The sequence below is a fragment of the Mobula birostris genome, chromosome 5 (genome assembly GCF_030028105.1).
Source record: "Mobula birostris isolate sMobBir1 chromosome 5, sMobBir1.hap1, whole genome shotgun sequence".
Lineage (NCBI taxonomy): Eukaryota > Metazoa > Chordata > Chondrichthyes > Myliobatiformes > Myliobatidae > Mobula > Mobula birostris.
In genome coordinates, this window is record NC_092374.1 from 109189841 (window position 1) to 109478198 (window position 288358).

At 44.0% G+C, this 288358-nt stretch overlaps 1 protein-coding gene across 2 annotated transcripts; it reads left to right on the top strand.

The window, feature by feature from the left end:
* Positions 1 to 53189: 53189 nt before the first annotated feature.
* gypc (glycophorin C (Gerbich blood group)) lies at positions 53190 to 215635 on the top strand. 2 transcript variants are annotated; one of them, XM_072258556.1, is made up of 5 exons: positions 53190 to 53359; positions 81033 to 81148; positions 161367 to 161432; positions 203481 to 203654; positions 210551 to 215635. In XM_072258556.1, exons 2-5 carry the CDS (start codon positions 81130 to 81132, stop codon positions 210568 to 210570), a joined length of 279 nt encoding a protein of 92 aa, XP_072114657.1. In that variant the 5' UTR covers positions 53190 to 53359; positions 81033 to 81129; the 3' UTR covers positions 210571 to 215635. The 2 variants fall into 2 exon arrangements, with proteins under 2 accessions (XP_072114657.1, XP_072114656.1); XM_072258555.1 differs by lacking the exon at positions 210551 to 215635 and having other exon boundaries at positions 53191 to 53359; positions 203481 to 208547.
* Positions 215636 to 288358: the final 72723 nt, after the last annotated feature.

Genomic DNA, 288358 nt, shown 5'->3' on the forward strand with positions numbered 1-288358 from the left:
CTGTGCACATCTGTACTCACATCATTCATGCAGCCGAATGCATCCAATCAAGCTGCATCACTGCATGGTATGGAAAATGCACTGCAGTGGACAAGAAGGGTCTACGATGGATAGTCAAAACTGCCCAGTGCATCACCAGACCAGCCTTACCCACCATCAAGGACATATATACATAAACATGGTGGAAAATGGCCAGCAACATCATAAAGGATCCCATGTACCCTGCTCGTGGACTAGTGGCCCACTCCCATCAGGGAGGACGCTACGAAGCATCCACGTCTGGACCATCATTCTCACAAGCAGTTATTAAACAGTAAGGCTGATCAATACCTCCACCCACTAACCCACCCCTCCACATCCCCCAACCACCAGAATTTTATCATTTCCTGTCAGAGTCACCTTACGTACAAACACCCCTGTTCCTGGCATCTCTTTATGGACATATAATCTATCTGTGTACATATCATCTGTATATATATTTATTGTTTTTTTTATTATTATTGTGTTCTGTTGTGCTGCATTTGGATCCAGAATAACAATTATTTTGTTCTCCGTTACACTTGTGTACTGGAAATGACATTAAGTAACCCTGCACCATGAATCTTGAAACTTGATTCCTGACTGCGGTTTGGCTGTGACTTACATGGACCAGACAGCAACAACCTCCCCCAATTACACAGCTGGAGCACAAGTTCCAAGGGGGTCAAAAATGGCAATGCACCTTCGCACTCTCTCAACGTATCTGGTATGGTAAAGTAGAACCAATAAATTATTGGATACACTATGTCATATTCAGAGTCCCCATAACTGTACCAGAATCAGAATCAGGTTAATTATCACTGATTTATATAACATGAACTTAGTGAGTAACACCCTGGAAAAGGTTTCACTGCTAACATAATGGGCTCTCTGTGAAACCAGTGTTTGGCTTACGGCTAGGGATAACGGGTGCTTTGGAATGTGAGCCGTCCAATGAAGGGAGTGTGTTTTCGTGCTGTGTGCCTGACACCGGGGTGATCTGGGTCTTTTGTTTGGCGGGAGATGAAGGGAGAACACGCCGGATAGGAGAGGTTGTAGGAGTGGACCTGGAGTGGGGCCAGGACTTGACAAAGCCCTGGGAAATCAATGGAGGATTGGCAAAGGGGAAACCATGAGCTCCAATTTGTGCACGTTAGACTGTTTCATTAAAATGGGCCCTTTTCTTTTTTTTTTGCTTTTTCTTTACTAACCCTTTTGTCAAATTAAGAATTATAAAGCTAAATCGTTTAATCATATGTGGTGTACTGTCTGTTATTTTGTGGTACTGATTTGTAACAGGGTAACAAATTACACAAACGGGGTTTCGGGTGAGCTTACACCTCAATCTCACCCATTTGGCAGGGCCAAAGATTGTCTTCCCTAGACTTACGCAGCCCACAGAACCTGTGAGTTACATGTATTTTGTGGTAGCAGTACAATACAGAAATATAAATTTAATATAAATTACAAAAATAAGTAAATAGTACAAAAAAAGAAATGTTATGGTAATGTTCAGAAATCTGATGGTAGAGGGGAAAAATCTACTTTTGAGTGCAGGTATTCAAAGTTCAAAGTCAATATATTATCAAACTATGTATATGTCATCATATACTACCCAGAGATTCGTTTTCTTGTGGGCATATTCACAGTAGATACAAAGAAACACAAGAGAATCAAGGAAAATCTATACACAAAGATGGATAGCCAGTGTTCAAAAAACAACATATTGTGCAAATACAAAAAGAAAAACAAATAATAATAAATGATATTCAGAATGTGAGTTGTTGAGTCGTGAATTGAGGGTCCTGTACTTCCTCCCCGATGGTAGTATTAAGAAGAGTGTGTGTTCTAGATGATGAAAGTTCTTATTGATAAATGCTGGCGTCTTGAAGCACCATCTCTCGAAGAAGTCCTTGATATCACTGTTCATTCAGTAGCCATTTCCATAGTCACTGCTCTTTAGTATACAGTGGACAAAGTTACTGCAAGTTGATCAATGACAGAATAAGGAATTTGCTTCTTCATGCATTTATTTACTTTGGCTGAGAGAAAGAGGGGACTCTTTGTTCATGAATGGAGGGGCACTGGGTTCCCATGATTTCAGTTAATAATCCTGTGCACTTATTGAATCTGACTTCACAGGATAAATGAGGGGCCCTTGTTCATGTTATTGGCTGATTTCCAAAGCCAACTAACCCACACTCCAGAGCTGGTGGGTACACCAATGACCCCAACACAATCCCTGCTGCTGTGTTGCTGTAAATCACATTTATTGGCTGAACTCAGTGCATAATTTCTTACTGTTCTCACAAAAATATCCTGCATCAGTTTAACTGAGAATGCAGTTTGTACTTCTGAGCTTTGGGTTATAGATTTTCAACTCTACATTTAATGGCCACTTTATTCGGTACCACTTGTACCTAATAAAGTAGCCACTGAGTTTATGTTTGTGATCTTCTGTTGCTATGACCCATCCATTTCAAGATTCAACAGGTTGTGCATTGAGAAATGCTCTTCTGCACACCAGTGTTGTAACACATGCCTATTTGAATTACAGTCGCCTTCCTGTCATCTAGAACCAGTCTGGCCACTATCCTCTGAACTCTGTCATTAACAAGGCAATTTCACTCACATAACTGCAGCTCACTGGATGTTTTTTGTTTGTTGCACCACCCTCAGTAAACTCTAGAGACGCCTGTGTATGGAAATCCCAGGAGATCAGCAGTTTCTGAGATACTCAACTATCCCATCTGGCACCAACAATCAGTCCACAGTCAAAGCCACTTAGATTACATTTCTTCCACATTGTGATGTTTGGTCTTAACCAAAACTGAACCTCTTGACCATGTCTGCATGCCTTTATGAATTGAGTTGCTGCCACACGATTGGCTGATTATATATTTGCATTAACAAGCAGGTATACAGGTGTACCTAATAAAGTGGCCACTGAATGTAGATTTTCAACTCTAGATTGTTCATTTGTTTGCTTTCGTGTGACGTCCCCTTCCTTTCCAGTCTTGATGAAGGGTCTTGGCCCGAAATGATGACTGTTTTTCCTCTCCATAAATGCCGCCGGACTGGCTGAGCTCCTCCAGCATTTGAGTACATTGCTTTGTGTGAGATGTAACTTGGTGTTGTCCAATGGCCAAACGTACTGAAAAATGGTGCAGCCACTGTAAGGTCTCAGTGGGATGACAGGGAGGGCCTGGATTGGGTAAAGAAGCCCCTCAAGTATTGCAGCAACATACTACCCCAGGGGTCCACATGAGTAAAAACAGTCATATTGGTTTGAAGACATGCAAGAGAGCACAACTTAACACATTCAATATTAATGTATGAATGAAAAGGCATTGCACAGTTTATTCTTGTATAAAGAATAAATTTTATCCGAAAAATTCCAGTGACTGAATGTGGACTGTTTCTTATGTTCTCACGGCCAGAATTCAGTCTTGCAGCCATAATAAACTTATGCTCATTTATAATACGACTGCTATGTCCTAACCCATAATTCTGCCATGGATGGTCGCAAGCCCAGCTGAGAAAAGAGGAGGTTTGGGCATAGGGCTAGCAACCCCATCCCGTAAAATCCCAGAGCTATGAAAGCAAGAACAGAAACTCAAAAGACCTCTTCCCTGAGAGAGGAAGGATCTCTGCCACCAAGAAGATGGGTTACACCCAGACACAACTTGGAAGGGTGGCACAGGACAGATGACCCTGACGAGTTATTGTCAGCAGCCTATGCTCCAGAAGGGTTGATGGGTTTAAGTAAGTAATGTCCAAGCTTGTGCCAAGTCTCATCCACTCACTCAATGTTCATCAATGCTCTGTAGAAAGCACTCTGTCCAGATACGTTGATGGCTTGGTATGACAAGTACTCTGCATGTGATCACAAGAAACTGCAGAATTGTAGACACAGCTCAACACATCATGGGAACCAGCCTCTCTCCCATGGAATCTGTTTATTCTTGTCACTGCTTAAGTAAAGCAGCAAGCATAATCAAAGACCCCACCCAACCCTGACATTCTCTCTTTCCCCCACCCCCATACAAAAGCCTGAAAGCACATCCACCAGGCTCTAGACAGCTGTTATCATACACTTCAACAGATCTCTTGGGCGATAAAATGGTCTCTTGGTTGTACAAACAATCTCAAAATGAACTTGATTTTATCATTTAATTGCACTGTACCTTTTTAGTAGCTTCTACACTTCACTCTGCATTGTTTTGTTTTTACCTTGTTCTCCCACAAGGCACTGTATCATGATTTGATCTGTACAAAGAGTGTGCAAGACAAGTTTTTCACTGTATCGTGGTACATTTAAGCATAATAAATCAATACCAATATCGATATTTCTCTGCTCATTTACCTTCAGAGGCTCTCAGACAAGCAGTAACTTGGTCTTCATGTTCTTTCAACATCCTCTCTCCTCACTGGAAGAGCTGCCCCCTCACAAAGTCATGGCTCTGGCTTCAATCCTGAACTCAGACACCGTAGTATGGAAGTTCAAATCAAGTTGAGCTAATGTTCTGACTAGAGTTTTGTGGAGCTGCAGCATTACCTTGCAGATCTCCAACTCAATCCCTTGAGTACTGAAGGCCAACACACTATATACCTTCTTAGCCAGCATATCACCTAGTATGGCAATTTTGAGGGCTCTATGGATGTGGACCCCAAGATCTATCTATTACTCCATACTGATAAGAGTCCTGACATTAATGTTCAAGTTTGAAATTCCAAAAGTGTAATACTTCTCACATTTCCAGATTGAACTCTATCTGCCACTTTTCAACCTAACTTTGCATCCTATCAATGCCTCATAACCTTCGATATCCTTCTACCTTATCCACAACACCACCAGCCTTTGTAGAATCTGCAGACTTATGAACCTATACTTCCACTTACTCATGGAATTCATTTATAAAAATCACAAAGAGTTGTGGTCTGAGAACAGATCCCTGCGGAACACCACTGACCACCGATCTCCAGGCAGAATACACCCCATCTCCTAGAGTGCTGGAGGAACTCAGAAAGTCAGGCAGCATCTTAGGGTGGAAATACACAATCAATGTTCCAAGGTGTCTCGGCTCAAAGCATTATCTGTTTATTCCCCTCCATAGATGCTTCCTGATTTGCCAAGCTCCTCCAGCTCAAGATTTCCAGCATCTGCAGAATCTCTTGTGCAGCTGGGAGGGAAATGGGCAGCCAATGGCTTTGGTCAAGATCCTTCATCTGGACTGAAGTACAGAGGGAATATAGCCAGTATAAAGAGGTGAAGGGAAGAAGTGAAGTAAGAGCTGGCAAGCCTTTGTGTCCAGGCAAGGAGAGGAGATAGGCAGATGGAGATGAGAAGAGTGGTAAAAGCTGGGAGATGATAGGAGGCCATAAAAGGCTGAAGGTAATTGTATCAGTTAGGAGAGGAAGATGGAGTATGGAATCAAGTGAGGGAGGTGGGATGGAGGAGGGAGGACAGTCAGGAACTGTGGAAGAGAGGAACCAGTGGGAGGAGTGTGTAGGTGATAGGTTGATTTTTATCCCTCTTGGAGCTCAAAGTTCAAAGTAAAATGTTTGAAAGGTTTCAAAGCGATCTCCACATTCTTCCAAAGTCCAGCAGTTAGAGGCCCAGAACCATACTCCTCATACAATAACACCTTCATTCCCAGGATCATTACTGTAAACTGAACCCACTCCAATGCTAGCGCATGCTTTCTTAAAAAAGAGGCCCAAAACTGCTCACAATATTCCATTTTAGGTATTACCAATGCCTTATGAAGCATCACAATTGTATGCAATTTTTAAAGATAGGACACAATTAGAAAAAAAATCTGTTAGTGCAGCGTGATCAAAGTGGTTATAGTGTTGCTGAATTGCAGACTTTAGGGCTGTTCCACTTGGTTCAAGATCTTTCAAACAACAGTTAGCAGCTGGGTTTATGGGTCTGCGAGCTTCAAGGATCTGCTAACATGTACCCCAAGATTTTGTTAGCATTTTCCTTTGTGCTAACACTTATCATGGATTCGCTCAGCTTGTTTGTGCTTCCCAAGCACATTTGTAAGAAAAAAATAACCTCACAATTCTGTCTGAGTTCCTTTTGCCACAAAATGGATCATACTTTGTGAAGTGCTTAGAGACACAGCCTAAAGATGCAATAAGACATTAAATTAATACAGCTCTCTATTGTGTTTTTGACAACCCGAGTGAACTCAAGCACTAATCTTTAACTAGCAGTGTTACTCTTGCTGGTTACTGTGAGAAAGGAGTAAAGCTTGTAAAATGAGTGTGAACTAAAGATAGCATCATTACACAGATAAGCAAGGACAGCTGGTTGGCCAAATAAAATGAGGCATGTACAGACTGATAATGAACAAATGTAGAAGAGAAAATGGACATAGCTCAAAGATGGAAAGGAATCATGATCACGAGTGATTACAGGGCTGCAAACTAAAGACAAAGTCAAAGTAGAAGTAAATAATATCCTGAGATTCATTGTCTCACAGGTATTCATAATGAAACAAAGAAACATAACAAAATCAACGAAAGCTGCAAAGACTGACAAACAATCAATGTGTCAAAGAAGACAAACTGTGCAAATTCAAAAAAAATGATGAGAGATAGAAAAAGATAGAGAGTGATAGAGAGATAGATAATGCTGAGAACATGAATTGTAGAGTCCTCAAAAGTTAATCCATAAGTGTGGAATCAGTTCAATGTTGAGGTAAATGAAGTTATCCATACAGGTTCAAGAGCTTGATGATTGAAGGGTAATAACTGTCCCTGAACCTGATGGTGTGGAACCTGAGGCTCCTGTGCTTCCTTCCTGATGACTGCAGTGAGAGGAGAGCTTGGTCTTGATAGTGGAGAATTCCGCTCATAAACTGCATGAATGAACAAAATTATGAACCTGAGGATAAGGTTGCTTTATTGGAGGGAAATGAGAGATTGTTGTGTTCTATGTTTGACTGAGACATTGCTTACTCCCAGCATGCCAAATATGGTGATCAGATCCGAAGGCTTCTTGATTCACAGGATGGACCAAACTGCTGATTCAGAAAAGGCAAAAGGTGGAGCTATGTGTTTCGTGATAAACTCTCAATGGTGCTCTGGTGTGGCAGTTTTGTCGAGCTCAAGTTCCCCAGACCTTGAACACATAATGATTAGATGCCATCCGTTCTATTTACCTAGGGAGTTCTCATCTATGATCCTCACCATAATTTACATGCCACCAGTGGCCGACCATAATCAAGCACTTGAGACACTGCATGATGTCATCTCCATACAAGAAACAATCCACCCCATACATTTCAAATCATAGTCAGCAACTTTAGTCAGGTTTGTTTAAAGAAATCCCTACCCAATTACCATCACCATATAGCCTGTAGCACCAGAGGTTGCAACACATTAGACCACTGTTATACAAAGATAAGAAATGCCTACCGTTCATGCACAGACAGCACAGTAATCTGATCACTTGGTGGTCCTTCTCCTACCTGCATACGGGCAGAGACTAAAGAGCAATTCTCCAGAATGAGGACAGCAGAAGTAGTTGCAGAGGCAAAGGAATAGCTATCATAAGTCCCTACCATTGAGCACATCTACATGGACAGAAAAGAAGCATCCATCATCAGGAGCCCCACCACCAAAGCCATGCTCTCTTCTTGCTGCTGCCATCAGGAAGAAAGTATAAGAGCCTCTGGACTCACATCACCAAGTTCAGGAACAGTTATTATAACCTCAACCATCAAGCTGTTGAATCAATGAGGATAATGAACTCAACTTCACTTGCCCAATCACTGAAATGTTCCCACAACTTATGGACTCACTTTCAAGGAGTCTTCATCTCATGTTCTTGTTATTTATTTGTTACTTATTTATTATTATTATTTCTTTCTTTTTATACTTACAGTTTGTTGTCATTTGCACATTGGGTTGAATGCTGAATTTAGGATGATCTTTCATGGATACTATTATGGTAATTATTATGTTATAGACTTATTGACTTTGCCCACAGGAAAATAAATCTCAGTATTGTCTATGGTGACGTATATGACAACAACAGCAAAATAAGCCCCTTTCTCTCCATTCCAACAACCCACCCAGTCACAGACTCAGATAATTCTGTCTTTGACCTATGGGCCTGTACCACAAGATTCACTAAGCTCTGGATTTCAGCCTTTTTCTTTTCCCTCTGAACTTTGCCAAACTCTGGGTTTTATGTGTGGTGATCTTCCCATTGAATTGGAATCATAGAAGTACAGGAAATACAGTGATTATGTCAGAGATTGTTATCACAAAACATCCTTTGGGAATTATGTGGATAGGAATACAAACTAGAACCAGTCTTTAAAAATAACCTGTCATATGTACACTTAGTTGCCACTTCATTAGGAATACCTGCTCGTTAATGCAGAAATCTAATCAGCCAATCATGTGTCAGCAGCTCAATGCATAAAAGCATGCAGACATGGTCAAGAAGTTCAGTTGTTGTTCAGACCGGATACCAGAATGGGGAAGAAATGTGATCTAATTTACTCTGACCGTGGAATGTTTGTTGGTGCCAGATGGGGTGGTTTGAATGTATCAGAAAATGCTGACCTCTTGGGCTTTTCATGGACAATAGTCTCTGAAGTTTCCTGAGAATAGCGTGAGAAGTGATCAGCATTTCCGTAGGTGAAAGTGCTTGTTAATGAGAGAGGTCAGTGGAGAATGTCCAGACTGGTTTAAGCTGACAAGAAGATGACAGTAACTCAAATAACAATGTGTTACAACAACGATGTGCAGGAAAGCATCTCCAAATGCACAAAATTTTGAACCTTGAAGTGGATGAATTACAGCAATAGAAGACCTTGAAATTAGGTAACTCCTGTACTTAATGAAGTGACCACTGAGCATACATATAAAGGCACTGCAAGCACTAACCAGTTTTGAAGTTAAAAGGACAGTTTTGTAAACAGACAGCACAGTGTACAGACACAGTCTGGTGACCAACATGAAGCTGGCTGCTCAAGCCATATTGCTTGCAAACTGGCTTTTGACTGTGTGATGTTCTCACTTGCATCAAGCAAACCAGAGACAACTGGAACACGAGAAATTCTGCAGATGCTGGAAATTCAAGCAACACACATCAAAGTTGCTAGTGAACGCAGCAGGCCAGGCAGCATCTCTAGGAAGGGGTACAGTGGACGTTTCGGGCCAAGGCCCTTCGTCAGGACTAAATGAAGGAAAAGTTAGTAAGAGATTTGGAAGTGGGAGGGGGAGGGGGAGATCCAAAATGATAGGAGAAGGCAGGAGGGGGAGGGATGGAGCCAAGAGCCCGACAGGTGATTGGCAAAAGGGATATGAGAGGATCGTGGGACAGGAGGCCCAGGGAGAAGGAAAAGGGGGGGGGGAGACCCCAGAGGATGGGCAAGGGGTATAGTGAGAGGGACAGAGGGAGAAAAGGGAGAGAGAGAGAAAATGTGAGTACCTGGGATCCTCAGAAGGTCCAAATTGAGAGGCTTGAACCCCTCCCACTTTCAAATCTCTTACTAGCTCTTCCTTCAGTTAGTCCTGACAAAGGGTCTCGGCCCGAAACGTCGACTGTACCTCTTCCTAGAGATGCTGCCCGGCCTGCTGCGCTCACCAGCAACTTTTATGTGTGTTGCTTGAATTTCCAGCATCTGCAGAATTCCTCAAGTTTGTGTTTTTATATTCACTACTGCGAAGCCTCTTCCAGTGATGCCTACACTGAAGAAGTTTCAATCTTCTCTTCGACGGGAGTTCAGTGAAACCATCTCTCACTGCTCCCCATCTGCAATTTCTTTGGCTCTTCAACTTTTCGACCACATTTTGACTCAGACTCGCTATCATAGCCATATATCCTTTCTTGGAACGTGCCCCTGTCGTCAACTTACTCCAGTTGGCTTTAGGATTTGTTTTCGAGCCTCTCAATTTGGACCTTCTGAGGATTCCAGGGTCTCACATTTTTTTTCTCTCTCTCCTTTTTCTCCCTCTGTCCTTCTGACTATACCCCTTGCCCATTCTCTGGGTCCCCTCCTCCCCCTTTTCCTTCTCCCTGGGCCTCCTGTCCCATGATCCTCTCATATCCCTTTTGCCAACCAACTGTCCAGCACTTGGCTCCATCCCTCCCCCTCCTGTCTTCTCTTATCATTTTGGATCTCCCCCTCCCCCTCCCACTTTCAAATCTCTTACTAACTCTTCCTTCAGTTAGTCCCTGATGAAGGGCCTCGGCCCGAAACGTCAACTGAACCTCTCCCTAGAGATGCTGCCTCACCTGCTGCGTTCACCAGCAACTTTGATGTGTGCTGCAGAGACAACTGGGGTGCGTTAATTGGTCTACATCAAACCAGGCATCAGACATCAACAGTGCCGTTACTTTGTATATTGTAATAGAGACCAAGGAAAGCTCCAGACCAGACTTATTTTGTCACGTACCACATCAAACATGATCATGGCCATATTTGTTTTTGAATCAGTAATTGGGAGATTTGTATGCATAGAGAGTCTGCCCTACAACATCACCTGTGATCTCTGTCCTCCATCAAAAATACTTAGATCATCCACATGAGCTATTTTGTCCAAGCAAAGGTGTTTTTATAGTGCACTTTTATAATGTTGTTTATATTGTAATACATGCTGATATTTATGGATTGATGCTTATTTTATTCTGTTTTATACTTTAAACTCTGCTTATTTTTATATAATTCTTTACTCTTATAATTGCTGAAAATTGTTTTTTGTTGCATGTCACACCAACACACCAGAGTAAATTCCTAGTACATGTAAACAGATATGGTAAATAAAGTTAATCCTTGAGCAGAGTGTCTTGACAGTTACATTATACTCCGTTGTAAATATTTAATTCAATGGACTCATTTGTCAAAATCAAAGTATTGCAGTAAACAATGCCATTGTAGTGACTGAAATTGTATTCAATCACCTGCTGTTAAAAGTACATAAACTCTGTATTTTTGTGTATGGAGGAACTATTCAGTGTTCTAAAGAGAATGATTGCATGTCAGTCCTCACTGTAAAATGGTCAACAAACAGAATCAGATGGTCTATTTGTTTGCACTATCAATAAAATATACTTCATAGTATATTTTAATTCATATCAAGACCTGTTCGTCCATCACACCTGCAGTGAATGGCATAAATTGGGTCATATTAAGCAGAGTCTCAGGTTTGCTTTTTCTTTAAAATCCTCCATGACTCAGCCAGTTTAGCCAATTTTAGCAAGGACAATTTTAAAAGCTTCTATGAGACATTTGGTCCATCTAATGAGGAATGAATCCTGTTGAGAGTTCAGAGCTTGCCGACATTGTTTTGCCGAGTATGACTTGGCGTATTAAAATGGGGTAACAATAGCCAGGTGCACAACCACCATCACCAGTACGTTGTTATTGAGCTACGGGTGGCACGGGAATGTTTACTGCAGTTACTTTACAGCACGAGTGATCACTGAAAGGAGTTTGTAAGTTCTCCCCAAGAGCAGGTGGCTTTTCTCTGGGTGCTCTGGTTTCCTCCCACATTCCAAAGATGTGCATTTTTTGAAAGTTAGAATTTAAAATAGAATTTATTTAGAGATTCAGTGTGGAATAGGACCTTCCAGCCCTTCGAGCCACACTGCCCTACAACTCCCGACAACGAAGATCAATTAACCTGCCTGGAACGTCTTTGGAACGTGTGAGAAAACTGAAGAACTGGAGAAAATGCAGGCATTCCACAGAGAGGAAGTACACAGACTCCTTACAGAGGATGCTGGGAATGAACTCCAAACTCTGACTCTCCCAGCTGTAACAACATTGCGCTGACCACTATGCTACTGTGTAGCAAGTTGTGGGCATACTATGTTGGCGGTGGAAGCGTGGTAACACTTGAAAGCTGCTCCCAGCACGATCCTCTCCGATTTGATTTGACACAATCGACTAATTTTTCCATATATTTCAATATACATTGATTATATACGGACCTTTTACAGACACATGCTGGAATTGAACCCTGATTTTACAGACACATGCTGGAATTGAACCCTGATTTTACAGACACATGCTGGAATTGAACCCTGATTTTACAGCTAGCTGCTGTAAAGCATTGCAGTAACCGCTGTGATACCATGCCAAGATCTTTCATTTTGAGGATAAATTCTAACAGAGATTATAATTCTATGAAGTATTTTTAAACTATTAGAATAATTCCTACAAACTAGAAAAACAAGTTGGCCTGCTCAGAAAAATTGCTCTGTGCAGAGAACCTACCAGGCTGTCAACCTAAAACATTGGTTGCTCATTTCCCTCCATAGATCCTGCTAGACCTGTTGAGTTCCTCCAGCATCTTGTATGTGTTTCTCATTTCCACCATCTGCAGAAGCTCTTGTGACTTAGTTAACATGGACAGTTCAAGTGAATGGACCAGCTCTTTACTTCACCCTTCCTCATCTCCTGGTTTCACCTGTCGACTGCCACCTTGTACTTCTTCCTGCACTGTCCCCACCTTCTTAGTCAGACTCCTTCCCTCTTCCTGATCAGTGCCGACGAGGGGTCCCAGCTCAAATCGTCGACTGTTTACTCTTTTGCAAAGATGCTGCCTGGCCTGTTGAGTTCCTCCAACATTTTGTGTGTGTTACTTAACTGATACTCATTCCACTTGACCTGATCAATACTGTTATGAAACATCTGTTGATGACAGTAAGCATTGTTAGGAGTTACAGAGATAAAGACATAGAATCCTTTTTCAACCAAAGAAATGTCTATGCCCAGAGCTATCTTTCTGTGATGGACAGCTTGTTCATCTCATTGCTTTTTTTTAATTTGTAAGAATTCCTCTTACATTTTAAAAATCCAGTTTAGAATTACAATATCTGTTCAAATTTATTCCTCAAAGCAAAATGTGCTTCATTTAAAATAAACAGACTGTTTAATCTGCTTTGTCAGCTGGAGGTATCTTGCCTTGGCTGGGAGGGAGCACCTGTCACTCATAGTGATTATGAACAGCTAAATCCAAAGTAGTGAGGTAAGTTATAGGTTGATGCAGTAAAATCTCCGTAAAGTGAGGGTGCTAGTAGACATAACACATTCGTGCAGTGGTTAGCACAATTGCTTTACAGTGCCAGCCATCAGCAATCAGGAGTCAATTTATGCTGCTGTCTGAGAGGATTCTGTACATTCTCCCTGTTACCCATGGGTTTCCTCCTGTTTCTTCCCATATTCCAAAGACATACAATTAGAGTCAGAGAGTTGTGGGTATGTGATGTTGATGCTGGAGGCATGAGAACAATTTTGAGCTGCACCCAGCACAATCCTCGCTAATCTGATTTGCCGCAAATGATGCCTTTCATTGTGTGTTTTAATGTGTCAATATACATGTGACAAATAACACGAATCTAATCTTATCTTACTTTAGACACTCACAACCCATAAAACTTAAGGTCTAAATTTAAATTTGGGACCTTAGGATGGTTGTACTCAATTTCTTCACATATTATACAGAGGCTTGGAATACATTTCCTAATTCATGATAGGGAATTTAAATTTAACTGATTTAGTTGGAATATAGAATGCAATGCTATTTGCAGTAATAGACAAATATCAGAAATTTCATCATACTTATTTAGGAGTCTGAGAAGATTTGGTATGTCACCAAAGACCCCTGCAAATTTCTACAGATGTACCATGGAGAGCATTCTGACTGGTCGCATCACCGTCTGGTATGGAGGGGCCACTGCTCAGGATCAGAAAAAGCTGCAGAGGCTTGTAAACTCAGCCAGCTCCATCACGGGCACTAGCCTCCCACCATCAAGAACATATTCAAAAGATGGTGAAGCTTCAATATGGTGGCATCCATCATTAAGTGCCCACACCACTCAGATATACCTTCTTCTCATTGCTACCATCAGAGAGCAGGTACAGGAGCCTGAAGACACACACACTCAATGTTTGAGGAGCAGATTCTTCCCCTCCACCATCAGACATCTACACTAACTTACTACTTTAGCTTTTCGCATTACTTATTTAATTATATATCCTGTATATAATAATTATGTATAATTAATATTTTGTGGCGACCCACTTTCCAGCGCACTCGAACCGGCTCACAAAACGGCACGCGCCAGCAGAGAGGCCGCCCCCAAAAAGGGCACCAGGCCATCTTCACCAGCAGGGGGAAAACCCGCGCACAGGAAGGGTCTGCGAATATGCATTCCCCACAGCAGTCCCACCCGGGGAGGACGGGAACGGGAAGGCTTTAAAGGAGGCTGCGAAGTTTGAATAAACCTCTTTTTTCGCAACTACAACTCACCGACTACGTGTCGTTATTCTAGCGCTGTGTGTAGCACACTGTTACATTTGGTGACCCTGACAGCCCAAAAGATATTTGGACCAGAGATGACCAACGCCGCATCTGTTCATGCAGTTTTGTTAAAACTGCCAAGCTTCTGGACGCTGCGACCTCACCTATGGTTCAAACAAGCAGAAACTCAATTCCACATTCAGCAGATAACCTCCGATTCCACTCATTACTACTACGTGGTGAGCTCCCTTGACCAGGAGACAGTTGCACAAGTTGAGGAGTTTATACAGTCGCCCCCGGAGGACAGCAAATACACAGCATTCAAAGCCCTGCTCATAAGGACTTTTGGACTCTCATTGAGTGAGCGAGCTGCCCGCTTAGTGCGCCTGGATGGTTTGGGAGACAGGCCGCCGTCAGCATTAATGAACAAAATGCTGGCCCTGGCTGAAGGACACAAACCCTGCCTCATGTTTGAGCAAGCGTTCTGAGAGCAACTGCCCGAGGATGTATGCCTGCTGCTGTCTGAAGCAGATTTCAGCGATCCCCGGAAGGTGGCGGCCCGGGCAGACGTGCTGTGGAATGCCAGGGAGGAGAGAGGTGGTTTTCACAGTGGACCGACTCAAACTGGCCCATGTAGACTTGGTGCAGCCAGTCCAGGCTCAGGCACTGCGGCATAGAGGCAGACCTCCCAAGCAGAGGCCGGTCTAGACTGTGGACATTGGGGGGTGTATTGCCGGTTCTGGGGGGGGGTTATGTGGTGACCTACTTTCCAGCGCACTCGAACCAGCTCACAAAACGGTGTGCGTCGGCAGAGAGGCCAGCCCCAAAAAGGGCGCCAGGCCATCTTCACCAGTGGGGGGAAAAACCTGCGCGTGGGAAGGGTCTGCGAATGTGCATTCCCCACAGCAGTCCCGCCTGGGGAGGGTGGGAACGGGAAGGCTTTAAAGGAGGCCGCGAAGTTTGAATAAACCTCTGTTTTCGCAACTATAACTCACTGACTACATGTCGTTATTCTAGCGCTGTGTGTAGCACACCGCTACAATATATTATATTTTTTTTATTGTAATCTATAGTGTTTTTATGTATTGCAGTGTACTGCTGCTGTCACAAAACAACTTTCACGACATATGCCAAGTGACATTAAACCTGATTCTGACCCTCTTTCATTAACCTCGTGTGAAGAAATCCAGCTTTCTTTACCTCCAACACAAGAGATTATATAGAAGCTGGAAATCCAGAGCAACAAATTCAAAATGCTGGAAGAACACAGCAGGTCAGGCAGCATCCATGGAAATGAACAAACAATCAACGTTTTGGGCCAAGACACTTCATTGGGATTTACCCAGTTTTTTACTCATTGAAATAGAGTCAGGGCACACTAGACCACAGACACAGGCCCTTCAGCCCCTGTAGTGCATGCCAAACTATAAATCTGCCTAGTGCCATCGACCTGCACCCGGAACATATCCCTCCATACCCCTCCCATCCATGTACTTATCCAAATTTCTCTTAAATTTTCAAATAGAGGAGTGTACATGGTTTGAGATCAACACCCATACAGTCACCCTCTGAAATGAACCAGAAAGCTTTTCCATTCAAGGACAAGTGAGGCTGGGTAAAAAAAGAAATAGGCTTTGCACATGACATCCATGATCTTTTTCATAATAAAAATGCTGTTGTCACAAACCCCTTTCACCCTATTCTAATTTCACAATGATCTACACTGCAAAATTAAAGTGGTTAAATGCAAATTTAATGGTGACCAAGCGTAGCTAAAGAAGCCATTATGCATTAATAGCTTAATGTTGTTCACCCTGAGGCCAAAATGTAGCTGGAAGATGTTTTAAACCAAAAAGTAAAGGAAATAATAATCCCTCCCTGCAGCAATTGTCCTTTATAAATGATTTACCATTTCATTCAATAATAGAGTCTCCCTGAGCTTTGCTACACTTTAGGTTTTTAATGTGCGTTTATTTCATCTGTATTATTTAAGGTCAGCATTGCATGCAGCACTAGGCAAACATCACTGCTTATCTATTTCTTTGCTTTCCGGATTTTACATTTAGTCTTGTAAGTCACAAAATCAGCCTTCTGCTGAAGACACTGCTCGTAACTATGCCTGGCCTGCTGAGTTTCTCCAGCATTTTATGTGTGTTGACTTCGTTAGTTAAATTCCTCATTCCATAGGTGAAAGGTCAAGGGTTCTCACTGCAGTGAACTGTGCAGAAAATCATAGTTTGAAGCTGCTTTGGGAGAGCTGAGAGTGCTTGCCACGGCTGGTAGGTGTAATGTTAAATCAAGAGCCCGTATATATCTTGGGTAGAGGTGCAGGGAAGTTCCATTCATTCATTCAAACATTTATTTATCCAGCTATCTACTGTATCTGTCTATTTATTTAGAGGTACAGCACAGATTAGGCCCTTCAAACCATTGCTATCAAGCAACTGTTGACAACCTCTTGATTTAACAATAACCTAATCAAGGGACAATTTACAATGTCCAATTAGCCCACCAGCTGGTGTGTCTTTGGACTGTGGGAGGAAACCAGAGCACCTGGAGAAAACCTGTGAACTCCACAGGGAGCACATACAGAGATTCCTTACATAGAAGGCTGGGATTGATCTCTGAGCTACGAATTCCAACACCCTGAGCTGCAGCAGCATTGTGCCAACTGCTGCACTACCATGGTGGCTTTTAAAGTCCTCATAGTATCACAGAATACTTTAACATAGAAATGGGCCCTTTGGCCCAACTAGTTCATGCCAAATTGATCGTCTCTCTAGTTCCAAGTACCTACATGCTGACCACAGCCCTCCAATCCCTTCAGTTCCATGTACCCGTCTGAATTTTTATTTGTTCTACTCTGAATGCCTGTAAGAAAATGAATCTAAAGTTAGTATTGGTGACATATACTTAACTTGATAATAAATTTAATTTGAATTTTGAAGTTTGAAATGAAATCACCAGTGATCCTCGCCACCCAGGCCATGCTCTTTTCTCACTGCTGCCATCAGGTAGACGGTAGAAGAACCTCAGAAATCGAACCACCAGGTTCAAGAACAGTTACTATCCCTCAACCATCAGGCTTTTGAACAAAAGAGGATAATTACACTCATTCTATTTATGGTGTTCCCACAACAGATGATCTCACTTCAAGGAGTCTTTATCTTGTTATTTAATGCTCTCATTAATTATTGCTATTTATTTATATTTACATTTGCACAGTTTATTGTTCATTTATCCTGTTTGCAGTTACTATTCTATAGATTTGCCAAGGCTGCCCGCAGGAAAAAGAACCTCAGGGTTGTATGTGGTGACATGTATGTACTCTAACAATAAATTTTACTTTGAACTTTAAACTTTGAAATTACGTCTATGATTTCTGCTGGCAGCTTATTTCCCCTTCAGATTCACCTTAAATATTTCACATTTCATTCTAAACCTATAACCTCTACTTCTAGTCTGAGAGGGGATAGCCTGAATGCATTCACCCTTTCTATATCCCTCAGAAATTTGTACACTTCTGTACGAGAGAGGTGGGTGCCTGTAATACACTGCCTGGGATGGTGGCAGAGGCAGAAACATTAGGGCCTTTTAAGAGCCATTTAATTAAAATAAAGGCAACCGTTAGTCTTGTGAGACCATGGATCTGCGCCTGGAAAGTCTTCATTCTCCAGGGCATAGGCCTGGGTAAAGTTGTATGGAAGACCAGCAGTTGCCCATGCTGCAAATCTCCCCTCTCCACGACACCAATGTTGTCCAAGGGAAGGGCATTAGGACCCATACAGCTTGGCACCAGTGTCATCGCAGAGAAATGTGTGATTAAGTGCCTTGCTCAAGAGCACAACACGATCTCTCGGCTGGGGCTCGAACTCACGACCTTCAGGTCGCTAGTCCAATGCCTTAACCACTTGGCCACGTGCCCACCATTTAGATAGGCACGTAAACTTTTGGAAGATGGTAGGATATAGACATTGTGCAGGCAGAAATGATTAGTTTGCCATTTGATTGCTAATTTAACTGGTTCGGCACAACACTTTTGGCCAAAGGGTCCGTTCCTGTACTGTTTTATGCTCTAAGACCTATCACTCAATCAATATCGCTACTATGAATTCGCTTATCATTCAGCATTCTTGGTTACAAATTAACTGTTTTAATTCCTATGTTAAATTTATTAAAGTCAAAGTTGAGTTTATTATCATATGAACAAGTACATGACTGAACAGGTGCAAGGGAAATTTTACTTATAACAACAACACAGGGATATAACATCAGAGACACCACATTCACAAAATGGAAGTCTATTACTGTTCCAAGTAATCAGACTATTGCTGTAAAGAGGTAGCAATTAGGGTTGTGCAAGTTGGTTCAAGAACCAACTGACTGAAGGAAATGATATGTTCTTGAACCTGGTGGTGTGGGACTTCAGGCTTTTGAACTTCCTGGCCCAGATGTTGGGGATCTTTGAGGCAGTGCTTCGTGTATACATTTTCAATGGTGAGGGAAGAGGTGGTGTATTGAGCTGAGTCTATGACTCTCTGCAGCTTCTTACATTTCTGCGTATTCTAATTGTGATACCAGACTCAAGTTCAAAGTTCAAATTAAGCTTATTATCAAAGTATATATGCGTGTGTGTGTCTCCATTTACAACTGTGAGATTAATTTTCTTGTGATCATTCACAGTAAGTACAAGAAACTCAATAGAATCAATGAAGACTGCACCCAACAGGATGGACAAGCAACCTATATGCAAAAGACAACAAACTGTGCTTATAGAAACAAAACCAAAAATAAATTAATAAATATCGAGAACATGAGATGAAGAGTACTTGACAGTGAGTCCAGAAGTTGTGGGAACAGTTCAGTGATGGGGTAAGTGAAGCTGAGTGAAGTTATCCCCTGATGGTTGAGGGGCAATAATTGTTCCTGAGCCTGGTGGTGTGGATCCGGAGGCTCCAGTACCTTCGTCCTGATGGCAGCAGCCAGAACAGAGCACAACCTGAATGGTGACGGTCGCTGATGTTGGATGCTGCTTTTCTGCTGCAGTGCTCCATCTCAATAGTATGGATAGCTTTACCTGTGATGGATTGGGCTGTATCCAATACGTTTTGTAGGCATGATGTCACCCAGTCAGAATATTTTCAAGAGAACACCTGTAGAGGTTTGTTAGGATGTATGATGATTTGCTGAACATCCATTAACCTTGTAAGAAAGTAAAGACACTGGTGCATCTTCCTTGTGATTGCATCTGTGTGCTGGTCTCAGGACAGGTATTTAAAACTGCTCTCTCTCTCCACTGTCAATCCACCAATGTAAACTAGTCCATGTTCATCCTCCTTCCCCTTCACAGTGTCAAAAATCAGCTCTTTAGTTCTACTGATATTCTTAACATTAACTGAGTGCACTTTCAATATTCCGTTCTGTTATGAGGGACTGAATATGGTCAAGTGGTAGAGCCACTCCCTTGCTGGGCTCAATACATACGTTCAGCCTTGACCTTGGGATCTTCTGTGTACAATCCCCACTGTAACTGCTTAGGTTTCCTTTAGGTCCTCTAGTTTCCTTCCAAGGACATGTGGGTTAATATGCCAATTGGTGGCTTTAAGTAAACTCAAAAGTTGTGAGCGACAGAACCTGGAGGGAGTTGTTGATGATGATGATGATGATGATGAGAGAATTAAAAAAGGGATTAGAACATACAAAAATGATGTATTTATCAAATTAACCATTCAGCCCATTGAGTCAAAGGTGGATAGGTCCCTAGGGTCTGATGAGATATACTCCAGTTATTGAGGGAGGCATGCGAAGAGATCGCTGGGGCCTTGACCAACATCTTTCTGCTTTCTCTAGCCGCAGGTGAGGTCCTGGAGGACTGGTGAGTAGTTAATGTTGTTCCATTGTTCAACAAGAGAACCCGGGATAATGCTGGAAACTACGGACTAGTGAGTATCACATCAGTGGTAGTGAAGTTATTGAGAGAATTGTTAGGGATAGGATTTATGAGCTTTTGGAAAACTATGGGCTACTTAGGGAGAACTCACATGGCTTAGTGTGGGGCAAATCAAGTCTTACTAACTTAATTGAATTTTTTGATGAGGTAATGAGAGTGAATGAGGAAATAGAGTTTTCATGTTGTTTACATGGTTTTTAGCAAAGCAGTTGACAAGGTCTCCCATGTGAGGCCCACTCACAATATTAAGATGCATGAGATCGATGGTGAGTTGGCTGTTGGATTCAGAACTGGCTTGCCCACAAGAAGACAGAGGGTAGTGGTTGAATGAACTGACTTTAGCTGGAGCTCTGTGACTACTGGTTGCTTCAGGGATCTGTACTGGGACCCCTGCTCCCTGTGATGTATTTAAATAACCTGGATGAAAATGCGGATGGGTGGGTTAGCAAGTTTGTAGATGATACGAAGATTGGTGATGTTGTGGATAGGGTAGATGATTGGCAAGGAATACAGAGAGATATAGATCATTTGCAAATATAGGTGGAGAAATGGCAAATGGAGTTTAACAGAGCCAAATGTGAAATACTGCACCTTGATAGGTCAGACATAAAGAAACAATACAGTAATAAGGACAAGAAAGTTCTTGTCCTTATTAGTGTACAGTGTTGATGAGCAGGGGGATCTTGGGGTCCAAGTTCATAGCACCCTGAAAGTTCATAGCAACCTATACAGGTTGAAAGGGTGGTTAAGGAGGCATATGGCATATGTGACTTTATCAGTCAAGGCACTGATTCAAAAGTCAGGAAGTTACGTTGCAGTTTTATAAAACTCCAGTCAGGCTGCACTTGGAGTATTGCATACAGTTCTTGTTGCCCTGTTACAGGATGGATATTGAGGCTTTGGAGAGGGCACAGAAGAGGTTTGCCAGCATGCTGCCTGGAATTGAGGGAATGTGCCATAACCAGGGGTTGGACAACTTTGGTTGCTTGGTCCGGAGTGGCAGAGGCCAAGGGAAGATCTGACAGAGGTTTATAAAATTATGACAGGCATAGATGGTGTAGACGGACAGTACCTTTCTCCCAGGGTTGAAAGACCTTAAACCAGAGGGCATGCATTTAAGGTGGAAGGGATGAGAGAGGGTTAGTTCGAAGAAGATGTGAAGGGCAAATGCTTTACATAGAAAGCGGTGGGTGACTGGAACACACTGCCTGGGGTGGTGGTAGAGGCAGATACATCAGGGACTTAAGAGATATTTACATAAGCACATGAACAGGAGGATAATGGGAGGATATGGGCATTGCTTAGGCATAGGGGATTAGTTTAGTTGGCAATTTGATTACTAATTTATTTGATTTGGTACAACATTGTTGGCCAAAGGGCCTGTTCCTGTGCTGTACTGCTCTATATTCTACGTTCTATGTTCTAAAACTGCTCATAATACCTTATAAAGCCTCAGCATTACATCCTTGTTTTTATATTTGTCCTATCAAAATAAATGCTAACATTACACTCAACACACGCAAAAAGCTGGAGGAACTTAGCAGGCCTGGCAGCATCTATGGAAAAAAGTACAGTCGATGTTTTGGGCCACTGGAGGAAAAAACTGAGGAGTAGATTTAAAAGCTGGAGGGAGGGGAAAGAGAAACATCAGGCGATAGGTGAAACCTGGAGGGGGAGAGATGAAGTAAAGAGCTGGGAAGTTGATTGGTGAAAGAGACAGAAGACCATGGAAGAAAGAAAATGAGGGGAGGAGCACCAGAGGGAGGTGATGGATGGGCGAGGAGATAAGGTGAGAGAGGGAAAAGGGGATGGGGAATGGTGGACGAAGGGGAGTGGGGGACATTACTGGAAGGTTGAGAAATCAATGTTCATGCCATCAGGTTGGGGCTATCCAAACAGAATATAAGGTGCTTTTCCTCCAACCTAAGTGTGGCCTCATCATGATAGTGGAGGAGGCCACGGATAGACATATCGGAATGGGAATGGGAAGTGGAAGTAAAATGATTAACCACTGGAGATTCTGTGGAGTGTAGATGCTTCGCGAAGCAGTCTCCCAATCTACATTAGGTCTCACCATATACAGGAGGCCACGCCAGGAGCACCAAACACAGTAAATGACCCCAAAAGACTCACAGGTAAAGTGTCGCGTCACCTGGAAAAATTGTTTAGGGTGTTGAATGGTAGTGAGGGAGGAGGTGTAGGGAAAGATACTTGCAAGGATAAGAGCCAGGAGGGAGATCAGTGGGGAGGGATAAATGGACAAGGGAGTCCGGTAGGGAGCCATCCCTACGGAAAGCAGAGAGTGGAGGGAAGGGAAAAATATGCTTAGAGGTGAGATCCTGTTGGAGGTGGCAGAGGTTTCGGGGAATTATCTGCTGGACATGGAGGCTGGTGGGGTGGTAGGTGAGGACAAGAGCAGATGTGTGAAGTGGAAGAGATGCGGTTGAGGGCAGCTTTGGTGGTGGGGGTAGGGAAGCCCCTTTCTTTGAAAAAGGAGGACATCTCCTGGTTCTAGAATGAAAAGCCTCATCCTGAGGCCAGGTGCGGTGTAGACGGAGGAACTGAGAGAAGGGGTGGCGTTTTTACAAGTGATAGGGTGGGACATGTTGTAGTCCAGGTAGCTGTGGGTTTGTAATAGACATCGGTGGATAAGCTGTCTCCAGAAATAGAGAAAGTGCGATCAAGAAAAGGAAGGGAGGTGACAGAAATGGACCAGGTGAATTTAAGGGCAGGGTGGAACATTGTATCTGTCCCTTTACTACCAACACAACCTACGAGTTAACTTTTCGGGAATCCTACACGGGGACTCACAACTCTCTTTTCACCTCCAAGTTCTGAATTCACCCTCCATTTTGAAAATAGTCTATGCCCTTATTTCTTCCACCAAAATGCATAACCATACATTTCCCTCCATTGTATTCCATCTGCCAGATCTTTGCTCATTCTCCTAATCTGTCGAAGTCCTCTGCAGCCCCCCTGATTCCTCAACACCAACAGCCCCCATTCCTATCTTTTGTATCATCCACGAGCATGGCCACTAAGTGCTAAATGCTATCATCTAGATTATTAACATATAGTGCGGAGAGTAGTAGACCCAATACTGATCCATGTGGACATCACTAGTCATCAACAGTCAGTTATATAATATTAATGTAAGTGGCTGCTCACGATCATTCCGGACTCAGTGGGCCAAAGAATCTGTTCCTGCGTTGTATCTCTCTGTGACTTTGTGCCACAAAATGCAAGCCCTTCTGTTATCTTACTCGCATCCATCTCTGCTACCACAGCAATAGATTGGAAATTGATAAATTCTTTATTAGTAAGACCGTCAAAGGTTACAAGGAGAAGGCAGAAAAATATTGTTGACAGGTATAATAAATCAACATTGATCAAATGCAGAACAAACCCAATGGACCAGATCACCTAATTCCGTTCCTATGTCTTATGCCTTTATGGTCAATTGATCTGAGATTTCCATAATGAACGAGTTCAGTTCACTCATCACTGGATCAGGAACCAGGCACTGAGCACTCAACTTGCTTCACAAGAGCAAGGTGACAAAGGGATGAAGGGATGGGTGCTTGAGCCTGGCAAAGTATCTGTCTCTCATTCTCTCAGTAAGGTATTGGGAGAAAGCAAGTAATTTGAATGAACAAGTATAATTTATCTGTAAAATAAACTTAAATTGCTAAAAAAAAAGTGTTTGCCTCCCACCAAACAGGCAAGCAGCATCTCCAATAAGACCAAAATATATAGGAGCAGAATTTGGCAATTTGGCCCAATAAGTCTGTTCCACCATTCAATCATAGTTGATCTATGTATTTTCCCTCTCAACACCATTTTCCAGCCTTCACCTCATAACCTTCAACATTCTTATTAATCAAGAACTTATCAAACTTGGCTGTAAATATTCCCAAGCAGAGACTTTGGAGTTTTCTACCTTAAAGGTTGTGGCAAGATATTGTTATATATAGGCAACAGCTAGTCACATGATAATTCTTAAAATTGTAGCAACCAGTATTATAAATGTCACAGATGTTACAGACTCATTGAATAAACAGCTCAAGGCTGAATTGCATAGAAGGGTAGGGCATTGTGATAAATTAGCTGGTTAATTTTAGAATTGCTGTTCTAGTACAGAGTATGGTCCTTTAACCCTATAGTTCCATATCTGCACTTGGTAAAGCAATATGGAATGGAAAGATGCCCCTTTAGAACAGAGGTGTGGAGGAATTTTTTTTTAGCCATATGGTGGCGAAACTATGGAATCGATTGTCAGGGATGGCTGTGGTGGCCATGTCATTCAGTATATTTAAAGTAGAGGTTGAAATATTTTAATATATATTTAAATTTAATAGGTTCTTGATTAGTTAAGGTATCAATGGTTACATGGAGAAGATAATAGAACAGGGTTGAGAGGGAAAATAAATCAGCCATGATCGATTGGCAGAGCAGAATCAATAGACCTAATGGCCTAATTCTGCTCCGATGTCTTATGGTCTCTTTCCCAATTGTTCTCTAAATTATTTTCCATTATGTCCATTTCAAAAATCATGACTGATTCTGCTCCAAGCAGATGGGAGTTTTGGATGTTCACCACTTCATTGTTATTCATTCATTATATTTGTAGCATGTAAGATTGGTGTTGCAAACAGGATTACATATTTTATTTGTTTCATGGATTCCACACTTCACCACAAAATGTAGTGCATCATGTGTTGCCCTTGTCCACTCATCCTTCCTTACTGATCTTCCTTCTGACACTTTTCCCCTCATCACAATTCAGGGTCCCAAACAGTCCTTCCAATTGAGGTGACACTTCAGCTGCGAGTTGCTCAGAGTCATCTACTGTATCCTGTTCTCCCAGCGCAGCCTCCTGTACATGGGTAAGACCTGGCGTAGATTGGGGACTACTTCATCGAGCATAATGATGAGGCCAGACTCAGATTGGAAGAGCAACACCTCACATCTGTCAGGGTAGCCTCCAACCTGATGGTATGAACATCAATTTCTCTCACCTCCGGTAATTTCTCCCCCTCTCTTCTACACTCTTTTTCCTTTCCCAATTCTGATTACCTCCTCACTTGCCCATCACATCCCTCTGATTTCCCTCCTCTTACCTTTCTTCTATGCTTCACTGTCCTCTGCAATTAGATTCCTTCTTTTTCAGTTCTTAGCCTCTTCCACCTATCGCTTCCCAGCTTCTTACTTTATCTCTCTCATCCATCCACCCACCTTCCTGCCTCACGTGGTCTCACCTGTTATCTGCCAGCTTTTACTCCCTCCGCTCCCTCAACCTTCTTATTCTTGCTTTCCAGTCTGAAGAAGGGTCTCGGCCCAGAACATGGACTGTTTATTCCACTCCATAGATGCCGCCTGACCTGCTGAGTTCCTCCATTATTCTATGGCTGTTGCTCAAGACTTCTAGCGTCTAAAGAATCTTCTGTGTTTGAGTGTTGCTCTGTGGCACTGTTCCTGTTTTTTGTCGAGAAAACCATCAGTCCCTTGGCCCTGCTCAACCAGTGGGAGAATCTAATCTTAGGGAAGATAATTGCAGTTTGAAAGTGAAATAAGCAGGAAAAAAAACCTTATTCCAAGTTCTTCAGTGGCAGAGGCAGAACTCCCTCCACAAGAACATATCACTTTTCTCAAGAAGCAGCCAGACATCTTCAGAGCGAAAAGGAACAGAAATGTATCTAGAAAGGGCAGGTGGTCACTGTAATGTTATAGTCTGCTTTCTGCATTCCCTTTCACTCCAATAATGTACTTACGTACAGTATCTACTGGGATGGCATGGGCACAAGATACAAAAGCCTGAAAGCACATACGACCTGTCTCAAGGACAGCCTCTACCCTACTGTAATAAGAATATTAAATGGCTCTCTGGTACCATCGATGGTTTCTTAACCTCACAATCTACCTCATTGTAATCTTACACTTAACTTCCTCTGGAGCTGTTATATTTTATGCTGTATTCTGTTCTGTTTTACCTTGTCCCACCTCAGTGATCTGTGTGTTGAATGATCTGCATGAACGGTATACAAGACAAGAACTTATTGTACCTCAGCACATGTCACAATAATAAACCAATTCCAACTCCAAATGAAAGCTTGTCACTTTATCTTGATACACGTGACAATAATAAACCAATTCTAATTCCAGACTTATGAGGGGTGATTTATAAGTTCGTGGCCTAAGGAAGAAGGAGTCAATTTTAGAAAACCTACAACATTTATTTTTCAACATAGTCTTCTCCTACATGTACACACTGAGTCCAGCGGTCGTGGAGCATACGGATCTTGGACCTCCAGAAAGTGACCATGGCAGCGGTGATTGATAAGTTAGTGGCCTCTGGTAGAAGGAGATGAGTTATACAGCTCTTGTTACATGCAGATGCAGTTCAACTCTTTGCGTGATTATGCAGAAAGTTTGAAGTTAATAACACATCTCCTTCTACCTTAGGCAACAATCTTATCAATCACCCCTGATAAGTCATTATCTTCAAACTTTCTGCATAATCACTCAAAGAGTTGACCTGCATGTAACGAGAGCTGTATAACTCATCTCTTTCTACCTTAGGCCACAAACTTATCAATCACCCCTGCCGTGGACACTTTCTGGAGGTCTAGGATCCATATGCTCCACGACCGCTGGACTAAGGTTATAAATGTAGGAGGGAACTATGTTGAAAAATAAATGTGCTAGGTTTTCTAAAATTGACTCCTTCTACCTTAGGCTACGAACTTATCAATCACCCCCCGTATGACGGATATGAAGATCCTTGCTATCTATTTATTGGGGCACATTATCTTGCTTCTGTGCTGCAAATTCTGAGAACTTCTTAATACAAAGAGAACTTTGTTATTATTGTTGGAATGTTGTATACTCAAGTACCAGTCAAAACTCTGAGTGTGATGACCTATGCAGATCTAAATGATTGCTATATTTTTGGAAGTGATATCACTCAGATATTAAATTGTGATCACGTCTTCTGTCTCAAATGAACATAATGGACTTAGCCCTAACCGTAACTCTAATGTATGACAATATTTTGAAGAAGGGCAGTGGAGTTCCTTATTTCTCAACTATCCTACAAAAGTTGTGGATATGACCCAGTCCATCACAGGGAAAGCCCTCCCCACCATTGAGCGTATCTACATGGAGAAAAGCAGCATCCATTATCAAGCACCCTGGCTCTTCTCGCTGCTGCCGTCAGCAAAGAGGTATGGAAGCTTCCGGACCCACACCACCAGGTCCTGGAACAGTTATTACTCTTCAACCATCAGGCTCTTAAACCAGAGGGGATAATTTCACACAACTTCACTCACTCGATCACTGAACTACTCCCACAAGCTTTGGACTCACTTTCAAGGTCTCTTCATCTCATGTTCTCAATATTTATTGTTTTCTTATTTATTTATTTATTTATTTATTTTAAAATTATTATTTATTTTTTTCTCTTTCCTTTTGTTTTTGCAGTTTTTTGTCTTTTGACAACTGGTTGTTTCTCCATTCTGTTGGGTGCATTGATTCTATTGTTTGTTTCTTGTATTTACTATTAATGCCCACAAGAAAATGAATCTCAGGGTTGTATATAGTGACATATATGAACTTTGATAATAAACTTACTTTGAACTTTGAACTATCCATTAACAACATTAGTAAACACATTGGATGCAAACTGAGTTCCGTGCTTAGAGTGGACATGGAGAGGATGTTTCCTACAGTGGTGGAGTCTAGGACCAGAGGACACAGCCTCAGACTACAAAGACATCCCATAAGAACATAGATGAGGAGAGTATCTTTAGCCAGATGTGATGAATCTGTAGAATTCATTGCCTCTGAAAGGTGTGAAGCCAAGTCACTGGGTATCTTTAAAGTGGAATGGTGGAGTAAACTTAATGGCTGAATGACCTAATTCTACTCCGAAATGTTATGGTTTTATGGTCTTCCTGGTTCCTTAGGGTTATTTCAACCGGTGAGATGGTCGGGATAAGCTCCCACTGCCTATCAAATCCTCCCAAGGATGTGTCTCTAACAACGCCTCTGAAACTCAAGTCCAGCTCCTGGCCTTCACATGTGGCTGAGCTACTAAACTCAGCAGAACTATTTCTACTGACAAGAAAAGGGGAAAAGGCAGGTTATTGGCTTCTTAAAACCAGTAGCTTTGAGCACACAGGGCTCAGCAGTTGTGATTGGCAGCTCATCCAGGAGAAGGAAAACTGATTTCAAACCTCTGCTGCCTTGTGGCTATACCCACTCAGGGGGGAGGCTTCAGGAGTAAACCCCAGGGAAAAATCTGGAGCCCAACTCCCTAAAGCACTCCTACTTGAGTTCAACACTGACTGGAAACTTCTGTATTGCTGCTGGTGTCAAACTGTATCGGTGTCTGTCGCTCCTTTGAATTCATCAGCTGTGTGGAGAGGGGGAGCCTGCTGCATCAGCAACAACTTGCTCTCCACATTTTACTGCTCTGGTTTGCTTATCAGGTAGAGAGCTACAATGTGATACCCATGGTCGACGCCTCATATAATATTCTTAAAGTAGTGATTACTCTTCAAATAGTATTTTATTTGTCTGATAACTTGAAACTTTCTAAAAGGAAAGTCATTCTTCAAAAATACATCTTTATTGTCTTTAACTGTCCTTATCTTTCTTTCACATTTTCTGAGCATTTTATTCACAGCATGCGAAAGAAAGCTGTATATTTACCTTACTAGGTAATCTTACTGAACTGTTAGCTGCCTAACCTAGGCCCTCCCTTAGATTATGTGCATTTGTTCTGTAGAATTCAATATGACCAATCCAGATATAAATCAATTAAGTGCAGATCAATTTTCAAAGGATAAGATTAATGCTTTTGGCACCATCTCTGGCCACAAAAACCATCTGCCCTATTAATATAATTGTAAAACAAAGTCTCAAATGTGCTGTAGAGCTCCATGGATGGCTGGGAACAATTTTCTCTTGATCTTTCTAATTATGGCTCATCTAATGTGATTAGAAGTAGCAAAAAGGTCAGAGATGTTGGAATTTGTCACAGAGACCCCTACTATGTTTGGTTTCTGTTGTACTTAATTCACAGCTTGAGATCTGCAAACTATTGGTGTCACTAGTGCAAAAAAGAATCCACAAGATAACTTAATTTGTGTGATTTGTAGCCACTTTACTATTTTCATGCATTGGAAGTCTTCTAAAAAATACGTCAGTCTTTTTCTGAGACAGTCATTGTGTTCACTTTCACGGATAATTAAATCCCATGTTCATAAAATCACAAGATCAGCACATATCAAAAGGCTCATTCATTCCCATTCTCTCCAAATACTAACCCTTCACACTCCCCTTTATGGCACAGGTTTGCCAGCTGCATTTGGACCTACCGTTGTAGGTTTCACCAGCTGACCACAGATTGCTATCCACCCGTTCAAGTGACAGCTTCCCCAGTTTTCCAATATATTTAAATTAAGTGAATGAAAAGATTAAAAGAAAAATTACCGAAAGTATAACTAACATGGTCAATTCCTATTTAATTCCTTTCTCTATCAAGTAGATTAAATTTTCATCTCTAAGACTCCAGGTCTCTCCTGAAGTAACCCTATTACTAGGTCTTTCTGAAGTTGATATCAAGGACTGGTCCCAATAAAACTTTGTGTAAATCTATACCAGTTATTCATACATCTGGAATTAACATGCTGCAATTGAACTTTTATCCATAATCATGTATAGGTAATGCATAAATATTGATGGCTCTGCATTCTCATAACATTCCCTTAGAGCATAAGAGGAGACCCTTTGGTCTATCTAGTCCATGTTGGCTCTCGAAGAAATCTCAGCTTCTTCCTTTTGTTTATATACTCTAACTTGGAGGAAGTAGATTTACCTCCTGGTAAATCTCTTTTCCTAAGCCTCCACATCATTCCTGAAATGGGCGACCAAAGATGCACACAGTACTCCAAGTGCAGCTTAATCAAATCTTTATATCATTGCGAAGTGACTTCTTTATGTTTATACTCAAAACTCTAAACAGTGAAGGCAAGTATGCCGTGCAACTTTTTCAGAGTTTAGAGATAGAGACATAACATTGTAACAGGACTTTCCTGTCCGACAAGCCACACCATCCAATAACACCCACATGAACGGTTAACCTGTATGCCATTGAATATTGGAAAGAAACAGGATCACCTGGAGGAAATCCACGTGACCATGGAGATACTGGCACTGTAATAGTGGAACGTTATCACCCACAAACTCCTTTTCCATTGTCTATTTGCATGACCTTTTCCAAAATACATTCCTAATTGAAAACATACATTCAGTGGCCACTTTATTAGGTACACCTGTGCATCGGCTTGTTAATGCAAATATCTAATCAACCAATTATGTGGTTGATAAAAACATGCAGACCTGGTCAAGATATTCAGTTTATCTGTTTGGATTCTACTGCTGCCTTAGAGTCTATAAAAGGGAGTAAATCAAAAGCTTGTCCTGACATAGTTATTGAGATTCTCTTAGTGTTGTTTAGAGTAGGGAAGATGGGTTGTGCAGTTAGATTTTCATGGATACTTGGGCATGCTGGGGTGGAGGGAAAAGAAATTGTGGATGGCATTGCAAAGTCTTCCTTATAGAGCAGGCAAATAGAAATTAGAGTTCCCCTAGGCAGAGGAGAATTGAGAAGTACGATTAAAAAAGCTATAGCGAAGAAGGGGTAGGAGGATTGGAAAAATGAATTAAGAGACCGGCATTATTTTTCTAGTCACCTACTAGTTAAAAAGGTTTCAGACTGTTACCTTTTAAGTTGTAGAGATATGGTGAAATTTACAAGACTGGGGTTGGGACATTGTGGGCTAAACTATTATTTAAAGATAATAGGAAAACATCCTACTGGACTATGTGACTGTGGTAGTCCAGAGACAGTCCAGCATGTTTTGCTGAGCTGTAATCGATACAAAATTGACAGAAACATGCTGTTCAAGAGGCTATCTGACTTAAATTTATTTTGCTTTTCCATTCAATCTTTGTTTGGCCATCAAGAGAATCAATATCTGATTGAAGAGTCTATCATTCAGTTCATATGTGAGACTAGGTTGTTTTCGAGAATTTGAGTTCCTTGAAGTTCTATAATTAATTATACATCCCGTGGAGGGCTGTAATACACCTAGATGTGCCTAAACAGCCGGAAAAAGAAGATATTCAGTTGTTGTTCAGACCAAACATCAGAATGGGGAAAAAAATATTTGCTTCAGTATTCACTATGGAAAAGAAACTTGGCTGGTATAGGGATGACTTACAGTGGTCTGAAAAGCTTGACTATATAGACATTAAAAAATAGGATGTGCTGCAGCTTTTGGAAAGCATCAAGTTGGATAAGTCACCGGGACAAGATGAGATATACCCAGGCTACAGTGGGAAGTGAGGGAGGAGATTGCTGAGCCTCTGGCAATGATCTTTGCATCATCAATGGGGATGGGAGAGGTTCTGAATGATTGGAGGGTTGCTGATGTTGTTCCCTTATTCAAGAGGGAGTAGAGATAGCCTAAGAAATTATAGACCAGTGTGTCTTACTTCAGTGGTTGGTAAGTTGATGGAAAAGATCCTGAGAGGCAGAATTTATGAACATTTGGAGAGGCATAATATGATTAGGAACAGTCAGCATAGCTTTGCCAAAGGTGGTCGTGCCTTATGAGCTTAATTGAATTTTTTGAGGACGTGACTAAACACAGTGATGAAGGTAGAGCAATAGATGTCGTGCACAAGGATTTCAGCAAGGCATTTGATAACATACCTCATGCAAGGCTTATTGAGAAAGTAAGGAGGCATGGGATCCAAGGGGACATTGCTTTGTGGATCCAGAACTGGCTTGCCCACAGAAGATAATGGTTGTAGACGGGTCATATTCTGCATGGTGGTCTGTGGCCAGTGGTGTGCTTCAGGATCTGTTCTAGGACCCTTACTCCGTGATTTTATAAATGACGTAGATGAGGAAGTGGAGGGATGGGTTAGTAAATTTGCTGATGACACAAAGGTGGGGGGGGGGTAGTGGTTGTGGATAGTGTGGAGGGCTGTCAGAGGTTACAGTGGGACATTGATAGGATGCAAAACTGGGCTGAGAAGTGGCAGATAGGATTCAACCCAGTTATGTGTGAGCTCGTTCATTTTGGTAGGTCAAATATGATGGCAGAATGTCGTCTTAATGGTAAGACTCTTGGCAGTGTGGAGGATCAAAGAGTTCTTGGGGTACAGAGTCCATAGGACACTCAAAACTGCTGCACAGGTTGACACTGTGGTTAAGAAGGCATACGGTGCATTGGCCTTCATCAACCGTGGAACTGAGTTCAAGAGCTGAGAGGTAATGTTACAGCTATATAGGACCCTGGTCAGACCCCACTTGGAGTACTGTGCTCAGTTCTGGTTAGCTCACTATAGGAAGGATGTGGAAACTATAGAAAGGGTGCAGAGGAGATTTACAAGGATGTCGCCTGGATTGGGGAGCATGCCTTATGAGAACAGGTTGAATGAACTCGGCCCTTTTCTCCTTGGAGCACCAGAGGATGAGATGTGACCTGACAGGTGTACAAGATGATGAGAGGCATTGATTATGTGGATAGTCAAAGGCTTTTTCCCAGGGCTAAAGTGGCTAACATGAGAGGGCACAGTTTTAAGGTGCTTGGAAGTAGGGACAGGAGAGATGTCAGAGGTAAGTTTTTTTTATGCAGAGAGTGGTGAGTGCATGGAAAGTGCTGCTGGCGGCAGTGGTGGTGGAGGCGGAGACAATAGGGTCTTTTAAGAGACTCCTGGATAGGTACATGGAGCTTGGAAAAATAGAGGGCTATGGGTAACCCCAGGTAATTTCTAAAGTAAGTACATGTTCAGCACAGCTTTGTGGGCCGAAGGCTGCTGCAGATTTTCTACGTTTCTAAATGTGATCTAATTGACTGACTGGAATAGCTTTTGGTGCGAGACAGGCTGGTTTGAGTATCTCAGAAATTGCTGATTTCCTGGGATTTTCACACACAACAATCTCTAGAGTTTACAGAGAATGGTGTGAAAAACAAAAATCATACAGTGATCGACAGTTGTGTGGGTGAAAATGCCTTAATGAGAGAGGTCAGAGGAGAATGGTCAGATTGGTTCAAGCTGACAGGAAGGTGACAGTAACTCAAATAACTATATGTTGCGACAGTGGTGTGCAGAAGAGCATCTCTGAAGGCACATGTCGAACCTTGAAGTGGATGGTCTCTTGCTACAGAAGATGAAGAACATGTACTCGGGTCATCTTATGTACCCAATAATACATAAAGCACTTAGAACACATAGAACTTTACAGCACAGCACAGTACAGATTCTTCGGCCCATAATGTTGTGCTGACCTTTTAACCTACGCTAACATCAATTTAACCTTTCCCTCCTACATAGCCTTCTATTTTTCTATCATCCATGTACCTATCTAGAAGTTTCTTAAATGCTTTTAACATATTTGCCTCTACCATCACTCTTAGCAGGGCATTCCGTGCACTCACTGATCCCTGTGCAAAAAAAATTTGACTCTGATATTTCCTGCAATCTCAACAAAACTATGCCCTCGTGTAAGTCATTTCCACTCAAAGAAATCTCTTACTAGCCACTTGATCTATGGCTTGTACACATTGTCTTACAATGGGAAAAGAGGCCATTACAAAAGAAATCAAACCTATTCAGGCTCTTAAGGTAACCACATTAATCTTATTCCCCCCACAGCTTTTTCACTGCAACCTCTTCTGTCTCACATGCCGATTAACTCCAATCAAACTCTACTTCACGGCGATGTAAGTGAAAATACAGGTATGTAGTTGTCAATTAATCTGCCATCCAGCATGTCTTAGGGATGTGGGAAGAAACTAGAATCTGAAGGACTGACTTGTATTCACAAGAAGAACATCCAGTCTCCATCAGAGTCCAGCACAAAACCCTGGTTACTGGAGGTATGAGACAGCAGTATTACTTTCTGTGATGGTGTGCTGTCTGGGAATACTTATGCCCAGAGTTATTTCCCATCATAACATCTAAAAAGAATGGGAACATGAGAAGGTCTTGAGGCTTTTCCACAATTCAATGAGATCATGACACTTTTGATGTTGATATCAAGCTCTGTTTAATGATGTCATAACCCCCATTTCCTGAAGTTTGAAAGTTGGCCTTCATTGTACCTCTCAGCATTCAGTAATTTCTTGTGTGGGGTATTGCAGAGTTTCAACCCTCTGCGAGAAGAATTTCCTCATTACCTTATGGTGAGGTGTCTGAGTCCCGAACTTCATTCTGCAACTCCCCCACAACTATCAGGAAAATACTTTCAAATAATTGATTCTGTCAAGTCTCTCTTGTATACATTTAAAGGTCATCTTTAATTCTCCTAAAGTCCAGAAAGTACGGGCATTTGAGTAAAGGAAGCTCATGCTAACAGAATTAAGAATTTACTGATAAAAAATTTAAGATAGAGAAGAAAATGTCTTGTGCATCTTGCCCTGGAGGAACATTGTTTCATTTTGAATTGAATTGACTTTATTTCTTGCATCCTTCACATACATGAGGAGTAAAAATCTTTATGTTACATCTCCATCTAAATGTGCAATCATAGTAAATAGAACAGTCAATATAACATAGCTCTTGACGTGAGTTGGCAACAGCACATGATGAACGTCGAGCTCTATAACGACCTACTGATGCTCACCACTAAAATCGAGGCGAGAAGACTGCAACCAGCAGGGCACTGTCTATGCCACCCCGAGCTACCTGCCAGCCTGGTCATCATATGGGAGCCCAAGCACGGGAGGATGAACCCTGGGCGCCCTCCCAAGACTATAGGCAACACGCTCCTAGAAAACAGCGGCACGGCTAATGTAGATGAACTGAACACACTGATGAGGGAGAGGGAGAAGTGGAGAGTCTGTCATCATGCCCTACACCTGCCCCCTAGGCCTGAGTCGACGTAGTAGTAATGTAACATAGAAATACACTTAAATCAGCGTGAGTTAATCACTCTGATGGCCTGGTGGAGGAAGCTGTCTCAGAGCCTGTTGGTCCTGGCTTTTATGCTGCTGTACTGTTTCCCAGAAGGGAGCAGCTGGAATAGATTGTGGTTGGGGTGACTTTGATCCTTCAGCCCCTTCTTACAACACCTGTTTTTGTAAATATCCTGAATCATGGGAAGATCACAGATGCGTTGGGCTGTCCACACCACTCTCTGCCGAGTCTTGCAATTAAGGGAGGTACAGTTCCCATACCAGGCAGTGATGCAGCCAATCGGGATGCTCTCAACTGTGCCCCTGTAGGAAGTTCGTAGGATTTGGGAGCCCACACCAAATTTCCTCAACCATCTGAGACGAAAGAGGAGCTGTTGTGCTTTTTTCACCACACAGCATTTGGTGGTATACATCTATATAGTTGAATGACAATAAACCTGAACTTGAAAATTCACTCTCATCCAGATTCTGTGAGAAAAAGAAATAAATGCCTTAATGTAAAAGTTATGTGTTTTTTTTTCAGTTCATGTTTCTTGATGCATGAACAGGTGACCCAGATTCCTGTAAAGGAAAATTGAAATATCAGCTTTTTTGAGGAACTTAACCCCTCTCCGCCGAAACGCAGGTGCAATCTGCATTAATGAGGCGAGGACATACACCAGAAAGGTTGAAGTCACCTCTATATGACTCATTTACATAAATGTTCCTCTAAAGCAACCCCATCATTTCTTGAATCTATCTGGCTAAGTTAATGTTGATTTTAATGTTATATGCAGAAATACATGTATGCACAGAAGCAATGGAAACTTCTTTTAGCATGGTGATACAAGCCTGAAAGCATGTATCACCATGCTAAAAGACAGCCTCTTTCCCTCTGTTGGAAGACAGTTAAGTATGATAACATAGACTCTTCAACTCCACAATCTACCTCGCTGTGACCTTGCACCTAACTGAATACTTGCACTGCACTTTCTCTTTACTGTAACTCTGTTATTTTACTTTGTACTACTTCAATACATTGTTGTAATGAATTGATCTGTATGGATGGTATGCAAGGCAAACTTTTCAACTACCGCAGTACATGTGACAATCAAAAAATAATTTACCAATTTCTATAGCATCTTTTATGTAACATTCACAAATAAAACATAAATTAAACAAATCATACAAAATTTATACAAGTGAGAACATAATTAAAACAAAAAAAAACAAGTCTGTTGTAATGCAAAGTGGTTAAACAGATGCAGTCACTAGGATTACGCCGATTGGTTGAAGAACCGAATAGTTGAAGGAAAGTATCCATTCTTGAAGCTGGTCCTGTAGGACTTCAGGCTTTTGTACTTTCCACCCAATGATAACTGCAAAAGGTGACATAGCCAGGATGGTGGAATCTTTGATGATGGATGTTGCCTTCTTAAGGCAGTATCTCCTGTAGATACTTCCAATGGGGGTGAGGAATGTTACAGTGATGTGTTGGACTAAAGCAATTACTTTCAGCAGCTTCATATGTTCTGTGCCTTTGAGTTATGCAGCAGACCATATAAGGCAGGAGGAGCCCATTCAGTTCATTAAGTCTATGTGGCTTCTTTGAATAAAAAAAAACTAAACACTCAAAAAAAAAATTCCACCCTGCCCTTACATTCATTTGACCCATTTCTGACACTTCTTTCCCCTTTCTCAATTTCTCTGTCTCCATCTCTGGCTAAAAACTATCTAATGACATCTTTTATAAACCCACCAATTCCCATGGTTATCTTGACAATACCTATTCCCACCATTTCCTATTACAATATTATTCCCTTTTCTCAGTTCCTTCACCTCTGCCAGATCTATTGCCAGGATAAGGCTTTCCTTTCCAGTAAATCAGTCTCTCATTGCTACAGTCAGAAGTTTCCACCTGCTTCAAAAGGGCAACAATTATTTCAGCGCCAAAGAAGAGCAGTGTGAGCTGCCTTAAAGACTATTGTCCAGTAGCACTCACATCTATGGTGACAAGATGCTTTGAGAGGATAGTTATGGCTAGGATTAACTCTTGTCTCTACAAGGACCTGGACCCATTGTAACTTTCCTCTTGCCACAAGTCATCTACAGCATATGCAATCTCATTGGCTCTTCACACAGCCTTGGATCAGTTGAACAATACAAATATTTATGTCAGAATGCAACGTATTGTCCATAGCTCAGTATTTAACACAAACATTCCTACATTTATGATCGAAAAGCTCCAGAACCTGGACCTCTGTACCTCCCTCTGCAACTGGATCATCAATTTCCTAACCAGAAGACCACAGTCTATGCGGATCAGAAATAACATCTCCACCTCGCTGATCATCAACACTGGTGCACCACAGGGATGTGTGCTTAGCCCACTGCTCTACTCTTTTTACACCCATGACTGTGTGGCTAAGTATGGCTCAATTGCCATCTAAATATTTGCTGATGATACAATCATTGTTGGCAGAATGTCAGATGGTGCTGAGAGGGTGTACAGGAGAGAGATAAATCAGCTAGTTGAGTGGTGTCGCAGCAACAACCTTGCACTCAACGTCAGTAAGTCCAAAGAACTGATCGTGGACTTCAGGAAGGGTAAGACAAGGGAACATATGCCATTCCTTATAGTAGGATCAGGAGTGGAGGGAGTGAGCAACTTTAAGTTCCTGTTTGTCAATATCTCTGAGGATCTAACCTGGAACCAACATATTGATGCAGTTACGAAGAAGGCACAATGGCGGATATATTTCATTTGGAGTTTGAAGAGTTTTGGTATGTCACCAAAGGCACTCACAAGTTTCTGCAGTTGTACCATAGAGAGAATTCTAACAGGCTGCATCACTGTTGGGTATGGGGGGAGAGGGGAGCAGTGAGGGCTACACTGCAGGATGAGTTGCAACTTAGCTCCACCATGAGCACTGTCCTCCATGGTATCCAGGACATCTTCACGGAGTGATGACTCAAAAAGGTGGCTTCCATTGTTACGGTTCCACATCTCCCAGGTCATGCATTGTTCCCATTGCTACCATCAGGTAGGAGATACAGAAGCCTGAAGGCACACACTCAGCAATTCAGGAACAGTTTCTTCCCCTCTGCCATCCGATTTCTGAATGGACACTGAATCCATGAACACTACCTCTCCTTTTTTATTTCTATGTTTGCACTACTTGTTTAATCTAACTATTTTATATATATATATAGTTACTGCAATTCACAGTTTTTTCTCTTATTATATATTGCATTGCACTACTGCTGCAAAGACAACAAATTTCGCAACATATGCGGGTAATATTAAATCCCATTCTGATTCTGATGCCCCCCTCCTTCAAAGAACCACATTTCCCTTCCTCCACCATTGATACTATCCTCACCTGCATCTCAACAAACATCTGCACTTACCCCTTCTTCACACCACCTTAACAGTAGTTCCTCTGGTCTTCACCCACTACTCCAAGAGCCTCTGCATGCAACACGTCATGCTCTGCAACTTTCACCATCCTCAATGGGACTTTACCACTAAACATGTTCACTTAACCCCCGCACTCTGCTTTCCACAGGAATTGCCTCGTCCACGATTCTCTTTTCATTTGTCCCTCCCCACTAATCTCCCTCCAGGCACATATCTCTGCAAGCGACAGAAATGCTACAGCTGCCCATTCACCTCCTCCCTCACCTCCATTCATGGCCATAAACAGCCTTTCCTTGTGAGGCAACACTTCACCTGTGAATATTGGGGTCATCTATTGTATCCAAGTGTTCTGATGTAGCTTCCTCAGCATTGGTGAGACCTGACATAAATTGGCGTCCACATTGTCGAGCAGCTCCACTCCATCTGCCAAAAGCAGAATTTCCCAATGGCCAACCATTTTAATTCCTATCCCCATTCCCATTCCGACATGTCGGTCCATAGCCTTCTCTTCTGCCCTGATGAGGCCACTCTGGGAGGAGCAAAGCTGCATATTCTGTCCATGTAGCCTCCAACTTGATGGCATGAACAACAATTTCTCCTTTCAGTAAATCTTTGTTCTTCCTTTTTTTCTTTTCTCCACCTTCTTCTCTCTTCTTCTTACCTCTCTTACCTCTTCTTTTCACCTGCCTATCACTGTTCCCTGGTGCCCCTCCTTCTTCCCTTTCTCCCATGGTCCACTCTCCACTCCAATCAGATTCCTTCTTCTCCAACTGCCTGACTTCATCTATCACCTTCTAGTTTACCCTCCTTCTCTTCCCCCCACCTTTTTATTCTGGCATCTTCCCCCTTCCTTTCCAGTCCTGATAAAGATCTTGGCTAGAAAAGTCAACCATTTATTTATTTTCATAGATGTTGCCTAATCTGCTGCACGCCTCCAGCATTTTGTGCGTGTTTTGCCAAGTGGCCAGTGCTGAGCACAGCACTCACCCGGTTGACCATGCCTGCCATATGACCCTCCAAGTCCCTCCCCTCCATCTACCTATCAGATACTTCTTAAATGTTGCATTTATCCTTTGAGAGGAGTTCTGTATCTTCCTTGCAAAGTGCATTTGGAACTTTTTCTGTGTTCTCCTTATATATGCCTTCTGTACAATTTCTTTGGGTGCAAGCACATCAATCCTGAGACACAGGCAAGGTCATTTGATTCCAAACAATTGATTTATTGATATTGTAGAATGTTTCTCTTGTGGTTTCCACTCACTCACCTCTCCCTTTACCCTCTCCCTGCCCCCGTCCCTCTTTCAGTCCATGATAGAGACGCATATCAGAATCAGGTTTATCATCACTCAATATGTCATGATTTTTTTTTGGGTGGGCAGCAGTACAGTACAATACATAAAAATTACTACAGTACTGTGCAGAAGTCTTAGGCACCCTAGCTATACATATGTGCCAAGGACTTTTACTTTACTTTATTGTCGCCAAACAATTGATACTAGAACGTACAATCATCACAGCGATATCTGATTCTGCGCTTCACGCTCCCTGGATTACAAATTGATAGGAAATATTAAAAATTTAGATTATAAATCATAAATAGAAAATAGAAAAGGGAAAGGAAGGTAGTGCAAAAAAAACAAGAGGCAGGTCCAGATATTTGGAGGGTACGGCCCAGATCCGGGTCAGGATCCATTCAGCAGTCTTATCAGAGTTGGAAAGAAGCTGTTCCCAAATCTGGCTGTATGAGTCTTCTCCCCGAGGGAAGAGGGATGAAAAGTCAGGTCATTTGTGATATTGATCCTGAGGAACTTAAAGCTTTTGATCTGTTCCACTTGCACACCACCGATGTAAATTGGGTCGTGCGGTCTGCTACTCCTTCTGAAGTCAACAACCAATTCCTTCATCTTGTTGACGTTGAGGGATAGGTTATTGTCTTCGCACCATGCCACCAGGTTCTTAATTTCCTCTCTGTACTCAAACTCATCATTACCTGAGATACGGCCTACAGTTGTTGTGTCATCAGCAAACTTATACTTCATACTTTATTGTCACCAAACAATTGATACTAGAACGTACAATCGTCACAGTGATATTTGATTCTGCGCTTCCCACTCCCTGAATTACAAATCGATAGTAAATATTAAAAATTTAAATTATAAATCACAAATAGAAAATAGAAAAATGGGAAGTAAGGTAGTGCAAAAAAAACCAAGAGGCAGGTCCGGATATTTGGAGGGTACGGCCCAGATCCGGGTCAGGATCTGTTCAGCAGTCTTATCACAGTTGGAAAGAAGCTGTTCCCAAATCTGGCTGTCCGAGTCTTCAAGCTCCTGAGCCTTCTCCTGGAGGGAAGAGGGACGAAAAGTGTGTTGGCTGGGTGGGTCGTGTCCTTGATTACCCTGGCAGCACTGCTCCGACAGCGTGCGGTGTAAAGTGAGTCCAAGGATGGAAGACTGGTTTGTGTGACGTGCTGCGCCATGTTCACGATCTTCTGCAGCTTCTTCCGGTCTTGGACAGGACAACTTCCATACCAGGTTGTGATGCACCCTAGAAGAATGCTTTCTACAGTGCATCTATAAAAATTATATTGAGTTATATATAATATATATAAAATATAATATAAAAATTATATATTGAGTTCAATGGAAACTTGGCTACACAATCATGTATAGTACTGTGGAAATTAATTTATCAGATTGGACTTCCTCCAATTTGAGACAGAAAGCCTGCTTTGTAAGTAAATGTATTATGTTTTCATCCAACTTTGTCATGCAGTGTACATTAGGGAAGGAAGAACTAACACACGTTAAGAGAAGGTTTCTAATGATGAACAAGCAGAGCAGTTAAATAATTGGATATCCCCGGGCCATGTTTGATTTCCTCCCATTAATGAGGACTGATGCGCTGTTGGTCATGCTAACAATCAGAGAGTTCAGATGTCACTAAGTATCTGATGTCTCACATCTGTTTTACTTTCAGGAAACTTTTTAATGAAACAGTCAAAAGATTTTTTTGAAAATGGTGAGTTTCCAGTCATGAGGGGCTTTGCAAGAAAGAATAACGTATAAATACTTGGGTCTTCACTATTTAAAAATATCCACAGGGGTCTTAGTTCTTTTGACTCGCACAGGAATTGTAATAGAGTTGAGTTGAGTAAGATGCAAAGCATGGCTATTATTGGAGTCTTCTACAAACTCTAAAGGGTTTTATTGGATCTCCATGGAAAAGATATTTAGACAAGTGGTTGGAATCTAGAACCAGAAGTAATTGCTATAATTTAGTCACAAATATATCCAGTAGAGAATACAGAAAATCTTCCTTCCCTAGTAAATGAGTGGAATGGTGAACTGATGAAGGGTCCCCGTCCGAAACGTCGACTGTACCTCTTCCTATAGATGCTGCCTGGCCTGCTGCATTCACCAGCATTTTCTGTGTGTGTTGCTAGAATGGTGAACTTGCTGTTGTGGATCATTCTGGTGTTGTGATATTATAAGTACTATAATGATGGATTAACTAAAGTGAGAACCAGTCTTTGGGAAATAAAACCTGTGCACATTGGTTTAAGGGTCGGCAAAACATTGTGGGCTGAAGGGCCTGTACTGTGCTGTACTCTTCTATGTTCTATGTTCTAATTTAACGGGACATTCTGATACTGTCTTATTGAAAATACTTAGGGAAAGACAATATATGCCTGTTCCTGCCATTAGCACATTGTTAAGATGTATCCCTGCCACTTGACAGCTCAGGACAGTTTTATTACATATTCATGGACCGATCTTTCAACACTGTAACAAAAGGTATACTGTTTCAGCAGTTTGTGCTCACAGAGGCTAATTTAAACAGACACCAAAGGGGTTCTGCTATTTGGGATGTAGTGCCATTGTAAATATGTAATTCTGTAAATCTACCTGACTATATCCCAAATATTAATGTCAGGTGATTATAACAACCGCAACTGGAGTTAGACATTGTTATCTTTGCTTTGACGAAGTATAAAGTGTCATGTTATCATATAAAACAGTGGGATTATCTTGGATTCTCCTCTCCCCCGAAGGTTCACGCTGTGAATATAAACCCACTCCACGATCCCTCCCTTCCTGCACAGCTCATAACTATCCAGTTTTCTTACATCCATGTGTCTTTTTAAGAGACTTTAAAATTTTCTATTGCATTAACCTCTACCACCCAGGCAGTCATTTCCAGGCATCCACCACTTTCTGTGTAAAAACAAAATTACCTCTGACATCTCCCTTAAACTTCCCTTGACTTACTTTTCAAATTTTTAATTAATTATTATTTTTTAACTTTGGAGATACAGCATGGAAATAGGCTCTTCGGACTTAATAAGTTCACACTGTCCAATTACACCTACGTAACCAATTAACCTACTGAACGGAGCACCCAGAAGAAACCGACATGGTCACGGAGAAATTATAAATTTATTACAGACAGTGGTGGGAATTGAACCCCTGTTGCTGGCACTGTCAAACAACGCACAAACTGCTTCCCTACCATGCTGCTTTCTTAAATGTGTGTCCTCTGATGCTGGGGAAAAGGTGCTGGCTGTCCACTCTCGCTATGCTACTCATTATCTTATACACCTCTGTCAAGTCACCTTTCATCCTGTTTTGCCCCAAAGAGCTCGTTCAATTTTTCCTCATTAGACATGTTCTCTAATCCAGACAGTATTCTGGTAAATTTCCTCTGCACCCTCTCTAAAGCTTCCACATTCTTCTTGTTTTTATGAGATCTTTCCTAAATTGAGCTGAGGAGATTAGTGAGATGAAGTGGGGCCATGTTTGCATGGAAACGTAGAAAAAGAGAAAACCTACAGCACAATACAGGCTCTTTGGCTCACAATGCTGTACCCAACATGTCCTCACTTTAGAAATTACCTAGGGTTATCCACAGCCCTCTATTTTTCTAAGCTCCGTGTACCTATCCAGAAGTCTCTTAAAAGACCTTGAACAATGGCATGGGCCAGTTGACCAAATGGCTCATTTCTAAGCATATTAATTAAAAATCTCCATCAGCACTATTGATCTACAAGTTTGGACTTAACAGAAGGGAGTCTGTAGATGCTGGAAATCATGAGCAACACAATCAAAAGGCTAGAGGAACTCAGGATATCAGGCAGTATAAAAGGAGGAAAACAAATAATTAACATTTTAGGCCGTGACCCTTCATCTGGACAACAGATCTGGATTGAAGTGGCTTCAGAAGATAACTAATTATCAAAGTCCAAAGGTTCAAAATACAATTTATTATCAAAGTATTTATACATTATACAACCTTGAGATTTGTCTCCTAACAGGCACCACGAAACAAAGAAATCCAAAATCAAACCCCATTTATATGAAGAAAGATTGTCTAACACCAATGAGCAGAGAGTGAAAAACACATCATGTCCATCAGAAAATAAAAGAATAAAATAACCCATAAAAAAAGACTGTTGAACACCCAAAGTGCAATGAAAAAAAGACATCATGCAAACAGTAATTGCAAGCAAATACGTTTGTAGTATTTCTGAACTGAAGTCAGCAAGAAAGTCCCATAGTTCTGCGAGAGCTGAATAAACATCATGGAGCACCAATCTTAATCACCTGTACCTTGCCTTGTGACCCACATCCTGACCTTTCTGACACCTTGACCTTTTTAATCTGGCCCAGCTCCATCTAAACATTGGGTTCTGCTGCTTTGAGCAACAACCTGAACTGTCCTGTACCTCACCTCGGGCCTTGACATCCTGATATTTTCAATCTGGCCTGGTTCTTAACTCTCCGTCTGAATAACAGGTTCTGCCATTTGGATACGCTGGACTTCACCGCTTCGATTCGGCTTGGAAACCTCATCTGCACATCATACTGAGTCGTGTCTGGGGCCTGGACCCCACATCTTTGACTCGGCATGTGCCCAGTCTTTCATGCTCTTCCATGCTCTCGGTGACAGGCCTGCCACCTTGCCTTGCCTGAGTTCTGCCATATCAAATTGCCTTCAAATCCAAAGGGAAGCTATAGACTATTACTGGCGATAATCATTTGCCAGAAGAAGTGTGGTTAACAAAGTATTTAGTTGCTATCCATGTTTCATTAGCCACAGGCTGGAAGTCACTGACATTCACCAGTGCTATCTTAACCAAAATTATGTACAATTATATATTTATAACCACAAAGGGGAAAATGTGTTTTTTCTGTAATGCCATGAACATTTCTCACAATGCTACGATAAAATTATAGACCTAAATGTTTGAGAGTTCCCTTCATTGGAGTATCAGGACGTCATTGACCATTTCATTTGCCGATATTCAGATCGAGACTTCAGTTCAGAGCTCAGATACAAGTGACCAAATCATGCACAGTTTCAGCATCTTTGAAAATTAAGTCCAGATGGTCAGCACCCAGACGTTTCACCAAGAGTGTAAAGGCATCCAGGGCCGAGCTTGGCTGGTGGGTGAATGCAGCGAAACTGGCAATACCTTCATGGTGTAGAGGCTGATTAGGAATGCAACTCAGGGGTGACAGAGTTGGATTTTGGGGAGTGAAAGAGAAATGACAAAGGAAATCAGTAGGTGATTGACCTCCTCCCCAGTTAGGCCTTGCTACAGCGGAACCACTTGTCTCTGCGTTGGATCCTGGGAAATTCTCTCAGGTTGCTCCGAAACATAGAAACATAGAAAAGAGGTGCAGGATAGGCCATTTGGCCCTTTGAGCCTGCACCGCCATTCAGTACGATCATGGCTGATCATCCAACTCAGAACCCTGTACCAGCCTTCCCTCCGTACCCCCTGATCTCTTTAGCCACAAGGGCCATATCTAACTCCCTCTTAAATATAGCCAATGAACTGGCCTCAACTGTTTCCTGTGGCAGAGAATTCCACAGATTCACCACTCTCTGTGTGAAGAAGTTTTTCCTCATCTTGGTCCTAAAAGGCTTCCTCTTTATCTTTAAACTGTGACCCTTCGTTCTGGACTTCCCCAACACCAGGAACAATCTTCCTGCATCTAGCCTGTCCAATCCCTTTAGGATTTTATACGTTTCAATAAGATCCCCCCTCAATCTTCTAAATTCCAGTGAGTATAAGCTTAGTCAATACAGTCTTCCATCATATGAAAGTCCTGCCGTCCCAGGAATCAATCTGGTGAACCTTCTTTGTACTCCTGCTATGGCAAGAATGTCCTTCCTCAGATTAGGGGACCAAAACTGCACACAATACTCCAGGTGTGGTCTCACCAAGGCCTTGTACAACTGCAGTAGTACCTCCCTGCACCTGTACTCGAATCCTCTTGGTATGAATGCCAGCATACCATTCGCCCTTTTCACCGCCTGCTGTACCTGCATGCCCACTTTCAATGACTGGTGTACAATGACACCCAGGTCTCGTTGCACCTCCCCTTTTCCTAATCAGCCACCATTCAGATAATAATCTGTTTTCCTATTTTTGCCACCGAGGTGGATAAGCTCACATTTATCCACATTAAATTGCATCTGCCATGAATTTGCCCACTCACCTAACCTATCCAAGTCACCCTGCATCCTCTTAGCATCCTCCTCACAGCTAACACTGCCGCCCAGCTTCGTGTCATCTGCAAACTTGGAGATGCTGCATTTAATTCCATCATCTAAGTCATTAATATATATTGTAAACAACTGGGGTCCCTGCACTGAGTCTTGCGGTACCCCACTAGTCACTGCCTGCCATTCTGAAAAGGTCCCGTTTATTCCCACTCTTTGCTTCCTGTCTGCCATCCAATTCTCTATCTACATCAATACCATACCCCCAATATCGTGTGCTTTAAGTTTTCACACTAATCTCCTGTGTGGGACCTTGCCAAAAGCCTTTTGAAAATCCAAATATATCACATCCACTGGTTCTCCCCTATCCACTCTACTAGTTACATCCTCAAAACATTCTATGAGATTCTTCAGACATGATTTTCCTTTCACAAATCCATGCTGACTTTGTCCAATGATTTCACCGCTTTCCAAATGTGCTGTTATCACAGCTTTGATAACTGACTCGAGCATTTTCCCCACCACCGATGTTAGGCTAACCGGTCTATAATTCCCCGATTTCTCTCTCCCTCCTTTTTTAAATAGTGGTGTTACATTAGCCACCCTCCAATCCTCAGGAACTAGTCCAGAATCTAAGGAGTTTCGAAAAATTATCACTAATGCATCCACTATTTCTTGGGCTACTTCCTTAAGCACTCTGGGACGCAAACCAGTGAAAGGAAAGGCAGACCTCTGACACTGGGAAAGGAGCAGTGAGGACAAAATCACATTGACCCATGCTTAAATGGTGCCCACCAACACACATAAAATGATGCAGGAACTCAGCAGGACAAGTAGTATCTATGGAGAGCAATAACAGTCAACATTTTGACCCAAGACCCTTCATCCAAACTGTTTTTTCTCCTCCATAGATGTTGCCTGACCTGCTGGGTTCCTCCAGCATTTTGTGTGTGTTACTCTGGATTTCCAGAATCTACTGAATCTCTTGTTGTTATGAATGATGCAGAAATCATGCTTAGGCACATGAGTGATGTCTAGGAGTGCCTGGTTAAATTTTCAAAGAGATTGGACCTGATGTGAAAATGGCCATTATTGACTTCCAGTCCAGAAAATATTGATATTCAATTAATTGAATTTTTTTTCTTCTATGCAATCATTTATTAAGTCAGTAAGTCAATTTTATTCAAAGGAATTTAGCCTTGTTCCTTCTCAGCAACAAATACACAACCTCACAAAGAAACAATGAGAACAAAGATAAAGGCATAAAGCATCCTCAAACCTAATTTTACAAAATGATATGCATAGATGAGCCTGTAAATCCTGACACTGGCCACACTAAACATCGATCTATATACCATAGGAGCTTGTAGACAATAATTCACCTTTAATCTAGAAAACATCCTGAGGAACTTTGGACAAACATAATCAAATGAAAAATAAAAAAAAACCTTCAGATGATACCTGAAAATCTGGCCAAAATCTTACTTCTTTCAGAAAATTGAACGTCGGAGAGAGCAAAAGAGAGGGTGGCATAGAGAAAGGGGAAGTGGCAGGGGGAAGGGGGGAAGGAGGGAAGTGAGAGGATGTAGGAAAAGGAGAGGGAGATTAAATTGCAAAATGGATTTTAAAGAAAAAGTAAGTTCCATTTGTTTTATTTTTTATTTGATCATTTTATTCAGGTTGAAGTAACAGTCATTCTGGTGAAGGAGAGGTAGGAAATTCCAGGCTTCAGACCCCAGAATGATGAAGGAAGGATGAGATCTTTTCTGCCTATGATGCTGTGTATCTTACACTCAGAGAGGAGCCAGGTGTGGGACAGGGACTGTCTAAACAGCTGGTATTCTCAGTGAAAGACTGCACTCTGGAACTATTGAAGAGATGAGTGAGCAGCCAATGAAAAGAGGCTGGTGGATCTTTGTATTTCGCCAGTTAGTGGAGCTTCCTGCCCACCACACTGGCCTATTAGTTTGTTATTGACAAAAATAATCCTGACAGTTGACAAGCACAGTTGAATAAAAACTCCATCTTTTGTTTTGGGGACTCAGAGTGATGGGAACCAGGACGATAGAGCTGAGGATGAGCCAGCAGGTTTACAAGTAGGTGATGGGTGTAACATGAATGTAAGGAAGGACAAGCCAATGACTGGGTACAAATGTAGACAAAGCAAAGAGTTAAATTGTACTGCAGAGCCAAAACCCAAAAGGACAAAGAATACAAGACTGAAGGTGCTGCATTTAAATGCACCTAGCATGTGGAATAAGGTGGACAAACTCATGGTGTAGTTAGAGATTGGTCGGCATCACCGAGTCGTGGCTGAAAGAAGGCCATTGTTGGCAGTTTAACATTACAGGATATACTTTGTATTGAAAGGACAGGCAGGAAGGCATAGGCAGTGGTGTGGCTCTGTTGGTAAGAGATGAAATTACATCTTTAGAGAGAGGTGGCATATGGTCGGAGAATGCTGAACCTTTGTGGATGGGGTTAAGAAATTGCGAGGGTAAAAAAAAATTATGAGAATCATATATAGGCCAAGGTGTGGGGTTGAGATTGCAAAGGGAGCTGGAAAAGGCATGTAATAGTGTTCATAACACAATTGTAATGGGGGACTTAAATATGCAAGGGAATTGGGGAAATCAGGTTGGTGTCACACTGCAAGAGAGGGAATTTGTTGAATGCCTATGAGATGGCTTTTTGGAGCAGCTTGTGCTTGAGCCTACTTGATTGGGTGTTGTGTAATAGCCCTGAACATAGTAGGGAGCTTAATGTATAGGAATCCTTAGGAGACAGTGATCATAGTATGATTGAATTCATACTGCAGTTTGAGAGAGAGAAGCGTAAGTCACATGTATCAGTATCACAATGGAATAAAGGGAATTACAGAGTCATGAGAGAGGTGCTTGCCCAAGAGGATTGGAAGAGGATACTGGCGGGAATAACTGCAGAGCAGAGATGACTGTTGTTTCTGAGAATAGTTCACAGCGACCCCTTTGCTTGCATCTTCGGAAACAGCTCTATTTAAATCTTTGATATCTTTTTTTTTCCTCTTCAGGGTTCTTTTGAAGACCCTGACCTGGAATTACACTCTTTGCGAGAATGGTACCCACTTTCAGGGCCTCATGACCAGCCGCTTTTTGATAACCCAATGACGTGGGCTGGAAGACTAGTGTGCCTTCAGGGTGCCAGACTTTCGTGGCTCTGGATTTGGGCTCATTCAAGGCCAGTGCCTCTATCTGAGGTGTCGTGGGAGAACACAGAACATTAGGAGCAGAGGGTTAGCTGCCATGGGCTGTGTGTCCAGAGACCTGTGTCCTGGGGCCGACTCTCTGGGGGCAGAGCTCGGAACAAGTGATACAACAGACTTTTAACATCATAAATCTGCGAGTTGTTTGCCATGTCTCCCCTCTCGCTGTGAAATGGGGACATCCCTTTTTCCCTTATTACTGGGGGAGAGAGAGAAAGAGCCTATGGTATGTCGAATTATCAGGTGAATGAGAAGTCTTTAAGGTACTGCAAGTCTGTGTCTTTAATGATGCTTTGCTGCACACTCGAGTACTCAGTAGAGGGTGCCGATGTTTTTCTGCCAGTGGTAGGGTCATTGCCTTGCTGCTGCTTGTGTGTGGGAGGGGGAGCTGGGGGAGGAGGCTTTGGGGTTCTAGTGTTTAACTGTCATCCATTCTTTGGGGCACTCCTCTGTTTTCGTGGATGTTTGTTAAGAAAAAGAATTTCAGGATGTATATTGTATACGTTTCTCTGACATTAAATGTACCTATCGAACCTGGTGAACAAGGCACGGGTTAGTTAAGTCCCACAGAGAAAGAAGTTCTCAAATGGGAAGGGTAGGCAACTGTGGCTGACAAGGAAAGCTAAGAACTGCATAAAAGCCAAGGAAAGGCTATATAAGGTATCAAAAGTGAATAGGAAGTTGGATGATTTGGGAAGCTTTTAAAATCCAATAAAAGGCAACTTAAAAAAAGCTATAAGAAGGGAAAAGATGAAATATGAGGGCAGACTAGCCAATAATATAAAGCAAGACACCAAAAGTTTAGTCAGTTCTATAAAGAGTAGAAGGGAGGTGAGAGTTGATTTTGGAACACTGGAAAGTGTTGCTGGTGCGGTAATGATGGGGTGTAAAGAATTGGCAGATGAACTTAATGGATACTTCGTATCTGTCTTCATTGTGGAAGACACAAGCAGTGTGCCAGAGGTCCATGAGTGTCAGGGAGCAGGAGTGAGTGCCATTGCTATTACAAAGGAAAAAGTGCTCAGCAAACTCAAAGGTCTTAGGGTGGATACGTCACTTGGACCAGATAGACTACATCCCAGAGTCCTGAGAGAGGTTGTTGAAGAGATAACGGATGCACCTTTCAAGAATCACTTGACTCTGGCATGGTCCCGGAGGACTGGAAGATTGCAAATGTCACTCCACTTTTTAAGAAGGGAGGAAGGCAAAAGAAAGGAAATCATAGGCCAGTTAACCTAACCTCTGTGGTTGGGAAAGTGTTGAAGTCTATTATTAATGATGAGGTTTCAAGGCACTTGGAAACTAATGATAAATTAAGTCAAAGTCGGCATGGTTTCTGTAAAGGAAAATTTTGCCTGACAAATCTGTTAGAGTTTTTTGAGGAAGTAACAATCAGGGTGGACAAAGGAGAGGCAGTGGATGTCATTTACTTGGATTTTCAGAAGCAATTTTATAAGGTGCCACACATTGAGGTCGCTTAACAAGATAAAATCCTGTGATGTTACAGGATAGATACTGGCATGGATGGAGTAATGGCTGACAGGCAGGAGGCAGTGAGTGGGACTAAAAGGGGCCTTTTCTGGTTGGCTGCTGGAGACTAGCGGTGTTCCTCAGCACTCAGTAGTGGGACCACTACCTTTCACATTTCACAGGTTGAGTCTGTGGTAAAGAAGGCAAATGCAATATCGGCATTTATTTCAAGGGGAATAAAATATAGAAGCAAGGTGATAATACTGAGGCTTTATTAGACACTAATCAGGTCGCACTTGGGGTATTGTCAACAGTTTTGATCCCCATATCTCAGAAAGGATGTGTTATCAATGGAGAGATTCCAGAGGAGGTTCACGACAATGATTCCGGGAATGAAGCGGTTAATATACTAGGAGGGTACGGCAGTTTGGGCCTGCACTCACTGGAATTTAGATCTCGTTGAAATCAACCGAAACCTACCAAGGGGTGGATGTGGAGAGGATGTTTCCTATGGTGGGGGTATCCAGAACTAGAGGGCACAGCCTCAAAATTGAGGAGCAACCCTTTAGAGCAGCTGTAAGGAGGATTTTTTTTGCCAGAGAGTGGTAAATCTGTGGAATTGTCTGCCACAGACTACGGTGTAGGCTAAGTCTATGGGTATATTTAAAGCGGAAGTTGATAGTTTCTTGATTGGTTGGGGCACCAAAGGATATGGGGAGAAGACAGGTGTATGGGCTTGAGTGGGATCTGGGACCAGCCATGATGGAATGGCGGAACATACTCAATGGACTGAATGGCCTAATTCTGCTCCTATGTCTTATGGAATTATAGAGTCATAGAGCACAGAAACAGACTCCTCGGCATAACCTTCACTAAGATTTCCATCGAAGCTAATTACATTTGCCTACATTTGGCCTATACCCTTCTGAATCCTTTTTATCTCCATACATATCTAAGTGCATTTTAATATTCTTAACATACCTGTCTCAACCACCTCCTCTGACAGCTCTTTCCACACATGTACCACTCTCTGGTTTAAAAAAAACTTCAGGTTCATATTAAATCTCGTCGATCTCACTTTAAATCAATATTCTCTCATTCTTGATTCCTCAACCCTGGGAAAAAGGCTGTGCTCATTTACACTATCCATAAACACCTTGATATTATACATATCTATAAGGTCATCCCTCATTCTCTTACTGTCCACCAAAAAGATGTACCAACCTGCTCAACCTCTCTCCATAATTCAGTCCCTCCAGTCATGGCAAAATCATCACCTCAGCACTGAAGCGTTTCCATAACCCATGCACTCACTTTCAAGGACTCTACAACTCATGTTCTCAGTATTATTTACTTACTTTTTTTTCATAATTTGCACGATTTGTCTTCTTTTGCACATTAGTTGTTTGCCAGGTTTTGTTTATGTATAGTTTTTGATAAATTCTATTGTATTTATTTATTTTCTTGTAAAACCTGCAGGAAAAATTATTCTTAAGGGAGTATGTGGTGACATATATAGTTCAATAATAAATTTACTTTGAACTTTGAACATGACTGAACAAAAATAATGAAAGCCTATCAATAATCTTTACACAAAACTTATGTTACTTTAGTCTGGGTTCAAAACCAGTTGTTATATTTTGATGAAGGGTCTCAGATCGAAATGTCGACTATTTCTTAATTTCCATAGATGCTGCCTGACCTGCTGATTTCTTCCAGCATTTTGTGTGTGTTGTATTTTGAAACTGTGTTTTATTTTGGATTAAAATAATAGGAGTAAAGGCACAATTCCAGATGAAATTTACATGGGGTAAGGGGTGTGAAGTTCAAGGGGGATATTAGAGGAAGGTTTTTTACTCAGAGAGTGGTTGATGTGTGGAATGCACTGCCTGAGTCAGTGGTGGAGGCAGATACATTAGTGAAGTTTAAGAGACTACTAGGCAGGTATATGGAGGAATTTAAGGTGGGGGCTTATATGGGAGGCAGGGTTTGAGGGTGGGCCGAAGGGCCCGTACTGTGCTGTACTATTTCTATGTTCTATGATATTAACTGTAACTCTACAATGGAGCAGTACAGTGGATGAACGGAATTTTTTTTGTGAGCCAAAGGGATGGGAGGTAGTTGTATTTAAGAGCATAAATCTATGTAAGGCTGGATCGCATTGAAACTACAGGAATCTCTCATCAAACTGGCTTCTTGTTACAGAGATCAGAAAGCAGCTGCTTCAAATTTGCGTGGGAGGGGTTTGTGTCAATAACTGGTCCCAGTATTCAAAACTCACAGCAAATAGTGCAACAGGAACTCTCAAGTGCCAGAGTTCAGGCCCTCCCAGTTTTAGACCTCAGAGAAGCCTGCAGTCAGGTTCAAAGGCAGTTCTCTCCGTGCCTCACCCTCAGCTGACAGCACGAGAAGTCGGCAGCCGAAGGCAGGGAGATTTACTCTCTTTTCTTGCCACAGCGGAAGAATTAAAGCTTCTGGCCGGTTAAGAGGAGGTGAGTTTCTGTGTGGGATCTTTTGCTTCGGAACAAGTTTGTTTCATTTACTTCTTAAGACTCTTCCTGACTTTATGAAGTACTTTCCGTCTCAATAAATTTCTAGCAGTTGTGAGTAATATTTTTAGTCTAATGTGTGCATGCTGAAAAATGATATCAGCATTACCTGTTTAATTAATAACAGAGGAAAGAGAGTGTAATTTAAGTAAATTTCCCAAGGGTAATGGGTGTACTATACACAGCTGAGCTGCGTGGCTGTAGAGCGCTTTACTTTAAATTCGCAACAGTGTTGTTATCAAGGTATTTAATGTTCACTGGAACCTTCGGGGGTTTTCCCAGTCATAATGTATTTAATTCCTTGAACTCACGGCAGTTTATGATTCCTTTAGAGATTTCTTCCTCTAGCGTGCTAGTTGCAAGCACTTCAGTTCAGTGCATGACCCCATGTGTTGCCAGCCGGCTGTTAATTGAGAAGTTTCTCACTCCAACAGTACATTCTGTTTTCCGACTGCACTGTCCTTCCTGTCTGGCCAGTGCTATGATGAGCAGTTGTTTAAAAGCACAGCTGTGCAGGGAAACAAAACCATCTGTGCTTCAACCCCTAAAATAACACTCACTTGAGGAGGCCCTTCTTCCCATTGCATCTGAGCCAGTTCTTCTGTGGAGCAGTCCTGTTCATCACGTTTCAATCAGTACTTTCACCATACCACTGTGTTCTGGGCTGGGAAATTCTGTACCTTCCATAGCTAGATGCAAAAGGTTAACTTTGCTCCCTGTGCATGCCCTGTGGCAGTGCGTAGCAAACATCTAGGCCCTGACAGCTTTAGATGAAGTAAAGTTGGAGAAAACAGAAATTTATCTTGCGTTGAAGCTGAGAAACAGCTTTAGATTATAAGACCATAAGACATAGGAGCAGAATTAGGCCATTTGGCCCAACAAGTCTGCTCCACCATTTGATCTTTGCTGATTTATTATTCCCCAACCCCATTCTCCTGTCTCCTCCCTATAACCTTTGACACCCTTAGTAATCAAGAAACTATCAACTTCCACTTTAAGTATACTCAATGACTTGGCCTCCACAGCTGTTCATGGGAATGAATTCCACACCACCCTCTATCTAAAGAAATTCCTCCTCATCTCTGTTCTAAACGGACTTCCTTTTATTCTGAGGCTGTCCGCTTGTCCAAGACTCCCCCACTATACGAAATGTGCTTTCCACGTCCACTCTATGTGGGCCTTTCAATATTTGATAGGTTTCGATGAATCAGAATCAGGTTTATTATCACCGGCACACAACATGAAATTTGTTAACTTAGCAGCAGTTCAATGCAATACATAATCTAACAGAGGGGAAAAAAGAAGTAATAATAATAAATATCAATAAAAAAGTAAATCAATTGCACATATTGAATAGACTAAAATGTGCAAAACAAAAATACTGTATATTTTTAAAAACAAAGGTGAGGTAGTGTCCAAGGATTCAATGTCCATTTAGGAATTGGATGGCAAAGGGGAAGAAGCTGTTCCTGAATCGCTGAGTGTGTGCTTTCAGGCTTCTGTATCGCCTACCTGATGGTAACAGTGAGAAAAGGGCATGCCCTGGGTGTTGGAGGTCCTTAATAATGGGCGTTGCCTTTCTGAGACACCGCTCCCTGAAGATGTCCTGGGTACATTGTAGGCTAGTGCCCAAGATGGAGCTGACTAGATTTACAACCCTCTGCAGCTTCTTTCAGTCCTGTGCAGTAGCCTCTCCATACCAGACAGTGATGCAGCCTGTCAGAATGCTCTCCACGGTACAACTATAGAAGTTTTTGAGTGTATTTGTTGACAAGCCAAATCTCTTCAAACTTCAAATAAAGTATAGCCGCTGTCTTGCTTTCTTTATAACTACATCAATATGTTGAGACCACGTTAAATCTCAGAGATCTTGACATCCAGGAACTTGAAACTGCTCACTTTCTCCATTTCTGATCCCTCTATGAGGGTTGGTATGTGTTCCTTCGTCTTGCCCTTCTGGAAGTCCACAATCAGCTCTTTCGTCTTACTGACATTGAGTGCCAGGTTGTTGCTGCGGCACCACTCCACTAGTTGGCATATCTCACTCCTCTACAACCTCTCATCACCACTGAGATTCTACCAACAATGGTTGTGTCTTCAGCAAATTAATAGATGTAGTGTGCAAATAGCCCTTAACCCATTCAATATCAAGCACCCATCATACTAAACCCTCACGCATTTAGTTTTATTCCTGCACATTCTCTTCAGCTTCATCCAAATTCTTTCCTTTCACCTGTTCACTAGTGATAATTTACAGTGGACCATTACCTGAACAACACAGACAATAAGAAATCTGCAGGTGCTGGAAATTCAAGCAACGCACACAAAAAATGCTGGTGAACGCAGCAGGCCAGGCAGTATCTATAGGAAGAGGTACAGTTGATGTTTTGGGCCGGGACCCTTTGTCAGAACTAACTGAAAGAAGAGATGGTAAGAGGCCTTCCCACTTTCAAATCTCTTACTATATCTTCTTTCAGTTTGTCCTGACAAAGTGTCCCGGCCCTAAACGTCGACTGTACCTCTTCCTATAGATGCTGCCTGGCCTGCTGCATTCACCAGCATTTATTGTATCTTACCCGAACAACACACATGTTTTATATTACTTTTATATTTGTGTGCTGTAGCACTTTTTATTTGCAGTTATTTTGTAAATAACACTTCTTTGCATTTCTGGTCAGATGCTAACTGCATTTCATTGGCTTTGTATCTGTACTCGGCACAATGACAATAAAGTTGAATCTAATCTAATGTTTGAGAGGAAATCAGAGCATCTGGGAAAAATCAAATGATTACTGAGAACTTTTCACAAACAGATTGAGGTCAAAATTGATCCAGGCTTGCTGGAGCTGTAAGCCAACTCTGCTAATCGCACTACCTTCCTGTCTCTGACATTGAGATATTTAGTTCACTACTGCTACTGCTACGTTGACTCAGGCCTAGGGGGCCGGCGTCAGGCAGTTTAGTTCAGGATCGGGTTTGCTATCACTGAAATTTGTTGATTCATAAGGGTATCAAAGGTTACAGGGAGAGGGCAGAGGAGTGTGGTTGAGAGGGATAACAAATCAGCCATGACACCTTGACAGAGCAGACTTGATGAGCCGAAGGGCCTAATTCTGCTCCTGTGTTTTGTGGTCTTTTGGTTTTGCAGCAGCAGTATAGAGCAAGATAAATACAGTTACCATAAATTAAAACAAAAATAATAATGCAAAGGAGAAATAGTGAGATAATGTTCACAGACCATTCGGAAATCTGATTGTAGATGTCTAAAATGGTGAATGTGTGTTTTCATTCTCCTGCACCTCCTCCCTATAGGTAATAATGAGAAGAGGACATGTCCCAGATAATGAGGGTCCTGAGTGATGGATGCCTACTTTTTGAGGCAGCACATTCTGAAGATGTCTTTGGTGGGGAATGTTGTGCCTGTGATTGAGCTTGCTGAGTCAGCAATACTCTGCAGCCTCTTTCAATCCTCAGCCGTAGAGCCTCCATACCAGGCTGTGATACTTTGTACCGTACATATGTAGAATGTTAATTGAGTCCTTGGTGACGCACGGAATCTCTTCAAACTCTGGATGAAATGTAGCCACTGGCGTATCACGCCAGGTGTAGGATAGACCTTCTCTTGAAGCTGCTCACCCTTTCCACTGCTAACCCCTCAAAGAATGCAAAGTTTGCCTTCCTTTACACATTGGTTGTTTGTCATTTGTCACTGTAGTTTTTCATTGATTATATTGAATTTCTATATTCTACTGTGAATTCCTACAAGGAAATTAATCTCAAGGTAGTATATGGTGACATATCAGTTTGTACTTTGATAATAAATTTACTTTGAACTTAGAAAATGATTTATGAGAATGTTCTTGGGTGACAAGAGTCTTGGTTATAGGGAGAGGTTGGACTGCCTAGGACATTATGCCTTGGGACTGAGGTGTGTTTTATAGAGGTGTTTTAAAAAAAAATCATCAAAGGCTCAGCAAGGGTGAATGCAGACTCTCTTTCCCAGTGAAAGGGAATCAAGCTATTGGGCATGGGTTAAGGGGAGGTGCGGAAGATTTAAATAGGTCCTGAGCAGCAACTACACAGGAAGGTGTGGATATGGAATGAGCTGCCAGAGAAAGTGGTTGAGACAGATACAGTAACAATATTTAATAGACACTTGGGCAGATACATGGATAGGAAAGATATATACATGGAAATGGACCAAACACAGGCACATGGGCCTAGTTTAGATGGGTGTCTTGGTTGGCATGGGCAAGGTGGGTCAAAGAGCCTCTTTCTTTGCTGTATTACTCTATGACTGAATTAAATATAAATGATAAATTAAACATCTATATTATTGATAAATATAAATGTATTACTGATAAATAGATTACTAATAACCCCATAAGCATCAAAATAGACACCATCTATAAACCCCTAAAAGCCAAAGAAACATGAGTCAATTGAATTCAAAGGTCAATGGAGGGAGTAGCCAATCAGGACCGAGGCATACAAATGTAGGCTTGAACACCAACAACTGCACACTGATGTCATCACTGGTGATGAATCGTCTGCAAGCTAATTGCCAAGCTTGGCGATCACTACAACATCCAAACCCTCAACCCTAATTACCGATATTCACCACCATCCTCAACCCTGACTGTGGCTACATTATTCTGTGAACAAGTTTACTTTCTGGAGTCTACGCCGCTATAGTCTCTTGTTGCTCCTGCAATAATTCACCTCAAAACATTCCTCTGTTTACTTTTGAATGAAACTGCCCTGAAATGATTGCAGCACCTCAGCTGAGGCTGAACTTTTGTATAAACTGTATATACACTCAGTGGCTGCTTTATTAAGTATACACGTACTCAAGCTCTTTAATACAAATATCTAATCATGTGGCAGGAACTCAATGCATAAAAGCATGCAGACATGATCAAGAGGTTGTCATTGTTCAGACCAAACATCAGAATGGGGATGAAATGTATTCTAAGTGACTTTGACCTTGGATAATTGTTGGCGCCAGACAGGGTGGTTTGAGTATCTCAGAAACTGCTGATATCCTGGGATTTTCATGCACTCCAGAGTTTACAGAATATGGTCAAACACAAAACATCCTGTGAGTGGCAGTTCTGTAGGTGAAACACCTTGTTAATGAGAGAGGTCGGAGGAGAATGGCTGGACTGGTTAAAGCTGCCAGGAACTCCAGTAACCACACGTTACAAAAGTGGTGTGCAGAAGAGCATCTCTGAATGCACAACATGGTGAACCTTGAAGTGGATGGAGTGCATCAGCAGAAGACCAGAACGGGTTTCATTCCTGTACCTAATAAAGTGGCCACTAAACATGTAAGGACTTGAATACACTGTCTTGTATATATTCCAAATAAGCAGTACCACACTTTTTCCACAATCCATTCTACCCAGACAGCTTTGAGCACATTTGTCTCAATATGGGAGATAATTAGACAAAGAAATCCTGTTTATTGTAGAAAGTTGCTTGTGAATTTTTCTTGTATGGTGTAGGGATGTTATTGCTTTATGCCATGGTAGTTTATATTTGGTGTTCAGGAACTTGGATGTAAGTATAGATAAATCTTTGAGAGTGGCATTGTGTATTGACAGATGTTAGCAAAGTGTGTGGAAGCACAGCTTCATAAATTGAGGCACTGAGTACAACAGGGGGAAACATATTGCCAAATCTTCGATTTTGAAAGGAAAACTTGGTTAAGGCACATTTGGATTATTGCATAACTTGTTATTATTGGTTTATTATTGTCAATATACTACGATGCAGTGAAAAGCCTGTCTTGCATACTGCTCACACAGATCAAAATCATTAATTGGTGCATTGAACTAGAATAAGTTAAACTATAACAATGTAGAATCCATGGTGAGTAGTAAAGCACTGAAGCATGCGGTAGAACAAAGGGGTCTCGGAATACTGATCCGTAATTCCTTGAAAGTGGTGTCACAGGTAGGTGTGGTCATAAAGAGCACTTTTGGCACATGGGTCTTTATAAAGTATTGAGTTCAGGACTTGGGATGCTATATTGAAGTTGTATAAAATATTCCTGAGGTCTAATTTGGTATATTGTGTGCATTTCTGATCACCTACTTGCAGGAAAGATACAAGATTGAAAGAACAGAGGAAATTTACAAGGATATTGCCAGGAATTGAGGACCAGTGTTATAGGGGGAGGTTGAATAGGTTAGGACTTTATTTCCTGGTGGTTAAGTCAAATGAGGGGATATTTGATAGTTGTATAAAACAGAGGATATAGATGAGGTAAATTCATTCAGGTTTTTCCACTGAGGTTGGGTGAGACTAGAACTTGAGAATGTAGGTTAAGGGTGAAAGGTAAAATGTAAGAGGAACATGAGGGGGAAGTTCTTCACTCAGATGGAGGTAAGAGTATGGAACGAGCTGCCAGTGGAAGTGGCAGATGCAGGTTCGATTTCAACATTTAAGAGACATTTGGATAGGTAGATGGATGAGAGGGGTATGGGAGTCTTTGGTCCAGGTACAGATCGATGGCACTGGGCTGGACAATAGTTTGGCATGGACTAGATGGGCCAAAGGTCCTGGCCCTGTGCTGCAGTGGTCAATGACTTTAATAGTGTGTTAAAGCTGCTGAAAAGTCCCGTCCAGGTAAACAACCATGTGCAAAATTATAATGGGGTAGATTCTGAGGCCAAGAGTCCACCTTATCATACCAGAGTCTGATAACTGAGATAGAAGCTGTCCTTTGAGCTTGGTGGTACATGCTTTCAGGCTTTTGTATCTTCTGCCCAATGTGAGTGGGGGGGGGGGAGGAGAGAATGTCTGGGGTGGGTGTGGTGTTTGATTATGCTGGCTGCTTTACTGGGGCAACAAAATATTCACAGTCCATTAAGGGGAGGATGCTTCTTGTGATGTGCTGAACTGTGTCCTTAACTCTGCATCTTTGTGTAATCAGCTGCCATGCCAAGCTGTTATGCACGCAGACAGAATATTTTCTATAGTTAATAATGTTCTGGTCATTGCATTTTTGGAAGGATGTGAATATCTTCAGAAGGGTGCAGAATAGATTTACCACAATAGTTCCAAGGACAATGAGGGGAGGATCTCAGTGAAACCCATTGAATATTGAAAGGCCAAATAGAGTGGATGTGGAGAGCATATTTCCTATAGTGGGGAGATGAGGACCACAGGGCACACCCTCAGAATATAAAGACATCCCTTTAGAACAGAGATGAGGAGGAACGTCTTTAGATAGAGGGTAGTTAATCTGTGGACTTCATTGTCTTGGCCTCCACAGCTGTCCATGGTAATGTCTATATTTTAAGAAAGGAGGAAGGCAGCAGAAAGGAAAATATAGACCAGTTAGCCTGACCTTAGTGGTTGGGAAGATGTTGGAATCAGTTGTTGAGGATGAGGTTATGGAGTGCTTGGTGACACAGGGCAAGATGGTCAGCATGATTTCCTCCAGGGAAAGTCTTGCCAGATGAACCTGTTGGAATTCTTAGAAGAGATTACAAGTAGGATAGATAAAGGGGATGCAGTGGATGTTGTATATTTGAACTTTCAGAAGGCCTTTGACAAGGTGCCATGCGTGAGGCTGCTTACCAAGTTAAGAGCCTATGGTATTACAGGAAAGTTACTGGCATGGTTAGAGCATTGGCTGATTGGTAGGAGGAGAATGTTGGAATTAAAAGATCCTTTTCTGGTTGGCCACCAGTGACTAGTGGTCCGCAGCAGTCGGTGTTGGGACTGCTTCCTTTTAAGTTGTATATCAATGACTTAGAAGATGAAATGGATGGTTTTGTCAAGTTGGCAGATGATATTAACATGGGTGGAGGGGCAATAAGTGTTGAGGAAACAGGCAGATTGCAGAAGGACTTGGACAGATTAGGAGAATGAGTAAGGGAGTAGCAAATGAAATACAATGTTGGAAAATGCATGGTCATGCACATTGGTAGTAGAAATAAATATGTAGACTATTTTCTAAAGGGAGAGAAAATGCTAAAATCTGGGATGCAAAGGGACTTGGAAGTCCTTGTGCAGAACACCCTAAAAATTAACTTGCAGGTTGAGTTGGTAGTATGGAAGGCAAATGCCATGTTAGCATTCACTTCAAGTGGTCTGGAATACAAGAGCAGGAATGTGATGCTGAGGTTTATAAGGCACTGGTGAGGCCTCACCTTGAGTATTGTGAACAGTTTTGGGCTCCATCTAAGGAAAGATGTGCTGGCATTGGACAGTGTTCAGAGGAGGTTCACAAGGATGATTCTGGGAATGAAAGGGTTATCGTATGAGGAATGTTTGATAGCTCTGGATCTGTACTCATTGGAATTTATAAGGAAGGGGAATCTCATTGAAACCTTTCAAATGTTGAAAGGCCTGTACAGAGTAGATGTGGAAAGGATGTTTCCCATGGTGGGGGAGTCTAGGGCAAAAGGGCACAACCTGAGGATAGAGTGACATCCTATAAAACGGATGTGGGGAAATTTCTTTAGTCAGAGGGTGGTGAATTTGTTGCCACAGGCAGCTGTGGAAGCCAGGTTGTTGGGTGTATCTAAGGCAGGGCTTGATAGGTTCTTGATTGGACACAGCATCAAAGGTTACAGGGTGAAGGCCGGTGAGTAGAGCCGGGGAGGGGAGAAAATGGATCAGCCATGATTGTATGACAGAGCAGACTCGATGGGCTAAATGGCCTAATTCTGCTCCTATGTTTTATGGCCTTGTGGTTACAGGAATATGGCAAGATAATGGGGTTAGGTGGGCTAATGAATCACCCATGACCCTGGGAATGGCAGAGCAGACTTGAGGGGCCGAATTACCTAATTCTGCTCCCATGTCTTATGGTCTTACAAAAATGTAAGGACGACCTATCACTAACTATATTTGCTTTCAACTATCACCTCCCAGCTTCGTATTTCACATCCCCTTCACCCCACCCACCCATCTTTCCCCTCACCTTGTCTCACCTGTGATCTGCAGCTTGCACTCCTTCATCTCCCTCACCAGCTCATTTCAGCTTCTACCCCTTTCCTGCCCTGCCCTGCCCTGATGAGGGGTCGCTGCCTGAAACTTCAACTGTTTATTCCGCTCTATAAATGCTGCTTGGCTTGTTGAGTTCCTCAGCATTTTGTGTTGGACAGGATGGTCTAGGGACACTGGAAGCTTGTTAAGATGGAGGTTTGTGAGTAACTGTTGAGTTCTGAGAAAGACAGGAATGCACCAGCTTCCTTTCAGCTCCCTCCTTAGGTGAAGTTGAAGAATAGGCCATAGATCTGAATACATTTTTAGACATGTTTACACAGTAATTAATCCATGGCATCTACCAAAGGAGCTATTGATTGAAGCAGTCACCAAGGCAGCTTTGAATATCAATGATTCAAGAAAAAGGGTATTCAGTAAATTTAAATCAAATATGGGATCAAATTTAACTACTTCAGGAGACTTCATTTAAAAAATGTCGATCTCAAATCTTGACCTCCCTTTGAGATTTGAAACTGGCATTTTATTCAAAAAAACCTCAAATTAATTCTGAAAGAATTTGATCCTTGTTGTTCCACTTTGTATTTATTGTTTCAATTGGCAGTTCCTAGTTCAATGGCTGCATCTTCTTCTTAAGCTCATCAATCCTACAGGGGCATAGGTTGCTGAGAGCATCTCGCCAGGACTCTCTGTCCTAGGCCAATAGGTTGATTGGCTTTGTGGCTTCTGCTTTCAAAACACAATTTAATAAGTCTTCCAGTTGACGATCCTTCCTCTCCCAGGAATTGGGTCTTTGGAGCTTCTGTAACCCTGGGTTTTTATGGGATGGAGTATCTAGCCCCATGCCCAACTCTCATTTCACAGCCAGGCTTGGACCCATCCACGGCGGAGTTTTAATGTTTGCATGAACAAGTAATACTTGGTCTGTAGTTAAAGAGATATATAGTTGCTTGCTTTGCACACACAGCTCTCTGATCCCACACGGAGTATTCTGTACCAATTTGTCTTCCAAAAGGAGCATCACCCCAATGGGCCACATGAGTGGCTATGGCACTATGCATTTTTTTAAAGAAAAGCATTAACATTGCTTAATGCTTTAACCAAATGACATTAATAAAGTAAAAGACTTTGCTCCCTGTTTATTCCTTTGCTATGAATAAAGTTTATTTTTGGGGGAGAAAAGATTTTCAGTGCATTAAGTATACTGTTTTGGATACTGTTGGTTGGGATGACCTACCAGGGACAACTTGTAGTGGTCGTGTCTCTGGCTCCTCAGCTCAGAAAGGAAGGAGGGAAAAGAAGAGAGCAGTAGTAATAAGGGATTCGATAGTTAGGGGGACAGATAAGAGGTTCTGTGGGAGAGATCGAGAATCCAGGATGGTCTGTTGCCTCCCTGGTGCCAGGGTCCACGATATCTCAGATTGAGTTCCTGGTATTCTCAGGAGGGAGGGTGAGCAGCCAGATGTCGTGGTCAATGAAGGGACCAATGACATAGATAGGAAGAAGGAGGAGGTCCTGCAAAGAGAGTTTAGGGAGTTAGGTGCAAAGTTGAAGGACAGGACCTCCAGGGTTGCAATCTCAGGATTGCTACTCGTGCCACGTGCTTGTGAGGCTAAAAATAGGAAGGTAATGCAGCTAAATATGTGGCTACAGAGATGGTGCAGGACGGAGGGCTTCATGTTTCTGGACAATTGGGCTTTGTTCCAGGGAAGGTGGGACCTGTTCCGACAGGACGGTTTGCACTTGAACTGGAGGGGGACTAACATCCTTGCAGGTAGGTTTGCTAGTGCTTCCCCGGGGGGTTTAAACTAGATTTTCAGAGGGAGAGGAACTAGAGTGTTAGAGCAGATAGTGAGGTGGAGGAGGATAAAGGTCATGCAGGGACTGCATGTATAGACAGAAATCAAAGGCTTGTATGTGATAGAAATGTTCTCAGGTGCATCTATTTCAATGGAAGGAGTATTGTAGGTAAGGCAGATGAGTTTGGGGCGTGAATTGACACATGGGATTACGATATTATTTCTATTAGTGAGACTTGGCTGCAGGAGGGGTAGGACTGGCAGCTTAATGTTCCGGGGTTCTGTTGTTTCACACATGATAGGGGGGAGGGATGAAAGCGGGAGGAGTGGCATTACTAGTCAGGGAAAATATCACAGCTGTGTGTAGACAGGACAGCCTAGAGGGCTTATCTACAGAGGCTATATGGGTGGAGCTGAGGAATGGAAAGGGTGTGACCACACTAATAGGGTTGTATTATAAACCGCCCAATAGGCAGAGAGAATTGGAGGAGCAAATCTGTATATATATATATATCTATATATATATATATATATATATAGATATATATATAGTAGGGGATTTTAACTTTCCACATATTGACTGGGACTCCCACACTGTGAAAGGGTTAGATGGCTTGGAGTTTGTCAAATGTGTTCAGGAAAGTTTTCTAAATCAATATATAGAGGTACCTACGAGAGAGGATGCAATACTTGACCTCCTATTAGGGAACCAGACAGGTCAGGTGACAGAAGTATGTGTAGGCGAACATTTTGGGTCCAGTGACCATAATGTCATTAGTTTCAAGTTAATTATGGATAAGGATAGGTCTGGTCCTCGAGTTGAGATTCTAAATTGGAGAAGGACCAATTTTGTGAAAGTGATAAAGGATCTAGGAAGAGTGGATTGGGATAAGTTGTTTTCTGGCAAGGATGTGTTCAGTAAGTGGAAGGCCTTCAAAGGTGAAATTTTGAGAGTGCAGAGTTTGCATGTTCCTGCCAGGATGAAAGGCAAAGTTAACAAACATAGGGAACCTTGGTTTTCAAGGGATATTGGCAATCTGGTTAAGAAAAAGAAAGGTGTATAGCAGGTGTAGGCAACAAAGAACAAATGAGGTACTTGAAGAGTATAGAAAATGCAAGAAAATACTAAAGAAGGAAATCAGGAAGGCAAAAAGAAGACATGAGGTTGGTTTGGCAGATAATCTGAAGGTAAACCCAAAGGGTTTCTACAAGTATATTAAAAGGAAAGTAAGGGACAAAGTTGGTCCCCTAGAAGATCAGAGTGGTCATTTATGTGTGGAGCCTCAGGAGATGGGGGAGATCTTAAACAGTTTTTTGCATTAGTATTTACTCAGGAAACTGGCATAGTGTATATGGAAGGAAGGGAAACAAGCAGTAGTATCATGGAACATATAGAGATTAAAGAGGAGGAGGTGCTTACTGCCTTACAGCGAATAAAGGTAGAGAAATCCCCTGGGCCTGACATGATATTTCCTCGGATCTTAAGAGAGACTAGTGCAGAAATTGCAGGGGCCCTGGCAGAAATATTTAAAATGTCCTTGGGCACGGGTGCGGTGCCGGAGGATTGGAGGGTAGCTCATGTTGTTCCGTTGTTTAAAAAAGGCTCCAAAAGTCAACCAGGTAATTACAGGCCTCTGAGCCTGACATCAGTAGTAGGTAAATTATTAGAAGGTAGTCTGAGAGATTGGATATACAAGTAATTGGACAGCCAAGGACTGATTAAGGATAATCAGCATGGCTTTGTGTGTGGTAGACCATGTTTAACGAATCTTGTAGAGTTTCTCAAGGAGGTTACCAAGAAAGTAGAAGAAGGAAAGGCTGTGGATGTTGTCTACATGGACTTTAGTAAGGCCTTTGACAAGGTCCCACATGGGAGGTTAGCTCAGAAGGTTCAGACACTAGGTATCCATGGAGAGGTTGTAAACTGGATTCGAAATTGGCTGTGTGGGAGAAGATAGTGGTAGTGGATGATTGCTTATCAGACTGGAGGCCTGTGACTAGTGGTGTGCCTCAGGGATCTGTTCTGGGACCATTGTTTGTTGTCTATATCAATGATCTGGATGATAATGTGGTAAATTGGATCAGCAAGTTTGCTGATGACACTGATTGGAGATGTTGTGGACAGAGAGGAAGGCTTTCAAAGCTTACAGAGGGATCCGGACCAACTGGGAAAAATGGGCCAGAAAATGGCAGATGAAATTTAATGCAGACAAGTGAGAGGTGTTGCATTTTGGAAGGACAAATCAAGGTAGGACATACACAGTAAATGGTAGGGCACTGAGGAGCATGGAGGAACAAAGGGATCTGGGAGTTCAGATACATAATTCCCTGAAAGTGGCATCACAGGTAGACAGGGTTGTAAAGAAGGCTTTTGGCATTCTGGCGTTCAAAAATTAAAGTATTGAGTATAAGAGTTGGGATGTTATCGTGAGGTTGTATAAGATATTGCTGAGGCCAAATTTGGGGTATTGTGTGCAGTTCTGGTTACCTAACTATAGGAAGGATATCAGTAAGATTGAAAGAGTGCAGAGAAGATTTACTAGGATGTTGCCGGGTCTTCAGGAGTTGAGTTACAGGGAAAGATTGAACAGGTTAGGACTTTATTCCTTGGAGCGTAGAAGAATGAGGGTGGATTTGATAGAGGTTTACAAAATTAAGGGGTATAGACAGAGTAAGTGCAAGTAGGCTCTTTCCACAGATTAGGAGAGGTAAATATGAGAGGATATGGCTTTGGGGTGAAAGGGGAAAGGTTTAGGGGAACATTAGGGAGCTGCCATCTGATGTGCTAAATGCGGGCTCACTCTTAAGTTTTAAGAATAAATTAGATACGTGGACGGGAGAGGTCTAGAGGGTTATGGACTGGGTGCAGGTCAATGGGACTAGCTGAATAAAGTTTTGGCACAGACTAGAAGGGCCGAATGGCCTGTTTTCTGTGATGTAGTGATCTATGGTTCCATCACCTGCAATCAAATGCTTGGAGTACTTTGACAAAATATAGGCTGTTATTTTTCACATAAGAAGATCGTTCTGCCTCTTTTTTTTTTTCACTCTTTGTTCCTGAATGCTGGGACTCTACGTAATCCAGTCATGTAGCAACCATGCTGTTGTACCTGAAAGACGTGCTCGTTCTGAATTCTTATATTCTGAAGCTGTGGCTCAGCTTTAGCCTATCGCCAAAGGACTTTTATTTCAGTACTTTGTTTGCTTTGGGTCAGAGACTGTGGAAATCCATGTTTTAATGCTGATCCATCTTCGGGATTCCAATTCAATGTATTTTGACAATAAATTCACTGCTGGTCTGCAAACATTACAAGGTGCTGAGATGATTAACATTGTTTGACAGTGAAATGTATTGTGGGTTCTCATTTGTAATTGAGGTTTACACAATCTCACTATTACTGATAGGTGACCAATAGGTAATAATACTGATTGATTTCTTGCATTCAAGAACAAACATAATGCCTTTACAGTGGTGCAGGGAAGTTGGTGAACCCTGTAGAATTTTCTCCATTTCTGCATAAATATGACCTAAATTGTAATCAGATCTTCATGTAAGTCCTAAAACTAGATAAAAGGAATCCAATTAAATGAATAACACAGGAAAAACATTGTTTTATTCATTGGAAAAAAATGATCCAATATTACATGTACTTGTTAGAAAAAGTATGTTAACCTCTAGGGTAATGCCTTTTACAAAAGCTATTTGGAGTCAGGTGTTCCAGTCAATGAGATTAGATTGGAGGTGTGGGTTGTAGAGGTGCCCTGCCCTATGAAAAAGACACACAAAGTCAGGTTACTGACAGACCCTGTTCTTCTGAAGAAATATCTGTTTATGTGCACCATGCCTTGGTCAAAACAAATTTCAGAGGACCTTAGAAGAAGAAGTATAGAGATGCATGAAGCTGAAAAAAGCTAAAAAAAGCATTTTTAAAGACCTCAGTGTTCATCAGTCCACAGTAAGAGAAATTATCTACAAATGGAGGAAATGCATACTATTGCTCCTCTCCCTTAGAATGGGCATCCTGCAAAGATCACACCAACAGCACAATGCGCAATGCAGAAGGAGGTGAAAAAGAATCCAAGGGTAATGGCAAAAGATCTGCAGAAATTTCTAGAACTTGCTAAAGTCTCTTTTCATGTGTCCATTATAAGAAAAACCGTGAACAAGAATGGTGTACATGGAAGGACACCACAGAGAAAACCACAGCTCTCCCAAAAAAAACATTGCTGCATGTCTCAAGTTTGCCTGGATGTTCAACAATGCTTCACGGACAATGTTCTGTGGACAGATGAGATAAAAGTTGAAATTTCTGGCAGAAATGCACACCGCTGTGCACGGAGGGAGAAAAAGAGCACTAGACGCCAACACCAAAACCTCATTCCAACTGTGAAGCATTGTGGAAGGAGCATCATGGTTTGGGGCTGCTTTGCTGTCTTGGGGCCTGGACAGCTTGCAACTGTTGAGGGAACAGTGAATTCAAAATTGTATTAAGACATTTTACAGGAGAATATCAGAATAGCAGTTCATCATCTGAAGCTTAATAGTAGTTAGATAATGCAACAAGACAATGATCCGAAAGACAAGAGAAAATCAACAACAGGATGGTTTAAAAAGAAGGAAACTTGTATTTTTGGAATGGGCAAGTCAAAGTCCTGAACCTAATCCTATAGAAATATTGTGGAAGGACCTGAAACAAGCAGTTCAGGCAAGGACATCTCAGAGTTGAAGCAGTTTTGTAAGGAGGAACAGCCTAAAATTCCTCCAAGCCAATGTCCAGGAGTGATCAACAGTCACCGGTAACGTTTGGTTGAAGTTATTGCTGAACAAGGTGTGGGGGGGGGGGGGTCACACCAGTCACTGAAAACAAAGGTTCATGTTCACATGCTTTTTCCAACAATTGCATGTAAAATTGGATCATTATCCTCAATAAATAAAGTATAATGTTTTTGTTATTTATTGGGTTCTCTTTATCTAGTTTTAGGACTTCTGTGAAGACTTAATCACATTTTGGGTTCTATTTATGCATAAAGAGAAGTCTTCAGGGTTCACTTACTGTAGGACCACTATGTGACACAATCTCTTAATTAAGCGAGTGATATCATAACATTCTCAAGGTAGTTCTTCTCTTTGCAGCTGACAAACATGTACCTCCACTACCAAAATAAACTCGAGTACACAGGTAACTCACTTAACACTCAGGATGTATTGAGAATCAGGTTTAATAACACAGGCATATGTTGTGAAATGTTGTTTCACAGCAGCAGTACAGTGCAACACTTTTAAATTACTGTAAGAAATATAGAGAGACAGAACAGTTCAGCATAAGAACAAGCCTGTCGGGCTACAATGTTGTGCCAAATCAAATAAATCAAATCAAATGGCTGAGTAAACTAATCTCTTACACCTACACAATGCCCATCTCTTAATGTATTTATCTAAATGCCTCTTAAAATGACCTAATGAACCAGCCTCAGTCAGCAGCCCAGGCAGAGCTTTCCAGCCAATTGCCTCTCTGCGTGTAATAAATCTTAAAAAAACAAAAACAAACTTGCCCCTTCCATCTCATTTTGAAATTACCCCTCTCGTCTTAAATGCATACCCCGTGGTACAGGTATTAGAAATTATGCGTGTGTATATATAAATAAAATAAGTCGTGCCAAAATATAGTGAGGTGTGGGACAAGGGTGAAGAATGTTAATTAAATTAGTTCTTATGTGGAGAATGTAACTGAAGACTGGTTATCCTAGCTGTGAGTCACAAACTCAAACATGGAAAAAATGTGTAGATGCTGGAAATCCAAAGCAACACACACACACAAAATGCTGGAGGATCTCAGCAGGTCAGGCAGCATCTACGGTAAAGCGTACAGTCAACGTTTCGTACCAAGACCCTTCTTCAGGACTGGTCCTTAATAAAGCATCTATTAAGGATGAGCATTGAATGTCACTTGTTGAATTGTAAGCATATGGACAGACCTAGTACAATGTAAAATAACAAAAGAGAACTGGCAAGCAAGGCAGACCCCCAGCACAAATAGAAACTGAAGTGTGAGATGACAAACACGAGATTCTACGGATGCTGGAAACCCAGAGTAACACATATAAGATGTTGGAGGAACTCTGCAGGTCAGGCAGCATCAATGGAGAAAAATGAAGAATAAACATTTCGGACCAAGATCCTTCATCCTGAGTCCACCTATACTGTAATGATGCGGTCACTCTCAGTTTGGAGAAGCAATGACTCATTCTGTCTGGGTAGCCTCCAACCTATTGCCATGAATATCAATTTCTCTGACTACATGTAATTTCTTCTCACTCCCTTTTTTTATTCCCCACTCTGGCTCCCTTCTTGCCCTTTCGCTTCACACTTGCCTTTCGTTTCCATCTGATGCCCCTCCTCCATCCCTTTCTCCCATGATCTTCTCTCCAATCAGATTCCTCCTTCAGCACTCTGACTTTTCCACCTATCACTTTCCAGCTTCTTACTACTTCCTCCCACCCACTTACTTTTCCCTTTACCTGGTTTGACCTATCACCTTCAGCTTGTACTTCTCCCCTTTCCCCCACCTTCTTTATTTGGCTTCTGTCCCTTCCTTTCCGATCCTGATGAAGGGTCTTGACCCAAAGTGTTGATGGTTTTTTTCACCCTGGATAGAAGCTGCCTTGGACCTGTTGAGTTCCTCCATCAACACACATAAGTTGCTGGTGAACGCAGCAGGCCAGGCAGCATCTCTAGGAAGAGGTACAGTCGACGTTTCGGGCCGAGACCCTCCGTCAGACCTGAATGGGGAAAATAAATCAGCCATGATGGAATGGCAAAGTAGATTCTTTGCCAACTGGGCTAATTCTGCTCATATGGCTTATTGTCTAATATAATATTTCACATTTCAAAAACTTTGATTAAGAAAATTCTTTCTGAATTGTTTTTGGATTTATTAGGGACAATATTAATAACAATTGCGGTTTTGTCAGAAATGAAATAGCTGTTCTGATGTGAGAGTTTGGGTAGCTTCCAACTTGATTTCTCGAACTTCGGGTAAAGCCCTTCCCTTCAATATTCCCCATCCCCTTTCCCTCTCACCTTATCTGCTTGCCTGCCTATCACCTCCCTCAGGTGCTCTTCCCCGCCTTCTACCAAGGCCTCTGTCCTTTCCTATTGGATCCCCCCTTCTCCTGCCCTGTATCTCTTTCACCAATCACTCCCAGCTTGTTGCTTTGCTTCACTCCACTCCCTCCCCTCACCCCACCTTTTAAATTTACTCCTCATCTTTTGTTCCTCCAGCCCTTCTGAAGGGCCTTTGCCTGAAACATCAGTGGTACTCTTTTCCATAGATGCTGTCTGGCTTGCTGAGTTCCTCCAGCATTTTATGTGTTGCTATAAAAGTTGGACTGCACTTCCTCTCACCATAGAGATTGCCTTACCTGTTGATCATCTCAATTTTCTGTTTTTCTATCAGATTTCCAGCATCTGTAGTATTTTCCTTTAAATTTTTTTATGCCCCTGTCTTGGTCTTTTATGTCTATCTTTCATGAGTTTAAAGACTCCACTGGATTGACCCTCAGTTTCAATTTCTTCTATTTGGGAGAAGAACACAGGCTGAGGGCCATATGAGCACCCTTGCAACCATCAGGTCCTGAACTTTTATGGACAGCTTCTCACCAGAACTTGGAACTGATTCCAAACCTGCAGACTCACTTTCAAAGAGTCTACAACTTGTATTCTCAGTATATTTAAAAATATTATCACATTGTTTCAGTATTTGTTTATGTCTAGTTTTTCATAAATTCAATTGTCTTTTTTCTATAAGTGCCTGCAAAAATCTCAGGGTAGTGTATATTAACTGGTAATAAACATTACTTGACTTTGAAACGTTGAGATCATTAAAGAATTAGTCCATGTCCATGATAGCTAGTTATTTTCATCATTCTTATTTCTTTCAGATTGCTAGTAACTGTGTTCTGTATCTCAATTCCAGCAGTCTTTTCATGCCTTCTGTCATTATTCATATATTATTTATCTCCTGTCCAAAACAAACAAAATCATTTGCAATGAACAAGCACCCATCACTCTGTGGGCATTGTCTCTGCCTGCTCTATGGGCACTACACCATTTACATTCTCTGCCTAATCACAGACATTCCCTTTGTCTGCATATTACCAGAAGACATTGTGCCATTTGGTGCATCAAGTCTGCTCTGCCATTGCATCTTTGCTGATCCCTCGCAACCCCATTCTCTTGCCTTCTCCCACAGCCTTTGACACCTTTACTAATCAACAAATTTCACAACATTCCTCTTGCTTTTCTCTGCCATCTAAAACATCTACATCTACAAGCTATTTGTAACTTTGCCTCATTCCAATGAAAGGTTACTAGTTTGGCACATTAACCCTGTTTCCCACTCCTCAGATGCTGTGTGATCAGAAAATTTCCAGAATATTCTATTGGCCTCGCATCTGCATTTCTAAGCCTCAGCTCCTTAAGAGTTAATAGAATCCAAATTGCATCATATTTAGTGCAACAGCTTCACAGAAATTGAAAGGACAGACAAAACTGAGTGGGTATCTTATCCTTGTAACCCCTTATTGCTGGAAATATGCCAGACTCTATCCACTTGAACTCACCTTGTATACTTTCCCTGTTTCAAATTGGTATCTAACTTTCTCTTTTAAAACTTATTTTCCTCTCAGTAATTCCCTTTGGCAAAAGGTTCTCTGCTCCTACCTCTCTGTGGGGTGACAGGAATTTCTCCAAAGCTTTTGATGACAACTTAAAATTAATGATCTCCCATCTGTTGTTCTCCCCAACTAAAGGAAATAATTATTCATAGTTGACATGAGAACATAAGAAATAGTAAAGAGTAATCCATAGGCCTCTTGAGCTGCTCCTCCATTTAGTAAGACATCATTAAGTCCCCTTTTATAATTTTAATCACCTCTATTATATCTACTCTTGACTGCTTCGATTTTTCCATTCAATCGTTTTAAACATGAAAGATCCACAACTAAATCAACTTTACATGCTGGGTAATTCTTTCAGTCTTGACAAAAGATGCATTATCCATGAATAAATTCTCATTTAAAACTTCCATGTCAAACTCTATCAAAGAGATGTGCAGATCTTTAACTGCAAGGAAATATTTGTAACAATGTCAAAGGTGTTTCAGTATTTTAGGGTTTATTGCTGATTGAGCATCTTTTCTTCAACTTGGTTCATACAGGAATTTGTGGTCTACAATGCCATTTAGTCCTTGTTAAAAATGGCCAGTGGTGGACAGTAGACTGATCCCATTGCCTGGTTTGTGGTACATGGTACTGCAGGTTATGGACCTTTAAGTACTCACTGAGTTATTTTAGTGAAGGGTTTCTGCCTCCACTGCCTTTTTAGGCAGAGTTCCAGACTCAATTTTTGAAAAACTTTTCTTTCTCCAACTGGCAGGATAGGAAAGCCAATATCTGTCCTTTTTGAGGGCAAATCTTGAGCCCTAAGCCCCACTTGCAGCTCACATTGGTTTTGCACTTGAAATGTACTTGTTTGATTCCTAGTTGGTTCAAAGTAAATTTATTATCAGAGTACATATATGTCACTATATACCATCCTGAAATTCATTTTTTTTGCAGGCATACTTAACAAATCCATTATAGATCAATAACCATAATAGAATTAATGAAAGACCATACCAACTTCGGCATTCTACCAGGGTGCAAAAGACAAACTGTGCAAATAGAAAAAGAAAAGTAACAAATAAACAATAAATGTCAAACACGAGATAAAAAGTTCTTGAAAGTGAGTCCATTGATTGTGAGAACTTTTCAATGGTGGTGCAAGTGAAGTTGAGTGAAACTGTTCCCTTTGTTTCAAGAGTCTGATGATTGAGGAGTAATTACTGTTCCTGAACCTGGTGGTGTAAGTACCGAGGCTCCTGTACCACCTTTCCAATGACAGGTGCAAGTACAGTTGCATGCAAAAGTTTGGGCACCCCTGGTCAAAATTTCTGTTACTTGTGAATAGTTAAGTGAGTAAAAGATGAACTGATATCCAAAAGTCATAAATTTAAAGATGACATATTCTTTTCAACATTTTAAGCAAGATTAGTGTATTATTTTTGTTTTGTATAATTTTAGAGTGGGGTGGGGAGGAAAGGAGCACCATCCAAATGTTTGGGCACCCCAAGAGATTTGAGTTCTCAGATAACTTTTACTAAGGTCTCAGACCTTAATTAGCTTGTTAGGGCTATGGCTTGTTCACAATCATTGTTAGGAAAGGCCAGATGATGCAAATTTCAAAGCTTTATAAATGCCCTGACTCCTCAAACCGTGTCCCAACAATCAGCAGCCATCGGCTGCCTAGCCTCTGAAAATCAAAATAAATGATGCCCACAAAGCAGGAGAAGGCTATAAGAAGATAGTAAAGCGTTTTCAGGTAGCCGTTTCCTCAGTTCGTAATGTAATTAAGAAATGGCAGTTAACAGAAACGGTGGAGGCCAAGTTGAGGTCTGGAAGACCAAGAAAACTTTCCGAGAGAACTGCTCGTAGGATTGCTAGAAAGGCAAATCAAAACCCCGTTTCACTGCAAAAGACCTTCAGGAAGATTTAGCAGACTCTGGAGTGGTGGTGCACTGTTCTACTGTGCAGTGACACCTGCACAAATATGACCCTCATGGAAGAGTCATCAGAAGAAAACCTTTCCTGCGTCCTCACCCCAAAATTCCACATCAGAAATTTGCAAAGGAACATCTAAACAAGCCTGATGCATTTTGGAGACAAGTCCTGTGGACCGATGAAGTTAAAATAGAACTTTTTGGCTGCAATGATAAAGTTTGGAGAAAAAAGCGTGCAGAATTTCATGAAAAGAACACCTTTCCAACTATTAAGCATGGGGGTGGATTGATCATGCTTTGGGCTTGTGTTGCAGCCAGTGGCATGGGGAACATTTCACTGGTAGAGGGAAGAATGAATTCAATTAAATACCAGCAAATTCTGAAAGAAAACATCATATCGTCTGTTTAAAAAAAAAACAAACAAAAACTGAAGAAGAAAAGATGGCTTCTACAACAGGATAATGATCCTAAACACCTCAAAATCCACAATGGACTACCTCAAAAGGCGCGAGCTGAAGGTTTTGCCCTCCCAGTCCCCTGACCTAAACATCATCGAAAATCTGTTGATAGATCTCTAAAGAACAGTGCATGCAAGACGGCCCAATAATCTCACAGAACTAAAAGCCTTTTGCAAGGAAGAATGGGCAAAAATCCCCCAAAGAAGAATTGAAAGCCTCTTAGCTGGCTACAGAAAGCATTTACAAGCTGTGATACTTGCCAAAGCGGGTATTACTAAGTACTGCCATACAGGGCGCCCAAATTTTTGCTTTGGGCCCTTTTCCTTTTTTGTTATTTTGAAACTGTAAAAGATGGAAATTAAAAAGTAATCTTGCTTAAAATATTAAAGAAACGTGTCATCTTTAACTTTATGCCTTTTGGAAATCAGGTCATCTTTTACTCAGCTATTCATAGTAACAGAGATGCCCAAACTTTTGCATACCACTGTATGACCTGGGTGGTGGGGGTCTTTGTTGATGGATGCTGCTTTCATGTGACAATGCTTTGTGTAGATATGCTCAAATCAAGGGAGAGCTTTACCTGTGACAGACTGCACAGTATCCACTAACATTGTAGGGTTTTCCATTAAAAGGAAATAAGTAAACAGGTCAACAAGTAAAGTCCTGCACTCTCAGCAATGCCAATTAATTTTGGATGAGTGTGTCTGAGTACCTTAAACTATGTGTGTCGTAGCTGATAATAAAATGACTGGGTCCTGAACACTCTTACAATTCAAACATATTTTTGTTTTCCTTGTGCACAAGGAGAACAGCATGGTACGTGTCATCCACACTGTTCTGAATCCAGGACAGAAAACTGCTATTTTTATACAGAATTGGTTTATCAGTTCTAGGTATTGAACCATTGGTAAATTGTGTATGCCTGAATTCCTTACTTCTCAGATGAATCACCATTCACAAGAGAGATATTAAATGTCAGTAGAAACTACAAGCTCACACCTTGAGATTAGTAAAGCAATTGTACCTTAATTGTTGGGTGGGTTTCACATCCTTCCGTTACTCCTACCTCTGTTATCTCCAGCATCAACTACTGTGTAAAGGGAAGCTATGTTCTTCTAAGTTGATTACACACTGCTGCATTCATTCTCCTCTATCTGTCAGCAAAAAGTAAGATTGTCTCTGGCAGTCTCAAATCAAAAGTCTCCCTTGTCTGGGTTTGACTACACACCGCCACAGTCATCTTTGCCTAGATGTTGCCTTTAACCCTTGCCTTATCATAACTTCTACAAATGGACCACTGTCTATTACATTGGCTTTGAAGAACAATTGCTTTTTGGTTCCTATTGCTAATGTGAGCTGAGTTTCTTGTCCGGTGAGGTGCTTTTCTTACTCCTTTCTCCTCGGCATGGCATTGATACATGGCTGATATTAGAATGAACCACATGACAAAAACTGCCCTTCATGTGTGTGGGGGTGTTTGTGGGAAATTGGAGGTAGGAATGGAAGGAATCTTGTCTTGTGCTCTGTGCATGAGTCCCAATTTGAGACATGAATTGGGGAATCTCTCATCATTCAGTCACAGTGCTTGGGTGTTGGTCAGATTATGAGTGAGTTAGTTTGATGCATTTAGATTAACATTTAGAACATAGAATAGTACAGCACAGAATGGGCCCTTTGGCCCACCATGTTGTGGCAACCTTTTAACCTACTCCACAATTTAACTCTTTCCTCTTTACTTGGCCAACAACCCCCACTGTTTTCCCTTTGAGTGTGCCTACGCCAGAATCCTTAAACGTCCCAATTCCTCACTACTTCTCTCTATTTTTAATGCATTTCTATGGTAACCTATGTATTTCTATATATTATACATTTCTATTGTAACCTACACTGCTGATGAGAGCACAGACCCGGTGGGCAGGTCATGTCATCCGCATGCCGGACGAGCGCATACCCAAGCAGCTCCTTTTTGGGGAACCCTCTGCTGGAAGATGCTCACATGGAGGGCAGAAGAGACATTATAAAGACACACTAAAGGCCTCCCTGAAGTCATTTGACATAGACACGACCTCTTGGGAAATGCTGGCACAAAACCGCCCTACCTGGCGCAGCCTCATCCACAAGGGCTGTCAAGCTTACGAAGCAAGGCACGTTGCTGAAGCACAACATAAGTGCGAGCTGCGCAATTCCAGAGCCATCAGTGCAACAACTGCAGTGCCTACACACGTCTGCCCAACATGTGCCAGGACATTCTATGCCTGAATTGACACCGCATCCAGTCTCAAAGTGACTAATGATGTCGAGGTCTTCAGACAAACCACAAAAATATATTTTTATAAATTGTATATTACATTATATTGCTGCCTTAAAATAACAGATTTCGTGACATGTCAGTAATAAACACGAGATTCCGCAGATTCTGGAAATCCAGGGAAACACACAAAATACTGGAGGAACTGAGTAGATCAGGCAGTGCCTATGGAAATGAATAAACAGTTGACGTTTTGTCACCTGCCCCAGCAGAATGAGTGTGTGTGACCTCTGCTGCTCTGGGCAAAAGACATCGGCTGTTCACTCTATCTTTTACAGTCTTGCAATCATCTCTATCAAAGTCAACGCTCATCCTCCTCCACTCTAAAGAAAGCCCTAGCTTACTCAACCTATTCTTAGAAGACCCATTCTCTAATCTAGGCAGCATACTGATAAATCTCACCTGCTCCCTCAGCTTTCATATCCTTCTATTTCAGGTGACCAGGATTGAACACAATATCCCAAGTGTGGTCTAACTTGAGTTTTACAGAGCTGCAATATTGCCTCATGGTGAGGTAATGTTGAGGGAGCACAGTCCAACTTCCCTCAGAATGCATTGAAGGCAATTAACTAATTGCCATGGGGCAGGTTTGAAGGGCTGAGTGGCCTTTTTGTTGCGTTCTTATTTATTATTGTTTGATATTTTTCTGTTAAGTAAAATCACTAATTAGCATGGTCAGTTCCCTTCCAAACAAAGACAAGCTTTATTAAGACCAAATTTCAAAGTATGTATACATCATACAACCTTGAGATTCGTCTCCATACAGACAGCCACAAAACAAAGAAACCTGAAAGAGCTCGTACCTTTTAAAAAAGAAAGGCCATCAAACACAGGATGTGCAAAGAGAAAATCCCCGCCATTCTCTGACCCTATGTCACCTCTTTCTAAAGATGTAATTCCATCTCTTACCAACAGAGCCGCACCACTGCCTTTGCCTTCCTGCCTGTCCTTTCGATACAAAGTATGTCTGTTGATGTAAAGCTCCCAACTATAGCCACCTTTCAGCCATGACTCAGTGATGCTCACAGCTTCATACCAACCAATCTCTAATTGCACCACATGTTCATTCATCCTCCTTATTCAGAATGCTACGCGCATTTGAATACAGCACCTCACCCTTGTGAATTTCGCCTCTGTTTTACAATTTAACTCTTTGCTCTTCCTTCCTTAAATTCGTGTTGCACCCATCAACTACTTCTAAACCTGCAGACTCATCCTCTGCTCTATCATACTAGTTCCCATCCCCCTTCCATTTTAGTTTAAACTACTCCCAACAGCTCTAGTGAACCTGCCTGCAAGGATATTGCTATCACATCACCCAAATCACCATTGATTTGTCATAAATTGACAATTTTTCTTCTCATCTCGTTAATATCCCCATTCTGACATGTATATCCATGGCCGCCTCTATGTAAAGATGAAGCCACACTCAGGTTGGAGGAACAACACCTTATATTCCATTTCCGTAGCCTCCAACCTGATGGCATGAACATTGACTTCTCTAACTTCCACTAATGCCCCACCTCCCCCTCGTACCCCATCTGTTATTTATTTATATAAATATTCTTTTTCTCTCTCTCCTTTTTCTCCCTCTGTCCCTCTGACTATACCCCCTGACCATCCTCTAGGCTCCCCCCTCCACCTTCTCCCTGGGCCTCCTGTCCCATGATCCTCTCATATCCCCTTTGCCAATCAACTGTCCAGCTCTTGGCTCCATCCCTCCCCCTCCTGTCTTCCCCTAACATTTCGGATCTCCCCCTCCCCCTCTCACTTTCAAATCTCTTACTATTTCTTCTTTCAGTTAGTCCTGATGAAGGGTCTCGGCCCGAATCGTCGACTGTACCTCTTCCTAGAGATGCTGCCTGGCCTGTTGCATTCACCAGCAACTTTTATGTGTGTTGCTTGAGCATCCACATCAGTCTTTTTAGTAATTTAACATTATTTTCTTACAATTATGTTAGAAAATAACCCATTTAATTGCTTCTCTCTTATCACTCAAAATCTATCTCTGAATACACCAGTTTGGGTCATACTCCAATATACATTCAATTGGTTGAAATACTTAGTAATAGTGGTCGGTGGGGTAGGTCGGAGTAAGAGTTCGGCACGGACTAGGAAGGCTGAGATGGCCTGTTTCCGTGCTGTAATTGTTATACGGTTAAAATAATAAATTATGCAAACAATAAAAGTAAGCAAATGGCAGTGAGTCTATAGACAGGAACCCCATTGCAGCTGCAGCAGGCCACAGCCTCACTCAGTTAAGCACAGAGCCAAGTAAACATTTTGGAGCAGCGAGCAGAACTGGCCCAACCCTCCCCTCTTGTCCCACCACCCTTCCTTTTCAATCCATCTGGCCCTGCAATTAAACCGTCCAAACATCAGGTCATTTGAGAGACTTTGAACTTTTTACTGTGCTCATGGACTGTTCTTTATCAAGTTATGGTATTGTTGCACTGTTGTAACTATATGTTATAACTATGTGGTTCTGTTAGTTTTTTTCAGTCTTGGTTTGTCCTGTGTTTTGTGATATCACACCGGAGGAAATATTGTGTCATTTCTTAATGCATGCATTACTAAATGACAATAAAAGAGGATTGCGTGTCTTCATAATCTAATCTAATCTAATCCTTGTACTAGGTCCCTGACCCTGTCACACCGATACTCCCTGGGCCTGGGCCCCACCACCACCTTTCAGCTCGTACCCGACCATACCAAATCGGCCTGACTCTTCGATCAATCGTATCTCATTATGGTTTAGTGGACGGGCCTCAAATCTGCCACTCCACCACTCCTAGTTTGCTCCAGTCCACTCACAACGCCTTTGCCTCAAATATGCCTCAACCTTGCCTCATCTTCGCCTCACAGCCGCCAACTTCAACTCTCACTTCGGCCTCACTTTTTCCTGCCTCTCCATTGTTTGCAGTGATCGTTTACCATAAATATTTTTAAAAGGAAGTGTTATTAACAAGGTATTTATTTGTATTCATTGTTTTGGTTGCTGCCAGTAAGTAGTTACTGGACTTCACCAGTGCTGCCTTAAATGAGAAACCAGATACTCAGTTTGGTGAGGCTAGTTGAGGAATAGCACATAGAACAGTACAGCCCAGTCCAGGCCCTTCAGCCCTGTTGTACTAACCCTTTAGACTACTCTAAGATCAATCTAAGAATGTATGATGTACCAAAAGATTTCCCTTGCTTTTATGCAAATTATGCTATCATTAGCACAATCCTGAATGGTCAGGTGAGACTTCTTGTCACACAGACAATTTGTTTTGGACAGTGTAGCCCTTTAGTAGTAGTGAACTGGAGGGTTAGAATTCAGCACTAAGAAAGACTGCCTGAAATATGTGTTTTAGTCTCTAGAATGGGCATTGATGTAATTCAAGTACATAGAGAGAAATTGTCAATTTTTCTCCCTCCCCCCCCCCCCCAACTCACTTGTTCAATCCAAATTAATGACATGAAACTTTCTTCCATTTTGTATTTCAGACTTTGAGGCGTTCATCCATCTACTTTTTATTTGGTCAGCTGACTGAAAGCCATAGCTGCGTTCATTTGCTCCATGGTGACCTGCTAGAGTTGGACAATGTCAACCCCTTTCCCAGGTATTGCTGCTTCAAAATAGTTTGGGACCTGGTTTAATCATGGAGTTATTGAGACACCTCGTCCAGGGCCAACTGCACTGAGCTAGTCCCATACCATGGGCCAACACACTTGGCCCATGACCCTCTAAACTACTCCTATGCATTTACATATCTAAATGGCTTTTAAATGTTGCTAATGTGCTAGCCTCAACCATTGTATCTGGTAGTTCTTTCTAAATGGGTGACATCTTTGGCATGAAGAAGCTGTGCCTGATATCCTGTTTAAAACTTTGATCTTAAACCTCTGGTTTATAGCACCCTGCCCTGGGGGGAAGGGTGAGTGATGAACAACACAAACACAGTGCTGGAGGAACTCAGCAAGTCAGGTAACATCTATGGAGGAATTAATACTACTTTATTCATTTCTCTTTCTGGTTACCCACACCCTTCTCACCAGAGCATCAACTCCCTCTAGTTCCCCTCCTCCTTCCTTTTATTCTATTGTCCTCTCCTATTAGATTCTATCTTCTACAGCCCTTTGCCTCCTGCACGAATCATCTCCCAGCTTCATTCCCCCTCCCCAACCATGTTCATACCTCCTCACCCCTCTTGCCTATCACCTACCAGCTTGTATTCCTTCCTCTCCCTCCACCATTGTATTCTGGCCTCTGCCCCTTTCCATTCCAATCATGATGAAAAGTCTTAGCTGAAATGACAACTATTTATTCACCTCCATAGATGCTGCCCAAGTTCTCCAGCATTTCATATGTGTTGCTCAAGATTTCCAGCATCGACAGAATCTCTTGTGATTAGGATGTGTCATGAGAGCTTTAAGACATTAAGGTGAGATGGAAGACATTTAAAGGAGATCTGAAGGTTACGTTTTTCTACTGAGAGGGTAGTGGTTGCCCGAAATTTGCTGTCAGAGCTGGTCATGGTGAAGGCAGATGCAATAACAACATTTAAAAGGCATTTGGATGAATACTTAGACAAGAAAGGAGTGGAGGGATGCAAGCCTAATAAGGGAAAATGGGATTAGCATAAATAGCTGTTATGGTCAACACAATAATGTGAGCTGAAAGGATGTTTTTTTTCTCTTAAGCGATTCTATGATTCCATCATTGAATTTGTTCGATTTTATTTTCGTTTTGGCTGGTGTGGTTCAAATCTGTTTGTGACCTTTTCCCTCCAAGCTATCCAACATCTGTACTTCCCAAATTCTGGTCTCTTGGCCATCCTGAAGCCTTTGGCCAGGCTTCCTCCTACCAGGGCCTTAAGTTTGTCCCCTTCATCTCCCTTTCATCCTGTTCTACGGTGTACCTTTTAAGTACCATATATCCAAGCCAGTCTTTCGTCATCTGTATGCTTGAGGTGTCTGATAATAAGGGAAACATTGATTTATGGCATGGTTAGAAAGAAATTGAAGAAATCTTTACATTGTTCTGACCCAGAGTGTGGTGCGTTTCAGGATGCTGACATCTGAAGTAGAATTCTTGTATGAGCATGTTAACTACAGGTAAAACACTAGGAAATTGAATGCATTGGAATTGATAGGATAAACTGGCTGTAATTTTCTGATTCTATATGGCCTGGTGTCTATTTCTATTGGATAGGAGTTCTGTGTACCTGGAATGCCCAAGCATAATGATGGCTTGATACAGAGACATAGAGCACTGCAATGCAAAAATCAATCATCTGGCCCATCTAGTCCATGTTGCCTTGTCCCATCTACTTGCACCCATATAATTATCCAAACTCCCCTTAACTGTTACAATTGATCTAGTATCTGTAACTTCTGATGGCAACCCTTTTCACACTTGCACTGTCCTCTGTGTGAAGATCTCCCTCAGATTCCCCTTAAATATTTTGCCTTTCACCCTTAACCTTACACCTCCAGTTCTAGTTTCAACCGACTTGAGGGGAAAAAAATTTGTAAGCTTTCATCCTATCTATAGCCCTTAGCATTTTGTATATCTCTGTATGATTTCCCCTCATTTTCTTGTGCTCCAGGAAATAAAGTCTTAAACTGTTCAACATTTTCTCATAACTCGTGTCCTCGAGTCCTGGCCACATCCTTGTAAACTACTTTACGCTCTTTCAATCTGGTACCTTTCCTGTTGGTGGCTGATGAGAACCAAACGTATTCCAAACTTGGCCTTGTCAAAGTCTTATACAACTTCAGCATAATATCCCAACTCTTTATGAAGGCCAATATGCCAAAAGCTTTCTTTATGACCCTATCCACCTACAATGCAATTTTCAAGGAATTATCGATCTGTATTCCTAGGTCCCTTTTCGTCCTACTGCACATCGCAGTGCTCTACCAAGTTTTTAATTGTAATTATAATATATGTAGAACTGTTTCTTAGCAATCAAACTTTGTTCCTGCAAAAAAACAAGGTTGCAAAGTATCAGCAGGTCAGGTAGTATCTATAGGGAAAGAACTGGAGTTTTTACTTCAGATGAAAGTGAAAGATCCTCCATTGTTCAAGTTTTGTCAGCATGCAGCATGGTCCTTGTTCATTTTCTTTCAAACAAAGTCACTGAGACTGAGCCATATAATTGTTGGAGCCTTTGATGACTAAAAATGGGAACAGCGCAATGGCGCTTTAATTTAAAATCTCAATCTGCTGGGAATGCTCATCATAGAAGCTCTTGTAATGTGCCACGAAGCATGCCTTCAGCATTAATTAGTCATCTGCCTCTTGTCTTCTCACTGTATTGAATTCAGATGGGATAGGAGTGCAGCTGTATATTTCGTGGTATATTGTGAGCAGTAGTTTGTGTGTCATTAAGATTAATATACACATAATGTGTATATTGAGAAGGTCATGTGCACTACAGCAGCAGACTTGATGCTGGTACTTTTCTACTTTTGACCTGAAATTCTTTCCAGCAATTAATTGTTAAACTTTTTTTTTTGAATTTTGTATCATGTGTATTCTGTCAAAAACACTAGGACCCATCCAACCATGTTTAAACAGTGCTGAACATTATTATCTGTGATTTGAAGGTAATGCAGAGAAAATATTGTCTAGCTATTTAGTTTCAGAAGAAATGTCAAAACTTGTTGACTCATGCACACAAATATTTGAGCAATCATGCCAGACTGTAGAGTAGAAGGCACATGAAAAATTGGTGATTTCTCAAGTCTACCTTGGCTTATCTTTGTTTATTATTTAATACTTTGCCCTTTTTCACAAGACTCCAAAAACCTTCACCAATGACCAAATATATTGCATTAATATTTCAAACAGAAGGTGTTGCAGTTAATGAGGAAGCAAATGTGTTAAAATATTTGTAAAAAGTGTTAACAAATCTATTTTAACTGCTAAAGTATTTGCATATTGCAAAGCATAATTTCTATACCATAACACTGGAATGGTGAGGGAGGGGAGGTGTAGAGGAAGTACTATGTCAACAACACTCTTACTGTCTATAGTAGTGCAAACCAACGTACCATGTGCTACAGGATTAACCTCAGTTCAAATTAGACTAAGCAAGAAAGTCACATTAAAATAAATGTATTATTAAAGTACGTAATGTCACCACATACTACCTTGAGATTCACTTGCAGGCATTTACAGGGAAATAAAGAAATACGATGGAATTTATGAAAAAATTATCAATAAAAATTAAACAGCCAATGTGCAAAAAAGACAAATTTTACAAATAAAAAAATACATAAATAATGCTGAGAAAACAAGCTGTAGAATTACTGAAAGTGGGTCTGTAGTTTGAGCAATTAGTTTAGAGATGATGTGAGTGAAGTTATTCATACTGGTTCCTGAACCTAGTGATGTGGGGGTCTAAGGCTTCTATATCTCCTGCCTGATGGTAGCAGCAAATAGACAGCATGGCCTGGACAGTGGAGACCTGCATGATGCTTTCTTGTAATAGTACTCCTTGTAGATGTGTTCAGTGTTGGAGAGGGCTTTGCCTGTGATGGGCTAGGTCCACAACTTCTCCATCCCTGAATATTACCGTGATGCAACCAGTTTGTGTACTCTCCACCCAAATACTGGGATTATGCCAGTAAAAATCTCATTGAAAGCAGATGTTGGGAAGTTCTGAAGCATGTACTTTAGGAAAATATTTTTCAGTCTGCTAGTGACAGAGAAATCAGTGGAATTATTCAAAGTTTCTTTTTGAAAGGAAAATATAAATAGTTTTCCTGGGATATATTAAAGGGCCCTCTTGAGAAGGATGAAAAACTTTCGTTTCATTATTTTAGGTTTGCTAATAGGTTAGAACATTTAACTATGTTCTGAAATGTTCTGATGTCCATTTAGATTTATTAACATGGTCAAAATAAAGGTCAAGATCAGCATTTTGAGTACAAAGTCAATTTATCAGTCTCATTCCCTCTCCCAATGGATGTAATTGTGTTTTGCAAACAACCACATAAATAGTGATTCTAATCTTGCTCTCTATTTCTGCCAAAGGCTGCTCCAAGTATCTGAAACGACAGTTCATGACTTTGCTGGGAAGTCTGATTGAACAGCAGCCCACAATTCCAAATGCAGTATATTCCTCTTTCTTCCTCCCCATGCTTCCTTTTTAACAAGATTCTTCCCATTTCTCTCTCCTTTGAGCATCATTCCCTACTACGTAACTCTTTTCTGTAGAAAAACTATTCATTTATGCTTGGAGCCTTGCCATCCAGGAAGGTATGTTGATTATCACACTGAATTTCAATCTGACTAAAACTCAGCTTGCAGGTGATACAAGTGCCTCATCCTCTCTTCATGGCCTAATTTATACCCCTCACTAGGTTTGATATGGTCTCACACTTTCTACTGTCAGCACATTTTGGCCATGAAGTATCTTTATTTGAAGAACTTGCATTGTCCATCCCTCTGCTTCCTTTCCAAAATTGTCTATTTGATTCCTCCACTCAATGCCTGCCTTCCGTCCTATCATAAACATGGATCTCACATCCATTCTTCAACATCTGCATCTGAAGTCTTTAGCCCTTGATCTTCTCATTCAAGACCTTGTCTCTAACCCCTAACAACAAATAAACTCTCCCACAAATACTTGGGCAGCACAGCAATATAACGGTTCACAGAACCCTGTTCTACGTCAGCTGCAAGGAGTTGTACATTCTCTCCATGACCACATGGGTTTTCTCTGGGTGCTCGGGTTTCCTCCATATTCCAAAGTTATATGTGAAGGTTAGTGAGTTGTAGGCATGCTATATTAGTTCTGGAAGCATGGCAAAACTAGTAGGCAGCTCAGCAAAATCCTCATTGATTTGATTCAAATGACACTATATGCTTTGAGATACGTATGACAAATAAATCTAATCTTTCATCTTTTTTGTTGTTACTTGGCTTCAGTGGCTGCAAAGCTACTTGCACTCCCAAGAACTTTACACTTCTTTTCCCTTTTCTCCTCATTTCTGCAACAGGTTCATGTTTCTCTCATGAGATCCCTTATTTTCTCTTTATTTCCTTGACCCACCAACACCTTGCTTGCTCTTCCATCTTGAGGTCATCCGCCACTAAATATTCCATAGTCCATTAAAATCTTGAGCTGAGCTTCTGAACACAGATCTACATGCTGGTTTTATAGTCCCTCTTATAACCCCCAAGTACTTCTATGGTGAATGAAATACTTTAGAAGTGGGATTATTGTTGTAATGAAGGAAATTTGATAGTTTGCTTTGATAATATCTTGGTTATTATCATGTAGATGGGAGTCACAAATTTTTATTGTTGTAGATTGTTCAAAGTAAATTTATTTATGTTGTCATACAATACCTTGAGATTCATTTTCTTGCAGGTAATTACAGGAAAAAGACAATAGTATCTATGAAAAAACACAAAGATGAAAACAACCAATGTGAAAAGGGAGAAAAACTGTGCAAATAGAAAGATAATGCTGAGAATACTCAATGTAAAAGAGTCCTTGAAGATGGGTCTGTAGGTCATTGAATGAGTTCAGAGTTGGGTGTAGTCGTCCATGCTAGTTCAGGAGCCTGATAGTTGTAGGGTAATAACTGTTCCTGAACCTGCTGGTGTAGGACCCAAGGCCTGCCTGATGGTGGTAGTGATAAGAGAGCGTGGTTTGCATGGTGGGAGGCCTTTAATTAAAGCTGCTTTCTTGTGGCAGCACTCATGGTAAGTGTCCTCAATGGTGGCGGGGGCGGGGGGGGGGGGGCTCTGCCTGTGATGGACTGGGCTGCATCCACCACTTTCTATAGTTGCTTCTTGGAGGATTAAGATTACTCAGAGAGGTTAGGATATCCAAGTCGCTCTTTAAAATAGTGCCCTAGAATCTCACCACCCACTGGCCAAACAAAGGCAGGGAATTTGTTTAACATTTGAAAATTTGTTTCTTACACTTACTTTGTGATCATGGTGTAGATTAGATATCAGTCCCTAGAGAAAGTGTTGATAAAATGCTGCTCTGTGCCTAATTATTTAAGAGTTCATTTGATATCACTAGATGTATGCAACATGTTGACACCTCAGCACATAATAACTAGACTGTGTGATTAATGCTTCCTTGATGGTACATGGCTTTAGGTGACTTTCCCAGATGCATTACACCTTTGTATGTTAATTGCTGTGCCCAAGACCACAAAATATCGCGGGCCGTTGTGAACACAGTCCTGTCTATTACAAAAACCAGCAACAGCTCCATGGAGTCCGCCATCACTTTCTGCTGCCTCAGGAAAGCAGCCGATGTGATTAAAGATCCCACCCATCCTGGTCATTCTCTCTGCTCCTACTTCCATCAGGCAGAAGATGCAACAGCTTGAGATAACCTGCCAGCAAACTCAAGGATAGTTTCTACACTTTTGTTATTGGACTCTTGGGCAGACTGTTGATAAATATTAACTCCTGATTCATGTTATGGCCCCTACATATTCTTTGTTTACCAGTGCTGGACTTTCTTCGTTACAGTAACAGTGTCCTGCATTCTGTATTACTGTCCTTTTGCACCACCTTCATGCACTTATGGAATGATCAGTCTGCAGGGCAAGGAGCAAAGTCTTTTCACTGTAATTAAGCAGTAATAAGCCAATTGCAAATTAGGTGCTGTTTTATATAACACTTAATAGGGTCAGAGTGGGAAGCACACGTCCACAGATGGTTGCTGATATGGTAGGCAACTTGGTACTTAATCAGAATCAGGTTTGATATTACTGAATTATAAGACCATAAGACATAGGAGCAGAACTGGACCACTTGGCCTATGGTCAATCACGGCTGATCCTCTCTCCCCCCCCCCCCCCCCCCCCCCCACCGATCCCCAGCCCCATTTCACGGCCTTCTCCCTGTAACCTTTGATGCTGTGTCCAAACATAAACCTATCAACCGCTGCCTTAAGCACATCCAATGACCTGGCCTCCACAGCTGCCTGTGGTAACAGATTCCACAAATTCACTACCCACTGGCTAAAGAAATTTCTCCGCACTGTGTCATGAAATTTGTTCTTTTCTGCCAGCAGTACATTGCAATACATAATAAAAAACTGTAAATTACAATAAGGTGACTGACAGGAAATAGTGAAGTAGTGGAGTTAGTGGGTGGAGGTGCAGATCAGTCTTGCTGCTTGGGGAAAAGAAACTGTATTTGCATCCAGTGGTCCTGGCGTGGATGCTACATAACCTCCTCCCTGCTGGGTGTGGGACAAATAGTCCAGGAGCAGGGTGGGTGGGGTGTTCATTATGAAGTGAGCATTAGTTCACTTCACAAATGGGCCTCTTTGGCTGCTTGGGATACACAAACCAAGTGTAGGAATAGCTTTGTTTTTAGCATTGAGGAAGTGTCTAGAAAAGTGTAGTAATAATAATTATGGTTCAGTTCCATGTGGAAGTAATCCACTATTGTTAAGGAGACTTAAACAGAGTTTAACAGGGGGGTATGTCGAGATGTTACTGGCCCTTTTCCAACATCTTTTTGTATATATATCCTTATTAGCAGGTAAGTTGGCACCCATGAGATATAGGAGCAGAATTAGGCCATTTGGCCTGTCAGTCTGCACTGCCATTTTATCATGGCTGATCCATTTTTCCTCTCGGCCCTAATCTCCTGCCTTCTCCCCATATCCCTTCATGCCCTGGCCAATCAAGAATCTATCAACCTCTACCTTAAATACACATAAAGACTTGGCCTCCACAGATACAGGTGGCAACGAGTTCCACAGATTCACCACTCTGGCAAAAGAGTGTTGGTGATGCTTTCAGCTCATGAAAGAATACTACTTGAAAGGAGAACATAGACCACTACTGCACACTATAGGCCCTTCAGTGTGCTGTTCTTTTAACCTACTCTAAGATCAATAGCCCTTTTTTTTCTATAATATTTTTTTCTATCTAAATGTCTATTAAAAGCTCCTAATGTGCCTGCTTCTAGCACCATCCTTAGCAGGTACTCGCTACTCTGTATTTTTTTTAAAAAAACAGCTTGCCTCTGATATCTCGCTGTATTTTCCTCAAGTCACCTTAAAATTATGCCCCCTGGTTTTAGCCATTTCATCTCGGGGGGCGGGGGGGAGTCTCTGGCTATCCACTCGATTTATGCCTCTTGTTATCTTGTACATCAAGTCACCTCTTAACTTTCTCTCCAGAAGTCTTAGTTTAAAGTAATTGAAAGATTGACACTGGAGCTTCAATATTATTGGAAGTTGGCTGTGAGTTTTACAAAGTAGCAAGCATATCCTTTGTTAAAAGGCCCATCATAAAATCCATTTTGCTTTCCAAATCTGACTGTGATTGGAGTGAAGTTTGAATGCATAGATGCAGCAGTATCTGTTCAGAAATGAATTCTTTGTTAAGTAGCATAAATTCCATTTTGAGTCTGAGGCATGTTTAAAATCCACACTTTTTAAGGATGTATAGAGAAATCATGAAACATTTTACATTCATAGAGCATAGAAAATTACATCACAGTAATCTTCAGCCCATGATGTGCCACCGTCTTAGCCTTCTCTAAGATCAATCTAACCCTTCCCTCCCACATAGCCCTCCATTTTTCTTTCAACCACTTGCCTATCTAAGTTTGTTAAATTCCTGTGAAAATATCTGGGCAGCATGCAGCACACTGCGGTTAGAGTTAGGCCTTCGCAGCGCCTGCGACCTGGTTTCAATGTACGTTCTCCCTGGGACCGTGTGGGTTTCCTGAGTGCTCCAGTTTCCCCTCACTTTCCAAAGATGTGTGGTTAGTAGAGTCATTGGTCACATGGGTGTACTTGGGCAGTGTGGACTCATTGAGCTGGAAGGGTCTGTTACCATTCTGAATCTCTAGATAAAAATAATTTAACAATCTGCCTTTATCATTACCCCTGGTGTATGATGAACTCAGCATTCTCTGCGTTTATAAAAGAACACATTTCGTTCCTTCCATTATTTCCAGTGGAACAGCTGTTCCTTCAGTACAGAATCTGTCAGTCTTTGTGCGTTCAAACTTCAGTCCCCTAACAGCCCTGTGTAAAAATAAATGGACTCTCCAGACCCTGTTCAGTATTTATTTACCAGTGTCCGTCAGGGTCCTGTGATCACAAGAAAACATTTCAGGCACATATTTGCACCATTTGTTGGCGAGGCCACTGCAACCAACCACACCACCATCTTACATGAACTTGAGCTTTGTACAATTTGAAAGTCATGGAGAGGGAAGGGAGACTATAGAAAGATGGAGCACCATTATTATTTCCTCTCTATGCACATAGGCTGTCTTCCTATGTTACTGAATGGTGATATTAAAACATAAATATAAGAGAATCTGCAGATGTTGGAAATCCAGAGTAACACAAAATGCTGGAGATACTCAGGTCAGGACACATCAATGGAAAAGAATAAACAGTTGACATTTTGGACTGGAAAGGAAGGGGGATGATAGGATTGAACCGTTAGAAGGAGGGCAAGCTAGAAGATGCTAGGTGAAGCCAGGTGGATGGAAAAGGTAAAGAGTTGGAGAAGGAGGAACGTGATGGTAGAGGAGAGTGAACCATGGGCCTGATTGCATGAATATCAGTTTCTCCATCTGCTATTTTTTTCCTCCCTCTTCCCCCTTCTATTCGTTCACTGGACTCTTGCCTCTTCTTACCTGCCAAGCACCTCCCTCAGCTCTCCTTCTTTCTCCTAAGCTCTTCTCTCTTCCCCTATTAGATTCCTCCCTCAGCAGCACTTTACCTTTCCCACTCACCTGGCTTCAACTATCACCTTCTAGCCTGTCCTCCTTCCCTTCCCCCTACCTTATTCTGGCATCTTCCCCAGTCCTTTCCAGTGTTGAAGAAGGGTCTCGGCCTGAAACATGACTACTTATTCATTTCCATAGATACTCCCTAATCTGTTGAGTTCCCCCAGTGCTCTGTGTGTGTCATACATGGCAGTTTGAGTCAACAATGTTAATAAAGGACTTATTCTAAATCTAACTGTGCTTACTTTGATTTCATTCTCCTTTACACTTGGGTATTGAAGAACGTCAATAAACAATCTCGAATCTTTAATACAAAGTGGATGATGTTGTCAGTTGCATTTAGAGCCATTTATGTAACTTGGGATTTCTCCAAGTTGGTTGATTAACTGTTAACTGAAATGCAAGCAGCTGAAAGAAGGTGGTAGTTTAACATCGAAGCATATACTTTGTATCAAAAAGACAGGAAGGAAGGTATAAGCAATGACTCTATACGTAAGAGATGGAATTCTATCTTTCGAAAGAGGTGACATAGAAAACCTACAGCACAATACAGGCCCTTTGGCCCCCAAAGTTGTGCCAAACATCTCCCAATCTTAGAACTACCTAGGCTTTCCCCATAGCCCTCTATTCTTCTAAGCTCCATGTAGCCATCCAGGAGTCTCTTAAAAGACCCTATCATTTCTGCCTCCACCACCACCACCCATTCCACGCACTCACCACTCTGTGTGTGTGGGGGGTGGGGGGACACTCACCCCTGACATCTCCTCTGTACCTACTTCCAAGCACCTTAAAACTATGCCCTTTCATGCTAGCCATTTCAGCCCTGGGAAAAAGCCTCTGACTATCCACACGATCAATGCCTCTCATTATCTTGAACACCTCTATCAGGTCACCTCTCATCCTCCGTCACTCCAAGGAGAAAAGGCCGAGTTCACTCAACCTATTCTCATAAGGCATGCTCCCCAATCCAGGCAGCATCCTTGTAGATCTCCTCTGCACCCCTTCTATGGTTTCCACATCCTTCCTGTAGTGAGGCGACCAGAACTGAGCACAGTACTCCAGGTGGGGTCTGACCAGGGTCCTATATAGCTGCAACATTACCTTTTGGCTCTTAAACTCAATCCCACGGTTGATGAAGGCCAATGCACCTTCTTAACCACAGTCAACCTATGTAGCAGCTTTGAATGTCCTATGGACTCAGACCCCAAGATCCCTCTTATCCTCCACACTGCCAAGACTCTTACCATTAAGTGACATACAGTTAGAGAATGTTGAATCTTTGTGGGTGGAGTTAAGAAACCGCAAGAGTGGAAAAAAAAACATTATGGGAATTGTATAGGTCTCCAAATAGTAGCCAAGGTGTGGGGTTGAGATTGCAAGGGGAGCTGGAAAGGGCATGTAATAAGGGCAATGTCACAATTGTAATGGTGGTCTGCAGTATGTAAGGGGGTTGGGGAAAATCAGGTTGGCGTCAAATCATGAGGAAATTTGTTGAATGCCTGTGAGATGGCTTCTTAGAGCAACTTGTGCTCGAGCCTACTTGGGGGAAACGCTATCGTAGTTTGGGTGTTGTGTAATAACCTAGATCTTATTGGGGAGCTTAACGTAAAGGAACCATTAGGAGGCAGTATTCATATGATTGAATTCATACTGCAATTTGAGAGGGAGAAGCATAAGTCAATGTATCAGTATCACAATGGAATAAAGGGAATTACACAGGCATTTGAGAGGAGCTTGCCTGGGCGGATTGGAGGGGGATACTGGCGGGGGAAATGGCGGAACAGAGGTGGCTGAAGTTTCTGGAAATGGTTCACAAGGCGCAGGATAGATATGGCCCACAGAAGAAGTAGTTCTTGAATGACAGGGCTAGGCAACCATGGCTAACAAGGGAGGTTAAGAACAGTATAAAAGCAAAGGAAGGGCATATAAGGTAGCAAAAGTGAGTTGGAAGTTTGAAGTAAGAAGATTTTAAAATCCAACAAAAAGCAACTTAAAAAAATCCATAAGAAGAGTAAAGATGAAATGAGTGCAAACTACCCAACAATATAAAGCAGAATACTAAAAGTTTTTTCAGTTATATAAAGAATAAAAGGGAGTTGAGAGTTTATATTGCACCACTGGAAAGTGTTGCTGGTGAGATACTAATGGGGACAAAGAAATGGCAGATGAACTTAATTACTTTGCTTCAGTCTTTACTGTGGAAGAGGGCTGAGTGTCAGGGTGCAGGAGTGAGTGCCATTGTTTTTACAAAGGAAAAAGTGCTAAGGAAACTCAAAGGTGGATAAGTCACCTGGACCAGATGGACTACATCCAGAGTCCTGAGAGAGGTTGCTGAAGAGATAATGGATGCATTAGTCATGATCTTTCAAGAATCACTTGATTCTGGCATGTTCCCAGAGGACTGATAGATTGCAAATGTCACTCCACTCCTTTAAGAAGGGAGGAAGGCAAAAGGAAGGAAATTATTGGCCAGTTAGCCTGAACTCAGTGGTTGGGAAAGTGCTGGAGTCTATTGTTAAGCTTGAGGTTTCAGGTTTCTTGGAAGACTAATGATCAAATATCACTGTGATGATTGTACGCTCCAGTATCAATTGTTTGGCGACAATAAAGTAAAGTCCAATTCGGCATGGTTTCTGTAAAAGGGAATCTTGCCTGACAAATATGTTAAAATTCTTTGAGAAAGTAACAAATGGGGTGGGCAAAGAAGTGACAGTGGATGTCATTTACTTGAATTTTATCTTGTTAGGCGGCTTCATGTGAGGCTCCTTTTCGAATGTCTTCTGAAAATCTATAATGTTACAGGAAAGATATTGGCATGGATAGAGGAATGGCTGACAGGCAAGAGGCATCGAGTGAGAATAAAGGGGGCCTTTTCTGGTTGGCAGCCAGTGACTAGTGGTGTACCTCAGGGACCAGTATTGGGACTGCTGCTTTTCACATCCTTTGTCAACAATTTAGATTGTGGAACTGATGGCTTTGTGGCAATGTTTGTGGATGATACAAAGATAGGTGGGGCGTAGGTAGTGCTGAGGAAGCAATGGCATTGCAGTAGCTGAATTGGAAGCGTGGACGAAAATGTGGTAGATGGAATACAGGGTTGGGAAATGTATGATGCATTTTGGTAAAAGGAACAACAGTGCAGACTATTATCTAAGTGGGGAGAAGGTTCAAACATCAGAGGTGCAAAGGGACTTAGGAGTGCTCATGCAAAACTCTCAGGAGGTTACTTCACAACTTGAGTCTGTGGTAAAGAAGGAAAATGCAATGTTGGCATTTATTTCAAGGGAATAGAATATAAAAACAAGGAGATAATGCTGAAGCTTTATAAGAGATTAGTCAGGCCACACTTGGAGAATTGTCAACAGTTTTAGGCCCCTTATCTCAGGAGTGGTGTATTGTCATTGGAGAAAGTCTACAGGAAGTTCACCCCTCCCTCTTCCCCCCCACCCCTCCCCCCAGTTTCACCTATCACCTTGTTTCTTCCTCCCCTCCCCCCACCTTTCAAATCTACTCCTTAGTTTTTTTTTCTCCAGTCCTGCTGAAGGATTTCGACCCAAAATGTCGACTGGACTTTCTTCTCTCGTCTTTCCCCGCTCCCCCCCATAGATGCTGCCTGACCTGCTGAGTTCCTCCAGCATTCTGTAAGCCCTATTTACATGGTTGCATTCAAGGTAACTAGCTCTGTGCACATGGTCCGTCTGCTGTTCTGTCAATGGCCTTGAACAGGTATTTGATATCTATGAAACAAGCTAAGTTTATGCGTTGTATATAGGACAATAATCATACCTGCAAAGCCACACAGGTACTGTAACCTGGTGCAAAAACCAAACTATATGGAAACTCAACAAGTTGGCCAGCATCTCGGGTTGTTTGGGGCATTTATTTTGTGTTTGCACAGTTTGTTGTCCTTCTGTTGTTGTATTTCTTTGTTCTACAGTTAATGCCTGAAAGAAAATGAATTTCGGGGTAGTATATGGTGCCATGTATATAGTTTGAATTTCGGGGTAGTATATGGTGCCATATATATAGTTTGATAATACATTTCAGAATCTGGTTTAAAAATGCGGGCGTATGTCAGTACAATGCAATACACAATATAGAAAAATTAAGTAATTTCAGTATGTATGTTAAATTAAGAATAGTAGTGGAAAAGCAAATTTTATGAAAGTGAGGTGTTCATGGGTTCAATGTCTATTTAGAAATCTGATGTTAGAGGGGAAGAAGCAGTTTCTGAATCACCTGACTGTGCCTTTAGGCTTCTGTACCTCCTTCCTGATGGTAACAATGAGAAGAGTGCATGTCCTGGGTGATGGCCATCCTTAATAATAGACACCGCTTTTCTGAGGCACCACTCGTTGAAGATGTCTTGGATACTATGAAGGCTAGTACCCATGATGGAGCTAATTTTACTTTCTGCAGCTTCCTTTGATCCTGTGCAGTAGCCCATGGTACACGCGGTGATGCAGCCTGTCAGAATGCTCTCTATGGTACATCTGTAGAAGTTTTTGAGTGTTTTAAGTGACAAATCAAATCTCCTCAAACTCCTAATGAAATATAGCTGCTGTCTTGTCTTCTTTATAGCTGCACCAGTATGTTGAGACTAAGTTAGATCCTCACAGACATTGAGATCCAGCAACTTGAAATTACTCATTCTCTCCACTTCTGATCTCTCTGAGGATTGGTTTGTGTTCCTTCATATTGTCCTTCATGAAGTTCACAATCAGCTCTTTCATCATATTGACATTGAGTGCAAGGTTTTTGCTGTGACACCACTCAACTAGCTGGTATATCTCACTCCAGTACACTCTCTCTTCAGCTGAGGTTCTACCAATAATGGTTGCATCATCAGCAAATTTATAGATGGCACAGTCATAGGTATAGAGAGAGAGCAGAGCAGTGGGCTAAGCACACATCCCTGAGTTAACTGTGAACTTTGAGATCCTCCTAGTTGCATGCAAGAATGCTAAATTGATTTAATTGTGGATGGGGTTGGAAAGTCATAACACATTTACTTGGCTTGACAAAATCCACCTTGCCATTCAGAATTAACACTTTGGGTTAGTGAGATTTTGAGATGGTGAAAGTATGATCATTTCTGATGGGTCAATAATCTGGCACATTAAATCCATTTCAACCTTCACAGATAGATTTGACCAGCTGAATATATTCAGCTGCTTGTTTTTTTTTTTCCCACTGCAGGCATAGAAGATTATTTATTTCATTTAGAGATATGGGGTGGAACAGGTCCTTCCGGTCCACTGAGTCACGGTCAGCAACAGTGCCCCCCCCACCCCAATTTAACCCCAAACCTAATCACAGGACAATTTTACAATGACCAACTAACCTACCAACCACTATGAATTGGGCCATGGGAGGAAACCCACCCCCACACACCCACAAATAGGAAGAACATGCAAGCTTTCTTAGAGAGGACGCTGGAAATGAACTCCGAGCTCTGTTCCCCTATGTTGCAATCGTGTTGTGCTAACCGCTATGCCACTGTTGTTTTTGCTGTTCCATCTTGACTACTTTCAATGTACTTTTAATACCAGTTGTAAGCTTGGCATGTTTTTCTTTAAAAAAAGGAAAATCCCTTAAAGTTTAAAGAATCAAGAAACATCTTATTGCAAAGTTCCTGACAGCAAAACTCAAACCACAATGATGCAGATCTGTGGGAATAAGGGAATAACTGGCATCTCCGCAGTTCAAAGTTGGTTATTGACTGCCGGGTATGGGAAAATTTGAATGTAGGTAGAACTATTTTTGGTTTAAATGGAAATCATTTCTTTTGACAGGGAAGTCTGTAGATGGTAGTGGTGCAACAGAATTGGGGGCAGCTGAGGATCTCTTTTAAAGTGGGAAGCTGAATGATCTGGAAGGCACCGACAGAAGTATGGAAACAAGCTCACCATTTTCAAAAGATTGCAGCAGAGTGGGATTGATGCAGCTTCTCTGTTAAAAGGGCCAGCATAGGAAGAATGGCTCAATTGGCCCCTTTGCTTTTTCAAAATTCTTTGAAGTAATCTAGCATCGCAGGTAAAAGTAAAGCCAATGTACACACAATGGGTACTTTATTGGCTACATCTGCTTTTTAATGCAAATATCTAATCAGGCAATCATGTGGTGACAACTCTATGCATAAAAGCATGCAGACACTGGCAAGAGGTTCAGTTGTTGTTCAGACCAAATATCAGAAAGGGGAAGAAATGTGATCTAAGTGACTTTCACTGTGGATTGATTGTTGATGCCAGACAGGATGGTGTGAGTATTTCAGAAACTGCTGATCTCCTGGGATTTTCATGGAACAGCCTCTAGCATTTGCAGAGAATGGTGTGAGAAACAAACAAAAAAAAACAGTCAGCAGCAGCTCTGTGGGTGAAAATGCCTTGTTAATGAAAGATATCAAAGGAGAATAATTCAAGCTGACAGGAAGGCGACAGTAACTCAAATAACCATGCATAACAATGGTGTGCAGAAGAGCCTCTCTGAGTGCATAACATGTCAAACCTTGGAAGTGGATGGTTACAGCAGCAGAAGATCATGAACATGCACTCAGTGATGACTTTATTAGGTACAGGAGGTACACAATAAAGTGACCACTGAGTGTGTGGTTCTGGAGATAAAAATTCCATCAAGTTTATTTAAAAACTATGTTCTGACAGCACCTTCCTAACCTGAGCTGTCAACCACAAAGGAAGGCAAGATAGACAAACAAAAAAAAATTGGTTCTTCTCCGAACAGACTCTGACATGGGACTATATCCCACTCTTTTTACTGTTGTTATTTCTAAATCTTATTGATTCCAATTTTGCAAAACTCACAACAGGACTACAGCTGTTTCAAGTTCGACTCTAATAGTCATTCAACCATACATGAATACAGCCAAATGAAACAATATTCCTCTGGGATCAAGGTGCAAAACACAGTACCACAGTCATACACAGTACGAGGCACATATTGCACAAAGAAGATGGCAAAAAATGTATAGTCACAGAAAAACATGATATAGCCCAAGTCTCACATCCATGAATGTTGTAGCCAAGAATAAGCCGGCAGCAGTTTGCAGACAAATGCAATTCAGCTAGTCTTTGTTTTGTTTTGTAACTCTCGAAACTAATCAAAAGAAAAGCACAGGATCTGGGACTACTCATGGAGTTAGTTTCTTTTCTTTAGTGAGGTGCTCACATGTGACATGGTGGTGTAATTATGTACACCATTCGTGTACTTCATGCATACAAACCACAATGAATTATGTAAACAGCAAAGAATGTTCAATCAAACAGTATATTTACAATATTGCTCAAACATTACTGAATTAAATACGCTACAGTGTTCCACTGATCGAACAATGGAGGCCAGTGGCGACTCTTGCATAGACGGCGCAGCACAACCCTCCGGGCAGCAACTCTGATACCGCTTTCCTGAGTGGCTGTAAAAAGGTGACTCCTCAGTTTGAAGCCTTATCCACACTACAACTGAGGCCACACAGTTCCTCTACCATCAGTCCCATCGTTTAAACCAGCAATTCGGACTTGTAGCATTCCACATTACTAATGTCCAACCAAAATCTAGTGCAAGTCTGGATGGGCAAACTTTGATAGCCTTGCCTTCAATACTCAGTCCAAATGCAAGAAAAGAATATCAGCAATTTTACTCCATTCCTGCACCTTCCATCAGAGCACAACTAAAAATAAACTGTAACAATGTTGGAACTTGACATGAATAAGTAGAAAACAAAAGATAATTAAGTCCTTTGATTTTTACTTGCAAATTGAGTTGCTTTGTTTTATCAATATTAAGCATTTCTAACCGCAAGCAGGAAAACAAATTTCTCCTACTTTAAATTAATATCTGTAGACTCTTATTTGCGATATTCTTTATTAGTATGCTTTAAACTAATAATCAGAGATTAATGCTGTAAAATCTGTTCCAATAGCAACAGAATTTTATACTTTATAAACCCAGTGGCCACTTTATTAGGTACATGTTTGTTAATGCAAATATCTCGTCAGCCAATCATGTGGCAGTAACACAATGCATAAAAACATGTAGACATGGTCAAGAGGTTCAGTTGTTGTTCAAATCAACCATCAGAATGGGGAAGAAATGTGATTTTGACTGTAGAATGATTATTGGTGCCAAACTGGGTGGTTTGGGGATCTCAGAAACTGCTAATCTTCTGGGACTTTAGCATATAACTGTCTCTAGGATTTACAGGAAAAGGTGCAAAAAAAATGGGGGAGAAAAACACATTCAGTCAGTAGCAGCTCTGTGGGGGAAAATGCCTTATTAATGAGAGAGATCAGAGAAAGGCCAGACTGTTCAACTAACAGTAAGGTGACAGTAACTCGAATAACCACGTCACAACAATGGTGTGCAGAAGAACATCCAGGAATGCACAACACATTGAACCCCCAAGTAGATCTGCGACACCAGCAGAAGACCATGAACATACACGCAGTGACCACTTCATTAAGTACAGAAGGTACCCAATAAAGTACCCTCTGAGTTATATTCACTGAATATGAATGCCACCAACGTGCTGAAAATCTGTTTCTTTTGGTGATGGTGAGCCACCACAGTAGTCAGCACGATCTTTTACAACACCAGCTGTAAGATTAGGGTTTGATTGCTACCACTGTCTAAAAGGAGATTTTACATTCTCCTGTGATATAGTGGGTTTCCTCCAGGTGCTTCACTTTCCTTTCACATTCCAAAGATGTACATTTAAGGTTTCTGAGTTGTGGATGTGCTATGTTGCCACTGGAAGGATAATAACACTTGTGGCCTACTCAGCTTAAACCTCTGATTTGACAAAATTGACACACTCCACTGCATGTTTCGATGCACATGTGACAAATAAAGCTAATCTTTCCATCTATTTTTCTTCCTTTATACTCCTCACTTATGATACAACCAAGTAGTTTCATTGGTCATTTTTTTAATGGGAGTTGTTGGTTAAGAGTTAATCACTGTTCCATAGATCTGGTGCCATATTTAGGTCAGACTGGGTAATGATGATAGATTGTGTTCCAGATGAGGTACTGTTTATGATCTTCTCCTGGTATTTGGCACTCATACTGAGGGCTAGATGCAAAGATAAGTTTCATTTGTGCTGTCTGTGTCATAAAGCCAAAATTCCTTCAGTGTTAATCTTCTATTAAGTTCAAGTTGTTTGGCTGTGAACTAGAATGATGAAGTATCTTCAAGGCAGGAGACAAATCCCGATTTCTCTCAGGAGGGTAGAATAGTGTACTATGAGCATCACCTGAAGTGGCAGCCATTTTTGATGCTATGACTCAGGACATAATCAGTGAAGAAGGAAAGTAGTGTTGGGAACGTTCTCCAGAACTAATTCTTCTAGTTTAGTTGTAGAAATTTCACACTGGGGTAAACTGCCAACATCTGTCCTGCAAGCTGTGGGATAAATCCAAGATACCTAATTTCCAACAGACTATTATTAATCAGTGGCACAAGCAGAAGAGATTCTTCAGATGCTGGATATCCAGAGTAACCCACAAACAATGCTGGAGGAACTCAGCAGGTCCGGCAGCATCTATGGGGAAGAATAAAGTAGATTGTTGATTGTTTTTCCCTCTTCATACATGCTGCCAGACCTGTTGAGTTCCTCCAGCATTTTGTGCCTTTTAATCAGAGACACTTCCTATCATTTGTCTTTGATAACTTAATGAAGTAGCACTTGCATACGAACACGTTGTTCACTGAAGCTCAGTGTGGACTCAGTGTAGGATGGGGATGTTAAGGTGAATACACAACAATCCTTACTGAGGAGGAAAGTTCAAGCAGCTTCTAGTTGTCAGCACCTCGAGGTTGTATCCTGGACCCAGCACATGTAGTAGTTTCACTTAATAGACCATAAGACATAGGAGCAGAATTAGGCCATTTAGCCCATCAAGTCTGCTCCACCATTCAATCATGGCTGATCCTTTTCCCCTCCTCAGCCCCACTCCCCGGTCTTCTGCCCGTAACCTTTGATACCATGGCCAATCAAGGACCTATCAATTTCCACTTTAAGTACACTCAACAACCTAACCTCTACAGCTGCCTATGGAAACAAATTCACCACTTGGCTAAAGAAATTTCACTGCATAACTGTTTTAAATCGATGTTCTCTATCCTGAGGCTGTGCATTTTTGTCCTAGATTTACACATCATAGGAAACATCATTTCCACATCTAGTATGCCTAAGCCTTTCAACACTCGAAAGGTTTCAATGAGATCCCACCTCATCCTTCTGAATTCTAGTGAGTACAGGCTCAGAACCATCAAATATTTGTCACATGATAACCCTTTCATTCCCAGAATCATCCCTGTGAACCTCCTCTGAACCCTCTCCAATGCCAGCACATCTTTTCTTGGATAAGGAGCCCAAAACAGTTCACAATACTCAAAGTAAGATGTTGGCAGTGCCTTATAACACCTCAGCATCACATCCCTGCTATTATATTCTAGACCTCTTGAATTTAATACTAATACTGCATTTGCCTTCCTCACCACCGACTCCACCTCCAAGTTAACTTTTAGGTGGTTTGCACAAGGACCGTCAAGCCCCTTTGCATCTCAGATTTTTGGATTTTCGCCGTTTAGAAAATAGTCTGCACATTTATTTCTTTTATCAAAGTGCATGACCATGCATTTTCCAGCATTGTATTTGATTTGTCACTTTCTTGCCCAATCTGGCTAAAGAAATCTCTCCTCATCTCGGTTTTAAATGGATGCCCCTATATCCTGAGGCTGTGCACTCTTGTCCTAGATTCCCCCACCGTGTCCTTCTGCAGTCCTCCTGTTAGCTCACTACCTTCCTCTCCACCAGTCTTTGTATCATCTGCAAACTTGGCAGAAAGCCTTCTATTCCATCATCTAAATGATTGATATATAGCATAAAAATAAGTGGTCTCAACACCGACTGCTGAGGAACCCCACTAGTCACTGGCAGTCAATGAGAAAAGGATCCTTTTGTTCCCACTCGCTGCCTCCTACCAATTAGCCTCTGCTCCAACCATGCCAATAACTTTCCTGTAATACCATGGGCTCTTAACATGGTAAGCAGCCTCGTGTGGCACCTTGTCAAAGGCCTTCTGAATATACAAATATGAAACATCCACTGCATCCCCTTTATCTATCTGACTTGTAATATCCTCAAAGAATTCCAAAAAGTTTGTTTGTCAAGATTTTCCCTTAAGGAAATCATGCTGACTTTGTCCTAACTTGTCCTGTGTCACCAAGTACTCCATAACCTTATCCTGAACAATTGACTCCAACATCTTCCCACCCACCAAGGTCAAGCTAACTGGTCTATAATTTCTTAAAGAATGGAGTAACATTTGCAATTTTCCAGTCCTCTGGCACCATGCCAGAGTCCAATGTTTCTTGAAAGATCATTGCTAATACTTCTACAATTTTTGCCACTACCTCTTTCAGAACCCTAGGCTGCAGTTCATCTGGTCTGGGTGACTTATGTACCTTCAGGTCTTTCAGCTTTTTGAGCACCTTCTTCCTGGTAATAGTTACTACATTCACTTCACTTCTCTTTCACCCTTCAACACCTGGCACACTGCTGGTGTCTTTCACAGTGAAGAATGATGCAAAATACTCATTTAGTTCATCTACCTTCTCCTTGTCCCTATTATTTCTCCAGCCTCATTTTCTAGTGGTCCCATATCCACTCTCACCTCTCTTTTATTCTTTTACATACTTGAAATAGCGTTTTCTATCCACCTTGAGATTGTTTACTAGCTTGCTTTCATATTTCATCTTTTCCCTCCTAATATTTCTTTTAGTTACTTTCTGTAGTTTTTAAAAGCTTCCCAATCCTGTCTTCACACTAATTTTTGCTTTGTTGTATACCCTCTCTTTTGTTTTTACATTAGCTTTGCCTTCCCTTGTCAGCCACATTGTTCTATTTGGCCATTTGTGTATTTCTTGGTTTTTGGACTACATCTATCCTGCACCTTCCTCATTATTCCCAGAAACTCAAGACAATGCTGCTCTGCTGTCCTCCCCGCCAGCAGCTCCTTTCAATTTACTTTAGCCAGCTCATCTCTCATACCACTGTAATTTCCTTTACTCCACTGAAATACTGTTATGTCAGACTTTACTTTCTCCCTATCAAATTTTAAGTTGAAATCAATCATATGGTGATCAGTGATTCCTAAGGGTTCCTTTACCTTAAGCTCCCTAATCTCCTCAGGTTCATTACATAACAACCTATCCAGTATACTTGATCCCCTAGTAGGCTCAAAGAAAAATTGCTCTTAAAAAGCCATTACGCAGGCATTCATTAAAATCACTCTCTTGAGATTCATTATGAAGGAGATATGCCAGCATTTGTTTGTTTTTGTTTTAGAAGTTTAAGGAAGCTTAGCAGGTCTTTGAAGACTGAAAAATTTCTACAGATATACAGTAGAAAGCATTCTGACTGGTTGCATCATAGCTTGGCATGAAAACTCCAATGCACAGGAAGGCAAGAGTTGTATAGAGAGTAGTGGGTTTTTTTTAATTTTATTGCGTTTATTTGTCATGTTTCAATGTACTATTCTGCTACTTAATGTCATGGCATCTATACACTGTGTATGTTTGCTTGTTACAAAAAAAAATGCTTTCAACTTGAGAGGTGCACCTGTACTATTAAGCTTGAGATCTGATCACAGCCTTGGTGCAAACCTGGAGAAAAGTGCAGGTTTTGAAAAGCCTCATGGTGGTTCCTAAATCCAAGCAGGAGCCAAGGTGGCCCTTTCTGTACTGCCATATCCACTGTGTGGTGGAAATTAAACAGATCTCAGTAAATTGTTGCTACCTCTGTCACTGGATGCTTTATTTATTGCAGCCTGGAATTGTTTGGCGAATTGTCAACATTATGGGTGTAACTCTCAGTGGAATTCTGAATTTCTTAAACAGGAAACTGCTATTTCCTACCCTTGATTGTAAAGGTGAGGAAATGAGAGTATCAGAACACAAAGTATTTTCTTTCATTCTGCACTGTTTTGAATATCCTACTTACAGAAAATGTTCTTTACAGTACAATAGTAAGAAGAAACATGGGAGATTAATGTACCAAAGTCTGCATTTTCTGTCTCCAGGACAGGGTCATAGAGCTAACATCATCTGTGATTATGAACTGCTCTGGTATGGAAACACCATACCCAGGAACAGACAAATTTATAGAAAGTGTTGGATACAGCCCAGTCCTACACAGGAAAAACCTTCTAACCATTGAGCACATCTACAAGGATGGCTGGCAAAAGAAAGCAGCATCGACCATCAAGGACCCCAACCACCCTGGCTATACTGTCCTCTCGCTGCTGTCTTTAAGGAGGTCCGGGAGTCTTGGGTCCCACACCACCAGATTCAGGAAGTTATTATCCTACAACATCAGGCTTGTACACTAGCCCCAAGGAGAGCCATGGTAGCATAACGCTAATACAGCTCAGGACAAGTTGGAGTTCAGTTCTCTAATGTCTGTGAGGAGCTTGTCCATTCTCCCCATGAAATATGTGAGTTTCCTCCCACAGTCCAAAGATGTACCAGTTAGTAGGTTATTTGTTCAATTTAAATTGACCTGTGATTACTCAAGGGTTAAATAGGTGGGCAGTGTGGCCTCATTAGGCTGAAGGGGGCTGTTCTGTGTTGTATTTCTAAGTAAATAAAAAAAACACTGAACTGATTCCACAAGCTGTGGAGTCACTCTCCAGGACTCTACAACTCTCGTTCTCAGTATTATTTATTTATTTTATTTGCACTTTGCATGTTTGTCAGCCTTTGTAGTTTTTCACTGATTCTATTGTGTTGCTCTGTTTTACTGTGTATGCCTTCAAGAAATTGAATCTCGAGGTAGTATATGCTGACATCCATACAGTATATGTACTTTGATAATAAATTTACTTCTAAATTTGCTTTGAACTTTGTAGAAGTTATTTGTGGATTTAGAAGTACTTTCTGTAGACCGGATGGTGGATTTTGACATGGATGCATTGTTTGAAATGGTTATGATGGGGCCCTATTAACTTGAGGTGTGATGCCAGTGACACTAGCGGTGGAAGATGTTAATTTAAGGGTGCCCGAATGGAAAGTTGAGCAGTATAGGAGAAAGTCGCATGTAAACACTAATAACCACCATTTGTAAAATAAAGTGCAATGGATGGATGTGCACAGAGTCTGAGAATGAAAACAAAGGGGGAATCATTTAAAATAGGAAAGGAGATGGGATGGACGACCAAAGATTGCAGACGGGGAGTTTTAAGCGGAAAAGCATTTACATTACTGAATGTTCTGGATACGTAATTATATTTGTTACTAGAGGTTGTATTGCAATTTTTTTTGCATTCAGTGTGCTAAAAGCTATGAAGATAATGCTAATGTAGCAAATAGAGGTGTTAGTGTGGCTTTTAATGAAGCTTTTTTGACATTATTATGAAAATGTGTAAATATGTGAATAAATTTATAACTATAATACCACTGCAATTTCATGGTAATACTTCTGTATATGAATAGCTAATTGGTCATGTGAATGTGTATGTAGATTTAAAAATGTAATTTTATTTTATTTGATACAGTGTGGAGTAGGCCTCTTCCAGCTCTTCAAACCACACTGCCCGGCAACCCCCAATTTAACTCTAGCCCAATCATAGGACAATTTACAATGACTAATAACCTACTAACAGGTGCATTTTTTTTCTGGACAGTGGGAGTAAACCGGAGCACTCAGATGGGTGCCACTATAGTGTAGCGGTTAGCACAATGCTATTACGGCTCAACGTTCCAGAGTTTGGAGTTCAATTCCAGTGCCATTCTGTAAGGAGACTCTGAATGTCCTTCGAGTGCTCCAGTTTCATTCCACAGTCCCAAGACGTACTGGGTAGATTAATTGGTCGATGGAAATTGTCCTGTGATTAGGTTAGGTTTAATCAGGGTTGTGGGGTTGCTGGGGAGATGTGGCTGTAAGGACCAGGAGGTCCTACTCTATACTATATTACTAAATAAACTCCTTACAGATGACGTCAGAATTGAACCCTGAACTCCAATGCCCTGACCCGTAATACCGTTGCACTAACTGCTACACTACTGTGCAATAGTTGATGGTTTACATGCTTTGTTTCTTAAAGAGATGACCTTGACATTTTGTTGTAATAGGCACTATTAAGAGTATAGCTGCTTCAAAGTGTATTCTTTTGTCTAGTCTGTGTGATAAGACAAATATAGGTCCCCTACAGACAGAAACAGGTGAATTGATTATGGGGAACAAGGACATGGCAGACCAATTGGATAACTACTTTGGTTCTGTCTTCACTAAGGAGGACATAAATAATCTTCCAGAAATAGTAGGGGACAGAGGGTCTAGTGAGATGGAGGAACTGAGGGAAATACATGTTAGTAGGGAAGTGGTGTTAGGTAAATTGAAGGGATTAAAGGCAGATAAATCCCCAAGGCCAGATGGTCTGCATCCCAGAGTGCTTAAGGTAGTAGCCCAAGAAGTAGTGGATGCATTAGTGATAATTTTTCAAAACTCTTTAGATTCTGGACTAGTTCCTGAGGATTGGAGGGTGGCTAATGTAACCCCGCTTTTTAAAAAAGGAGGGAGAGAGAAACTGGGGAATTATAGACCAGTTAGCCTAACATGGATGATGGGGAAGATGCTAGAGTTAGTTATCATAGATGTGATAACAGCACATTTGGAAAGCGATGAAATCATCGGACAAAGTCAGCATGGATTTGTGAAAGGAAAATCATGTCTGACGAATCTCAGAATTTTTTGAAGATGTAACTAGTAGAGTGGATAGGGGAGAACCAGTGGATGTGGTATATCTGGATTTTCAAAAGGCTTTTGACAAGGTCCCACACAGGAGATTAGTGTGCAAACTTAAAGCACACGGTATTGGGGGTAAGGTATTGATGTGGATAGAGAATTGGTTGGCAGACAGGAAGCAAAGAGTGGGAATAAACGGGACTTTTTGAGAATGGCGGGCAGTGACTAGTGGGGTATCGCAAGGCTCAGTGCTGGGACCCCAGTTGTTTACAATATATATTAATGACTTAGATGAGGAATTAAATGCAGCATCTCCAAGTTTGCAGATGACACGAAGCTGGGTGGCAGTGTTAGCTGTGAGGAGGATGCTAAGATGCAGAGTGACTTGGATAGGTTAGGTGAGTGGGCAAATTCATGGCAGATGCAATTTAATGTGGATAAATGTGAGGTTATCCACTTTGGTGGCAAAAACAGGAAAACAGATTATTATCTGAATGGGGGCTGATTGGGAAAAGGGGAAGTGCAACGTGACCTGGGTGTCATTATACACCAGTCATTGAAAGTGGGCATGCAGGTACAGCAGGTGGTGAAAAAGGCGAATGGTATGCTGGCATTCATAACAAGAGGATTCGAGTACAGGAGCAGGGAGGTACTACTGCAGTTGTACAAGGCCTTGGTGAGACCACACCTGGATTATTGTGTGCAGTTTTGGTCCCCTAATCTGAGGAAAGATATTCTTGCCATAGAGGGAGTACAAAGAAGGATCACCAGATTGATTCCTGGGATGGCAGGACTTTCATATGACGAAAGACTGGATCGACTAGACTTATACTCGTTGGAATTTAGAAGATTGAAGGGGGATCTTACTGAAATGTATAAAATCCTAAAGGGATTGGACAGGCTAGATGCAGGAAGATTGTTCCCGATGTTGGGGAAGTCCAGAACGAGGGGTCACAGTTTGTGGATAAAGGGGAAGCCTTTTAGGACTGAGATTAGGAAAAACTTCTTCACACAGAGAGTGGTGAATCTGTGGAATTCTCTGCCACAGGAAACAGTTGAGTCCAGTTCATTGGCTATATTTAAGAGGGAGTTAGATATGGCCCTGGTGGCTAAAGGAATTGGGGTATGGAGGGAAGGCAGGTACAGGGTTCTGAGTTGGATGATCAGCCATGATCATACTGAATGGCGGTGCAGGCTCGAAGGGCCGAATGGCCTACTCCTGCACCTATTACCTATGTTTCTATAGTATGTTTGTAATTAAATTGACACTTAAAAGTACTTGCTATAGTCTTGAAATTCAGAAGGGTGAAATGCAAGTGCTTTTTAAAAGAATAACTTTGTATATGTACATTAAAACATACCTTGAAATGTATGATCTGTGTCAATGACCAACATAGTCCAAAGCTGGGGGCAACAAGCATGTATCACTGTGCCTCTGCCACCAACATTGCACTGCAACATTGTATAGGATGGTCTGGTAGCATAACAGTGCCAGTGACCTGGGTTTGTGGGCAGAACTGAAAAAGTGTGTGCGAGCAAGGAAGCCTACAAACCTGACTCAGTTACGCCAGTTCTGTCTGGAGGAATGGAACAAAATTCCAGAAACTTGGTGTGAGAACCTTTTGGAAGGCTACCCAAAACGTTTGACTCAAGTTAAACAATTTAAAGGCAATGCTACCAAATAGCAACAAAGTGTATGTAAACTTCTGCCCACTGAGAAAGTGATGACAGAAATAATAGCTGAAATAAATCATTCTCTCTACTATTATTCTGACATTTCACGTTCTTAAAATAAAGTATTGATCCTAACTGACCTAAGACAGGGAATGTTTTCTAGAATTAAATATATATATTTTCTCTTCCTTGATTGAGAATGCTTTTGTGGCTTTATTCTGTCATAATTTCTGTAACCTTTTCCATCTCTAAGCCAACAAAAAATGCTGCAGATCTCCAAGTCCAGCTGTATCTCTGGAGACAGGAACACAGTTAATGTTTCGAGTCCAGTGCTGAGAACAAAAGGGAGGATAGATGATGGTGACATTACGTAAGAGACATTAGAAATGTTCAGGTAATCCGTTGATTATAGGTATGGCTGGGATATGCTGTGGAGAATATGAAGTCAATGGGTAGGAAGGTGAGGAGAAGCTGACTCTGGTCTCCAGCTCATTAGAAGATGAGAGCACAGAAGGAGAAATGATTCAGGATTATTCATGGACAGCTGTGGATGGGAGTTAATGGAGAAAAAGTTCCACTTTTCCCAGCACTCTAGTTTATCCTGGATTTCTTTTACTGTGTACAGTGGCAATAATCAACTGTTCCAAGTTTCCCATAATCTTTGCCCAGCTGAATTGTCATATACAAGGGAGTCCCAGAGGACTCGAGCAGAAATGTTTGAGTATTGAATGCTTGGAATACAATGGGAGAAAGTAACATTTTATGTTTGAAGGTTGCTGGAATTGCACAGCCACAAATGGTGGGGCATTAACATTTGGAGAGTGAAAGAGGTCCAAATTTGGAAAGTGAAAGAGAACCAGGCGGGAGGAGAGAGAGCAACGTGCCATGCGTGCGCAGCCCTCCGGTGAAAAATGATATTGTATCCATTAAATAGGGGCCGTGGACAATTCTGATTTAGTGGAGACGGATGTGAAAGCACAGAGGAACATCTGGAGAAATTTCTAAAACGCTCGTTTGCTGCTGTCGTTACTGCGCGGTTGGGAATCTTCCGGAGGGAAGGCCTCAAAATCCCCGGCTTTGCCCGCTGTTGGCGACTGAGAGCAAGGTCGAATCGTTCGGAGAGAGATGACGCTCAGTACTCGGTGTCGGAGAACTGAATCGGAGGCTCGACGTTTTCAGATGACTCTGAGGCGGATTGTGGTTGGGCATGGCAGGGAGAGTTTTTCTTCCTTCTCCCGTCTGCGTGAGATGTAGGACATTTGAGAGACTTTGAACTTTTTACTGTGCTTATGGACTTCATCAACTGATGGTATTGTTGCACTGTTGTAACTATATGTTATAATTACGTGGTTTTGTCAGTTTTTTCAGTCTTGGTCTGTCCTGTGTTTTGTGATATCACACCGGAGGAAATATTGTATCATTTCTTAATGCATGCATTACTAAATGACAATAAAAGAGGACTGCGTGTCTTCATAATCTAAATTGCAGAGACATGATGGTTATAGAGATGGGGGAGCAGAATGTAAGGGCATGGGGGGATCTGGAAAGTAGGCACAAGATATTGACAGCCTTGGGGCCAGCATTGTCAGCAGGGACTGGTGAACAGAAAGTTTAAATTTGGACAACAGAAAAATAGTCTCAAGACCTACAGGAGAAACCTTTTGTTTTAAAATGCAGGAAAATTCATTATTATGTCCTTATCCATTTGTCAAGTATTAGAACCTAATCAAATCTGGGCACAGGTTGATTTGATTGGCATTTAAGTTGCTACTTGGTGCACTAAACAGTAATATCATATTGAGATGTTATGTGTGCATTACAGTTTGGTCATAAGATTAATTTGGTACAATAAGAAATTAAAAATTGTAACAGCCAGAATAAACACTGTAGCATCTCATCTTTTCTCTAAAAGTCAATTAGTGAAATTTGATATTACATGTATTCTTGGCAAAAATACACAGACTGTGCACTTACAATCTGAATAACTATTGAATCTACAGCATCTGTTTTAGATTGAAAATACAAGATCTGGGCCAAGGTTTGTGTATCTTTTAATATAAAAATTTGGTTGTTGTGCTGAGTCTCTATTGAGTCCAAATGAATGTGTTGTGGTTTTACGAAAACTGGTTTTAATGTTATCTCGTAGATCTCTTAAAAAAAAATTACATTTACATAATATTTTCTTGTGACTTTGATGTTTCAATGTCAAAACATTTACTCATGCCAGTGTCACCGAGATAATGTAGAGAAACAGTTTGCATTGTATGTTAAAGCAACACCCATAAAAGTTGCTGGTGAACGCAGCAGGCCAGGCAGCATCTCTAGGAAGAGGTGCAGTTGACATTTCAGGCCGAGACCCTTCGTCAGGACTAACTGGTCTCGGCCTGAAACGTCGACTGCACCTCTTCCTAGAGATGCTGCCTGGCCTGCTGCATTCACCAGCAACTTTTATGTATGTTGCTTAAATTTCCAGCATCTGCAGAATTCCTGTTGTTTGCATTGTATGTTTTCTATTTTCAACAGTTGGTGTGAAAACTAAATTCTCCTTTTCCCCCTGTGTTATGGAATGTACAGAACGTAGCTCAAACATTTCTATAATGCATACTCAATGGCCACTTTACTTGGTATTACCTGTACCTGAAAAAGTGGACACTGAGTGTATGTTGGTGGTTTCCTGCTGCCGTAGCAGAAGGTTTGACATGTGCATTCTGAGATGATTTTCTGCATACCACTGTAGTAACACCTGGTTGCTTGAGTTACTGTCACCTTCCACCAGTAGTCTGCCCATTCTCCTCTGACTGTCTTGTTAACCAGATGCTTTTGCCACAGAACTCCCACTTGCTGGATGTTATTTGTTTCTCACACCATCCTCTGAAAACTCTGGAGTGCATGAAAATCCCAGAAGATCAGCAGTTTCTGAGATACTCAAACCACCCAGTCTGGCACCAACAATTATTCCATAGTCTAAGCCACTTAAATCACATTTCTTCCACATTCTGCTGTTTGGTCTGAGCAACAAATGAACCTTTTGACCATGTCTGCATGCTTTTATGCATTGAGTTGTTGCCATATGAATGGCTGATTATATATTTGCATTAATGAGCAGGTGCACATGTGTACTTAATAAAGTGGCCACTGAGTGTATATTTTAAATATTTGGCAATATTTGTCCCCTGTGACTTGAAAGAAATGTGAGATCGAAAGAGCCAATGTCAAGCTAGCTTGTGTCTGCTATCCTGCTCAATGAGTGAAACTGATAGAAGAGCACTTTAAATAGTGCTATGGAAAGAAATTTTGAAGTAAGTTTATCATCAAAGTATGTATATGTCACCACATACAACCTTGAGATTCATTATCTTGTGGGCATACATAGTAGAACAAAGAAATATAATAGAATCAATTAAAAGCTACACACAAAGACTGACCATCAATGTGCAAAAGGATACAAACAGTGCAAATAGGAAAAAAACAGTAAATAACACTGAGATCGCAAGTCGTAGGGTCCTTGAAAGTGAATCCATGGGGTGGATTCAATTCAGTGTTAAGGTAAGTTCAGTTATCAATGCTGATTCAGGAGTTTGATTGTTGAGGGGTAATAACTTTTCCTGAATCTAGTGGTTTGGGGACCTGAGGCTCCTGAACCTCCCTGATGGCAGCAGAAAGTAGAGGGCCTGGCCTGCATGGTGGGGTCTGTTGACGATAGATGTTGCTTTCTTGTGGCAGAGCTTCTTGTAGATGTGCTCAATGGAGGGGTGGGCTTTTCTTATGATGGTCTGGGGCATATCCACTAATTTTTGTAGGCTTTTCCATTCTTGGGCATTGGTGTTTCCATGCCAGGCCATGATGAAAACAGACAGGGTACTCTTCACTGTGCATCCATAGAAGTTTATAGGCTAACCCCTTCCGTACCGGATGCAGCGATTCAGATCAACGGGTTTACTATACACAATCAGGATAGACCTATAGAGTCTCTCAAAAGCAGAGGTGGAGGAGTATGCCTCATGATCAACTCTTCTTGGTGTACGAATATATCAGTGCTGTTCCAATTCTGCTCACCAGACCTGGAATACCTAGCAGTTAAAGTGCTGTCCTTTTCACCTACCACGGGAGTTCTCTGGAGTCATTTTCGGAGCAGTATACATTCCAGCTCAGGCCAATGTCAATCAGGCTTTAGATGATCTGAGCAATGGGATCAACATGCACGAAACAGTGCACCCTAACGCCTTCACCATCGTTTTGGGAGATTTTAACCAGGCTAGTCTTGGAAAAAAATCACTAAGCAATTACCATCAACAGATCACTTGCAATACCAGAAGAAACAACACACTGGACCATTGTTAAACCACCATCAAGAATGCCTACTGTGCTATCGCATGCCCTCTCTTTGGGAAGTCTGATCATCTAGTTGTACTTCTACTCCCCGAGTATAGGCAGAGACTGAAGACTGCAGCATCAGTAGTGAGGACCAAGGAGGTTTGGACAAGGGAAGCACAGGAGCGCCTACAGGACTGCTTTGAATTGGTGGACTGGACTGTATTCAGGGATCCATCTTTGAATCTGGATGAGTATGCTGCAGTTGTTACCAACTTCATTAAAACCTGTGTAGATGAGTATGTGCCTACAAAGATTTACTGCACATTCCCAAATCAAAAGCTACAGATGAGCCAGGAGGTACATTAGTCTGCTGAAGGCTAGATCTGTGGCATTCAAGTCTGGCAACGCAGGCCTGTATGGGAAAACCAGGTATGATTTGTGGAGGATTATTTCAAGGGTGAAGAGACAATTTCGAGTGAGGTTGGAGATGACATTGGGTGCACGGCAGCTCACGCAGGGTTTGCAAGACATTACTTTATACAAAGCGAAACTCAATAGCATGAATAGCAGCGATGCTTCACTACCAGATGAACTCAATGCCTTCTATGCCTGCTTTGAAAGGGAGAACATAACAGCTGTGAAGATCCCTGCTGCACCTGATGCCCTTGTGATCTCTGTCTCAGAGGCTGCTGTTACTCTGTCTTTAAAGAGAGTGATCCCTCGCAAGGCGGAAGGTCGAGATGGAATACCTGGTAAGGCTCTGAAAACCTGTGCCAACCAACTAGCGGGAGTATTCAAGGACAGTTTCAACCTCTTACTGCTATGGAAGGAAGTTCCCACTTGCTTCAAAAAGGCAATCATTATTCTTAGGCACTGGTATAATGTGAGCTGCCTTAATGACTATTGCCTGGTAAGTACTCACATCAACAGTGATGAAATGCTTTGAGAGGTTGGTCATGACTAGACTGAACTCCTGCCTCAGCAAGAACCTGGACCCATTGCAGTTTGTCTATTTCCACAATAGGTCAATGGCAGGCACAATCTCAATGGCTCCCCACATGGCTTTAGACCACCTGGACAACATAAATGCCTATGTCAAAATGCTGTACATCGACTATAGCTCAGCACTTAATACCATCATTCCCACAAACCTGACTGAGAAGTGGCATAACATGTGCCTCTGTACCTCCCTCTGCAATTGGATCCTCATCTTCGTAACCAGAAGACTACAACCTGTGTGAATTGCTGATAACATATCCTCCTTGCTGATGATCAACACTGGTGCAACTCAGGGGTGTGTGCTTAGCCCACTGCTCTACTCTCTATATACACATGCCTGTGTGGCTAGGCATAGCTCAAATACCATCTATCAATTTGCTGATGATGCAACCATTGTTGGTAGAATCTCAGGTGGTGACGATAGGGTGTACAGGAGTGAGATATGCCAACTGGTGGAGTGGTGCCGCAGCAAAAACCTGGCATTCAACGTCTTTAAGACGAAAGAGCTGATTGTGGACTTCCGAAAGGGTAAAACGAAGGAACACATACCAAAAGGAATTGAAGTGGAGAGCAGTTTCAAATTCCTGGGTGTCAAGATCTCTGCGGATCTAACCTGGTCCCAAGATATCATTGTAGTTATGAAGAAGGCAAGACAGCGGTTATACTTCATTAGGAGTTTGAATAGATCTAGCATTCAACAAATACACTCAAAAACTTCTATAGATGTACCGTGGAGAGCATTCTGACAGGCTGCATCACTGTCTGGTATGGAGGGGCTACTGCACAGGACCGAAAGAAGCTGCAGAGGATTGTAAATCTGGTCAGCTGCATCTTGGGTACTAGTCTACAAAGTACCCAGGACATCTTCAAAGAGCAGTGTCTCAGAAAGGCAGCATCTATTAAGGACCTCCAGCATCCAGGGCGTGCCCTTTTCTCACTGTTACCATCAGGAAGGAGGTACAGAAGCCTGAAGGCACACACTCAGTGATTTAGGAACAGCTTCTTCTCCTCTGCCATCTGATTCCTAAATAGACATTGTACCCTTGGACACTACCTCACTTTTTCACTTTTTTAATATACAGTATTTCTGTTTTTTTGCATCTTAATTCAATATTTATACTGTAGTTGATTTATTTTTTTCTCTTCTATATTATGTATTGCATTGAACTGCTGCTGAGAAGTTAACAAATTTCACATCACATCCCAGTGATGATAAACCTGATTCTGATCCTGAATATACTTAGGAAGCACAACAATTAAGAAAGCTTTAACTTCTAGCATCTGAGAACTATTGCAATAATGATAGTCTGAGTAGCCCTCCTCAAGGAGGAGAAATAGAGGTAGGCTAGTTGATCCCTAACTTCTTGTGAGCAAAACTTGAGTGAGCTAGCGTTTTTATCATGGCTGATCATTTATCATGGAACATCTTCCCTCAATTGATCCTTTATCTTTTGGTTCACCTTTACCCAGTAAGCTATCCTTCTTGAAGATACTCATTAATTGGGCCTTTCACAGGGTAGAAAATTCCAAAGGTTCACACTGTTTGGGGAGAGACTTTTCTGCTTTACAGTCCTTGAGACCGCAACAACAGTCCATCCAGGGTAACATCATCCCTGCACTGACCTAACAAAGTTTGCAAGAATGACTTCACTCCTTATTATTAAACTTGAGGATATTGAAGTGGTTTACAGTATTTAATCCTTTAAAATAACCAAACCACCACCATTGCACCCTCCCCCCTCACACCACCATTCCAGGAGTGAATCTGATGGACCATTGTTACACACCCTCTTATGTTTTGAGAGCATCAAATTCCTGGTCCAGTGATGTTGACACCATGGCCAATAAACCATCATCATCACCAGCACTTCAACCTCCTCAAAAAGTTAAAGAAAGTTGGCATGTCCTCTTTGATCCCCTCCAGTTTTTATTTCATAACGGCTTAGTATGGCAACTGCTCGGCACATGACCACAAGAAATTGCAGATTTGTGGATGGAGCTTATCTCATCATTGAAATCATTCTCCAATGCATATACTCTGTCGACACTTCTTGTTGCCCCAGTGAAGCAGCCAATATAGAACATGGAGCATAAAACATAGAACAGACACTTGGGCCCACAGTATTGTCTCAACCTTTTAACCTGCTCCAAGATCAATCTAACCTTTCCCTCCCACGTAGCCCTCCATTTTTCTTTCACCCATACACCCATGTGTCTTAAACGTCTGTAATGTATCTTCATGTACCACCACCCTGGCAGTGTGTTCTATGCATTTATTGCCATCCTCTGTGTAGAAGAAACCTACCTCCAGCAACAGCCTACACTTTCATCTAATCACCATAAAATTATGTTTCATATTTAGGGATAAAAGCACTGGCTGTCCAGTCCATCTATGCCTCAAATTATCTTATGCACCTCTATCATGTTACCTCTCATCCCCCTTTGCTCCAAAGAGGAAATAAAAGCGCTAGCTCACTCAAGTTTTGCTTATAAGCCATGATCTCTAATCCAGGCAGTATTCTAGTAAATCTCCTCTGCACTCCCTCTAAAGCTTCTTATAATCAAAGATCCCACCAACCCTAGACATTCTTTCTTCTCCCTTCTATTGGGTAAAAAATACATGTCCATAAAATTATAGAAGCAGAATAGGTTATTTGGCCCATTGAGTCTGCTCCACCATTTCATCATGCCTGCTTTATTTTCCCTCTCAGTCCTATTCTCCTGCCTTCTCTCTGGAACCTTTGATCCCCTGTCTAAACTGACTAAACAAAAACCTATGAACACACCTTTAAGTATACTCATTGACGTGGCCTCCACAGCCATCCATGGCAATGAATTCCACAGATTTACCACCCTATGGTGAAAGAAATTCCTCCTCATCTGTGTTCCTACTAGATGACCTTCTATTATGAGGCTGTGCTCTCTGGTCCTAAATTCACCCATGATAGGAAACATCCTCTCCACAGCCACTCCCTCTCCCTCTCCCAGTGTAGAGTACCCTCCTGCTTTAAATTATCCACCATTGTCCCTGTACCAAAAAAGACCAAGGTAACATGCCTGAACAACTGGTGTCCTGTCACACTCACCTCATTAATAAGCAAGTGCTTTGAGAGGCTGCTCAAGGACTACATTGGCAGCATGCTACCACCCAAACTGGACCTCCTACAATTCACCTACTGACACAACTGATCAACAGATGACAAAATAGCCACTGCTCTGCATACCATCTTTACACATCTGGAGAAAAAGGATGCTTATGTCAAAATGCTGTTCTTGGACTACAGTTCAGCATTCAACACCATAGTTCCATCCAGCCTCGACAAGAAGCTCAGAGACCTTGGCCTTGACTCTGCCACGTGCAGCTGGATTCTGGACTTCCTGTCATATTGCCGGCAGGTGGTAAGAGTGGGCTCCCTCATCCCACCCCTCTGACTCTCAATACTGGAGCCCTTCAGGGCTGTGTACTAAGTCCCCTCTTTTACTCCCTGTATACCCATGACTGTGTCACCAGCCACAGCTCTAACCTGTTAATTAAATTTGCCGACGACACTACATTGATTGGCCTTATCTCAAACAATAACAAGGTGGCCTACAGGGAAGAAATCATCTCTCTGACGCAGTGGTGTCAAGAAAACAACCTCTCCCTCAATGTTGAAAAAACAGAAGTTGGTTGTGGATTACAGGAGGAATGGAGACGGGCTGACCCCTATTGATGTCATTGGATCTGGGGTTGAGAGGGTGAACATATTTAAGTTCCTCAGCATCCACATCAGCGAGGATCTCACGCGGTCTGTACACACCAGCTGTGTGGTGAAAACGACACAACAGCATCTCTTTCACCTCAGATGGTTGAGGAAGGTTGGTATGGGTCCCCAAATCCAAGGTAATTTCTACAGGGGCACAACTGAGAGCATCCTGACTGGCTGCATCACTGCCTGGTATGGGAACTGTACTTCCCTCAGTCGCAGGTGTGGACAGCCCAGCTCATCTATAGTTGTGAACTTCCCATGATTCAGGACATTTACAAGGACAGGTGTGTAAAAAGGGCCTGTAGGATCATTGGGGACTCGAGCCACCCCAACCACAGTCTATTCCAGCTGCTACCATCTGGGAAATGGTACCACAGCATAAAAGCCAGGACCAACAGGCTCCGGGACAGCTTCTTCCACCAGGCCATCAGACTGATTAAATCATGCTGATTTGAGTGTATTTCTATGCTACATTGACTGTTCTATTTATTATAAATTACTATGATTGCACATTGCACATTTAGATGGAGATGTAATGTAAAGATTTTAACTTCTCATATGTGAAGGATGTAAGAAATAAAGTCAATCCCAATTTAAATTCAATTCTGTCTAGGCCTTTCAATATTCAATAGGTATCAATGAGATCTCCCCTCATTCTTCTAAACTCCAACAAGTACAGGCCCAGAGCCATCAAATAGTTCCCATATATTAACTGTTTCAAACTCACTCATTCTTGTGAACATCCTTTGGACCCTCTTCCAACACATCTTTGATAAGGGGCCCTAAACTATTTACACTATTCCAAGTGTGGTTTGACCAATGCCTTATTAAGCCTTAGCATTACATCCTTACTTTTATGTTCTGTTCCTCTTGAAGTGAATGCCAGCATTTAATTTGCCTTCCTTACTACCGAATCAAGCTGCAAATTTATCTGCAGGGAATCCTGCACAAGGGATCCCAAGACCTTTGCCATCTCTTGAGTTCTGAATTTTCTCTGTTTAGAAAGTAATCTATGCCTTTTATTCCTTCTAGCAAAGTGCATGACCATACCACTTCCTTACACCATATTCCATCTGCCACTTTGTTGCCTTTTCTCCCAATTTGTTCAAGTCCTTCTGCAGACTCCCTATTTCCTCAATACCACCTGCCCCTCCACCCGTCTTTGTATTGTCTGCAAACTTGGCCACAAAGCCATCAATTCTGTCATCCAAATTATTGCTATATAAAATGAAAAGTCGCAGTCACAATACTGACCCCGTGGAGCACCACTAGTCACCAGAAGCCAACCTGAAAAGGGCCACCTTTATCCCCAGTCTTTGCTGCCCAATCATCAGCCAATCTTCTATCCATTGTAGCATCTTTCCTGTAATACCATGGGCTCTTAACTTGCTTAGAAGCCTCGTGTGGCACCTTGTCGAACGCCTTCTGAAGATCCAAGTAAACAACATACACTGACTCTCCTTTGTCTATCCTGCATATTATTTCCTCAAAAAATTCCACCAGATTAGTTGGGCAAGATTCCCCCTTAAGGAAACCATGTTGATTTTGGCCTATTTTATCACGCACCTCCAAGTATACTGAAACCTCATCCTTAATAATGGACTCCAACATCTTCCCAGCCACTGAAGACAGTCTTAACTGGTCTGTAATTTCCTTTCTTCTGCCTCCCTCTCTTCTTAAAGAGTGGAGTGACATTTGCAATTTTCCAGTCGTCCAGAACAAAACCCTGAAAGCATGTACCACCTGGCCCAAGGAAAAATTCTATCCCATTGTTATCAGACTAGTAAATGGTTACCGGATATGATCAGATAGGACCTGATTGTTTACCTTGTTAGGTCTTTGTGCCTTATTGTTCATCTGCACTGCACTTTCTCTGTAACCATGACACTTTATACTGTACTGTTATTGTTTTACCTTGTGCTATCTCAGTGAACTGTTGTAATGAATTTATCTGTAACAACTGTAAGCTTTTCACTGAATCTCTGCAGGTGAGATAAAATAAGCCAGTTTAACAAACATATCATTTCCTATTTTTGGACGGCAGGTCTATATGTACTATTCCAGGCAAGGTTTTACCCAAATACTATACAACAGCAATAGGAATGATATGCTTTAAGCACTTCACGGGTTGGCTGGCTGTGGTGTAGTGGCATCTGCTCCGGACTTTGAGGAGGGCAGTCCTGGGTTCAAATCTGGCTGGTTGCTTGCACACTTTCCATCCGTGCTGGTTTGAGCGTCGAGCTAGCAACTCAGCCTCGTAAAAAGTAGATAAATGCTAAAGAAACAGCAAGGTTGCTGCCCGATGGATCACGAGGTGTGGAGAGGAGCAACAACGTCACAGGTCAGATAGTACCTAGAAGGTAGAAAGACAAAGAGTTAATGCTTAAGTTGACACTCCTTTGATCAATATAATTTAGTGAGATAACCTGCTCAGATCCTCTATATTACCTGCTCACTAAATTGTGGTAATTGTTATACAAGGAAACATGGATATCTCTATTTACCAAATTGAGTCAGCTCTAGTTTTCAAGTTTTCCTACCAAAGTAGATGACCTTGCACTTATCTGCATTACACTTCACCTCTCTTGTCCTTGCCCAATCAAGTAACGTGTCATTTCCGTTTTGTGTTTTCATTAGACTTGGATATAAAACACCCTGGTATCCTTTCATAGGATGAAGGGGCATCTCATTGAAACCCATAAAACATTGAGAGGTCTGGACAGAGTGAACATGGGCAGATGTTTCCGATATTGCGAGAGTGTTAGCCCAGAGGACAAAGCTTCAGAGTATAAAGATGTCCAATTCGAACAGCAATGAGGAGAACTCTTTAGCCAGAGGTTGGTGAACATGTGGAATTCATCACCACAGACGACTGTGGAGGCCACAAGTCATAGGATATGCTTAAAGTTGAGGATGTTCCTGATTAGTAAGGGCATCAAAGATTATGGAGAGAAGACAGGAGAATGGGGTTCAGAGAGATGAAGAATCAGCCATGATCAAATAGCAGAGCAGATTCGGTGTGAAGGACCTAATTTTGCTCCTAGGTCTTGTGGTCTTATAGCCTCTTCTTTGAATGTTACTGGCCTTTTTGAGCAGATAGCTCCATATACTCACTGCCTTCTGAGTGAAGAAACATTGCCTCATTTCATTGCTCTGTATTTTGGTGCTGTGACACCAAACGCTAGATTCCCCAACAAGGGGAACACCGTCCATGCATCTAATCTGTCCAATGTTTTGTATATTTCCAAGCATCATCCACAATTCTGCAAATTGCTTCCTTGGTTATGAGTTTCTGGGCACAAAATTCTACTGTAAGCCAACGTCAACTCATGCCCTGAGAGCTTCAAGTGGGAATCTAGTCTTGCTGGGATTCTGTTGTGTTCCCTTGTATGGTATTTCCCTCTTCTGGGGGAAATCTGTGGTTCATTCTAATAGTAGCTGGCTTTAAAACATCAGGTTCTTTGAAGTGTCATCCAGTGAACCTCTCCAGTAATAATACTTTATATGCTCTGCTGTATTTTTGTTGATATACGGGGATAGGTGTATAAAACCTGTATACAAGCAATGCTTTGTGATCTTTACAATAATGCATGCTATATCATGCATAATATTGCTTTGGAAATTAATAAATATCTTAACGAACTTAATTAAAAATACCCTAAGGAAGCTAAAGAACAAACTAGCATTGAATCAGAAAGCATAGGTTACTTGCACCAATAAGTATGCTTTTTCCTTCATTTTTGTTCAATACATGTCAATGAATATTCGGGGTCTTTCCCTTCCATTCCTCCCCCTCGCAACGCGATCACAGTCTTCAAAGCAGATCAAGTGCTGTTAAAGTGATTCAAGCTACAGAGAGTGATAGGGAGCTTCAGCCAAAGATACTTTATATTAAGAATACAGTCAGGCGCCATGTCATTGGAGGTAGGATTTTGCATTTCTTGGAATGTGATTTTTCCAGAACATGAAGCCATGTCACCTGCATGAACAAATGTGAGTTGAATAAAAATTGTTTTTTTCACAAATTCTGTGAGAGGATTACATTTATGGGTAGTGATATATGAACTACCTCGATTATACCTCTTCCCACCCTGCCACATACAAAAATGCCATTCCCTATTACCAGTTTCTCCGTCTCTGCTGCATCTGCTCCCAGGATGAGGCTTTACATTCCAGGACATCTCAAATGTCCTCTTTCTTTAAGAATCATGGTTTCCCTTCTGCCATCATCAATGATGCCCTCACCCGCATCTCCTCCATTTCCCACACTTCGGCCCTCACCCCATCCTCCCGCCACCACAACAGGGACAGAGTTCCCCTTGTCCTCACCTACCACCCCACCAGCCTCCGGATCCAGCAGATTATCCTCCGCAACTTACGCCACCTTCAACAGGACCCCACCACTAAGCACATCTTCCCCTCTCCACCCCCCTCTGCTTTCTGCAGGGATCGGTCCCTCTGCGACATCCTTATCCACATGTCCATCCCCATGGATCTCCCACCCGGCACTTATCCCTGTAAGCGTAAGTGCTACCTCTGTCCCTACACCTCCTCTCTTGCCACCATTCAGAGCCTCAAATAGTCCTTCCAGGTGAGGCAACACTTCACGTGAGTCTGTTGGGGTCATCTATTGCATCCGGTGCTCCCGGTGCGGCCTCCTCTACATCGGTGAAACCCAATACAGATTGGGGGACCGCTTCGTCGAGCACCTCTGCTCCATCTGCCACAACAGATAGGATCTCCTGGTTGCCACCCACTTCAACTCTGCTTCATATTCCCATTCGGATATATCCATACATGGCCTCCCCTACTGCCATGATGAGGCTAAACTCAGGTTGGAGGAGCAACACCTCATATACCGTCTAAGTAGTCTCCAGCCCCTTGGTATGAACATTGAAATTTCCAACTTCCGGTAATTCCCTCCCCCTCCCTTCCCCTATCCCTATTTCACTCTGTCTCTCCCCCAGCTGCCTATCACCTCCCTCATGGTTCCGCTTCCTTCTATTACCCATTGTGTTTTCCCCTAATCCTCCTTCACCTTTCCTACCTAGCCCCTCCCTGCTTCCCCTCCCCCACCCCTTTATCTTTCCCCTTACTGGTTTTTCACCTGGAACCTACCAGCTGCCTTCCCACTCTCGCCCTACCTTCTTTATAGGGCCTCTGCCCCTTCACTCTTCAGTCCTCACGAAGGGTTCCGGCCTGAAACGTTGACTGATTGTTTACACAGTTGCTGCCTGACCTGCTGAGTTCCTCCAGCGTGTTGTAAGTGTTGATATATGAATCCTGTAAGGGCGAATTCCGAACAGCCATAACGTAGGGGTGGCTTTACATTGGAACTTCAACATCCAGCATAATTAGCAGTAAGACTTGAGTGTGGTCTACAAGTCTCAGTACTGTCACAGTGGCTTTGAAATCTCCATGAACAAGGAAAACAATTTCAATTGCAATAATATGCATGCCGAGAAAGACAGACTGCAAAAAAAGATATAAACACAAGCAATCCTGTGGATGCTGGAGATCCAGAATAGCACACAGAAAATGCTGGAGGAACACAGCAGGTCAGGCAGTATTTCTGGAAATAAATAGTCGACGTCCAGGCCTTGGGTTGGAATGTCTCAGTCTGAAATATTGACTCTTTATTCCTTTCTGATGCATTGAGTTCCTCCAACATTTTGAGTCTGTCAACAGAACGCTTTCCATCTAGCTGGGGAACTAATCCACCCAACAAGGTTTAAAGTAATAAACTGTAATAACCTGAAATTTCAGTTTGGATGTTGGAACATATGCAAAAGATTGTATGCAAAATAGACTTGGATGAACAATTTTTTTAGTACTCACTTAAGCCTTTGTTCCAGTCTTCTGACTACAACACTTCCTGATTAGTGTTTAACATATAACTGAACAGAGAGCTTGATGTGTGTGGAGGACAATTGTCCAGCTTGTTGTACTCAATAACTAACTAAAGGAATGAAATCTACTGCATTCAGTGTAATTGAACATGGAGCATAGAACAGTACAGCAGAGGATCAGGGCCTTTGGCCCACGATGTTGCACTGAACCAATTTAACTAGTAATTACACAGTTAACTAAATTCGTCTCTTCTGCTACACAATGTCCATATCCTTCCATTTGCCTCACATTCATGTTCCTACCCAAAAGTCTCTTAAAAGTCCCTCATGCATCTGCCTCTTCCACCACAGAGGCAGTGCCAAAAAATTCTCCCACACATCTCCTTTGAAATTCTCTCCCTTACCTTAAATGCTTAAATGATTAATGTCAACATTTATCATTATGTTCATGGCTGTTTGTCAATGAAAACTGTATCATTTAGAAATCGAGCATAGAAGCAGAAATAGGCTACTTGGCCCTTCTAGTCTATTCAACCCTTCATTCTTGCTCACTTTCTGTGTCCTTTGATGCCTTTTGTCTCTAGAGATATAGATATATTTGATTTTCAGCAATCAAATTCAACAATGAAAGTGTGCAGAGAAAATTTACAGAATTTTGCTGGGATTTAATGACCTAACTTATAGGTTAACTATGTGTCACATACCCCGTGACGGGGATTAAGAAACCAGCAGAAATAGAAACCACTTTGGAGTCCAGTATTGCTATAAACTACTAATACTTAGTAGTAACTACGCAATACAGTAGTATCAATGTAAATAAATCACACAGGTTAGCAATGATTATATATAAAAGTAAGTGTGGAATATATATGTATGAAAACCAAGCTTCTTTAAGTCTAGGGGTAAAAAGGTACAGTCTTACGATGTTGAGTAAAGTTCAGTTCAGTTCGTGGTATTTAGTTGAGTAGTGATGGAGAGAGAGAGGGAGAGTGAGTTGAGTCTTCAGGTGAGCTAATGCCGTCGATCTTCTCGTCGTCGTCCGAAATCCTTTACAAGTCACCGACTGTGACTTTAACCAAGGGGACCAGTTTTCCTGTGGTGGAGCTATCACCCCGGCAAGGGTGGACACATAGACAACTCCCCACCAGTCAACCCCTTCTTCACCACTGGAATAGCAATTTGGATTGATCCGCCTGATTGATCCTCCAAAACTCACTTTCTCTGCGGGTACAACACTGCTCATTCAGTGTCCAGATCATGTGTCCTGAGGTCTGTATCATCTGACCTATTTATCTCACCAGGCTGAACATCACCTGTCATTCAAAGAGTCCCTCCCTCCTTTGTCTGTAAAGGAATGCGAGCAGGCAGCAAGTCCTTGGAAGTAACATCAATAATATCCTGTTGGTCACCACAGTTTTTATCTCCAAAGTTAACTCCCATGTCAGTCCAACCGTCAACCTTGGTCTCTCTCTCCCTTCCAAACAAACCATCAATGATAAATGTCTCTCTCTGTCTCTCTTCAAACAGTTAATAGGGGCACTCCTGGATCCCCTCACATATGTTAGATCCGTTTTTCCCTAGAGCACTGGAGAATGAGGAGAAATCTTGCTGAGGTATACAAACTTATGAAGGGAAAAATAGGTTTGGATGTGTGCAGATTTTTTCCTTCTCAGGTTCAGTGAGACTAGAACTAAAGTATGTAGGTTTTGATGGAAGATTAAATATTTAAGCGGAATCTGAGGGGAAACACCTTCACTCAGAGTGGTATGAGTATGAAATAAGCTGCCACCAGAAGTGGTAGATGTGGGTTTAATTTTAACATTTAAGAGAAGGGTGATAGGCACCTGGATGAGAGAGGTATGGAAGGCTATGGTCTGGGAACAGATGGATGAGACTATGCAGACATCCAGGAATGCATGGTGTAGATTAACCATAGGTTCTGTTCTGTGCTGTCGTAGTCTATGACTCTAACAAAATAGCCCCTGTGTTGTGACTTTCATAGCCTTCTGAGCTACTCATAAATGCAGAGTTAATACTTGCACAAATGTTAACTGACCTATTGAGCATCCCAAATCTTTTGAATTTATTTCACATTTTGTTGGTGATTCACCTCTTTTATCCTTAATGGGGTTGAGGATTATTTTCCTTTACTTGGCTTCCAACAGAAAACATATTAATGGTGCTGCGATGTGAAGGGTATCAGCCCCTCAAAGCAAATGAATTGAGCATCAACTTCTCCTTCCAGTGATTTTCTTTCTTTTTTTTCTTTTCCACCCCTCCTTCCCCCTTTTTTCCATTCCCCACTCTGCCCCTTATCCTCACCAGCCTATCACCTCCTCCTGGTTCGCCTCCTCCTTCTCTTTCTCCTATGGTCTACTCTCCTCTCCTATCAGATTCCTTCTTCTCCAGCCCTTTTCCTTTCCCCACCCACCAGGTCTCACCTATTGCCTTCTAGCTTATCCTTCGTCTCTCCCCCCCACCCCCCCACCCAACTTTTATTCTGGCATCTTTCCCCTTTTTAGTCCAGATGAAGGGTCTTGGCTCGAAACGTCGACTGTTTTTTCATTTCCTTATATCAGGGGTGGCCAGCCTTTTACATTCCATGCGTCAATTTTTTCACGCACGAGTTCTATATTAACATTTTTACAAGAATGGGGGTACAAGAGTTGTATGGCACACCCGAACTCGTGCGTGAAAAAATTGATGCATGGAATGTAAAAGGTTGGCCAGCCCTGCCACAGATGCTGACTGACTTGCTGAGTTCCTCCAGCATTTTGTGTTGCAGTTATATCTTGTTTTACACAGTGCTCTTTCTTCACTCTCTTCTATAATTTATGCAGTATTCAGTGTGCTGACTGAATCTATGTACTTGTGATACTGTAGTAACTTGTTTCATTGTACGTCACCTTGTGTATAGAACTTAGACTTAACAAAGTGCGCGTGTCTCTCTTTCTCTCAATTGTTTTGCTTATTAACCTAATCCCTACCCACTATAATAACCTCAGGAGATGGTGAAAATCTAGAGTACCACATACAAAATGCTAGAGGAACTCAGCAGGTCAGGCAGCATTGATCTATGGAAAAGAATAAACTGTTGACATTTTGGGCTGAGACCTTTCATTAGAGTCGGAAAGAAAACTACACCCATCCACTATCTGTTTGCTACCACCAAAATACACTAAAAGCAAGCAAAAGGGAGGGATAAACCATTTGGCTCAATCTAGCTCCAGTCTTTCACAGAGAATTAATCTGCTTGATGGTGGACTTTACTCCACTTGAACAATTTTCAAGGCCAATTTCTACAAAACTGCTCCCAAAATGCAAATATAATTGTGCACAACATAAGAATACCTATCCAATTTTGACTTCCTTTATTCAGCTGTGGCAGGTTCCACTTCACAAGTGATGTCCCTTGGCTCACACCATGTCTTCTATGGAGTATTTGACTAATTATGTCGATACTCTTTTGCCCAGTCCCAACCCCGATTCAATATTAGATTATTTGAAAATGTTACACTGGGAGTCTGAGACCTATTTTTCACAATTTGATACTTTTGTAATTTTGTTTCTTTAATTAGATAATTTTCTTCCCAGTATTAACCAAGAGAAGAATATTCAAAAACAAGAGATTCTGCAGATGCTGGAAATCCTAGGCAACACATAAAAAAATGCTGGAGGAACTCAGCAGGTCAGGCAGCATCTATGGAAATGAATAAATAATCAATATTTCAGGCTGAGATCCTTCATCAAGATTGAAGATCTTTGAGACTGCTCCACCATTACATCATGACTAATTTATAATCCTTTTCAACTCTATTTTCCTGCCTTCTCCCTGGAGCCTTTGATGCCCTGACTGAATAAGACTCCATCAGCCTCCGCTTTAAATACCCCCAATTACTTGGCCTTCACAGATTCACCATCCTCTGGCTAAGTAAATTCCTTCTCATCTCTGATTTAAAGGGATTTCCTTTATTCAGAGGCAATGCCCTCTAGTCCTAGACTCCCCCACTACAGGAAACATCCTCTCCACATCAAATCTACCTAGACCTTTCAATATTCAATAGGTTTCAAAGCGATCTTAACCCCACCTTTTTACTCTGATGGCTAAACTTTTTTTCTCCAGTCCTAATACTTTTCCATAGATGTTGCCTGGCCTGCCGAGTTCCTCCAGCATTTTGTGTGCGTTGCTTGCATTTCCAGCATCTGTAGATTTTGTCTTGCTTGTCAACGAGATATGCCCTCATTCCTCTAAATTCCAGTGAGTACAGGTCTAGAGCCATCAAACGCTCCTCAAACATTAACCCTTGTATTCATGGGATCATGCCTCTGGACTTGCACTTTCTTTAAACTGCACTTTGTTTTGAGTGGGAAGCTTTCTGCCCATCTCCCCTCTATCTTTCAGTCCAGATGAAGGGTTTCGACCTGACATGCTGACTGTCAGTTTCTTTCTATAGATGCTGCCTGACCCTTTCATTTCCTCCAGCATTTTGTGTGCTGCTCAAACTTTGTGGTAATCAGGCCAGACCAACAGTTTGCAAATCAGGACATTTGCAACCTGTTGGTCTGTCCTATAAACTGTACCCTCAGACAGACAGACTATCTTTTTAAATGGTCTTATTGCTTCATATCTATACTGTTAGTTTTTGTCAGAGCAGATTCACTGCAACTCCACTTTGGCAGAGCAATGAGCTTTGGACACGTAATTTTAAAGCAGCACAGCCCTGCTGTGAATTGCATTTTGTCAACTTTTGATTTAACAACCCTGGCAAAGACTCTATTTCTGGATTTGAAAAATCTGCCATAGTCCTGGAACTGGGACTGGAGCCAGAGCAAGCATTTTTATCAAGTGTGTGGACAAGGAGATAAGGGAGACTGTTCCCACACCTAGTGTTCATTTGAATAGGATTGGCTGGACAAGCAGAAAACACAATGGAGGGGAAATGTCCCATAGAAATAGATTATATGGATTTTAGAGAAGTATCACTCAGCTTTTTGAGATTTCTTATCACCAAAGCACCCAGGCTATTTCTTTTGGAAAGTGCAATCCTTTATATCCAAACACCCAGTTTATTTCCAAATAACTCTGCAAAATTCTAAGCCCTTTTTTTTAGATGTCGTCTTTTTCTTCTTGAGCCTCATCATGGCTACTGTGCTGCAGGCCGCCAACAGCAGCTCTATACTTCAGCAGTGATGCAGCTTGTTAGCTCTAATGAGCACCTTCAGAATGACCTGAGTATTGATGTGCATAGTCCAGCTCTTTTCAGCCTCCTCACAAAGTAGAGGCTTTGGTGAGCTTTCCTGATTCTGTAGAATGTGTTCTGGGACCGTGGGAGGTTGTGTGAGATGTGCACTCCCAGGTGTTTGAAACTGCGCGTGCTGTCCACTGCCGTGTTGCTGACTTAGAGGGGCATGAGTTTTCCTAAAATCGATGTGCCTGTCTGTCCATGTACATTGACCTTAAATATCACTAATCTGTCTGCCCCAACCACTACCCCTAGCAGTGTGTTCCATGCACTGCGTAAAAAAAAATTCCAGTCTGTTTTTAAAAAAATAACACACATCTCTGATGTTTTCCACCCCCCCCCCCGCCCATACTGTCTTCCAATCACCTTAAAATTATGGCCTGCAATATTAGCCGTTTCTACCCTGGGAAAATGTTTCTGGCTATACGAGTGCCAAAATCTAGGGCAGAGTTGATTGGACTGCGGTGATAATGAAGTGATTTAGTGTTAATGGGTTTTTTTTTGAAGGTCTGCACAGCTGGAGTAGGTGAAAGGGCTGGTCCCTGTGCTGTATCGCTCCAATACTGCATCTTGTTTCACTAACTTTCTGAATGGGTAGTTATCAGAATCCAGTTCATTATCACTGATGTACTGAATGTTGTGAAATTTATTATTTTGTGGCAGCAGTGCAATGCAACACACATAAAATATTGTAAGTTATGATAAAAATAAGTAAGCAAAAATGGACCAAAAATAAGGGAATGGTGAGGTAGTGTTCATGGTTCATTGAGAAATCTGGTGGCAGAGGGGAAGAAGCTCTTCCCTTTATTTTTTTAAAAAAAGTGTGGGTCTTCGGGTTCCTGTACCTCCTCCTTGATGGTAGTAATGAGAAGGGGATATGATCCAGGTGGCTTTTGTAAACATGGGAAGTTTTTCAATCTGCGTGGTTATTGACATGCTACTTCTGAACCTGACCATTATTTTGAATATGTTGAGGATATCTCCTTTTAACCTGCAGTGTTTTAGGCTCCTGCAACACTATTGCAGAGTATAACATAAATATGCTTGCGGTATCAAGGCAAACCCTTTAATGAAATCCCCTTTCTAAAGTGAACTGATTATAAGCTGCATATAATCAAAATACAAAATGCATATTCTGGAACTCTGAAAGAGAAACAAAATTCTGGAATTATTCAACAGGAATTCTGCAGATGCTGGAAATTCAAGCGGCACACATCAAAGTTGCTGGTGAACGCAGCAGGCCAGGCAGCATCTCTAGGAAAAGGTACAGTCGACGTTTCAGGCCGAGACCTTTCGTCAGGACTAACTGAAGGAAAAGTTAGTAAGAGATTTAAAAGTGAGAGGGGGAGGGGGAGATCCAAAATGATAGGAGAAGACAGGAGGGGGAGGGATGGAGCCAAGAGCTGGACAGATGATTGGCAAAGGGGATACGAGAGGATCATGGGACAGGAGGCCCAGGGAGAAAGACGGCGGGGGGGGGGGAAGAAACCCAGAGGATGGGCAAGGGGTGTAGTCAGAGGGACAGAGGGAGAAAAAGGAGAGTGAAAGAAAGAATGTGTGTATAAAAATAAATAACGGATGGGGTACGAGGGGGAGGTGGGGCATTAGCGGAAGTTCAAGAAGTCAATGTTCATGCCATCAGGTTGGAGGCTACCCAGATGGAATATTAGGTGTTGTTCCTCCAACCTGAGTGGAAAAAATGCCATCCCCTTCTCGCAATTCCTCCGTCTCTGCCGCATCTGCTCTCAGGATGAGGCTTTTAGTTCCAGGATGAGGGAGATGTCCTCCTTTTTTAAGAAAGGGGCTTCCCTTCCTCCACCATCAACTCTGCCCTCAAACGCATCTCCCCTATTTCACGCACATCTGCTCTCACTCCATCCTCCCGCCACCCCACTAGGAATAGGGGTCCCCTGGTCCTCACTTACCTCCCCACCAGCCTCCGGGTCCAACGTATTATTCTCCGTAACTTCCGCCACCTCCAACAGGATCCCACCACTAAGCATATCTCCCCCCCCACCCCGTTTTCCGCAAGGATTGCTCCCTACGCAACTCCTTTGTCCATTCATCCCCCCCATCCCTCCCCACTGATCTCCCTCCTGAAACTTATCCTTGTAAGCAGAACAAGTGCTGCACATGCCCTTACACTTTCTCCCTTACCACCATTCAGGGCCCCAGACAGTCCTTCCAGGTGAGGCGACACTTCACCTGTGAGTCGGCTGGGGTGATATACTGCGTCGGTGCTCCTGATGTGGCCTTCTATATATTGGCGAGACCTGATACAGACTGGGAGACCGCTTTGCTGCTGAACACCTACGCTCTGTCTGCTAGAGAAAGCAGGATCTCCCAGTGGCCACACATTTTAATTCCACATCCCATTCCCATTCTGACATGTCTATCCACGGCCTCCTCTACTGTAAAGATGAAGCCACACTCAGGTTGGAGGAACAACACCTTATATTCCGTCTGGGTAGCCTCCAACCTGATGGCATGAACATTGACTTCTCTAACCTCCCCCTCGTACCCCACCTCCCCCTCGTACCCCATCCGTTATTTATTTTTATACACACATTCTTTCTCTCACTCTCCTTTTTCTCCCTCTGTCCCTCTGACTATACCCCTTGCCCATCCTCTGGGTTTCTCTCCCCCCCCCACCTTGTCTTTCTCCCCTTGGCCTCCTGTCCCATGATCCTCTCATATCCCTTTTGCCAATCACCTGTCCAGCTCTTGGCTCCATCCCTCCCCCTCCTGTCTTCTCCTATCATTTTGGATCTCCCCCTCCCCCTCCCACTTTCAAATCTCTTACTAACTTTTCCCTCAGTTAGTCCTGATGAAGGGTCTTGGCCTGAAACGTCAACTGAACCTTTTCCTAGAGATGCTGCCTGGCCTGCTGTGTTCACCAGCAACTTTGATGTGTGTTTCTGGAATTATTCAGCAGTTTTGACAATATCTCAGAAGAGAGAAAGGAACAGAAGTCCAGAAAGGTCATCAAGTTGAAATATTAATGCTGTATTTCTCTCTGCAGATGCTGATTGACCTACTAAGTATTTCTAGCACTCTCAGTTCTTACTTCATGCTCCACATAATATTGTGAAGTTAATCAAGTGATAAAGTTTGGGATAATAACAAGCAGGAAGGATGGGAAAGCTTTTGAGAGGGTACACAGGAGATTTATTAGGATGTTTCCTGGATTAGAGAGCATGGCTTACGAAGATAGGCTGAGCAAGCTGGAGATTTTCTCTTTTGGAGTGAAGAGGATGAGAAGTGACTTGATAGAGGTGTACAAGATGATAAGAGATAGACAGTGTGGATAGCCATGGTGGTAATGGCTAATACATGGGACATAATTTTAAGGTGTTTGGAGGAAAATATAGGGGAGATATTAAAGTTAAGTACTCTACACAGAGAGTGGTAGGTGCGTGTAACTCATCACTTTCTACCCTAGGCCATGAAGTTATCAATCACCCCTGATGAGTTGTTAACTGATGAGTTATTAACTTCAAACTTTCTGCATAATCACTCAGAGTTGAACTGCATGTGCACGTAACGAGAGCTGTATAACTCACCTCCTTCTACCTCAGGCCACGATCTTATCAATCACTCCTGCTGTGGACACTTTCTGGAGATCCAAGATCCATATGTTCCACTACCGCTGGGCTAGGTGTGTAAATGTAGGAGGACATTATGTTGGAAAAATAAATGTGCTATGTCTTCTAAAATTGACTCCTTGTACCTTAGACCACAAACTTATCAATCACCCCTCGTATATGGTGACATAAGCATACTTCGATAATAAATTTATTTTGAACTTTGGACTTTACTGAAGTATTCTCTTTTTCAGTTATTCATTCATAGAGCTTTTATCACCCATTCCTAATCAACATCAAAATAAGCAGATATTCCCATGGGACCGAAGATGCAGTCTGCATCAGGAACTTAATAGCAAATACCCAGAACGGAACCAGATTCATTGTAGGCTCTGACCTTGTTAGTGAGTCTAAATCAGTGACTCACCTAAGGATCTTCAGACTGTTCCTTGCTTTGAAAGCAGCCATGTTATGGTTTATATCACCTGCTTATCTCGATGCAGAGACGATAAAGACAAAACACTGTGTTTAACAGTAGCACTAGTGTGGAAGTGGAACTCTAAGATTCTATTCTGTGTGTTATTGATTTTTTCTAACTACTGAAGTCTCCCAGGGCCACATAGATGAAGCATGTTGGAGATAAAAAGAAAAGTTAAGATCTGGAAATCAGAAATAAAAACAGAAAATACTAGAAACACACAAAATGCCAGTTGGTATCTGTGGGAAGAGAAATTTTGTGTTCTGGATTGAAGGCCTTTCAAAAGGGCTTTAACCACAAAATGCACTTAGTTTACTGAGTAACACACACACAATTCCAGAGGAGCTCAACATATCAGGCAGCATCTGTTGAAATGAATAAACTGTTGGCATTTGGGATGAAACCCTTATCAAGACCCTGGTGAAAGTCCTGAAGAAAGGTCTTAGCCCAAAACATTGACTGTTTATTCATTTCCATAGATGCTGCCTGTCCAACATTTTGAATGTGTTGCTCTGGATTTCCTGCATTTGCAGAATCTCTTGTGTTCTGCCCTTGCTGTGTTTGTTTCAAATGAGTGTTTTGGAAAAAATGTTTTAAGCTGTGACATCATCCCTGCCCCATCTGTGAGGTGTGTTTGCATTTGGATGTTCTGGGAGCAATGACTGTATGGGCTTGATGTTTTAATCAACTCTGTATTTGCCGGAAGGTATTCCAATGATTTTGGCAGTAACTTGCATTATATGGGCCAAACCTCCATCAATCCATTGGGATGAACAAGAGAACAAAAATGTTAACTTTAAAGGCCAGAATTTAAAAAAAAGAGTAGGAAGTGTTGAGCGATTAGCTGAAAATTGATACCACAGCTGCACAATTTTGATCCAATGTAGGAATCAGGACTAACTTTTACATCACACAAAGGCATTTCAAATTGTATTACTGTGTTTGGGTTGCCTGTACGCCAGGAATTTTGGGTAATATCCTGGTCACAATATGTGTGCAACTGTTTATTTTTGTTCATTCAAATGTTTTCATTTGTTATAGAAGTGCAAACTTTTTTGTAGGTCATTGACATGAAAAATTAACAATGTGCAATGTGGGGTGTCTGCCTTTGGTATATCTGGTGAAATAGACACTATGGAATATTTATTTAGGGATACAGCACAGAACAGGCCCTTGTGGCCCTTTAGGCTGTGGCCCCCAGCAATCCACCAATTTAACCTCAGCCGAATCAAAGGAAATTGCAACAGAGAAATTGCAGGCAGGAGATGAGGCATAATCACAACTAGTGGGATGATTTACAGGGCTATAGAGACATGGTGGAGTTAAACCAGAAAGCAACAAATACTGGACTGAAAGTGTTATATTTGAATGCACACAGCAGAAGAAATAAAATTGACCATTTTGAAATTCAGGGACAGATTGGTAAGTATGACTTTCTGGCCGTCTCTGAAACTTGGCTAAAGGATGGCTGCCATTGGGAACTGAACATCCAAGGATATACAGTGTTTCAGAAAGATAGGTTAGTAGGCAGAGGGAGTGGTGTGTCCCCTGTGTATAAGAAATTATATTAAATCATTAAAAAGGGATGGCATAGGATCAGAAGGTGTAGAGTCTCTATGAGTTGAGTTAAGAAATGACAAGGTGAAAGGACCCTAATGGCAGTTGTTATCAGGCACCCAAACAGCAGCTGGAATGTGGATTACAAATTACAGCAGGAGATAGAAAAGGCATGTCAGAAGGGCAATGTCATGATAATCGTTGGGGATTTTAACATGAAAATGGATTGGGAAAACCAGGCCAGTACTGGACCTTGAGAGAATTTGTAGAATGTCTAAGGGGTGACTTTTAAAAACAGCTTGTTGTTGAGCCCACCAGGGGATCAGCTGTGCTGGATTGGGTGTTGTGAAATGAACCGGGAGGTTATAAGAGAGCTTAAGGTTAAGGAACCCTTAAGGAACAGTGATCACAATATGATCGAGTTCACTTTGAAATTTGAGAAGGAGAAACTAAATTTCAATGTGTCGGTATTTCAGTGGAATAAAGGAAATTACAATGACATGAGAGGGGAACTGGTCAAAGTTGACTGGAAAGGGACCCTAGCAGGAAGGACAGCAGAGCAGCAATGGCTGGAGTTTTTGAGGAAAATGAGGGAAGTGTAAGACAGGTATATTCCAAATAAGAAATTTTTGTATGGAAGAGGACACTATCATGGCTGACGAGTGAAGTCAGAGCCAAAATAAAAGCAAAGGAGAGGCCATACAAGGAAGCCAAAGCTAGTGGAAAGATAGAGGATTGGGAAGTTTTAAAAAATTTGCAGAAGGAAATTAAGAAGGTCATTAGGAAGGAAAAGATGAATTATGAAACAAAGCTGGTGACTAATATCAAAGAAGATACTAAAAGCTTTTTTAAGTATATAAAGGGTAAAAGAGAGTTGAGGGTAGATCTAGGACCAATAGAAAATGACACTGGAGATACTGCAATGAGAGACACAGATGGCAGAGGAAATGAAAGTGTATTTTACATCATTCTTCTCAGTGGAAAACATCTGCAGTATACTAGATATTCAAGAGAGTCAGGGAAGTGAAGTATGTGCAGTGAAAATTAAATCTGAGAAGGTGCTCAGGAAGTTTAATAGTCTGAGGGTGGATAAATGGACCACTGCTACACCACCATCTAGAATGCCTACCATGCTATTCCACGCCCTCACTTCGGGAAGTCTGTTCACCTGGCTGTACTTCTACTCCCCGAGTATAGGCAGAGACTGAAGACTGCAGCATCAGTAGTGAGGACCAAGAAGGTATGGACAAGGGAAGCACAGGAGCGCCTACAGGACTGCTTTGAATCAGTGGACTGGACTGTATTCAGAGATTCATCTTTGAACCTGGATGAGTATGCTGCAGTTGTTACTGACTTCATTAAAACCTGTGCAGATGAGTGTGTGCTTACAAAGACTTGCTGTACATTTCCAAACCAAAAGCCGTGGATGAATCAGGAGACATGTCGTTTGCTGTGGCATTCAAGTCCGGTGACCCAGGCCTGTACCAGAAAAACAGGTATGATTTGCAGAGGACTACCTCAAAGGTGAAGAGACAATTTTGAATGAAGTTGGAGGCGACATCAGATGCACAACAACTCTGGCAGGGTTTGCAAGACATTACTTCCTGCAAGGTGAAACCCAATAGCATGGATGGCAACAATGCTTCAGTACCAGATGAACTCAATGCTTTCTATGCCCACTTTGAAAGGGAGAATATAACTCCAGCTGTGAAGATCCCTGCTGCACCTGATGCCCCTGTGATCTGTCTCAGAGGCCAATGTTAGGCTGTCTTTAAAGAGGGTGAACCCTCACATGGCGGAAGGTCCCAATGGAGTACCTGGTAAGGCTCTAAAAACCTGTGCCAACCAACTAGCGGGAGTATTCTAGGACACTTTCAACCTCTCACTTCTACAGGATGAAGTTTCCACTTGCTTCAAAAAGGCAACAATTATACCAGTGCCTAGGAAGAATAATATGAGTGCCTTAATAACTATCACCCAGTAGAACTCACATCTATAGTGATGAAATGCTTTGAGAGGTTGGTCATGACTAGACTGAACTCCTGCCTCAGCAAGGACCTGGACCTATTGCAACTTGCCTATCACCACAATAGGTCAATGGCAGATGCAATCTCAATGGCTCATGGCTTTAGGCCAGCTGGACAACACAAACACTTATGTCAGGATGCTGTTCGTCGACCATAGCTCAATATTTAATACCATCATTCTCACAATCCTGATTGAGAAGTTGCAGAACCTGGGCATCTGTACCTCCCTCTTCAATTGGATCCTCGACTTCCTTGCTGATGATCAACACTGGTGCACCTCAGGGGTGTGTGCTTAGCCCACTGCTCTACTCTCTGTATATCCATGAATATGTGGCTAGGCATAGTTCAAATACCATCTATAAATTTGTTGATGATACAACCATTATTGGTAGAATCTTGGGTGGTGACAAGAGGGTGTACAGGAGTGAGATATGCCAACCAGAGGAGTGGTGTCACAGCAACAACCTGGCACTCGACATCAGTAAGACAAAAGAGCTGATTGTGAACTTCCAGAAGGGTAAGACGAAGGAGCACATACCAAGAGGGATCAGAAGTGGAGAGCAATTTCAAATTCCTGGGCGTCGAGATCTCTAAGGATCTAACCTGGTCCCAACATATCGATGTAGTTATAAAGAAGGGAAGACACCAGCTATACTTCATTAAGAGTTTGAAGAGATTTGGCATGTCAACAAATACACTCAAAAACTTCTATAGATGTACCGTGGAGAGCATTCTGACAGGCTGCATCACTGTCTGGTATGGAGGGATTACTGCACAGGACTGAAAGAACCTTTAGAAGGTTGTAAATCTAGTCATCTCCATCTTGGGTACTAGCCTACAAAGTACCCAGGGCATCTTCAGGGAGTGGTGTCTCAGAAAGGCAGCATCCATTATTAAGTACCTCCAGCACTCTGGGCATGCCCTTCTTTCACTGTTGCCATTGGTTAGGATTACCAGCATCATTGAAGATCGACCCAGTATTTCATGTTTCCCAGCTCAAGCCGGTTACTACCCCTCCCCTGGCCCCAGTCACCCTACCTCCCCCTCCTCCCCGCCTGGTAGATGGTTCCCTTGTTTATACTGTATGGCGCCTTCTGGCATCTCACCGGGTACGTGGTAAGGTCCAGTACCTTGTGGACTGGGAAGGGTATGGCCCAGAAGAACGTAGTTGATCCCAGTGAAGGACATCTTGGACAAGTCGCTGATCTGGGACTTCCGGCGGACACAGGTCTGTGGCGCCTCAGGGGCTGTGCCTGGGCGGGGGGTGCCTGTCACAACCATGGATTTGGCAGCACAGTAGATACGGCAATTGTGCTTGTGAATTTGCATGTGTCAGATAATTATTATTTAATTGTGATAGTATTTAACTCCATATTTGTCATCGTAGTGCTTGTCGAGACTTGGGCAGAGTACAGCAACACTTCACTGGCTGTTTGCTTTCAGCCTTCCCTGAGAAATTGGACTGTTGAGTCAAATGAATTTGAAGACTAGCGGTATTCGTTTAATTCTCAGTTGTTCTTTTCAGCTGAAGCGTATGCGTTTGAGAGTTTCATTTGAGAGTTTTAGTTAATGGCCCTGTTTGGCCTAGCCTTTATTGTTTTCTTTACCTTTAACACTGTTCACGTTAAGGTCTGTGATCTATCGACCTGCTTCAGTGTCTCTCATTCCGCACTTGGGCCATATCCGAACCTGGTAACAGTGGCAAATGAAATGCAATGTTGGAAAGTGTATGGTCATGCACTTTGGTGGAAGAAATAAATGGGCAGACTATTATTTAGATGGGGAGAGAATTCAAAATGCAGCGCTGCAAAGGGACTTAGGTGTCCTTGTGCAGGATACCCAAAAGGTTAACCTCCAGGTTGAGTCAGTGGTGAAGAAGGCAAATGTAATGTTGGCATTTTTTCTAGAGGTATAGAATATAAGAGCAGGGATGAGATGTTGAGGCTCCATAAGACACTCATGAGATCACACTTGGAGTATTGTATGCAGTTTTGTGCTCCTTACTTTAGAAAGGATGTACTAAGATTGGAGAGGGGTCAAAGAAGATTCAAGAGAATGATTCCAGGAATGAAAGGGTTACTGTTTGAGGAATGTCTGGCAGCTCTTGAGCTGTATTCCCTGGAGTTCAGGAGAATGTGGGGGAGATCTCATAGAAACATTATGAATGTTAAAAGACTTCCCGATGTGGAGAAATTACTTTAGTTAGAGGATGGTAAATCTGTGGCATTTGTTGCCACGAGTGGTTGTGGAAGCCTAGTCATTGGGTAATTTAAGGCAGAGGTAGATCAGTTCTTGATTAGGCAGGGCATGAAAGGGTTTGGGGAGAAGGCAGGTGAGTGGGGATGACTGGAAGAAATGGATCAGTTCATGATTGAGTCTGCTTCACCATTCAATGGGCTGAATGGCCTACTTTTGCTCCACTATCTTATGGTCTTATGAAATTTACTATGGTCACTTCACCTACTAACTAGGACCTGATCCGACTCTAAGGAAATAGAGCACCTGGAGGAAACCCTTGCATCCTACAGGGAGGATCTACGGCCCCCTTATGGATGATCTCGGAATTGAACTCTGAACTCCGCAGTGAGATGTAATAGTGTTGCGCTAATCACTATGCTACCATGGTGGTCCCTATTGATTAGAATCTGCTAGTCATTCATTTCAGAAATGAAATTTTTAGGCTTCAAAGTGTATTGCTGTACTTGGATATAGATTCTACAGGAAATAAAATTAAAAATACACTAATTGAAAACAGGAAATGATGGAAATGCTCTGCATGTCAGTCAGCATCTGTGGAAGGAGAAATAGAATGAATGTTTTTGGGTCAAAGATCATTCATTAGATCTGGGAAAAAGACAAATTACTATCAGTCTGCGTGGAGACTGAGAAATTGATCAATATGACAAAGGCAACATTGCTGATAGAGTAAGCTCAGGGTTGTCATGGTAATAAATTCGAAGTTATCTAGTTAATGAGTTAACAGGAGTTAGAGATAGAGAGAGCACAAAGATTGTAAAGCCAGTGAATTAAGGTAATTTCCAGTATGTTGGGCTGTTTCACTGTAGAAAGTGAAAAATGAGCTATTTTTTCTGATTAGCAGTATGTAACCCTTAGGTTCTGCCAGCACACGTTTATCTAGGGGGAGACAGTCTCTGGTCCAGCCAAACTGAGAAATCTTGTTTGTGTGGATGCTGCGTGATGTGTTGCCAGGTTACAAATCCATACCGCAAAATATCAGACAGTACACCATATGCAATTAAACAGTTGAGATTTACAGGCAGATTAAGAATTGTAGGGTTAGTAAAGAAAAAGAAAAAGGGCCCATTTTAATGAAACAGTCTAATGTGCACATTGGAGCTCACAGTTGTCTGTCCATTCGTTCCCCATTGTCCTCCGAGCGTTATCGTCTCATGAACCCTCACTCCAAGAGCATTCCGTCCTGCGGTCTACCAGTTCTCTCCCCTCACGTCTTCTCTCTTCATCTCTCACCGACAAAAGAACACAAATCCCTTCTCTCAGACACACAAGGAAGAAACAACACACCTCTCACTGGATGGCACACATGCCAAAGCCCCTGTTATCTCTAGTCATAACCCAAACACTGCTGCAACAGAGAAACCATTACATTAGCAGTGAACCATTACAGAGAAACTATTACATAGAACATAGTACAGCCCTTCGGCCCACAATGTTGTGCCAACCCTCAAACCCTGCCTCGCATATAACCCTCCACCTTAAATTCCTCTAGTGTATCTGCCTCCACCACTGACTCAGGCAGTGCATTCCACACACCAACCACTCTCTGAGCAAAAAACCTTCCTTAATATCCCCCTTGAACTTCCCACCCCTTACCTTAAAGCCATGTCCTCTTGTATTGAGCAGTGGTGTCCTGGGGAAGAGGCGCTGGCTATCCACTCTATCTATTCCTCTTAATATCTTGTACACCTCTATCATGTCTCCTCTCATCCTCCTTCTCTCCAAAGAGTAAAGCCCTAGCTCCCTGAATCTCTGATCATAATGCATACTCTCTAAACCAGGCAGCATCCTGGTAAATCTCCTCTGTACACTTTCCAATGCTTCCACATCCTTCCTATATTGAGGCGACCAGAACTGGACACAGTACTCCAAGTGTGGCCTGACTAGGGTTTTATAGAGTTGCATCATTACCTCGCGACTCTTAAACTCTATCCTTCGACTTATGAAAGTTAGCACCCCATTAACTTTCTGAACTACCCTATCCACCTGTGAGGCAACTTTCAGGGATCTGTGGACATGTACCCCCAGATCCCTCTGCTCCTCCACACTACCAGGTATCCTGCCATTTACTTTGTACTCTGCCTTGGAGTTTGTCCTTCCAAAGTGTACCACCTCACACTTCTCCGGGTTGAACTCCATCTGCCACTTCTCAGCCCACTTCTGCATCCTATCAGCGTCTCTCTGCAATCTTTGACAATCTTCTACACTATCTACAACACCACCAACCTTTGTGTCGTCTGCAAACTTGCCAACCCACCCTTCTACTCCCACATCCAGGTCGTTAATAAAAATCACAAAAAGTAGAGGTCCCAGAACAGATCCTTGTGGGACACCACTAGTCACAAACTTCCAATCCAAATGTACTCCCTCCACCACGACCGTCTGCCTTCTGCAGGCAAGACAATTCTGAATCCACCTGGTCAAACTTTCTTGGATCCCATGCCTTCTGAATTTCTGAATAATCCTACCGGGTGGAACCTTGTCAAATCCCTTACTTAAATCTATATAGCTCACCTCCACTGCACTACCCTCATCTATATGCCTGGTCACCTCCTCAAAGAACTCTATCAGGCTTGTTAGACACGATCTGCCCTTCACAAAGCCATGCTGACTGTCCCTGATCAGACCATGATTCTCTAAATGCCCAGAGATCCTATCTCTAAGAATCTTTTCCAACAGCTTTCCCACCACAGACGTAAGGCTCACTGGTCTATAATTACCTGAACTATCGCTACCACCTTTTCTGAACAAGTGGACAACATTCGCCTGCCTCCAGTCCTCCGGTATCATTCCCGTGGACAACGAGGACATAAAGATCCTAGCCAAAAGCTCTGTGATCTCTTCCCTCGCCTCGTGGAGCAGTCTGGGGAACATTCTGTCAGGCCCCGGGGACTTATCCGTCCTAATGTGTTTTAACAACTCCAACACCTCCTCTCCTTTAATATCAACATGCTCCAGAACATCAACCTCACTCATATTGTCCTCATCATCATCAAGTTCCCTGTCATTGGTGAATGCTGAAGAGAAGTATTCATTGAGGACCTCGCTCACTTCCACAGCCTCCAGGCATATTTTCCCACCTTTATCTCTAATTGGTCCTACCTTCACTCCTGTCATCCTTTTGTTCTTCACATAATTGAAGGATGCCTTGGGGTTTTCCTTTACCCTACTCGCCAAGGCCTTCTCATGCCCCCTTCTTGCTTTTCTCAGCCCCTTCTTAAGCTCCTTTCTTGCTACCCTATATTCCTCAATAGACCCATCTGATCCTTGTTTCCTAAACCTCATGTATGCTGCCTTCTTCCACCTGACTAGATTTTCCACATTACTTGTCACCCATGGTTCCTTCACCCTACCATTCTTTATCTTCCTCACCAGGACAAATTTATCCCTAACATCCTGCAAGAGATCCTAAACATCGACCACATGTCCATAGTACATTTCCCTGCAAAAACATCATCTCAATTCACACCTGCAAGTTCTAGCCTTATAGCCTCATAATTTGCCCTTCCTCAATTAAAAATTTTCCTGTCCTCTCTGATTCTGTCCTTTTCCATGATAATGTTAAAGGCCAGGGAGCAGTGGTGACTGTCCCCCAGATGCTCATCCACTGAGAGATCTGTGACCTGACCCAGTTTGTTACCTAATACTGGATCTAGTATGGCATTCCCCCTAGTCGGCTTGTCAACATACTGTGACAGGAATCCGTCCTGGACACACTTAACAAACTCTGCCCCTTCTAAACCATTGGAACTAATCAGGTGCCAATCAATATTAGGGAAGTTAAAGTCACCCATGATAACAACCCTGTTATTTTTGCACCTTTCCAAAATCTGCCTCCCAATCTGCTCCTCGGTATCTCTGCTGCTACCAGGGGGCCTATGGAATACTCCCAATAGAGTAACTGCTCCCTTACATTAGCAGTGAAACCTTGCAGAGTGTTACAAGTAGAATTAGCAAAAGGGAATACTCTAGGTCATTCAGTAAAATAGTTATTTATTTTATTCAGAGATACAGTGGGGCAGTTCTGGGCCAATGAGCTGCACCACCCAGCATCAGTTTAACCCTAACCTAACTGATACCTCTTTGGACTGTGGGAGAAAACCAGAGCACCCAAAGGAAACCTATATCGTCACGGGAAGAACATACAAGCTCTTTACAGGCAGTGCCGGAATTGAACTCCAAACTCTGATGCCCTAAGCTGTAAAAGCCTCATGCTAACTGCCTCACTACTCTGGCTGTTTGTTTTCTTTCTAGTGTTCAAAGTTTCCTGTGACTAAGCAAACTAGGGAGGTGAACAGGGATCCCATTGTCCAGCTCAGACATTGCACTTCACACTATTACTTTATTTCGAGATGTAGTAGGGTAACAGGCCTTTGCAGCCTAAGAAGCCCACACCACCCAATAAACCTAGCAACTGTTCTGGTTTTGGAATGTGGGAGGAAGCTGGAACACCAACACAGTCACAGGCAGAATGTCCAAACTCCTTACTTGGAGGACTTGAAGGACTTGAACCCCAGTCTCTGTCGGTGTAATAGCATTGCTCTATTTGCTATGCTACTGTGCTGCCTCAGATAGTTATGGTGCATCTGGAAATTCCTAAATTCCATCATAGATGTGTCTGTCTCTGACAAGAATAAAAACTCAGAATAAGACCAAGGAGGGAATTGTAATTTGATGAACCTTGCTACTCACTAGGCCTGTATCAGTTCTTACAAAGAATGCATAGAGCCATAGAAATAGTCAATAATCAACCGTTTTTTTGTGAAAAATTTATTCCCACTACTCCATTAATAGAAATTATATAATTGATAATGGATGATGGGGTGGAAGTGTCTCTACCAAAGGCGGTAGAGTGCTCCTTCCCTTCACTAGCCTGTAGTTCACCATTGGTCAAGGTGTATCACCTGCTTAGTCCCTGAGCAGGGTCACGTGAAGCCATGGGAGTAGGCAATGGATGGTCGTATGAGCAGCTGGTGCACATCACAAGTCCTGGTTATGCAACCATTGATGTCAGGCTGGCAATCTCTGAAAATTATTGATAATGGCTGGGGTCACCTGTCTTGTAACGACACTGCCCAGAAGAAAGCAATGGCAAACCACTTCTGTGGAAAAATTTACCAAGAACAATCATGATGATGAAACCATGATTGCCTATATCATACAATGATGAATACCGGGCATTAAGTAACACTTAGAAAGACACATGGATGATTGAAAAATGGAGGGCTATGTAGGAGGGAAGGGTTAGATTGATCTTTGAGTCAGTTAAAATGTCAGCACAACTTCATTGATGGAAGGGCCTTGTTGTGCTGTAATGTTCTAGGCTCTATGTTATAATATACTCTGGCAGACCAGGATGTTAGCCCAGACATGAAAGCTGAGATCTAGATCCAGACTCTGGCCCAGAATGTCGACATCTGCTCTAGAGGACCAGACCCATGTAATCCCTGGTGCCAGGCCTAGATTTGGGAAGAGCAGAAAGATGACGATATCCTGTCTTCCACCATACTACTTGCAAGTCACAGAATGCTGCTTATGTGATCATGTCACCAGGTGCTACCGTTGGGACAGCAGTTAGTGCAGTCGCTGTACAGCAGCAGGAATCATTGATCTATGTTTTGATTCTGCGCTTTCTGAAAGGAGATTGTACATACTCCCTGCAACCACGTGTCAGGAATTGGAGAGGAGGCTTGAAGCAAAAACAGAACAACAGAGATGATTTAGCAGTAAGCAATATTTTACTAATAAACTACAATATAACGAGCCATGAGGGGCCACAAAACAAGAGAGAACAAATAGTTAACACGACAAGGCAACAAGGTAACTGAAGGCTAGGAGCAACTGGTTGAAGGCTGGCTGACTTGATGAGTGCTGGGTTTAAATAGGCTGCAGGTGATGAGTTGGAAACGAGTGGCACGTGATCCGTGTTAGCTGCAAGGAGACTGGGAGGTGCCTGTCTGTGCAGGTCTGACACCATGTGGCTTTCCTCTGTTTCCTTCAGTTTCCTTCCACATTCCAAAGATGTTTAGAGTTAGTGAATTGTGGGCATGCTCTGTTGGTGCCAGAAGCATGGTGAACCTTGTGGGCTTCCCACAGCACAGTCCTTGGAATGTATTGGTTGTTGACACAAAACAATGCAATTCACTGTACATTTCAATGTACATGTGACAAATAAAGCTATTCTCTAATCCCTTAACTCTATAACAGTACTAATTTTCTAAGCCTTCACACAGTTCTGCTTAAATAATTGTCAGATCATTGAGTGTAAGAAATAGGTCATCTAAGAAATAGCCTGGCAACAGTTGTGGACTGCCCCCAGCAAAAACCTCAGCCTGTGCTGGTCATTGATGCAAAATTACACATTTCATTGCATGTTTCAATGTACATATGGGTAATAGAGCTAACCAAATCTAATCTAATCTAATCTAGTCAATTCAAGGGTTAGAACCAGCTTGGAGAATCCTAGATCTTTCTCTCTGTTGGTTTTGTGGAAAAATTGGAAACTTGGCACAATGTCAAATGGGGCAGCTAATTTTCATTTTGGATGCCAATTCTGGTGTACTATTTGTAGCTATAGGAAATATAGGCTAAGTAATGGCAAAACTACTGGGTGTCTAAGGTTACACATTAACCAGACGGTGAGACTGTTAATTAAAACGTTTGGGTTTCCACAACAAACCAATAGTAGCACTACCAGCTTTTATCCCATATTCACTTAATTACCTGAATTTAAATCTCCAATATAATATGGTGTGATTTAAACTTAACGCATATCTCCGGATTACTATCCCAGCAACAAAAATAAACAAAGCACTCTAATGGACAAAATGCATTGTCATTATATTTTAATCATGATTTTATCCTAGAACAACTTCTAACATGGCTTTGCTTTCCTCTCTGGTTATGAAGTAGATGGAGTCTATACTCTGGATCATGTAATACATAGTTAGCAATACATAGTACTCAAGTATGTTATTTCAAATCCCACTCCTGAAAACAATGCACAAAATTCCTCCATCACTTTTTCTCCAGTCCTGCTGAAGGTTCTCAGCTTGAAGTATCAACTGTACTCTTTTCCATAGATGCTGCCTGGCCTGCTGAGTTCTTCCAGCGTTGTGTGTGTGTTGCACAAAATTCTTGGCTGATGGTTCAAGTTCATATTCAAGTATAATTATCTTTGAACCATACATGAATATAGCCAAATGAAGAAATGTTCCTCCAGGGCCAAGGTGCAAAAATATTACCCACAGCACACAGCACACTGCACATAACACATAACCATAACACATATGGTTACGATTTCAGAAAACCATACAGTCACAAAAAATCTCCATTGAAATATTGAATGTGTGCAGCAGATGAGTGTCTAAAATAATAAGGTGCTGTTTTGACATGAGAAGCAGAAGGTTTGGAGGGGATCTGAGGGGGGGGGGATTTTTTATAGTGGCTAAAGTTTAGAATAACTTCATCATAAACAGTCCCAAGCCTGGCTGCAAAAGGAGGAGGGTTGGACATGGGACTATCAACCCCATCCCAAAAAACTCTGTGCTACAGAAATGCCCAAAGAATGCACAGCTAGAATACTTCTCTCGGGGTGGAAATTGCTAAGACGGGGGTGTAATAATTTGATTAGAAGAAAGTATAGGAGGGATATCAGAGGTATGTTTTTCACATAGAGAGCAGTAAGTGCAGGGAACACACTACCAGAAATGGTGGAAAAGGTAGACACATTAGGGATATTTAAGTGGCTCTTAGGCATATGGATGAAAGAAAAATGGAGGGCTATGTGGGAGGGAAGAGTTAGAATGATCTTAGAGTAGGTTCGAAGATTGGCACAACATTGTGACCAAAGGGCCTGTACTGTGCTGTAATGTTCTATGTTTCATGTTCCATAACTCATGAAGAAATTGTATGAATATTGATTTGTGTTTCTTAACAACTATTTAAGGCTTTTGTGGTTCGATATGAGAGCAAAGCCAATAATCTTTGGCAGTAATGGAGAACAAGTAAACATTTCTTCAAAGCATAACTTATACATTATAGAAGCAAATAAACCCTTTTTGCTGCTTGTTACATTGCCTAAGAAGGAACAAACACATGACACATATTAACATAGAACAAGACATATGAACATAGACCATTACAGTGCAGTACAATGTTGTGCCAAACTTTTAACCTACTCCAAGACCAATCTAACCTTTCCCTGCTAGAAGGCCTCCATTTTTCTTTCATCTATGTACCAATCTAGAGTTATTTAAATGTACCTAATGTATCTGCCTCTACCATCACCCCTGGCAGGCCGTTCCACATACCCATCACTCTTTTAAAAAAAAATAGCCTACCATTGACAAATTCCCTATACTTTCCTCCAAACAACTTAAAATTGTGACCCCTCATAATAGCGCTTTCCACCCTAAATTACATCAGTTTTGTAGCTGTGGAGTATGACAATACTGTATTTGGTTTTGTTACAATGCTCTCCTGGTTATATCAGGAACATGTTTTTCTAGTCATGCTGTTATGACTGTAGATGAGTGTGATAATTTATCCAATAAATAGATATTTGGTAATTCAATGGAAAGGCAAATTGGTTATGATCTACCATAAACACAGGGTAACATGTACAAAATGCTGGAGGACCTCAGCTGGTCAGGCTGCATCTGTGGAACTGAAAGCAGTCAATGTTTCGGGCTGACACTACCATCACCTATTAGAGAGGATTAGAAATTTAAGGACACGTTGAGATGCCTTCAGTTCTTCATAAACTTTTAGATGCTAGAGGGAGGATATCTTTATTATGTGAGCAAAACAATCTTGAATGTTTTAGCCATAACATTCCATAAACTTCCATCTGTCAGAACATAGCTCACTTGCTATCTTCTCTTTTGTGGCTTGGTGCCAGTTGCCTGAGTACAATAGCGTAATTATTTATCCTGAGCTACAGGAGATCGAGCAAGATATTGTTCCTCATTGAATATGTCATAAAAACTGAGACACCTTCTTGGCTCAGTAGCTGCCTATGAGGAGTTCAAATGAATTATATTGTGAATCTTCAGTGCCAGATTGCTTCCATTTGTTCAGCTTCTCCCAACTCAGGGGAGTTTCTTGTATTACTTCAGTCAGAATTATCATGGGGTCCACCTTGTTTTGAAGTTCTGCTGCTCTGGATGACTAATGTATATGCCTGTGTTTGTGTCAGTGTGGGTTTTCCATCCCTCCCATTCTCTAGTGGTTAAAAACTCTCCTTTCTGACCTGTCCTCCCTTCTGTAAAACATAAAAATGCAAGTTGCATTTTAGTGGGAGGAATACACTGAATGGTTACTTTATTAGGTACTGTGCCTAATGAAGTGGCCAATTAGTATTTGTTTGTGGTCTTCTGATGTTGCAGCCCATTCCACTTCAGGGTTTGATGTGCTGTGCATTCAGAGATGCTCTTCTGCACACCACTGTTGTAACTTCTGGTTATTGGTTGGACCGATGGCTGGGAGCTGTGTGACTTCAGTTGTAAAGTGTGGTTATTTGAGTTACCGTCAGCTTGAATCAGTCTGCCTGTTATCCTCTGACCTCTCTCGTCAAAAAGGCATTTTCACCCACAGGACTGCCACTCACTGGATGTATTTTGTTTTTCCCACCATTCTCTGTAAACTCTAGGGACTGTTGTGCATGAAAATCCCAGGAGATCAGCAGTTTCTGAGGTACTCAAACTAGCTTATCCAGCACCAATGATCACTCTAAGGTCAAAGAAGAATTTCAGAATTGTATACTTCGATAACAAAAGAACCTTTAGAATTTTTTTCAACCTTTTTTTATAATTATTTCCTATTATCTGATTTTCACCTGAACTGCATGTTATACTTACAACACACACAAAATGCTAGCGGAATGCAGCAGGCCAGGCGGCATCTATAGGAAGAAGTACAGTTGACATTTCGGGTCAAGACCCTTCGTCAGGACTAACAGAAAAAAGGGATAGTAAGAGATTTGAGAGGGGGAGGGGAAGACCTGAAATGATAGGAGAAGACAGGAGGGGGAGGGATGAAGCCAAGAGCTGGGAAGTTGATTGGCAAAAGGGATAGAAGGCTGGAGAAGGGGGAATATCATGGGATGGAAGACCTTGGAAGAAAGAAAAAGGGGGAGGGGAGCACCAGAGGAAGATGGGGAACAGGCAAAGAGTTATTGTGAGAGAGACAGAGAGAGAGAAATAAATAAATAATAAATTAGGGATTGGGTGAGAAGGGGAGCGGGGCATTAATGTAAGTTAGAGGAATCAATGTTCATGCCATCAGGTTGGAGGCTACCCAGACGAAATATATAAGATGTTGTTCCTCCAACCTGAGTGTGGCTTCATCTCGACAGCAGAAGAGGCCATGGATTGACATATCAGAATGAGGATGGGACATGGAATTAAAATGTGTGGCCACTGGGAGATCCTGCTTCCTCTGGCGGACAGAGCGTAGGTGTTCAGTGAAGCGGTCTCCCAATCTGCGTCGGGTCTCACCAATATATGGAAGGCCACATCGGGAGCACCGGACGCAGTATATCACACCAGCAGGCTCACAGGTGAAGTGTCGCCTCACCTGGAAGGACTGTCTGGGGCCCTGAATGGTGGTGAGGGAGGAAGTGTAAGGGCATGTGTAGCACTTGTTCCGCTTACAAGGATAAGTGCCAGGAGGGAGATCGAGTGGAAGGGATGGGGGGAACAAATGAACAATATACTTGTTCTGTTTTCAGATTTTCTCCTGAACTCTGTGTTATACCTGTTCCCCGATATCAGATTTTCACTGGTATTTGAAAAATCATTATATCTTTATTGACTTGTCCTCCTCTTTGGTAAAAGATTCACTTCACCTTGCGAAAGGAAAGTTTTGGAAGTCACACCCTAAGAATTATTTCAGGGTTTCATGCTCTTTTTTTAATAGATTTGTTATTTCCATGAAATTATGCATCCAGTCTAGTCAGAGGGAACAGCTTGGAAATATCTTGTGCTAGAACCTGATTTCCAAATGTTAATGATAAAAGTTGCAAGAAAACTAGCTGCAAGTCTGTAAATCTTTGCGAGTCTGCTGGGTAAATTTAAGGGGCAATACCTATGAGTGCACAAGCCTGTTGGAGGTTAAGACGGCCTGTTCTGGGGCTAGAGGATAGTGTATGTGTATAGCTGTAGGGAGGAATGGGGTTTGCTTTGCCGTTGTTGCTTTTTCACTTGGTATGTTCTGTTTTGTTGTGTTCTGCTGACCATTGTGGGTATGCTGTGTTGGCACTTGGATGTGTGGTGACACTTGCGGGCTGCCCCCAGCACTTCCTTGGGTGTGTAGATTATGAACATAACTAACACATTTCACTGTATGTTTCCATGTACTTGTGATAAATCTGAGCCTACCTTTTATTTTTCCATAAGCTTCTATTCCCAGTTTAATCTATTAAATACTAGTCTGGAAAAAATCTTCAAACACCAGCTCAAAAACTAAAATTTAGTAACATATGATGGAAAATTCAGTGATTTTTTGGAAATTTGTTTTATCAAGTTAAAAATAATAATTTTAGGAAAATTGAAGATTCTGTTCTCAACTAAAGATAACATAATCCATGACTGTTGGAATATTGCTTAAATATAACATCCTAAAGTTTGCTGAAAATAATGTCCACCATTTAGACATTTAATGTGGAAGTGAAGCTCAAATGTTCACTGATCTGCAAATCAACATTGATCGCCAATTATTTGCTTCTAGTCTACTGTTCACAATTAAGCTCTTTGTGATTGTTCATGATGTTCATTAACAGATCATAAGCTACTGTGGGGATTTATTGCTGTTAATCTATATACCTGTTCAGCTGTTATCAGGTTATTACATAGTTCCCTAGTACTGGGTCTGGCACTGGTCTTGCTGAAGTTTCAAAGGCAGAGGGGGCATTTCATTGAAACATATGAAATATTAAGGCCTAGAGAGGGTGTTTTGTACAATGAGTGAGTCTAGGATCAGAGGGCTCAGCATCAGAATAGTAGGATGTCATTTTAGAACTGAGATGGCAAAAAATTTCTTTAGCTAGAAGGTGGTGTGTGGAATTCTTTGTCACCGATGGCTGTGGAGACTAAGTCATTGGATATATTTAAAGTGGAATTTAATAGGTCCTGGATAAGTAAGGGTGTCAAAGGATATGGAAAGAAGGCAGGAGAAATGGGTGGAGAGGGATAATAATTCAGCCATGGTTGAATGGCAAAGAATTCTGCTCCTTTGTCTTTATACTTTACTATCGCCAAACAATTGATACTAGAGCGTACAATCATCACAGCGATATTTGATTCTGTGCTTCGCGCTCCCTGGAGTACAAATCGATAGCAAATAGTAAAAATCTAAATTATAAATCATAAATAGAAAAGGGAACGTAAGATATTGCAAAAAACCAAGAGGCAGGTCCGGATATTTGGAGGGTACGGCCCAAATCCAGGTTAGGATGCGTTCAGCAGTCTTATCACAGTTGGAAAGAAGCTGTTCCCAAATCTGGCCGAACAAGTCTTCAAGTTCCTGAGCCTTCTCCCAGAGGGAAGAGGGACGAAAAGTGTGTTGGCTGGGTGGGTCATGTCCTTGATTATCCTGGCAGTACTGCTCCGACAGCATGCAGTGTAAAGTGAGTCCAAGGACGGAAGATTGGTTTGTGTGATGTGTTGGGCTGTGTTCACGATCTTCTGCAGCTTCTTCCGGTCTTGGACAGGACAACTTCCATAAAGTGAATGGTTTAAAATGTGGATGCTGACTCCTTCAGTCTATCTGTCTACTTACTTATATATTTATTTACCAGGCAGAGTAGACTCTTCGTGCCCTTCAAGCCACACCACCCCAGAAACCCCCAGTTTGACCCTAGCTTAATCACAGGACAATTTACAATGACCTACTCACCAACCACTCGGTATGTCTTTGGACTGTGGGAGGAAACCAGAGCACCCGGAGACAAGCTGTGCATTCCATGGGGAGAGCTTGCAGACTCATTACAGATGATGTCAGAAATGAACTTCAAACTCCGACAACACAAGGTGTAATAGTGTCATGCTAACTGCTATATTATCGTGGCACCTAAGGCACCACATTTTAAGTGACTTTCTTTTACCCCCTTATGGACTGTACCCCAAGGTTCTGAAAGAGGTGGCTGAAGAGATGGTGGAGGCATTAGTAAGGATCTTCCCAGAATCACTAGATTCTGAATTGGTTCCAGAGGACCGGAAAATTGCAAATGTCATTCTACTCTTTAAGGACAGAGGTAGGCAGAAAAAAAGAAATTATAAGATAGTTTGCTTGACTACACTAGCTGGAGAATGATGGAGTACATAATTAAGGATGAGGTTTCGAGATACTTGGAGGCACATGATAAAGTAGGCCAAAGTCAGCATAATTTCTGTCAGGGGAAATCTTACTTGATAAATCTAAGGAATTCTTTGAGGAAAAGACAGGCAGGATAGACAAAGGAGAGTCAGTTGATGTTGTTTACTTGGATTTTCAGACTGTTTTTAACAAGGTGTCGCTCGTGAGACTGCTCAACAAGATAAGAGCCCATAATATTACAGGAAAGTTACTGGCAGGCATAGATTGGCTGATTGGTAGGAGGCTAAGAGTGGGAATAAAGGCGGCCTATTCTGGTTGACTGCCGGTGACCAGTAATGTTCTTCAGGAGTCGATATTGGGACTGTTTCTTTTCACGTTATGTGTCAACAGTCTGGGTGATGGAATTGATAGCCTTGTGGCCAAGTTTGCTGACAATACAAAGATAGGTGGAGGAGCACGTGCTGAGGAGGTAGAGAGTCTTCAGAAAGATTCAGACAGATTGGAAGAAAGGGCAAAGTGACAGATGAAATAATGTGTAGGAAAGTGTACGGTCATGCACTTTGGTAGAAGGAATAAATGCATCAATTGTTTTCTAAATGGTGAGAAAATTCAAAAATCAGAGGTGTAAGGGGATTTTGGAATGCTTGTGCAGGAGTCTCTGAAGGTTAATTTGCAGAGTGAGTCGGTGTTAAGGAAGGTAAATGCAATGTTGGCATTCATTTCGAGAGGACTATAATATAAAAGCCAGGGTGTGTTGCTAAGACCTTATAAGGTATTAGCCAGACCACTCTTGGGGTACTGTGAGCAGTTTTGGACCCCTTATCTAAGGAAAGATGTGCAGGTATTAGAGAGGGTCCAGCGGAGGTTCATGAGAATGATTCACAGATGAAAGGGTTAATGTATGAAGAGTGTTTGATGGCTCACTAGAGTTTATAAGAATGAGAGGTATCTCATTGAAAGCTATTGAATATTGAAAGGCCTAGACAGATTCAAAGATTCAAAGGATTCAAAGAGCCAAAGTACAGTTATTATTAAAGTATGTATGCAGCATACAACCCCAATATTCATCTTCCCACAGACAGCCATGAAATAAAGAAAATCTATAGAACCCGTTCAAAGAAAACATCAAAACCCCAATGCACAAAAAAAGAACAAATCGCAAAAATGGGAAAAAATGAGCGAAAAACGCAACTATGAAGCACCAACCCCGAAAGTTGGCAGAAGAGTCCAGGCATATTCAATTTAGCTCAGTTCAGTGCAATCTAGCAGGGTGTTGTTTGTTAACACAGGCCACAGATCCAAACCACACCAATCAAAATCGCACAAAATAACAACAAAAGGAGCGACCAGAAACACATGATAGCATGAACTATAGAGTCAATCCACAAAATGTGTTGATTAAACCTTGTCCAAGACCCTGGATTCTGGCACTTGCTTCCAGGGAGAGAGGGTAGAAGAGACTGGACACACGCAGACACTTCCTCCATCAGCATCAAGTGAGAGGGAAAGAGAGACCGTTCATACTTAGGCACCTTGCTCCAGGAGCAGTGAGTGAGAGAGAGAGAGACAGTTCAAAAACAGGAAGATAGCGGTGAGTTCCTTCCTCCGGGAGCAGTGAGAGAGGGAGAGACAGTGCAAAAATAGGAAAATAGCAGTGAACATCTGCCAGCTTTCCGCTCTCATCCCTGATGAATGGAAGTGGAGAACATGTTTCCTATAGTGGGGGATTCTAGGACTAGAGGGCACAGCCTCAGAATAGAAAGATGTCCGTTTACAGCATAGGTGAGGAGCCTGTGGAGGACAGGTCACTGGATGTAGTTAAAACAGAAGTTAATAGGTTGTGGAATGGTCAGGCTATCAAAGGTTACGGGGAGGAGGCAGGAGGATGGTGTTGAGAGGGATAATAATTCAGCCACGATGGAATAGCAGAACAAACTAGATGGGCCAAATAGCCTGATTCTGCTCCTATGCCTTATGATCTTATGGTCTTAAAAGTGAACATTATTAAGTATAGAATCTGACTCCTTCAGTCTATAAATTGTTTTACACAACTTTCTTTTCCCCCTTTATTGTTGGCATTCACTGTGTTCCCAATTTACATAAAAGTGAGTGTTTCATTTGGGTGCTACGTTCTCTTGAGTATATTTGAATAGGTTACTGGTGGACAGAAAAAGGCTTACAATATGCAAAGTAATGCATACAAAATGCTTGAGGATTGCCGCAGATCAGGCAGCAGCTTTGGAAAGGAATCGAGTCGACATTTTGTGCAGACACCTTCATCAGGACTGGTTGATTACACATTGCATATTGTAAATATTTAATGCTGAGAACAAAGGCACGGAACCAACTAATAATTTCTCACTGCATTGTCAGACATGTTGCTTGCTCTTCATTTATCTTTCTGTGCCAGACTTGTATTAAATTCACTGTCCTTTCCTTTCCAGTTGTTCAGTCTTCTTATTTGACCAAGTAGTTTGAATGTAGAGTCATGCCATTTGAAAACTGGGTCTTCAGCCCACCGCGTTTGTACTGACCAGCAGTACTAATGCACGACTGCATTGTTTGATCCATTTTGAACCAAATCATCAAGTTCACTGATGCCTCATCAACTACAATGACAAGATGGCGTACAGCTGGTAGAATGGTGCGAACACACCAACGTGAGTCTTAATGTGGACAAAACCAAAGAGATGATTGTGGACTTTAGGAAGGTGCAGGTTGACCACTCCATACTACACATACACAGCTCATCTGTGGAGGGAGTTAGGAGCACAAAGTTTTTGGCAGCGCATAGAGCGCATGATTTCACCTGCTCCCTCATCATCACCTCTTTGGTCAAGAAGGCACAGCAGCATTTCCATTTCTCGAGAACGAACTGTTAGGATGAGAAACAGCTTCTTCACCCAAACTGTAACACTACTGAATTCCCTGCAACCTCTGAGGCTATCACTTATGAAGCAGCAGTAGCATTATACAGTTTACTCTTTAACTTGTATCATATATGTACCTTATTATTTGTTAATTTATGTGTGCTAATATTACTTTGGTTGTTATGTGTGTGCATTATGTGTATTGTGTTGTGCACTTTGGTCCAGAGGAACGTTGTTTCGTTTGATGGTATGCTTGAATGACAATAAACTGAACTCAAACTTGTACATGATTCATTTACGCGGGGGGCAAACTTACACTAAATGGTGACACTTCATCTATGAATCTACTCTATCTGGTGCTCCTCTGCATTGGAGAGACCAGATATAGATTGGGGGACCACTCTGGCAAGTACTTTTGCTCCATTTGCAAAATCAGGATTTCCCAGTGGCCAACTATTTTAATTCTAGTCCTCATTCCTGTTCCGACATGTCGGTCCATGGCCTCTTCTACAGCCATGATAAGGCCACACTCAGATTGGAGGAGCAACACCTCATCTCCATTTGGCTAGCTTCCATCCTGATGACATGAACATTGATTTCTCTAACCTGGTAATTTCTCCCCTTCTCACTTTTCTCTTCTTCCATTCTGGCTCCCCTCTTACCTCTTCTTCTCCATACCTGCCTGTCACCTATGACATTACCCCTCCTCCTTCCCTTTCTCCCATGGTCCACTCTCCACTCCTGTTAGGTTTCATCACATTCAGTCCTTTGCCTTTTCCACCTCTCACCTCCCAGCTTCGGATTTCATCCTCCTTTCCTCTCACCTGGTTTCTCCTGTCATCTGTTAGCTTGTATGTCTTCCCCTCCCCCCCCCGCCCACCTTCTTGTTCTGGGTTCTTCTCCTTTACTTTCCAGTCCTGATGAAGAGTCTTTGCTCAAAACATCAACTGCTTATTCATTCCTATAGGTGCTACCTGACCTGCTGAGCTGCTCCAGCATTTTGTGCGTAACATTCTGGATTTCCAGCATCTGCAGGATCTCTTGTGTTTACGATTTGCACTAATTCCATTTTATGTTGATGAGGTCATAAACCTTGGTCTACTCTGTTCATGTTGTTTGCAGGTTTTTTTTTTGGGAGGGCATGACCTTGAACATCAAATAGAGCACACAGTGAGAAGTCCTGGTCCAGCAAAGTTCCAGTCATTAAGTTCTCTAATGCAGTACAGTAGTGTAAGGATATCTGTAATGCTTGACAGCACCAGAAATCCAGGTTTATTTCCCACCAAACTCAATAAGGAGTTTGTATGTTCTCACCATAAATGTGTGAATTTCCTCCAGGTGCTCAGGTTTCCTCCCGTATTCCAAAGACATATGGTTAGGGTTTGTGGGTTGTGGCCATGCTATTTTGGCACCTGAATAAATGGCGACTCTTGCAGCACATCCTTGAGCTATGTTGGTCATTAACACAAATGATGTATTTCACTATATGTTTTGATGTTTCGATGTACATGGGATTTTAAAAAAAGCTTATCACTTATTTGAATGCAGTTTCAGATTTTGGATAAATTTGTAATTCAAACATTTCCCTCTGATAGCGCAAAACAAAGTAATTGAAACAGAGTGACTCAAACACAAATCCATATTAAATGAAGTAAAGTTAACACCCTGTATTCCCTAAGTCTAATTTCTGGCTTTTATATTCAGTGATAAAGATAGATGGAAGTTTGTTACTGATCAAGGACTGGCCCCTTCCATCCTTCCTCACATCTGGCTTGGTTTCCTTTTTCTCTTCCCAAATATTGGATGGGTGAGGTCATTTGTGCATCTGCACTTTGGAGATTTTAATCTTCCCATCTGTTTTCTATGCAAATAACTAAAATGTTTTGGATTGGCAGTTAAATTCATTTGTCCTCGTTATCCAGAAAACATTCTCATTGCATTTAGCATGTTGAAACATATCAGAACTTCTTGTGTGTACTTTGAACCTTAAACTTCGAAATATCTGAAAATGGTATGTATTTTTGCTATTGTACTTTCATAGAAACATAGACCTTAGGAGCAAGAGCAATCCATTCAGCTATTTTGAATCTTCTCCACCATTTAATATGTTCATGACTGATAATCCATATTCAATATCGTCGTTCTGATTCCTGTCATTGATACCTTTGACTCTAAGAACTATGCTCAGTGGCCACTTTTTTAGGTAAGGGACTGGAAACTGGTGTGGTCTTCTGCTGCTACAGCCCGTCCACTAAACGTTTTGACATGTTGTACATTCAGAGATGTCTCCTTTCTGTCAGCCTTGAACTAGTCTGGCCATTCTCCTCTGATCTCTGATAGGAAATGGGGGAGGAGAGTTGGGGGGGGTGGGTATTACCAGAAGTTCGAGAAATTGATGTTCATTCCATCGGGTTGAAGGCTATCCAGACAGAATATAAGGTTCATTCCTCCAACCTGCGTGTGGTCTCATCTCAGTAATGTTTTCGCTCACAGAACTGCCACTCACTGGATTTTTTTGTTCCTTTTGTTGTTAGAACCATTCTCTGTAAAATCTAGAGAATGTTGTGTATTAAAGTCCCAGGAGATCAGTTTCTAAGATACTCAAACCACCGCATCTGGCACCAACAATCCGTGCACAGTCAAAGTCATTTAGATCAAATTTCTTCTCATTTTAATGTTTTGTCTGAATAACAACTGAACCTGTTGACCATGTCTGCATACTTTTATGCATTGAGCTGGTGGCACATGACTGGCTGTTTGGATATTTGCATTAACAAGCAGGTGTATCATAATCAGAATCGGGTTTAATAGCACGAGCATATGTTGTGAAATTTGTTGTTTTGCTGCAGCAGTACATTGCAATACTAATAATGAAAAATAATAAGAAATATAATAAGAAAAATAATGAGGTAGTGTTCATGGGTTCATTGTCAATTCAGATAGTGGAGGGGAAGAAGCTGTTCCTAAGATGGTGAATATGTGTCTGCAGGCTTCTATTCCTCCACCTTGATTTCAGCAATGAGAAGAGGCCATTTCCTGCATGATGGGGGCTCTTAATGACGGATGCCTCCTCCTTTACAAATAAAGTGGGCACTGAGTGTAGGTCAAGTTGCAGAATATATTTAAGAAGGAGATGAGTAGATTTCTGGATATGAAAGGCACGAACACTTTTGGGATCCTGAGGTTCATGTTTTGCATGTTATTTGTTTATTTTTTATTGCTTGCATCGTTTTTTTTCTTTCAGTTTGGATGTTCGATGGTCTTTGTTGTGTGGAATTTTTTTTGTGGCTTCTAGTGTGTTTACAAATAAATTCTTCTTGGTCTTCCAGCCGGGTACAGGTATTGATTATAACTAACATTTCAATGACAAGCTCTGCCATCTTTGTTCTGAAGATGGTGGAGTTTGTCATTGAAACATTGGTTATAATCAACAGCTGTACCCGGCTGGAAGTCCAAGAAGAATTTATTTGTTATATACACCAGGAAAGCAATAGATCTTTTTTCTATTGTGTTTCTTTGTTTTATGGCTGCTACAACAAGACAAATCTTAAAGTTGTTTATGGTATACATACTTTGATAATAAAAGTACTTTGAAGTGGTAAGTTAGAGAGCTTCATTTTGGTTGAAGAGCTCATTCTTCTGTGTTTCTAAATTGCCTTCCAGTTGCTGAAGATTGCAGTGTAAAACAGCCACATTCACACAAAATATAATATAGACCATGCAAATCCTCTCCAATGATGAGTAATTTTCTCTGAGGCTTAGCAATATGAACAATTATAATGACCTGACACAGCTCAGAGCCTGCCTTTAAATGACACATCCCAATTTCTGACAATTTATCATGGGCATCTTTAGAGTAATGTACATTTTTTCCAAGTGTACTTGTTATCCACAGACAAATATCGAGGTAAATCAATGAAACTTGATAGGAACATCTGGTATGGACGGGCCACTGCACAGGATCGGAAAAAGCGACAGAAGTTTGTAAACTCAGTCAGCTCCGTCATGGGCACTAGCCTCCCCAGCATCAAGGACACCTTCAAAATGTGATGCCTCAAAAAGTTGGCATCCATCTTTCAGGATATCCATCACCTAGGATATGCCGCCTTCTTATTGCTACCACCAACGAGGAGGTACAGAGCCTGAAGACACACACTTAACATTTCAGGAACAACTTATTCCCCTCTGCCATCCAATTTCTGAGTGGACAATGAACCAACCCATGAACACTGTCTCACTTTTTTTCCCCTTTTTTTTTTGCACTACTTATTTAATTAAATTATATATATATATATATTTATTGTAATTTATAGTTTTTATTATTATGTATTACAACACATCATTGCCGCAAAACAACATATTTCATGACATATACCAGTGATATTAAATCTGATTCTGAAATTGACAATTGTAACGACCTGCAATTCCTCAGAACATGTCTATATATGACTCATCCTATTTTCTGACAGTTTTTCATGGTCATACTCGGAGTAATGTACTTTGTGTCGAAGTGTCAAAGAGAATTGACAGGAAATGCCACAAGGATATATAATGATAAGGGTCAATATTTTTTTTAAGTTAAACTATTATACGTCCTTTATGGTTGATTAACTGCTGCTGATTAACGCATATTTCCTTTCCTTACTAAAGTTATTACTTACAGTTTCCCACCTGTCCAATCTCTTAACTTTCCTCCTGTCACTAACTATTTTCCAAATTTCAAATAGTTTGCAAGTTTGGAACACAGAATAGACCGGGCCCTTTGGCCCACAATGTTGTTAAGACCGATTATAAACACACTTCACGATTAATCTAACCCTTCCTTCCTACACAGTCCATAACCAATCATTTTCCTTACATCCATGTGCTTACCCAAGAGTCTTTTAAATGTCCCTATTGCATCAAACCCTACCATGACCCCCGGTTGTATGTTCCAGGCATGCACCTCTCTTTGTGAGGGGAAAAAAAATCACCTCTGACACCTTCCTTAAACTTTACTTCACTTAACCTTAAATGGATGTCCTCTGGTATTGGCCATCTTCACCCGGGGCGGGGGGGGAATCCTTTGTCTGTGTGTAGACCCACTTTTATCATTCAACTCTACTGTTCTGCTGCCTGAATTCCACGATCACATACCTTCTCGTAAATCTTTCCGCATCCTTTGAATTTCTCTTTCCCTTTTGATCTCAAGAGCAACTAGATTACTGATATTTTTCAAAAGGATTTTGGCTTTTTAAAATGATTTTGGCTTCCTCACCTCCCAAAGTAGAACTTTAACCTATATCCTTCTGGCTGAAAAATTGATGCTAGCTTCACCGGGTCAAGTGCAACACACACAAAATGCTGGAGGAACACAGCAAGCCAAGCAGCATCTATGGAGGGGTAAAAAGGAGATCTTTTTCTAAATGGGGGGCAAATTCAGAAATCAGAGGTACGGAGGGATTTGGGAGTTCTCATGCAGGATCCCCAGCATGCAGGTTGAGTTGGTGGTAAGGAAGGCAAGTTCAATGTTAGCATTCATTTTGAGTGGATTAGAATATAAAAACAAGGATGTAATGCTGAGGCTTTATAAAACATCGGTCAGACAGCACTTGGAGTATTGTGAGTAGCTCTGGGTCCCTTAACTAAGAAAGGATACACTGGCATTGGGAAGGATCCAGAGGAAGTTCTTGAGAATGATTCCGAGAATGAAGGGTTAAATGTATGAGGAGCATTTGATGGCTCTGAATCTACTTGCTGGAGCTTAGAAGAATGAGAAGGGATCTGATTGAACCCTATCGAATATTGAAAGGCTTAGTGGATATAGAGAGGATGTTTCCTATAGTGTTGGAGTCTGGGATTCCAGGGCACAGATTCAGAATAGAGGGGCATCCATTTAGAACAGAGATTAGGAAAAATTTCTTAAGCCAGAGCATAGTGAATTTGTGGAATTTATTGCCACGGATGACTTTGGAGGCCAATTCAGTGGATATATTTGAAGTGAAGTTTGATAGTTTCTTGATTAGTGAAGCCATTAAAAGTTCAGGAAGAAGGCAGGAGAATGGGGTTGAGAGAGATAATAAATCAGCCATGACGGAATGTGAAGCAGATCCAATGGGCCAAATGTCCTAATTCTGCTTCTATGTCTAATGGTATTATGGTCATCTCAGCTTGAAATGTGGACTATTTATTCACCTCCATAGATATTACCTGACCTGTTGAGTTCCTTCAGAACGTAGCTTGTGTAGCTCAAGATTTTTAGCGGTTCTAATGTCTTTCCTTGTTCAAGTTCCCTTTTTTGATGAGCCTATTGAATCTTGGAAATCATCTCTCAAGTTGTAAGAGGAGCTAGCAAGATTTTGTACTGTCCATCTGTATTGACAAAGATATCAATATTGATAATTCTTTTATGCTGTTTTATTGCAGAGATCTCTCCTCCAGGAAACACACGTGTGAATAGCAGTAATGAAATGGATTCTGCTGTCATTGGAGGTAAGGAATGCACTCACCTTTAAAGCTTAGTGCCCAAGAAGTTTGTCAAAATCAAAGTCAAAGTAAGTTTATTGTCCAAGTCTGTATATACTGTGTCACCCTACACTGCCTTAAGATTCATTTCTTTCAGTCATTTACAGGAAAATAGGGACATACAATAGACTTTATGAAAACTAAACTTAAGACAGACTGACAACTAAAAATATTGCAATTGTGTAGATAAAATGAAATAAAAATAAGTAATGCTGAAATAAACATAAAATAAAATAAACATGGGTTGTCGATTCCTTGAAAGTGAGTTCATAGGTTGTGAAATCACTTCAGGGTTGAAATGAGTGTAGTTATCTATGCTGGTTCAGGAGCTTGTTGACTGTAAGGTGATTGTACGGTAATAACTGTTCCTGAACCTGATAGTATGGGATCTAAGGGTCCTGTACCCTCTGGTATTAGCTGGAGCAGAGCATGAGCTGGATGGTGGGGGTCCTCAATGATGGAACTGTTTTCTTGTCGTGGTTTCTCCTTGTAAGTGTGATCAGTGGTGGGGAGAACTTTGCCTGTGATGGACTGGGATGTGTCAAACACTTCCTGTAAATTTTTTTGTTCGTGGGCATAGGTGTTTCCATACCAGGCCGTGTTGCAAACCAGTTTAATTATAACAAAATATTCCATTGATCTAGGTGGTACTATGGTATTCTGCAATTGACTCCAAGCTACATTGGTTGTATTCTGGGACTGAATAGTACATTACAAGAAAAATCTTAGATTTGCTTTGAGCAGGGACTGGGTGAGGTAAGGAGGTTTGAGTGGAGTCATCCCAGATTATTTGGAAGCACAAGTCTGATTTCTGTTGGCCCAGATATATGAATTCCATTCCACGTGGGAGTCTGAACTACATAGAGACACTGAGTAATAGAAAATAGAAACAAGCTCTTTGGCCCAACTTCCCTGAGCCAACCAAGTTGTCTTCCTGAGCTAGCCCCATTTGCTGCTAAATCTTTCTCAAAGATATACCTGCCCAACTGTTCTTTAAAAGTTGTTACAGTATCTCTCTTCTGGCATTCATTAATACAGGTACCAGTCTTTGTATTTAAAAAAGAAGGTTGAGTCATAAAGTCAGAGAACATCACAGCTCAGAAACAGGCCCTTCAGCCCTTCTAGTCCATGCCACCTTATTATTCTGTCTGGTCCCATCAGCCTGCGTCTGGACTATAGACCTTGATACCTCTCCCATCCAAATACCTATCCAGATTTCTCTGAAATTTTGAGAATAAACTTGTATCCACCACTCTGCTGACAGCTCATTCCACCCTCACACCACCCTCTGAGTGAAGAAATTCCCCCGTGTGTTCCCCCTAAATATTTTACCTTTCACCCTTAACCCATGACCTCTAGTTCTAGTCTTACCCAGCCTCAGTGGAAGGAGCCTGCTTGCATTGCCCCTCATCATTTTGTATTCCTCTATCTCATCTCCCCTCAGTTTCCTATGTTCTAGAGGAGAAAAGCCTGTCTTATTCAATCTTTCCCTATAAATCAGGTTCTCAAGTCCAGGCAACATCCTTGTAAATTTTCTGTGCGTTCTTTCAATCTTACTGATATCTTTCCTGTAGGTAGGGGACCATAAATGCACAATTGCCCCCATGTTCCTCTTAAATCATTTCCCTCTCACCTTAAATCTATGTTCTCTAGTTTTTAACAACCCAAAGCATGGTGGGGAGAGTCATGACTCTCAATTCTTGTCTAGCTTCTGCTTGAGCATCCGACCTTATGATGGCCATGGTTTAACTCTCAAAAATATATTTCAGTTCATTCCTGAAGTTAGGAGTGATTTTTGTACTGGACACCTTTGAGCTAGTAGAGAGCCTTAGTCCATTGTGATCCAAAGCTTTGAAAAGGAAAGTGAGTAAATAACTCCAGATGCAGATGGACCAAAACGAAAGAGATCAATTATGAGATATCTTTAGATATATCATCATTTTTAGATATATTGTTCCTTCTCCAGAAATGAAAGATTAATGTATGAAGCACGTTTGATGCTCTGAGCTTGTAATTGCTGGAGTTTAGAAGAATGAAGCAGGGTCTCACTGAGACCTATTGGATATTGAAAGGCCGAGAGTGGATATTTGTGAGGATGTTTCCTGTAGTGGGTGAGCCTGGGATTAGAGGGCACAGCTTCAAAATAGAGGGACACCCATTTTGAACAGTGATGAGGAGCAATTTATTTAGCCGGGGGTGTTCTGGTGGGGAGTGGGTGAATCTGTGGAATTCATTGCTACAGTGATTGTGAAGGCCAAGTAATTGAGTATTCTCACAGCAAAGGTTCGTAGGTTCTTGATTAGTAAGGCGTCAAATGTTACGGAGAGAAGGCATGAGAACGTGGATGAGAGGGATAATAAATCAGCCATGGTAGGATGATGGAGCAGACTCCATGGCCTAAATAGCCTAATTCTGTACCAATGTCTTATGGTCTTATATAAGCAGTAAAATTATTCTCACATTGAACAATTTAGTCTTTATTTTGAGATTGACGAAGGAAAGTGATGAAAGGTGTGAAAAGAATACCACTTACTGAAAGACTGAAGTAAATTAAAGTTTAATGTCAAAAGCATATATAGGATGTAAATGCCATTAAAATTAGATTTATGTGGCATTGCAAACATAAGTTACTATAAACTTAAATTAACATAAATTATGCATAAGGTGCACAACACAATAAATATAACTTTAGAAGCTGAGAGAATGAAAGAAGAATCTACACTCAGTGGCCACTTTATTAGGCACACCTGAACACCTTGCTAATGTAAATATCTAATTAACCAATCATGTGGCAGCAACTCAATGCATTGAAGTTTGTAAACCTGATCAAGGGCTTCAGTTGTCATTCAGACCAAACATCACAATGGGGAAGAAATGTGATGCAAGTGAGCTTGACTGTGGAATGATTGGCTAGACAGAGCGTGAGCATTTCAGAAACTTCTAACCTCCTGGGATTTTCGTGCACAACAGTCTCTAGGGTTTCAGAGAATGGTGAGAAAAACAAAACAAAAAAAAAAACATCCAGTGAGTGTCAGTTCTGTGGGCAAAAGGGCCTTGTTAATGCCAGGGAGGAGAATAGAACGGCCAGACTAGTTTAAGCCGACAGGAAGGCAACAGTAACTCAGATAACCATGCATTACGACAGTGGTGTGCAGAAGAGCGTCTCTGAATGCAGAACTCATCGAATGTTGAAGTGGATGGACTATGGCAGTGGATGAGTACAAACATACAATCACTGGCCTCTTTATTAGGTGCAGGAGGTATCTAACAAAGTGGCCAAAGAGTTTATGTGGCAGTGTTAGTACATGGCAGCGGGAAAGAATCGGTTGTTGAATTTTGAACCATGTGGCTTTAGGTTCTTGTACTTCCTGGTGATGGCAGCAGCAGGTGGTAAGCATGGTCCAGATGGCGGGTGTCCCTGATGATGAATGTTGCCTTCTTGTAGATGTCCTCAGTGGTAAGGAGACTTGATCCCATGCTGGAAGTGGCTGCATCCACCACTCTCTTTAGACCCTTGCGTGTTGCAGGACAGGAATTTGGGGCTTATAAATAGTCAGGTAGTGCAGAATATATCCTTCAGCCCACTATGTAGGATCCAATCATCAAGTACATATCTGTAGTCACTCCATTCGTCAACAAGTGGTACGTGGCTCTCTGTGTCTTGATCATGCATGCCCTTGACTAATTGTCACGAGAATACCTGCCTTTTCCTTCTCCAGTAATAATGTATTCCAGCTTCTAACCTTCCTCTCTGTGGAAAAATGTTCTTCCTCAGATCCACTCTAAATCTTTTATTCCTCCTCTAAACCTATGTTTTTTTTTATTTTGGAGAGCTCTGCTATGGAGATAAATTTCTCCTTGTATATATTCCCCATAATTTTATGTACATACTATCAGGACCCTGTTCATCCTCCTTCGCTCTAAAGATAGCAAACCCAGGATCCAGGGTTCAGGGTTCAAGATGGTTTATTGTCATTCGTCAGTTCACGTGTAAAGAAGAACCAAGTGATTGTTGCTCCTGATCCAATGCAGCAGATAAAAAAAAACACAATAGCCATAAAGAGCACAATAAAAACACAATAAATATAAATACATAAGATTAGCCATGATCTTACTGAATAAGATGACATATTCAGCCTTTCACATGTGAACATGTGAACAATGTTCACATGTTCCAGTTGAGTTAAAGTTAAGCAGCCGGCAGCATGTTACCAGTGAGTTCCGATGAAGTGATTTTGGCTTTGTAAATCATAAACCAAAGTAGGAACTGAGAACCAAATTGCAGTCTTTTTCTAACGACCAGTTGGATCCTTTGTGAATGACTCAACAGGTGAAAACCTCTGGCTTTTATTTTTTTTCTACAGGAGGTAAAGAGACTGTGGTTCAAAGATTGAATGCAATGTGGTGTGGGCAGATTGATGATTAATCCTACAGAGTATTGACACATTCCGCCTGAACTTCACAGGGACAGAATCAGAACCAGAAATAGGTTTATTATCTCTGACATACAGCGCTGTGTAAAAGTCTTAGACACCCTAACTACATATATGTGCCAAAGAATTTTGCACAGTATTGTATATTGTGAAATGTGTTGTTTTGCAGCAGTAGTACAGTGTAATACATAAAAAGTTCTATAAATTACAATAAAATATACAATAGACAGACACAGATGGATAGAATAGATTAAAAAGTGCACAAAGATAGCAAAATGGTGTTTATGGCTTCATGGGACATGCAAAAATCTGATGGTGGAGGGGAAGAAGCTGTTCTGAAAATGTTGAGTGTGTGTCTTCAGGCAGGTGTACTCCCTCAGTGATGGTAACAGTGAGAGGATGGCATGTCCCGGATGGTGGGGTTTTTTCATGATGCTTTTTTGCAGATGTCCTCAGTGGTGGGGAGCGAGGTGACCATGATGGAGCTGGCTGAGTTTACAACTTAGAGCTTACAGAAGGGAAATTGTGTTAAATCTGTAATGAAGCATATGTAGAGTATATTTGTGTACTGTTCTAAGGCAGTCACTCTGCATCGGGGTATTTTATTTCCACTTTAGTTTTGTGTGGTCTGAGGTGGCAAGTTCAATGTTGGACCTGCAAACTCTTCCACAGGACATGCTTAGCAGAGTGGATGGGTGGATCATTTGTAAGTTTGTGTCCACCATTCACCACTCCTGCTAGACCTTGAGGTGCTCCTCGCACCTGGTTCCCAATACCATCCCAAGGACTTATTCTGCACAAGGAGAGATAATGCTCATGTGCCAGATATTCTCAGGATTGGTGAGAATGTTGTATTTTTTCATGAAAACCTTGTATCATTTCCTCTGCCGCTTCCCATGGAAGAGCCCAAAATCAATTGACTAATTTGGGAATTTTTTTTTCTCTCTAGAAAGGGCGAAAGCTGAGGAGAGATATGATACGGGTTTATAGGATTATGAGAGGCATAGATAGAGTATCTTGTTCCCAAGGTTGAGATGTCTAAAACCAAAGGTCATGCATTTAAGATAAGAGGGGTAAGTTCAAAGGAGTTGTGTGGGGCATGTTGATTTTTAGACAATGGGGAGTGCCTGGAATGCGCGCTAGAGGTGGTGGTGGAGGCAAATGTGAAGGGGCATTCAACAGGCTCCTGGATAGGAACAGGAATGTGCAGGAACTGGAAAGATGTGGACATTCTGTAGTGGAGGGATTAGTTTCATAACGTGTTTGCTTACTAATTTCATTAGTTTGGCACACCATCCCATTAGTTTGTCAGAGCCTGTTCTTGTGTTGTACTGCTCTGTGTTCTATAGTTTAGCATGTAAGTGACATAGTTTGCTGACTGGGTAATTAAGGCAGCCTTACAGGAGATGGTAGACTGTGAGACGATGGGTGGATAGTTTGTTTATTTATCCTTTCAGTACACTTGGAGTGTTTTGCAGAGATAACATTTTTGGTAGTTTTCCAATATAGTTATTGATTTATTTATTTATTGAGATATAGCATGAAATAGACCCATTCAATGCTTTGATCTGAGCTGCCCAGCAACTCACAACTTAATCTGAGCCTAATCACGGAATGGCCGGCTGGTGGCACAGTGACATCAGCGCTGAACTCCGGAGCGAAGGATCCCGAGTTCGAATCCAGTCGGGCCACTCTCAGACACGCTTTTCATCCGTGCCAGGTTGAGTGTCGAGCTCGCAACTCAGCCTCATTTAAAAATACTGCGCTGTGAGAAGGACGTGGGGGACCACTCACAGAATCTTTCCTCCAAGACGACCACTTGATAAAGTGGTCGCCGAGGCTTTGGCAGAGTATGGCACACAAAAAAAAAATCACAGAATGATCTACAATGACCAATTAACCTACTGGCCAGTACGTCTTTGGACTGTGGGAGAAAACCAGACAACTTGGAGAAAACCCGCACATTTCAGGACATACAAACTCCTTACAGATGACATCAAAATTAAACTCCAAAGTCCAACACCCCAAGCTGTAATAGTGTCATGTTAACTGCTACGCTACCGAGGATGTCCATGTTAAGTATCTGCTGTAAGTAGTTCATACTTCTGAAGTGTATAATGCAAGTTTCAAATGCATTTATTATCAAAGTATTTATAAATTATACAACCTTGAAATTTGCTTGCTCCAAGTAACCACAAAGCAAGAAATCCAAAAGAACCCAGCTAAATAAAAAAATAATAAAAATAAAGGGCCAACACTCGATGTGTGAGAGAAAGGAAAAATATATAACTCATGCCAACAATTGAAGCGAACAACAGCATTCTGAACCAAAACTGAGTCCTAAGATCTGAACCCTGGAGCTGCCCGGAGCAGGCCCAAAGCCTTGTTTATCAGTTCATCATATTAGCAGGCATGGAGCGCAATAGCTGGGGCAGTCCTCATAGCCTCAGCACCAAGGAGATGACCATCACAGAGAATGAGCGAGATCGACTCTCATCCCAACTGACACCCTGTCTACTCAGTCTGTTTGGACCAACTTTTAAATTAACTAAGTGATAGAACAGCAAAAGGCTCTGCACCCTGGCGAGAGGAGTGAACATCATGGAGAGTGAGCGATATCGGTTCTTACCTCCAATCTGGGTCGGCGTTCAAATTGTCTAAACAGCGCCTTGTACCTCACACTAGGACCAAGGCACTGCTGCTGGTGAGTGACTCTCTCCAGGCCCTGATTTCTTCACCTGCTCTCAAGCTCTTCAAATCAGTTCAGTGCCCAGAGCCACCCAGCCTCGCACCCAGGCCAGTTGAGTGAGCATTGGGTGTTCTTTACCTGAGCCCTGGCTTCATTTGCCACCGAGAGCAATCCAACCTCACATCCGGGCCAGTTCCAGCGTCAAAATTGAATCTTCTCTGCCTGGTCCCTGGCTTCATTTGCTGCCCAGAGTGATCCAACCTTGCTCCCAGGCCAGCTGTATGAGCATCGGAATGCCATCAGCATCGATTCATCCCCTGAACTTGCCTTTCCATTACTCGCTCTGTCACTGCTTGCAGTAATAATTTAAGACAATTTACCTCAGAAAAATCATTTTTAGTGATGTTTTTAATTGGATTTCTTAACTTTTTGACTACCAGAAAGCTATTGCATATGTTTGGTAGTGCCATCTTAACTATAAGTGCAGGAGGGGCTTCTGCTGCCCAGTAGACCAAGTTTTGTCTACTGGGGCAGACTTGTGGTCTTCAAATATCTTTTCCCTCAGCAGTTTTGCAGATCATTTTATAAAAAGCTATTGAGGTAATGAAGAGAGAACAAGAAACAAATGTTGAGGATCCTTTCCTGAATATTTGCAGGATCCCTTTTCTATTGGGAAAAGAGAACAGAGTAACTAATAAAGGATTTTAAAACATTGAAGGGCTTTGAAAGAATGGATACAAAGAAAATGTTGCCACATGTCAGGAAAAGCATGCGATATCAGATAATCACCAAGAAATCAAATCGGGAATTGAGAAGAAACCTCACCATTCAAAGAGAATACGAAACCTGCTATCACTGGGAATGGCTGAAGCAAACAAAACTGCAGGATTGAATGTGATTCTGGATTGACACTTGAGGGAGAAGGCAATGGAGCATAGAATGGTACAGCACAGGAACAGGCCCAAGATGTTGTGTCAAACAAATTAAGCTGGTAATTAAATGCTTACTAAACTAATCTCTTCTGTCCACAAAGTGTCCATTTCTCTTCAGTCTGTGCACATCCATGTACCTCTTGAACAGTTTCTTAAATAACACTTATCATATTTGCCTGCACCATCACCTCTGGAAGCACATTCCAGACAGGCACCACTCTCTGCATGAAAAAACAAAAACTGTCCAGCACATCTGTTTTGAACTTGCACTCCCTCATCTGAAATGCATGCCCTATAGTATTAAAGACACACGTGAAAGTTGCTGGTGAACACAGCAGGCCAGGCAGCATCTCTAGGAAGAGTTACAGTCTATGTTTCAGGCTGAGACCCTTCGTCAGGACTAACTGAAGGAAGAGCTAGTGAGAGATTTGGGAGGGGGAGGGGAAGATCTAAAATGATAGGAGAAGACAGGAGGGGGAGGGATGGAGCCAAGAGCTGGACAGGTGATTGGCAAAAGGGATATGAGAGGATCATGGGACAGGAGGCCCAGGGAGAAAGAAAAGGGGGAGGGGGGAAACCCAGAGGATGGGCAAGGGGTATAGTGAGAGGGACAGAGGGAGAAAAGGGAGAGAGAGAGAGAAAGAATGTGTGTATATAAATAAATAACAGATGGGGTACGAGGGGGAGGTGGGGCATTAGCAGAAGTTTGAGAAGTCAATGTTCATGCCATCAGATTGAAGGATACACACAACTGAAGAGACGGAGGAAGAGGCGGTTGGCTCACAAATAGAGAAAGCTTGGAGACAGTGTGAAAGGGAGGACAGGCAGGTGATAGAGAAGGGATGCACTCAGACTGATAGTTTGAGATGTGTCTATTTTAATGCAAGGAGTATTTGGAACAAAGCAGATGACCTTAGAGAGTGGGTCAGTACTTGGAGCTATGATGTGGTGGCCATTACGGAGATTTGGATGGTGCAGGGGCAGGAATGGTTACTTCAAGTGCCAGGCTTTAGATGTTTCAGAAAGGACAGGAAGGGAGGCAAAAGAGGTGGGGGTGTGGCACTGTTGATTAGAGATAGTGTCACGGCTGCAGAAAAGGAGGAAGACATGGAGGGATTGTCTACGGAGTCTCTGTGGATGGAAATTAGGAACAGGTAGGGGTCAATAACTCTACTGGGTATTTTTTATAGACCACCCAATAGTAACAGGGACATTGAGGAGCAGATGGAGTGACAGATTCTGGAAAGGTGTAATAATAACAGGATTGTTGTGGTGGGAGATTTTAATTTCCCAAATATTGATTGGCATCTCCCTAGAGCGAGGGGTTTAGGTGGGGTGGAGTATGTTATGTGTGTTCAGGGAGGTTTCTTGACACAATATGCAGATCAGCCTACAAGAGGAGAGGCTGTATTTGATCTGGTATTGGGAAATGAACCTGGTCAGATGTCAGATCTCTCAGTAGGTGAGCATTTTGGAGATAGTGATCACAATTCTATCTCCTTTACCATAGCATTGGAGAGGGATAGGAACAGACAAGTTAGGAAAGCATTTAATAGGAGTTTTAGATTATTGTCATTGTGCTGAGTACAGATACAAAGCCAATGAAAATCAGTTAGCATCTGACCAGAAATCCAAAGAATAGTGTTATTTACAAAATAACTGTGAATAAAAAAAGTGCTACAGCACACAATATAAAAGTACTGAGACAGTACAATGCGGATGCAATACTGCTTAGCGCTGTGATGTGAGGTTCAGCAGTGTCACAGCCTCAGGGAAGAAGCTCTTCCTGTGCCTGCTGGTGTGGGAGTGGAGGCTCCTGTAGTGCCTACCGGATGGGAGGAGAGTAAAAGGTCCATGGTTAGGGCGAGATTCATCCTTTATGGTAGATGTTCTCAATGGTGGGCAATTGGGTGCCAATGTTCCGCTGGGCAGTTTTCACCACACGCTGGAGTGCTTTGCGGTCCGATATGGGACAATTGCCATACCACACTGAGATGCGTTTGGTGAGTATGCTCTGAATGGTACAGCAGTAAAAGTCCGTCAGTATCCTGGCTGTTGCGTCTTTTTGATCAGGATGGAGGCGTACAGGGATCAGTTGATATCCTCAGAAATGTGGACACCAAGGAATTTGAAGCTTGATACACGCTCCACTACAGTTCTGTTGACGTAGATGGGGACGTGAGTGTGACTCCTGGCATACCTGAAGTCCACAATGATCTCCTTGGTCTTCTGGGTGTTAAGGGCCAGGTTGTTGGCACACCATGCGGCTAGGTGCTGGATCTCGTCCCTGTAGGCCGTCTCGTCATCCCCTCTGATCAGACCAACCACTGTGGTGTCATCTGCGAACTTGATTATGGAGTTAGAACCATGTACAGGAACGCAGGCATTGGTGAAAAGGGAGTACAGAAGAGGGCTCAGCACACAGCCTTGAGGCACGCTGGTGTTCAGGATGAGAGTGGAGGAGGAGAGATTGTCTAACTTAAGTTAAGGGAAATATGAGGCAGAAACTTGAAAGCATAAATTGGGAACAGATGTCCTCAAGGAAATGTACAGAAGAAATGTGGAAACGTTCAGGGGATATTTGCATGGAGTTTTGCATAGGTACGTTCCAATGAGACAGGGAAAGGATGGTTGGGCACAACACTGTGGTGTACAAAGGCTGTTGTAAACCTAGTCAGGAAGGAAAGGATGGTTGGGCACAACACTGTGGTGTACAGAGGCTGTTGTAAATCTAGTCAGGAAGGAAAGGATGGTTGGGCACAACACTGTGGTGTACAGAGGCTGTTGTAAATCTAGTCAGGAAGGAAAGGATGGTTGGGCACAACACTGTGGTGTACAGAGGCTGTTGTAAATCTAGTCAGGAAGGAAAGGATGGTTGGGCACAACAATGTGGTGTACAGAGGCTGTTGTAAATCTAGTCAGGAAGGAAAGGATGGTTGGGCACAACACTGTGGTGTACAAAGGCTGTTGTAAACCTAGTCAGGAAGGAAAGGATGGTTGGGCACAACACTGTGGTGTACAGAGGCTGTTGTAAATCTAGTCAGGAAGGAAAGGATGGTTGGGCACAACACTGTGGTGTACAGAGGCTGTTGTAAATCTAGTCAGGAAGGAAAGGATGGTTGGGCACAACAATGTGGTGTACAGAGGCTGTTGTAAATCTAGTCAGGAAGGAAAGGATGGTTGGGCACAACAATGTGGTGTACAGAGGCTGTTGTAAACCTAGTCAGGAAGGAAAGGATGGTTGGGCACAACACTGTGGTGTACAGAGGCTGTTGTAAACCTAGTCAGGAAGGAAAGGATGGTTGGGCACAACACTGTGGTGTACAGAGGCTGTTGTAAATCTAGTCAGGAAGGAAAGGATGGTTGGGCACAACAATGTGGTGTACAGAGGCTGTTGTAAATCTAGTCAGGAAGGAAAGGATGGTTGGGCACAACACTGTGGTGTACAGAGGCTGTTGTAAATCTAGTCAGGAAGGAAAGGATGGTTGGGCACAACAATGTGGTGTACAGAGGCTGTTGTAAATCTAGCCAGGAAGGAAAGGATGGTTGGGCACAACAATGTGGTGTACAGAGGCTGCTGTAAATCTAGTCAGGAAGGAAAGGATGGTTGGGCACAACACTATGGTGTACAAAGGCTGCTGTAAATCTAGTCAGGAAGGAAAGGATGGTTGGGCACAACACTATGGTGTACAAAGGCTGCTGTAAATCTAGTCAGGAAGGAAAGGATGGTTGGGCACAACAATGTGGTGTACAGAGGCTGTTGTAAATCTAGCCAGGAAGGAAAGGATGGTTGGGCACAACAATGTGGTGTACAGAGGCTGTTGTAAATCTAGTCAGGAAGGAAAGGATGGTTGGGCACAACAATGTGGTGTACAGAGGCTGTTGTAAATCTAGTCAGGAAGGAAAGGATGGTTGGGCACAACACTGTGGTGTACAGAGGCTGCTGTAAATCTAGTCAGGAAGGAAAGGATGGTTGGGCACAACAACTGTGGTGTACAGAGGCTGTTGTAAACCTAGTCAGGAAGGAAAGGATGGTTGGGCACAACACTGTGGTGTACAGAGGCTGTTGTAAATCTAGTCAGGAAGGAAAGGATGGTTGGGCACAACAATGTGGTGTAGAAAGGCTGTTGTAAATCTAGCCAGGAAGGAAAGGATGGTTGGGCACAACAATGTGGTGTAGAAAGGCTGCTGTAAATCTAGTCAGGAAGGAAAGGATGGTTGGGCACAACAACTGTGGTGTACAGAGGCTGTTGTAAACCTAGTCAGGAAGGAAAGGATGGTTGGGCACAACAATGTGGTGTACAGAGGCTGCTGTAAATCTAGTCAGGAAGGAAAGGATGGTTGGGCACAACAATGTGGTGTAGAAAGGCTGTTGTAAATCTAGCCAGGAAGGAAAGGATGGTTGGGCACAACAATGTGGTGTAGAAAGGCTGCTGTAAATCTAGTCAGGAAGGAAAGGATGGTTGGGCACAACAACTGTGGTGTACAGAGGCTGTTGTAAACCTAGTCAGGAAGGAAAGGATGGTTGGGCACAACAATGTGGTGTACAAAGGCTGTTGTAAACCTAGTCAGGAAGGAAAGGATGGTTGGGCACAACACTGTGGTGTACAGAGGCTGTTGTAAACCTAGTCAGGAAGGAAAGGATGGTTGGGCACAACAATGTGGTGTACAGAGGCTGTTGTAAATCTAGTCAGGAAGGAAAGGATGGTTGGGCACAACAATGTGGTGTACAAAGGCTGTTGTAAACCTAGTCAGGAAGGAAAGGATGGTTGGGCACAACACTGTGGTGTACAGAGGCTGTTGTAAATCTAGTCAGGAAGGAAAGGATGGTTGGGCACAACAATGTGGTGTACAGAGGCTGTTGTAAATCTAGTCAGGAAGGAAAGGATGGTTGGGCACAACAATGTGGTGTACAGAGGCTGTTGTAAATCTAGTCAGGAAGGAAAGGATGGTTGGGCACAACAATGTGGTGTACAGAGGCTGTTGTAAACCTAGCCAGGAAGGAAAGGATGGTTGGGCACAACAATGTGGTGTACAGAGGCTGTTGTAAATCTAGTCAGGAAGGAAAGGATGGTTGGGCACAACAATGTGGTGTACAGAGGCTGCTGTAAATCTAGTCAGGAAGGAAAGGATGGTTGGGCACAACAATGTGGTGTACAAAGGCTGTTGTAAATCTAGTCAGGAAGGAAAGGATGGTTGGGCACAACACTGTGGTGTACAGAGGCTGTTGTAAATCTAGTCAGGAAGGAAAGGATGGTTGGGCACAACAATGTGGTGTACAAAGGCTGTTGTAAATCTAGCCAGGAAGGAAAGGATGGTTGGGCACAACAATGTGGTGTACAAAGGCTGTTGTAAATCTAGTCAGGAAGGAAAGGATGGTTGGGCACAACACTGTGGTGTACAGAGGCTGCTGTAAATCTAGTCAGGAAGGAAAGGATGGTTGGGCACAACAATGTGGTGTACAAAGGCTGTTGTAAATCTAGTCAGGAAGGAAAGGATGGTTGGGCACAACACTGTGGTGTACAGAGGCTGTTGTAAATCTAGCCAGGAAGGAAAGGATGGTTGGGCACAACACTGTGGTGTACAGAGGCTGTTGTAAATCTAGTCAGGAAGGAAAGGATGGTTGGGCACAACAATGTGGTGTAGAAAGGCTGTTGTAAATCTAGCCAGGAAGGAAAGGATGGTTGGGCACAACAATGTGGTGTACAGAGGCTGTTGTAAATCTAGTCAGGAAGGAAAGGATGGTTGGGCACAACAATGTGGTGTACAAAGGCTGTTGTAAATCTAGTCAGGAAGGAAAGGATGGTTGGGCACAACACTGTGGTGTACAGAGGCTGTTGTAAATCTAGTCAGGAAGGAAAGGATGGTTGGGCACAACAATGTGGTGTACAGAGGCTGTTGTAAATCTAGTCAGGAAGGAAAGGATGGTTGGGCACAACAATGTGGTGTACAGAGGCTGTTGTAAATCTAGCCAGGAAGGAAAGGATGGTTGGGCACAACACTGTGGTGTACAGAGGCTGTTGTAAATCTAGTCAGGAAGGAAAGGATGGTTGGGCACAACACTGTGGTGTACAGAGGCTGTTGTAAATCTAGTCAGGAAGGAAAGGATGGTTGGGCACAACACTGTGGTGTACAGAGGCTGTTGTAAATCTAGCCAGGAAGGAAAGGATGGTTGGGCACAACACTGTGGTGTACAGAGGCTGTTGTAAATCTAGTCAGGAAGGAAAGGATGGTTGGGCACAACAATGTGGTGTAGAAAGGCTGTTGTAAATCTAGCCAGGAAGGAAAGGATGGTTGGGCACAACAATGTGGTGTACAGAGGCTGTTGTAAATCTAGTCAGGAAGGAAAGGATGGTTGGGCACAACAATGTGGTGTACAAAGGCTGTTGTAAATCTAGTCAGGAAGGAAAGGATGGTTGGGCACAACACTGTGGTGTACAGAGGCTGTTGTAAATCTAGTCAGGAAGGAAAGGATGGTTGGGCACAACAATGTGGTGTACAGAGGCTGTTGTAAATCTAGTCAGGAAGGAAAGGATGGTTGGGCACAACAATGTGGTGTACAGAGGCTGTTGTAAATCTAGCCAGGAAGGAAAGGATGGTTGGGCACAACACTGTGGTGTACAGAGGCTGTTGTAAATCTAGTCAGGAAGGAAAGGATGGTTGGGCACAACAATGTGGTGTAGAAAGGCTGTTGTAAATCTAGCCAGGAAGGAAAGGATGGTTGGGCACAACAATGTGGTGTAGAAAGGCTGTTGTAAATCTAGCCAGGAAGGAAAGGATGGTTGGGCACAACACTGTGGTGTACAGAGGCTGTTGTAAACCTAGTCAGGAAGGAAAGGATGGTTGGGCACAACACTGTGGTGTACAGAGGCTGTTGTAAATCTAGTCAGGAAGGAAAGGATGGTTGGGCACAACAATGTGGTGTACAGAGGCTGTTGTAAATCTAGTCAGGAAGGAAAGGATGGTTGGGCACAACACTGTGGTGTACAGAGGCTGTTGTAAATCTAGCCAGGAAGGAAAGGATGGTTGGGCACAACACTGTGGTGTACAGAGGCTGTTGTAAATCTAGTCAGGAAGGAAAGGATGGTTGGGCACAACACTGTGGTGTACAGAGGCTGTTGTAAATCTAGTCAGGAAGGAAAGGATGGTTGGGCACAACACTGTGGTGTACAGAGGCTGTTGTAAATCTAGTCAGGAAGGAAAGGATGGTTGGGCACAACACTGTGGTGTACAGAGGCTGTTGTAAATCTAGTCAGGAAGGAAAGGATGGTTGGGCACAACAACTGTGGTGTACAGAGGCTGTTGTAAATCTAGTCAGGAAGGAAAGGATGGTTGGGCACAACAACTGTGGTGTACAGAGGCTGCTGTAAATCTAGTCAGGAAGGAAAGGATGGTTGGGCACAACACTGTGGTGTACAGAGGCTGTTGTAAATCTAGCCAGGAAGGAAAGGATGGTTGGGCACAACACTGTGGTGTACAGAGGCTGTTGTAAACCTAGTCAGGAAGGAAAGGATGGTTGGGCACAACAATGTGGTGTACAGAGGCTGTTGTAAATCTAGTCAGGAAGGAAAGGATGGTTGGGCACAACAATGTGGTGTAGAAAGGCTGTTGTAAATCTAGTCAGGAAGGAAAGGATGGTTGGGCACAACAATGTGGTGTAGAAAGGCTGTTGTAAATCTAGTCAGGAAGGAAAGGATGGTTGGGCACAACAATGTGGTGTAGAAAGGCTGTTGTAAATCTAGTCAGGAAGGAAAGAGCTTACGAAAAGTTCAAAAAACTAGGTAATGATAGAGATCTAGAAGATTATAAGGCTAGCAGGAAGGAGCTTAAAAATGAAATTAAGAGAGCCAGAAGGGGCCATGAGAAGGAAGGAGGCATGGGATCCAAGGGGACATTGCTTTGTGGATCCAGAACTGGCTTGCCCACAGAACGATTAAGGAAAACACCAAGGCATTCTGCAAGTATGTGAAGAGCAAGAGGATAAGACGTGAGAGAATAGGACCAATCAAGTGTGACAGTGGAAAAGTGTGTATGGAACTGGAGGAGACAGCAGAGGTGCTTAATGAATACTTTGCTTCAGTGTTCACTACGGAAAAGGATCTCGGCAATTGTAGGGATGACTTACAGCAGACTGGAAAGCTTGAGCACGTAGATGTTAAGAAAGAGGATGTGCTGGAGAATTTGGAAAGCATCAAGTTGGATAAGCCACCAGGACCGGATGAGAAGTACCCCAGGCTACTGTGTGAGGTGAGGGAGGAGATTGCTGAGCCTCTGGCAATGATCTTTGCATCATCAGTGGGGAAGAGAGACGTTCCGGAGCATTGACGGGTTGCAGATGTTGTTCCATTAATCAAGAAAGGGAGTAGAGATAGCCCAGGAAATTATAGACCAGTGAGTCTTATTTCAGTGGTTGGTAAGTTGATGGAGAAGGTCCTGAGAGGCAGAACTTATGAACATTTGGAGAGGCATAATATGATTAGGAATAGTCAGCTTGGCTTTGTGAAAGGCAGGTTGCGCCTTACGAGCCTGATTGAATTTTTTGAGGATGTGACTAAACACATTGATGAAGGTAGAGCAGTGGATGTAGTGTATATGGATTTCTGCAAGACATGTGATAAGGTACCCCATGCAAGGCTTATTGAGAAAGTAAGGAGGCATGGGATCCAAGGGGACATTGCTTTGTGGATCCAGAACTGGCTTGCCCACAGAAGGCAAAGAGTGGTTGCAGACGGATCATATTCTGCATGGAGGTTGGTGACCAGTGGTGAGCCTCAGGGATCTGTTCTGGGACCCCTACTCTTTGTGATTTTTATAAATGACCTGGATGAGGAAGTTAGTAAACTTGATGATGACACAAAGGTTGGAGGTGTTATGGATAGTGTGGAGGGTTGTCAGAGTTTACAATGGGACATTGGTAGGATGCAAAACTGGGCTGAGAGGTGGCAGATGGAGTTCAACCCAAATTAGTGTGAGGTGGTTCATTTTGGTAGGTCAAATATGATGGCAGAATATAGCATTAATGTTAAGACTCTTGGCAGTGTAGAGGATCAGAGGAATCTTGGGTTCTGAGTCCATTGGACACTCAAAGCAGCTGCTCAGGTTGACTCTGTGGCTTTCATCAATTGTGGGATTCAGATTAAGAGCCGAGGGGTAATGTTGCAGCTATATAGGACCCTGGTCAGGCCCCACTTGGAGTACTATGCTCAGTTCTAGTTGCCACACTGTAGGAAGGATGTGAGAACCATAGGAAGTGTGCAGGGGAGGTTTACAAGGATGTTGCCTGGCTTGGGGAGCATGTCTTATGAGAATAGGTTGAGTGAACTCGGCCTTTTTTCCTTGGAGTAACGGAGGATGAGAGGTGACCTGACAGAGGTGTATAAGATGATGAGAAGCATTGATCATGTGGATAGTCAGAGGCTTTTTCCCAGGGGTGAAATGGCTAGTATGAGAGGGCACAGTTTTAAGGTGATTGGAAGCAGGTACAGAGGAGATGTCGGGGGTAAGTTTTTTTTTACACAGAGAGTGGTGAGTGTGTGGAATGGGCTGTCGGCGACGGTGGTGGAGGCGGATACGATAGGATCTTTTAAGAGACTCCTGGACAGATACATGGAGCTCAGAAAAATAGAGGACTATAGGTAACCCTAGGCAATTTCTCAGGTAAGGGCATGTTTGGCACAGTTTTGTGGGCCGAAGGGCCTGTATTGTGCTGTAGGTTTTCTGTATTTCTAAACACAGGAGGAGGCTCAAATGGAATATAAATGTTTCTGACATGGACTAGATGAGTTGAGGCATTTGTTAATTCCTTATTTCCTAAGTTTGTAAATTCATTCCTCATTTCTTATTTAACTCTAGAGAGAATGGGGGTGTTTCTATAGAGCCAGTGTTGTGCCCTGAGTGTCACATGTGGGATTTCCAGGAGACTCCAGCCTCAGCAATGGCCACATCTGCACCAGGGGCATCAAGCTGCTGCTCTTTAGAGATCATGTTAGGGAACTGGCATTGCAGCTCGATCACCATCAACTTGTTAGGGGAAATGAAGCAGTGATGGACAGGAGTTACAGGAAGGTAGTCACCCCAGGGGTATAGGAGAGAGATAAATGGGTGACTATTGGGAGAGGGAAGAGAGAACGTCGGATAATGGAGAGCACCCCCGTGGCCATCCCCCTCAACAGTAAGTACTGTTGGGCGTGATGAACTACTTGGGGGAAGCAACAGCTGCCGTGCCTCTGGCACTGAGTTTGGACCTGTAGCTCAGAGGGAAGGGAATTGAAGAGGATGGCAGCAATAATAGGGGACTCTGTAGTCAGGGGAACAGGTGATTTTGTGGACGTGATAATGAAACATAGATCGTAGTTTGCCTCCTAAGTGTCAGGGTCTGCGATGTTTCTGAATTTGTCCATAATATCCTGAAAAACGAATACAGAGGGTTAGGAAGGAAGCTGAGAAGCAGGTCCTCAAGTGTAGTAATCTCAGGAATGCTGCCCATGACACATGACAGTGAGGACAAGAATAGAATGAGGTGACAGACAAATGCATGGTTGAAGAGTTGGAGCAGGAGGTAGGGGTTCAGATTTCTGAATCATTGGAATCTCTTGTGGGGCAGGTGTGACCTGTACGAAAGGGTCGGGTTGCCCTTGAATCCCATGTTCTTGTAAGCAGGTTTACTGGAGCTGTAGGGAGTGATTTAAACTAATATGGCAGACAGATGGGAACCAGTATGATAGAACTGAGGATGAGCTAGCAGGTTAACAAGTAGATTATGAATGTAAGGAAGGACAAGCCAATGATTAGATTCAAATACGGACAGAGCAAAGAGTTAAATTGTACCACAGAAGCAAAGTTCAAAAGGGCGAAGAATGCAGGACTGAAGGTGTTGTATTTAAATGCGTGGAGCATTGTGAATAAGGTAGGCAAACTCATGGCGCAATTACAGACGTTGTGGGCATCACTGAATCATGGCTGAAAGAAGGCCATAGTTGGGAGCTTAACATCAAAGGATATACTTTGTATCAAAAGGACAGGCAGGAAGGCATAGGTGGTGGTGTGGCCCTGTTGGTAAGGGGTTTAGAAAGAGGTGACAAAGGGTCAGAAAATGTTATATCTTTGTGGGTGGAATTAAGAAACTACAAGGGTAAAAAAAAAACATGATGGGAATCATATATAAGCCTCCAAATTGTAGCCAATATGTAGGGTTGAGATTGCAAAGGGTGCTGGAAAAATCATGTAATAAGGGTATTGACATAATTGTAATAGGGGACTTCAATAAGCAAGGGGATTTGGAAAATCAGGTTGGTGTCAGATTGCAAGAGAGGGAATTTGTTGAATGCCTAGGAGATGGCTTTTTAGAGCAGCTTGTGCTGTGCCTACAAGGGGAAAGGCTATCTTAGATTGGTATTGTGTAGTAACCTTGATCTTATGCTAGGGAGCTTAATGTAAATGAACTCTTAGGAGACAGTGATCACAATATGATTGAATTCATACTGCAATTTGAGAGGGAAAAGCATATAAGTGACATATATCAGTATTGCAATGGAGTAAAGGGAATTACAGAGGCATGAGAGAGGAGCTTGTCCAGGTGGATTGGAGGAGAATAACGGCAGGGATAATGGCAGAGCAGATATGGCTGAAGTTTCTGGAAATAGTTCACTAGGCGCAGGATAGATCTGTCCCACAGATTAAGTTATTCTCAAATAGCAAGGTTAGGCAACCTTGGCTGACAAGGGAAGTTAAAGAATGCATAAAAGCCAAGGAAAGGGCATACAAGTTAGCGAAAGTGAGTGGGAACATGGCTGATTGGGAAGCTTTTAAAATCCAACAAAAAGCAACTAAAAAAGTTTAAACAAGTGAAAAGATGAAATATGAGGGCAAACTAGCCAATAATATAAAGCAGAATACCAAAAGATTTTTTCAGTTATTGAAAGAGTAAAATGGAGGTGAGAGTTGATATTGGACCACTGGAAATGATGTTGGTCAGGTAGTAATGTGGGACAAAGAAATGGCAGATGAACATAATGGGTACTTATCAGTCTTCACTGTGGAAGACACTAGCTGTCTGCCAGGGTCCGTGAGTGTCAGGGAGCAGGAGTGAGTGCCATTGCTATTACAAAGTAAACTGGAAGGTCTTAAGGTGGATAAGTCACCTGGACCAGATGGACTACATCCCAGAGTCCTGAGAGAGGTTGCTGCAGAGATAATGGATGCATTGGGCATGATCTTTCAAGAATTACTCGATTCTGGCATGGCCCCGGAGGACTGGAAGATCGTAAATGTCACTCCACTCCTTAAGAAGGGAGGAAAGCAAAAGAAAGGAGATTATAGGCCAGTTAGCCTAACCTCAGTGGTTGGGAAAATGTTGGAGTCTATTATTAAGGGTGAGGTTTTGGGGTACTTGGAGACTGATGATAAAATAAGTCAAAGTCAGCATGGTTTCTGTCAAGGGCAGTCTTACCAGACAAATCTGTTGGAGTCCTTTGAGGAACTAACAAGCAGGGTGGACAAAGGAGAGGCAGTGGATGTCATTTACTTGGGATTTTCAGGAAGATGCCACATATGATGCTGCTTAACAAGATAAAATGCCATGGCATTACAGGAAAGATACTGGCATGGATAGAGGAAAGGCTGACAGGCAGGAGGCAGTGAGTAGGAATAAAGGGGGCTTTTCTGGTTGGCTGTCAGTGACTAGTGGTGTTCCTTAGGTGGTCAGTATTAGGACCGCTACTTTTCACATTGTTTGTCAATGGTTTGGATAATGGCTTTGTGGCAAAGTTTGCAGATGATACGAAGATAGGTGGAGTGATAGGTAGTGCTGAGGAAGCAATGTGATTGCAGCAGGATTTGGACAAATTGGAAGAATGGGCAAAAAAGTAGCAGATGGAATACAGTGTTGGGTAATATATGATAATGAAGTTTGGTAAAAGGAACAATAGTGCAGACTATTATCTAAATGGGAGAAGGTTCAAACACAAGAGGCGTAGAGGGGCTTAGGAGTCCTCGTGCAAGACTCCCAGAAGGTTAAATTACAGGTTGAGTCTGTGCCATTTATTTCGATTGGAATAGAATATAAAAGCAAAGAGGTAATGCTGAGCTTTTATAATACACTAGTCAGGCCACACTTGGAGCATTGACAACAGTTTTGAGCCCCTTATCCCTGAAAGGCTGTGTTGACATTGGAAAGAGTTCCGAAGAGGTTCATGAGGATGATTCCGGGAATGAAATGGATTAACATAAGAGGAATGTTTGGTAGCTTTTGGCCTGTACTCACTGGAATTTAGAAGAATGCAGGTAATCTTACTGAAACCTACCAAATGTTGAAAGGACTAGATAGGGTGGATATGGAGAGAATATTTCCCATGGTGGGGATATACAGAACTACAGGACACAGCCTCAAAATTGAGGGGTGACCTTTGTTACGTACCTCGTAACTAGGTTGCCAAACCAGCAGAAATGGACCACTTAGTTGGAGTCTGGATTACTGGAACTAAGAAAGTTTTATTAAAGAAATAAGTAACACAGTACTCTAAACGTAAGGATATAAATGCAACGGGTTAGCAATGATGAAACACACATGTACACAGAACTAGGATAATAGGAATCAATCAAGCTCTATCGCAGTCTAGGGGTAAAATGATCAGTCTCAAGTGACACAGAGTTCAGTTCAGTTTAGTTCAGTTCACAGTAATCGCTGTTGTGCCGTTGGGGGGAGAGAGAGAGCGAATGATGATATTCAAATCGGATTCAACAGACCTTTGATATTCCTCGCCGTTAGCTTTCGGGCGAGCCCTTTGTAATGTCTTCGGAGGTCACCGACTGTGACCCCTCAGTTCCGGATACGATCGTTCTTCTGCAGTGAACCCGGCACCCAGGCAAAGGCGGAGACACACACCAGGTTCCCGCCGATTGTACCTTTCCACCCTGTGCGTCTATGGTTGGTCCCGCGACCAGAACCTCCAAAACTCCCACCAACTTGTGGGGGGCACACCGCTTTTCCAGGGTCTCGTTATCTCGTGGTGTCGTGGTGTGGCGCTTGCCTTAGCGAACCTGTTCCTTTTATCCCCCTGCTGGGGTATCGCCTGTCCATCAAACTTCAAACAGTTCAGGTTCAAAACAACCGGTCTGTCAATACTCGGAACTGTCTCTCCTTTCGTTAATCTCTCTCGTCTCCCATTAACATTTCTGAATGTTCCCCCATTGTCTTTCTTATTGGCCTCAATCTTCTGATAACTTGGTATTTTGTCACACCTTTTAGAAGAGGTAAGCAGGAATCTTTTTCGCCAGAGAGTGGTGAATCTGTGGAATGCTCTACCACAGACTATGGTGGAGGCCAAGTCCATGGGTATATTTGAGGTGGAAATTGATAGTTTCCTAATTTGTCGGGGCATCAAAGGATGTGGTAAGAAGGCAGGTGTATGGGGTTGAGTGGGATCTGGGATCAGCCATGATGGAATGGCGGAACAGACTCGATGGGCTGAATGACCTAATTCTGCTCCTATGTCTTATGGTCTTACTGAATTTTTTGTCCTATGGAAGTCTTATTGTTTAGCTTTAGATAGCTTAATGGTTTTGTATATCAATGCGTGCATTTTTGGAATTGATTCTAACTCAATAGCCATTCCCTTGGACTGGAATCCCAGATTGCATAAATGTTCCAATCTCTGAGGTAGTCCATCAAATTGGCAAAACAGCAATTATCTCCTTACAGTGCTTACTAAGGAAGCATCAAAGAATAAAGGAACCAATGACATTGGAACTCACTTAACAATGATAATTCAATGTATTTGTAATGTATTTAATGTTGTCTCCAGGGTCTGATCGGAAGGACTTATGAGATAGTGCAGTGCTCTGCCCGTTTAGCCAATGGGATATAATTGCATTTCTTCTGTTATCATTGCCAGTTTAAAATAAATGGGTCATCGTTTCAAGTCTGCTGATGATACTAAATTAGGATGTGTTTTGAGAATGTAGGAAGAAGAAAAGGTGCTTCAGTGATGTTGACAAGCCGAGTGTGTGAGCGCGAACAAGGAAAGTGGAATAAAATCTGAGAAAAAAAATTGAAGCCACCTAACATAACAGAAAAGCAAGTTATGTGGTAAATGTTGTGAGATTGGATAGTATTGATGGTTAAGGGAATCTAGATGTATTTGTATACTCTGTGTAACTGAAGGCCAACATACAAGTGAACCCAGCAATCAGCAAAACTGTTTATGTACTAAACCTGAGAATAAGAGGATTTGATTACAGTACCAAGAAAGACTTACTGTAATTTTGCAGGGCTTTGGTGAGAGAACACCTGGAGTATTATCTACAATTCTGATGATCTCACTGAAAGGATATAGTTGATGTTGCCAAAACTGAGCCACACGGAAGGTGTAACTGGGACAATGATTTATTTATTTTATCTAGAGATACAGAGCAGAGTAGGCCCTTCATCGACCTGCATTGCCCAGAAAGCTCTCATTTAACTCTGCCTAATCACAGGACAATTTACGATGACCAATTAGCTAGCCTACCAACCCGTATGTCTTAAGACTGTGGAAGGAAACTGGAGGACCCAGAGAAACCCTCGCATTCCATAGGGAAGACTTGCAGAGACTCCTTACAAAGAACACCAGGATTGAACTTTGAATTCTGACACCCCCCGGCCACAATAGTGTCACACAGAAAACCTCCAGAAGAGAGAATGTCCAGGAGAACCTCATGAGAATCCCACTCTCCTGATAAAATGCTTTATACTTCATAAACACAAAGATTAAACAATTAACTACATTTTCATTGTTATAATCACTGACTGAACTTTAATATTTTTTAATACAGTCAGGTTAATTTACAGAATTATATCTTTACAATGACACTACATCCCAGTTAGCAAAACATTCCGTACTGGTGTCTGTTCCAAAAGCCTCGAAGTACAAACGTCATACAACCAAAATACATCCATTTTGTTACAGTGTTGAAGAGTGGCGTTATGAAAATGCAACTAGCCAGAAAGTTGAGTGACAAAACAATTTTCTTTCCTGACCTATGCATTAAGTGCAGGGATAAACCTTCATCAGCATGCAGATAGCAGGAACATTTGTCCTCCACTATGTTCATTAGGTACAATAGGACTGAATCAGAATGTCACACATACAGTGATTGGATTCACCAACCACAAAGTATAAATTAATAGTTAAATTGTGTTCAAATTTTATTTCCTGAAAACTGGTTCTCATTTTACTTCATCTATAATTACAGTATGCTTTCATAACCCTAGATTGATCCCTAAAACCTGCCATCGAGGGAGAGCAGTGAAAATTTGCTAAGTTTGCTCTAGGATTGGTGGGTTTTCTGAATGGAAAGGAGATTAAATAGACTAGAATTATATTTCTCTGTAGTTAGAAGAATGAAAGGAGATCCCATCTAAACTTATAAAAGTCTTACAGGCTACACTAATTTGATGCAAGTAGGCGGTTAGCACTGACTGGGGAGTCTAAGACCAAGAAATACAGTTACAGCATTTGGAAAGAGGTAAACCTACCTATTCCTCCATGAAGGATTGTTCTAGAGGTTGAGTTATGAGTTCCTTTGAAATTCTGCAGAGGCTAGAAATCCAAGTATCACACACAGAATGCCAGAGGAACTCTGCAGGTCAGCCAGCATCTATGGGGAGGAATAACAGTGAACATCTGAGGTTCAGGCAAGAGGGCGCCAGTGACCAATGGTAACATCCTACAGACAGTTCACAAAACTACTAGATTCTCTTCTTCATTTAAATATACTTCTTCTCCTCAACTGTGATCGAGTGCAGCATGTAATTTCCATTTTAAGAATTTATTTTTGAGCCAGCTAAATGATCTGGCGTCGTTGTGATCTCCTGGGGTATTCGGTGAGGTTGAGAGTGGCCGCCCCTGCACATTCCATCAATCTCTAATGGCAGAATGCAAACCAGAGTTCGTCTCCATTGCTCAGCACCGAGAAAAATGAAAATCAAGGAGAAGTAAAGCGGGAAACGAATAGGTGTTCAGTGCCACCTGCCTGTGTTTGTCAGATCTCCCTCTCGCTGTTGCCGGTGGAAAGTGCAGGAGTCTTGTGTCCCACACTGCAAGAATTGATGGCCTCTGCAGCTTGTGCCTGTGAAATAATTTTCGTGGGACTCTTCAGTTTGATGTTTAATGTTCAGTGTGTTATTTACTCACTTTTCGCTTTTTTCACAATTTGTTCTTTTTTCACGCGCTGGGTCACTGGTGACCTTTGTTGTATGGAACTTTTCTTTAAATGGGTTCTTTGGTGTTTCTTTCTTTCATGGCAGCCCGTGGTAAGGCAAATATCAGGGTCGTCTACTGTATGCATACTTTGGTAATAAATCTACTTTGAAACATTTCGGGTCTGCAGAGTTCCTCCAACATTTTGTGTGTGATAACCTAATTTGATGACTGATTTAATTTCCAGAGCATAAACTAACCTAACGTGATTGCTGTATCTTTGACTCCATGAAAAAAAACATGTTAAACATGTAGTATTGATGTTTTTAATATGAATTTTTTGGTCTTTCGACTCCTGTGGAAGAACTTAGGCCATAAAATTAGGAGCAGCCCATTGAGTCAGCTTCAGACACAGATTTCTAGATCTTGTTTTAATTAAAAATAGGAGGCTCAGAAGTAACCTTATAAAAGTTTATAAAATTGATGGGCAGAGGTAGTCAGAATCATACCCAGGGCAGGGTTGTTTCAATCTAGAGGGCACAGGTTTAAGGTGAGAGGTGTGAAATTTAAAGGAGATCTGTATAAATTTAAAACTTTTCATGCAGAGGGAAATGAATATCAAGTCCAAGTTGCCAAGTGGAGGCAAATACAATGACAACACCTAAAAAGAATGTGGCTGAGTACTTGGGTAGGAGAGACACAGAAGCATATGGGCAAATGATATTAGCATAGATAGGCTTCATGTTTAGCATGGATGAGGTGGGCTTGAAGGGACTGTTTTTGCGATGTTTGTTTCTAAAAAGCAATTACTCTTCCATCAGTTCCAAAAGTGATTTTATTAGTTTTCACCAAATGAAAGTTCTTGATCTCCAGACAGGAATTATTTATGAAATCAGAATGCTTTAGTAACAAATTTTCCTTTACTTTGTGCATTCTATTTTGTATACTTCATTCTTGTAAATATAAGACCACAAGACATAGGAGCATACATAGGAGAGTCAGCCCTTAGAGTCTGCTCTGCCATTTCATGATAGCTGATCTGGTATCTCTCTCTCAATCCCTAAAGAGATGTCCTAGTAAAATAGAGATGAGCAGGAATTTCTCAGAGGGTGATGAATCTATAAAATTCATTGCCATAGATAGCTGTGAAGGCCAAGTCATTCAATGTATTTAAGGCAGAGGTTGATAGGTTCATGATTAGTTATGACATCAAGGGTTACAGGGAGAAGGCAGGAGAATGGGGTTGGGAGGAGTAGTAAGTCAGCCATGGTGGAATAGCACAGCGTGTTTGATAGGCCAAATGGTGTAATTCTGCTCCTATATCTGTTGGTCTTATGATCTTAACTTAAATTCCTGACAATGCCTCATGAGCAGAACGTAAATTTGTTACAAATGGAACTGTAATATTCTCACAGTCCTCTATCTGTTCAGGGAACTTTGTTGCCCAAATGAAAGCATTTGTCCATTTTCCAGTGTTTATCCAAATCTTGCTCCAGGCTTCCTTTCATCATTTATCTTCCATCTCATCCTTTGGTTGGTCACGTGCCTGTATCGTGACTTCTGATTGAACCTAGTGTAAAAATACAAGAGGTACAGTTGTGACATGGTTAATCAATCAGAGGCCTGAACTGATGATTTGGAAATCATTCAAAACACTAGTAAAGTTAAGTTTGAGAAACTTAAGTTAGGTAAGTTTTATGTTTTAAGTTTATGTAGAGTTGCTTAGCCCAGTTTTATCAATGATGAAGGAACAGCCATCAGATTTCTGAATCGACAATGAATCCATGAACCCTTCCTCAGTATTTTTCCCTCTTTTTGCACTTGCCTATACATGTACTGCTCCTGCAAAACAACGAATTTCAATGCCAGTAATACTATACCTGTTTCTGATTTCCACTGCTTTATTCTCCATATACCCATGTTATGTACAGCAGAAACACCATCTATAAATCTTCCGATGACATCACTGTTGTTGGCACCATCTCAGATGGTGACAGGAGTAGTTGAGTGATATCTCAACAAAACCTTGCAATCAACATCAGTAAAACTAAGGAACCGATTGTGGACTTCAGGAAGGAGAAGTAGAGGGATCACATGCCGGTCCTCCTCGAGGGGTCAGCAGTGGAAAGGGTGAGCAGTTTCAAGTTCTTGGGTGTCAACATCTCTGAAAATTTCTCCTGAGCCCAATAAATTGAAGCAATTAATTGAGTGGCTACTTCATTGGGATTTTGAGGAGATTTGGTATGTCATGGTATTTGGGACACCTCGGTAGTACAGCAGTTAGCACAATCCTGTTTCAACTTGGAGAGTTGCAGTCTGAAGCTCAATTCTGGCATCCTCTGTAAGACATTTGTACGTCCTTTTTGTGAATGTGTGGGTTTCTTTGGGGTGCTCCAGATTCCTCTTACTGTACAAAGTAATTAGGTTTATTAATCTACTTGCGAGTAGATTGATTGGTCATTGCACATTGTCCTGTCGTTAGGCTAGGGTTACATTTGTGGGTTGCTAGATAAGTGCATGTTGCTGGACCAGAAGGACCTGCTCCACACAGAATCTCTAAATAAATGACTCAGAAAATTCTAAAATTCTAGAATTTCTACAGGTGTACCATGGACAGCATTCTAACTGTTTGTACTGCTTTTCAGGAGAGGCTACTACACAGGATTGGAAAAATCTGAATAGTGTCGTAAACAGTGCCAGCTCCATCCTAGACCCTAAACAACCCAGATATCAAAGACATCTTCAAAAAGTAATGCCTCAGAAGGTCTGAATTCACCATTTAGGACACCCATCACCCAGGGCATACTCTTTTTTTAATACTCCCTTTAGAAAAGAGGCACAGAAATCTGAAGACACATACTTCAATATTTTAGGAACAGTTTCTGCCCTTTGCTATCAGACTGGACAATGAACCATCCCACAGACAGTATCTCACTATTTCTGCATATTTTAATATTTTACATGTATTTCTTGTTATAATTTATAGTATTTTTAATATACTGTACTGTACCGCTGCCTCAAAACAACAAGTTTCACAACATATGTCAGTGATATTAAACATGATTCTGAAACTGATGAGATTGAGAGAAGTTTTGAATGTGATGTATGAGTTTTAGGGAAGTCAGGCAAAATAGAACTGTTTTATTGGCTGCTGGTACAAGGACTAAAGGCATGCAGGATTTAATGTTTTGGACAAAAACGAGACTTCAGAATTGTATTACTATGATGGTGAGTGTTAATGATTTGGAACACACACGAGGCTTTGCAAAGGCTTTGGTCAGCCTGCACATGGAGAATTATGAGCCAATTTGGGCTCCTTATCTAAGAAAGAATGCACTGGCTTAATAAAGGTTCCAGAGGATGTTCACATGAATGATCCTGGGAAAGAAAGGGTTAATGTCTGAGGAGCATTTGATGGCCCTGGGCCTTGACTTGCTAGAATTGTGAAGAATGGGAGGACATCTCATCGAAACCTGTCTAATATTGAAAGGCCTGAATAGAGTGGACATGGAGAAGATATTTCCAATAGTGGGGAATCTAGGACCAGAATGCACGAACTCAGAATAAAAGGACACCCCTTTTGAACAGAGCTGAGAAGGAGTTGTTTTAACTACTCAGCAGTGAATCTGTGGAATTCCTTGTCACAGACCACTGTAGAGGCCATGTCATTGTGTACATTTAAAGTGGATGCTGATATGTTCTTGATTAATAAATCAAAGGTTACGAGGATAAAGCATGGGGATGGGGTTGAATGGTATAATAGATCACCTGTGATGGGATGGTGGAGTGACTCAATGGGAAAATGGCCTAATTCTGCTCTCATGTTTTATGTCTTATGGTCTTATATTCGCAGGGTGATAAAGTGCAGGCTGTCGCTGATTTGAAAAGGAAATTGGATGATCTACAGGGGCTGTGGGTTCAGGAGCCTGTGTGTGGGGCACAGGATTGATTGTATTGCTCTACAAATAGACAGCATGGACTTGATTGCTCCCTGCAGTGCACATATGAGCTTGGGGTATGGGAGTATGCATTTCGTGATATAATCTCTGGTCTTCAAGGATTCTTTGAAACTACCTGCAGCATTAACAACTTCGTATTTTACACCCAATACTGTCAAAGATCACCAGTGGAGCTCTTGAAGGGGGGTGAAGCAATGGAATGTCCCTCTGGGTCTGAGTAAAAGTCTTGCAATGATCTACTCATGTTCTGCAAAACCACCTCCTGGCTCCACTGTGGAAACATCATGTAAGCAAAAACAATTCTGTCAGACCATAAACTTGTAATTCCATCCCCACGTCCCGTGTGTGGCTTGGCTTAGTTTCAGCAGCTTACAGAGTTTTTGGAGGAAGTTAATTGAAGTGTTGCTTTGGAAAGTAATCACTCTCAGACTTGTTATTCCCAGTGTATTTGTGCCTTTCCACAAATTCTATGGAAACTGTAATAAGGCCAAATTTAATACCTTTGCTGGAATTTAGTTCCTTTAGTGTAGTGTTTATGCCATTATGTTTTTCAACACCAACCGTGCCTCCTATTTCAACCTCCTCAAAATCATAATCCTTTCATGTTCATCTGACGGCATTAATAACTTAGTACATTTGCAATATAACACAGAACAGTTAGGAATGGGCCCCTTGGCCCACAGTTTCTGTGCCGATCGAACACAATGCCAATCCAGAATTGCCTTTCCCTGAGTGGGCTCAACCACAAGCTGCTCTGAAAAGCCATCTGATAGCCATTCTACAAATCCCTGCTCTATGTGTATCCTTGGCTGTTAAACTTCCAACTATTAACTTCTTGCAGCCACAACAAAGTAATGCCCACAACATTTTAACTTGCCAATCTAACTGCACTACAAGATTATCTATCTTATGCTCTATACTGTGTGCATTCAATTTAACACCTTCAGTTCTACATTCGTCACCCTTTTTGATTTTGCTCCCCATGTTACAGTTCAAATCCTCCCACTGACTGCAATTTTGCCCTATCACCTGCCTGTCCTTCCTCACAGTCTCACTACACACTGCATCGACTTTTATATCAAGTGCCACATTTTCTCAGCCCTATCACTCCAGTTCCTATTCCCCTGCCAGATTAGTTTAAGCCTTCCCCAACAGTTCTAGCAAACCTGCCTGCAAGGATATCGGTACCCCCTCAAGTTCAGGTGTAACCCATCCTTTTTGCACAGGTGTGACATGGGCAGCAACCCAGAGATTACTACCCAGGTGGTCCTGATTTTCAGCTTTCTAACTAACTCCCTGTAGTTGCTCTTCAGGACTTCCACCCTTTTTCTACCTGTGTCAATAATACAGATATGAACCACAACTTCCAGCTACTCACACTCCTCCTTTAGAATACTGTGCACCTGATCCAAGTCATCCATGAATTTGGCACCTTGGAGGCAAGGTGTGCCTGGGTACCTTTCTCAGTTCTGTCTGCTGTTCTAACTATGGAATCCCTTATCACTGCTGCACTCCTCTTTTCCCCCTTCGCTTCTAAGCCACATAGCTAAATTCAGTGCCAGAGACCTGTTCAGTGCCAGGGTTTCCCTCTGCTAGGTTGTTTCCCCAAAACAGTATCCAAAGTGGTTTTATTATTGAGGGGAACAGCCACAGAAGTGTTCAGCATTGGTTGCCTATTCCTCTTCCCTCTCCTGACAGTCACCCAGGTACCTGCCTCCTTCAACTTAGGGGTGACCATTTCCCTGTAGCTCCCAACTACCACCTCCTTATTCTCCCCTATGATCCAAAGATCATCCAGCTGCAGCTCCAGTATGAGCCAAAGATCATCCAGCTGCAGCTCCAGTTCCTTAACATGGTCTCAAAGGACCTGCAGCTTTATGTGCTTCATGCAAATGTAGTTATCAGATAAACTGGAGGTCTCTCAGATTTCCCACCAAAAAAACTTAATTTAAAAATTCAAAGAAACTTACTTAGAACCTTAGCCTGTGCTTGCCCAAGCCTGTTGAGCCAAAGCTTCCCACTCTAACACAGGCCCACTCCAACAATGGCCACTCCACTTACATCTTCCTTTTTATTGGCTTATCTGGACTTGTCCTTTACAAATGGCTCCCACCTTACAACAGTGTCTCTCTATTCCACAATGTCTCAAAATAAAGATTGATACGTTCTTAATTATTAAAGGAGTAAAGAGCTATGGATAGAAGGTTGGAGAATAGAATTGGAATTAAAACAGCCATGTCTGAATGATGGAGCAGATTTGATGTGCCAAGCTCTACTCCTGTAGTCTATGGTTTGTGGACAGGATGGACCATGTTGGACAATGAAGATATAACTGTAGTTGACTAGGAAGGTATTTCCATTTGACATCATAGGTTCAGTAAGGTAATGGTTGCCTAATTTTAATGGAAAAATTTAAGTTACATAATGCACCACTAAGGTTCTGTTGAATGTAGGTTTTTCCTGTTGCTTAGTGAATTTTATTTGTACTTTCCACAGTACTTTTAACAACATTGATGGTAGTTTAGCTGTAATGTTTTTATAACATTTACCCCTGAGGATGAGTAACTTAAAAGTGATACTTTTTCTTTCCGCACTTCTCTATCATTAACTTAAAACTCATGTTTTTCAATTACAATTAGGATATTAATTGATCACTAATGAAGAACATCTGCCAGCATTGAGCCCTCCAAGTCAAGACTGTAGGTTATGTTTTAATGGTTAAGAACATACAGCCAGAACAGTCACACACCTGGGAGTGCAAAAGGCTACAGAAAGTGATGGATGCAGCCCATTCAACACAACAAAGCCCTCCCCAGTATTACATGGAATGCTGGCATCCATCCATCATCAAAGGACCCCACCATCTAGGCTATGCCCTCTTCTCACTGAGCAGGAGGTACAGATGCCTTGGGTCCCACACCACCAGGTTCAGAAGGAGTTAATACCTTACAACGATCAGCTCCTAGACTGGCGTGGATAACTTCATTCACCATGACTCTGAATTGATTCAAAGACGTGCATACTCACTTTCAAGGACTCTTTATAACTTACGTGCTCAGTATATGCTAACAGATACACACTTTGCTAGTAAATTTACTTTGAACTTTGAATGTAGTTTTACACTATTTAGTCAACTATTTTGACAAGCATGTAGAACCTCTTTCACATCTTAGTCATCTATGATGCTGTATGATCTCGATTACTGAAAGTCTAGAGCAATCTTGCCTTTCCGTTGACATTAAGAAGGTCCTGGTCTGATTTTTGAGATGCTGGGGACAGGTTCTGAAGTCCAGTCCTCCCAATAATCCACCTTCTGTCACTCGGATATTTCTGCTGTATGAGTGCTAAATGATTCTTGGTGAAAGCTTCTCACTGGCAAGCTGCCAAGTCACTACTGCCCACGCATCCCCCACAGTAAAATAAACCTTCTGTCTGTTTGTGCAATGGTGGGCTTCCTCATCCCACCATTTCCTGCCAGCTGCTGCTTAGTCCATAACACAGTGAAGCTGCAGCTGCTTATTGTCATAACCTAGGACAGTGGTATAACTCCAGTCCGTGTGACCTACTTAAACACAAAGGGTTGGATATTGGATGATCCTAGTTAAAAACATCAATGGGGAGAGTGCAGCATGCTATTGATCACAAAGCTAAAAGCACAGGCGATACAAGACCTGAGAGCACATACACTCAGGCTCAAGGGTAGCTCCTATACCGGTGTTATCAGCATCTTGAATGAACCCCTCGTATGCAAAAAGTGAACTCTTGAATTCTGAAGCTACCTTGCAGTGACCCTTTCACTTTGTGTACCTGCCCTGTACTTTCTCTGTAACTGTAACACTATACACTGCATTCTGTCTTTCTTTTACTATCTTGCTGTAATTATGCATGTAATGATATGTCTGGATGACATGCAAACAAACATTTTTCCATTGCATTTCAGTACATATCAGCCGGCTGGTGGCGTAGTGGCATCAGCACTGGCCTTCGGAGCAAAGGCTCCCGAGTTCAAACCCAGCCGGCTCCCTTGGCACCATTTCCATCCGTGCTGGGTTGAGCATCGAGCTAGCAACTCGGCCTCGTGAAAAAGAAATTGCCTGCTACAGAAACATCAAGTTGATGGCCTATGCTCTCTCGTGAGTTTAAAGGCAATTTCTCTCTTTGGAAAGGTGCAAAAATAACAGTGTTGTTATCATGGGTGACTTTAACTTCCCTAATATTGATTGGCACCTGATTAGTTCCAAGGGTTTAGATGGGGCAGAGTTTGTTAAGGGTGTCTAGGACGGATTCCTGTCACAGTATGTGGACAGGCCGACGAGGGGAAATGCCATACTAGATCTAGTACTAGGTAATGAACTGGGTCAGGTCACAGATCTGTCAGTGGGTGAGCATCTGGGGGACATTGACCACCGCTCCCTGGCCTTTAGCATTATCATGGAAAAGGACAGAATCAGAGAGGACAGGAAAATTTTTAATTGAGGAAGGGCAAGTTATGAGGCTATAAGGCTAGAACTTGTGGGTGTGAATTGGGATGATATTTTTGCAGGGAAATGTACTATGGACATGTGGTCGATGTTTAGAGATCTCTTGCAGGATGTTAGGGATAAATTTGTTCTGGTGAGGAAGATAAAGAATAGTAGGGTGAAGGAACCATGGGTGACAAGTGAGGTGGAAAATCTAGTTAGGTGGAAGAGGGCAGCATACATGAGGTTTAGGAAGCAAGGATCAGATGGGTCTATTGAGGAATATAGGGAAGCAAGAAAGGAGCTTAAGAAGGGGCTGAGAAAAGCAAGAAGGGGGCATGAGAAGGCCTTGGCGAGTATGGTAAAGGAAAACCCCAAGGCATTCTTCAATTATGTGAAGAACAAAAGGATGACAGGAGTGAAGGTAGGACTAATTAGAGATAAAGATGGGAAGATCTGCCTGGAGGCTGTGGAAGTGAGCGAGGTCCTCAATGAATACTTCTCTTCGGTATTCACCAATGAGAGGGAACTTGATGATGGTGAGGACAATATGAGTGAGGTTGGTGTTCTGGAGCATGTTGATATTAAGGGAGAGGAGGTGTTGGAGTTGTTAAAATACATTAGGACAGATAAGTCCCCGGGGCCTGACAGAATATTCCCCAGGCTGCTCCACAAGGCGAGGGAAGAGATTGCTGAGCCTCTGGCTAGGAACTTTATGCCCTTGTTGTCCATGGGAATGGTACCGGAGGATTGGAGGGAGGCGAATGTTGTCCCCTTGTTCAAAAAAGGTAGTAGGGATAGTCCGGGTAATTATAGACCAGTGAGCCTTACATCTGTGGTGAGAAAGCTGTTGGAAAAGATTCTTAGAGATAGGATCTCTGGGCATTTAGAGAATCATGGTCTGATCAGGGACAGTCAACATGGCTTTGTGAAGGGTAGATTGTGTTTAACAAGTCTGATAGAGTTCTTTGAGGAGGTGACCAGGCATATAGCTGAGGGTAGTGCAGTGGAGGTGAGCTATATGGATTTTAGTAAGGCACTTGACAAGGTTCCACATGGTAGGCTTATTCAGAAAGTCAGAAGGCATGGGATCCAAGGAAGTTTGGCCAGGTGGATTCAGAATTGTCTTGCCTGCAGAAGGCAGAGGGTCGTGGTGGAGGGCGTACATTCAGATTGGAGGATTGTGACGAGTGGTGTCCCACAAGGATCGGTTCTGGGACCTCTACTTTTCATGATTTTTATTAACGACCTGGATGTGGGAGTAGAAGGGTGGGTTGGCAAGTTTGCAGACGACGCAAAGGTTGGGGGTGTTGTAGATAGTGTAGAGGATTATCGAAGATTGCAGAGAGACATTGATAGGATGCAGAAGTGGGCTGAGAAGTGGCAAATGGAGTTCAACCCGGAGAAGTGTGAGGTGGTACACCTTGGAAGGACAAACTCCAAGGCAGAGTACAAAGTAAATGGCAGGATACTTGGTAGTGTGGAGGAGCAGAGGGATCTGGGGGTACATGTCCACAGATCCCTGAAAGTTGCCTCACAGGTGGATAGGGTAGTTAAGCTTCTGAGGTGTTAGCTTTCATAAGTCGAGGGATATAGTTTAAGAGTCACGATGTAATGATGCAGCTCTATAAAACTCTGGTTAGGCCACACTTGGAGTACTGTGTCCAGTTCTGGTCGCCCCAATATAGGAAGGATGTGGAAGCACTGGAAAGGATACAGAGTAGATTTACCAGGATGCTGCCTGGTTTAGAGAGTATGCATTATGATCAGAGATTTAGGGCTTTACTCTTTGGAGAGAAGGAGGATGAGAGGAGACATGATAGAGGTGTACAAGATAATAAGAGGAATAGATAGAGTGGATATCCAGTGCCTCTTCCCCAGGGCACCACTGCTCAATACAAGAGGACATGGCTTTAAGGTAAGGGGTGGGAAGTTCAAGGGGGATATTAGAGGAAGGTTTTTTACTCAGAGAGTGTTTGGTGCATGGAATGCACTGCCTGAGTCAGTGGTGGAGGCAGATACACTAGTGAAGTTTAAGAGACTACTGGACAGGTATATGGAGGAATTTAAGTTGGGGGCTTATATGGGAGGCAGGGTTTGAGGGTCGGCACAACATTGTGGGCCGAAGGGCCTGTACTGTGCTGTTCTGTTCTATGTTCTATGTTTTTTTCAGTACATAGAGTCATGGAACACTACAGCACAGAAACAGACCCTTCAGCCCATCTTGTCGATGCCAATCTATTAATCTGCTATCCCTATCAACGCGTACTTGGACCATTGCGCACCATACCCCTCCCCAACCAGGTACCTGTCCTAACTTCTCTTAAATGCTGCAATGGAATCTACATCCACACTTGCACACCCTCTGAGTGAAGTTCTCCTTAAATATTTTACCTTTCACCCTTGATCTGTGACCTCTAGCTCTAGTGTCACCTAACCTCAGTGGGGGGAAAAAAGAACTTGCTTGGATTAACCCTTTCCACACTCAGTGCCTACTTTATGAGGTACCTCAGGTAACTAATAAAATAGCCACCGAGTGTTTGTGCTCATCGGCTGCTGTAGCCCATCCTCTTCGAAGATGCTCTTTGGCCACCGCTGTTGTAACACGTGGTACTTGAGTTACTGTTGCTTTCCTGTTAGCTTGAATGGGCTGCACATTCTCCTATGACCTCTCTCATTAACAAGCCATTTTTGCCCACAGAACTCACTCACTGGATTTTATTTTTCTTTTTTGCACCATTCTCTGTAGCACCGTTGACCATGGCTGCAGAGAAGGAGGAAGTCATGGAGGGATTGTCGACGGAGTCTCTGTGGGTGGAAGTTAAGAACAGGAAGGGGTCAGTAACTCTACTAGGTGTTTTGTATAGACCACCCAATAGTAACAAGGACATCGAGGAACAGATAGGAAGACAAATTCTGGAAAGATGTAATAATAACTGGATTGTCGTGGTGGGAGATTTTAATTTCCCAAATATCGATTAGCATGACCCTAGAGCGAGGGGTTTAGATGGGGTGGAGTTTGTTAGGTGTGTTCAAGAAGGTTTCTTGACACAATATGTAGATAAGCCGACAAGAGGAGAGGCTATACTTGATCTAGTATTGGGAAATGAACCTGGTCAGTCGTCAGGTCTCTCAGTGGGAGAGCATTTTGGAGATAGTGATCACAATTTTATCTCCTTTACCATAGCATTGGAGAGGCACAGGAACAGACAAGTTAGGAAAGTGTTTAATTGGAGTAAGGGGAAATAGGAGGCTATCAGGCAGGAACTTGGAAGCATAAATTGGGAACAGATGTTCTCAGGGAAATGTACAGGAGAAATGTGGCAAATGTTCAGGGGATATTTGCATGGTGTTCTGCATAGGTTTGTTCCAATGAGTCGGGAAAGGATGGTAAGGTACAGGAACCGTGGTGTACAAAGGCAGTTGTAAATCCAGTCAAGAAGAAAAGAAGAGCTTACAAAAGGTTCAAAAACCTCGGTAATGATAGAGATCTAGAAGATTATAAGGCTAACAGGAAGGAGCTTAAGAACGAAATTAGAAGAGCCAGAAGGGGCCATGAGAAGGCCTTGGCGGACAGGGTTAAGGAAAACCCCAAGGCATTCTGCAAGTATGTGAAGAGCAAGAGGATAAGACATGAAAGAATAGGACCAATCAAGTGTGATAGTGGATAATTGTGTATGGAACCAGAGGTGATAGCAGAGGTACTTAATGAATACTTTGCTTCATTATTCACTACGGAAAAGGATCTTGGCGATTGTAGGGATGGCTTACAGCGGACTAAAAAGCTTGAGCATGTAGATATTAAGAAAGAGGATATGCTGGAGCTTTTGGAAAGCATCAAGTTCGATAAGTCACCGGGACCGGATGAGATGTACCCCGGCCTACTGTGGAAGGCAGGGGAGGAGATTGCTGAGCCTCTGGTGACGATCTTTGCATTATCAATGGGGACGGGAGAGGTTCCGGAGGATTGGAGGGCTGCAGATGTTGTTCCATTATTCAAGAAAGGGAGTAGAGATAGCCCAGGAAATTATAGACCAGTAAGTCTTACTTCAGAGGTTGGTAAGTTGATGAAGGCAGGATTTATGAACATTTGGAGAGGCATAATATGATTAGGAATAGTCAGCATGGCTTTGTGAAAGGCAGGTCATGCCTTACAAGCCTGATTGAAGTTTTTGAGGATGTGACTAAACACTTTGAAGGTAGAGCAGTAGATGTAGTGTATATGGATTTCAGCAAGGCATTTGACAAGGTACCCCATGCAAGACTTATTGAGAAAGTAAGGAGGCATGGGATCCAAGGGGACATTGCTTTGTGGATCCAGAACTGGCTTGCCCACAGAAGGCAAAGAGTGGTTGCAGACGGATCATATTCTGCATGGAGGTTGGTCACCAGTGGTGTGCCTAAGGCAGTGGTCCCCAACCACCGGCCCACAAAGCACGTGCTACCGGGTCGCAAGGAAACGATATGAGTCAACTGCACATTTCCTCATTCCCTGTCACGCACTGTTGAACTTGAATGCACGCGAGGACATCAGTCAGTCATTAACCTACAACTACTCGATGAGTAAAAAACAAACGTCACTTGAGAGTTTCTTTGGAAGAGATGGTAGGGGACATAAAAGTCTTAACGATGATGATAACACAGAGACAACTGAGGCGAGACTGCAAAAAAAAGAAAGCTTCCTTCAACAGAAAATACGACGAGTCATACATAAAATATAGCTTTATTGCAACCGGTGACTCACACGCTTCAAGCCCCCTGTGTGTGATTTGTGGAGACAAGCTGTCTATTGAGACAATGAAGCACTCAAATCTGCTTCAGCACCTTGATTGCAGGCACCCTGCACTAAAGACAAACCTGTTGAGTTTTTTGAGCGGAAAAAACGTGAGAAAGCAGGACAGAAGCAAGTACTGAGAGCCACTACCTCCACAAATGCTGCTGCTCTGAGAACGTCGTACTTAGTGGCTAGCTGTATTGCTGAGGCTAAGAAGCCTTTCATTGTTGGTGAAGAATTGATTCTGCCTGCTGCCAAGGACCTGTGCCATGAACTGTTGGGAGAAGCTGCAGCAAACAGGATGGTACAGGTTTCTCTTTCAGCTACCACAGTTTCAAGGAGAATCGATGACATAGCGGAGGACATCGAAGCACAGTTGTTGGAACGGCTTAACAAGTCCGGTTTCACTTCCCGAGTCAAAGAGGTTGCTCCTGAATGCCAGTCTACACACTGTGTCACACACAGGGAAATGCTGGCTAGCCAGAAAATGTCACCTGATCTTAACAGCGTATTGAGTGACGTTGTTGAAGTTATCAATCACATCAAAGCAAAAGCCCTTAACTCACGTCTGTTTGAGCAGCTTTGCGAGGAATTGGATGCAGAGCACAAACACCACTGGAGGCAGGTGGCTATCAAGGGAGAGAGCCCTGGCCAGGGTTTTGAGTTAAGAGTTTTGAGTACAGAGATTTCTTTCAGGAAAAAAGTCACCACTGGCAGCACACTTCAGTGATGAGGAGTAGATAGCAAAACTCGCTTACCTGTGTAACATCTTCAACCTGCTCAATGAACTCAATTTGTCACTTCAGGAGACAATGACAACTGTCTTCAAGTTGGCAGATAAAGTGTCTGCTTTCACAGCCAAACTGGAACTGAGGGGATGGCGAGTGGACGGGGCATATTTGACATGTTCCCAACATTAGCTGGGAATTTGGGAGAGACTGAGGCTCACAGCTGGTGCGCGAACACCTGTCTTCACTGTCGACAGAACTCAAGCATGACTTCCCAACCGCAAATGACGCAAGACGTGCAAAGGAATGGGTCCGTGACCCATTTGTGAATGCCCCCAGTGAATCATCCATGTCAGCACGAGAAGAAGATCAACTCCTCGAGCTTGCAGATGACGGCGGGCTGAAAAGTATGTTTGACATAACATCTCTGCTGGCTTTCTGGATCAAAGTCAAGGCTGACTATCCTGACGTAGCCACAAAAGCAATGAAAACGTTGTTTCCATTTCCAACACCTTATCTCTGCGAAGCGGAGTTTTCTGCAATGAATGCAACGAAAACTAAATTGTGGAATAGACTGGACATAAGGAACCCCCCCTTATGATTTATAATTGACATCACTATATTCATGTGAGGGAAGTATGCGCTGTGCTTAATATTAAATTCGTTAGATAAACCCTTTTAGAAATAAAATTGAGTTTATTAACTACTGATTTATCACCTATATTCCAGTCGTGATTAACCCCTACCCCCCCAATCTGGGTCGGCCGGTCCGCAAGAATATTGTCAATATTAAACCAGTCCGCAGTGCAAAAAAGATTGGGGACCCCTAGCCTAAGGGATCTGTTCTGGGACCACTTCTCTTAATGATTTTTATAAATGAGGAAGTGGAGGGATGGGTTAGTAAAGTTGCTGATGACGCAAAGGTCCAAGGCTTTGTGGATAGTGTGGAGGGCTGTAAGAGGTGACAGTGGGACATTGATAGGATGCAAAACTGGGCTGAGAAGTGGCAGATGGAGTTCAACCCAGGTAAGTGTGAGGTGATTCATTTTGGTAGGTCAAATATGATGGCAGAATATAGTATTAATGGTAAGACTCTTGGCAGTGTGGAGGATCAGAGGGATCTTGGGGTCCGAGTCCATAGGACACTCAAAGCTGCTACGCAGGTTGACACTGTGGTTAAGAAAACATACGGTGCATTGTTCTTCATCAATCGTGGGATTGAGTTTAAGAGCTGAGAGGTAACATTGCAGCTATGTAGGACCCTGGTCAGACCCCACTTGGAGTACTGTGCTCAGTTCTGGTTGCCACATCACAGGAAGGATGTGGAAACCATAGAAAGGGTGCAGAGGAGATTTACAAGGATGTTGCCAGGATTGGGGAGTTGCCTTATGAGAACAGGTTGAGTGAACTTGGCCTTTTTTCATTGGAGCAACAGAGGATGAGAGGTGACCTGATAGAGGTGTACAAGATGATGAGAGGCATTGATCATGTGGTTAGTCAGAGGCTTTTTCCCAGGGCTGAAATGGCTAGCATGAGAGGGCATAGTTTTAAGGTGCCTGGAAGTAGAGGAGATGTCATGGGTAAACTTTTTATGCGGAGTGGCGAGTGCATAGAATGGGCTGCTGACAACGGTGGTGGAGGCGGATACGATAGGGTCATTTAAGAGACTCCTGGACATATACATGGAGCTCAGAAAAGTAGAGGGCTATGGATAACCCTAGGTAATTTCTAAGGTAGGGACATGTTCAGCACGGCTTTGTCGGTCGAAGGGCCTGCATTGTGCTGTAGGTTTTCTGTGTTTCTATGTAACTTTAGAGACTGTTGTGAGTGAAAATCCCAGGAGATCAGCAGTTTCTGAGATACTCAAAACACCACATCTGGCACCAACAATCATTCCATGGTCAAAGTCACTTAGTCACATTTCATCCCCATTATATTCTTTTGTCTGAACAATAACTGTCCTCTTGAGCATGTCTACACACATTGAGTTGCTGACACATTGTTTGATTAGATAATTTCATTAAAAAGCAGGTGTACCTAATAAGTGGACACCAGGTGTACCTGAGTGGATATCCCTCAAAAGGAACATCTGCTGGCATTGTCCTTCATTGTAATGTTGACAATTCAAGTAGGATGCCATGTTTGCCTGTTTATCCTCTCCATAGACACTGCCTAACTTACTGAGTTTCTCCAACACCTTTTCCTGTGTCACCCAAGTTAAACTTCACCTACTGTATATCCCTCCATTCTCTGCCTATTCCGATGTCTATCTAAAATCGTCTTAAACAACACTATTCTATCTGCATCTGCCACTATGCCAGGCAGCAAGTTTCAGACCTCTGCATGTCCATTAGTAATTGATGTTTCTTCCCTGGTGGAAAAGATGCTGTCCACTATATCTGTGCCTCTCATAATCTTATAAACTTCAATCACTTCTCCCTCACCCTCCGATGCTCCAAAAGAAACAGCCCAAGATTGGTGAACTGCTCCTTTTGCCTCGTATCTTCTAATCCAGAAAGCAATGTGATAAACCACCTCTGCACTCATTCCAAATACTGCACCTCCTTCCTGTAATGGAGCACATAATACTTTAAGTGTGGCTAGGTAACATTTTATTTAAACTTTTATCGCCTACAGGCTGCATAAATTAATGTTGATACTGTTTAATCAGAGCATATGTCAGATTATACAGGTACATTAGACAGTATCAACATAAGTTTATACAATATACATTTATAGTGTGTAAATTTATGTTACTTCTGTTTAATGTACCTGTATAATCTGGTAATTTAGTTATGAATAATTCAAAGTATTCCTAGTGTCTATGTTCCAGTATTTAATAGCTTGTTCTCTCTACCCACAGGTGTCATAGCTGCCGTGATCTTTGTGGTTATTTGCCTCTTTGTGGTAATGATCCGTTACCTGTACAGGCACAAGGGCACATATCACACCAATGAGGCTAAGGGCACCGAATTTGCCGAGAATGCAGATGTTGCTTTGAAGAATGATCCCAACTTCCAAGACTCTGTGGATGAAAGTAAGAAGGAATACTTCATCTGATGCCAAGATCTCCAGATGGTGAAAGCCACAGCCAGGACTTGCTTTCTGTGTTAAATTGTAAAGACCACTCTAGTGAGGGGTGGGGAGGGAGTTTTAAGAAGAGGACTTGTTTAATCATTGTTAACTTTTTCTCTCATAAGAAATCATAACATAAGCTCTTAATTTACAAGATAATATTATGGTCTTGAAGAATGGACTTTAATAGGTGACACAACTATAGTTTCCTATATTAGCTTTCCAAAGATGAGAACAATGGAAGTGCCATATCTATTGCAAATGCACAGACATTTAACTGTTGTCACCTTCTACACTTAATAACCTGCTTCATGAACCCATAGTGGAGCCTATAATATCTACAATCAAAACTATTATCAGTCATTGTTTTAGACCAGGACATCAGTTCTGTTAAAATGTTTAACATTTTTAAGTGTCAGTGCCTCTCTGTGTTCTCCAGTTTGATTGGAATGATCCTGATTTTATAGCCTTCATCCCTCAAACTATTAATTAAAAAAATTAGCTGGCTTAGTTCTACAGTTGCACTGTAGGTCACCTTTCTGAGCAATAGGTTTCATCTTTGCCTTGTTTGCTGGTATAGGAAAAAAGTATTCAGTAAAGTTTCAAAGTAAGTTTATCATCAAAGTATGTATATGTCAGCAAATACTATCCTGAGATGTATTTTCTTGTAGGCATTCACAGTAGAACAAAGGACAATAGAATCAATGCAGAACTACAAACTGTTCAAACGTGAAAAGAAACAAGTAATAAATAAACAAACAAACAAACATGAGTTACAGAGCCCTTTAAAGTGAGTCCAAAGTTGGTGTTCAATAATCACTTCAGTGCTGTGCTGAGTGAAGTTATCCATGCTGATTCAGGAGCCTAATGGTTGAAGGCTAATAACTGTTCCTGAACTTGGCGATGTGGGTCTTGAGGCTCCTGTACCTGCCTCCTGACGGCAGCAGCAAGAAGAGAGCACAGTCTGGATGGTGGGGTTCCTCGTGTTAGATGCTGTTTTCCTGTGGCAGCGCTCCTTGTAGATGTGCTCAATGGGGGAGGGCTTTTCCTTCAATGAAATGGGATGTATTCACCATTTTTTGAAAGCTTACCTATTCTTGGGCATTGGTGTTTCTATGCCAGACCGTGATGGAACCAGTCACTACATTTCATCCACTTTCCCAATGGAAGATTAAACTTAGCTCCTCCTAACTGAGGATCAGCACTTCATTTTCACCAGTTTGTCTGTGACTGAAGGCAGAAGTTCAAAAGCCAGTTTATGCACTCCCATAGAACATCCATTTATTTGGACACAGTGAAGCTGCCCCAAGGAGTGCATTCTATGCAGAAGGTAGGTGAGGAGAAGAATTATGCAATCCCCATGCTGAATGTGGTAACTGGTTACAATGAGAGAAAGAATATACAGTGGCATGCAAAAGTTTGGGCACCCCTGGTCAAAAACTGTGAATTGTTAAGTGAGTAGAAGATGAACTGACCTCCAAAAGTCATGAAGTTAAAGATGAAACATTCTTTTCAACATTTTAAGCAAGATTAGTGTATCATTTTTGTTTTGTACAATTTTAGAGTGAGAAAAAGGAAAGGAGCACCATGCAGAAGTTTGAGCACCCCAAGAGATTTGAGCTCTCAGATAACTTTTACTAAGGTCTCAGACCTTAATTAGCTTGTTAGGGCTATGACTTGTTGACAGTCATCGTTAGGAAAAGCCAGGTGATGCAAATTTCAAAGCTTTATAAATACCCTGACTCCTCAAAGCCTGTCCCAACAATCAACAGCCATGGGCTCCTCTAAGCAGCTGCCAAGCACTCTGAAAATTAAAATAAATGATGTCCACAAAGCAGGAGACGGCTATAAGGCAAAGCATTTTCAAGTAGCCGTTTCCTCAGTTCGTAATGTAATTAAGAACTGGCACTTAACAGGAATGGTGGAGGTCAAGTTGAGGTCTGGAAGACCAAGAAAACCATCCGAGAGAACTGCTCGTAGGACTTCTAGAAAGGCAAACCAAAATCCCCGTTTGACTGCAAGTGACCTTAAGGAAGATTTAGTAGATTCTGGAGTGGTGGTGCACTGTTCTACTGTGCAGCGACACCTGCACAAATATGACCTTCATGGAAGAGCCATCAGAAGAAAACCTTTCCTGTGTCCTCACCACAAAATTCAGCGTCAGAAGTTTGCAAAGGAACATCTAAACAAGCCTGATGCATTTTGGAAACAAGTCCTGTGGACTAATGAAGTTAAAATAGAACTTTTTGGCCGCAACGTGTAAAGGTATGTTTGGAGAAAAAACGGTGCAGAATTTCATGAAAAGAACACCTCTTCAGCTGTTAGGCACAGGGGTGGATCAATCATGCTTTGGGCTTGTGTTGCAGCCAGTGGCACGGGGGACATTTCACTGGTAGAGGGAAGAATTAATTCAATTAAATTCCAGCAAATTCTGGAAGCAAACATTACACCGTCTGTAAAATAGCCGAAGATGAAAAGAGGATGGCTTCTATAATAGGATAATGATCCTAAACACACCTCAAAATTCACAGTGGACTACCTCAAGAGGCGCAAGCTGAAGGTTTTGCTATGGCCATCACAGCCCCCTGACCTAAACATCATCGAAAATCTGTGGATAGACCTCAAAAGAACAGTGCATGCAAGAATCTCAGAGAACTAGAAGCCTTTGGCAAGGAAGAATGGGCAAAAATCCCCCAAAGAAGAATTGAAAGAGTCTTAGCTGGCTACAGAAAGCGTTTACAAGCTGTGATACTTGCCAAAGGGGGTGTTTCTAAGTACTGACCATGCGGGGTGCCCAAACTTTTGCTTTGGGCCCTTTTCCTTTTTTGTTATTTTGAAACTGTAAAAGATGGAAATAAAAAAAGTTTTCTTGCTTAAAATATTAAAGAAATGTGTCATCTTTAACTTTATGTCTTTTGGAAATCAGGTCAACTTTTACTCGCTTAGCTATTCACAGTAACAGAAATTTTGACCAGAGGTGCCCAAACTTTTGCATGCCTCTGTATTAGGTCAAATATTAACTTTATTTGCTATGATTGTGTGGCAATGATTCACGTTAAGATCTACTATTTCTATAAACAATTTGTCTTTGTTTTCTGTTGGTGCTTATGGTTATTTTAGATCCAATGAGATATACACTGAATTTCTTAGACCTCCTGCTATATAGTATATCTTATACAAGTGCTGTTACATTAAGAACTGACTTAAGTAGATCATTTATTTCTTATATTAATGTTACTCTAAGCTTTATTGTGCATTATATAAAATATGAAGGATATTTTATAATAGGACAAGAATTTTTCTCATTGCGCGTGTGTGCAATTATTTTTTTCTATTCTGATTGGATGTAGTTTTGGGAGTTTTGTCACATGATAATTAATTCTACCCAGTCAAAGCCAACCATCCTCCCATCTTCTTCAGGACACTAATCCTTCACCACTATAGTCCGCAATCTATTTCCAAACATCCCTGTTTACATCTTCCCATGCCATGTAACAATGTGGCACAGAGAGAAGAGCTCCTAATCTGCTTAAAGCTCTTCTCTGTCTGATATTTGTTCCCAGAAAAGCAACAGGAATGGGAGTACATTTGAGAACTACTCCACTTAATGCCCATTATCTCCATGCACCACTCAAGCCACCAGCAACTACTCACCAACATTAAACCTGTGAGTGTAGGCTTCAAAATATTTTATTTACTGTCATAGAGCACTACAGCTCAACAACAGACCCATTGGCCCATCTAATCCATGCCAAACTATTATTCTGCCTAGCCCTTTGACCTGCACCCAACCATAGCTTTCCATATCCCTCCCAAATTTCTCTTGTGTTGAAATGGAACCGGCATCCACCACTCCCACTGGCATCTCGCTCCACTCTCCCCAACCTCTGAGTGAAGAAAATCCTCCTCATATTCCCTTTTAAACATTTCACCTTTCACCCTTAACCCATGACACCTAGTTGTAGGCTCACCCAACCTCAGAGGAAAAAGCCTGTTTATATTTACCATATCTATACACCTCATGTTGTTCACCTCTATCAAGTCTCTCCTCATTCTCCTATGCTCTAAGGAATAAAGTTGTAACCTATTCAAGCTTTCCCTATAACTCAGGTTATCAAGTCCTGGCAACATGCTTGTAAATTTTCTCTGTACTCTTTCAATCTTATTGATATCTTTTCTGTAAGTAGTTGATCAGAACTGTACGCAATACTCTAAACTGTTCAGCATCTCCTTCCTCGAGGAAGTGAAGTTGTCTTGTTGACCTTCTTCCCTCAAGTTACTGTATAGAGAGGAGAAAGGCAACCTGTTCAGAAAACCATTCGGTGGGTTGCTGTTGTAAATTTGTACAGGGAAGGATAGGTATGTGCATATTTAAATATTCATGTGCTTTTAAAGATGCACAGGCTTTCTCCTGAACCAATACAAATGAACCCATATAGCCTTTGAGTCCACGCTGACAATCAAGGATGCACTCACATTAATCCAACTTTTTTATTCTCCCTTTATTTCCATTGATTTCCCTTCTGCCACTGGGGCTGAATTACAGTGGCCAATTAATCCACAAACATGTGCATCATTGAGGTATGGGATCAAGTAGGGGCAACCAGATGAGAAGTCACAGAAAAAGTGGCAAACTCTGCACAGGCAGCAACCAAGTTCAGGATTAATCCCAAAACTCTACTAACTGTGCCAGTATGCCGTGTGAAACAAGTAGTGGTATTATAACATGTTAGAAGTAATGGTGAAGGAACCTACATTAATGAAGGTTGTTATATTTAATATGTATTTCCCACTGAAATCTATTGATATAGACAATAAAATATGTTTCCTACATCCATCTGAATATGATCTGATCATTTGAACCTGGTCTAGTCCTTGTGCCTATTAAATATTATTTGGAAATGGAGAGAAATTGCATTTCTATAAATAAGATTTTGTCATATCTCAGGGATTCACTTTTCAAGTGTGGTCACCATCATAGTGCAAAAAATAATCTTCCAAGTGACATATAATAGGATCCCATAAGAAACAATATAATGGTGACCAAATAACCCATCTCTGCATCCTTGGTCTGGGATTAAATACTAACATTTACTTAAGCAGATTTGTCTAATTACTCAAGTTGAGTACGATGTTTTCTTCTGAAGATATCTATTGGTGAGTCCTCAGGTGGCTGTAGAGGCCGATCTGGGATCCGCGTATTCTGGTGTGTGGGGTAAGAGTAAGTGGCGGCGCTGCTTAGTGGTTGGGTCTTTCGGTTGTCCAGTCTCTCCGTTCACAGCTGCCACTTCTTCTCTGCAGCACAGCAGAAGTCAGTCTCACATTGCACAGCTCCCTCTTTGACAGATCTATTCAGTGCAACGTCTTTCCAGTCTTTAGACGTAAATAAAAACTTCATCAAATAGGTTATTGGGGAGGGTGATGTGGAGACACAATAATTAGTTTTTTTTATATTCTCCCCTTCATTATGTAATCATTTTGTCTAGATTGGTGTTGTGTATGATTGGAAGTCTGGCATCCACCATAAAATGATGTCCTGGTTCACAAAATGTTGGGCATTTTAGTAATTACATAAAATAAAATGAAGTTAATCCTCAACACAAAATACTCTGCAGATGCTGGGGTCAAAGCAACACTTACAAGACGCTGGAGGAACTCAGCAGGTCGGGCAGCATCCATGGAAACGAACAGTCAACGTTTCAGTCCTGACAAAGGGTTCCGGCCCAAAACGTTGACATCGTTTCCACGGATGCTGCCCGACCTGCTGAGTTCCTCCAGCGTGCTGTGAGCAATGTTAATCCTCAGCATGTCAGACAGCAAATCACTGACACTTACTCTCAGTCAATATAATAATAACATAAAAACAAACTGATGGAGCAATTCAGTGGGTCAACCAGTATCTGTGAAGGAAATGTACAGCTGGTATTTCAGGTTAAGGGGTGAAAGAATGGATGGAACATAACCTGTGGAAAGAGGTGAGAAGGAGGAGTGAAGAAAGCATTAGCAAATATTTATCCAGGTTTGGAGGAGTGATTTACAGATGGAGGAGGGAGAAAAGGAAACAGGGCCAGAGATAGGCCAGATGCTGCCTGTTCCTCCAGCAGTTTACTTTCATTTTGGATTCCAGCATCTGCAATCTCTTGTGTCACCTGTCAATACTTATATATACCTAGATATACATTTTGAGGAAGGCTCATAAACCTGAAATACTATGTTTTCCTCTCCACTGATGCTATCTCACATGATAGACATTTCCCAACATTATTTATAGCTTTCTGGCACCTTTATTTTTTATGAATTTGCAATGATTCTTACTAATTTAACAGAGGTGGCACTCTCAGTGAACTAACAGTTTCCTCAAACACTTCCTTACTGCATTGCAGGGGGATAGGTATATTTTTCCCTCAAGATCAGAAGATCCAATTATAAAATGAAATGTCAGACAGCTTTAGTCACCTTGAGTTATGTGTCAAACTCTTCTCAATTGCATTTGTCATGGCCCAAGTAATTTGTGAATTGTATCCCTATTGTTTTTATGAAGGAAATCGATCTAAAGGGGCCATATATTTTCAGTTAGGCAGGTGACCCAGTGCTAGTGTTTTGGTCAAAGTCACAGAATCATTGTTTGCTAGGGTGAACAATGGTGGAATTAATTATAATAATATGCTAGTGTTTGAAAACTAGCTAATGGTTTCCAGGCCTGTACAGTGCATTACTCAATCCCTCAATAAACTCTGCCAGGAGTTGCATAATGGCTTAATGACTATAACCGCAACAAGCTCCCCGTTGTTTCAGCAAGTAGGTGCAACTGTATCTTGCAAGATTGGAATTCACTGCCATTCAATATTTTTCTTGCAGGTGAACAACCAGACGCTTGAGAATCATACCTTGGAATACTACATTGTTCGTGTTTGTTCCTGGAGGCTAGACTTTACATCATTGCCTATCAAACTGATCATAGTTGGAGACTTGACAAGCATTCATCTTGTGGCTGGGGGAGAATTGTTACATCACAGAAGAAAGTATTCAAACACGTGAACTTTTTGCAAGAGTAGCCCAATCGCTCCCATTCCCCAATTCCTTCCTAAAGTTCCGTAAATACTTCTTCCTCTCATACCAACTCAGATTTTTTTGAAAGCCAATACTGCAAAATGATTCTATTAATGTTCCAGTATCAATGGAAGGAAGTTTAACCAATTTGGCAAAAGACCAAAGGAGATATCAGGAGTACTTTTAACATGCTTAATAGTTAAGATCAGAAATGCATTGCCTTAAAGTACTTGAAATATTAGTCATGTTCCTCTCTCCTGAATTATTGAATATTTTCTGATTTTGGATTTTGATTCAGTAGTTTGTTTCTGGAACGCAAGATGAATTTGAATAGAAATACTTATCTCACCTGGAACACTTTTTTTTCTAAAGGCAGTTATCTCTAATCAATACCCATTGTGTAACCTGCACTAACATTTCCCAAACATTTTTCTTGTGATCCGTTAGAAGAAAAGTTATAACTATTTAAATTTAAATCAGTTTTCTGACTCTTATTTTCAAAAAGTCACACAATGCTAGCTTTAACCCTTCTCTTTAAATAATGATACAATTAAACACTAACTTCACATGCAAGTAGTTCTTTTTAAAATACAATAATGAAGCAGTTTTAAATTTCAACTTAAGATTGGGTCCATTTATTTCCTTCTTCCTTTCATTTAATCAGAATATTTTTCATACACATCCTAAAAAGGGTCTCAGCTTGAAATATTAACAGTTTATTAATTTCCAGAGGTGCTGCCTGCCCTGCTGAACTCCTCCAGAATTGTGTGTGTGTTGCTGTGCAGAATCTCTTGTGCTTAAGAATTTTCATGAGGATCAGAATCAGATTCAGTTTATTATCACCGACATGACATGAAATTTGTGGTTTTGCAGCAGCAGTACAGTGCAAGTCATATATAAAAAATATTACAAGCTGTGCAAGATAAGAGGCATAGATCAAGTTGATAGCCAGTAACCTTGTCCCGGGATGGAAATGGATAATGCCAAGGGGCATAATTTTAAGGTGATTGGAGGAGGGTATAGAGGGGATGCCCAGTTCTTTGCACAGAGAGTGGTGAGTGCATGGAACACCTGCCAGGGATTGTGGTAGAGGGAGATACATTAGCAGCATTTAAGAAACTCTTAGGCCACGTCCACACTATGCCGGATAATTTTGAGAACGCCGGTTTCGAGTAAAAACGACAGGCGTCCACACTAAGCGTTTTTCAAAATATCTCTGTCCACATTAGACGGATTTTTGGGCGAATCTCCTCCTACTGGGCATGCGCAGGACGCACAGAAAACAAGCAAAGAGGAAACGGTATACTTCGTGCGTGTTTGTCCAGTTACAGAGTAGAAAAACTTAAAAGGCAATGCTCTTGGCTCTCGCACAGGAGGACTTAAGACTAAAAGAAAAAACAAATACTGGAGCGTATGGAGGCAACCAACAGGGAATTCACAGACCGTATGACCTGGCTGACGACGAACTTTGAAAAACTGGCTAACTCTGTTGCATTAATAAAGCACCTTGTTAATTGTATAAAACATGTCTGCATCAGTGTTATCTTGTATTTCCACACAATGTTATATTAGGCTGTTACACATTTATTGTCAGAGAAGTACTTGCATAAATAGGTAAACCCACCTTGGTTCTTGGTTCTTGATCCTCCAAAACATTCCGCATGGAATTTAAACTGGAGGTGGCGGAGGGTGTTTTCTGTCCTTACCTTCATACAAGCAAGGACAGAAACAGGACAAAGTGAGTATACTTATTTATTCAGTAAGCTATGGGTCAAAGTATTTGGTGAGGACATTTCTAACTCTTCTGGCTTCAGTCTCGTTGCCATCTGTTCTGAAATTGTTAGGTTCTGTGAAACGCAGAATCAAATATCGTTGTGATGATTGTACGCTCTAAACAATAAAGTAGTAATAATAATAAGGATAAGAATAATAAGAAGAAAACAATGAAATGCCGTGCTGCCGCCATCTGTTCCAGTACATCCTGACAGCAGTTATAAAAAGCTCCGGTTACCCTGTACACACTGCAATGGATATTAGGCATTTTCAGATTTATTCACTCTGGAGACCGCTTCTGAAAATCTCCGTTCAGTGTGGGCAGAAGGTCAAGACAAAGAGAAAAAGCTTCGTTTTCAAAATTATCCGGTGTAGCGTGGATGTAGCCTTAGTCAGGCAAATAGATGACAGTAAAAAGGAGGGCTATTCTGTAGGGAATAGATAGTTTGATTTCAGAGTAGGTTGATAGGTCAGCACAGCATTATGAGCCAAACTCCTGTAGTGTGCCTGTTGTTCTGTGTTACAGTAAATAAATAAATAAACGGCGCAAAGCAGGTGCTTATGAACCATTCAGACATCTGATGGCAGAGGGGAAGAAACTGTTCCTAAAGTGTTAAGTGTGTGTCTTCAGGCACCTGTAACTTCTCCCCAATTGTAGTAATGATAGGAGAGCATGTCCCAGATGGTGAGGATCTTTAATGGTTGATTATCTTCTTGAGGCACCACTCTTTGAAGATGACCTTGGTGGTGGGGAGGCTAGTACCCATGGTCACCCACCTACTTCTGGTCCTTGTGTCAGCTGTATATTCACCTGGCACGCATGAGTGCAGAATGGAAGAGGGAGCTATAGAGTCCAGAACACCAACAGTTTCTCCTTTAGTGGGCTTCCAGGCGTTGGATCCTGAGCCCTGATTCTGAACAGATCAACACCTACATGCTTAATTCTGGCTGTAGGAGCAGTGGTATACTTTCTGCTGATGTCTGTGAGGAATTTGTACATTCTTTCTGTGAGCATGTGTTTCTTCCAAATGCTCTGGTGTCCTCGCACATCCCAGGTTTGTAGGTTAATTGGTCATTTGGATATACTGGGTGGTGCACGCTCCTTGGGCTGGAATGGGCCTGTTACCGCACTGTATCCTTAAAGGAAAAAATAATATTCCATTCCAAAATAAACTTGCATTTTTTTCATGCAACACTACAAATGGGGATAAATTTCCTTGGCAAACAACATTAGGTTTCACTTTGCATACACCATATTTAGATTTGACTTTGTAGCACAATAGTGTAGCAGATAGCTTAGTGTTTTACAATACCAGCTGTAAGATTCCCGATACCGTCCGTAAAATCATGCTATGACTGTGTGTGTTACCCTCGGGTGCCCAGTTTCCTCCAACATCTTAAAGACATATGGTTAGAGTGCGTAAGTTGTTAACATGCTATGTTGGTGTGGAAATTGTAGTGATATTTGTGGTTATTGATTCAAACAACATGTTTTTCTGTACATTTCAACGTTTTGAATTATATGTGACAAATTCCTGCCACTGTCTGTAACGAGTTTGAAGTTTCTCCTCAAGACCACATGGGGTTCCTCCAGGTACTCCGGTTTCCACCTACAGCCTAAAGGCATTCATGTTGGAAGGTTAATTGGTCATTGTAAATTTTCCCGTGATTAGGCAACAATTAAAATCAGGGGTTGCTGGGAAGTGAGGCTCAAAGTGCGGGAAGGGCTTACTTCATGCTCGACCTCAATAAGAAAATAAATAAAGCTAACCTTTAATCTTTAACAGCATCATAATATGGAATTCGGACATCCAAATGCAGCTCAGGGACAATAATAAGAGGCAAAACTTATTATAATTATTATTTTTCACCTAGCAGAACTCTATATTCACTTAGTGATACAGCGACAAACAGGCCCTTCCAGCCCAGCGAGCTGTATCGCCTGGCAACCCACCTTATCATAGGGCAATTTGCAATGACTTATTAACCTACTATCCTGTAAGCTTTTGGACTATGGGAGGAAACTGGAGCACATGGAAGAAATTCTCTTGTTCATAAGAAGAATACAGACTCCTTACCTATCGCATTAAAATTGAACTCTGAACTCTGAGGAACAAAGCAGGCTATCACTTACTAAGGATAAGGAAGCTGTTTGGTTTTCCCAGTGGTAAACCTCGAGTTTAGTGACATCACTTGTCTGGAATTAAATCTGGCAATAAGCATTCAACCAGATTGTCTACATTAGCTGTAAACATTCTTGGGTGTGCAAATAAAGGATAGGGTGCTTCCCCAACATCATCTGTTCAGGGGAAGCACTCTACAATTCATACAGTTGTAAGATCTTCCAAGCATAAAGGACAGAGTTTGGTTCATTGTGCCTTCTAACATCTGGAAGACTCTCTCCAGCTATTGAAATAAAGCAATAAACTGCAGATGTTTGAAATCTGACAGAAGAACAAAATGCTGGAAACACTCAGTAGGCAAGGCAGCAACTGTGGAGAAAGAAAAAAGGAAAGAGTCCAGGAAACTGAAACAAAGATTTCCTTAACTGACATATTCTGCATTTCACACTTACAACTTCTCTGCTTCTTTTCTCTAATTGGTGGACCAGGAAGGCACTGCTATAGTCCACGTCTCTGCACTTCATAGACATTCCTTTTGTTTTCTCTGTTTTGCTCCCCTATCAACGTGTTGGGAGATTGGTAATATGGAATACTGCAAGTCTGGTTCATTGGCTCATTGGCGAGGCCGATAGGAGGGGTGCTGTGGTGCTTCAGCTGTGGTGAGGACTAGGCCTAGGCCAAGGCCATGGGTCTTGGGGTCGCCTGTGGCAATTGCACAGGGGAAGAGACAGTGAGGTTGTGCTGCTCTCCGGTGTTTGCTCAGTGGAAGAACAAGCTGGACCAGGACAACTTAGTCATGCTACACAGGGACTTGGGCTATATATTTTTTTTCTTTTTGTGATTGTATGTTTTTTTTTTCTGAAATCATAGCCATATGTGCAGTGTGCTATTCGTAATGTGTTTTACACCCTGACCCTTGAGGAGCACTGCTTTGTTAGGTTAATGTGTAGTTGACTGATAATTGAAATTAAACGTACACTTGTTTTCAAAGTTCAAAGTAAGATTCTTATTCAAGTACTATGTGTTATCATATACTTCCCTGAAATTCATTTTCTTGCAGGCATTCACTGTAGAATAACAAAATACAATAGAAGCAATGAAAAAAACTACACACAAACAGTTGGTTGTCAGCAATGACAGGAGACTTGTGCAGCAGATGTTTAAAGTGGAAAAGCCATTGCACTGGGACAGTGCACACACAAGCAAAGACTGACAAACAACCTTTGTGCAAAAGAGAACAAAGTGTGCAAATACAATAAAAACAAATAATATTGAAAACATGTATTGTAGAGTCCTTGAAAGTTGTTGTGGTAGTTACCAGTGCTATTTGTGCTATGTGCTATGTCACTTAGATAGTCACTCCCACATAGGAGGAGTTTACATACTGTACAAACAAAGTTATCAATAAAGTTTAGTTGAATATCCTGCAAGGTTGGCATGCTGGTGTGCTCTGCACTCTCCCTCAATGTCAAACACAACATCATGTCAGAAGTAGCGGATTGTCGATGAATTGGTGCTTCAGACCAAGTGAGATCTCCAATAAGAAAGAATTTACAGTAAGACTGTTAATGTTCATATATAACTATGAAAAATATCCAGAGTCTTATCAATCTAAACTCCCTGTGCTAGTTACTAATTGTATGTACCATGAGGGTGAGTTGAGAACTGGCCAGGTTTGCTAGGCAATGCTTTTGATCTAAACCAAAAACTTGATGCATGGTAACAATCTGTGAGTCACTAGCCTGGGAAAGTGCACAGAGACACGGACACACCAGAGAAGTCAGAGAAATCAGTCAAATTCTCAGAGACAGAAAAGAAGTCTTTTGTACTTCATCAATTGTGGGATTGATTTTAAGAACCGAGAAGTAATGTTGCAGCTATATAGGACCCAACTTGGAGTACTGTGCTCAGTTCTGGTTGACTCACTACAGGAAGGATGTGGAAACCATAGAAAGGGTGCAGAGGAGATTTACAAGGACGTTGCCGGGATTGGGGAGCATGTCTTATGAGAATAGGTTGAGGGAACTCGGCCTTTTCTCCTTGGAGCAACAAAGGATGAGAGGTGACCTGATAGAGGTGTACCAGATGGTGAGAGGCATTGATTGTGTAGATAGTCAGAGGCTTTTTCCCAGGGTTGAAATGGCTAACACAAGAGGGCACAGTTTTAAGGTGCTTGGAAGTAGGTACAGAGGAGATGTCAGGGGTAAGTTTATTTTACACAGAGAGCGGTGAGTGTGTGGACTGGGCTGCCGGTAACGGTGGTGGAGGCGGATACGATAGGGTCTTTTAAGAGACTCCTGAATAGGTACATGGAGCTTAGAAAAATAGAAGGCTATGGGTAACTGTAGGTAACTACTAAGTTAAGCACATGTTCAGCACAGCTTTCTAGGCTGAAGGGCCTGTATTGTGCTGTAGGTTTTCTATGTTTCTACTCCAAATAAAATAATAGACAAACAAACAGGAAAAATAAAGCAAGTACCTGTAGTATCGACATTTATACACCTTATAAGGCCCCTGAAACATTTGGTTTCTCTAAATCAGGGGACTTTGAGAGATGGGTCGGATGCTTTGAGAGGTTTAGAGCATCAAGTAAGCACTGCATGAGTGACAAAGCAGATGACATCATGGGTAGATTAGAACCGACAGATGATCACAAAAAGTAGTACAGAACTGTGCAGGACAACTTCAAACAGTATCTGACAGGAATGCGAAATGTGATACATGAGGGCACAGAGTTCAGCTCCAGAAAACAGGAGCCAGATGAAAGTGTCATACAACAATGCATATGGAAATCTGAGATGAGCTCATGACGGATAAGATTCTTGCCCGGCTACTAGACACCAAATTCTCAGGGAGACTTCAGTTGCAGGCAAATCTCACACTGGAGAAAGCTACTACTATGGTCAGGCAGAGTGAGAATGTTCATCAGCAACAGGCAGAACTCAGGCAAGAAAACGATGATGAGGTAAAGCTAGAAGTTATACTAAAAGGGTACAAGCAAGGCGTATTGAGAAAGACTGCAGAAAGAGGTGACGGTCGAACTCAGCTCAAACAAAGCTGACAAATGAAACAAAGAACATGTAAAATATTCAACTGCAGGAGACGTGGCAAGTCCCCATTCCACATCAAAGTGCTCTGTCCAGCAAAAGAAGTGATGTGCCATCAACACAATTAAGTTGGCCATTATAAAAGCCAGTGTCACTCAAAAACAGTTCAGTTTAAAGAAGACCATGATTCAGATGAAAAGAGGGCTTTCCCTGGGGTTCTAGATTCAAATAGTCAAGGCCAGCCTACTGCAGTTCAGTCGCAAAATGAAACAGTGATGTTCAAAATGGACGCTGGGGTAGATGTCACAGCCTTTCCCGAATGTCTGTTCACAAGACTGGTGAAGAAAGCAAACATTCCGCTAAAACCAACGAAGAAAGTGCTCATAGGGCTAGGGAAACATAAGCTCAGTGTGAAAGGAATGTTTACTGCTTCCAGCGAAAAAAGGAGAAACAGTTAAAAGAGGATGTCTACGTTGTTCAGAATCTCTTCTTATCACCACCGTGATGACATGGTATTAGGAAGCTGAAACCATAAGGTTTCGCTAAACAATGTTCAGTGGCAGGAGATGTACCCAGAGTTGTAAACAGGCCCAGGGTACTGAAAGAAGTGTACCTTTTCCAACTGAGGCCAGGAGTGACACCCTACTAGCTGACCACAGCGAGGTGCATACCATTCCCATTGATGTACAAAGTCAAAGCTGAACCTGAGAGAATGGAGACACTTGACATCATAACAAGAGTGAATGGAACGACTAACTGCTGTGCGGGCATTGTTCCTGTTCCCAATATGATGTGAGACCTAAAAGATGCCAAGTTCTGGAGTTTAGGAGGGGAAAGATGTAATATGAAAGCAAGCTAGCAAACAATATCTGAGTGGATAGTAAAAGCATTTTCAAGTGAGAGTAAGGGTTCAGCACGGACTAGAAGGGCCTAGATGGCCTGTTTCTGTGCTGTAATTGTTATATGGTTATAAGTATGTAAAAAAGTAAAAGGGACATAAGAGTGGATATGGGACTGCTAGAAAATGAGGCCAGAGAAATAATAATGGGGGGACAAGGAGAGTGCAGATGAGCCAAATGAGTAATAAATCAGTTGGCCTGACCTCAGTGGTTGGAAAGATTTTGGAGTCAATTGTTAAGGATGAGGTTATAGAGTATTTGGTGACACAGGACAAAATAGAACGAAGTCAGCATGGTTTCCATAAGGGAGTAAGAGGATCGTTTTCTGTTTGGCTGCCAGTGACTAGTGGTGATCCACAGATGTCTGTGTTGGGACTACTTCTTTTTATACTGTGTATCAGTGATTTAGATGATGGAATGGATGGCTTTGTTGCCATATTTGCAGATGATACGAAGATTGGTGGAGGGGCAAGTAGAGTTGTGGAAACAGATAGGCTGCAGAAAGACCTAGATAGATTAGGAGAATGGGCGAGAAAGTGGCAAATGAAATACAGTGTTGGAAAATGCATGGTCATGCACTTTGGTAGTAGAAATAAATGTGCAGACTATTTTCTAAATGGGGAGAAAATCCAAAAATCTGAGATGCAAAGGGTCTTGGGAGTCCTCGTGCAGACCACCTAAAGGTTAACTTGCAGGTAGTGTCAGTGGTGAGGAAGGCAAATGCAATGTTAGCATTCATTTCAAGAGGTCTAGAATACAAGAGCAGGGATGTGATGCTGAGACTTTATAAGGCACTGGTGAGGCCTCACCTTGAGTATTGTGAACAGTTTTAGGCCCCTCATCTTAGAAAAGATGTGCTGGCATTGGAGAGGGTTCAGAGGAGGTTCACAAGAATGATTCTGGAAATGAAAGGATTATCATACGAGGAACGTTTGTACTCACTAGAATTTAGAAGGATGAGGAGGGACCACATTGAAATCTTTCGAATGTTGAAAGATCTAGACAGAGTAGATGTGGAAAGGATGTTTCCCATGGTGGGGGGGTAGAGTCTAGGACAGCCTCAGAATGGGGGGAGCGTCCATTTAAAACAGAGATAAGGAGACATTTTTTTAGCCAGAGAGTGGTGAATTTGTGGAATTTACTACTACAGGCAGCTGTGGAGGTTGGATCATTTAGTTTACTTAAGGCAGAGTTTGATAGGATCTTGATTGGAAATGGCATCAAAGGTTATGAGGAGAAGGCCAGAGAGTGGGGCTGAGGAGGGCAGAAAAGAATCAGCCATGATGGGCTGAATGGCCTAATTCAGCTCCTATGTCTTATGGTCTATCCAAGACTAGAATCAAAGTCACAGTGTGAGATCAAGAGGAGTTTAGGTAACAAACTACATTTTAGACAAGAATCCAAATTTGTGCTGATGATTGCACAAATTATCAGTTTAGATGCTCTTTAAATATTAAAATTCAGAGGCCAAAACATGGCCACAAATGAGCATATTGGTAAGGGTCCATGCCAGCTATTCATATACTGGAGAGTAGGAGCATCTTACCTCTGGAAGCTGGCACAGGTGCTTCCATAACAGGACCCCCTCCACATGGCAACTCCTGTTGGCCCTGACTGCTCAGAGGAACATTGATGGTAGTCACGGATGACAGCCAGGCCCAAGATGTCCCTTTCAGGAACCCAGCACCATTCCTCAGGTCCAAATCCTTCTCAGTCAACGAGCAACTGCCGAATATCCTAAACAGTTCATTAATCCGGAGTTATTTTTACGGTGAAAACCTTTCCCCATCATCAAATCTGAGTGGCAGCAGGGCTAAGGGTCTGGTACTCACAGGATACAACTCGGAAATGTGGAAAGCGGGATTGATCCTAAGGATCTTGGGATGTTATAAGGTATAATCTACTGCTTTACTTTCTTGAGCACCTTGAAGGGTCCAATGAACTTGGGCATCAGTTTCCTAGGCTCCACCTGGAGAGGTAAATCCTGAGTAGACAGCCAGATATTTTGCCCAGGCTGCAAAGATGGTCCCTGTCTTCTCTTGTGGTTAGCCTTCAGTAGCTAACAAAATCTCCTTCATTCTAGTCTGTTCCTCCTTGCAGTGCCTGACGGGACTTTCGGCTGCAGGATCTCCAACCTCATCCTCCTGCTGAGTAAAGAGTGGCGAGAATACCCAAACTGGCATTCAGACAGGGATATCCCATGCACAGAGTGCTCTAGTGACCTCTACCCACATCAAATGGTTGCACCGTTCGTCTGGTTTTTCTGAGAACAGACATCTCAGGTCTTGCTCTATATACTGGTCACACGTTCCGTCTGACCATTGAAACCCGGAGGAAAGGCTCATTGTAGCCCCGGTCAGTGTACAGAACACCCTCCAAAAACATGACATGAATTGTGGACCACAATCTGACACAATATCCACCGGAAATCCATGGATCCTAAAGACCTGATGAAAGACAATTTCAACTGTCTCCACCGCTGATGGTAGTTTGTCCAGTGCTACAAATTTGCAGGCTCTTGAGAAGTGAACTGCAATCACCATGGTGACAGTCTCCCCTTGGAAGGTTGAAGACCCGTGATAAGGTCTATGGAGATGCGTGCCCCTGGTCTGTCCAGAACAAGTAGAGGGTGCAGGAGTCCTTGAGATTGGGTGTGGGGCTTCTTGTTCAGGTGTACACCTTGCACGCCTGCACATACTGTTGGAACGCCTCAGCTATTCCAGGCCACCAGTATCTCTTTTTAATGAACTTGAGGGTTCTGGCGACACCTAGCTGAGTGGTCCTTCCAGATGTGTGTCCCTATTGAAGTACCTTGGGACAAAGATGATCCGGAGGCCTGTTCTTGAGAATCTCCTAGTTAGTACTATCAACAGAACCTCCACTGAGTTGACGTTCCTGATGAACTTTCTATAGAAGTTGGCAAATCGCAAGGATCGTTGGACTTATTTCACACTGGATGTTTATGGCCGATCTCTGATTGACTGTTTCTTAGTAGGGTCCATCTTGAGATTGCCATTAAAGATGATAAAATCCTAAAATAATCAATGCATGTCTGCAGGCTTCCGTCCTTCCTCTGTATGAAGAAGAAGCCCGCGCCGGATGGTGAGATGAAGTGCCAAATGAATCCCATTGTGAGGGCAAATATAATCGAACCCGTGGAGGACAAGCACCAGGCAGTAGATCTATTGCACAATTGTTGGGTTAGTGTGGTGGAAGAGTCGAGGCCTTTCCCTTGTAAACCTTTGTAGATGGAGGGGATTTTGGTTGGCTTGGATGTTGCAACTAACCCAAACCTCCTTCTGAGGCTCCTTAGGTAGCATGGGTAATTCAGCAGACTTCACAGTATCGTCCATAGGTTCATTAGAGTCCTTTGTTGAAACAGTGTCCAAATTGGAATCCTTATCCAACTCCAGAGACTTGATCAAATCAGAGTCCAAATCTTCATCCCTATCCTCAGACGATGGAAATGAGGCACTACAAATAGTTTTTGTCTTCTGCCGACTATGCTCCAAGGATCTACATTTAGGAGCCTTTTGCTTGGACGGTACCTAGTGTCTAGTTCCCTTAGGCCTGGTTACTAGGGTTCCAGAATTCTTGAGCACCTCCTGGGCATAGTCCTTGGCTTGCTCCTGAACTAGAGACCAGTTCTCTCCTGTTCCAGCGCACCCCCGACTAGACAGGGTTGGGACTTGCACAGTCTTATTGACTGGAGCCAAGTTGTCTGCCTTTGGAAGTAGGACTGAGTGTCCTTAAGACTCCAGGTTACCTCAAGCAAAAGTCTGCCTTCTCATCGTCCAGTGTTCACAGGAGAGCCCGGAGGTTGGAAAGCCAAACCGGAAACATTCCCTCTTGCAACAATTGGACCATGCAATGATCCTCCCTTCCTTCCAGTTCAAGAAAGGGTTAGAGCCAAAGGTGCCCAAGGATCAGGGGTATGTGAGGAGAATCTGTGATATGAAAACAGATGCCCTCTGCATATTCCTCATGTCCTCAGTTGCATCTAGGGCATTTGCGGTTATGTGCTGGCCCAACCCCTGCAGAGGTGTAGTGAGTTGACGGGATGTCCCCTGGTCCAAGAGAACACTAGCTGCCCCAGAGTCCACAACGGCATTTACTTCTCGCCAGTTCTTTCCACAAGAGACCTCCGCCTTCAGCGTGACACCAGAATCTGTAGGGTTGGGAGTAATGATTGCTACTGTCACAGTCATCCAACACTGGATGGCCTTAGTAGTTCTCCTGATGGCTGCAGCTTTGGACATTTGGCCCACAAGTGACCTGCTTTCCCAGCAATCTTGTCTCCAGTGCTGGGACCTCTCATAGACAGAGAGGCTTGTGCAGCTGATTTGCATTGGTTCGACAGGATCTTGTACAGGAGATGGAAGTGGAACTGTGACGCCATGAGGCTGCGCTTGGGCTATCCCTCTTTGGCCTCTTGAGGTAGTCCCGCTTTCGCTCTGCCAGGTGATTATTGAAGCCGATGGACTGATCAATCAGAGTCTCTAAGTCCTCTGGCAGCTCTCCTAAGGCAAGGGCATCCTTTAATTGGCCTCAGAATCTGTGGTGCTACAGAGTGGCCAAGGTCTTCCTCTCCAGCCACACTCCTCGGCCAAAGTCCTAAATGCAACAGTGCAGTATGCTGTTGACCAAGCTACCTTGATGCACCTTCGTCAGATGGTTGGAGGCTCTGTTAGCTGCGGCTGGATGATGGAACACCCTCTTCATGGTGTTCATGAATTCTTCCAAATCAGAGCAGCTCTCTAACCTGCTCCCAATAGGCCAGGGCTCTCCCAGTGAAAAGAGAGATCATGAAGGCCACATTTCCATGGTCCACAGGAAACTGGGACGGCTGGAGTTCAGACACCAACAACATTGTGTGAGGAAGCCATGGCAAGAACCCAGGTCACCACCAAATCTCTCCAGGTCGGAAGATGGACTGACTCAGCAGTGCGACCAGCAGCCTCACCTGAGCGACTTTGTCTTCCTCCCTGCAATAGTTGGCACACGGCGACCTGGAGGTCGTGTATCTCCAGGCTCTGTCTTGAAATGTTCTCACTGCAGATGGTGAGAGGATCCAATATCCCAATGGGTCCATGTAGCTCAATTGTACTGTCAGGACAGTCTAGGTGAGGATGATAAGGACCCAATTCCTGGAGCATCCAAGACTAGAATCGAGACACAGTATGAGTCTGAAACAAGGACAGGGTTGTAAACTAGACGGGAGACGAGACACCAAAGTTGAGCTCGGTTCAGCTGCTCTTTAAATATTAAAATCCTAGTACCAAAACATGTCCATCAATGAGCAGGGCGGACCTAAGTCTTTAAAGTAGCTATCCATATTCTGGAGAATCAGAGCATTTAAAGCCCAGAAGCTGGAGTGATTGGGTGTGTATTGTTACACCTAAGCCAGGTGGCACAGTGAGGATCCGTGTTGATCTAACAACATAGAAAAAGGCAGCAAGGTGGGAGAAGTTTATGCTGCCCTCTGTTGAGCACACATTGCATATGCAGGATGGAACAAAGCTCTTCACCAAACTAAATACAAACTCAGGGTTCTGGTAGATCTGTTTAGCTCCTGAGTCACAGGTGCTCACAACTTTTTTTGCACCATATGAACATTATGCATTCAAGAGACTCCCTTTTGGCATCTCATTAGCCCGAACTCTTTCGGATAATGATCAACCACATTTCGGAAGGAGTAGTCTGCCACATGGACAATATGTTTGGAGGCTCAAGTGAGGAACATGACAAAAGAATGAAAGTTGTCTTGGAGAAACTGAAACAGGCTGGAATCACCCTGAACAAAAAGTTGAAGGTGAAGTTCCTGGGTCACCAACTGTCCTCAAAGGGAATGCATCCAGACTCAGACAAATTGGTAGCAGCTCAGAACATGAAAGAGCTTACAAATGTATCAGAGATCCTCAGTTGCATTGGCGTGGTATACCAGATGGGAAAGTTCATTCCAGATTTGGCAGAGAAAACAAAACCTCCTCTTTCAGAGAAATGTTTGGACTGGGAATGCACCACAGGAGAAGTAATTCTCATCACTTAAAGCAGAGCTCATCTCCCTGCCAACATTGATGTTCTTTGATCCGAACAAAGCAACCAAGGTCTCAGCAAATGCCTTTCCTTTGGCCTAGGAGAAGTAATCATGCAACACTGAAGTGGTGTCTGGAAACCAGTGGCATATTCATCAAGAGCACTGACTTGTGAATGCTTTAGGCTGCTACTAAGAAGCAGTAAATTCCTACTTGAAACAGATGACAAGCCACTAACAAGCCTCCTCAGCTTGAAATACTTGGATGACTTACCTCCATGTGTGCAAAGACTCCGAACATGACTTGTGTAATACTGTTATGACATTGAACATGACCCCAGCAAATCTCTTACAATACCAGACATTCCGTGGATGATTCCATACAAAACTGAGTGGACAGAAGCTGACTCCGCCTTCGTGAAAGATACCAACATCTACTTAGCTCAGGTACATGAAAGATTTCCTACATCACAGAGTAAACTAGATGAAATTCACGCTGAGTTAAAAAAGAACAAAATCTGCAGCAAGGTAATGCAATATTATGAGCATGGGTGGCCAGCTGTTCCATGACCTTACTGGCTTGAAAGAGACACGCTCACCATTCATGATGATTTGCTGCTGAAGTGCTCCAGACTCATCATTCCTGCTTCTGTACACACCAAAATCATCAGTCAAATCCTACAAGGACATCAAGACATTGAAAAAAGTCGGCTAAGAGCAAGGCAATCCGTGTGGTGGTCTGGTCTGAGCACACCACTGGGAGCAACTTGAAGCATACAAAAAACTGCACAAAAATCATGTTGAACCTCTTTATCCCACAGAATTCCCAGACATTCCATGGCAAATTGTAGGCCAGGCATTTTCGAACTGAAAGGAGACAAATTTCTTCTCACTGTGGATTACTACTTATGGAACGTTGAGGTGTCCAAGCTGTCCTCTACATACTCAGCAGCGGTTATATAACACCTGAAAGCTGTATTTACTCACCATGGCATAGCAGAGGTACTTGCGTCAGACAATGGTCCACAATTCAATCTCCCAGTGGCCACACATTTCAATTCCACTTCCCATTTCTATTCTGACATGTCAATCCATGCCCTCCTCTACTGCCGCAATGAGACCACACTCAGGGTGGGGAGGAGCAGCACTTTATATTCCATCTGGGTAGCCTCCAATCTGATGGCATGAATATCTGTTTCTCGAGCTGCTGATAATTTCACCTTTCCTTTCACCATTCCCCATTCCTGTTTCCCTCCCTCGCCCTTTCGTTTTTCCAACTCATCACCTTCCTTCCCTTTCTTTCATGATCGTCTGTCCTGTCCTCTCAGATTCCCTCCCCCTCCAGCGCTATCTTTGTTACCAAACACTTCCCAGCTCTTTACTTCACTCCTTCCCCCCTCTCAGTTTCAATTATCACCTGCCACCTTGTGCTTCTTCCTCCCCTCACCCCTACATTCTTGCTATGACTTCTCATCTTTGTTTCCAGTCCTGAAGAAGGGTCTTGGCCTGAAATGTTGACAGTTTATTCATTTCCATAGATGCTGACTGAGCTGCTGAATTCCTCCAGCATTTTGCGTGTTTTGCCTTGGATTTCCATCTGTAACTTTTCTCATGTTTGAGCTTCTGAGGAGAAACAAACAGAGCTAAACTCTCAGTCAGTGACTTCATCTGAACATATGTTTTGTTTGGTAAGAGCAACAGGTTATATGACCCAAGTGAGTAGTTGCAGATACACGTAAGTGATCTGCATTCTGAAAGAATACGGGAAACAGTTTAATGAGATAAATGACCTACAACAATTGAGCCAATGTGGAATGAAAGTTAGCATAATTATATTTACAATAAAAATAAGTACAGCAAATTCAGACTGTCATGGAAACTTAAGCCGATGTCTTGAGATTGGAAGACCATAAGATGTAAAAGGAGAATTAGGCCATTCCACCTTGGCTGATTTATTATCCCTCTCAATCCCATTCTCCTGTCTTCTTTCTGTAACCTTTGACGCTCTGATTAATCAAGAATCTATCAAACTCTGCTTTCAATATACTTGATGGCTTGGCCTCCACAGCCATCCGTGACAATGAATTCCACAGATTCACCACCCTCTGGCTAAAGAAGTTCCTCCCGCTCTCTGTTCTGAATGATGTCCCTCTATTCCCTTTGATCCTAGACTTCCCACTATAGGAAGCATCCTCCCCACATCCATTCTATCTTGGCCTTTCAATATTCTATTGGTCTCAATGAGATCCCCCCTCGTTTTTCTAAACTTTAGTGTGCGCAGGCCTAGAGCCATCTAATACTCTGTATATGTTAACCTTTCTTTTCTAGAACCATATTCCAGAACCTCATCTGGACCCTTTCATTTTTATTGGATGAAAAGGGTAAAACTGCAAAAGAGAAACTACAGTGTAGTGCTAACTACTGTTCGAGAAAATGTACATTCTTTTGGTTGTGATAAGAGATAAGACAGTTTTGTTTTCACTTGTAAATGATACCACTTTATGGGATTTCCCTGAATACTGTGATCATATCGGATCAGAATCAGAATCAGGTTTAATATCACTGGTATATGTCATGAAATTTATTGTTTTTTCGCAGCAGTACATTGCAATACACAATAACAATAAAAAAATACAATAAGAAATATATAAAAGATTAAATTAAATACATAGAGCAAAAAGGGAGCAATAAAAAAGATATATAATGAGGTAATGCACATGGGTTCATTATCCATTCAGAAATCAGACAGCAGAGGGGAAGAAGCTGTTTCTGAAACTTTGAGTGTATGTCCTCAGGCTCCTCTACCTCCTCTTTGATGGTAGCAATGGGAAGAGGGCATGTCCTGGGTGATGGAGTCCTTAATGACGGATGCTGCCTTTTTGAGTCATCATCTTTTCAAGGTATCACGGTGTTAGCAGAGGTTGGGGGCCATGACACTTTCACTTCTAAATTAGGAGATGCTGGGATTGTATTGTACTCTGGAAACTGGAGTATCTAAGAAGCCAGTCCTGTGTAGTAATCAGATAGCACTGCATTGTTGGAAGTAGACCCATCTTTGGTATTAAAAAGCCCTAACTCTATTGTAAAGAGGAACACATAAGATAACCTGGTTAATATTTATTTTAATCAAGCTTAAAAATTTCAATTACAGAAGTATTTTGAAGTTTAAATTTCAATGCTTAATGTAAAGTTTGGAACAGATGAGGAGGAATTTCATTACCCAGAGGTTGTTGAATCTGTGGAATCCATAGTTGACTGTTGGTGCCAAGTCATTAAGTGTATTTAAAGCGGAGGTTGATAGGTTCATGATTAGTAAAGACTTCAAAGGTTACAGGGAGAAGGCAGTAGAATGGGGTTGAGAAGGATAATACATCAGCCATGATGGAATGGCAGGGCAGATTTGATGGGCCAAATAGCCTTATTCTGCTCGTATATCTATGGACTAAATTTTTTTAAATCGAAGTGTGTATATGTTATCATATACTTCTCTGGAATTCATTTTCTTGGTGGCAATCGCACTAGAATCACTGTTATCACCATTATGTCATCGTTCTGAGACCCTTGATTGGTCGGGGTCAACCATGGAGGCTGTCTACATGACAGGATGATACGGAGAGCAAGCTGTTGTCCATGCAACTAATAGATCTATAGGAATGGCAGAGACCGATACAGTTTGGCACCAGCAGCATCACAGGAGTAGCTACTTAACAGAGGTTTGCGTTAGAGGCGCCGGCTCCAGCTCCAGATTCTTACTTGTGGCTTATTCTCAAAGCTCTTCCCATGAATGGGTAGAGCCACAAGACAGCTCAGAGCTTTCCTTTCCCTAGATGTGCTGCCAATCAAACTGACAAGCCCCATCTGCCCGGATCATCATTACTGGATCTAAAACTCAATAACATTTGAGAGGATTCAAAATGGTTAATCTGGAAGAACTATTTCTGCTGGTGGAAAGGTTGGTAGCCAAATTAAGGGTACAAATTTTGAAGTATTTGGTCAGCATGCCAACGGAACAGTGATTGGAGCACATTTTAAATAGCAAGATACTATCTGGAAAACATTGTCCAAAAGGGTGGGGCAAGTAGATCAATTAAACATTCAAAAGCATATATGTTTAAAATGGGAGTGCGGGGGGTGGGGGCGGGAGGAAGGAGCAGTTGGTTGTCCAGTATATGACTGGCCCAAAACTCCCTCCTTTGGCGTGTAACCCACACAAAATTCAAGTAGCATCTATGGAAATGAATAAACATTCGAAACCCTTCATCAGGATGGGAAAGGAAGAGGGAAGATACCAGAATAAAAAGATGGGAGGAGGGGAAGGAGGACAGTCTAGAAGGTGATAGGGCAAGCTAGTTAGTTGGGAAAAGTATGGCGCAAGGAAAGAGAGAATCTGGTAAGTGAGGGAAGTGGACCATGGGAGAAAGGGAAGAAGGAGATGCACCTGGGAGAAGTGAGAGGCAGGTGAGAAGAAGAGGTAAGTGGCCAGTGAGGAATGGAAGAAGAGGGAAGAGGGCGAGAAAATTAGCGGAAGGAGAAATCGATGTTCATGCCATCTAGTTGATGTGTTCGAGTGTGATTCCGTAACCCTCTGATATATAAAATATTCTTTATAAAGAAAATACTTATGAGTAATATATAATTTGATTTTGTAAGACAACTGAGTGGCAGTTATATAGTGTGGATAAATCTGATAAATACTAACTGCAGGAAAATATGACTGATTGATCTGTGCCACAGAACAAACAATATAACTATGATGTCCACAGTCTGCAAATCCTTCAGAGAGGATTTCACAGAAACATTAAATTAATGGGTCTGCTTTCCTTCTGAATAATATCACAACAAAGCCTGAGTTTATGAGTTTTTTATTGCATTGAATATAATACAGCTTGATTGTTTTTCATGAGACCAAACTTATATTTCAGGAACTTTATGCTGTGGTTTCTAGATATTGATTTGTATGAAGAGTAAAAGGACACTTTAATATTGGGCTAACATATACAAAATGCTGGAAGAACTCAGCAGATCAGGCAGCATCTATGGAAAGTAATAAAGAGTTGATGTTTTGGGTCAAGACCTGGCAAATGTTACCAAATGATCTGAGCTACAGTATAAACAGCTGGAGGAGCTGATGAAGGGTCTCTGCCTGAAATGTCAATTTTCCTCCTACCTCTCAGGTACCCTCATATATAAATCCTGTCACATTAAATGCATGCCATAAGACCATAAGACCATAAGACAAAGGAGCAGAAGTAGGCCATTCGGCCCATCGAGTCTGCTCTGCCATTTTTTCATGAGCTGATCCATTTTCTCCTATTTAGCCCCACTTCCCTGCCTTCTCACCATAACCTTTGATGCCCTGGCTACTCAGATACCTATCAATCTCTGCCTTAAATACACCAAATGACTTGGCCTCCACTGCTGCCTGTGGCAACAAATTCCATAGATTCACCACCCTCTGACTAAAAAAATTTCTTCGCATTTCTGTTCTGAAAGGGTGCCCTTCAATCCTTAAGTCATGCCCTCTCATACTAGACTCCCCCATCATGGGAAACAACTTTGCCACATCCACTCTGTCCATGCCTTTTAACATTTGAAATGTTTCTATGAGATCTCCCCTCATTCTTCTAAACTCCAAGGAATGCAGTCCAAGAGTGGACAAACGTTCCTCATATGTTAACCCTCTCATTCCCGGAATCATTCTATTGAATCTTCTCTGTACCCTTTCCAACGTCAGCACATCCTTTCTTAAATAAGGAGACCAAAACTGCCCACAGTACTCCAAGTGAGGTCTCACCAGCGCCTTATGGAGCCTCAACATCACATCCCTGCTCCTATACTCTATTCCTCTAGAAATGAATGCCAACATTGCATTTGCCTTCTTCACTACTGACTCAACCTGGAGGTTAACCTTAAGGGTGTCCCGTATGAGGACTCCCAAGTCCCGTTGCACCTCAGAACTTTGAATTCTTTCCCCATTTAAATAATAGTCTGCCCGTTTATTTTTTCTGCCAAAGTGCATAACCATACACTTTCCAACATTGTACTTCATTTGCCACTTCTCTGCCCATTCTTCCAATCTATCCAAGTCTCTCTGCAGACTTTCCGTTTCCTCAGCACTACCGGCCCCTCCACCTATCTTCGTATCATCAGCAAACTTAGCCACAAGGCCATCTATTCCATAATCTAAATCGTTGATGTACAATGTAAAAAGAAGCGGCCCCAACACTGATCCCTGCGGAACACCACTGGTAACCTGCAGCCAACCAGAATAAGACCCCTTTATTCCCACTCTGTTTCCTGCCAATCAGCCAACGCTCTATCCACGTATGTAACTTTCCCGTAATTCCATGGGTTCTTATCTTGTTAAGTAGCTTCATGTGTGGCACCTTGTCAAAGGCCTTCTGAAAATCCAAATATACAACATCCACTGCATCTCCCTTGTCTAGCCTACTGGTAATTTCCTCAAAAAACTGTAATAGGTTTGTCAGGCAGGATTTTCCTTTAAGGAATCCATACTGAGTTCTGCCTATCTTGTCATATGCCTCCAGGTACTCTGTAACCTCATCCTTGACAATCGACTCTAACAACTTCCCAACCACCGATGTCAAGCTAACAGGTCTATAATTTCCTTTTTGCTTCCTTGCCCCCTTCTTAAATAGCGGAGTGACATTTGCAATCTTCCAGTCCTCCAGAACCATGCCAGAATCTATCGACTTTTGAAAGATCATCGCTAATGCCTCTGCAATCTCCACAGCTACTTCCTTCAGAACACGAGGGTGCATTCCATCTGGTCCAGGAGATTTATCTACCTTTAGCTTATTCAGCTTCCTGAGTACTTTCTCTGTCGTAATTGTGACTGCGCACACTTCTCTCCCCTGCCACCCTTGAGTGTCCGGTATATTGCTGTCTTCCTCAGTGAAGACTGATGCAAAATACTTGTTCAGTTCCTCTGCCATCTCCTCATCTCCCATTACAATTTCTCCAGCATCATTTTCTATCGGTCCTATATCTACTCTCACCTGTCTTTTACTCTTTATATACTTGAAAAAGCTTTTAGTATCCTCTTCGATATTATTTGCTAGCTTCCTTTCATAGTTAATCTTTTCTCCCTTAATGACCTTCTTGGTTTCCTTTTGTAAGGTTTTAAAAACTTCCCAATCCTCTCTCTTCCCACTAATTTTTGCTTCCTTGTATGCCCTCTCTTTTGCTTTAACTTCGGCTTTGACTTCTCTTGTCAACCACGGTTGCATCCTTTTTCCACTCGAAAATTTGCCCTCAGGTATGAGACATTTCAACCTTGGCAAAATGATATAGTCTGTCTACTCTATATATGCCTCTCGTTATTTAATAAACCTCTATCAGATCTCCCCTCAGCCTCCGCCGCTCCAGAGAATATAACCCAAATTTCATCGACCTCTTGTTATAGCACGTGCTCTCTAGTCCAGGCAGAATCCTGATAAACCTCTCCTGCACCCTCCCCAAAGCTTTGACATCTTTCCTCTAATGGGGCCAACCAGAACTGTATGCAATACTCCAGTCTTTGCCAGTCCTCTACACTATCCACACCACCACCAATCTTTGTATCATCTGTAAACTTACTAACCTATTTACATTTTCGTTCAGTTCATTTATACACATCACAAGTTAGCACAGGTTCCAGTACAGAAACACACCACTAATTACAGACCTGCAGTTTAAATGAGTCCATTCAAACATTACCCTCTGTCTTCTATGGGCTAGCCAGTTCTGAATCCAAATAGCCAATTCACCATGGATCCAGTGCATCTTAATGTGCTGGATGAGCCTTCCAGGAGTGACTTTGTCAAACACCTTACTAAAATCAATGTAGACAACATCCACAGCTCTACCTTCATCAATCACCCTCATCACTTTATCAAAAACTCAGTCAAGTTAGTAAGACACGACACACCCACAGTAAGCCATGCTCTTCTTAATGACGCCTTTGTTTTCCAAATGCTCAGAAATCCTATCGCTAGGAGTTCTCTCCGGTAAGTTGCCTACCATGGACATGAGACTCACCAGAGTATAGTTTTCAGGATTATCCCTCATTCCTTTTTGAATAATAGAATAACATAAGTTGCTCTCCAGTTTTCTGCCCTCTCCTATGGCTAGAGAGGACACAAAGATATTGGTCAAAGCTCCAGCAATCTTCTCTCTTGCCTCTTTCAATAACCTGGGCTATATTCTATCTGGCCATAGAGTCTTATTCACCTTAATACTCTTTAAGAGACTGAACCTACCTCCTTCTTTATCTCAAAATGCCCTAACATATCAATATGTTAGGCACTGATCCTACACTACCCTACATCCTTGGTAAATACTGATGTAAGGTACTGATATCACCCAAATCCTCTGCATCCAAGCAAGTGTTTCCCCTTTTATCCTTAAATACTCTTACCCTGTTCTTAGTTATCCTCTTGCTCCTGATGCATGTACAGAATGCCTTGGAATTCTCTTTGATTGTACTAGCCAAGTACTTTTCACGCCCCCTCCGGCTTTCTCTATTCCCTTCTTGAGTTCTCTCCTGGCTTCTTTATAATCCTCAAGAGTTCTCAAGATTCTAGCTCACTAAGCTTTACATACTCTTTCCTCTTGACTAAATTCATCTCTAGGTTTCCTTGCCTAGTTAGTCAAACCTCTGTAAAACTATTCACAATCTCAGTTTTTATTGTGAATTATTAATGAGAAATAATAATCTCTGAAATAATGTAGAAAATATGGTACAGAGTAAGATCCCACAAGGTAAAATGGTAATAATAGATTAATCTGTTTATGGGAAATATAAATAAAGTTGTTTGAAATGCTCACATGAGCATATGGAATAAGCTGCTAGAAGAAGTGACTGAGACAGTTACAATAACAACTTTCAAAAGGCACAGGTACATGGCTACAAAAGGTTTGAAGGGAAATGGACCAAATGCAGGCAAATGGGACTAGTTTAGATGAGAATCTTGGTCAGTATGGTTGATCTGGTCCGAAATGCCTGTTTCCATGCTGTAACGCTGTTTGACTTCAAACCCAGTTTAATTTTTGGTTCTGTCTGTCAGGTGTTTCTATGTTCCCCCCATCATCACGTGGGATTCTTCCAGGAGCTCTGGTCTGCTCCCACACTGCAAAGACATACAGGTTAGGAGACTAATAGGTGACATCGCTGTAACTGGGCAGCACAGGCTCGTTGGCCAGAAGGGTATGCTATCACGCTGTGTCTCTAAATAAATTAAAAATATACATTTATGGCTATGACACTCAGTGGGACTGGCAACATCAATGGAAAAAGAAACAGAAAATGTTTCGAGTCTAAGACCCTTCATCAGAAATGGGAAGGAGTAAATGCATGCTATTTTTAGTAGCAGAGAATGTAAGTGAGTGATGGGTAGAACAAAGGGAATATCTAGGATACAGCAAGACCATATAGGAAAATGCAGCAGTTTGAAGAAGACTATGGCTCCTGTGGAGCTTGCATAGCAACCATACTCCTAGCAACACATTTCATTTCACACTACCACAGATATTCCCTTTGTTCTATCCATTCCATATCCATTTGGAAATAACATCCCCTCCTTGCTGACAATCAATGCTGGAGCACCTCAAGGATGCCTGTTAGCCCACTGCTGTACTCTCCCTGCACCCACAATTGTGTGGATAGGCATAGCTCAAATACCATCAGTAAATTTGTTAATGACTAAACTATTGTCATTCAGAGTTTCGAATGGTGACGAGGAGGTGTACGGGAGAGAGGTAGATCAACTGGCTGAGTGGTGTCACAACAGTAACCTTGCACTCAACATCAGTACGACCAAGAAATTGATTGTGTCCTTCAGGAAGAGGAAGTCAAGGGAAAACACATCAGTTCCTATCGAGGGATCAGAAGTGGAAAGGATGAGGAGTTTCAAGTTCTTGGGTGTCAATATCTCTAAGGATCTATCCCAACATATTGATGCAATTACAAAAAAGGTATGATAGTGGTGATATTTCATTTGGAGTTTGAAGAAATTTGGTATGTTACCAAAGACACTGGAAAGTTTCTACAGATGGACAATGGGGAGCATTCTAACTGACTGTATCACTGTCTGCTATGGAGGGACCACTGTACAGAATCAGTAAAAGCTGCTGAATGTTAGCTCCATCATGGGCACTAACCTTCCCAGGACCAGAAGGCAAAGCCTCAAGAATATAGCACCCATCAATAAGGATCCCTATCGCCTAGGATATTCCCTCTTCTCTTGCTACCATCAAGGAGAAGGTACAGGAGCCTGAAGACATACAGTCAACATTTCAGGAGAAGCTTCTTCCCCTCTGCCATCAGATTTATGATGGACAAGGAAACCATGAACTCTACTGCATTAGTTTTCCCTCTCCTTTTTCAGCACGTCTTTAACACAATTTTGTTTTTATATGTATTTCTAGATGTAATTTATAGTTTCTCTATCATGTATTGAAATGTACTGCTGCCACAGTGCAACACATTTCACAAAGTATGCCAATGATATTAAACCTGATTCTGATTCCCCCAGTCTCTCAATTGGAAATTAATACTACAAGTGGCATAGATAAACAACTAGTTTCTTCATTTTCCTCAGGTCAAAGTCTATAATACTGAAAGGCATGCATTTAAAGTGAGAGAGGGAGAGTTGAAAAGAGATGTATTTTGCACAGGGAATGGTGGGTGACTGGATTGCCCTGCCAGGGGTGCCAGTGGAAGCAGGTACTCTGGAGATGTTTATGGAGCTTTCAGTCAGACACATGAATATGCAAAGAAGGAACATGGATCATTTGTGGGCAAAAGAGACTAAGTGCCATTAGTTTAATTAATTTTGAGCTACTGATGTTTTGGGCGTGACAGAGGAGCAGATCAGAATGGAGAGGATGCTGTCTTTTCGAAAAGGAAGGACATAGAGAGAATATTACAATCAGGTTTATTATCAATGTCATATATCACATGCAATATATGACAGTACAGTGCAAAGGCAAAATTACTATGATAAAAAATAAACAATAGTGCAAAAAAAGGAATAAGGAGGTAGTGCTTAGAGTATAACTTCAGAGATCATCTAACAAGATCACTTGGGTAGAATTTAGAAATCAGAAGGGGGTGGCCATCTTGTTAGGGCTGTAGTCAGTAGACCGCAATAGGAGCCGATTTGTCGAAAAATTTCATGCTATTGTGAGAAAAGTAAGATAATGCTACAAGGAAACTTAAATTTTTCCGGTACTGACTGGGCCACCCAAAGTGCAAATGGCCGGGATGGGTAGAATTTGTGTGCGGTTTCCTCACACAGTATATAGAGGAACCAATGCAGGAAGGAACAATCCTGGACCTCCTCTTGGGGTCAAGGCAGGCCAAGAAACTGAACTGGTGTTGAGGAACACTTTGGGTCTTGTGACCACAATGCCATTGGTATTAAAATAGTTATGGAAAAAAGCAGAAGAGGTCCAGAGGTTGAAGCCCTGAAATGGAGCAGGGCCAACGCTAAGGGTCATTAGGCTGAATGTAGCTGGAATCAACTCGGCAACTCTATTTAAGGCAAGGAATCAGTTGGCAAGTTGAAGGTTTCTAAAAGGGTTGTACCAGGAGTCCAGATGCGGCATGGTTCTGTTAGTTTGATGAGCACACATACCTTCGCTGATGATAGATGGAATGGCAAAGTCTACAGATGGGATCACTTCAACTCTGCTTCACCTTCCCATTCGGACTCGACTATACCTCTTCCCACCCTGCCACATGCAAATATGCCATTCCCTATTCCCAGTTCCTCCGTCTCCGCCGCATCTGCTCCCAGGATGAGGCTTTCCGTTCCAGGACATCTCAGATATCCTCTTTCTTTAAGGATCGTGGTTTCCCTTCTGTCATCATCAACAATGCCCTCACCCACATCTCCTCCATTTCCCACACTTCGGCCCTCACCCCATCCTCCAGCCACCACAACAGGGACAGAGTTCCCCTTGTCCTCACCTACCACCCCACCAGCCTCCAGATCCAGCACATTATCCTCCGCAACTTACGCCACCTTCAACAGGACCCCACCACTAAGCATATCTTTCCCTCTCCACCCCCCTCTGCTTTCCGCGGGGATTGGTCCCTCCGCGACTCCCTGGTCCACACATCCCTCCCCACGGATCTCCAACCAGCACTTATCCCTGTAAGCGTAAGTGCTACCTCTGTCCCTACACCTCCTCTCTTGCCACCATTCAGGGCCCCAAACAGTCCTTCCAGCTGAGACAACACTTCACTTGTGAGTCTGTTGGGGTCATCTAGTGCATCCGATGCTCCTGGTGCGGCCTCCTCTACATCGGTGAGACCCAACGCAGATTAGAGGACTGCTTTGTCGAGCACTTCCGTTCCGTCCGCCGCAACAGACAGGATCTCCCGGTAGCCACCCACTTTAACTCTGCTTCATTCTTTCCATTTGGATATGTCCATACATGGCCTCCTCTACTGCCATGATGAGACTAAACTCAGGTTGGAGGAGCAACACCTCATATACCATCTAGGTAGTCTCCAGCCCCTTGGTATGAATATTGAATTCTCCAACTTCCGGTAATTCCCTCCCCCTCCCTTCCCCTATCCCTATGTCACTCTGCCCCCTCCCCCAGCTGCCTATCACCTCCCTCATGGTTCCGCCTCCTTCTAGTACCCATTGTGTTTTCCCTTATTCCTTCTTCACCTTTCCTGCCTATCACCTCCCTGCTTCCCCTCCCCCACCCCTTTATCTTTCCTCTTACTGGTTTCTCACCTGGAACCTTCCAGCCTTCTCCTTCCCACCTTCCCCCCACCTTCTTTATAGGACCCCTGCCCCCTCCCTCTTCAGTCCTGAAGAAGGTCCGGCCGAAACGTTGACTGATCGTTTCCACAGATGCTGCCCGACCTGCTGAGTTCCTCCAGCGTGTTGTGAGTGATGCTTTGACCCCAGCATCTGCAGAGTATTTTGTGTTTATGGATGAGCTGAATGGCCCAGTTCTGCTCCAGTGCCTTATGGTCTTGTAGTCTCGGCATCGAGAGGAGAGTTCATCACATTTAAACAGCTGAGTACCAATGCATCCCTCAGCAAATACAAAATGTTGAAGACTAGGCTGAGGGGGAAAATCAGGAGGGTAAGAAAGAGTACAAAATAGATTTGGCACGCTGGGTTAAAGATAACCCCAAGAGGTTCTTCAGTTATATTGAAAGTAAAAGGGTGACTAAGGAGAGTGCAGGTTGTCATAAAAGCCATCAGAGCTGCCAATGTGTGGCATGCAGGAGATGGGTAAAATTTTTAATGTCTCAATTCTTCTCTGAGCTTACAAAGGAGTGTATCGTGGATGACAAAGAAATGAGGATAATAAGCATCGAGATCTTGATAAGATGCATGTTACATGGACGAACAAAGCATGCGGCCTCAAGGCTGAGACCCCGGAGACAGGCTGCAAGCCCATGATTGACTCCATTTTTCGTCAATTAAAGCACCGAGGAAGACTGAAATCATTGAGGTGAGTGTGGAAGGTGAGCTGGTGTTAACTGCCATCTACCAGCATCTCGCTTACCTGTGTTTGAATGGTCTCTTTCTCCCTCGATGCTGTCAGAGGATGGTGCCGGAATTCTGGGTCTTGGGCAAAGCTTAATCGATGCTGATTGTGGATTGGACTATGTAGTTCACGTTCTGATGTTTTTCTGGTTTCTGGTTGCTCATGTTTTTGTTGCTATTTTAGACAGTTTTAATCGGGGTGGCCTGCAGGTAACAAATGACACAGCACGAGATTGAACTGAACTGAATATGCCTGGACTCTTTTGATTTTGTGTTTCATATTCTGTGTTTTTCCCTTTTTTTTTGCTGCCGTTGTGCAGTTTGGTTTTTTTGTACATGGAGGGAGGGGTTGATATATTTCTTTAAACAGATTCCATGATTTTCTTTGTTTTGTTGTTGTCTGTGGGGAAGACAAATCTCAGAGTTGCATACTGCATACATACTTTGAACTTTGTTCCAGGTTCTTTCCCCTTCCAAATCCAAATCTGGAAGATGGTCTGTAAACAGATCAAAGGATGAGATCTGTTAGAGGCAACAGTCAAGTTTCAGACAATTTACTGTGGGTGATGAATAAATCACAAAACCATCTGTAGATTGTGGTGTCTTGGAAACAGATGTTCAGGGCTATAATTTGCTCCGATATTTCTCAATTAAGAATAACTAAATAGCTCAAATTTTGTTAGAATTAAACAAACAAATTTGTCACTGTCTTTGCTTCTGAAATTCCTTGACATGGAAGTCACAACATCACACTGCAAAATTATACAAGAGATTTGTCAACAAATTCCTTGGGCCTTCCATTTAATCCTCTCCCGTAATTACCTTCAAAAACCACGGAAAATCTGATTCAGCATATGACTCTGACGACTTCCCTTGCTTCCTATTGCATTTTTGTTGGGAAATTGCGAGGTATCCTAAGGCAGCTCACAAAAGCATAATCTACGGCAGTTTCAACTTCCTTCAGTGCCTCCTCAATAATATTCACCTCACTGATAATGAAATAAGAAGCATGAATTATTGACTTCAAGCACAACTCACATTTATGTAATCCTTGTTACACCAAGCAAGAAAAGGCCTTTTAGCCAATCATTTCCAGGCCAGAACGCACCAGAACAATACTCTTTCCTGGCTTATTCATAGAATCTTTCTTGAAAAAATGAACAACATTCACTATTGAAGAGATTAAAGGCAGATAAATCCCCAGGGCCAGATGGTCTGCATCCCGCAGTGCTTAAGGAAGTAGCCCAAGAAATAGTGGATGCATTAGTGATAATTTTTCAAAACTCATTAGATTCTGGACTAGTTCCTGAGGATTGGAGGGTGGCTAATGTAACCCCACTTTTTAAAAACGGAGGGAGAGAGAAACCGGGGAATTATAGACCGGTTAGCCTAACGTCGGTGGTGGGGAAACTGCTGGAGTCAGTTATCAAAGATATGATAACAGCACATTTGGAAAGTGGTGAAATCATCGGACAAAGTCAGCATGGATTTGTGAAGGGAAAATCATGTCTGACGAATCTCATAGAATTTTTTGAGGATGTAACTAGTAGAGTGGATAGTGGAGAACCAGTGGATGTGGTATATTTGGATTTTCAGAAGGCTTTTGACAAGGTCTCACACAGGAGATTAGTGTGCAAACTTAAAGCACACGGTATTGGGGCTAAGGTATTGGTGTGGGTGGAGAATTGGTTAGCAGACAGGAAGCAAAGAGTGGGAATAAACGGGACCTTTTCAGAATGGCAGGCAGTGACTAGTGGGGTACCGCAAGGCTCAGTGCTGGGACCCCAGTTGTTTACAATATATATTAATGACTTGGATGAGGGAATTAAATGCAGCATCTCCAAGTTTGCGGATGACACGAAGCTGGGCGGCAGTGTTAGCTGTGAGGAGGATGCTAAGAGGATGCAGGGTGACTTGGATAGGTTGGGTGAGTGGGCAAATTCATGGCAGATGCAATTTAATGTGGATAAATGTGAAGTTATTCACTTTGGTGGCAAAAATAGGAAAACAGATTATTATCCAAATGGTGGCCGATTAGGAAAAGGGGAGGTGCAACGAGACCTGGGTGTCATTATACACCAGTCATTGAAAGTGGACATGCAGGTACAGCAGGCGGTGAAAAAGGCGAATGGTATGCTGACATTTATAGCGAGAGGATTCGAGTACAGGAGCAGGGAGGTACTACTGCAGTTGTACAAGGCCTTGGTGAGACCACACCTGGAGTATTGTGTGCAGTTTTGGTCCCCTAATCTGAGGAAAGACATCCTTGCCATAGAGGGAGTACAAAGAAGGTACCAGATTGATTCCTGGGATGGCAGGACTTTCATATGAAGAAAGACTGGATGAACTGGGCTTGTACTCGTTGGAATTTAGAAGATTGAGGGGGGATCTGATTCAAATGTATAAAATCCTAAAGGGATTGGACAGGCTAGATGCAGGAAGGTTGTTCCCGATGTTGGGGAAGTCCAGAACGAGGGGCCACAGTTTGAGGATAGAGGGGAAGCCTTTTAGGACCGAGATTAGGAAAAACTTCTTCACACAGAGCGTGGTCTATCTGTGGAATTCTCTGCTACAGGAAACAGTTGAGGCCAGTTCATTGGCTATATTTAAGAGGGAGTTAGATATGGCCCTTGTGGCTACGGGGGTCAGGGGGTATGGAGGGAAGGCTGGGGCAGGGTTCTGAGTTGGATGATCATCCATGATCATAATAAATGGCGGTGCAGGCTCGAAGGGCCAAATGGCCTACTCCTGCACCTATTTTCTATGTTTCTATGTTTCTATCCTCCAGCTCTCTGGCACTTCACTCGTGGTTAAAAAATGTTATAAATTCCTCTGACAGGACCTCTGCAATTTCCACACTAGCTCCTCACAAGGTCTAAGGGGGATACATTTTCAGGCCTAGGGACTTCATCATCATCATCTTCATTGCGTGTAGTATCGTATGATGTAGGAGATCATGGTCTATGACCATAATTGTTCTTTCAAATTTTTCTACAGAAGTGGTTTGCTTCTTCTGGGCAGTGTCTTTACAGGAAGGGTGACCCCCAGCTAATTGCATCACACCACTGTATTTCACCAGCAGTCCAATGGCCTGTGTGAACAGTTTCACTATTCCTTACCAGCAGTGCTGAGCATCTCCCTGATAGACGAGTGTTGGCACAATTGTATCCTGTGGGTCCTGCTAGAGCTCAGAATGGCTCCATAAGACACACAGTCATCTGCAGCTGAGTTGGTGTATGGGCAGGAGCTACGGGTGCCGGGTGATTTTATTCGTGTTGTCATGACCACCTGGTTGACCTCAGCAGTGTTCCACCTTCCTCAGTAAATTCAATTCTTTCACACTTATTCCTGCCTTCCACCATACTCTTGGGTTCCAGTTGACCTACATTCTACCTCATTAGCTTTTGTCCACCATGATGCATATGGCTTCTTCAGTTTTTTGGCATGGGGCAAAAAGACTTTTATCGTAGATGGGAAGAGTAAACCTGAATATCTTTTTGTAGATCACCTTAACCTGGCTCGCCAAGACCTGAATGATTCTTCTACTATATCCCCTGTATCTGTATCATAACCTGAACACGTGTGTCACAATTTACACTATTATTTGCGTGATTTGTTCTCTTTTGTACATTGGAAGTTTGTTGGTCTTTGTTATATGTGGCTTTTCTTGGATTCTATTGTATTTCTTTATTTTCCTCTGTTGGTGCCCACAAAAAAATGAAGGTTGTGAATAACACACATATTTCAATAATAAATTTAGATTGAACTTCTAAGTTCAGAGCTCAAAGTAAATTTATTATCAAACTACATATATGTCACCATATACATGTCTGCGATTTATTTTCTTATGGGCATTCACAGTAAATGCCATAGAATCAATGAAAGACCACAGTCAACAGGACGGACAAACAACCAATGTGCACAAGACAATAAACTGCAAAAATAAATAGATAGATAAATAAATAAGCAATAAATATTAAGAACATAAGATAAAGAGTCCTTGAGGTGAGCCCACAGGTTGTGGGAACAGTTAGTTCAGTGATGGGACGAGTGAAGTTGTCACCCTGTTTCAAGAGCCGGATGGCTGAGGGGCATAACTATTGCTGAACCTGGTGGTGTGTGCCCTGAGGCTCCTGAACTTTTTGCTGCAGTGAGAAGAGAGCGTGTCCTGCGTGGTGGGGATTCTTGATGTGGATGCTGCTGCCCTGTGACAGCTGTCTGTGTAGATGTGCTCAGTGGTGGGGAGAACTTTCAATGAACCAAGCGGTATTCAACAATCCGACAGTTTAATGGTAATGGTGATCCTTACTAATATCACCCTTTTACTTCCATGGTAAACAGTAATCTAGTTGTCTCAACAAAGCCTAATTTAATTGCAGTTAGATTCCTTTACTCCTGTATTCCGGTACCTTTCTGACAAAGGTTAACTTCTCCCTGTAGCTGTTTGTTAAAATTCTGTGACTCATGCGCAAGTGAACTTGAATAAATATTTCTCAGTCTCACTCTATTAAAATAAAATTTTACTTCTCCAAGAATCATCACCTTGCCCTGGTGAGTGTTGCTACTGAGTGTTTGATATCCAGAGAGTGATGCCTTCCAGAGTTTAACCTTTTGGTGCTTAGCTCCTGGTAGAGTCACCAATGGAAATAAAGTCAAGGGGAGGTTCCAGGCAAAGAGCGATCCAACCAAGACCTCAGTGGTGGAGCTGGGCGAAGATGGTGACACATCAGAATGTCAGTGAAGGAAGGGGAGGAAGGCTGCAACAGCGAACGGTCTCTTACACTTGATGCCACTGGACCCTGACCCCGATCTATCAAGGACAACGTGACGGCTGCCCGTGCATCAGCCTCTCCACATTAAACGGAGTCACGCACAGGCATTCTCCATTAAGGGAATTATGTGGATGCTGAATTGGCCTCTACAACCATCTGAAGACCCACCTTCCTTCATGGTTGCCTGCACGAGTCTTTGAAAAGTCACCGGCCCATTGCAGACCCCAAACAGCATGCGAAGATATTCATATAGACCAAACCGGGTCAAAAAATGTAGCCTTATGCCTATCACGCTCCTCTGCCACCACTTGCTGGTAACCACTCGCAAGGTCTATTGTTGAGAAAAATTGCGCTCTCCGTGGGGCATCAAAACCCTCACCAATACGCCGGAGAAGGGAACACATCCTTTTTGGTCTTAAGATTCATTCTCCAATAATTTAGATTAGATTATGAGAACACTCAGTCCTCTTTTATTGTCATTTAGAAATGCATATATGCATTAAGAAATGATACAATTGTACAGGGTCTCTTCTTTGTATGCTAAATTTAAAATAGCTTCTTTGTTATGTTAATCTTTTAAATTGCTGCGTATGTGGATTAAAATGGCTTCTATGTTATGTTAAATGCTGAGAAAGTCTCTCGTTAGACATTTGCTTGGGTTAATACAGACAGAAGGGTGCTATTAGACATTGGGTGTTCATGTTATTATTTCTTGGGGTGATAATGCTGTCTCATATGACTGGGAACGGGGGTTTTTGGCGAGGAGTCGGAGGAGAGACGGAGAGGACGACGGACGTGTGGGAAGCCTCCGGTTGATCACTCCGGGTCCCGAGCCGCGAGCCGACGGGGTCCGGGTGGTCCCGAGCCGGGAGTCGACAGGGTCCGGGTGGTCCCGAGCCAGGAGCCAGCGGGTTCCGGGTGGTCGTCAGGAATTTTTGAGCTCCAAACGGTGCACGAAGAACTTGAACTTCGATAAGTCTGGCGCCTTTTTCCATTACTTCTTTTCCTGTATTGAACTTATATTAATTTCATAGACTTAGTATTACCTATAAGGTGTACTTGGTAAAACGTACTGTGCGTGCTGGCTGATGATTGATGTTGGGGATTGATTCAGGTGGCATTGGTACAGCAACAGACCCAGCGGGAAGCGTCCAGGCCGGTGCAGCGCGGGATTTCCCCTAGACATATACGAGCCAATACAGCGGAGCTTTACACAATGTCTCTCCAGAGTGATATCACAGAAAACAGGACAAACCAAAGACTAACACTGACAGAACCACATAATTATAACATATAGTTACAGCAGTGCAAAGCAATACCGTAATTTGATGAAAAACAAACCATGGGCACGGTAAATAAAGTCTCAAAAGTCCCCGAGTCGATCGACTCCCAAGTCCCCGATAGCAGGCAGCAAAAGGGAGAAACTCCCTGCCATAAGTCTCCAGGTACCGTCAACTTGCCGATGACTTGGAAGCAGCCGACCACAGCCGACACGGAGTCTATCCGTCCAAAATCTTCCAGCTTCCGATCAGCCTCTCCGATACAGCCTCCTGAGCGCCATCCTCTGCTGAGCGCCTTCGACCTCGCCCCGACCGCTGAAACACGCAAAGCCGAGGATTTTGGGGCCTTCTGCTCCGGAGATTACGGTTACCACACAGTAGCAGTGGCAGCGAAGGGGACATTTCAGAAGTTTTCCAGATGTTCCTCCGCACTCTCACATCTGCCTCCATCAAATCAGGACTGTGCACGGTCCCCTACTTGACAGATAATAGACATCACCACCGAAGTGGCTGCACACGCTGCCATCGCGCCGCCATCTTCTCCTCCTCATTATTCTACATTAATCTACACGGAGTCTTATGCTACCACCAACCTTCCGGACCAACACTACAGATGAGGCATATGCATTATTGCTCTCCTGAATCGCACCCTCCTTCAACAACTTGGGAGACAGGGTTTGAGGGTCGGCACATCAATGTGGGCCAAAGGGCCTGTAATGTGCTGTACTATTCTATGTTCTATAACTTTGAGATGTGCTCTTTCACTTCATTGTACTGATTAGGAGAATCACAATGGTATGGCTGTGTAACGGGCTCGTCATCCATTAACTGAATTTCATGTTTGACCTTATGAGTTTACCTAAGGTCTTTATCTTCTCCTGCAAAGATATCCAGGTACTTAGCCAGTAAAGCTCCTAGCTGAGCTTGTTGTTTTTCACTATCCCAATGTCCAGCTTGTCCAGAATTGACTTTAACTTGGGGTAACTATTCTCCTCCTTTACACCAGATGCCACTTGTTCAATGCCAGCTGTGATCTGCTGAAATCTTACAGCACATTGCTGATCACTGTACCTTTGACTATACCCAGCCGAATCCTAGCTGAGAGCCATACATCCTCTCAAGAGAGGCTTAAAACCAGTATTGGTGCTGTACAACTACGGGAGTCAACGACCGTAGGAATAACTACAAGACCTCCCAGTAGAGGGGTCTTAAGTGGCTCAGGTAACATCCTATGGTCAGTCCCAGCATCTCCAGTGGCCTTCCTAGCCACAATGGTGACTACAGATTCAGCAGGTATGTGCTCAGTATCTTTTCCCAATACTCAAGACTACGGCTTTCTTCTCAGTAGTGCACATCTGCACTTTCTGAAAAACATCACTCCAACCAGAATCCAATTTTCCTTCTAGAGTCATCTCAAATTCAGTGTAGACAGGTTGTCCACATTGGCTTATGATATTCATGCCTACAATGCATGGGACGGCTTTCTCAGTGCTAACAGGATCTCCACTAACAGGAAGCCACAATTGGATATCTTCATGCCCATTGCTTGAACCTCTAGATCCGGATACCCAAGGTAAGGAATATCAATACCGTTAGCGGCTGTTAACCTAAGCCAGCAGTGGACAAGATATCTTCATCCTCTCCATTCAGGTGTTCTCAAAAGAACTGTTCAGTCGCATACTCACTTGACTATCTGCGTCCAACAGACAGCGACACCTGATATCTCAACAACAGGACATGCTCCCACAGCAAGTTGCAGCAATTGGTCAGAGAATGGCTGTGCGTTATCTGAGTCTATGAGGTTCCCCAGAACTGCCCGACTCACAACCTGTGGGTTGGAGGATGTGGCTCTACTTCACTTGCACTTTGCTTCTGTAGGCAATTCTTAGTCACATGATCCCCAACCTGACACTTAAAGCATATTGGTTGACCATCTTTTGTGAATCTAGGCTGTAACTTAAATTACTACTAGTAGCATGTGCAACACCTCTCTGTGAAGGAAGATCTTTCACTGCTTGAGTCAACTAATGGCTTTGCCCTGCTCTGTGACGATTTTAAGGACATCGTCTAGAGTGACAGGCTTAGATTTCTGAGCTTTAAGAGTTGAGCATAGTGCCTGGCTACTGTTGCACTTTGACTTTACAATCTTTGCATTTCCTGAGGACTCTTCTAAAAACCAAGATGAGCCTCCTCCACTCTTCTATCATTGAGGACTCTGCATTTTTCTGCACGAATCTGAGAGGATTCCTTATAAGGGAAGCAGCCAGAAGCCTTGGTACATATTGGTACCAATGACATAGGAAGGTCCTGAAAAGAGATTTTAGAGCTAGGTAGAAAGCTGAGAAGCAGGACCTCCCGGTAGTAATTTCTGGATTGCTGCCTGTGCCACGTGCCAGTGAGGGTAAAAACAGATAAATGTGTGGCTGAGAAACTGGTGCAGTGGGCAGGGTTTCAGGTTCTTGGATCTTGGGATCTCTTCTGGGGGAGGTGTGACCTGTTCAAAAGTGACAGGTTGCACCTGAACCCAAGGGGGACCAATATTCTCGCGGGCAGGTTTGGTGGAGCTGTTGGGGAGGGTTTAAACTAATTTGGCAGGGGGATGGGAACCAGACCGAAGGGACTCAGGATAGGACAGATGGTAAAAAAGTAAAGATAGCGTGCAGTCAGACTGCCAGGAAGGGCAGGCAGGTGATGGGACTTAGTTGCAGCCAACAGGGTGAGTATCAAAACATTAGGAATGCAGAATCAGAAAGGATAGCAAATACATTACTCAAGGTGTTATATCTAAATGTGCGTAGTATAAGAAATAAGGTGGATGATCTTGTTGCACTATTACAGGTTGCCAGATACAATGTTGCACCATCACTGAATCGTGGCTGAAGGATGGTTGTAGTTGGGAGCTGAATGTCCAAGGTTTCACATTATATTGGAGGGATAGGAAAGTAGGCAGAGGGGATGGTGTGGCTCTACTGGTAAAGAATGGCATCAAATCAGTAGAAAGATGTGACATAAGGTCAGAAGATGTTGAATCCTTGTGGGTTGAGTTAAGAAGCTGCAAGAGTAAAAGGACGCTGATGGCAGTTATATACAGGCCTCCCAACAGTGGCTGGGAGGTGGACCACAAATTCCCACAGGAAATAGAAAAGGCGTATCAAAAGGGCAATGTTATGGTAGTCATGGGAGATTTTAACATGCACGTCAATTGGGAAGGTCAGGTTGGTAATGGATCTCAAGAGAGTGAGATTGTTGAATGCCTAAGAGATGACTTTTTAGAGCAGTTTGTTATTGAGCCTACTATGGGATCAGCTATACTGGATTCAGTGTTATGTAATGAACCGGAAGCGATTAGGGATCTTAAGGCAAAAGAACCCTTAGGAACCAGTGATCACAATATGTGTGTGTTCAATATGAACTTTGACAGGGAGAAAGTAAAGTATGATGTAGCAGTATTTCAGTGGATTAAGGGAAATTACAGTGGTATGAGAGAGGAGTTGGCCAAAGTAAATTAGAGGGAGATGCTGGCAGGGATGTCAGCAGAGCAACTGTGGCATGTGTTTCTGGGAAAAATGAGGAAGGTGCAGGACATATGTATTCCAAAACTGAAGAAGTACTCAAATGGTAAAATTATACAACCATGGCTGACGAGGGAAGTCAAAGCTATTGTAAAAGCAAAAGAAAGGGCATACAACAAAGCAAAAATTAGTGGGAAGACAGAGGATTGGGAAGTTTTAAAAACCTACAGAGAGCAACTAAAAAAATCACTAGAAGGGAAAAGATGAAATGTGAAAGCAAGCTAGCAAATAATATGAAAGTGGATAGTAAAAGTATGTTAAAAATAAAAGGGAAATGAGAGTGGATATAGGACCTCTAGAAAATGAGGCAGGAGAAATAACAACAGGGGACAAGGAAATGGCTGATGAACTAAACTTTAACATCTGCCGGACGATGCTGAGGATGTTCTACGAGTCTGTGGTGGCCAGTGCTTTCATGTTTGCTGTTGTGTGCTGGGGCAGCAGGCTGAGGGTAGCAGACACCAACAGAATCAACAAACTCATTTGTAAGGTCAGTGATGTTGTGGGGATGGAACTGGACTCTCTCACGGTGGTGCCTGAAAAGAGGATGCTGTCCAAGTTGCATGCCATCTTGGACAATGCCTCCCATCCACTACATAATGTACTGGTTGGGCACAGGAGTACATCCAGCCAGAGACTCATTCCACTGAGATGCAACACAGAGCGTCATAGGAAGTCATTCCTGCCTGTGGCCATCAAACTTTACAACTCCTCCCTTGGAGGGTCAGACACCCTGAGCTAATAGGCTGGTCCTGGACTTATTTCCTGGCATAATTTACATATTACTATTTAACTATTTATGGTTTTATTACTATTTATTAATTATGGAGCAACTGTAACAAAAATCCACTTTCCCCCTGGATCAATAAGGTATGACTGTGATATTGTAGTGTGTGAAGGAAGAGAAGTGGGTGCAAGGTGCACTATTACAAGGTGCTCAAAAAGCTACAAGACCTAAAGGTAGACAGGTCACCTGGATCAAATGAACTGCACTTTAGGGTTCTGAAAAAGGTAGCGGTAGAGATTGTGGAGGCATTAGAAATGATCTTTCAAAAATCATTGTACTCTGGCATGGTGCCAGAGGACTGGAAAATTGAAAATGTCACTCCACTCTTTAAGAAAGGAGGAAGGCAGCAGAAGGACATTACAGACCAGTTGGCCTGACCTCAAGAGGTTGGGAAGATGTTATTGAGTCAATTGTTAAAGATGAAGTGATGGAGTACTTGGTGACACATGACAAGATAGTACAAAGTCAGCACGATTTCCTTCAGGGGAAATCCTGCCTGATGAACCTGTGGGAGTTGTCTGAGGAGATTACAAGTAGGATAGATAAAGGAGATGCAGTGGATGTTATATTTTTGGACTTTCTGAAGACCTTTGGCAAGGTGCCACACATGAGGCTGTTTATCTAGTTAAGAGCTCATGGTATTACAGGAAAGTTGCTAACATGGTTAGAGCATTGGCTGATTGGTCAGATGCAGCGAGTGAGAATAAAAGGATCCTTGTCTGGGGTTGGCTGCCAGTGACTAGTGGTGTTCCGTAGGGGTCAGTGTTGGGACCACTTCTTTTTATGCTGTATATAAATGATATAGATGATGAAATAGATGGTTTTGTTGCCAAGTTTGCAGGTGATATGAAGATTGATGGAAGGGTAGGTAGTGTTGAGGAAACAGATAGGCTGCAGGATTTAGACAGATTAGGAGAATGAGCAAGGAAGTGGCAAATGAAGTACAATGTTGGAAAGTACTTGGTCATGCACTTTGGTAGTAGAAATAAATGTGCAGACTATTTTCTAAACAGGGAGAAAATCCAAAAATCTGAGATGCAAAGGTTAACTTGCAGGTCGAGTCGGCGCTGGGGAAGGCAAATGCTATGTGAGCATCAGTTTCAATGGGTCTAGAATACAAGAGCAAGGAGGTGATGCTGAGGCTTTATAAGGCACTGGTGAGGCCTCGCTTTCAGTATTGTGAACAATTTTGGGCCCCTCACCTTATAAAAGATCTGCTGGCATTGCAGAGGGTCCAGAGGAGGTTCACAACGATGATTCCAGGAATGAAAGGGTTATCATACCAGGAACGTTTGATGGCTCTGGTCTGTACTCATTGGAATTTAGAAGGATGAGGGGGAATCTCATTGAAACCTCTCAAACGTTGAAAGGCCTAGACAGAGTAGATGCGGAAAGGATGTTTCCATGGTGGGAGAGTCTAGGACAAGAGGGCACAGCCACAGGATAGAGGGGCACTCTTTCAAAACAGAGATGCGGAGAAATTTCTTTAGTCAAAGGGTGGTGAATTAGTGGAATTTGGTGTTGTGTGCAGCTGTGGAGGCCAGGTCATTGGGTGTACTTAAGAGATTGATAGGTTCTTGATCAGACATGGCAACAATGGTTATGGGGACAAGGCCGGGAACTGGGGTTGAAGAGGAGATAGAAAAAAGGATCAGCCATGATTGAATGGCTGAGCAGACTCCATAGATAGATGGCCTAAATCTGGTCTAACTCTGATCCCCTCTATAAATTGGGCGTTGAGCACCACCTTCTTATTTGCCACAGCATCAAGGGAACACTTCAGTAGCTAAGGCAAAAACCCTCTAAACTGGCTTGGAATTACCGCACTGCTGGTACCAAATTTTGCAGCCTGGAGAAAAATACACATGCAGGACAACAAATACTTTCTTTCAGGTTTTTAATTCCTATATCTGTTTTATATGTTTTAATGCAGAAAGAGGGAATCAAAATAAAATCAACATTTTTTTTAAATCACAGTTCCCATTGTTACAGTCTCAGCTTAATTTCAGTCCACACACTAATGTATCGACTAGTTCCGTATTCAGTATGAAAATAAATAAAACAAAGAATACAAAACCAATACGATGGTGGCAATTCTTTAAAAAAACCAATACAAATAACAGTAGAATCCCACCTACCCTGTACCTTATACACAACATCACAAATATGAATAAATATATCTCATCTTAACTAACTTTGGCACACACGAGCTTAACTTCCAAACACGTTTAGACTAGACCCCAAAACGAGTTTTCCTCGCTCACACAATGTCAACAGAGATGAACAATGTCACATTACGCCGTTACATTCACATTTAGTCATGAAACAATAAAGTAAGATAAAAATAAACTTTTACAGTACATTGTCTTGTAGTTAAATCACTAGAAAGACTAACCTAGTAGGCCGTTAAGGAACTTCACACAAACACGCTATTCCAGTGCTTACTCGGGAAAATCTAAAGCACCCAAATTTAAACATGTCGGATTACTGGTATACAATACACAAATTTACAAGGGTATTATTCACCTTTCCTCACCAAACATAGGAAAAGCAGCTGCCAGCACTCAACGATAGTTGCAGAACAGAAATCCACTCCGCACGTGCATAATGACATCACCGTTTCCCATTTTGGCGTTACCGGGGTGAATGCATAAGTGCACTTTAACAATAGAGGTGACATCCAACAGTCGTCTGTTTACATTCTCCCCTGCATACAGGTACACGTCCTTGATTACCCACTCACTTGTAAAGGTACTTTTAACCTCTTTAACTGCTTCTGGTTACATATAAAAACAAGGATGTAATACTGAGCTTTTATAAGGCAGTCATGTGGTCTCACTTGCAATACTGTGAGCAATTTTAGGCCCCTTATCTAAAAAAGGATTGGAGAAGGTACAAACAGAGTTTCAAGAAAATTATCCTGGGATTGAAAGCATACAAGGAGTGCTTGATTCCTCTGGACTGGTATTCCACTGGACTTTAGAAGAATTAAAGGGAATCTCATTGAAACCTTTTGAATGTTGACAGGCCTTTATAAGTGGATGTGGAGAGGATGTTTGCTGTGGAGGGGGAGTCTAGGACAAGAGGGCACAATGTCAGAATAGAGGGACGTGCATTTAGAACAGAGATGAGGAGGAATTTCTTTAGCCAGAGGGTAGTGAATCTGTGGAATTTGTTGCCACAGGTAGTTGTGGAGGCCATGTCATTGACCGTATTTAAAGAAGAGGTTGATAGGTGTTTGATAAGTCAGAGCATGAAATGTTACTGGGGTGGAGGGAAGGCAGGAGAATGGGGTTAAGAGAGAAGTGGATCAACCATGATCTATGGCAGAGGTGGCTCGATGGGCCGAATGGCCTAATTCTGCTCCAATGTATGATGGTTTTATAAAAAAACTATAAATTACCATAAGCGTATTAAAAATCAATTAGAGGGAAAATAGTGAGGTCGTGTTGATGGGTTCATTGACCATTCAGAAATGTGATGGCAGATGGGAAGAAGCTGTTCCTCAAACATTGAGTAGGCATCTTCAGGCTCCTGAAGTTTCCCCTTGATGGCAGCAATGAGTAAAGGGCATGTCCTGGGTAATGGGGGTCCTTAATGATGGATGCTGCCTTTTTGAGGCATTGCCTTTTGAATGTGTCGTGGATGCTGAGGAGGTTACTGCTCATGATGGAGCTGGCAGAGTTTAGAGCTTTTTGCAGCTTTATCTGATCTTGTGCCTTGGCCCCTCCATACACTGTGGTGATGCAACCAGTTAGAAAGCTCTGCACGGCACATCTGTAGATATTTGCAAGCGTCTTTGGTGACATATCATTTCTCCAAAAAAATTCCTAATGAAATATAGCCACTGTCATGCCTTCTTTGTTATAATAGTATTAACAGTCAGGGAGGATGACACCCAGGAACTTGAAACTGCTCACACTTTCTACTTCCCATCCCTCGATTAGAACTGGTATGTGTTCCCTTAAACTACCCTTCCTGAAGTTCCCAATCAATTCCTGGGTCTTACTGACACATAGTGCAAGGTTGCAACTGAGTGGCTTCTGGACTCTATTCCACCAGCTGATCTATCACACTTCCAGTAAGATGGCTACCTCTGGTAAGATGGTGGTGCGTTCAATAGCAGTGGCTTCTACAGTGTCAGCCAAGGTTGTTACTGTCTTTTTAAATGTATATTTTATGATTGTAGGAGCCTGCTGGACATTAAGAATTTAAAGTACTACAGGTCCGATCCATAAACAAGCTACCCGTTAGCGAAGACACTGAAGGAGCAGGACGTGTTGTGGATCTTGCTGCTGCTTACATCTGAGAGTCGCCAGAGGAGTCAGTGTGCGGTGTAACAGAGGAGTGAGTGTGCGGTGTAACAGAGGAGTCAGTGTGTGACGGCAGTGTGCGGTGTAACAGAGGAGTCAGTGTGCGGTGTAACAGAGGAGTCAGTGTGTGACGGCACTGTGCGGTGTAACAGAGGAGTGAGTGTGTGACGGCAGTGTGCGGTGTAACAGAGGAGTCAGTGTGCGGTGTAACAGAGGTGTCAGTGTATGACGGCAGTGTGCGGTGTAACAGAGGAGTCAGTGTGCGGTGTAACAGAGGAGTCAGTGTGCGGTGTAACAGAGGAGTCAGTGTGCGGTGTAACAGAGGAGTCAGTGTGCGGTGTAACAGGGGAGTCAGTGTATGACGGCAGTGTGCGGTGTAACAGAGGAGTCAGTGTGCGGTGTAACAGAGGAGTCAGTGTGCGGTGTAACAGAGGAGTCAGTGTGCGGTGTAACAGGGGAGTCAGTGTATGACGGCGGTGTGCGGTGTAACAGAGGAGTCAGTGTGTGACGGCGGTGCGCGGTGTAACAGAGGAGTCAGTGTGTGAAGGCAGTGTGCGGTGTAACAGAGGAGTCAGTGTGCGGTGTAACAGAGGAGTCAGTGTGTGACAGCAGTGTGCGGTGTAACAGAGGAGTCAGTGTGTGATGGCGGTGTGCAGTGTAACAGAGGAGTCAGTGTGTGACAGCAGTGTGCGGTGTAACAGAGGATTTAGTGTGTGACAGCAGTTTGCGGTGTAACAGAGCAGTCAGTGTTCAGTGTAACAGAGGAGTCAGTGTGTGCCGGCAGTGTGCGGTGTAACAGAGGAGTCAGTGTGTGACGGCGGTGCGCGGTGTAACAGAGGAGTCAGTGTGTGAAGGCAGTGTGCGGTGTAACAGAGGAGTCAGTGTGCGGTGTAACAGAGGAGTCAGTGTGTGACAGCAGTGTGCGGTGTAACAGACGATTTAGTGTGTGACAGCAGTTTGCGGTGTAACAGAGCAGTCAGTGTTCAGTGTAACAGAGGAGTCAGTGTGTGCCGGCAGTGTGCGGCGTAACAGAGGAGTCAGTGTGTGACGGCAGTGCACGGTGTAACAGAGGAGTCAGTGCGCGGTGTAACAGAGGAGTAGGTGTGTGAAGGCAGTGTGCGGTGTAACAGAGGAGTCAGTGTGCGGTGTAACAGAGGAGTCAGTGTGCGGTGTAACAGGGGAGTCAGTGTATGACGGCGGTGTGCGGTGTAACAGAGGAGTCAGTGTGTGACGGCGGTGCGCGGTGTAACAGAGGAGTCAGTGTGTGAAGGCAGTGTGCGGTGTAACAGAGGAGTCAGTGTGCGGTGTAACAGAGGAGTCAGTGTGTGACAGCAGTGTGCGGTGTAACAGAGGATTTAGTGTGTGACAGCAGTTTGCGGTGTAACAGAGCAGTCAGTGTTCAGTGTAACAGAGGAGTCAGTGTGTGCCGGCAGTGTGCGGTGTAACAGAGGAGTCAGTGTTTGACGGCGGTGTACAGTGTAACAGAGGAGTCAGAGTGTGAAGGCAGTGTGCGGTGTAACAGAGTAGTGAGTGTGCAGTGTAACAGAGGAGGCAGTGTGTGACGGCACTGTGCGCTGTAACAGAGGAGTCAGAGTGTGACGGCGGTGTGCGGCGTAACAGAGGAGTCAGCGTGTGACGGCGGTGTGCGGTGTAACAGAGGAGTCAGTGTGTGACGGCGGTGTGCGGTGTAACAGAGGAGTCAGTGTGTGACGGCACTGTGCGGCGTAACAGAGGAGTCAGTGTGTGACGGCACTGTGCGGCGTAACAGAGGAGTCAGTGTATGACGGCGGTGTGCGGTGTAACAGAGGAGTCAGTGTGTGACGGCAGTGTGCGGTGTAACAGAGGAGTCAGTGTGTGACGGCAGTGCGCGGCGTAACAGAGGAGTCAGTGTGCGGAGTAACAGAGGAGTCAGTGTGTGACGGCAGTGTGCGGTGTAACAGAGGAGTCAGTGTGCAGTGTAACAGAGGAGTCAGTGTGTGACGGCAGTGTGCGGTGTAACAGAGGAGTGAGTGTGCGGCGTAACAGAGGAGTCAGTGTGCGGTGTAACAGAGGAGTCAGTGTGTGACAGCGGAGTGCGGTGTAACAGAGGAGTCAGTGTGCGGTGTAACAGAGGGGTCAGTGTGTGACGGCAGTGCGCAGCGTAACAGAGGAGTCAGTGTGTGACGTCAGTGCACGGTGTAACAGAGGAGTGAGTGTGCGGTGTAACAGAGGAGTCAGTGTGTGACAGCAGTGTGCGGTGTAACAGAGGAGCCAGTGCGCGGTGTAACAGAGGAGTCAGTGTGTGACGGCAGTGTGCGGTGTAACAGAGGAGTCAGTGCGCGGTGTAACAGAGGAGTCAGTGTGTGACGGCAGTGTGCGGTGTAACAGAGGAGTCAGTGTGTGACAGCGGAGTGCGGTGTAACAGAGGAGTCAGTGTGTGACGGCAGTGTGCGGTGTAACAGAGGGGTCAGTGTGTGACGGCAGTGCGCGGTGTAACAGAGGAGTCAGTGTGTGACAGCGGAGTGCGGTGTAACAGAGGAGTCAGTGCGCGGTGTAACAGAGGAGTCAGTGTGTGACGGCAGTGCGCGGTGTAACAGAGGAGTCAGTGTGTGACGGCAGTGTGCGGTGTAACAGAGGAGTGAGTGTGCAGTGTAACAGAGGAGTCAGTGTGTGACGGCAGTGTGCGGCGTAACAGAGGAGTCAGTGCGCGGTGTAACAGAGGAGTCAGTGTGTGAAGGCAGTGTGCGGTGTAACAGAGGAGTCAGTGTGCGGTGTAACAGAGGAGTCAGTGTGTGACAGCAGTGTGCGGTGTAACAGAGGATTTAGTGTGTGACAGCAGTTTGCGGTGTAACAGAGCAGTCAGTGTTCAGTGTAACAGAGGAGTCAGTGTGTGCCGGCAGTGTGCGGTGTAACAGAGGAGTCAGTGTTTGACGGCGGTGTACAGTGTAACAGAGGAGTCAGAGTGTGAAGGCAGTGTGCGGTGTAACAGAGGAGTGAGTGTGCAGTGTAACAGAGGAGTCAGTGTGTGACAGCACTGTGCGCTGTAACAGAGGAGTCAGTGTGTGACGGCGGTGTGCGGCGTAACAGAGGAGTCAGTGTGTGACGGCGGTGTGCGGTGTAACAGAGGAGTCAGTGTGTGACGGCGGTGTGCGGCATAACAGAGGAGTCACTGTGTGACGGCACTGTGCGGCGTAACAGAGGAGTCAGTGTGTGACGGCACTGTGCGGCGTAACAGAGGAGTCAGTGTATGACGGCGGTGTGCGGTGTAACAGAGGAGTCAGTGTGTGACGGCGGTGTGCGGTGTAACAGAGGAGTCAGTCTGTGACGGCAGTGCGCGGCGTAACAGAGGAGTCAGTGTGCGGAGTAACAGAGGAGTCAGTGTGTGACGGCAGTGTGCGGTGTAACAGAGGAGTCAGTGTGTGACGGCAGTGTGCGGTGTAACAGAGGAGTCAGTGTGCAGTGTAACAGAGGAGTCAGTGTGTGACGGCAGTGTGCAGTGTAACAGAGGAGTGAGTGTGCGGCGTAACAGAGGAGTCAGTGTGCGGTGTAACAGAGGAGTCAGTGTGTGACAGCGGAGTGCGGTGTAACAGAGGAGTCAGTGTGCGGTGTAACAGAGGGGTCAGTGTGTGACGGCAGTGCGCGGCGTAACAGAGGAGTCAGTGTGTGACGGCAGTGCACGGTGTAACAGAGGAGTGAGTGTGCGGTATAACAGAGGAGTCAGTGTGTGACAGCAGTGTGCGGTGTAACAGAGGAGCCAGTGCGCGGTGTAACAGAGGAGTCAGTGTGTGACGGCAGTGTGCGGTGTAACAGAGGAGTCAGTGCGCGGTGTAACAGAGGAGTCAGTGTGTGACGGCAGTGTGCGGTGTAACAGAGGAGTCAGTGTGTGACAGCAGAGTGCGGTGTAACAGAGGAGTCAGTGTGTGACGGCAGTGTGCGGTGTAACAGAGGGGTCAGTGTGTGACGGCAGTGCGCGGTGTAACAGAGGAGTCAGTGTGTGACAGCGGAGTGCGGTGTAACAGAGGAGTCAGTGCGCGGTGTAACAGAGGAGTCAGTGTGTGACGGCAGTGCGCGGTGTAACAGAGGAGTCAGTGTGTGACGGCAGTGCACGGTGTAACAGAGGAGTCAGTGTTCAGTGTAACAGAGGAGTCAGTGTGTGCCGGCAGTCTGCGGTGTAACAGAGGAGTCAGTGTTTGACGGCGGTGTACAGTGTAACAGAGGAGTCAGAGTGTGAAGGCAGTGTGCGGTGTAACAGAGGAGTGAGTGTGCAGTGTAACAGAGGAGTCAGTGTGTGCCGGCAGTGTGCGGTGTAACAGAGGAGTCAGTGTATGACGGCGGTGTACAGTGTAACAGAGGAGTCAGTGTGTGACGGCAGTGTGCGGTGTAACAGAGGAGTCAGTGTGCGGTGTAACAGAGGAGTCAGTCTGTGACAGCAGTGTACGGTGTAACAGAGGATTTAGTGTGTGACAGCAGTTTGCGGTGTAACAGAGCAGTCAGTGTTCAGTGTAACAGAGGAGTCAGTGTGTGCCGGCAGTGTGCGGTGTAACAGAGGAGTCAGTGTTCGACGGCGGTGTACAGTGTAACAGAGGAGTCAGTGTGTGACGGCAGTGCGCGGCGTAACAGAGGAGTCAGTGTGTGACGGCAGTGCACGGTGTAACAGAGGAGTGAGTGTGCGGTGTAACAGAGGAGTCAGTGTGTGACAGCAGTGTGCGGTGTAACAGAGGAGCCAGTGCGCGGTGTAACAGAGGAGTCAGTGTGTGACGGCAGTGTGCGGTGTAACAGAGGAGTCAGTGTGTGACAGCGGAGTGCGGTGTAACAGAGGAGTCAGTGTCTGACGGCAGTGTGCGGTGTAACAGAGGGGTCAGTGTGTGACGGCAGTGCGCGGCGTAACAGAGGAGTCAGTGTGTGACGGCAGTGTGCGGTGTAACAGAGGAGTCAGTGTGTGACAGCGGAGTGCGGTGTAACAGAGGAGTCAGTGCGCGGTGTAACAGAGGAGTCAGTGTGTGACGGCAGTGCGCGGTTTAACAGAGGAGTCAGTGTACAGTGTAACAGAGGAGACAGTGTGTGACGGCAGTGCACGGTGTAACAGAGGAGTCAGTGCGCGGTGTAACAGAGGGGTGAGTGTGTGACGGCAGTGCACGGTGTAACAGAGGAGTCAGTGTGTGACAGCAGTGTGCGGTGTAACAGAGGAGTCAGTGTGTGACGGCAGTGTGCGGTGTAACAGAGGAGTCAGTGCGTGGTGTAACAGAGGAGTCAGTGTGTGACGGCAGTGCGCGGTGTAACAGAGGAGTCAGTGTGTGACGGCAGTGCACGGTGTAACAGAGGAGTCAGTGTGCGGTGTAACAGAGGAGTCAGTGTGTGACAGCGGAGTGCGGTGTAACAGAGGAGTCAGTGTGCGGTGTAACAGAGGAGTCAGTGTGCGGTGTAACAGAGGAGTCAGTGTATGACGGCGGTGTGCGGTGTAACAGAGGAGCCAGTGCGCGGTGTAACAGAGGAGTCAGTGTGTGACGGCAGTGTGCGGTGTAACAGAGGAGTCAGTGTGTGACAGCGGAGTGCGGTATAACAGAGGAGTCAGTGCGCGGTGTAACAGAGTAGTCAGTGTGTGACGGCAGTGTGCGGTGTAACAGAGGAGTCAGTGTGTGACAGCGGAGTGCGGTGTAACAGAGGAGTCAGTGTCTGACGGCAGTGTGCGGTGTAACAGAGGGGTCAGTGTGTGACGGCAGTGCGCGGCGTAACAGAGGAGTCAGTGTGTGACGGCAGTGTGCGGTGTAACAGAGGAGTCAGTGTGTGACAGCGGAGTGCGGTGTAACAGAGGAGTCAGTGCGCGGTGTAACAGAGGAGTCAGTGTGTGACGGCAGTGCGCGGTTTAACAGAGGAGTCAGTGTACAGTGTAACAGAGGAGTCAGTGTGTGACGGCAGTGCACGGTGTAACAGAGGAGTCAGTGCGCGGTGTAACAGAGGGGTGAGTGTGTGACAGCAGTGCACGGTGTAACAGAGGAGTCAGTGTGTGACAGCAGTGTGCGGTGTAACAGAGGAGTCAGTGTGTGACGGCAGTGTGCGGTGTAACAGAGGAGTCAGTGCGTGGTGTAACAGAGGAGTCAGTGTGTGACGGCAGTGCGCGGTGTAACAGAGGAGTCAGTGTGTGACAGCGGAGTGCGGTGTAACAGAGGAGTCAGTGTCTGACGGCAGTGTGCGGTGTAACAGAGGGGTCAGTGTGTGACGGCAGTGCGCGGCGTAACAGAGGAGTCAGTGTGTGACGGCAGTGTGCGGTGTAACAGAGGAGTCAGTGTGTGACAGCGGAGTGCGGTGTAACAGAGGAGTCAGTGCGCGGTGTAACAGAGGAGTCAGTGTGTGACGGCAGTGCGCGGTTTAACAGAGGAGTCAGTGTACAGTGTAACAGAGGAGTCAGTGTGTGACGGCGGTGTGCGGCGTAACAGAGAAGTCAGTGTGTGACGGCAGTGCACGGTGTAACAGAGGAGTCAGTGCGCGGTGTAACAGAGGGGTGAGTGTGTGACAGCAGTGCACGGTGTAACAGAGGAGTCAGTGTGTGACAGCAGTGTGCGGTGTAACAGAGGAGTCAGTGTGTGACGGCAGTGTGCGGTGTAACAGAGGAGTCAGTGCGTGGTGTAACAGAGGAGTCAGTGTGTGACGGCAGTGCGCGGTGTAACAGAGGAGTCAGTGTGTGACGGCAGTGCACGGTGTAACAGAGGAGTCAGTGTGCGGTGTAACAGAGGAGTCAGTGTGTGACAGCGGAGTGCGGTGTAACAGAGGAGTCAGTGTGCGGTGTAACAGAGGAGTCAGTGTATGACGGCGGTGTGCGGTGTAACAGAGGAGTCAGTGTGCGGTGTAACAGAGGAGTCAGTGTATGACGGCGGTGTGCGGTGTAACAGAGGAGTCAGTGTGCGGTGTAACAGAGGAGTCAGTGTGTGACAGCAGTATGCGGTGTAACAGAGCAGTCAGTGTTCAGTGTAACAGAGGAGTCAGTGTGTGCCGGCAGTGTGCGGTGTAACAGAGGAGTCAGTGTTTGACGGCGGTGTACAGTGTAACAGAGGAGTCAGAGTGTGAAGGCAGTGTGCGGTGTAACAGAGGAGTCAGTGTGTGACGGCGGTGTGCGGCGTAACAGAGGAGTCAGTGTGTGACGGCAGTGTGCGGTGTAACAGAGGAGTCAGTGGGCGGCGTAACAGAGGAGTCAGTGTGTGACGGCAGTGCGCGGTGTAACAGAGGAGTCAGTGTGCGACGTAACAGAGGAGTCAGCGTGTGACGGCGGTGTGCGGCGTAACAGAGGAGTCAGTGTGTGACGGCGGTGTGCGGCGTAACAGAGGAGTCAGTGTGTGACGGCGGTGTGCGGTGTAACAGAGGAGTCAGTCTGTGACGGCAGTGCACGGTGTAACAGAGGAGTCAGTGTGCGGTGTAACAGAGGAGTCAGTGTGTGACGGCAGTGTGCGGCGTAACAGAGGAGTCAGTGTGTGACGGCGGTGTGCGGCGTAACAGAGGAGTCAGTGTGTGACGGCAGTGCACGGTGTAACAGAGGAGTCAGTGCGCGGTGTAACAGAGGGGTGAGTGTGTGACAGCAGTGCACGGTGTAACAGAGGAGTCAGTGTGTGACAGCAGTGTGCGGTGTAACAGAGGAGTCAGTGTGTGACGGCAGTGTGCGGTGTAACAGAGGAGTCAGTGCGTGGTGTAACAGAGGAGTCAGTGTGTGACGGCAGTGCGCGGTGTAACAGAGGAGTCAGTGTGTGACAGCGGAGTGCGGTGTAACAGAGGAGTCAGTGTCTGACGGCAGTGTGCGGTGTAACAGAGGGGTCAGTGTGTGACGGCAGTGCGCGGCGTAACAGAGGAGTCAGTGTGTGACGGCAGTGTGCGGTGTAACAGAGGAGCCAGTGCGCGGTGTAACAGAGGAGTCAGTGCGCGGTGTAACAGAGGAGTCAGTGTGTGACGGCAGTGCGCGGTTTAACAGAGGAGTCAGTGTACAGTGTAACAGAGGAGTCAGTGTGTGACGGCAGTGCACGGTGTAACAGAGGAGTCAGTGCGCGGTGTAACAGAGGGGTGAGTGTGTGACAGCAGTGCACGGTGTAACAGAGGAGTCAGTGTGTGACAGCAGTGTGCGGTGTAACAGAGGAGTCAGTGTGTGACGGCAGTGTGCGGTGTAACAGAGGAGTCAGTGCGTGGTGTAACAGAGGAGTCAGTGTGTGACGGCAGTGCGCGGTGTAACAGAGGAGTCAGTGTGTGACGGCAGTGCACGGTGTAACAGAGGAGTCAGTGTGCGGTGTAACAGAGGAGTCAGTGTGTGACAGCGGAGTGCGGTGTAACAGAGGAGTCAGTGTGCGGTGTAACAGAGGAGTCAGTGTATGACGGCGGTGTGCGGTGTAACAGAGGAGTCAGTGTATGACGGCGGTGTGCGGTGTAACAGAGGAGTCAGTGTGCGGTGTAACAGAGGAGTCAGTGTGTGACAGCAGTATGCGGTGTAACAGAGCAGTCAGTGTTCAGTGTAACAGAGGAGTCAGTGTGTGCCGGCAGTGTGCGGTGTAACAGAGGAGTCAGTGTTTGACGGCGGTGTACAGTGTAACAGAGGAGTCAGAGTGTGAAGGCAGTGTGCAGTGTAACAGAGGAGTCAGTGTGTGACGGCGGTGTGCGGCGTAACAGAGGAGTCAGTGTGTGACGGCAGTGTGCGGTGTAACAGAGGAGTCAGTGTGCGGCGTAACAGAGGAGTCAGTGTGTGACGGCAGTGCGCGGTGTAACAGAGGAGTCAGTGTGCGACGTAACAGAGGAGTCAGCGTGTGACGGCGGTGTGCGGCGTAACAGAGGAGTCAGTGTGTGACGGCGGTGTGCGGCGTAACAGAGGAGTCAGTGTGTGACGGCGGTGTGCGGTGTAACAGAGGAGTCAGTCTGTGACGGCAGTGCACGGTGTAACAGAGGAGTCAGTGTGCGGTGTAACAGTGGAGTCAGTGTGTGACGGCAGTGTGCGGCGTAACAGAGGAGTCAGTGTGTGACGGCGGTGTGCGGCGTAACAGAGGAGTCAGTGTGTGACGGCGGTGTGCGGTGTAACAGAGGAGTCAGTGTGTGATGGCAGTGCGCGGCGTAACAGAGGAGTCAGTGTGTGACAGCAGTGTGCGGTGTAACAGAGGAGTCAGTGTGCGGTGTAACAGAGGGGTCAGTGTGTGACAGCAGTGTGCGGTGTAACAGAGGAGTCAGTGTTTGACGGCGGTGTACAGTGTAACAGAGGAGTGAGTGTGCGGTGTAACAGAGGAGTCAGTGTGTGACGGCTGTGTGCGGTGTAACAGAGGAGTCAGTGTGTGACGGCAGTGCGCGGCGTAACAGAGGAGTCAGTGTGCGGTGTAACAGAGGAGTCAGTGCGCGGTGTAACAGAGGAGTCAGTGTGTGACAGCAGTGTGCGGTGTAACAGAGGAGTCAGTGTGTGACAGCAGTGTGCGGTGTAACAGAGGAGTCAGTGCGTGGTCTAACAGAGGAGTCAGTGTGTGACGGCAGTGCGCGGTGTAACAGAGGAGTCAGTGTGTGACGGCAGTGTGCAGTGTAACAGAGGAGTCAGTGTGTGACGGCGGTGTGCGGTGTAACAGAGGAGTCAGTGTGCGGTGTAACAGAGGAGTCAGTGTGCGGTGTAACAGAGGAGTCAGTGTGTGACGGCGGTGTGCGGTGTAACAGAGGAGTCAGTGTGTGACGGCAGTGCGCGGTGTAACAGAGGAGTCAGTGTGCGGTGTAACAGAGCGGTCAGTGTGTGACGGCAGTGTGCGGTGTAACAGAGGAGTCAGTGTGCCGTGTAACAGAGGAGTCAGTGTGTGAAGGCAGTGTGCGGTGTAACAGAGGAGTCAGAGTGTGACAGCGGAGTGCGGCGTAACAGAGGAGTCAGTGTATGACGGCGGTGTGCGGTGTAACAGAGGAGTCAGTGTGCGGTGTAACAGAGGAGTCAGTGTGTGACAGCAGTGTGCGGTGTAACAGAGGATTTAGTGTGTGACAGCAGTTTGCGGTGTAACAGAGCAGTCAGTGTTCAGTGTAACAGAGGAGTCAGTGTGTGCCGGCAGTCTGCGGTGTAACAGAGGAGTCAGTGTTTGACGGCGGTGTACAGTGTAACAGAGGAGTCAGAGTGTGAAGGCAGTGTGCGGTGTAACAGAGGAGTGAGTGTGCAGTGTAACAGAGGAGTCAGTGTGTGACGGCACTGTGCGGTGTAACAGAGGAGTCAGTGTGTGTCGGCAGTGTGCGGTGTAACAGAGGAGTCAGTGTGCGGTGTAACAGAGGAGTCAGTCTGTGACAGCAGTGTACGGTGTAACAGAGGATTTAGTGTGTGACAGCAGTTTGCGGTGTAACAGAGCAGTCAGTGTTCAGTGTAACAGAGGAGTCAGTGTGTGCCGGCAGTGTGCGGTGTAACAGAGGAGTCAGTGTTCGACGGCGGTGTACAGTGTAATAGAGGAGTCCGTGTGTGACGGCAGTGCGCGGCGTAACAGAGGAGTCAGTGTGTGACGGCAGTGCACGGTGTAACAGAGGAGTGAGTGTGCGGTGTAACAGAGGAGTCAGTGTGTGACAGCAGTGTGCGGTGTAACAGAGGAGCCAGTGCGCGGTGTAACAGAGGAGTCAGTGTGTGACGGCAGTGTGCGGTGTAACAGAGCAGTCAGTGAGTGACAGCGGAGTGCGGTGTAACAGAGGAGTCAGTGCGCGGTGTAACAGAGGAGTCAGTGTGTGACGGCAGTGTGCGGTGTAACAGAGGAGTCAGTGTCTGACGGCAGTGTGCAGTGTAACAGAGGGGTCAGTGTGTGACGGCAGTGCGCGGCGTAACAGAGGAGTCAGTGTGTGACGGCAGTGTGCGGTGTAACAGAGGAGTCAGTGTGTGACAGCGGAGTGCGGTGTAACAGAGGAGTCAGTGCGCGGTGTAACAGAGGAGTCAGTGTGTGACGGCAGTGCGCGGTTTAACAGAGGAGTCAGTGTACAGTGTAACAGAGGAGTCAGTGTGTGACGGCAGTGCACGGTGTAACAGAGGAGTCAGTGCGCGGTGTAACAGAGGGGTGAGTGTGTGACGGCAGTGCACGGTGTAACAGAGGAGTCAGTGTGTGACAGCAGTGTGCGGTGTAACAGAGGAGTCAGTGTGTGACGGCAGTGTGCGGTGTAACAGAGGAGTCAGTGCGTGGTATAACAGAGGAGTCAGTGTGTGACGGCAGTGCGCGGTGTAACAGAGGAGTCAGTGTGTGACGGCAGTGCACGGTGTAACAGAGGAGTCAGTGTGCGGTGTAACAGAGGAGTCAGTGTGTGACAGCGGAGTGCGGTGTAACAGAGGAGTCAGTGTGCGGTGTAACAGAGGAGTCAGTGTGCGGTGTAACAGAGGAGTCAGTGTTTGACGGCGGTGTACAGTGTAACAGAGGAGTCAGAGTGTGAAGGCAGTGTGCGGTGTAACAGAGGAGTGAGTGTGCAGTGTAACAGAGGAGTCAGTGTGTGACGGCACTGTGCGGTGTAACAGAGGAGTCAGTGTGTGTCGGCAGTGTGCGGTGTAACAGAGGAGTCAGTGTGCGGTGTAACAGAGGAGTCAGTCTGTGACAGCAGTGTACGGTGTAACAGAGGATTTAGTGTGTGACAGCAGTTTGCGGTGTAACAGAGCAGTCAGTGTTCAGTGTAACAGAGGAGTCAGTGTGTGCCGGCAGTGTGCGGTGTAACAGAGGAGTCAGTGTTCGACGGCGGTGTACAGTGTAACAGAGGAGTCCGTGTGTGACGGCAGTGCGCGGCGTAACAGAGGAGTCAGTGTGTGACGGCAGTGCACGGTGTAACAGAGGAGTCAGTGTGTGACAGCAGTGTGCGGTGTAACAGAGGAGCCAGTGCGCGGTGTAACAGAGGAGTCAGTGTGTGACGGCAGTGTGCGGTGTAACAGAGGAGTCAGTGTGTGACAGCGGAGTGCGGTGTAACAGAGGAGTCAGTGCGCGGTGTAACAGAGGAGTCAGTGTGTGACGGCAGTGTGCGGTGTAACAGAGGAGTCAGTGTGTGACAGCGGAGTGCGGTGTAACAGAGGAGTCAGTGTCTGACGGCAGTGTGCAGTGTAACAGAGGGGTCAGTGTGTGACGGCAGTGCGCGGCGTAACAGAGGAGTCAGTGTGTGACGGCAGTGTGCGGTGTAACAGAGGAGTCAGTGTGTGACAGCGGAGTGCGGTGTAACAGAGGAGTCAGTGCGCGGTGTAACAGAGGAGTCAGTGTGTGACGGCAGTGCGCGGTTTAACAGAGGAGTCAGTGTACAGTGTAACAGAGGAGTCAGTGTGTGACGGCAGTGCACGGTGTAACAGAGGAGTCAGTGCGCGGTGTAACAGAGGGGTGAGTGTGTGACGGCAGTGCACGGTGTAACAGAGGAGTCAGTGTGTGACAGCAGTGTGCGGTGTAACAGAGGAGTCAGTGTGTGACGGCAGTGTGCGGTGTAACAGAGGAGTCAGTGCGTGGTATAACAGAGGAGTCAGTGTGTGACGGCAGTGCGCGGTGTAACAGAGGAGTCAGTGTGTGACGGCAGTGCACGGTGTAACAGAGGAGTCAGTGTGCGGTGTAACAGAGGAGTCAGTGTGTGACAGCGGAGTGCGGTGTAACAGAGGAGTCAGTGTGCGGTGTAACAGAGGAGCCAGTGCGCGGTGTAACAGAGGAGTCAGTGTGTGACGGCAGTGTGCGGTGTAACAGAGGAGTCAGTGTGTGACAGCGGAGTGCGGTATAACAGAGGAGTCAGTGCGCGGTGTAACAGAGTAGTCAGTGTGTGACGGCAGTGTGCGGTGTAACAGAGGAGTCAGTGTGTGACAGCGGAGTGCGGTGTAACAGAGGAGTTAGTGTCTGACGGCAGTGTGCGGTGTAACAGAGGGTCAGTGTGTGACGGCAGTGCGCGGCGTAACAGAGGAGTCAGTGTGTGACGGCAGTGTGCGGTGTAACAGAGGAGTCAGTGTGTGACAGCGGAGTGCGGTGTAACAGAGGAGTCAGTGCGCGGTGTAACAGAGGAGTCAGTGTGTGACGGCAGTGCGCGGTTTAACAGAGGAGTCAGTGTACAGTGTAACAGAGGAGTCAGTGTGTGACGGCAGTGCACGGTGTAACAGAGGAGTCAGTGCGCGGTGTAACAGAGGGGTGAGTGTGTGACAGCAGTGCACGGTGTAACAGAGGAGTCAGTGTGTGACAGCAGTGTGCGGTGTAACAGAGGAGTCAGTGTGTGACGGCAGTGTGCGGTGTAACAGAGGAGTCAGTGCGTGGTGTAACAGAGGAGTCAGTGTGTGACGGCAGTGCGCGGTGTAACAGAGGAGTCAGTGTGTGACGGCAGTGCACGGTGTAACAGAGGAGTCAGTGTGCGGTTGTAACAGAGGAGTCAGTGTGTGACAGCGGAATGCGGTGTAACAGAGGAGTCAGTGTGCGGTGTAACAGAGGAGTCAGTGTATGACGGCGGTGTGCGGTGTAACAGAGGAGTCAGTGTGCGTGTAACAGAGGAGTCAGTGTATGACGGCGGTGTGCGGTGTAACAGAGGAGTCAGTGTGCGGTGTAACAGAGGAGTCAGTGTGTGACAGCAGTATGCGGTGTAACAGAGCAGTCAGTGTTCAGTGTAACAGAGGAGTCAGTGTGTGCCGGCAGTGTGCGGTGTAACAGAGGAGTCAGTGTTTGACGGCGGTGTACAGTGTAACAGAGGAGTCAGAGTGTGAAGGCAGTGTGCGGTGTAACAGAGGAGTCAGTGTGTGACGGCGGTGTGCGGCGTAACAGAGGAGTCAGTGTGTGACGGCAGTGTGCGGTGTAACAGAGGAGTCAGTGGGCGGCGTAACAGAGGAGTCAGTGTGTGACAGCAGTGTGCGGCGTAACAGAGGAGTCAGTGTGTGACGGCGGTGTGCGGCGTAACAGAGGAGTCAGTGTGTGACGGCGGTGTGCGGTGTAACAGAGGAGTCAGTGTGTGGTGTAACAGAGGAGTCAGTGTGTGACGGCAGTGCGCGGTGTAACAGAGGAGTCAGTGTGTGACGGCAGTGTGCAGTGTAACAGAGGAGTCAGTGTGTGACGGCGGTGTGCGGTGTGACAGAGGAGTCAGTGTGCGGTGTAACAGAGGAGTCAGTGTTGTGACGGCGGGTGTGCGGTGTAACAGAGGAGTCAGTGTGTGACGGCAGTGCGCGGTGTAACAGAGGAGTCAGTGTGCGGTGTAACAGAGCGGTCAGTGTGTGACGGCAGTGTGCGGTGTAACAGAGGAGTCAGTGTGCCGTGTAACAGAGGAGTCAGTGTGTGAAGGCAGTGTGCGGTGTAACAGAGGAGTCAGAGTGTGACAGCGGAGTGCGGCGTAACAGAGGAGTCAGTGTGTGACAGCAGTGTGCGGTGTAACAGAGGATTTAGTGTGTGACAGCAGTTTGCGGTGTAACAGAGCAGTCAGTGTTCAGTGTAACAGAGGAGTCAGTGTGTGCCGGCAGTCTGCGGTGTAACAGAGGAGTCAGTGTTTGACGGCGGTGTACAGTGTAACAGAGGAGTCAGAGTGTGAAGGCAGTGTGCGGTGTAACAGAGGAGTGAGTGTGCAGTGTAACAGAGGAGTCAGTGTGTGACGGCACTGTGCGGTGTAACAGAGGAGTCAGTGTGTGACGGCAGTGTGCGGTGTAACAGAGGAGTCAGTGTGCGGTGTAACAGAGGAGTCAGTGTGTGACAGCAGTCTACGGTGTAACAGAGGATTTAGTGTGTGACAGCAGTTTGCGGTGTAACAGAGCAGTCAGTGTTCAGTGTAACAGAGGAGTCAGTGTGTGCCGGCAGTGTGCGGTGTAACAGAGGAGTCAGTGTTCGACGGCGGTGTACAGTGTAACAGAGGAGTCAGAGTGTGAAGGCAGTGTGCGGTGTAACAGAGGAGTGAGTGTGCAGTGTAACAGAGGAGTCACAGTGTGACGGCACTGTGCGGTGTAACAGAGGAGTCAGTGTGTGACGGCAGTGTGCGGTGTAACAGAGGAGTCAGTGTGTGACGGCAGTGTGCGGTGCAACAGAGGAGTGAGTGTGCAGTGTAACAGAGGAGTCAGTGTGTGACGGCAGTGTGCGGTGTAACAGAGGAGTCAGTGTGCGGCGTAACAGAGGAGTCAGTGTGTGACGGCAGTGCGCGGTGTAACAGAGGAGTCAGTGTGCGGCGTAACAGAGGAGTCAGTGTGTGAAGGCAGTGTGCGGCGTAACAGAGGAGTCAGAGTGTGACGGCGGTGTGCGGCGTAACAGAGGAGTCAGAGTGTGACGGCGGTGTGCGGCGTAACAGAGGAGTCAGTGTGTGACGGCGGTGTGCGGCGTAACAGAGGAGTCAGTGTGTGACGGCAGTGTGCGGTGTAACAGAGGAGCCAGTGCGCGGTGTAACAGAGGAGTCAGTGTGTGACGGCAGTGTGCGGTGTAACAGAGGAGTCAGTGCGCGGTGTAACAGAGGAGTCAGTGTGTGACGGCAGTGTGCGGTGTAACAGAGGAGTCAGTGTGTGACAGCGGAGTGCGGTGTAACAGAGGAGTCAGTGTGTGACGGCAGTGCGCGGCGTAACAGAGGAGTCAGTGTGTGACGGCAGTGCACGGTGTAACAGAGGAGTCAGTGTGCGGTGTAACAGAGGTGTCAGTGTATGACGGCAGTGCACGGTGTAACAGAGGAGTCAGTGTGTGACAGCAGTGTGCGGTGTAACAGAGGAGTCAGTGTGTGACAGCGGAGTGCGGTGTAACAGAGGAGTCAGTGCGCGGTGTAACAGAGGAGTCAGTGTGTGACGGCAGTGCACGGTGTAACAGAGGAGTCAGTGTGTGACGGCAGTGTGCGGTGTAACAGAGGAGTCAGTGTGCGGTGTAACAGAGGAGTCAGTGTGTGACGGCAGTGTGCAGTGTAACAGAGGAGTGAGTGTGCGGCGTAACAGAGGATTCAGTGTGTGACGGCAGTGCGCGGCGTAACAGAGGAGTCAGTGTGCGGTGTAACAGAGGAGTCAGTGTGTGACAGCGGAGTGCGGTGTAACAGAGGAGTCAGTGTGCGGTGTAACAGAGGGGTCAGTGTGTGACGGCAGTGCGCGGCGTAACAGAGGAGTCAGTGTGTGACGGCAGTGCACGGTGTAACAGAGGAGTGAGTGTGCGGTGTAACAGAGGAGTCAGTGTGTGACAGCAGTGTGCGGTGTAACAGAGGAGCCAGTGCGCGGTGTAACAGAGGAGTCAGTGTGTGACGGCAGTGTGCGGTGTAACAGAGGAGTCAGTGTGTGACAGCGGAGTGCGGTGTAACAGAGGAGTCAGTGCGCGGTGTAACAGAGGAGTCAGTGTGTGACGGCAGTGTGCGGTGTAACAGAGGAGTCAGTGTGTGACAGCGGAGTGCGGTGTAACAGAGGAGTCAGTGTCTGACGGCAGTGTGCGGTGTAACAGAGGGGTCAGTGTGTGACGGCAGTGCGCGGCGTAACAGAGGAGTCAGTGTGTGACGGCAGTGTGCGGTGTAACAGAGGAGTCAGTGTGTGACAGCGGAGTGCGGTGTAACAGAGGAGTCAGTGCGCGGTGTAACAGAGGAGTCAGTGTGTGACGGCAGTGCGCGGTTTAACAGAGGAGTCAGTGTACAGTGTAACAGAGGAGTCAGTGTGTGACGGCAGTGCACGGTGTAACAGAGGAGTCAGTGCGTGGTATAACAGAGGAGTCAGTGTGTGACGGCAGTGCGCGGTGTAACAGAGGAGTCAGTGTGTGACGGCAGTGCACGGTGTAACAGAGGAGTCAGTGTGCGGTGTAACAGAGGAGTCAGTGTGTGACAGCGGAGTGCGGTGTAACAGAGGAGTCAGTGTGCGGTGTAACAGAGGAGTCAGTGTGCGGTGTAACAGAGGAGTCAGTGTGTGACAGCGGAGTGCGGTGTAACAGAGGAGTCAGTGTGCGGTGTAACAGAGGAGTCAGTGTGCGGTGTAACAGAGGAGTCAGTGTATGACGGCGGTGTGCGGTGTAACAGAGGAGCCAGTGCGCGGTGTAACAGAGGAGTCAGTGTGTGACGGCAGTGTGCGGTGTAACAGAGGAGTCAGTGTGTGACAGCGGAGTGCGGTATAACAGAGGAGTCAGTGCGCGGTGTAACAGAGTAGTCAGTGTGTGACGGCAGTGTGCGGTGTAACAGAGGAGTCAGTTAGTGACAGCGGAGTGCGGTGTAACAGAGGAGTCAGTGTCTGACGGCAGTGTGCGGTGTAACAGAGGGGTCAGTGTGTGACGGCAGTGCGCGGCGTAACAGAGGAGTCAGTGTGTGACGGCAGTGTGCGGTGTAACAGAGGAGTCAGTGTGTGACAGCGGAGTGCGGTGTAACAGAGGAGTCAGTGCGCGGTGTAACAGAGGAGTCAGTGTGTGACGGCAGTGTGCGGTGTAACAGAGGAGTCAGTGTACAGTGTAACAGAGGAGTCAGTGTATGACGGCGGTGTGCGGTGTAACAGAGGAGTCAGTGTGCGGTGTAACAGAGGAGTCAGTGTATGACGGCGGTGTGCGGTGTAACAGAGGAGTCAGTGTGCGGTGTAACAGAGGAGTCAGTGTGTGACAGCAGTATGCGGTGTAACAGAGCAGTCAGTGTTCAGTGTAACAGAGGAGTCAGTGTGTGCCGGCAGTGTGCGGTGTAACAGAGGAGTCAGTGTTTGACGGCGGTGTACAGTGTAACAGAGGAGTCAGAGTGTGAAGGCAGTGTGCGGTGTAACAGAGGAGTCAGTGTGTGACGGCGGTGTGCGGCGTAACAGAGGAGTCAGTGTGTGACGGCAGTGTGCGGTGTAACAGAGGAGTCAGTGGGCGGCGTAACAGAGGAGTCAGTGTGTGACGGCAGTGCGCGGTGTAACAGAGGAGTCAGTGTGCGACGTAACAGAGGAGTCAGCGTGTGACGGCGGTGTGCGGTGTAACAGAGGAGTCAGTGTGTGATGGCAGTGCGCGGCGTAACAGAGGAGTCAGTGTGTGACAGCAGTGTGCGGTGTAACAGAGGAGTCAGTGTGCGGTGTAACAGAGGGGTCAGTGTGTGACAGCAGTGTGCGGTGTAACAGAGGAGTCAGTGTTTGACGGCGGTGTACAGTGTAACAGAGGAGTGAGTGTGCGGTGTAACAGAGGAGTCAGTGTGTGACGGCAGTGTGCGGTGTAACAGAGGAGTCAGTGTGTGACGGCAGTGCGCGGCTTAACAGAGGAGTCAGTGTGCGGTGTAACAGAGGAGTCAGTGCGCGGTGTAACAGAGGAGTCAGTGTGTGACAGCAGTGTGCAGTGTAACAGAGGAGTCAGTGTGTGACAGCAGTGTGCGGTGTAACAGAGGAGTCAGTGTGCGGTGTAACAGAGGAGTCAGTGTGTGACGGCGGTGTGCGGTGTAACAGAGGAGTCAGTGTGTGACGGCAGTGCGCGGTGTAACAGAGGAGTCAGTGTGTGACGGCAGTGTGCAGTGTAACAGAGGAGTCAGTGTGTGACGGCGGTGTGCGGTGTAACAGAGGAGTCAGTGTGCGGTGTAACAGAGGAGTCAGTGTGTGACGGCGGTGTGCGGTGTAACAGAGGAGTCAGTGTGTGACGGCAGTGCGCGGTGTAACAGAGGAGTCAGTGTGCGGTGTAACAGAGGAGTCAGTGTGTGACGGCAGTGTGCGGTGTAACAGAGGAGTCAGTGTGCCGTGTAACAGAGGAGTCAGTGTGTGAAGGCAGTGTGCGGTGTAACAGAGGAGTCAGAGTGTGACAGCGGAGTGCGGCGTAACAGAGGAGTCAGTGTATGACGGCGGTGTGCGGTGTAACAGAGGAGTCAGTGTGCGGTGTAACAGAGGAGTCAGTGTGTGACAGCAGTGTGCGGTGTAACAGAGGATTTAGTGTGTGACAGCAGTTTGCGGTGTAACAGAGCAGTCAGTGTTCAGTGTAACAGAGGAGTCAGTGTGTGCCGGCAGTCTGCGGTGTAACAGAGGAGTCAGTGTTTGACGGCGGTGTACAGTGTAACAGAGGAGTCAGAGTGTGAAGGCAGTGTGCGGTGTAACAGAGGAGTGAGTGTGCAGTGTAACAGAGGAGTCAGTGTGTGACGGCACTGTGCGGTGTAACAGAGGAGTCAGTGTGTGACGGCAGTGTGCGGTGTAACAGAGGAGTCAGTGTGCGGTGTAACAGAGGAGTCAGTGTGTGACAGCAGTCTACGGTGTAACAGAGGATTTAGTGTGTGACAGCAGTTTGCGGTGTAACAGAGCAGTCAGTGTTCAGTGTAACAGAGGAGTCAGTGTGTGCCGGCAGTGTGCGGTGTAACAGAGGAGTCAGTGTTCGACGGCGGTGTACAGTGTAACAGAGGAGTCAGAGTGTGAAGGCAGTGTGCGGTGTAACAGAGGAGTGAGTGTGCAGTGTAACAGAGGAGTCAGTGTGCGACGTAACAGAGGAGTCAGCGTGTGACGGCGGTGTGCGGCGTAACAGAGGAGTCAGTGTGTGACGGCGGTGTGCGGCATAACAGAGGAGTCAGTGTGTGACGGCGGTGTGCGGTGTAACAGAGGAGTCAGTCTGTGACGGCAGTGCACGGTGTAACAGAGGAGTCAGTGTGCGGTGTAACAGTGGAGTCAGTGTGTGACGGCAGTGTGCGGCGTAACAGAGGAGTCAGTGTGTGACGGCGGTGTGCGGCGTAACAGAGGAGTCAGTGTGTGACGGCGGTGTGCGGTGTAACAGAGGAGTCAGTGTGTGATGGCAGTGCGCGGCGTAACAGAGGAGTCAGTGTGTGACAGCAGTGTGCGGTGTAACAGAGGAGTCAGTGTGCGGTGTAACAGAGGGGTCAGTGTGTGACAGCAGTGTGCGGTGTAACAGAGGAGTCAGTGTTTGACGGCGGTGTACAGTGTAACAGAGGAGTGAGTGTGCGGTGTAACAGAGGAGTCAGTGTGTGACGGCTGTGTGCGGTGTAACAGAGGAGTCAGTGTGTGACGGCAGTGCGCGGCGTAACAGAGGAGTCAGTGTGCGGTGTAACAGAGGAGTCAGTGCGCGGTGTAACAGAGGAGTCAGTGTGTGACAGCAGTGTGCGGTGTAACAGAGGAGTCAGTGTGTGACAGCAGTGTGCGGTGTAACAGAGGAGTCAGTGCGTGGTCTAACAGAGGAGTCAGTGTGTGACGGCAGTGCGCGGTGTAACAGAGGAGTCAGTGTGTGACGGCAGTGTGCGGTGTAACAGAGGAGTCAGTGTGTGACGGCAGTGTGCGGTGTAACAGAGGAGTCAGTGCGTGGTGTAACAGAGGAGTCAGTGTGTGACAGCGGAGTGCGGTGTAACAGAGGAGTCAGTGTGCGGTGTAACAGAGGAGTCAGGGTATGACGGCGGTGTGCGGTGTAACAGAGGAGTCAGTGTGCGGTGTAACAGAGGAGTCAGTGTATGACGGCGGTGTGCGGTGTAACAGAGGAGTCAGTGTGCGGTGTAACAGAGGAGTCAGTGTGTGACCGCAGTATGCGGTGTAACAGAGCAGTCAGTGTTCCGTGTAACAGAGGAGTCAGTGTGTGCCGGCAGTGTGCGGTGTAACAGAGGAGTCAGTGTTTGACGGCGGTGTACAGTGTAACAGAGGAGTCAGAGTGTGAAGGCAGTGTGCGGTGTAACAGAGGAGTCAGTGTGTGACGGCGGTGTGCGGCGTAACAGAGGAGTCAGTGTGTGACGGCAGTGTGCGGTGTAACAGAGGAGTCAGTGTGCGGCGTAACAGAGGAGTCAGTGTGTGACGGCAGTGCGCGGTGTAACAGAGGAGTCAGTGTGCGGCGTAACAGAGGACTCAGCGTGTGACGGCGGTGTGCGGCGTAACAGACGAGTCAGTGTGTGACGGCGGTGTGCGGCGTAACAGAGGAGTCAGTGTGTGACGGCGGTGTGCGGTGTAACAGAGGAGTCAGTGTGTGACGGCAGTGCACGGTGTAACAGAGGAGTCAGTGTGCGGTGTAACAGAGGAGTCAGTGTGTGACGGCAGTGTGCGGCGTAACAGAGGAGTCAGTGTGTGACGGTGGTGTGCGGCGTAACAGAGGAGTCAGTGTGTGACGGCGGTGTGCGGTGTAACAGAGGATTCAGTGTGTGGTGGCAGTGCGCGGCGTAACAGAGGAGTCAGTGTGTGACAGCAGTGTGCGGTGTAACAGAGGAGTCAGTGTGCGGTGTAACAGAGGGGTCAGTGTGTGACAGCAGTGTGCGGCGTAACACAGGGGTCAGTGTGTGACGGCAGTGCACGGTGTCACAGAGGAGTCAGTGCGCGGTGTAACAGAGGAGTCAGTGTGTGACGGCAGTGCGCGGTGTAACAGAGGAGTCAGTGTGTGACAGCAGTGTGCGGCGTAACAGAGGAGTCAGTGTGTGACGGCAGTGCACGGTGTAACAGAGGAGTCAGTGTGCGGCGTAACAGAGGAGTCAGTGTGTGACAGCGGAGTGCGGCGTAACAGAGGAGTCAGTGTGTGACGGCAGTGTGCGGTGTAACAGAGGGGTCAGAGTGTGACGGCAGTGTGCGGTGTAACAGAGGAGTCAGTGCGCGGTGTAACAGAGGAGTCAGTGTGTGACGGCAGTGTGCGGTGTAACAGAGGAGTCAGTGTGTGACGGCAGTGTGCGGTGTAACAGAGGAGTCAGTGCGCGGTGTAACAGAGGAGTCAGTGTGTGACGGCAGTGTGCGGTGTAACAGAGGAGTCAGTGTGTGACAGCAGTGTGCGGTGTAACAGAGGAGTCAGTGTGCGGTGTAACAGAGGAGTCAGTGTGTGTCGGCAGTGTGCGGTGTAACAGAGGAGTCAGTGCGCGGTGTAACAGAGGAGTCAGTGTGTGACGGCAGTGTGCGGTGTAACAGAGGAGTCAGTGTGTGACAGCAGTGTGCGGTGTAACAGAGGAGTCAGTGTGCGGTGTAACAGAGGAGTCAGTGTGTGAAGGCGGTGTGCGGTGTAACAGAGGATTCAGTGTGTGACAGCGGAGTGCGGTGTAACAGAGGAGTCAGTGTGCGGTGTAACAGAGGAGTCAGTGTATGACGGCGGTGTGCGGTGTAACAGAGGAGTCAGTGTGCGGTGTAACAGGGGAGTCATTGTGTGACGGCGGTGTGCGGTGTAACAGAGGAGTCAGTGTGTGATGGCGGTGTGCAGTGTAACAGAGGAGTCAGTGTGTGACAGCAGTGTGCGGTGTAACAGAGGATTTAGTGTGTGACAGCAGTTTGCGGTGTAACAGAGCAGTCAGTGTTCAGTGTAACAGAGGAGTCAGTGCGTGCCGGCAGTGTGCGGTGTAACAGAGGAGTCAGTGTTTGACGGCGGTGTACAGTGTAACAGAGGAGTCAGACTGTGAAGGCAGTGCGCGGTGTAACAGAGGAGTGAGTGTGCGGTGTAACAGAGGAGTCAGTGTGTGACGGCGGAGTGCGGTGTAACAGAGGAGTCAGTGTGTGACGGCAGTGTGCGGTGTAACAGAGGAGTCAGTGTGTGACGGCAGTGCGCGGCGTAACAGAGGAGTCACTGTGCGGTGTAACAGAGGAGTCAGTGCGCGGTGTAACAGAGGAGTCAGTGTGTGACAGCAGTGTGCGGTGTAACAGAGGAGTCAGTGTGTGACAGCAGTGTGCGGTGTAACAGAGGAGTCAGTGCGTGGTGTAACAGAGGAGTCAGTGTGTGACTGCAGTGCGCGGTGTAACAGAGGAGTCAGTGTGTGACGGCAGTGTGCAGTGTAACAGAGGAGTCAGTGTGTGACGGCGGTGTGCGGTGTAACAGAGGAGTCAGTGTGTGACGGCAGTGCGCGGTGTAACAGAGGAGTCAGTGTGCGGTGTAACAGAGGAGTCAGTGTGTGACAGCAGTGTGCGGTGTAACAGAGGAGTCAGTGTGCGGTGTAACAGAGGAGTCAGTGTGTGAAGGCGGTGTGCGGTGTAACAGAGGATTCAGTGTGTGACAGCGGAGTGCGGTGTAACAGAGGAGTCAGTGTGCGGTGTAACAGAGGAGTCAGTGTATGACGGCGGTGTGCGGTGTAACAGAGGAGTCAGTGTATGACGGCGGTGTGCGGTGTAACAGGGGAGTCAGTGTGTGACGGCGGTGTGCGGTGTAACAGAGGAGTCAGTGTGTGATGGCGGTGTGCAGTGTAACAGAGGAGTCAGTGTGTGACAGCAGTGTGCGGTGTAACAGAGGATTTAGTGTGTGACAGCAGTTTGCGGTGTAACAGAGCAGTCAGTGTTCAGTGTAACAGAGGAGTCAGTGTGTGCCGGCAGTGTGCGGTGTAACAGAGGAGTCAGTGTTTGACGGCGGTGTACAGTGTAACAGAGGAGTCAGAGTGTGAAGGCAGTGCGCGGTGTAACAGAGGAGTGAGTGTGCAGTGTAACAGAGGAGTCAGTGTGTGACGGCAGTGCGCGGCGTAACAGAGGAGTCAGTGTGTGACGGCAGTGTGCGGTGTAACAGAGGAGTGAGTGTGCGGTGTAACAGAGGAGTGAGTGTGCGGTGTAACAGAGGAGTCAGTGTGCGGCGTAACAGAGGAGTCAGTGTGTGACGGCAGTGTGCGGTGTAACAGAGGAGTCAGTGTGTGACGGCAGTGTGCGGTGTAACAGAAGAGTCAGTGTGCGGTGTAACAGAGGAGTCAGTGTGTGATGGCAGTCTGCGGTGTATCAGAGGAGTCAGTGTGTGACAGCAGTGTGCGGTGTAACAGAGGAGTCAGTGCGTGGTGTAACAGAGGAGTCAGTGTGTGACTGCAGTGCGCGGTGTAACAGAGGAGTCAGTGTGTGACGGCAGTGTGCAGTGTAACAGAGGAGTCAGTGTGTGACGGCGGTGTGCGGTGTAACAGAGGAGTCAGTGTGTGACGGCAGTGCACGGTGTAACAGAGGAGTCAGTGTGCGGTGTAACAGAGCGGTCAGTGTGTGACAGCAGTGTGCGGTGTAACAGAGGGGTCAGTGTGTGACGGCGGAGTGCGGTGTAACAGAGGAGTCAGTGTGTGACGGCAGTGTGCGGTGTAACAGAGGAGTCAGTGTGTGACGGCAGTGCGCGGCGTAACAGAGGAGTCAGTGTGCGGTGTAACAGAGGAGTCAGTGCGCGGTGTAACAGAGGAGTCAGTGTGTGACAGCAGTGTGCGGTGTAACAGAGGAGTCAGTGTGCGGTGTAACAGAGGAGTCAGTGTGCGGTGTAACAGGGGAGTCAGTGTATGACGGCGGTGTGCGGTGTAACAGAGGAGTCAGTGTGTGACGGCGGTGCGCGGTGTAACAGAGGAGTCAGTGTGTGAAGGCAGTGTGCGGTGTAACAGAGGAGTCAGTGTGCGGTGTAACAGAGGAGTCAGTGTGTGACAGCAGTGTGCGGTGTAACAGAGGAGTCAGTGTGTGATGGCGGTGTGCAGTGTAACAGAGGAGTCAGTGTGTGACAGCAGTGTGCGGTGTAACAGAGGATTTAGTGTGTGACAGCAGTTTGCGGTGTAACAGAGCAGTCAGTGTTCAGTGTAACAGAGGAGTCAGTGTGTGCCGGCAGTGTGCGGTGTAACAGAGGAGTCAGTGTTTGACGGCGGTGTACAGTGTAACAGAGGAGTCAGAGTGTGAAGGCAGTGTGCGGTGTAACAGAGGAGTGAGTCTGCAGTGAAACAGAGGAGTCAGTGTGTGACGGCAGTGCACGGTGTAACAGAGGAGTCAGTGCGCGGTGTAACAGAGGAGTCAGTGTGTGAAGGCAGTGTGCGGTGTAACAGAGGAGTCAGTGTGCGGTGTAACAGAGGAGTCAGTGTGTGACAGCAGTGTGCGGTGTAACAGAGGATTTAGTGTGTGACAGCAGTTTGCGGTGTAACAGAGCAGTCAGTGTTCAGTGTAACAGAGGAGTCAGTGTGTGCCGGCAGTGTGCGGTGTAACAGAGGAGTCAGTGTGTGACGGCGGTGCGCGGTGTAACAGAGGAGTCAGTGTGTGAAGGCAGTGTGCGGTGTAACAGAGGAGTCAGTGTGCGGTGTAACAGAGGAGTCAGTGTGTGACAGCAGTGTGCGGTGTAACAGACGATTTAGTGTGTGACAGCAGTTTGCGGTGTAACAGAGCAGTCAGTGTTCAGTGTAACAGAGGAGTCAGTGTGTGCCGGCAGTGTGCGGCGTAACAGAGGAGTCAGTGTGTGACGGCAGTGCACGGTGTAACAGAGGAGTCAGTGCGCGGTGTAACAGAGGAGTAGGTGTGTGAAGGCAGTGTGCGGTGTAACAGAGGAGTCAGTGTGCGGTGTAACAGAGGAGTCAGTGTGCGGTGTAACAGGGGAGTCAGTGTATGACGGCGGTGTGCGGTGTAACAGAGGAGTCAGTGTGTGACGGCGGTGCGCGGTGTAACAGAGGAGTCAGTGTGTGAAGGCAGTGTGCGGTGTAACAGAGGAGTCAGTGTGCGGTGTAACAGAGGAGTCAGTGTGTGACAGCAGTGTGCGGTGTAACAGAGGATTTAGTGTGTGACAGCAGTTTGCGGTGTAACAGAGCAGTCAGTGTTCAGTGTAACAGAGGAGTCAGTGTGTGCCGGCAGTGTGCGGTGTAACAGAGGAGTCAGTGTTTGACGGCGGTGTACAGTGTAACAGAGGAGTCAGAGTGTGAAGGCAGTGTGCGGTGTAACAGAGTAGTGAGTGTGCAGTGTAACAGAGGAGGCAGTGTGTGACGGCACTGTGCGCTGTAACAGAGGAGTCAGAGTGTGACGGCAGTGTGTGGCGTAACAGAGGAGTCAGCGTGTGACGGCGGTGTGCGGTGTAACAGAGGAGTCAGTGTGTGACGGCGGTGTGCGGTGTAACAGAGGAGTCAGTGTGTGACGGCACTGTGCGGCGTAACAGAGGAGTCAGTGTGTGACGGCACTGTGCGGCGTAACAGAGGAGTCAGTGTATGACGGCGGTGTGCGGTGTAACAGAGGAGTCAGTGTGTGACGGCAGTGTGCGGTGTAACAGAGGAGTCAGTGTGTGACGGCAGTGCGCGGCGTAACAGAGGAGTCAGTGTGCGGAGTAACAGAGGAGTCAGTGTGTGACGGCAGTGTGCGGTGTAACAGAGGAGTCAGTGTGCAGTGTAACAGAGGAGTCAGTGTGTGACGGCAGTGTGCAGTGTAACAGAGGAGTGAGTGTGCGGCGTAACAGAGGAGTCAGTGTGCGGTGTAACAGAGGAGTCAGTGTGTGACAGCGGAGTGCGGTGTAACAGAGGAGTCAGTGTGCGGTGTAACAGAGGGGTCAGTGTGTGACGGCAGTGCGCAGCGTAACAGAGGAGTCAGTGTGTGACGTCAGTGCACGGTGTAACAGAGGAGTGAGTGTGCGGTGTAACAGAGGAGTCAGTGTGTGACAGCAGTGTGCGGTGTAACAGAGGAGCCAGTGCGCGGTGTAACAGAGGAGTCAGTGTGTGACGGCAGTGTGCGGTGTAACAGAGGAGTCAGTGCGCGGTGTAACAGAGGAGTCAGTGTGTGACGGCAGTGTGCGGTGTAACAGAGGAGTCAGTGTGTGACAGCGGAGTGCGGTGTAACAGAGGAGTCAGTGTGTGACGGCAGTGTGCGGTGTAACAGAGGGGTCAGTGTGTGACGGCAGTGCGCGGTGTAACAGAGGAGTCAGTGTGTGACAGCGGAGTGCTGTGTAACAGAGGAGTCAGTGCGCGGTGTAACAGAGGAGTCAGTGTGTGACGGCAGTGCGCGGTGTAACAGAGGAGTCAGTGTGTGACGGCAGTGCACGGTATAACAGAGGAGTCAGTGTGCGGTGTAACAGAGGAGTCAGAGTGTGAAGGCAGTGTGCGGTGTAACAGAGGAGTGAGTGTGCAGTGTAACAGAGGAGTCAGTGTGTGACGGCAGTGTGCGGCGTAACAGAGGAGTCAGTGCGCGGTGTAACAGAGGAGTCAGTGTGTGAAGGCAGTGTGCGGTGTAACAGAGGAGTCAGTGTGCGGTGTAACAGAGGAGTCAGTGTGTGACAGCAGTGTGCGGTGTAACAGAGGATTTAGTGTGTGACAGCAGTTTGCGGTGTAACAGAGCAGTCAGTGTTCAGTGTAACAGAGGAGTCAGTGTGTGCCGGCAGTGTGCGGTGTAACAGAGGAGTCAGTGTTTGACGGCGGTGTACAGTGTAACAGAGGAGTCAGAGTGTGAAGGCAGTGTGCGGTGTAACAGAGGAGTGAGTGTGCAGTGTAACAGAGGAGTCAGTGTGTGACAGCACTGTGCGCTGTAACAGAGGAGTCAGTGTGTGACGGCGGTGTGCGGCGTAACAGAGGAGTCAGTGTGTGACGGCGGTGTGCGGTGTAACAGAGGAGTCAGTGTGTGACGGCGGTGTGCGGCGTAACAGAGGAGTCACTGTGTGACGGCACTGTGCGGCGTAACAGAGGAGTCAGTGTGTGACGGCACTGTGCGGCGTAACAGAGGAGTCAGTGTATGACGGCGGTGTGCGGTGTAACAGAGGAGTCAGTGTGTGACGGCGGTGTGCGGTGTAACAGAGGAGTCAGTCTGTGACGGCAGTGCGCGGCGTAACAGAGGAGTCAGTGTGCGGAGTAACAGAGGAGTCAGTGTGTGACGGCAGTGTGCGGTGTAACAGAGGAGTCAGTGTGTGACGGCAGTGTGCGGTGTAACAGAGGAGTCAGTGTGCAGTGTAACAGAGGAGTCAGTGTGTGACGGCAGTGTGCAGTGTAACAGAGGAGTGAGTGTGCGGCGTAACAGAGGAGTCAGTGTGCGGTGTAACAGAGGAGTCAGTGTGTGACAGCGGAGTGCGGTGTAACAGAGGAGTCAGTGTGCGGTGTAACAGAGGGGTCAGTGTGTGACGGCAGTGCGCGGCGTAACAGAGGAGTCAGTGTGTGACGGCAGTGCACGGTGTAACAGAGGAGTGAGTGTGCGGTATAACAGAGGAGTCAGTGTGTGACAGCAGTGTGCGGTGTAACAGAGGAGCCAGTGCGCGGTGTAACAGAGGAGTCAGTGTGTGACGGCAGTGTGCGGTGTAACAGAGGAGTCAGTGCGCGGTGTAACAGAGGAGTCAGTGTGTGACGGCAGTGTGCGGTGTAACAGAGGAGTCAGTGTGTGACAGCAGAGTGCGGTGTAACAGAGGAGTCAGTGTGTGACGGCAGTGTGCGGTGTAACAGAGGGGTCAGTGTGTGACGGCAGTGCGCGGTGTAACAGAGGAGTCAGTGTGTGACAGCGGAGTGCGGTGTAACAGAGGAGTCAGTGCGCGGTGTAACAGAGGAGTCAGTGTGTGACGGCAGTGCGCGGTGTAACAGAGGAGTCAGTGTGTGACGGCAGTGCACGGTGTAACAGAGGAGTCAGTGTTCAGTGTAACAGAGGAGTCAGTGTGTGCCGGCAGTCTGCGGTGTAACAGAGGAGTCAGTGTTTGACGGCGGTGTACAGTGTAACAGAGGAGTCAGAGTGTGAAGGCAGTGTGCGGTGTAACAGAGGAGTGAGTGTGCAGTGTAACAGAGGAGTCAGTGTGTGACGGCACTGTGCGGTGTAACAGAGGAGTCAGTGTGCGGTGTAACAGAGGAGTCAGTCTGTGACAGCAGTGTACGGTGTAACAGAGGATTTAGTGTGTGACAGCAGTTTGCGGTGTAACAGAGCAGTCAGTGTTCAGTGTAACAGAGGAGTCAGTGTGTGCCGGCAGTGTGCGGTGTAACAGAGGAGTCAGTGTTCGACGGCGGTGTACAGTGTAACAGAGGAGTCAGTGTGTGACGGCAGTGCGCGGCGTAACAGAGGAGTCAGTGTGTGACGGCAGTGCACGGTGTAACAGAGGAGTGAGTGTGCGGTGTAACAGAGGAGTCAGTGTGTGACAGCAGTGTGCGGTGTAACAGAGGAGCCAGTGCGCGGTGTAACAGAGGAGTCAGTGTGTGACGGCAGTGTGCGGTGTAACAGAGGAGTCAGTGTGTGACAGCGGAGTGCGGTGTAACAGAGGAGTCAGTGTCTGACGGCAGTGTGCGGTGTAACAGAGGGGTCAGTGTGTGACGGCAGTGCGCGGCGTAACAGAGGAGTCAGTGTGTGACGGCAGTGTGCGGTGTAACAGAGGAGTCAGTGTGTGACAGCGGAGTGCGGTGTGCGGTGTAACAGAGTGCGGTGTAACAGAGGAGTGAGTGTGCAGTGTAACAGAGGAGTCAGTGTGTGACGGCACTGCGCGGTTTAACAGAGGAGTCAGTGTACAGTGTAACAGAGGAGACAGTGTGTGACGGCAGTGCACGGTGTAACAGAGGAGTCAGTGCGCGGTGTAACAGAGGGGTGAGTGTGTGACGGCAGTGCACGGTGTAACAGGAGTCAGTGTGTGACAGCAGTGTGCGGTGTAACAGAGGAGTCAGTGTGTGACGGCAGTGTGCGGTGTAACAGAGGAGTCAGTGCGTGGTGTAACAGAGGAATCAGTGTGTGACGGCAGTGCGCGGTGTAACAGAGGAGTCAGTGTGTGACGGCAGTGCACGGTGTAACAGAGGAGTCAGTGTGCGGTGTAACAGAGGAGTCAGTGTGTGACAGCGGAGTGCGGTGTAACAGAGGAGTCAGTGTGCGGTGTAACAGAGGAGTCAGTGTGCGGTGTAACAGAGGAGTCAGTGTATGACGGCGGTGTGCGGTGTAACAGAGGAGCCAGTGCGCGGTGTAACAGAGGAGTCAGTGTGTGACGGCAGTGTGCGGTGTAACAGAGGAGTCAGTGTGTGACAGCGGAGTGCGGTATAACAGAGGAGTCAGTGCGCGGTGTAACAGAGTAGTCAGTGTGTGACGGCAGTGTGCGGTGTAACAGAGGAGTCAGTGTGTGACAGCGGAGTGCGGTGTAACAGAGGAGTCAGTGTCTGACGGCAGTGTGCGGTGTAACAGAGGGGTCAGTGTGTGACGGCAGTGCGCGGCGTAACAGAGGAGTCAGTGTGTGACGGCAGTGTGCGGTGTAACAGAGGAGTCAGTGTGTGACAGCGGAGTGCGGTGTAACAGAGGAGTCAGTGCGCGGTGTAACAGAGGAGTCAGTGTGTGACGGCAGTGCGCGGTTTAACAGAGGAGTCAGTGTACAGTGTAACAGAGGAGTCAGTGTGTGACGGCAGTGCACGGTGTAACAGAGGAGTCAGTGCGCGGTGTAACAGAGGGGTGAGTGTGTGACAGCAGTGCACGGTGTAACAGAGGAGTCAGTGTGTGACAGCAGTGTGCGGTGTAACAGAGGAGTCAGTGTGTGACGGCAGTGTGCGGTGTAACAGAGGAGTCAGTGCGTGGTGTAACAGAGGAGTCAGTGTGTGACGGCAGTGCGCGGTGTAACAGAGGAGTCAGTGTGTGACAGCGGAGTGCGGTGTAACAGACGAGTCAGTGTCTGACGGCAGTGTGCGGTGTAACAGAGGGGTCAGTGTGTGACGGCAGTGCGCGGCGTAACAGAGGAGTCAGTGTGTGACGGCAGTGTGCGGTGTAACAGAGGAGTCAGTGTGTGACAGCGGAGTGCGGTGTAACAGAGGAGTCAGTGCGCGGTGTAACAGAGGAGTCAGTGTGTGACGGCAGTGCGCGGTTTAACAGAGGAGTCAGTGTACAGTGTAACAGAGGAGTCAGTGTGTGACGGCAGTGCACGGTGTAACAGAGGAGTCAGTGCGCGGTGTAACAGAGGGGTGAGTGTGTGACAGCAGTGCACGGTGTAACAGAGGAGTCAGTGTGTGACAGCAGTGTGCGGTGTAACAGAGGAGTCAGTGTGTGACGGCAGTGTGCGGTGTAACAGAGGAGTCAGTGCGTGGTGTAACAGAGGAGTCAGTGTGTGACGGCAGTGCGCGGTGTAACAGAGGAGTCAGTGTGTGACGGCAGTGCACGGTGTAACAGAGGAGTCAGTGTGCGGTGTAACAGAGGAGTCAGTGTGTGACAGCGGAGTGCGGTGTAACAGAGGAGTCAGTGTGCGGTGTAACAGAGGAGTCAGTGTATGACGGCGGTGTGCGGTGTAACAGAGGAGTCAGTGTGCGGTGTAACAGAGGAGTCAGTGTATGACGGCGGTGTGCGGTGTAACAGAGGAGTCAGTGTGCGGTGTAACAGAGGAGTCAGTGTGTGACAGCAGTATGCGGTGTAACAGAGCAGTCAGTGTTCAGTGTAACAGAGGAGTCAGTGTGTGCCGGCAGTGTGCGGTGTAACAGAGGAGTCAGTGTTTGACGGCGGTGTACAGTGTAACAGAGGAGTCAGAGTGTGAAGGCAGTGTGCGGTGTAACAGAGGAGTCAGTGTGTGACGGCGGTGTGCGGCGTAACAGAGGAGTCAGTGTGTGACGGCAGTGTGCGGTGTAACAGAGGAGTCAGTGGGCGGCGTAACAGAGGAGTCAGTGTGTGACGGCAGTGCGCGGTGTAACAGAGGAGTCAGTGTGCGACGTAACAGAGGAGTCAGCGTGTGACGGCGGTGTGCGGCGTAACAGAGGAGTCAGTGTGTGACGGCGGTGTGCGGCGTAACAGAGGAGTCAGTGTGTGACGGCGGTGTGCGGTGTAACAGAGGAGTCAGTCTGTGACGGCAGTGCACGGTGTAACAGAGGAGTCAGTGTGCGGTGTAACAGAGGAGTCAGTGTGTGACGGCAGTGTGCGGCGTAACAGAGGAGTCAGTGTGTGACGGCGGTGTGCGGCGTAACAGAGGAGTCAGTGTGTGACGGCAGTGCACGGTGTAACAGAGGAGTCAGTGCGCGGTGTAACAGAGGGGTGAGTGTGTGACAGCAGTGCACGGTGTAACAGAGGAGTCAGTGTGTGACAGCAGTGTGCGGTGTAACAGAGGAGTCAGTGTGTGACGGCAGTGTGCGGTGTAACAGAGGAGTCAGTGCGTGGTGTAACAGAGGAGTCAGTGTGTGACGGCAGTGCGCGGTGTAACAGAGGAGTCAGTGTGTGACAGCGGAGTGCGGTGTAACAGAGGAGTCAGTGTCTGACGGCAGTGTGCGGTGTAACAGAGGGGTCAGTGTGTGACGGCAGTGCGCGGCGTAACAGAGGAGTCAGTGTGTGACGGCAGTGTGCGGTGTAACAGAGGAGTCAGTGTGTGACAGCGGAGTGCGGTGTAACAGAGGAGTCAGTGCGCGGTGTAACAGAGGAGTCAGTGTGTGACGGCAGTGCGCGGTTTAACAGAGGAGTCAGTGTACAGTGTAACAGAGGAGTCAGTGTGTGACGGCAGTGCACGGTGTAACAGAGGAGTCAGTGCGCGGTGTAACAGAGGGGTGAGTGTGTGACAGCAGTGCACGGTGTAACAGAGGAGTCAGTGTGTGACAGCAGTGTGCGGTGTAACAGAGGAGTCAGTGTGTGACGGCAGTGTGCGGTGTAACAGAGGAGTCAGTGCGTGGTGTAACAGAGGAGTCAGTGTGTGACGGCAGTGCGCGGTGTAACAGAGGAGTCAGTGTGTGACGGCAGTGCACGGTGTAACAGAGGAGTCAGTGTGCGGTGTAACAGAGGAGTCAGTGTGTGACAGCAGAGTGCGGTGTAACAGAGGAGTCAGTGTGCGGTGTAACAGAGGAGTCAGTGTATGACGGCGGTGTGCGGTGTAACAGAGGAGTCAGTGTGCGGTGTAACAGAGGAGTCAGTGTATGACGGCGGTGTGCGGTGTAACAGAGGAGTCAGTGTGCGGTGTAACAGAGGAGTCAGTGTGTGACAGCAGTATGCGGTGTAACAGAGCAGTCAGTGTTCAGTGTAACAGAGGAGTCAGTGTGTGCCGGCAGTGTGCGGTGTAACAGAGGAGTCAGTGTTTGACGGCGGTGTACAGTGTAACAGAGGAGTCAGAGTGTGAAGGCAGTGTGCAGTGTAACAGAGGAGTCAGTGTGTGACGGCGGTGTGCGGCGTAACAGAGGAGTCAGTGTGTGACGGCAGTGTGCGGTGTAACAGAGGAGTCAGTGTGCGGCGTAACAGAGGAGTCAGTGTGTGACGGCAGTGTGCGGTGTAACAGAGCAGTCAGTGAGTGACAGCGGAGTGCGGTGTAACAGAGGAGTCAGTGCGCGGTGTAACAGAGGAGTCAGTGTGTGACGGCAGTGTGCGGTGTAACAGAGGAGTCAGTGTGTGACAGCGGAGTGCGGTGTAACAGAGGAGTCAGTGTCTGACGGCAGTGTGCAGTGTAACAGAGGGGTCAGTGTGTGACGGCAGTGCGCGGCGTAACAGAGGAGTCAGTGTGTGACGGCAGTGTGCGGTGTAACAGAGGAGTCAGTGTGTGACAGCGGAGTGCGGTGTAACAGAGGAGTCAGTGCGCGGTGTAACAGAGGAGTCAGTGTGTGACGGCAGTGCGCGGTTTAACAGAGGAGTCAGTGTACAGTGTAACAGAGGAGTCAGTGTGTGACGGCAGTGCACGGTGTAACAGAGGAGTCAGTGCGCGGTGTAACAGAGGGGTGAGTGTGTGACGGCAGTGCACGGTGTAACAGAGGAGTCAGTGTGTGACAGCAGTGTGCGGTGTAACAGAGGAGTCAGTGTGTGACGGCAGTGTGCGGTGTAACAGAGGAGTCAGTGCGTGGTATAACAGAGGAGTCAGTGTGTGACGGCAGTGCGCGGTGTAACAGAGGAGTCAGTGTGTGACGGCAGTGCACGGTGTAACAGAGGAGTCAGTGTGCGGTGTAACAGAGGAGTCAGTGTGTGACAGCGGAGTGCGGTGTAACAGAGGAGTCAGTGTGCGGTGTAACAGAGGAGTCAGTGTGCGGTGTAACAGAGGAGTCAGTGTTTGACGGCGGTGTACAGTGTAACAGAGGAGTCAGAGTGTGAAGGCAGTGTGCGGTGTAACAGAGGAGTCAGTGTGTGACGGCGGTGTGCGGCGTAACAGAGGAGTCAGTGTGTGACGGCAGTGTGCGGTGTAACAGAGGAGTCAGTGGGCGGCGTAACAGAGGAGTCAGTGTGTGACGGCAGTGCGCGGTGTAACAGAGGAGTCAGTGTGCGACGTAACAGAGGAGTCAGCGTGTGACGGCGGTGTGCGGCGTAACAGAGGAGTCAGTGTGTGACGGCGGTGTGCGGCGTAACAGAGGAGTCAGTGTGTGACGGCGGTGTGCGGTGTAACAGAGGAGTCAGTCTGTGACGGCAGTGCACGGTGTAACAGAGGAGTCAGTGTGCGGTGTAACAGAGGAGTCAGTGTGTGACGGCAGTGTGCGGCGTAACAGAGGAGTCAGTGTGTGACGGCGGTGTGCGGCGTAACAGAGGAGTCAGTGTGTGACGGCGGTGTGCGGTGTAACAGAGGAGTCAGTGTGTGATGGCAGTGCGCGGCGTAACAGAGGAGTCAGTGTGTGACAGCAGTGTGCGGTGTAACAGAGGAGTCAGTGTGCGGTGTAACAGAGGGGTCAGTGTGTGACAGCAGTGTGCGGTGTAACAGAGGAGTCAGTGTTTGACGGCGGTGTACAGTGTAACAGAGGAGTGAGTGTGCGGTGTAACAGAGGAGTCAGTGTGTGACGGCTGTGTGCGGTGTAACAGAGGAGTCAGTGTGTGACGGCAGTGCGCGGCGTAACAGAGGAGTCAGTGTGCGGTGTAACAGAGGAGTCAGTGCGCGGTGTAACAGAGGAGTCAGTGTGTGACAGCAGTGTGCGGTGTAACAGAGGAGTCAGTGTGTGACAGCAGTGTGCGGTGTAACAGAGGAGTCAGTGCGTGGTGTAACAGAGGAGTCAGTGTGTGACGGCAGTGCGCGGTGTAACAGAGGAGTCAGTGTGTGACGGCAGTGTGCAGTGTAACAGAGGAGTCAGTGTGTGACGGCGGTGTGCGGTGTAACAGAGGAGTCAGTGTGCGGTGTAACAGAGGAGTCAGTGTGCGGTGTAACAGAGGAGTCAGTGTGTGACGGCGGTGTGCGGTGTAACAGAGGAGTCAGTGTGTGACGGCAGTGCGCGGTGTAACAGAGGAGTCAGTGTGCGGTGTAACAGAGCGGTCAGTGTGTGACGGCAGTGTGCGGTGTAACAGAGGAGTCAGTGTGCCGTGTAACAGAGGAGTCAGTGTGTGAAGGCAGTGTGCGGTGTAACAGAGGAGTCAGAGTGTGACAGCGGAGTGCGGCGTAACAGAGGAGTCAGTGTATGACGGCGGTGTGCGGTGTAACAGAGGAGTCAGTGTGCGGTGTAACAGAGGAGTCAGTGTGTGACAGCAGTGTGCGGTGTAACAGAGGATTTAGTGTGTGACAGCAGTTTGCGGTGTAACAGAGCAGTCAGTGTTCAGTGTAACAGAGGAGTCAGTGTGTGCCGGCAGTCTGCGGTGTAACAGAGGAGTCAGTGTTTGACGGCGGTGTACAGTGTAACAGAGGAGTCAGAGTGTGAAGGCAGTCTGCGGTGTAACAGAGGAGTGAGTGTGCAGTGTAACAGAGGAGTCAGTGTGTGACGGCACTGTGCGGTGTAACAGAGGAGTCAGTGTGTGTCGGCAGTGTGCGGTGTAACAGAGGAGTCAGTGTGCGGTGTAACAGAGGAGTCAGTCTGTGACAGCAGTGTACGGTGTAACAGAGGATTTAGTGTGTGACAGCAGTTTGCGGTGTAACAGAGCAGTCAGTGTTCAGTGTAACAGAGGAGTCAGTGTGTGCCGGCAGTGTGCGGTGTAACAGAGGAGTCAGTGTTTGACGGCGGTGTACAGTGTAACAGAGGAGTCCGTGTGTGACGGCAGTGCGCGGCGTAACAGAGGAGTCAGTGTGTGACGGCAGTGCACGGTGTAACAGAGGAGTCAGTGTGTGACAGCAGTGTGCGGTGTAACAGAGGAGCCAGTGCGCGGTGTAACAGAGGAGTCAGTGTGTGACGGCAGTGTGCGGTGTAACAGAGGAGTCAGTGTGTGACAGCGGAGTGCGGTGTAACAGAGGAGTCAGTGCGCGGTGTAACAGAGGAGTCAGTGTGTGACGGCAGTGTGCGGTGTAACAGAGGAGTCAGTGTGTGACAGCGGAGTGCGGTGTAACAGAG

Coding starts and splice junctions, on each gene's coding strand:
- gypc (XM_072258555.1), top strand. Junction 161,433..203,480: donor GGATTCTGCTGTCATTGGAG/GTAAGGAATGCA, acceptor CTCTACCCACAG/GTGTCATAGCTGCCGTGATC.